General features: G+C 40.6%; 11 protein-coding genes and 1 long non-coding RNA gene across 32 annotated transcripts in view; 8 read left to right on the forward strand and 4 right to left on the reverse strand.

Moving 5' to 3' along the window:
- LOC112555427 overlaps positions 1-11,528 on the forward strand; it is a 17,989-nt gene extending 6,461 nt beyond the window's left edge. For all 3 annotated transcript variants that reach the window (XM_025223825.1, XM_025223823.1, XM_025223824.1), the window contains exon 3: positions 6,963-11,528. In XM_025223825.1, coding sequence (XP_025079610.1) covers positions 8,634-11,510 — 2,877 coding nt within the window. In that variant the 5' untranslated portion in view covers positions 6,963-8,633 and the 3' untranslated portion in view covers positions 11,511-11,528. The remainder of the gene's footprint in view (positions 1-6,962) is intronic.
- Positions 11,529-12,828: 1,300 nt separating this feature from the next.
- Positions 12,829-27,017, forward strand: LOC112554817. Its single transcript, XM_025222869.1, has 6 exons — positions 12,829-13,903; positions 14,355-16,829; positions 18,366-22,897; positions 23,296-23,973; positions 24,332-25,270; positions 25,608-27,017. The coding sequence occupies exons 1-6, from the start codon at positions 12,829-12,831 to the stop codon at positions 27,015-27,017; spliced, it is 11,109 nt and encodes a 3,702-aa protein (XP_025078654.1).
- Positions 27,018-61,408: 34,391 nt separating this feature from the next.
- Positions 61,409-91,075, forward strand: LOC112555429 (rho guanine nucleotide exchange factor 4-like). Of its 4 annotated transcripts, XM_025223829.1 has the most exons (17): positions 61,409-61,992; positions 62,941-63,139; positions 64,122-64,175; positions 68,935-69,140; positions 73,115-73,256; positions 73,787-73,926; positions 74,466-74,645; positions 78,875-79,072; positions 79,416-79,595; positions 81,322-81,426; positions 81,573-81,830; positions 82,390-82,518; positions 82,675-82,759; positions 83,213-83,371; positions 83,824-83,901; positions 84,437-84,486; positions 86,402-86,539. In XM_025223829.1, the coding sequence occupies exons 1-16, from the start codon at positions 61,558-61,560 to the stop codon at positions 84,472-84,474; spliced, it is 2,586 nt and encodes an 861-aa protein (XP_025079614.1). In that variant the 5' UTR covers positions 61,409-61,557; the 3' UTR covers positions 84,475-84,486; positions 86,402-86,539. The 4 variants fall into 4 exon arrangements, with proteins under 4 accessions (XP_025079614.1, XP_025079611.1, XP_025079612.1 ...); XM_025223826.1 differs by lacking the exon at positions 84,437-84,486 and having other exon boundaries at positions 86,402-91,075; XM_025223827.1 differs by lacking the exon at positions 84,437-84,486 and having other exon boundaries at positions 62,944-63,139; positions 86,402-91,075.
- A 5,948-nt stretch (positions 91,076-97,023) lies between these two features.
- LOC112555294 (ras GTPase-activating protein 3-like) lies at positions 97,024-126,667 on the forward strand. 2 transcript variants are annotated; one of them, XM_025223631.1, is made up of 25 exons: positions 97,024-97,699; positions 105,495-105,606; positions 106,086-106,179; positions 106,632-106,733; positions 107,185-107,267; positions 107,769-107,928; positions 108,147-108,217; positions 108,595-108,723; positions 108,892-109,048; positions 109,686-109,834; positions 110,242-110,356; positions 110,631-110,705; positions 111,000-111,123; positions 111,648-111,754; positions 112,223-112,300; positions 113,243-113,326; positions 113,702-113,772; positions 114,049-114,155; positions 114,944-115,026; positions 115,488-115,558; positions 115,807-115,896; positions 116,644-116,798; positions 118,806-118,826; positions 121,644-121,827; positions 121,978-126,667. In XM_025223631.1, the coding sequence occupies exons 1-25, from the start codon at positions 97,648-97,650 to the stop codon at positions 122,036-122,038; spliced, it is 2,535 nt and encodes an 844-aa protein (XP_025079416.1). In that variant the 5' UTR covers positions 97,024-97,647; the 3' UTR covers positions 122,039-126,667. The 2 variants fall into 2 exon arrangements, with proteins under 2 accessions (XP_025079416.1, XP_025079418.1); XM_025223633.1 differs by lacking the exon at positions 118,806-118,826 and having other exon boundaries at positions 97,027-97,699.
- LOC112555296 (motile sperm domain-containing protein 1-like) lies at positions 125,076-135,901 on the reverse strand. Of its 2 annotated transcripts, XM_025223635.1 has the most exons (8): positions 135,831-135,901; positions 135,529-135,598; positions 132,358-132,538; positions 131,723-131,798; positions 131,048-131,136; positions 130,499-130,645; positions 129,685-129,825; positions 125,076-129,124 (listed from the first exon to the last, which is right to left on the reverse strand). In XM_025223635.1, exons 3-8 carry the CDS (start codon positions 132,500-132,502, stop codon positions 129,084-129,086), a joined length of 639 nt encoding a protein of 212 aa, XP_025079420.1. In that variant the 5' UTR covers positions 132,503-132,538; positions 135,529-135,598; positions 135,831-135,901; the 3' UTR covers positions 125,076-129,083. The 2 variants fall into 2 exon arrangements, with proteins under 2 accessions (XP_025079420.1, XP_025079421.1); XM_025223636.1 differs by lacking the exon at positions 135,831-135,901 and having other exon boundaries at positions 135,529-135,733.
- LOC112554818 (U2 small nuclear ribonucleoprotein auxiliary factor 35 kDa subunit-related protein 2-like) lies at positions 135,632-143,610 on the forward strand. The gene is made up of 11 exons (XM_025222871.1): positions 135,632-135,663; positions 135,968-135,994; positions 136,376-136,449; positions 136,982-137,154; positions 137,648-137,743; positions 138,953-138,991; positions 139,421-139,536; positions 140,345-140,451; positions 141,163-141,325; positions 141,811-141,920; positions 142,641-143,610. Exons 1-11 carry the CDS (start codon positions 135,632-135,634, stop codon positions 143,030-143,032), a joined length of 1,329 nt encoding a protein of 442 aa, XP_025078656.1. The 3' UTR covers positions 143,033-143,610.
- A 1,948-nt stretch (positions 143,611-145,558) lies between these two features.
- Positions 145,559-158,030, reverse strand: LOC112555297 (AP-1 complex subunit sigma-2). 4 transcript variants are annotated; one of them, XM_025223639.1, is made up of 6 exons: positions 157,892-158,030; positions 157,077-157,255; positions 156,753-156,861; positions 156,106-156,243; positions 153,427-153,477; positions 145,559-147,652 (listed from the first exon to the last, which is right to left on the reverse strand). In XM_025223639.1, exons 1-5 carry the CDS (start codon positions 157,892-157,894, stop codon positions 153,433-153,435), a joined length of 474 nt encoding a protein of 157 aa, XP_025079424.1. In that variant the 5' UTR covers positions 157,895-158,030; the 3' UTR covers positions 145,559-147,652; positions 153,427-153,432. The 4 variants fall into 4 exon arrangements, with proteins under 4 accessions (XP_025079424.1, XP_025079422.1, XP_025079425.1 ...); XM_025223640.1 differs by lacking the exon at positions 145,559-147,652 and adding an exon at positions 149,015-149,704; XM_025223637.1 differs by lacking the exon at positions 153,427-153,477.
- A 13-nt stretch (positions 158,031-158,043) lies between these two features.
- On the forward strand, positions 158,044-165,941 carry LOC112555295 (dehydrogenase/reductase SDR family member 12-like). Its single transcript, XM_025223634.1, has 9 exons — positions 158,044-158,538; positions 159,079-159,212; positions 159,563-159,645; positions 160,056-160,151; positions 160,908-160,995; positions 161,174-161,235; positions 161,666-161,864; positions 162,292-162,429; positions 162,790-165,941. Exons 1-9 carry the CDS (start codon positions 158,483-158,485, stop codon positions 162,903-162,905), a joined length of 972 nt encoding a protein of 323 aa, XP_025079419.1. The 5' UTR covers positions 158,044-158,482; the 3' UTR covers positions 162,906-165,941.
- Positions 165,942-166,472: 531 nt separating this feature from the next.
- LOC112555060 (WD repeat and FYVE domain-containing protein 2-like) lies at positions 166,473-178,244 on the reverse strand. The gene is made up of 12 exons (XM_025223221.1): positions 178,061-178,244; positions 177,068-177,135; positions 175,766-175,839; positions 175,353-175,407; positions 174,297-174,447; positions 173,577-173,689; positions 172,903-173,029; positions 172,519-172,624; positions 172,055-172,156; positions 171,629-171,759; positions 170,705-170,813; positions 166,473-170,212 (listed from the first exon to the last, which is right to left on the reverse strand). The coding sequence occupies exons 1-12, from the start codon at positions 178,237-178,239 to the stop codon at positions 170,186-170,188; spliced, it is 1,242 nt and encodes a 413-aa protein (XP_025079006.1). The 5' UTR covers positions 178,240-178,244; the 3' UTR covers positions 166,473-170,185.
- Positions 178,245-178,448: 204 nt separating this feature from the next.
- On the forward strand, positions 178,449-197,568 carry LOC112555059 (centrosomal protein of 63 kDa-like). Of its 5 annotated transcripts, none has more exons than XM_025223215.1 (20): positions 178,449-178,587; positions 179,498-179,660; positions 179,896-180,016; positions 180,438-180,506; positions 181,011-181,106; positions 184,613-184,756; positions 185,047-185,160; positions 187,321-187,455; positions 187,780-187,899; positions 188,624-188,769; positions 189,117-189,203; positions 190,805-190,849; positions 192,804-192,915; positions 193,235-193,297; positions 193,804-194,001; positions 194,197-194,316; positions 195,210-195,319; positions 195,669-195,836; positions 196,110-196,282; positions 196,671-197,568. In XM_025223215.1, the coding sequence occupies exons 2-19, from the start codon at positions 179,614-179,616 to the stop codon at positions 196,171-196,173; spliced, it is 1,959 nt and encodes a 652-aa protein (XP_025079000.1). In that variant the 5' UTR covers positions 178,449-178,587; positions 179,498-179,613; the 3' UTR covers positions 196,174-196,282; positions 196,671-197,568. The 5 variants fall into 5 exon arrangements, with proteins under 5 accessions (XP_025079000.1, XP_025079003.1, XP_025079002.1 ...); XM_025223216.1 differs by having other exon boundaries at positions 178,450-178,587; positions 179,611-179,660; XM_025223218.1 differs by lacking the exon at positions 193,235-193,297.
- A 29,708-nt stretch (positions 197,569-227,276) lies between these two features.
- LOC112555689 (protein bunched, class 2/F/G isoform-like) lies at positions 227,277-287,507 on the forward strand. 6 transcript variants are annotated; one of them, XM_025224167.1, is made up of 6 exons: positions 227,277-229,192; positions 236,084-236,158; positions 236,943-236,963; positions 270,549-270,767; positions 275,019-275,064; positions 284,065-287,507. In XM_025224167.1, the coding sequence occupies exons 1-6, from the start codon at positions 227,535-227,537 to the stop codon at positions 284,263-284,265; spliced, it is 2,220 nt and encodes a 739-aa protein (XP_025079952.1). In that variant the 5' UTR covers positions 227,277-227,534; the 3' UTR covers positions 284,266-287,507. The 6 variants fall into 6 exon arrangements, with proteins under 6 accessions (XP_025079952.1, XP_025079954.1, XP_025079953.1 ...); XM_025224169.1 differs by lacking the exon at positions 270,549-270,767 and having other exon boundaries at positions 227,278-229,192; XM_025224168.1 differs by lacking the exon at positions 236,084-236,158 and having other exon boundaries at positions 227,278-229,192.
- Positions 254,835-266,600, reverse strand: LOC112555690. 2 transcript variants are annotated; one of them, XR_003097512.1, is made up of 4 exons: positions 265,018-266,600; positions 264,504-264,681; positions 263,675-263,791; positions 254,835-255,688 (listed from the first exon to the last, which is right to left on the reverse strand). It is a non-coding gene; the product is annotated as an uncharacterized LOC112555690 (long non-coding RNA). The 2 variants fall into 2 exon arrangements; XR_003097513.1 differs by lacking the exon at positions 264,504-264,681 and having other exon boundaries at positions 265,018-266,042.
- Positions 287,508-288,358: the final 851 nt, after the last annotated feature.

A 288,358-nucleotide genomic window follows, 5' to 3' on the forward strand; every position in this document is an offset into this window, starting at 1 on the left:
TTTGTAGCTAGGGGAGATTACAGCTGCGAGTGTTTTCCGTCTGCATCTATTGATTCTTTTCGGAGCAGACATGCATTTCTTGCACAATTGAGGTATATGGAGAATTTATGAACACGCTAGTTTGGTCAATATTTAATATCGGCACAACAGCTGTGTGCTGTTTGTTTTCTTCAAACCAACAGTTTGAAATATTCAACATTAACATTCCGATATTCCCATTTCCACTTTTTAAGGGGAAAAAAAATTAAAATTGAAACATGCTAGAAGTTTGAGATCCTTTATGCCTGTCATGGAGTATAAATACATAATCGAATCATCGTGGACAAGGTGAATAAAAGTTATGCATGGTGTGTAGGCGTCGCAACTGATTTCAGAAACTGCTGAAGCTGCATCTTTGAGCAAAATGGCGGGTATTACAGCGACCGGCCAGTGAAGCAGACGACTATTGATTTTTTGCGATCGTGACTTCCTCTGACCCCCAAGGGTTCTAAGAGCATGTCTGCTTTTGAGATATGTCATGTACACGATCCCCGCAGGGAGGTCCGCCCGCCTGGGTCCACATTTCAAGTCAATGAACCTGGACTTGAGGCAAGCCAGCCATTTTGTAACGGCCTTCGATTAGCATGCAAGGTCATCTTTTTTTTTCCCCACTGGCACAAGGCTGTTTGAAGGTCGTTGACCAGTCGTGTAAATCCTGCAAGAAACCGGTTTCCTCATAAGAGTAGAAGTGTGTTTGTATGTTTGCATGCTTGCATGCCACTGTGAGCCGAACAAATCCCAACTCAATGATTACCTGATGCGTGTACATATAAATATTTATGTCGAGTAGCCATGTTGCTGATGAAAAAGAAGGGAAAAAACGACAGGTCTAATACTGTGACTGTTGGGTAAAAAAAAAAAAAATCCCCAGCCATTTTGTAATGGCCTTCTACTAGCATGCAAGGTCACATTTTTATCTGCCACAACGGTCTTTGAAGGATGATGACCAATGTCGCGCGAAATTCTACAAAAGACAAAAACAAAAAAAGAAAACAACCCAACAACAACAAAACAAACAAACAAGAAAAAAACCAACACAAAACAAACAAAAACAACCAAAAAAAAAAAAAAACCCGGCTTCCTCATAAGAACAGAGAGGTATGACCTGCATACTTGCATATCACTGATCAGCAGTCAGGAAGACAAATCAGCAAGAGGTGTGGATCGCCTGATGTATGCTCATTTCCAGATGAATATGTCATGTCAAAAATGAAAAAAAAAAAAAAAAAAAAAAGAAGAAAACCCCCAGCACATGACAGATCGCCATAATTCCGCGAGTGTTGGCTTTAAAAAATAATAACTGCAGGGAATGCGTGTGCAAATTCAGTTATGCCCGCCCTCCAGCTGTTTTCTCTGTCGGCATTCAAACAGCATAAGTTATCCATTCAGCAGCCCCCTAATCTACTTCCTGTCCACTGCTGTGCTAAGTGTCTCTCAACGACCTCAACCTGAAACTGTCAAATAATGATTGCTTTATCAAACTTTGTTATATGACAGTCATATTAACATTTGAAAACATGGTCAAATATGTGACTATGTGTTCGGTTAAAGGCCCTTGCATGAAATGTCTGTCACAACAACAACAACAAACACTTTTTATTTATTAATAATATTTTTTATTGAGGAATATTTGTTCAATTTATATTTTACAAATAAAGTTTTATCGTTTACTGGGAAGATCATTATTAGTGCCGGAAGGAGCGTGGTACGACCACATCAATGATTATACATGTTTAGTTCGATCTTTGACCAGATATTTATTATATATGAGTTGTACGATTTTTTATTTTATTTTGCACGATCTTTGACTATATAATGATCATGAGTTGTTCGATCTTTGACCGCATAACGAATATATATGAGGAGTATAGTATAGTCTTCGATCATGTAATGAAGCAGCGAAAGCTTTGTATTCATCCGTTGAAAATCCTATAACTATTTTTTTTTAAATCTACGGCTATGGACATAGTTTATAAAAATAATTTTAAATGAAATTTTACATTTCTGAAGACAGATGTAGTCGTGCAAACATTCTGAGTTGTCTGCAGCTGCCATTACACAGCCTCGTAGTCTGGAGTGGCCTCGGGGAAAGAAGAAGGAAGGTTCTTTGTATGTGGAGCTTTAGAGGAGTGTTCTCAAAAATTATGTTTAGCAGTGTTCGGTGTGCAGCCATCGGCATTCTTTCTGGAACTCCCGCGTGTATTCCTCATCTGTACTGAGCATAATGTACACCCTGGGTTGGTGTCAGTGACTAGATGCTGAGCCAAAAATAACACCAGTGAAGTCGTGTTTGTGCCAGTTCCGGACTGAGAGGCAGAATAGTGGGAACAGAAAAAGTTAAAGCTGTGGAAAATAGTGAGGGATGGTACTATATTTAGACAGAGTGATGTTCGCTTCACCGACAATCTTCAGAAAAAAAAACCCAATTTTACAAACCGAGCGCCTTGTCATCGAGACTGTTGAGTGTCTTAACTTTTGTTTAATCCAATGAAACATGGACATTTCTAAGCTTGTCAAGCTCAACTGGTCATAGATATGATGCTAAGCGCTTAGCCCGTCAAACCCTATTTTTCATTAGCAAATATACAGAAATTTTAGCGGTCTACTCCACTGTAAATTTACACTTCGTATTGGGTTCCTCTTCGTTGTTATACGTTAGTTTGTTAATCGATATGGTCGGCTTTAGGTGGATTTGAATGACCTAGTAGTCCTAGTTATATACCAACAATCGTATAAACAGAACGACTAGAACTTGTGTATTAATCAAAAGTCAAAATGTGATAATGCGACTTTTAAGCCTTTCCTTATTCTTTGCCATCCTTCTCTCCGTTGCTCGATCATTTATTCATTTACATGTTGGTCCTGTCGTCTTAGCCACCTCCTTAATCTTTCAACCGCCAGACTGTTGTTTTTCGTTGTTGTTTTTTTTTTTTTTGAGGGGATGGGTTGAGCTTCTTGATCACCACTCTGCAAAACTGACTAGGACCGTGAAACCTGTCTGAAACAACATGGAAGGACGCGGATTCTGTCAGAAGTATCTGCGATACCTATACCCGCCTTTCCTCCCATTTTTTAAAAACTTTTGTTTCGAAAACATGAAGAATTTGTTGATCAAACTTAACGCTTCTTGCTTGACAATTAGTTCTGTTCTGCCGTCTCGGTAAATATTTTCTTTCCTGCGCTGAGCCAATCGAGAATTTTTGGAAGAGGTAGTGGTGTATGTTTGCAGGCAGACGAGTGAGTCTGGAAACCGAGACAACGAGATGGATTGCAGACGAGTCAGAGTTTCCTCCTGTAGAGATAAAGAAGCAAAACACGCGCGCGAGACGTCCCAGTAAAAGCACGGTTAATTGAGCGCTGTCGAGAATTTCACAAACTCTTCGGTTATCTTCCTGCTATTCCTTTTTAGTCAGCGCTGCGCCAGAGTCTTACTCTCTATTAATAAACTTTGAATCAGCTGATACCTTCTGTTCTGCTTTCTTTATAAATGATTTTTCAACAGCAACGACACGAATCATATTTTCAAATAATAATAGTAGCAGCAATGGCATAAGATGAAGAAGGGAAAGAAGATTTGGGGGAGAGGAGGCTATCCAGCTGTTGACTCGGCGGTTCAGTGATTTTAAACGGTCAGGATGCTTACAAAAGCTGTGCATGTACTGGCTTGAGTTTTTTTTGTTTTTTTTTTTTAAGTTTTAAAGCAGACTGTGTTGACTTGACATCCTTCAGCTTGACGTCTGCTACGAGCTTGCAGGCTTAGTGGATGCAGGAGTTTGGAAAAAATTATTTTCCTTCGCCCCGGGAGGGTTCGCTAACTACGTCCGTTAAAAAGCGAGAGCTTGAGTAGCTTATGAATGTTTACTAGCAGCTTTCGTTTATCATCATCATGCTTCTGCTTCTCCTCGTCGTCCTCCTCCTCCTCCTCCTTCTCATCATCATCATGCTTTTGCTTCTCCTCGTCCTCCTCCTCCTCCTTATCATTATCATCATTATCGTCGTCTTCGTTATCACTGCATGAGATGTTGCTTTGGGAGCAAACTGAAATGTGATTGCATGCTGTAGAAAGTTAACCGCTATCTGTGAACGATCTCTGTCTCATCTAGGGGAAGCCCAGCGGTTAGAGCACTGGCTTTCAAACCTAGAGCCGCACTTGTTCGATATCCGCGATGCGCACTGAACTTCCCCAAGTCAATAAATCTGCCGGAAAGGGGCACTTAACTCCATACTGGTTTGGAGAAATGAGACGATGAGGAGATGGGCATCGCCCTCACAAAAAGAAGTGCTGGACCCTAAAAAAGTGGGGTCTCTAACGCCTCACTTCTCAAATAACATAGTAAAAAAAAAAAAAGGTTACGAGAAGACCTTCGCATCTGTTTCACGTGCGTCCAATTTTCCTTTGTGAAAAAAAGAAAGTACGATATAAAACACACTTGCTCGCTGCCGCTAAGGGTGCACCTGACTCAGAGAACCGACTGAACTCATGATAAAAACGGGAGTTAATTCCTCTCAAATGAGCGATAACAGTTACGGGGAAAAGGCATTGGGAACCAACGGGATAATCAGTTTATATGACGCCATTGAGCGCGAAACTCACTCCTACATCAGACGTACAGACCGAGATGTTTTTAGTTAGCAACCTCAGTTCTTTTTCTGGGCTTCTGCACGGACAATCAATCAATTTGTAACTTGACCTGGATGCTTTCGTCCAATGAATGCTCACACAGACATGTCAGTTACTAGCCATGCTATTTGCAGGTCACAGACACCTTTATTAAGGTCATTCTTAGCCGGACGAACTTAAATGAACCTTGACCGAGCTCTGCTAAGTTTTTACCTGTGTATGTATGAAAAACCGTCATTCAAAAGCTTTGCCGAATTTAGTCAAGCATTTGTCAATATCAATGACTAAAGACCTTTGTAATCCTCTGTTGCTGTGGTGGTAACAGCTTTTGTAGTTATTATTGAATTACTGCGTTATAAATGTAGGGCTGTATCCCTCGGATAAAAATTTTGTGTGTGTGTGTGTGCATTAAAAAAAATGAGTCTAGTTTACTAAGTTATTGCCATGTCACCATCGCATGTATTCAAGCATCTATGTGGACAGAATGAAACTTAGTGCGCTCTTAATACCATCCTCGCTTCACAAAACTGCAGTTAAAAATGTTTGTGTGTGCAGATGCGTGGGTGGAGGTGGGAGCAACTGTCCAAACACAAAAACCGTTCACAAGCTTTTCATGTCTGGGGGATTAGAGTGGTATCATAAAAACCGCTGGGTTGTAATTGGTGTAATTTCAGGCTAACAGACGCATTAAACGTCTCCGGGAGAAATCATTCTTTAAAAAATTTTTTCTGGAAAGCTTGCACTCGCCCAACACTCAAAAATGATGAAGAGAAGGGGTAGAGTGGGGAAATTTGGGGAGAATGCTCATCTGATTGATCGGGTATAGCATTCCACTGTCGTTTTTTTTTCTCTGTAGAAATAGCCTTCCCCATCTCAGCATGAACGATCACAATCGATTATTGTCTGCTGCGAAATTTCTTTTCCTTTAAAAGAAAAAAAAACTCACTACACAAATTTCCTCTTGAGCTCGATAGATGTGAAAATTGAAAGAAATAATGAGTTATACGTGGTCAGCGAACCGCTAACTAAATAACAATATTCTTTGCATCCTCCGGTTTTGATCAACATTTCAATTACCGTAGAGAACATAATAAACACCAGGGACCGTCACGTGACCGGTCATGCTCGCCTCGTCTTAGAACTGATGTGGCACCCAGACGATAATTTGTTCATTGATATCATCCTTAAACTGCTCTGTAGCAACTCACCTCGCGGCCAGGATGAAGCAGTTCAGGAAATCCTCTGAATCAGCGGAGGCGACCCTTCTGTTTGTGTGTAGTTTATTTTAAGACAACTGTGTGATATCGTCTGCTGACGCGGAAGCGATGTCAATAAAGTGCGTGCGGAGGCCGTAATGAGCGCGTGCCATGAGTCTCAGCAGACTCCATGTAAACAACTGGCAGGATGTCTGGAGTCTCTCATTGTCGGGCTGTATTTATTTCTTCTTTTCTCTCTTTCTTCATGTTTGACGATGGACAAGTTTCATATGCATGTGAACAGCCGTGTAAATGTCATCCATATCAGTAACTACATATTTAAGACAGATTTTTATGTTCTGGAGGTGGTTGTGATCGTTGGGTGGCTGGTGGTGGGTGGGGTAACGTGAAACCACTTCGTATTCGCTAAAAAGGAAACATGTACGAGATAATTTTTTTATTCCTGATTAAGAAAACTGTATTAGCTAAGTCATGGTCTGTCTATTTAACACAGATTATGTATTGGATGTGGGTTAGTGGGAACTCGAACTCGTTTATTGAATAGGACAAAGGTCACATGTCAAGCGGGGAGGGAGGGCAGAGAAAGGTCAAAATGGTTACATTCAAATATACAATGGGACTTTCATTTAAAAATCTTCATTGTTAATTGACTTCTTCGGAAAAAAGTCAACGCGAAATCTCGCCAAACTCTAGTTTTATGTAACGGTTTCCTGTCCCTTCCTTTTGTTGTTAGCTTTAGTTAACGATCATGCCCTCGTCAGCTCATCACTCTCGTCTGTCGCTCAACATTTGTGTCGCAGAGATCGTAGCCGGATGATGAGACTGAAACTGTTCATTCTTCGTATGTAGAACGCACTCACATCGTCGATTATTCGATGCTGAAATAACATAATACCCGTTTTTAATCAGGCAAATATGGACGAACATTTGACCAAATTTGGAAGAAGTTTTCGCACGACGGTTAGACAAAACCTTTGCCAAACTTGGTCAAATATTTGTTTCTTCAATATTTGTCTGGTTAAGAACGGGCTTTAAATGTTAGTCCTTACAGTAAGTGTACATATAATATGTTATTTCTCTAACAGGTGTCTGAAGTCCGGATGCTGATTCTCTTCTAAAGTTAGTGCGCACATTTTTTTTAAAGAAACTTTTTGGTGTACAAGCCAGAGTCGCACTAATAAGACCTACCAACTCGACTAAGAAGACAAGAAATTATTGAAAGTTGGGCGAATTTTGTTGACATGTTGACTTTTGAAGGCGCCTAATCACTGTCGTGCAATTCTGTTCATGTGAAGATTTCGGCACCGCTGCTTTGAAGTCTCTAGGTTCTGCTTAAAAGCCATCCATCGTAAAAGTTATTTGACCTGTGTATATTTGTACTTCTGCTGTCAACATAAAACACAGCTGATAACAGAGACAATCAATGGGAATTTAAGTGTATTAATGGAGACACACAGGAAATTAAAAACCCAGACACCATGAACACATGGCCAAACGACCGTCCTGTCGCGACAAGCAGTGTCATAAAAATGGTCGAGCTGGTGTCGAGGGCCCTATAGCTACCGAGATACGGGTGTCTCGAAGCTGTGTCTTGACTACATACACTAAACCTGGAGTATCCTCCGGAGAAAATCAAAGAATGCGTAAAGCATCTCCTTCCACAAGTAAAGACTGGTCTAGGAATGGAAGGTGTGCACTTAGTGGGACTACAAAAATACCTACAAAAGAAAACACCGAGAAAACCCCAGTTTCAGGGAAGACACTTTGTACACCCCACATTAGAAACAAAACACAATGCTTGGGAAAGGAAAACCAGGAACATCCTAACAACCACGTGCGTCTTAACCTCGACACATCTAGATGCAAACCAGGTCTCAAGTCATCGCCTTCTTCACAACTTGGGAAAAACAAATCGACGAAACCATTTCCAGTCACAGAGAAGCTCCAGCACCAGAGAGAACATGAATCAATGGTAAATAGTAAACGTGTCGATGGAAGGGCTGAAAGAACAAAAACAAAGAAGGAAGGTGCAACTGGACCATCCTCTCGGAGTTTAGCGAAACATATCGAGGGCGATGTCGGTACTTCCGGGATACGCTGTCAAATGTTACATTGTAGACTGTGCAGGTCCAGTCTCACGGCACGCGAACCCTCCCGAAAAATCGAATGCAAGTCCAGGGATACAGAGATACAGAAACAGAGTGATCTGCAGAGCCGAAACACGCCCTCGCCAAGGGATCTCATTGGACAACAGCACGTTCAGTCACGTGTTTGCTTATTGTCTAGAGGTCAGAACGGTGGAATTGGGACCCCGGAGAACACTAACTTGAGATTAAACAGAAGAAACCCAGAGAAACATCCCGCGTTAACAGCCCCAATTGCCTGTCTACCCGGAAAAGACGCTCGCCCTTTGAACGCATGCTCAGCACCTCTGACCAAAGGTCGCCTGAAGTATGCTCACGTGACTGACAAAGGCAGCCGTACGTTTCTTTTTAATTCCAGGCATGACTGGCATACCAATTTAAATAATGTAGGAGCTCCAGAAATAAATGTAGACAGAGTTTGTGGAGGTGTCCCCGACACTGCCAGCAGCACCTCCTTCCAAACTGCGGCCATCTTCCTGCCGAGTTGTTTCAGCACTGACGTCGATCGATGGCGAGAGGACCGGGCGAGTTCGCGAGCTGCGGCCGAGGGTGCTGGGCAGCTCATTCGGCGGCCAGCCAGCGCCGCTACCGGTCTGCGGCACCAGTCGCTCAATGTCGACACGACTGAAGCTGCTTCAGCCGGACCGTTTGCCCTTGCATCCACAACAGGGGTCGTCAGCTAGCTCATCGTCATCACCGTCGCTGCCGTTATCCACCGTTTGCCAAGAGATCGAGACTGGTGGTGGAGGCAAAAAGTCTCGGCTGCCGGAAAGATTTTCTGCTGATCATGACGGGGACCTTTGCTATCAAGTGCACCGCCGCCTGAACCCACCCAGGACTCCCAGCACAAACGGTCGATCGAAACTTTGCAAAGTTTCTTCTCTAGCAAAAAAGGAGGAATTTCCCACCGCTGGTCAGCGTGACAAAAGCGCTGTTTCGAGCGAAGGCATTACATCGCAGATTTCGACCGGAAGTCCAGGAAACCTTTCATTTCTGTCACTGCCTTTTCCGTCTTCCATCTCAACAAAGTCTGAGGCATCACCGCATCGAAACACAAGCAGACACCCATCTTCTTCTCGTTCTTCTTACTTAACACAAGATACGCGGGCAAGATGGAGGCTTACATCTAACATTAAGAAGGGCAGCCCTTCATTAGTGTCTAGGAGCATTTCTCGCGAGAACGCGCGCCGGTCTTCACCGCTTTTACCCGAATCTTCGGGACCTAGACCCAAGATTAACCAAGGAATCGCCGGCATTAAAAAGGATACTGATTTGGAGAATCACTTATTAAATTTGAGCTGCACCAAACCTGCAGAACATAAAGCAAGTTCAGCAGAGCACCAGTTCTGTAGTGATGGCGTGGTTGGTAAGAAAGCTCGTGAGAGCTCAGTTTGTCAGAGCATAAAAACTGGAGCGGAACTGTGTGAAACAGAGATTTCTTCTTCACGAGGTGCAACTGTCAATGTCCAGACCCTAACTGATTTCGTTTCGGTTGAACTAAATCTTAAAGAAGAAGAGAATTCAAAAGACTTCAGCGCTAGAGGAGAAAAAGTGATTGAGCTTGAAGGTAACGACAAAAACATTTTGAAGAAATACGTTAAATGTGGATTGTCTGATTGTTCTTTGATCGCTGTAGAAAAAGGGCTAGTACGACATGGAGGACAGAAAGTGACAGATTCCAAGAGGTCTTGTCGAATAGACAGGTCTGTGCAAGAACTTAAAGCCATCGTTTCACCTCGAGTGGCTGCAGTCACTGTGAAGCCTGCTTTGAACACTACTACTTCTCCTTCTGTAAAGACGTATAGACAGATTGCCCGGCACCGTCCCAAGCAAGTAAAGACTGTTGAGACAGAAAATGCCATTGGTCAGCCACTCAAATCGGATGTCAGTCAGTTGCCGACATCCTGGAGACATGCGCCTAGTCAGCATCGGCTGGCAGAAGCAGAAACGTCTATCATAACCGGAGTCGATATTCGGGGGCCGAGTGCTGAGGATGATCACAGCTCAAAATCTGAGAAGCGCGCAACGCACCGATCAGAGTCGGATGCACCCGGTGTCGACGGTCATAACAGCTGTCTCCGTTACGAAAGTCGACACGAAATTCCGCACACTAAAGGGATCCCACGCTCAAAAGCCTATAAACCAAGCAAAAGGAACGAATATCGTGAGAACACTGAGCTCGATTTGTCGCCCTCGGCTAGCTCTCGCGCCAAGATACTGCTGCGCTCTCCTGTCGCCGGCTCTTGTCTGGGTCACAGCGACCTGCTTAACGAAGGTGCAGTCACATGCAACGCTGCGGCTGATCATCAGCGAGGTGGCAGCGGTCGCCGCTGGGTCATGAGTGCAGAAGGTAAGGGATCGCCTTCCAGTCAGAACAAGAGACAGTTGCTCCGACGGTCATCACCTGGTAAAACAGACAAGGATGGGAATGGCAACGAGTTCTTTTCTCGTCAAAGTGCAGCCAACGGTACACACGACGCAGCACGACAGAAGGATCGCTCCTTTGTACCTCGTGTTAGGAAGGTGAACCGTACAAATCAGATTACTCCAGCCGGAAGTTCCAGCTATTGTCTGAGTCAGAGCAGAGGAGCAGCGAGAACCTCAAACACTTCGGTTACCAAGGTTAAGGTCATAGATAAGACAAGCCAGCAGGTTAAAGAAAACGAAAGTAGAGCTGCTCCACTGACGGCTATAGCATTGACTGCCAAATGTCATCAACAGTCTCAGACTCCAGAAGCAAGGGCTTCTGCAAGCTCTTTGGAGACCTGGTCGAGGTTGAAGTGTTACAACAGGGGAGAGAATAACTTGGTGAGCATTAGCACTGAAGATAACATCACACATGCCCAGCACCTGTCGGAAACGTCGCACGAACAGGAAGTGAGTGATTCGTCTGCAGGGGACCCAGCGATAACACACAGGTGTGTCGATGGCGACGCTCAGAGTGTTAGTGTCAGTATCAGCATGACGAAACCCTCTGATGTAGGTCAAGTTTACAATCTGCTGTCCCAAAAACCGAAAATCATAGCTGCTTCTTGTATAGACACCTCTACTGACCATATCAAGCTTAACTCTGGATTTGAGACCACAGAGTTTGTTAGAAGGAAGACTCAGCAGAAACTGAACGCAGAAGCTAGAAACGACCTGCAGACCACTTTAGCACCTGAGCTGAGTGTCGACAGGTGCTCCTTGTCTTTGAGTAGTGAACTAACCCAGGCAAAGGAGACTGATAAGGTCAGCGCTGTTTTACAAAGCAATAACACCGACCATATTGACACGAATCGCACATATATCAACACTCGTGGAGCTACTGTACTCTCAAGTTTCGAAGGTGGGAGTGCAGGACTGCAAACACACACGTGTTACAGTCCTGCTGAAAGTTTTTCACGCGAGAGAAATTTGTCCGCAACGAACGGTAGAAGTGCTGGGGTGAGAACAGTTTATTCACACAGCGCATGTTGTTGTCGATGCTGGCCATTTACTGCCACATAGTTTGTCATCAGATAAATTATCGCTGTCATTAAGAAAACAGTCCGCGACCAACACTAAGGCAAAACGGATTTCCACAGAAGTGCACACAGCTGATCGGGTCGATTACCCAGGAGCAGTTGTAAATCGACAGAGCCGGTTGCCAAACGCGAGGAAACATGAGTCTACAGGTACTCAGCCTACTAATCCTTTGTACTCTCGCCAAGAGGGTCAGACAAGCACCGATGTAATCTGCCTTGCGACGTCATCAGCAGCAGAAGACGCGCACGCGCCTTTCCGCCGTGCGGCGCCACTCGCGCTGGCAGGACGCACGAAGGACGAAGCGGGCGACGGTTTTTGTGGCCAGGTGCCTACAATTTCCACGGAAGCTGCTGGTCCTTGTAACGCCACCCTCGAGCCCTCGACGGAGGAGGAGGAGGCCGGCGTACGTGTCTCGCAGCGAGCGGGCAGCGTTGTGACAGGAGAACCTCGGAGGACAGCGAACACGACACAACAAACCGCGAGGCGGGTCCCATCGTTAGAACGGCTGATAGCCGTGGGAGAGAAACAACAACTCGCGAGCGTGGTACGAGAGGTGACGGTAGTGAGGCCAGTTACCTTGCCGCCGCAAGCAAGGATTTTGCCGCTGACCTTACCTCGCATGTGTGCGATGACCTTGTTTGTCACGAGGTTGACAAAAACGAGTGTTTCTTGACACCAAGAAGTAATTTAATCGCCGAACACGCAGCTACAGGCAGCGCTCGGTCAAAAACAATAAGCTCAGTCGACTGTTGCACACCTCAGGCCAGGAGTGATTACTTTTACACTCCTCCAACAAAGCCAAGGATCAAGAGGATCGACCACAACGAAATTTCGTCATCGATAATCAGACTGAAAGATAAGAAAACGATCAAAAAAGATCGCTGTGTTCACCGGATTGAGAAACAAAATTTAAATTCGTTTTTTCCTCGAAATGTTTCTCTTGACAAGGATAGTTACACAAACGAGGACTGCATCGTCGACAACGAAAGCTCCCAGGAATGAGTATATCCCAGAGGACACACTTGACAGTCGCCACGCAAGCAGCAGAGCAGACGTGAGCATCACTCCCCATCCCTACCTCCAGCCACCATTTCAAGGGTTTAAACAAACGGAAACTGAAGGATCCCTCGTTGCCTCGACTCAGGCGTCTCAGTGTTATGCAAACACTCAACTTGGCTGTATAGCCACGACTACTTTGACTCGTGACCTAACAGAGTGCGTTCACTGTGGTACTGATAGGACTGAAAAAAACTTGACAAACACTTTGTGTCATCAGGAGACATCTTTCGAAACGGATTTTATGTCATCGCCGGGGCTGAGTGAAAGCAGCGAAGAGGACAGATCAGAAAACGCTTTTAACACAGCGCACCCTTCAAATATCACCTTTAAACGGAAGTTTGATGTTAAACGACTTTTTCGAGGTCCAGACGACGAGAGTTATTTCAAAACAGTTTCCCGTCTCAGACAGGTAGGCGCGCTGATTCAAGGAGTGACCCACCTGAGCACAAGCCCTCGCGTGCGACGCTCGTGCCTGTCAAGTTGTCTGCCGATTCGCACGAAAGTTGTCCCTTCGTCTGAGGACCGGGGGGTGCAGCAGGAAGACAAGTCCGCGAACGATAGAACAGCGATCGAAAAACGCGCAGTTGAAAGGTCGGCGTTGGCCAAACAGCGCGCGAGGCGGCCACGCTCACGGGAGGAAAACACAATCATTGGGTTGGGACACAGACAGCCGCCACCGCCTCTTCCGCCACAGGGCCGTGACAACATTCCATCGAGCATACCCGCCATCACATCGCGTGTCGCAAATAGCCGGAGTTCATCACCACCGCCCTCGCACGTTTCACCGAGCGAGGCAACTACAGCTACAGTGGCAGCGGCTGCTGGTGCTGCTGAGTTGGCTACAACAGCATCTCTGCAACAACCAGGCTTGTGCTTATCTCCATCAGTCCCGCAACCACTAGCCTCACCTGGCTCGACCGAACCTGATCGGAGGGAAGCACGTGCGTGGCTAGAAACAGATGAAAGAAGACTGCGCTCGATCAGCACAGGTGAGAAAGTTGGTGAACAAAAATGCATCCTGTCGAGGGAGAGTGGAATGGAACAAGACAGCCAGCTGCAACAGCTGCAGCAGTTTCCTCCGCAGATCGCGGAAACCGATGGTGTGCAAAGTGTAGGTAATGGGGGACCTTGCAGTCCTGCTGGCCAAGATAATCTCGACATCACAGAAGTTGGTGATGGACAGTGGGCCACTAACCAGGGAATATCGTATCTGTTAGCATCAAATGCTGTGGATAATGTGGCTGATGATTCCATTCATGAAACCGTTGTTTACTCAGAGTACAGTCGTGACGCAGGTTTGGAAAGTTCAGAGTCCAGTAATATTGACCTTTGCACTCAAAACCTCGTCTCCTCAAATACCTCGGACACTGACACCAGGATTCCACTGTTTCTAACGAAACACTCAAAACATTATCAGCATCTTCTTCGACATCATCGACTAAATCGGCAAAGTTAGCTATATTGTCATCGTCATCTTCATCATCAAACACATTGCCACCAGGAAATATTTTAGCGTCACTGGCATCAACGATCGGGATACAACAGGAACTGTCAAAAGAAGGAGGAAAAGAACATGAAATAAATGCTCTACTGAGTTAGGCAAAGACGATTTGTTTAAGTCATCGGAAGAGGATGCGTGCGATGTGAGTGATCGTGAAGCCGTTGAGAATGCCGTCCAGTTCTACCGTGCATGAGAGTTCAGGACTCGCTTAACGCTCGGAAACAATTCTGTGGAGTTTGATGTCGCAGGTGGTTGTAATATGATAGGGAACTCTGGTAGGACTATACCCTTGAGATCTGCTAGCCATTATTTTGATGGAGCTGGTTCGGCCTCTGTCCTTGCCGCCACTTGTCAGACGGACGACACATGTTCTGCAGCAATCGACTCCCACGTGCGCCGCGCGTCCTCTCGTGACACTTCGGCCATTGCCACTCCTGCCCTCGTCAGACCTCGATCAGCCACACATTTAGCAGCAGAAGAATTTCAGCCTTCCAGATCTGCACGCCGTCTGAAAGACGACGCTGCGGGTAACGGTAATAAATCAAGGAAGCAGACTTCTCTCACAGCTGGGAGAGCTAAAGAGGAAAATTTCCAGCAAGGAGCGAAGAAAGAAGAAAGCACAGAACGACTGACAGATGAAGTGAAAGGGAAGAACAGCAGCAGCAGCAGCGACAGTATTCGCCTGCAAGAACACCAGCAGCAGCGCCAACAAGTGCACGTCATTGCCAAGCTCGGTATACGCGGGCGAAGGAGTGGTGGTGTCGGCGGCGGCAGTAATGGAGGAGAGAGTTTTAGTAGGGGTGGGGGTAAGAGCCACGGGAAAGGTAAAAGTTTTTCACCTGAGTTGAGTCAACCCAAAACATCACGCGATGCGCCAAGTTACGCAGGCAGCGTTTCAGAGACTCTTGAAGGGAGTGGAGCAGCCAATCGTAAGTCGGGCTCGTCTTCATCGAGGACAAAAAGTTTGAAGACAGCTGCTGAACGCATTTCAGAATGTTCTGAAAAGGGCCCAACATTTTCACCGCCAGCAACTTCCTCTCCTGCCAAGAGAGAGAGTCGGTGGAACAGGAAGGAGGTTGTTGGAGTGAAGGAGAAAAAAGAGGGCAGAATCATTGCAGGGGGGAAGACAGGCAAAGGAAAACCTGTGGCAAAGACAGAGACGAGTACGAAAGAATTATTCGAGAGGCGCGTTAAAGCACTCGAGGAAGACAGGAGCGAAGATAAAGAATGTCGACAGCGCTCGGACAGTGGAGATAACCACAGCGAGAAGACGCCTCGGTGGTGCAGTGAATGTGTTAAAGAGACTGGCGGACAGAAAGTTAACGAACTACCCGAGCAACACAGTGGAGAGAACATTTCACCTGTAAATGAAGATGTGCCGGGTACACCCGTTTCAGCAGCTGATGCTCAGGACGAGAGAGTGAAGGACAGAAGTCAAATATCACAGTATTCGACTGTTGATGCAGGAAAAGGTGATGGTTACGACATCGAGCAAGCTGCTTATGCCACAGCTTTATCTGCCCCCTGCTCTCTTCTCTCCTGCGTAACGACCAAGCCTGCCCTTGCATTTGATGGATGTCTAACCTTGCCCACCTCGCCAAGTCGGGAATCGGCTCTAACCGTTGCAGATAAGAGTGTAGCGGTTGCGCACACTTTAGTTGTCGAGGGTTTTTGTGAGAACTCCGATAACGCCGATGTTGAAAACGGCAACGACAGTGACCTGAAAGATAAGTTCAATGATGTGCGACCAAACCTCGGTCACAGTTGCAGTGATGGAAGCTTGGACAGGCGAGAGCACCCTGCAGGGCTTCGGCAGTTGAGTTGTCGGCCCTGCATGTCAAGCACCGCCTCCGATTCTGTGTTGTTACTGGAGGGGATTGAACCAGGTAGCATCAGCCATGGTTTCTCTTTAAACGCAGCAGATACAGTTGAGAGCGATGGAGTTACCGTTACTGTGATTAAAGGAGAAAATATAAACAACGAATCAACACCGAGGGTGAATTCTGCTTCTGTTACCTCTACTCGGCAAACGAGTAATCAAGAACGAACGAAAGACAGAAAAGTATTTTCCTACCCTTCCACAAAATCGTCTGACAGGACTCTCAAAGATCAGACAAAACGAAAAGGTACGACTCACGTGATCAAAAATGCTAGCGGCTCTGTTCTGACGCACGATAACAGGTGCCGAACTATTTCTGGATCATCTGTAAACCCAGACACACTGACAAAAGAGCGAAGCAGTGGTGGTAGCCCCGCCAAAAAGAAGAGGCTAGTGGAAGAGAAGGTCAAAACGGCTCAACTTTCTTCGTTCACGCCGACTATTTTTAACGTGCACCGAGAAGACAGTGCAAATGGAAAGCACAGCAACGAAAGACGATTTGACGAGGCTAACGAGGGCACTGCGCTTAGCGAAGCCTCAAGTGTGACGGTAGCCCAGTATTCATCCGTGCAAATGAGTGACAACCGACACGCCTACGTAGGAAGCAAGACGGACGGAGTTGTGGCCAACCTGCCTCTAAATTTTACTGAAGCTCCCGTCACGGATAATATTTTTATTAGCAGCCTGAGCGCGGATTCATCACAAGCCAGCCGTGCCGGCACTGTCAGTCACACATGGAATCCTCGAAAGACGAATGTTTTTCCAGGTACACGTTTAATGTTGGCCAACACGCTTTTCATAGACGGTGACTCAGAGCCAGCCTGTACAATAAGAGCTTGTGAATCAGACAGTGTTATAAAGGGTAGAGGAAACAATCAACCCTCTAGTCCTTTAAAAGAGACCGCGCGAGGCAGGAATGTTGCAAGTAACACACGTCAAAGCCCGAGCGCATTACCGAGAACCGAAACCGGAATAGACAAGCTTACAGAAGGAACAAATTTTGACAGGGAGAGTGGTTATAACAACACGGCCACAACAAGGACAGATTGTTCACACCAGCAGTTTGACTAAGCCCCAGAGAACGCTATACAAAACACTCCAACGAGCTTAAACGAGTGCCCTACAAACAGATTGAGAATTGTAAGCAGAGGGGTGAGAAGGGAAAGAACGAAAATGACACTACAATATTAGCCATTTCTGACTCTGTGAAAAAGGAAGTCGTGCTTGACAGCAAAGCGATCGAGCGTATCGTTACTGAATGTCCCTGGGAAGAAGAAAAATGTGATTTAACGAAAAGTGCTTGTTACAGTTTTGGTGTTTTTGATCAAAGCCCTCTCTGCCGTCGATTTACAGTGACTGATACGTTTCCCAGCGTTCATCTTTTTCGGTTTCCAGATGTCCAGAAAGAATCCAGTGGAAACTGAATCCCCGCAAATTTGCAGTTTTTCTGCGCTTGATGCTGCAGCCAAACGACTGCACGAATCAGTGACAAACTTTGTGAACAGAAGGTGAAGGGTGTGTTGGGTAGTGAATCATCTGAAAAATATCTTGGCAATGACTTTGGGTATTCATTAAATCAGGACACTGATGTTTCTGGACAGGTCAATGTGAGGGAAGTTCTTGAAGTGAATTCTGAACAAGCGATGTTTACCCTAACAGTAAGAGTTATAAACATTTGTCTGACTTTCCTCACCGTGCACCACCCGATGAAACTGATATAGAAAACACAACCGAGGACAATGTCACGAGGACAGCATGGACATTGCCGGTCAGAAATCAGAACTCATCCGGTGTCGCCAAGACTGTCCGGCAGATAAAACCGGATTCTCACGAGGCTGGATATGATAGTGTCTCTAATTATTGTTCTTCTAGTGTGGCTTGTGCAAAGGTAGGTGACAATGCTGTTCATGGACTTCCGTCCTTTGCTGCAGATGGGGACGCCGTTACCGTTACGACAAACAGAGACTGTGCCGGAAAGGACGACGATTCGCTTGGAGATGTGAATGCTCTTCATCACCTGTCTCTAATGGAGAAGCCAACGTCTGTACCGATGCATCTTGCTCTCGTCACCACAAACTTTGACCCTGGGGAGGTGAGTTTCCTACATTCTTCGAATGCATCATTAGACGTTGGCCACAGTGGCACATGCGCAGACGTTGACTTTCCTGTGAAAACTCCTACAGTCGAAGAAAATTCTTTGGTTATAAAGCCCCAGCAGTCACTGCCCTCGAAAAAGAAGGTTGGGTCCGCAAGTAAAGAGAACATAAGAGGGCAAACACGTGACAAACCGGCGGGAAAAAGCACGGAAAGGCAGGGCGACAAGGGTGCAGTTCCCACTGTGCTCGTGAAGCCGAATCAGTCTGCCAATAAGACTCACAGAATTCGGTTGTCGCTCCAGAAGCTAGTCTAAAATCGAAGCGAGTGTCCCGTACAAGTGATTCGAAGCGTGTCTCAAAAGCAGTCGAGACCTCACCTCCTGATGGTCCGAGCAGCAAACAAGGCTTTCCTCACGCTGAAGAGCTAGTAGACGCTGGGTCAAAGGTCAACAAAGGGAGTGGCTACAGTGGACGGCGTAGTGCCTCTCCAAAGCTGAAACATTCCAAGGAAAACGAAAACAGAAAGCAGAAAAGCGCGTCGCCACAGCGGAATTTTCCAGCTCATCACCAGGCTACCGGGGTTGGACAGGAGTGTCCAGAAACAGAGGTCAAAGTTGATGAGAATCAGTCTTTGCTGAAGAAAAAGCCAGAATGCGACCAGAACACGACAGAGACAGTACAGCGAGGGAAGAATGACCCTGTTCTGTCTTCGAACAAGCGCAAGAAATCTGCGGAACAGAAAGAGTTTGTTGCCGAGGTCTTAAAGACCGACTCGACCACACAGAAGGATGCGAGCCGAGCCGGCGACGTGGAGGTGAAAGCAACAGTCGCCCAAGTTTATGATGTCAGCAGCAAGAAAAAGACTGACTCAGCTCCTAAAAAGCAAGTGTCCAGACTGCCTAAGAGATCCACAGAGACACTGCCTGACAACAAAACCGCTGACACCGTGACATCTCGATCTGTTCTTACTGACAAACAGACGCGAAAGACTCATCATGTGACAGGTATGACCTCGGCACGTGCTTCAATGTCGAAAGTGTCATCATCTGACGCAAAAATAACCAGAAGTGTTTCAGACATAGGCACGACTTCATTGCCAGACCCTCGACCAGAAATATCCGAGACGTCACAATGTGTCGAAAGTCTTGCTACGTCACCTGACAAAACGGCTCAGGAACACTCACGCGAGATGACGAACGCTGAACACCTTGAGTCAGTGGCATTACGAGTAGAAAAAAGCGGAACTGATTATTTGATGTGTAAGTATCTGGCTAGTAATACCGAGGACACCAGACCATCTGACGACGACAATGAAGAGGTCAAAGGTTCATCCCAATCGCAGACCAACAGCGCGGAAGCAAACCGCAGCGACAAGAAAGATAATTCAAGCAAACTTCGTGCCCGAGCTTCTCAAGGAGCAGTTACTGTAGTAACCCGCACCACGCGCCATTCCGACAAATCGCAGAGCGCAGGAGCGACAAAGAAAGTTTCTGCCGCTGGCGTGAGGGCTAATAATGATACACGGCGGCAGCTGCAAAGAAAAACGGCGGTGCCGCCAGAGCATGGAGCTGTCGTCCGTGATGGCTCAGTGGATAGTCGTTACAACGACGATGACTCCATGTCTGTCATCTCAAACGTAAGTTCCAGATCCTCTCGTTCTGTCGCCTCTAACCTCAGCGCCGCACCCTCTAAGCACCGAGGAAGCTTTCAGCAGCAGCAGCAGCATACAAGCTCGAAGCAAGTGAAGACTCGAGCACAGCTCGAGCATGATAAACGAACAGCTGCCGTGCAGAAGATGGAAGGGAGGAAAGCTGCAGAGAGCAAAAAGTCAACGGAGTGTAGTGTGGCTGCCGTGCCGGTGGAGAGAGGCGGTGCCAAACCTACATCACTTCAGGTTGCAGTGAAAACCAAAACGCAAACTACACGAACCGAGCCGCGGGTGGGAGCGAGGGCTGACAAGGCATCTACTATTGGTGAAGAGAGGGTTAAGGAAGCGCTAAGGTCAGGTGAGGTCACGAGTACAGCTACCGAGACTGATGATAAACAGTCGCAGGGACCATCTCAGAATGCTGAATCGAAGCAGAAGGGGCCAGCTATCAAAACTGACTCGCTGCGAGGCAAGGGGCCGTCTCAAAAGCTGACCTCTGCGCTTGGACAACAAAAGACCGTGCCTGCGAAAGAAGGAAAAACGAAGCAAGGGTCGTCTGGACATTCGGAAGACAAAGGGAGGCGCGTTTCAGGGTTGTCGGTTCCCGCTTCGCATCCCCATCGCCCGGACTGCAGGCGGATGAAATTCGACACGCACGCGAGGAAGGTGCAACAAACACGCGCTTCAGGAGCGCCGATACACGCAGCAAGTAAACAAAGACCCGCCATCTCCAGTTCGCCTTTGACCTCTGCTGATTGCGCGGGCGAGAAAGCACCGAGAAGAACTAATGATGGAAGGAAAACGCTATCGAGCAGTGATTATACGGCTAACCCTGATTTAGCCCGAGCTCAGTCGCAGATAGCACGGAGTGAAGTAGCGGCTGAGAAGGAAGAGCTACACGAAGATGGAGAGAGATACGAGAGAGAAAAAGCGGAGGAATTTGATCCCTCCACTGGTACCCAAGTGAGCAGCGAGTTTGTCGACATTGCTCGCGCGAGAAAATGTGGAGGTAACTTTGAGGAATCTGATATTATCGGGAAACCGGCGGCCACTTCTGCGGTGAGGGAGAGTTATGACGTGGAAACCAGTCACGAAGATTTTGAACAAAGGAAAACAGAGCCAGAGGCCGCTGTTGGCCCCGCGTCTGCTGATGTCATCAAGGAGAGTAAAGTCAGCCGACCCCCAGATACAGAGCCCCTACATACGAAGATGGGAACTTATCTCGGTTTAGCATCAGAACATTCACATAGGAGCTTTGAGAGTTTTGAGCGGAGCACAATGCAGAAAGTGTGCTCGGAAAGGCTCGACTTGGATAGCGCCATTGTACAGCCAGTGAAGTCTGGTGCTGATGTTGTCATTAGGATGAAAGAAGGAACTGGCTTAGAAGCAAAACAAGCCCCGCCTATTTCATATCGGATGTCTGCTACATCCACCCTTACCTTATGCGCAAGTTCAGATTCCAGTGCGCAAACAATTCAAAATGAGGGAAGTGAAATTTCCGATTCTGAATCCGAAGGAAGCAACGAATACATAACAGGAGACGAAGGTGATGAGCATGCAGAGGAAAATGAGTCAGAAAAGGACGATGACAAGGAGCGAGCGGAAGGCGGTGATAAGCTGAAGTCTCGAGAGGCTGGCTGGTTGGAAGTAGGCTACGATAAGGTTCTGTATGAAGCCGATGCCACTGACGGAAAGTTTGATAACGAGGTTTTACTAGAGGCTGGAAGCAATGACGTTTACGCACCCACCGCTGGGCTGGGCCAGAGTGTTCTCAAATCTGTTAGTGGCGGAATGGAATCTAGCTGCGATGAGAGCCGACATCAACGGACTTGCACCGCAAACATTGCGGCAGTTGAACATCCGAATGGACAGATATCCGCCCGTGTGGACGGAACAGGATTCCAGAGCAGTGAAATAAGTACTGTACCACGTGACACGCATACGTCTTTCAATGCATCGTACTACGGTGATAAACCCTCGCGACCTCCTCCACACAAAAATTTGAACGCTCTTAGCGCTCTTGCAAACTTTGCTGACGATAGCGCTCTCGAGCTTAGTGCGATTTATTGTGACGTCAGCGGTGAGCAGGAGGAGAGAGGCGGAGAAAGAGGGAGGGACGGAGCTGATCGCGGCACGTTGCTGCGTGATGTTGTTGATGCAACTGCCCCGCTAGACATACGAGTGCTCACACCCGAGAGTGAGGTGAAAGTGAAAGACGCATCCCACGAACTTGTCTATTACGCTGACGAACTTCGTCATGGCAACGAGAGGGGAGACGAAGGGGTCGAGAGGAGCGGTGAGGCGGCGAGTGTAGCGAGGAAGGAAGAGGAGGAACAGGACAACATGCGTATTGCATTTAGTACCTCGGCAGCTGGGGAGGGCTTGTCGCCGCAGCACGCTGCCAGTGATTCATCCTCATCGTCCCGCTCCTCATCGCCGTTCACACATTGCCGTTACGCCATGCAAGCAGAGGCGAGCACGAACAACGGGCAGGCCTCCACACCGGTGCAGCCCCATGTCGACTGTGAATCCGTTGTTGTCTTGTCCGCGCCAGCATCCAAAACTGCCAAGACACTCACTTTGTCATTCTCGTCCCAATGCTTCCAAGCCCGCTGTGTCCTCGTCGCCCGGTCTCGTTCCTTTGAAACTAAGGTCTCCCTCCGACCGAACTGCATCAATGACTTCTCCCTTATCGTCTCAGCAAGGGGTGACCATCCGTGCCAGATCACATCGCAGCGACAACGTGTCATCTCACCGGTATCAACGTCATCTCTGTCTCCACCTTCCTCGTCATCGTCTCTCCAGATACATTCGCGCCCTCTAGCGTCAAAAGCCAGGTCACCAGCCAGGCCACACCTACCTTTCCTGCTCCAGGCGCCAGCTGGTGCATCTACATCTACCTGCGTGGGGAGGGGGCCCCGGCTGGAGGAGGGAAGGCGAGAGGGCCTGGCTAGCGTGCTGCCAGCCGACACCGAGCTTCCGAGCGAGGAACCGTGGACCAACTTCCCAGCAGGCAATGCGGCGGCCACGGGCTCTGCTTGTCTTTCAGAACAGCATGACGCAGGAGAGGAACCGGCGCCAACAGACAGTGATAGCAGTCTTGCCGACATTGCCGATATTTCTGCCGTGTCAGAGGTGCTCGTGCCTCCCTCCCTTCGTGGCTCCTTGTCGGATGGCGACCTGACAGTAAACCGAGCCTTCTTCTCTCACTTCACACTCGTTCTCAGTTACCAGCGGACTTATTTCAGGATTTGGCAAAACACCGTTGCCAGTGGAAACGACCCCCATTTCCTGGAGGCAGAGTTTTTCTGCTGGAGGCAGTCAAAGTGAATTAGCCGATTCCGGCAAAGCCGGCAGGACGAACAATGATGAAAATAGCGGGCGAATTGAATTTCAGCCTTCCGCTGTCATTTCTTCTTCTATGTCCAGCGAAATTGTCGACGAAGAAATCCCACAGAATAGAGAGAATGAAAAAGATATTCTGTCGTCTGCTGCAGCTCATAGCCAGTTGTCCAACACACAAAACACAGCTGCAGGAAAGCGAAGTTTGTTATTCTTCGAAAAAAGGAATTGATCAACAACAGACATTGAACCAGGAAGACATTGTTGGTGTAGATGTTCTGTCAGAAGCTGTTGTTTCCTCTCATTTTTCTGTTGGCTCGACAACACCAGATCGTGATACAGCAGCCAGAACCGAGGATCTTGGAGTAACATTGTCGAGTGCAAGAACCAGTAAAAACTCTTCGGTCATCGCAAATGTTTCTGCAGTTCAAATGAGTGCAAATTTAAAAGATGCCAGTCGTCGAGATGCGGTTTTGGTCAGCGAGGTTCCGGGGGCATCTTCGCCAGGTAGCTGTCTTTCTCCCACCGACAGCTGCAGTGACTCGGGTGGGCTTTCGTTCCGCTCGATGATAGAACTGTGCGACACCCAGGCTCTGGAATTTACTCCTTGTGTCTACCACGGCGTGGACAGCATGTCCACCTCTGGTAGCAGCACCGAGATGATCTTCTCCACCTCCTCCTCCAGGTGTGTGGACAGAGCTTACGACGAAGATAATTCATGGCAGACGAGTAGCATACCTGCTTCAGTCGGAATGAGTGTTGTCCCCTTGACACTGTCCACGTCCACGCTCAGCCACCCAATCACCAACACCATGACCAGCGTGGTCCACGTGGCGGTCAGCAGGTCAGAAAGTATTCTTCACGGAGGACATACCTCCAGCATCATTTACTCCGGCAGCAGCAGTGATCATATGCGTGTCGTTAGTTCTGACCAGCTCGGATCGATACCTTCAGATCACGTGCAGCACCAAAGCGTGATATTTGCCGATAATAGCAGAGCAAGAGAATGCATGCTGACCACCACTAAAGAGTACACTGAAGAACATTCAGGGGATGTCACGACAAAGTTGAAAGAAAAAATCACGCGGGACGAAAGTACAACTATGACGTCAACAGAGAAAAATTGCCTTGAAGAGATTATCAGAAACAAAAACACAATCACTTCCGGACAAAGGAACAATCACAGTGTCGCGACAGAAAACAAGCTTAAAGAAAACATCAGCAGACACCAAATTAAAGCAAAAAATTCCAAGTGTCTTTCATTCTCACACCACCCAGGGACAGGAAGGGAGGAGGTCAAAGGTCAATATTCCTCCAAAACAAAAGTCAGGAATGATGGCCGTCAAGCACATATCTTCGTGCGTGCAGGACATTGAGAAGATTTGTCACGACGACCAGTATGTGAAAGTGACTAAGAAGCCGCACCAGCCGGTCACGCTGACCAGTGTGAAAGATTCGGTGATGAAGTTTGAAACCTCGAGCAAAAGCAAGGGCACGGTCTCGGCAAGGCCGGGCAAAGCCTACGTCACCACCAACCGCCGGAGTGTCTCTCCTTTGCCCAAAGTCTTACCGGACCCACCAGCTGCTGCGACTTCTACGGGTGTAGGCCAGACCGGGTCGTTGCTGTCTACTGGCTGCAAGTCAGAGCGCATGACCAGTAACCATCTGACGACTTCCGGATCAACTTTTGAGATTCACATCGAAGCTGTTGTTTCCTCAGAGGATGGTGCTCAACCAGAAAGCAGAGCTGCAAGTGGTGATGTCACGATGTGTTCAAGTGGATCTGTTACGGTCACGTGGCCTACGTGCTCGGTAGAAACAGAGTTGACCTCTCATGAAACAGAAAGAGTTCAAAATAGTCCTAGACCAGGCGATGGTAGTTCGGTGTATGCTCCTCCACAGCAAAAGTCGGATGCAGACGATTTTCACAGCCTGAGCGGCGAGATACCATCAGAACAAACTCGTGTTGCAATAAACAGAACTTGCGACCCTCCCCCACCCGTTCTCACCGAGGCCCCGTCCGCACCCACCGAATACATGCCTCGGATGGCAGCAGCAACAGGAACAAACACACCCTCTGAAGCAGCCCCTCTGCGTGGTGCCGAGGAATGCACAGCGAGTACAGAAGAACCACCAAGTGACAGTGTTGTGAGTTTGCAGGATCTCGACGGTTTATCAGCCGTCACCAACTGCCTGATGTCTGCTGGTGGCGTTTGGGTTTGTCCTGATAACGGGATATCTCGGATGCCAGAGGATAATGCGAGAAAAAGCGCGGACGCTGGCAGAATGTTGCCAACACTTACCAGCCACCCGCAGCACACTCGGCAGCAAGAGCAGACGACGGAGGGGACGGAGGGTCTGAATGCAGCAGCAGAAAGTTTCCACACACGTGCAGAGTCACCACGCTCGACTGACCGTGCACAACGCCAGGATGGCTGCTGGGTCCCCCAGCACGGTAGCTGCAACCGCTGCCATCACCCTGTGCACTGGCGATACCCGGGAAGGTCCGGGTACAGTGGAAAGTGTCATGATGTCTGACCTGTATTCTTCTCAGGTTCTCACGCCTGTTGGGAGTGCTGCCAGGCTTGATGGGAACACTGGATATGAACCGTGCAGCACTTGTGCTTCCGCTGAAAATTACTCCACGCTTACTCAGCAATTAGTCAGTGAAAGCAACGACGAGGCTGAAAGCTTTGGTCAGGGGTGGCCTTCTCCAAAAATACTTCCTCAACATCTACACAAAGAAGAAACCATTGCCGAGCCTCCGACATTATTATTAACTGGACGGCCGCCACTATGTCAGCTGGTGCAACTTTCTCCCAACGAACTGCAGCAAGGTGCACTCCCTCAACAGACCTTGCCACAGCTGTTTTCCAGCGAACTCGATGTGAAACCTTGTCTAACCCCCAAAACAGACACAGATGGCGCTGTTGATGCTGAATGTGTTTTGGAGAGGTCTACATCGCCTTGCATTGCGTCTTCTGTCGATGATGTTCATTTGACAGAAAGAGTTTTCATAGACACAGACTCAACTGATTCAGAGAAGTTGGGTGCAAATGTTAGCTTTCCAGCAAAATCAGAGCATATATCTGAACCTACGCACCAGATATCCGAGTGGCAAAGTCCAAGTGAAAGTCATTTTAATGTGAAAAACGTTATACTGGTCTCATCTGGTTTTTCAGATGTTCATGCTTTTACCAACACACCTCAGTATGAGATCTCACCTGACATGAAAACTGTTAAGAGTGCTGTAGTAAATGCATCCCTTGCAGTAAGCTCGAGTATCAAGCCATCTGCCCTCTCATCCCAATCTTGTGACCTGAGCAAAAACAGGAAACGAGCGCCTGGCGAGGTAGATAATGCCAGCCTCACTTCTCTGGTGAAAGACGACAGAAGAGATAAATCACGTGGTACGATTTCGGAATCTTATTCAAAACAGACATCAGTCGTGTCTCGATGGGCGCCAAAAGCCACCCAGGCCAGAGAAACTGAGAATCTCGAGGACCAGGAGAAAGATTATTGCGCTGAAGAAAGTGTTGAGAGACTGAGTGCTGCCGAGTCTGACATAACGACAACCACTGAACCTGTGTACATGCATCACAGTGGCACGGATCACTGGCATTTAGAAATGTGTCCATCTTCTATCGGACAAGATGGAGAAAAACAATTTCATGATAGTGAATTTCATGTTGTGGCGCCGTCGTTGGTTAAGCGATGGCAGAAAGAACAAAACGCCGAGAAGAAGGAAGAACTGAAGTTCAGGCTATTGGAGTTTATATCTGTACCTGAGATGATGACATCAGAGTCAACAGTTGTTTGTACTGAAAATTCGCATATTAACAGAAGCAGCAGCGACTTACTCAACCCAGAATTATTAACCGTCAACACCAACATCGCTTTCAGAGATGGCAAACGAGTGGAACCGACAACTGTGGCATCAGACGATCAACTTGGAGACCAATAAAACAAGTGTGCAAGATAAAACAAGACCTTTTCTCTTAAAACAAAGTTTGTCAGATCTCCATGTGACAGAACATTCCAGAGACAGTACGATTGAGAACATACTGAGGGCTCCACTGGATACAAGAGAGAGGGTGTCCTGGAACTGTCCACGTTTCCATCTCTGCCGAGAACAAACGCAATACACGAACACCTTCTCCGCATTTACTTATTCAAAGAGCTGAACTATCAGAACAAAATTTCGATGATATTGAAAGCGAATGCTTTGCAGAACTTGAAAGTTTTCATAAGGACAGTGACGAAGTTAATATGTCTGAACAAGGGGAGGCATTCGAAAAGTGGAAGAAGCTAATTAATACTTCCAAGGTTGGCAGCTCGAATCAGAAAGTCATCAATTCTGAAGCAGACTCGGTGACTCCTCCCCCGCCACCCCCAGCTCCAGTGTCCCCTACACCTCCCAAGAAATACAAGTGGGCAAGGGCAGAGGGTGGAATCTGGAAAAAGGTGTACCTGTCAGACTCGGCGCTTGACATAATCGCCTTAGACGGAGACGAGTGTATTAACGAGAAACCCTCTACCGATGAAATCATGACAGAATCAGTTTCGAAAGCTGGAGTTGAAAATGAAAGCGAGGCAGAAGAGCCGATCATTGAATTTCCCTCGGTGTTGGAAATGTCAAAGAGGTTTGAACTAGCCGCTGAGAAAGAAGGTCACGTGAACGTCCGGGTTCCAGGAAAACGGTCTGTGGGGAGGTCGGACAACAGCAAAGAGAAGCTGAGTGTAGACTTTGCCCACAGGCCTCGCAGCAGATCGACCACCCCGACCTTCCCGCAAGGAACAGATAGCAGAAGCGAAGAAGCAACAAGCAGCAACGCTTTGAAGCGTTCGGAAGAGGCGCATGCTGGGAAGGAGATAAAGTTAAACGCTGGCAACGATAGCGCAGGTGCTATTGCCTCAGGTGACACAGTTACGACAGAGCCCTCGCGTCAGCTCGAGAAACGAAGCCAAAATGTTTGCGTGGTTCCTGATAATAGGGAGGCTCCGGTTGCTGCAAGAACCAACGATTCGGACGGCCTTCACGCTGATGAAGGAAATTCTATCGTCGTCGTTGCCTCTTCGTTAAGTGACAGCAGAGGCCGAGATGTGTGGTTTACACCGAGGCTTATCGCTCACTCCACCTGTGACGATAAGGAAGAAGGTGTTGCTGCTGCTTGCATCACAGAAGGAAGCCGCCATATTGCCCATGACTCTTCCACGCCGATTAACATCTCAACAGACCCCATGTACAATTTTGCGCCCTCTGAAAAGTTAGTCCGTCCCACCTTGTTCTCCACTGGCCAACCTACTTCTCGCAGAAGCCACGAACTTTACTCTGGAGATGAACGTGTGAACCGAGGTGACCTGATCGAAGAACATCTACACAGCTTGCAGCTAGGTCGTGATAAGGACTCACTCACTATGACTCTTACCGATGCAGGTGATGCATGGCATGATACAGGAAGTATCTGCCAGGCTGACATGAAAAGCCAGTCTCAAGCCACGGAAATCTCTTCGTGTATTGTAAAAGATGCATTTCAAAGCAGCGAGGCTGTTTCTGAATACAACACAAAAGGCCGCAGCCTGCACACTGACAAAGATCAAGTTACACACATTCTTCTCCCAACTCCCACGTATTTTGCTGGAGGGAATAAGCAGCAAGACGAGAAAGCACGCGTAAAGGTCACAAGTTCATCCGCGACCCGCGCACCCATTCAGTCATCATCCGCTTGTAAAGCAAGTGCAGAACCGTCACTTTACGATTCTGTCCAAACGGTTCCTTTCGAGAAATTCCAGTCGCACCACCGCACGAAAGTTCAAAGTGGCAGCCATCGAGAAGTAAAAGCTCATGAACGCACTTTACATTTGTTTGCAAACGCGCGTGAAAGTTTGGAGGAAGAGCCGAGGCAGGGCGCCTGGCTCAAAGACTCCATGACTGCTGAAAGTGATATTTCCACGAGATGTGTGCCTGACGAGGTGACCTGGGAAAAAACTGACGGAGATGCAGCAGATAAAGCGCGAGATATGCGAACGGACACAATCACAGACACAAGCAGTGTTCTCTGGAAGTCTCGTCGAATTGCATCAGCTACTGTCGTGGATTCTTCTGGAAGAGGTGCAGTTCCTGGTCAGCGTCCAGCTGAAACGCGCACCAAGAAGACAACGCCGCACAAGGATCAAGAAATGAATGGTGGCGAGTGCACAAGTCTTCGAAAGCCGCTTTCTCCTCGGCTGTCGGTGTCGGAAGGCTTCAAACGTTTTCAGAAGACGCGTGGCACACCATGGGGTCAACAGTATTTGAACCGTGGCGACACGAGGATATCGTCACGATCGTCAATGGCAGCATCCAACTGGCACCTTCTATTTGCCAAGGTAACGGCGTCGGCTGTAAAAGAACAAGTTCCTGCCCCTACATGTGACCGATCTTCTGTGGATGAAGACGTCTGGAAAAGACAGGAGTCGAGCGTTGTCGAGTGCCAGCCGCATTCACAGGAGAATGCAAACACAGGTGTGGACGTAGTAGACGGAACTCACACTGTCAGTGAAGAGAAATGTGTTGATGTCCTTCAGCAGACCTCATCCAAACAAGAGGAGCCATCATGTCTGGAGAAAAATGATGCTCAGACATCGACCTGCAAAATGATCTTGAAGTTTCTCACCAAGAAAATTCTCGGATCGAAACTACATTTTGTGAGACGGTCATAGAAACCAGGATTCCAGCAAGCACGTGCACGTACACGCCATCGCCTAGAAGGACCCAGGCAAAGTCTTCTCCGAGTAACTCCAGAAATATCCAACATTCATGATGCTAGAGTGCAGGCTGGTGTTCAGCCACACATGGATGCTTCCTCGAGACATTCAGCCCTCGATGATGACGATGCAACTAATAATCAGAAGCCACTGAAACTTACAAGACAGGACGCGAAGTCAAACATCGCTGACGTGGTGGTTGATGTTGAGGACCCATCACCTTCTGTAACAGAGACAGCAGCGGAGGTAGAAGGTGAATGTCCAGATGTGGACAACGATGATGGAGTATCAACGTCGCGTAACGGCCGCAGTGGGACCAGCGCCAAGCTCATCTCTATGAGTATTTGGGATACACACGATGGCGACAGGAACCTCCGAGCCACCTCACGACGTGTGTTCTGGGACCTCGACAGTAAAGGGGTAAGCAGCATCCTTCTGTATAAACTGTATACTCTTTGTATGTGTATATGTGTTTAAAGACAAATGTGCGCGCGCCACTATTCACTCTTGTATGCATGCTGCTTGCTTTTTCTTCCATTCAAAGATAGACTAAACCTCGCTCCTCAAGCCTGTCTTATCTTTATATATATGTTTGTAACTCGCATACACAAAGTTTTGAAAAGGAGAAAACTTCCACTCGTGCTAGCCAACTAAAACAAAAACATTAAATACTTATAAAACGGTTGATGCGACAGAATGGGTTTTCGCGCTTGGTCCTGTACAAATTATTGAAATCGCTAGAAAAGGTCATAGTTCATAGTTCAAAAACTCCACAGACAGTTCAGTTACTTTCTTCTTTGAAATCTTTGAAGGGATGAATTACTAGACCGTTTTTTTACATGTAATGACGGACAGATGACAACCTGAAACGAAATTCGGACATCGCTGTTGTTGATTGGACTTCTCGAGGAGGTTTTGGCCAAGTGTTGATATCGTGACTAGGGAATAGCTGTCCTTATGAAATTACACATAAATTCTTCGACAAAAGCGCCGCCACTAGGGGCTGACAGCTACTCGAGATGTAGGCGGCAGCTGTGTGGGATGGTCGTCCTTTGATGTAGGTCTCCTAGCATCCAGCTGTCCCTTCTAGGGAGCTGACCATTCACTGCTCACCCTCGTAGCTGTTGTCTTAAACTACCGAAAAACTGTTCATATTCAAGAAGGTTTCAGGGAATTAAATAGATCGCTTTACAATAATTCGTTCTGAAATCAAATTACAATTTTTTTCAAGAAAGAAAACCACTTTCCTAAAATTCGATCAATGCTGTCGCTGCCACACGACTTTCCCAACAAAAACTGTTACACTGCATCAGCTGACTTTTTTTCTCTCTCTCTCACACACACACAGTTGATTAGTTGTGGCTGAAGGAAAATCATTAAATGGAAATTTAGTGTGATATTTTCTTTATCTCTAATTTTTAGTTTTATTCATTGTTTTGTACATCTGGAGAGTGAAGGACGTTAGCCGGATCGATTCCTCTGTCTTCGTCTTGTTTCTGAGGAGTAAGCAAACTATTTTCCTGATGTTGAAGCGAGTAAGTTTCTAATTTCCGAGGTTGTTGTTGTGTAATGACATAACACTCCTGTTGTCCACACACAAACATACATCCTCCTCCTCATCATCCAAAGTAGAACCATTTGGTATGTAATTTGATATGTAAATACTTTGAAAGTGTAGTTCATTAAAATGATAAAACCTCTGCATTCTCAGCATTCTAAATAAATTAATGGTGTCCCGTGACGGGTTCTTATGCCAGAACTGATAAGAGAAGTAAATGTAAAGTATCAGGAAAAGATATGTTTACAATTTGCAGAAACCAGCGAAGCAGGGTTTTGATAAGAAGTGTTGGATGTTATTTTTACCCAGTTCACGAACGGGCAGGTCATCACATCTTTTATGGCAACATTCTTGTAGAGAAATTCACTAAATAAATGTCTGCTTCAGGAATGCTTCTGAAGTTAAATAAATTCGCTTCCTTTATGCCAGAATGCCAAAAATGTTAAGATGTAGTTAATTAGAATATTATGGGTTGAATGGAAAGGTAACGATCACTGATTGATGACAATTGTTTTGTAGAGGTTAATGTAGTTAAGTGAGAGAAAGAAAAAAAAGTCTTGTAGCTTTTTGGTCTTTGGGGAGCGAGGGGTTAAGACCACACTTTTTTGTGAGGGCGGTGCCCAAATCCTCTCCCTCGCTGACTTACATTTCCTAATTCTCTACGGAGTCATGTGACCCGCGGGGTCAGCGAGGGAGTTCATTCGAGTATCGATCATTCGCACCTCTAGGTTTAGACATCGCTGCTCTAACCACTCGGATTGGGGCGGGAAGGAAAAGATGTTTAAGGCGTGTAATCTGCCCGTCAGCTTTGGGATTATTACCTTTACCCTGTCAGACAATGACAGTTTATACAGACATTATCATATAGCCATAAATATTATTAGTTTCGCTCCGCATCCTCTTACTATCTCCTTTACTGTCATACACATGCGGGGTTTTTTGCGAGGAAGGGGGCAGGTATAGTATAAACAGTGACTCTAGGTTCTGGTGTAAATATACAAACTAACGAGATTATTTTTAACTTTCACCCCGGCGAAGGCTCGAGAGTACGTGCTTATCACACTGGCACGCCATGCAAATAGAAAGACATGGCTGGAATGTTGGACGGAGTGGGCTATGTTTCACATGACACCTGGATCCAACATAAATCAGTGTCTTCACCAGGAACATGATATCATACACGTCTAGCGATGACCAAGATAACCGCAGTATCATTTCTCTTGGCTTCAGCTCTAGTGGATTTCTCTCCTTTTGTAAAAATCGAAGCAAAGGAGGGGCTTCGATAGTCGAGGCTGGTCTAAATAATTGAGCTGCTTCCAGTGACAAATTGACGGAGTAGGTTGGGGTCACAGAGAAGTCAACGGTAGCAACGACTCATCTGATTAATGATGCGCACAGTCTTGAGGAAACGGCCGGCATTTTTTTTTTTTTTTTTTTGGTTAAGAAAAGCGTTCCCTGGCTGTGCTTTAAAAGATAGTCTGAGGAAAGATTTGTTGATTTGAGCTTACCTCACTTGATATCAATCTTGGCGTCTTTAATCAACTTACAAATTAACACATTCATTTGTCATTCATGTCTTTTCTTTATAGTTTTAACCAAGTTTTTAAATATTTTTATTCCTAGTTATATTTTTCATTTTAGCTCGTGAGTGATAAATAAAATCGTAATAATTGTAAGTTAAAATTAGTTTTAAGCTAGCCTGCTGAAACATTGTAGAGGGTCATTTTATTTATTTAATGAATAACTCAGAAAATTCAGACACACTTGTGTTAGTTTGAAAGTATGCGCGCATATGTCGCTCGTATTTGCGGTGATAAGATTGTAAGCAAGACTGTTGCTGATAAGGCTAAGCTAGCCGATGAAGATTAGTGGTGCAGTCAGATGGAATTTGTTTTCTATTCGCTTCACCCTGACATTTTTTTGTTTTGTTTTGTTTTCTTTATTATTTTTTAAGCGGTCCTGGGATCATTCAAATACTGCGGAATCATTCGATTATTTCGTATGTTGCTTGCAAACTATAAACAAATAACACCATCTTCCATCATTTGTGGTAATGGTACTTAGGTTCCTTCATTTAGTTCCATGTTTAAGTTGAAAAGAAATCATCTCCAGAAAGTGCTCTCTCTCTCTCTACCAGTCCCCATCCTCTCTCTCTCTCGCAGTAGCTTTCTTCGCTCAAGTTTTTTCACTCAAGTTACAAGTTTTAATCAAGTTAATCTGTAAACTTCTGGAAAGTGGCGTTTAGTTATCTTGATAGCTCTTATTCCTTCATGTAAAGCAAATGGATTCAGCGAAGTGTAGCCGCAATAGTGATATTTCGGAACAAATGCAATATTTTATTGTTTGAGAGATCAACGAGCGCCGTAACAGTGTACTACGTCACACGAGTGCACCATTCACAACATTGCAGCCGTCAACACCAATCACAGCGACAGTTCGGGTTATGCAGACGTTGAAAGTCTGCACTTCTCGTGCTAAAGTAGCAGTTTTTCAGAACCACGAGAAATGCTGTTAGCATGCGAATAATCATAACTGTCGCTGTGATTGGTGTTGACAGCTGCAATGTTATGAATGGTGCACTAGCGTGACCTAGTACACTGTTACTGCGCTCGTTGATCGCAGGTGCGAATTGGAGCGGATAATTAATTAATTTTGGAGGCTAAAATTTACAGGGTTAGGTTTATATCAACTATACTGATATTTGAAAAAAAAAAAAACGCAAACCGTTCGGGTTTGTCTTAAACAAGACAAATACGAATGGACGTTTGACAAAAGTTCGGACAAATTTTTCCTGGACGGCTCTGTAAAACTCTGCCAAACATTCGTTCATATTTGTCCGGTTAAAACCCGCCTTTAACTGATAAATGTTCTTTATTCATTCATGTTGCCGCCTCCATCATCGTCATCGTCATCAAAAGCTTCCAGCACCAAAGACATTTTTGGGACGGGAGGGGGCAAGGCTGTGGCCTTTGAAGTTCGGCGAAAAATATACAGAGAAGATGGAATGTGGAATGAGAAATTAAACAAAGTGCAAAAACGGTAACCGTGGACTAAATCCAAAGGCATCCAGTAGCACTCGGAACCTATCGACCGTGACGAGCGCCAGCTGGCTGTAGACCGGAAATGAGTGTAATTCCCCCTCCCCCACAGAGTCGACGTCACAAGCTATTTTAAGCGCGCCATTGATCGCCTGGTGTGGTTATATTTTATACTCGACGACACCAGACACACCCGGCAAAAAAGATTTATTGTTTGATGAGGTCTGTGTCTACACAGGGTTGGGGTGCACCGTGACATTAATCTTTCCTAGGATGAAAGCATGGCTGCTTTCACAGTCTATTTTATGCCTCATAATCAGCTGTAGAATCCCTCTTTCCGAAGGGAGGGATGCTTTAAAGAGATTCTTTTTCATGCCTTCCATGAGAAATGCTGATCTCAACTGCAGTTTTACAGCGGCAGACTGTCTACTTTGAATAACATATTAGCATTCATAATCAAGCATATCTCATTTATGGACTAACCAGATTATTTTTTTTTTAAACTGCATGTGCTTAACAAACACAATCGGAGTCACAGATAACGTGTTGTTTTTTGTTTTTTTTTTTTGTTTTTTTTTTTTTTTTTTAACGATGATTACTTATATGTTTCGTGTGAGATTCGTCCAGGTAACTTCCCTATCCACTTAGTTCGCTTCTATCAGAAACCAGCAGGTGTAAAACACACCTGCATTTCATATTTTAGAGCCTGCTATTTTTTATTACCTTATGCACCTTGTGCTAAAAGTTTTAGTCCATTACCAGTTATTCAACCTCAAACACATTTTAAACAGGTGCTAACTGTTGTTGCAGATGCCTTAATCGGTAAAGATGTTGAAACAAAAAACAAAAAAACAAAAAAAAAAAAATTACTAAGGGGTTGGTAGGTACAGATTGAAGATAATTTGGAAAGGCCCTTTGCAAAATACATGATGGATCCTACCGGTTATTTTGAGCTTGTCGAAATCATTTTATGATTAAACACTGTGAGAGAAGAAAATAAACAATGTCCCCCCAAAAAATCATTTTTTTTAAACTTTGGGTTCATTTCAATTGAGATGGACAACTAAATAATTGAAACGCAGACCTGATGACAAAGGAAGGAATGCTCAGAGTCGGCGAAATGTCACTGACAGTTTGGCAGGTGTGGCCACAGACCTTTTGCGGTCGGTTCGTAAACTTCCTCCGGAGGCAGGTCCAGGTGGGCACTCTTGATGGACAGGACACAGACCACGGGCTTGTTGTCAGGGTGTGTTCGAGGGCGACTTGTTGACATGGTGATGTAACGTTTGAGAAATCAAGGCTGTGGGACGGGCAACAGACGAAGCACCATTTAGTTTATTGCCATGGCGATTTCATGAATGTGGTTCTTTGTTAGGGTCAGGATAAGCATTTGGCACGTGCAGGATAGTTATAACTGATCTAAGGAGGGCGTTTTTCTTGCTGGTTTTTTTTTTCTAAGAGAGTATACAACAACTGACTCTAAAGACAGTTGAAATTAATGCAAAGCTGTATTTGTTTGTGAGAGAGAGAGAACGTGTATGGAAATAGGTACAGCATATCACTTCGGGAAAATAAAAGTTTTGTAGCTTTCCAAAGATAGACGAAGCAATAAAAGGCGTCAGAGAGCGGGAGATTTCGCATTTCTAAACATTTTAATGTCTTAAGGCCATTCCAGCCGCTGTCTCCTTTACAAGGTGAGCTGAAAATAACCAGTCCCACACTGGCTTATCCAATCACTTCTCCATCCATACTCTTTTTATCCCCATCCTACACACACATCTTTGTGAGCACGTCTACTCTTCAATACCGAAAACCTGTGTGTGTGGAAATAGGGACAGCATATCACTTTAAGGGACAATGTACTTTTTTTGCCTTTCCAAAGATGCAAAGTAATGAAAGGAGAGAGAGAGACTTCGAGTTTGTAAACATTTTTATTAGTGTTGAGGCATTATGGCAATATCTAAGGTTATTTCGTTGGAAAAAAAAATAAAGGAAAGGAGAAAGTGTTAGTCACAGCAACAACAGAAAGCATGCAGAATACTTTTGGAAAATTCACTGATGAAAAATTCTCTGAAAAAGAGAGTCAAAATGACACAAATGAAAAGATCTCCAACAGCAGCCTGTGGGTAAAATCCAACCAGAATGCCACCATCCAAGACATCAAAAGGCGCAAATGGGGCTGGGTAGGACACACCCTGCACAAACCAGCTGACACCATTGCCAGGCAGGCACTTGACTGGAATCCTCAGGCGAAGAGGAGGGATATGGGAGACCAAAGCAGACTTGAAAAAGAACAGTAGAGAGCGAGGCAAAGGACATCGGAACCACATGGGCTCAACTGAAGTGGGGTTGCCCTATACCGGGTCTGCTGGAGAGGTGTTGCTGCGGCCCTATGCTCATCGAGGAGCAACGATGACTAAACTAAAACTAACCTTACTGGTGTTGAGCGATGTTTGGTGAATGTAATCAGTAATCCACCCGATCTCATTTTGAGATTGTAGAGAGGATTTTTGCGTGCGATCGCGAAAACCCTGCCGAACCAAAACACGCTTGTAGGCAACCCGCCTTGACCTCGACCCCAGGTCAGTCTAGATGGAGAGGGGTTATCTGCGCTGCCATGGATTGCAGCTCATGCGTACGAATCCTGGCTTTCTGCGCTCGCCAAACTCCTATAGTTGTCTTATCCCCTTATGCCAAGAGCTGAAGTTTATTGCCATCGGTTCTGACATTTCGTTGTTCGATCACTTGCATAGGACCCGCCAAAATTCGGCTGATAAATGAGCACTCACTAGACATCCACTATTATCACTGATAGAGCATGCACGCTTCTTTGTGGTTGTTAGGCTTCCCTTGGACCGGTCGCAGGAGAGTTCGAATTCCACCCGACTCCTATCCCAAAGTGCCAGCATGACCGTTTATTTATGAAGTATATGGGCAATGTTACATATGGGAAGGCAATTAGAAAACTCGTGCAATGTGGCCCACGACTGTTAAATCCCTTTATGGAATTAGACAGTGATACTGTTCTGTTCTCAGTCACAGCCGGAGAGCTGGCACAAATGACTCTTTATTCGTGCAGACGATACTCATATTTTTCTGTAACCTATGAGGGAATTCGGTTCAGATGTAAAGCCCGTGCGAAGTACTGATGCTCTGAGTCATCACTCGTTTCTTGCTAGAAACCGTGACCAGATAACCATGATTGCAAACCACTCGGGAAGATTAAATTTTGAGACTCGTCTTTTAATTGATGTTTCGTCCCTTTTTTTTCCGTATCTAGGTAATTTGATTTGCATGTGCCTGGAAGCTTCTGAGCAGGTGAAGTTTGGGCAGATGGGTCTAGATCGGTAAAGCGTGTAGTTTTGTTTTTTTTCTCCAAAAGTAGATCGGTTGAATGTATATATAAAGGGTAGTTTTATCTATGTGTTGTTGAGCGCCTGGGGCGATGAACACACTCTTTGGCTGCATCCCAACTTCTATGAAACAGTTGTTCTTGCTACTTGAGCCGCAAGTGTTTATCTTCCTTTCAACATACCACTTTTTTAAACATAGTTTTCTAATCCTGGGCAGTAAGTGTGGGCATATTTATGGAGCACAGTGGTGACAAGGTGTGGGCTCGTGGAAATACGAAAAATAAAATAATAAAAATAAAAATAAAAACTATTATAATTGTTGTTAGTGAACTAAGCCAGATCATATGGCCTGATCTCGACATCTTACAAAACCAAAGCGTCTGGTAATCCAAAGTGTCTTTCTGCTGGGTGAAACTAAACAGAGATCGTGCTCGTTGGGGTCTCACGTTAGCTACTTGACAAGAGTTCCTTGGCAGACGCCATTCTTCTAAGGAGAGTTATCAAAGGGAAGCAAGTGTTCCTGCTCACAAGAACGCTTGCACGCGCGCCTGTTTTCTCTCTCTCACTCACACAAACACACAAAGTTGCAACACTTCATCCCATTCCTGTAGACAGTATTGTGGGAGTTTCAGATTAAATAAAAATCTTTACTCGAAAAGGTCTCAGGTTAATAACATTGTCATTGATTGATACAGACATACCTGACGTCAACAGTAGGAAAGACTTGGAGCATATGATCTCAGCAAGTAAAGTGGGGCATCCACCCTGTTGAACAAGCAGACAGGTGAACCGGCCCCTTGACACTAAGACACTTTAGTGGAAATTAGCACGAGAGATGTTAAGATTCTGCCCAACTGTCGCTTGATCTCGGTCTGTGTGAGAATTACTGCTGGACTATGTCTGCCGCTACTTATTGATTTAAAAATAGACCTACAATGATTGCAACGATCTCCAATTACTGAGTGAATGAAAAAAAAAACACAACTATTTTACTAAGCGGTTTTACTATCTTTCAGGAAAAACCGAAACATTTCGAAAGACGCAATCAATGATTTAAGTTATTCATCAATGTGTTGACGTCTTGCTGCAGTGGTTTTGCGTCCCCGGTGATGATCACGCTAGGGTGGCTTCTAATTTAAACATGAAAGCCACGAGAGGTAGCTGGCTATGGCATACTACCTCACCCTATCCGTAGGCCATTCAGCGAGAACGAGGTGAGGCTCCAGTAAATGGTGTTTCGGAGTGTGTGTGTGTGACAGATAAACAAAGGTGGGTAGGCTAGAAGGCGGCCTTGCTGGAAACTATAGCTACCTAGCACGTTGACACTTGCGGTATTTTCAAGCGAAAAGCTTTGAAAGATAAAGGTACTTCTGTGGTGTTTCAAGAAAGTAATCAGTGTGAACAGTGACAACTGAAAAAGCTGACAGCCAAGACGTGCCGCCACAGGTGTACGCTAGTTTGTTCAATTATACATTCTGCTCAACCAAGGCCAGGAAGTGTGTCGCGCCGATCCTTTCTGTGTAGCCATTCACACAGCGTGTATCGGATCGCGGGCAAGCAGACAGTAGTTTGATTTACGAACAGGAGGGGAAAAAATACTCATACCAAAAAAAAAAAAACTAGACACATCTGATAGTAATGACTTGTTCGGGCGACTGGTCAAACAAGTTTGCCTGTGCAGGATTGCTTCATGTTTCTGCGCCAGGAAAAGAAGACGGAATCTGTGTTTCAGTTTGGATCGTCTGCTGATTTCGTCACTTTGTTCAAAGCGTCAACAGTGACGATCGCCTCTTCTTTCAGGGAGTTACGATAATCGAAGCCGAGCGAGGACCAGAAAAAGAATGTTTGTGGGTTTTGCTCAGGCATGGCGATACTAATTTTTGTATGTCCTGTCCTGGCATATTGATTTAATCAGGAAGTGCTCATGTTTATCAGCAAGCTACAAGAGAAACTGCTAGCACTCCATCGCGGCAGAATATTGTCGTGAGTCAGCCTGTTGCTTTTCATCTGTAAAATCAAAGACTTTAGCGTTGACAGTACATAAATTTCAAAGACTTACAAAGTAATGATGGTGCTGACAAGTCACTTAATGCTTAGAATCCATATTATGGGGACAGAAGATAAAAGATAAATTTAAGCAGATTATAGAGGCTGAAGATCGACTTTGCCGAAATCAACTAATAGTATTATCTAGTGTAATAAATCTCCATATATGTATTTACACATACATTTTCACTGACTGGACACTGTGAAACTGAGTGCTACAGCCACACCAAGGCTGGAAAAGTGATATCTGTGATGTACTTTTCCAACAGCTGAAGATTCAGTCTCATCTCGTATTTATTGAAAGCATTTCAAGAGGATTACAAACAGAGCATCATTCTGTAAGTGGCGAATTGGTTCAATACGTTGTTGCATGGCAGATGGGTTAGAAGGAATGCAATGCTTCCTTATTGTGAGCAAGCATGGAGTGTAGCTGTTCTAGTTCTCATCATGGGCTTGGCTACCTATGTGTTGCTTCAAGTGCTGCAGGTGAGAATGATATGCTTACTTATTAGCTTCATGAATATTTAGAAGTGATTCACTAAGAAAAAGATTGATAAACATTTTGTGGTCCAATTTGTTACAGTTGTTTTGGAATTGGGGATTGTGCATTTGTTATAACTCGTTTGGCATGGCATGTAATAAGTATTAAGAAAGTATGTACTTAGGAGGAAAAAACCCTACAAGTGATTCCATTATGGATATTAGACTTCAAAGCAATATTAACACAGAAATATGATGATATTTCAAAGGCCTTTGTTTGTATTTTGTAATCCACAGCATTTCTGTCCTGACTTATAACCATCCTAAGAATGTTATGAGCCTCATTATGGGGTGCTACATTCTACATTAAAAAATTGGGAAATTGGGGAGGGGTGAGGGTCTAGTGCGTAAAATGCATGGGGGCTTTTGTGTATTCTTTGTATCATGAGGGATTATGTGCTGTTTTACTACTTGACATATGTAAATGAATATTGTGATCCACTGTAGTAACCTGTGCTGCATGATTTTAGTTTTCATCAGTGAATTTTTGGTTCATTCTGTACATTTCAGTTTAATATATAATTTATTAATACTAGAACACTCAGTTCATCATGGATGAGGCTAAAAAATTTACTTATCAAAAACGAATTTAACAAAAAAATTAAAAGAAGCAAGTTAAGAGTACTTTAACAAAGAAGAAAGAATTAGTGGGACTGGATTTTTGAAGACAATATCACAGATTTTTGTTCTGCATGTCAGGCTGTTACATTTGTTATGCAGCTTTGTGCAGCAACTTTCATGCTGTTAAAGATCAGTCAAGCCAGATGGTATCATGAAGGAACTAGGATTAAATTGTTTTAAGTTGTAATGCAGCATGTGGAGATATTAAGAATACTTTCAATTTTAGTTTAATTTCAATGTTTATTTATATTAGGAGAGTACATCAAAACCATGTGATTAATAATGTACTCAGATAGCTTGAATATACAGCAGTCATGCGACACAGTATTTGCAAAAACTCTAAAGAACAGAACTCCGTCCTCTGTTCTGTTTAAACACAGTTGTCGTCAGACGGCGCATCGTTGTACCTGTACAAGCACCCTTGTGTCAAAGTTGAGCTTATTGTGCAACTAAACGCCACGTTCAAGATGGCGGATGTCATTAAACCTTGTGGACACTGCGCGTGGGACGAGTGGCTGTGGCGGGATTCTGTTCTGTACACAAGAAGTACAGTTTGCTAGCACTCGTTCTGATTTAGCTTGCTTTGGTGGGCTTTGGAGCGTAGATTGCAACCGTTGGGTACGCAGATATATATATATAGTTTTTGAAAAAGTTCATGCATGACCGAACGTTATAGCTGAAGCGCAGGAGGGATCACCAAAGTGTAAACAGAGAAGGGATTATAAAAAGTAGTTTTGGTTTTCATTTCATGTGGTAAGAAAAGTGTTAATAGGTAGGTAAAAAGAACTTTGCAGTTACATGCTGAATGGATATTAAAACTAACGATGGGCTGTAACTTTTAACTGTCTTTATCAGGACAAAAACAGCTGGAACAGCTTTCGTCAGTAAAGTTCCCATGCATATCTACTGATGTTTCTCTTGGCGTTTTTGTCGAGTCTGAAACCCTTTCAGATACGTCTTTCAACGCATGCAACGACCCTTCCTCCACATCCGTGTTTTTCAAACCGTTTCCCTTACGCATGTCATATATACGGCTAGCTCGACTTTTGACCTTTTTTTCCTAGGGCCTGGGGCGGGGGGGGGGGGGGGTCGACGCAGTTATGGAAACGCCCGTTCTTGTTGTGCACGGAGCGTGTGCACTGATTTAACGAAAAGAATTGACGCACGCCTTCTACCCACTCCCGCCAGCACTAATCAACAGGTGACCCAACTGTTTTCGTGTCTTAACGGAATTTTAATCTGGGCAGTCAAACCCATCAAGAGGTTTTGACATTGATTGTAAATTTATGGAAGCTTTGAAACGCTGAGCTCACCCCCATCCCAGCCCCCACTCTCTCTCTCTCGTGTGAGAATTTAAGATGTTGCTGACAGGGCAGGAGTTGGGTTAATACTGCAGATGATTGCAGAACAAGCAAGACTGTGGACTGGTTTTTTGGGTTTGGAGGTATTGCAGAGAAGTAGGGGGTCTTGACGGGCCGTTTTAGGGAGGGAAGGTCTGAACGAAAGAGGATTTGTGTCGATCTAGTGGAAGAGTTTGGGTCAGAACGACCCATTACATGAGAAATCGATAGGACCCAGACGTCACTGGACCCTCGACCTCTGCACACTCTCAACTCGTGAGAGCGCGTGCATAATGAAAAGCTGGTCGTATTCGAGTGGTGTGACAAATACTAGCACATTACTACAAAGTATTCAGAATTAGGAGGCTTGTTTTTCTTCGATACACTCGTGGATGATGGCCCTGTAGTACAAATGTTGGTACCTTTGAACACAAACACTAGCGCGCAAACATTATTGTAAAATTATTTTGAAAAATTGGAATCTGGGATGGTGTATTACTGTTTGTGTTACCTTTCCTTTTTCACAAAAGGGCGAATAAATTTTCGTAAATGGTCGTTACGTTCAATGTTATTAATTTAATTCATTCCATATATTCACATGGGAAAGATACAAATGCTTATGCACCACACGTTAGTCGTTGTGACGCACACACTAAAAGAAACGTTAATGTAATGGGGCTGAGAAACAGCGAGAGATTTTGACATTCACATGCTGAGTTTTTTTTTATTTAATATGATGAAGCAGCAGGAAAGGCCTTTGGGCGTGCCGAGATCACGTGGTCGCTAAGACTGGGTGTGCTGAACACAGCAACTTCTAGAAGGGGAAGACGCCGTGACCGATCTGGTTTTGACACGGCGTGCCCCAGCGTTGTTTAGCTTACCGCAGAAACTGCAGCATGTTCCTGTGACAGCTCGTGACCTTTGGCAAATAGGAGCTTATATATATATTAGTAATAGAATCAAAAGGATTCATACATCTGATGTCAATAAAACAAAACTGTTAGAAGATGGATTTGGAAGTCGTCAGAATGTTTAGGAGAACGCCTTCCCACCAAAGTCAAACACTCGTCAACATTTGACCACATTTTTTTCTCGTCTTGGCTGCTAGAAAATAAGTCCATCGCCCTGGCTCATAATGCAGTTTAATTAAAAAAAAAACAAAACCACGGCTGGTAATATGCCGTCTTCAACAGAGGACACAGGTCATCGCTAGGCTGTAGATGTATAGTTAATGTGTTGCAGTCAACGAAACTGCTTTTGTTTTACGATCGTTTCAGCCGCCAAGTTAGCGATCGCCATCCAAAACGGTGATGGATTGTCTAGTGATCTGTCTGTGGGCAGACTTGTATCACATGATGTCCAGTGTTCTGTGGGCATATTTACAAGCACATGTCGCCCAGTGTTTTGTGGACAGACTGCACATGTCCAGAATTCTGCAGGAAGTCTTACAGCATATGACATCTAATGTTCTGTGGGCAGACGTAGAGCATAATTATGTTTTATGGGCATGTTTGCTGCACATCGTCCAGTGTTCTGTGGACATGTACATTTTCTGAGGGCAGATTTACAGTGTATGTTGTGGACAGACCTGCACTTCTAAAGACAGGCGTGCGGTGCCTGTTGTGTGTGGTTACTCATGCGTTGCCTGCTGTCAGAGCGGTGAGGCAATGGCGTCTCAAAACTCGTCAAGCAGTCAGCGATGCAGCATTTATTTTGGGATAAAAGGCCGTTGACATTTAAAACCGTTGTGCTGTGTTGACAGGTCTAACGACATCGTAGTGCCAAACTTAGGTACCGACCTTCAAGGGACAGACGTTCCTTACCTTTAACTGTAGTCGTGTTGGCGAGAATCGGATGTTGCTTTTAAAAGCGAAAATGCTTTGATGTGGATGCTTAAAATAAACATCATAGGACACAAAGCTGTTATACTGTAATGGCACTAAGGAGTTAACTGTATTTACAACCATTTGGCTAAGTACTTCATTTTTGCTTTGTAAACAGCAAATCACGTTCGCAGTGGATCGTGTACATGATAATCTGTTTAGCAGTCATTTTTATATCAACTTTCCTTTTGCTTATTTATCACTTTATTTGCCTATTATTTTTTTTTTTCATTTCACTCAACCAATTCCCATATAGCATGGTTAAAGTTCACCGTGTACCAAAACTGAGCATTCGGAAATTGTAGGTTAGTGCAGGGGTCCGTTAGTGGCGGATATGTTTACGTTATGTTATGATTCATCGGTCGTGATCGTTGTCCTCTCTCTATATATATACACATGTATATAGAGTCAAAGTACTTGTGAAAAGTTATTATACCGAGAGTCTTTATTAAAGTACTTGTATTAAAAAATAATGTAAGCTTCACAGTAGAATTGACCTCGATTTATTTCACCGTCCTTTATACAGCTTCATGACAAGATTACATGTACTTGGATTTCTTTTTCTGTAAGGAGACGCCCAGATACTTGCGTTGTGTAGACGACACACGTAAGCCACGAAAGATTAAAATGAATTATTAGCGAGAAAGCTCTCGTTTAGTCGTGTATTCGGTTTCAAATATTGATTCATGGCCTTTATGAGTCAAGGCCTGTGCACTTACTATAAGGCTAGAATGACAATGACAATTCTTGACAATGACAATTCTTTATTAACGAGGGGTAAAATAAGCAACTGAACGCTTTTTTCCACTTAGCCCTCGCAGGGAAGGAAATACTATATAAATTGTGCATACTTATTTGCTCACAAGGTCACCAGGAGTTGGTAGGAATTAGAGGGCATATCTTAACCTTGTAGGGGATTTGTTTTTATTTTTTCCTTTCTCTAGCTAATACATTGTGCATATGTTATATATCATGCAGAATGTCATTTGGTAGATGCGCTACTTTGTCCGGTGTATGTGCTTATAAAGTGCTTAGTTTTTCAATTTTTTAATACTTTTCCCTAATATCATTTTTTTTCTTTTTCTTTTCTCTCTTTATCTCGCTCGCCCATCTATTCCGTTTTTAAATAACTGGCTCAAACTTGTTGCAAACGCCTCTTCTAACCTGCATCTATAACATTCATCACATTCTGCGCTGAAAACTCTCTGCTGACATAATTAGTTTAGAAAAATAAACTCTGCAAATTCTTTACGAACAAAGTTTGCTGCAAGCTGTGAAGAAAACAACAAAAGCACACGATTTATTAGGCTAGGAGTAAAATGAATATGAGGAAATCGCTTCAATGATCTTTCTAACTTTTTATTGTCTTTTTGTCAGGTCTTTAGCGGCAAACTAGTTTGTGCACGGAATCATTTATATAAGCACAAGTTAATTGAAGGAAGGTGGTGGGAACGACTTGGCAGTCTGTAAACTCATTACGTAAGAATATTTGTTGTTTTTTAATTCTGATTTTGATTGGGAGTCACTGTGATCCATTGTTAAACGGTTGTTACACAAAGATCAAGTTTGTAACGTTTCTAATATTAAAAGGTTTTATTACTAAAACAAGCTTTTTCAAGATAGTGGCTGCTTTATGAAGAAATTGTTTAAAAGGATGACCAGAGGTTTTTCAGTAGTCAAGACGACCTTACAAGGTCTATCCTGCTAATTTAGCATACAGTGGTAGACGCGAAGATACAAAAAACAGATTAAACAGAACCAGCTAACATCAAATCAACTGCCGCCAGAGTTTACTCAACGGACGCGAACCGTCGTCGGCTGTCGATTACATTGAGCAACTTTTTTCCCCATCAAGCCTGACCTTTTCCTCTCACAGGAATTTTTTTTTTAAACCCGAACCCAAGTGTAACTGTATTAGTGCAATTGGTAACCACCCCACATCGTCGAGTGTGTTTTGGAGAATAAAGGTCAGTAGACAGGTGGTGGATAAACTACATAAAGCTGGACAGTTTGTAGAACCTGTATGCTCTCTCTCACACGTCCGTTTCTCCACTTGTCCTTGTACTTCAAATGATCACAGATTACAAGACTTGTGAGGTCTCCCCACCCACCTCATTTTTCACACATACACACACAAATGTTCTTTCACAGTTAAACGAAATGGTTAAGCTAACATTATTGCATATTAAAATGTATCAATAGCGCACGACAGTTAAGCTCAATTAGCATTAATATATTTACTATTAACCTTAAATTTAAATGCTTTGTACAGAAAACAAGATCAGCTACATTTTAACGATTCTGCACACGTGTCTGAGGGTCGGTCTTCTAAACCGGGCAAAATAAAGACAAATTGGGTCAGCATATTGACCTAAGTTCCAATGTCCCAAACATTAGCTTAAGAAATCATTGATTTCCGGGACATACTACAATGTAAACATACTACATAACAATTTGGTCGAAAGTTCAGTGTCATTTGCTCCCTTAAACAAGAAGGACCATAAGAGAGAGAAAGAATGTAAGAGAGATAGAGAAAGAGAAGGAGTTGATGAATCTCACCTGACGCCTCATCAACAAATTCTCATCCATCTTAGTTTTCTTGCCTTTAGCCAGGGTAGACTCTGTTTCAGTGACATATTTGCAACTTATCCTTGAGCAAGCTGTTTAAGCTGTTCATAAGAACAAATCTTGGTTTAGTAAACAAAACACTTTTTAATAGAGAATAGTTATGAAAAGGAAGTTTGTTTTGTAGTTTGTGCAGTGACATTTTTACTTTTTTTTAAACAGAACTGTTTGCCATTTTGAATGGAAAGAACTGGCCAAGAGAAAAAGAATGTTAAGTTCCTTAAGTTAACAAATGGGGCTGGTACTGAAGCAAGACTTAACAACCAGCATTCCAAACTGCTGCCTGTAGGAAGGGTGGGCTTTTTATTTGCACTGAAACATCAACTATAAAGCAAAACATTTATTTTAGTTACTGCATTTCAGTGTTTTCATTATTCACAGCTTAATGGATTTGATTCTGACAGTAAGAAACTTCTTTTTAAGCTTAAATCTATGACATTCTCTACTGGATGTTGACAACATGTCTCTTTTTTAAAACTTTAGCTCAATTAATATATGTCTTGTGTAAACACCGCTTATGTGGGACGATAGATGCGTATTTATGTTCACAATATGGGATTTTTATGGCTGAAGAGAAGCTAGGCAGTTGACAAATGAAATATTGCAGATTTCAGTTAGCTTATTTACTATCCTGTGACCTCGTATCTGTCAGGTGTGTTCCTCTTCTTGCTATGCTTGAAAGGGTAAAGTGCTTCCACTTAAAGTTGATTTTGTAATACCGGTGTGATCATGCATCATAGCCTAATATCTACTTCATGCACATGTTTATGATTTCTATTCATTTGCATGAATGTGCAGGATTGATTTTAAGGAAAGATTTATTAGGTATTATTGCATAAAAATCTTTTTTGCCAGCAATAAACTGGGTCTTTTTCAACAGATGGAGATACTGCATTGTTACCATTTCCTCTGGTTTATGTGAACAGTTTCCCTATCTATAGTTCTCAGTGACATAATGTGTATTTTTGTTTATGTGGTTACTACAGACCTTAAACAGTTTAAATAATCTCAGGAGGAGTTAACTATTCTTGGATGTATGGAGCACCAGGCAAGGATCCATGCCTGGCAGGATAAAATCGCATGATAGATATTGTCTAGTGAGAAGAGGTGACAGCCGATTTTGAATACTCCAAGTGCTTCTGGGCTAATCAGACTATCGAATTTGCCCCACGAGGTTATGATCGGGACTGTAGTGGGATGTAAATATGCAAATAGGGAACACACGTACAGGAAGAGACAATAAAACATGTGACAAGTGCCTCATCTGTGTCTGCTTTTCCCTAGATGAGTAAGATAAGGAACGATGTAGTGCACTCAAATGTACTTCATCCAGACGACACCGCCTCTCTGTTTTTTTAGTTATGTTTAGTTCGCATGTTCATAAGTCTTGATGTCTCTTGTCATCTCCCAGCCAAACGCTTATCTTGGGCAATCCTTGTCTAAGTTTTCTGAAATTTTAGTTTTTTGTTATGGTGGGCGATCCGGTGGCGGGACGGTTAGCTTCTGTGTAGGTGCAAGATTCACAGCAGTCGACATTACATTTTCTAGCAGACGGCCATCCAGTCTCATTCGGCTTTAACGGTCTCTATGATCACCATTTGTATCCATTTTTTTTTAGTGTTTTCCAGCACTATTCAGAGTATACTTATTTATCATTTAAAAAATGAAGTATTGCAATGTAAAACGAAGTTTTTAAAGGATACATTTAAGGAATTTATTTGTCAGTCTTCTTCTTTCTCCCTTCGTGTGTTCGAGAGAGCTGCGTATGGTGGAAAGAGAGAAGTTCGCAGACATTGTACATACAGGTCAGATAGTGTACGTCGAAGTCATTGCAATTCTCTGTGGATCCATAATTATCGCCGTCTCCACCGACACCTATAAACGTCTCAGATCGTTACCAGAACTGCGTGAACAGGACACAGTGGAATGGAAATGATAGCTGACAGAGCGTTCAGAGAGATTAACGAACATTAGCATGTAGTGACCGCGTAACCCAACAGAGTGGATGACACTGACGGGTATTGCTATGAACTAAAGCCCGGTAATTCCTCGGATAGTGGCCAGTAATCCTTCCTCTCTGATTCCGCGCTCAGCAGCGAGGCGGATGGAGGGAGGATCAGAGAAGGAGGAACAAAAGGAGGTCTGTAACACAAAGGAGTGCTATTATTAGTTGGCTTTATGATGCTTCACGCGGTGAGCTCAGCCAATACCAGCGCTATGGTTAGAGAAAAGATGAAAGGCAGCGGAAGAATACATTCTTTCGGGTTTGTTTTTTGTTGTTTGCTTTTTTCCTTTTTGGATTTCACATTTCGAACTTTAAAAGAAGTTAGCGCAGAGCTGAAATGGGATGAAGAGATGTTAAGCATGGCCTTTTGTTACAATGTAAACAACGAAGCGAGGCGCATGGACGACCTCCACATTTCAGCAGGACCATTCTCCGACATCTTGCGACCAGCACGTTCCAAGTCTTTCACGTTTTAGTGCAGTTCTGCAGTTCAGCGCACCTGGCCATTCCATTGAATTTACATGCTGCTATTTTTAGATAATTTCAGCACTCTGCAGGGACATTAACCGTTGTTATTTTTCCAGGAATGGACTCTGGATTCCAGAAATAGACACAGGCTCCAATAAATAAAATGATAATGAAACATAAAGTTTATCAAGTAAGTCATGAATAGACATGAATAATTCAACAGAAGAATGCAACAAATGTAATAAAAAGTGCCTTATATAGCACTTATATAGAAGTGTAGTAAACAAAGAACACTAAACTCAAAAACATGAGTACGGAAGAAATGAAAAACTCGGAGCTAGCCCCTCTCAAGCCATGTAGGCAAAGGGACATCGGTCTGTTAGAGGTTACAAAATTTCGTAACATATACACTGACACCCTAATGAAGCAGCATAGATGTTAACATGATAAACCAGACAGATTATGAAAGAAAGAGGTTGGAGAGATTCAGGCATCTACATCCCTGTGTATAAATTATAGAACATTTCTGTCAGTCTTTAATTGTTGGAAAGAATACTTTCGCCATGTCACATATGCTGAAACAGCACTGTAAGTCAGTAACAACATCCGGACTCAACTCTCTGGAGCTTTTTAATGCAGAAAACATAAATGCACAGAAAAAAAACACGAATAAACCTCCAGGTGAACCTGCACCTGCATTCATCCAGGTGGCGTCCGCTTCCGGTTTCACCTGCACCGCGATGCTCGCAGAATCTCTTATTTATGCGTGAATTAGTCACGTCTTTCTCGTCGGCCTCATCATTAAAAACCAACAAAAAAAAAGTATTTTTCAAGGATTTTAAAACATCTTTTGAAGGATAATTCGTGTCAAAACTTCCTGCGCTGAGAGGAGGCATGACAGACAACTGCGAAAGTACAGTCTTAACCGATTATAATGCCAACTCCGTCTGTTGCTACATTTTATGGCAGAACTGATTTTCTTCAGAGCTAATCCTATGGATCATATACACTCTTGTCTTTATCCTCGCCTCTCGCTCAAGATTTCTGTCAGACGGATAACGCCCCGTGACTGTATACTGATTTCTAGAGCTAGGCATCTGCCTGGGGGAAGAACAAAAGGTCAAATGTCATGTCACTGTGTTCTAATGCACGTACAGAGAGAGAGAGATGAGGCGCATGCTAGTATGGTTGAGGATTTGATGTAGAAGTTTTGATGATTATTTTCAGTTCTGGCTGTAGATGAATTATTTGTGCTGCATAAAATCCTAACGTTTGTTAGACGAATCTCTTTGCACTTGGGTTCATTTTTGTATATGCATAGGCCAGCAGAGTCTCAAGCACAATAACCTTTTCATCATTAAGACAACTTTTTTTTCACAGCTCACTGTGCAGGAGCTCTGGAGCATATTTCAAATCGTTTCTGAAGCACACAGCTCTGACATAAGTAGGAACTCCAGTGACATGAAAACTGCATTTATTTCTTTATGTGTAGTGAAGTTTACTACATTTTATATCCGGTGAAGCAGGTGCAGGTCTTCCTGAGCATTCCTTTTAACTATTAATTGCATGGCAATCGGTGATGTCCTGTCATAATGTGGAGAATGAGGAACAGCCTTGACCTGTAGTCGCCCTGTAAACCAAGGCAGATTTTGAAGTATTTCAGATCCCTTAGATGTTTCTATTATGCGAAGACAAAAAAGTAAATTAAAGAAATAGACCACAAAACTCACATACTTTTATCCTCTCCTCTCGTTTTCTTCTTCAAAATACAAAAATAATAATTTTTAAGCACACCAGGTGGACAACTTTATCATTTAACGACAAAGAAGGAACATGCCAACATATCCTCTATGGTGGCGAGGAATGTAAAGATGATAAGAGCTAAAGTATTGCTGTACTCCGTGCGAGAAATATACCCTTTTTAAAGGAAGCGCATTCGAGCAATATAAAAATCGTTCGAAGATGCATAATAAGCAAAACTGGAGCCGGAGACAGGTGAAAATGGCGTACGAATCTTTTCGGTCACTGTAATGAACCGCAGCTATGTGCCAAGTAATCAAGAACTGATAGTTGCGGATACGAGCAGAGTACGAGAAAGTATAATCTCCGCTGTTCAGCTTTTATAAAAAAATCCCACTTTTCTGTAAACATGTAGGTTGCAGAAAGGAGGCTATGAAAACAAACTTAGTCACGCCGCTTGAAACGGGAATAAAAATAATGAAAAATCACCTTGTGACATTTGCATTATGTAACAAACTAGTCTAGCAGGTATGAGTTTGTAGTACATTTATAGCCGTGTGGTTAGAGTGTTGGCGTCCGAATTGAGGCGCAGAGGTTCAATACCCGTGCAGCGCATCTCAGTTCTCGCAGTCGACCCAGCTGGCGGGAATAGGTACCTGACAACATATCACCATCCTCTCCTATGCTTATTTGTAGGATTTGTAGAAGCAGAAGAAAACTTCAACAGGTTCACGAAAAACAAAAGCGAAAACATCAGGCTTCCATTTTAGGAGATGTGCAATGTGGGATCGTTTTTCAACAAACCTGTATGGTGACGTTCTTAATGGACAGCGCCAGTTAGATGCAAGCGTACGTTTAAACTTAAATGTGTGATGAGAAGGAGGGGGGAGGGCAGTTTGGGGCTGGATGGTGGCATGGACTGAGTCACGCTGTGCTGTTGAGTCATCGTATTTAGCGGATGTTGCTGCCAGAGGCACGAGCTTGCGTACTCTTCCCCTTATACCGACATAAACGTCTTTTTAAAGTAAAGATGCACTTACCTGTCGTCACTTTGCTTGAGTTGCTTCCGGTGAAAGCAACGTGTTTCCCTTTTCAAGACAGGGTCGAGGGGAGATAAACTTCCGATTTTATGCACGCGCTGAGAAATTAAAGAAAAAAAAGCGTTTGCTTGGATTGCAGCTTGTTGAAAGCGTTACTTGGTTACGAGAGATTTTTTAATTTGTCATTTTTATTTACTGCCGCAAAGAAATTGAAAGTAAATGCAATGACCACTCAACGTTCTACATTTCAGTTTCTTTCAAAAACAATGCCTGCATCATGTGTTATATCCGAGACAAAGAAGGAGGAAGAGGTTGAGTAGAAGTAGCCGGAAAAAGCTAAGAATTTAATTTTTTTTATTTTGAGCTTATACTTTAAACAAAGTAAATCATCGCGTTTGTTGTGTTAAATGTGTATTTTACATCCGAAATGTATAGAGTTTTCCCCACTCTCTGGTCTAGTCCTCTCACACTGGAGTTTTGAGTGCAAAAGAGTCAAGAAATATGGCCCAGCGAGTAAACATTTCAATCCCCTCCCTCCTCACTGAAAAAAAAAAAAGCCTTCACTTCTCAGTGGTATCTCAGTCACCTGTTAGGCTTCGATAAAACAAAACTGAAGTGGCTCCTCCTCCCCTCCCACAGAGTAAATATAATGTGTATTTCAATCTTACATCAGAATTGTTTATTTTAAATTAGCGCAACGTCAGCAAGTCAGATGGTCACAGGCGGTTACACAAGGAAAGATAAACATTAGTTTTGCCCCACTTCTTGTGCGCTACGTGATCCTTTGAATGTTTGCGCTTTGGAAAGATGCGAGAAGAAAGGAGGCCGTCTTTAAAAAAAAAACTCCTTGTGATAGTGTTCAAGAGCAGACGGGTCAGAGAGGGGGTTATCCGAGTAGTAAGTTGGTGGTGGTGATGGTGTCGTGAAAACTGCCGCGGTTGCGTTGAGGACGTGTACAATCAATAGACACTTTGCAGCACGCCACCCACGCCCGTGAAAAAAGAGCGAATGGAGGGTTGCAAACCAGTTGTGGGAGTCGGTATTGTAGTCTGCATCAAGAGACCTACCCCGTCTCTCTTTCACCCTATTTTCTCCGTCTAGTCTCTCCATCATCAGCCCGACATTTCTGTCTCACCCTCCCGGACACCTGAGGAGGTATTCCCCTCGTACCTGTTCGTGCCCCTCGTATTCTAAAGGACACACACACTCACCATTTGTCCCATCAGCTGTAGTGCCGCGTGCACTGGGGAAAAGGTCACGCAGCGAGGTTCATGCCAAATCTATAAGCCTGTAACGTAGTGTGTCACTGGCCTTTTTTTTTTTTTAAATCGCAGTGGTTCTGTTTATCAGACAAAAGCAGGTGTGGGGGCAACGTGCACAGTTCGAAGGCACTGGTCGAGTTAGACGCGTGGTGTTAGCCGACAGGTCCTATGGAGGGCCACTTCGTGACGCTTGCCTTTCCACATGCTTGACTTGCCTGCAGCAACGTGTTAGGCCTTGCCAGGCGTGTGCTGTGTGTAGGACACGGAAAGGTTAGTGACTGTGGGAGCAGCATTTTTGTGGTTTGTTCACTTTTCTTTCTCATCATCCGTGGTCGCTGGTTTTGAAATCGTTATCTACCTTTCCAGCTTTATCTGGTGGCTCAGGTCTTCTTCACAAGCGACCGATATATCATGCCTCTCTCTCTCTCACTCTTTTCCTGTTGTTTGTTTCTCGCTCACTCATTCGTTTGTTCACAAGCGGTTGCTTGTGCTTTTGTTCCTCGTTTCATTCGTGAGTGGAAAGTGGGTGTGGGGTAGCACGCTTGTTGGCACGCATGCGTACTAATATGCGACCATATTAAGTGTTAAAAATGAAGTGAACATTGTACTTTCACAGACGAGAGAAACCTGGAGCGACAATAGCATTCATTAAGAATTCATTTTTGTGATAAAATCCTCACTTCCGCCGAGAGACACTAATGAGTTTTGTCACTCAGTTTAAAACGATAAATTTGCGCGTATGCATCTTTTGTTCGTGCACTAGCTAATTCAGGGCGTTTGAAGAAAAGGCTTAGTGAAGTGGTTAGCCGTTTTTTAGGTATATATATATTTTTTTAAAGAAACCATCTAATTTAATCTCATTCCAGAGGATTGAAGACGATCCTCTGGGGATTTGGTAAGAATTATTCGCCCACCAGTTTTGTCATATTGTGGCCTTCTTATGTGCTTCTGGTGTATTGATACCGTTGTGTTCGCCGTTCTTGTTGTGTTGTATCGATCTGTACATTCTCATTGCATAATCTCAGTCGCAATGCAGACTGTACACTGCAACGTCACGCTGACTCCAAGGGAACGGTCTTTTGTAACAAGACAAACGTATCATTTGTTGACGTCATCATAACCGATCCTTTTATGTTCCCTCGGAATACTGTTACAAAAGCGTTGTCAATTTCCTAAAGCAAAACTTCTATTGACGTAATTGCGCTTTCAAAATGGTGACTATATCATCACAAAAAATATTGTTTAGTCTGATATTTCGCATGGTCGTGAATGCTCGCGCGCACACACTCAAACACACCACTACGAGGAAAGGCTTTAGTAAGCGATGTATTTACTTCATTGCCTACGGAGAGCCATGTCTGTTTATTGGCACAGTAAGAAGTCTCATTGAAACCTTTGTGCACTCACAAGCTCTTGTGTGGTTTTCTTCTGTCATGCAGGATTGCACGACGTGGACAATGGCGGAGATTCAAAGGGTGTTTATGTGGTGTTGTAGTCTGTGTTGCACAGTCACAGCTTGAAAACAGTTTACGTTGTAACTGTGAAGGTTGGAAGCCTTGTAAGGTCGAGAAGCAGGTAGGGGTCGGTGGGTTGACTAGGGCCTCCAAAGACAGAGAGTGTGTGTGAAGTGTAATCACTCGTAGATGTTAACGAAAGCTGCTAATCTTGCTCTCAGTGTGGTGCAGGAGTGAACCCAACACCATCTGTGCACGCGTGGCCGCTATTAAAAATGCGTCTTTGCGCCTTCGACTTATGATGGGGATTTGATTGTAACATACAGCGAACTCGCCCCTCACCCCTCCCATCAACCATACTCTCACTCTTTTTCTCCTCCCTTCCTGTCTCCTTCTCTCCTCTTGCCTTGCCTTCTAGTTGCAGCAGATCTTCTTTGGTTTCAATATCAAGAAACATAGCTCCCCCTAGCTGAAGGTTCGTGATATTAGTTTCTGGCACTGGCGTAAAACACCAACAAACCCCTAGCCAAAGGACGAATTTAGGAAGTCAAATAGAGGCTCTTCCAGAGTTTTATTACTCTAAGACTTAGTCGCTGTTGAATTTCTGCGCTTGTCTTGGTTCCACTACTGCATCGAACGCCTGTTTGTGCCCTCGTCAGCACACTGCGCTCCGTCCAGCTCACTTCTTGCCTGCCTATTTATGTCATGCTGTTTTCTTTATATGTACACATATAAATGCCCCTCCTCAGTTTGCGACACAAATTGGAGCTTGAATTTTTTTTTAAACTTTTGACCAGATTTTAGCGTTTTCTTATGTAGTCTATATATTTTAGCACTACTTTTTCACTTCGAGTTCTGGCTTGCACAAAGTGTTAAAGGTCACATATCATTTATCTGCCTGTTCACCATTGTTTGCGGCTGGGCGGATGGGAGGAGTGCGTTGTGTGTGTGTTTATGGGAGAAACTATTCTTTGATTCTGCCTGCAGGTTAGACAACAGTTTCATTATGTCTTTATCATGTTCATTTTGTTGGCTAGAAGGCTGTGCACGGAGAAGCGGAAGTTACCAGAATGAAATTAGAACACAAACAACCATGAGTCTCTGCCAGAGCGCTTTTGTTCCGAGGCAAGATTTGTGCCACGCGGGGTTCTTGCCCCAGCAGTCAAAGAGCAGAGAGGTGGATCAGGTGTGCATGCGAAGTTGTCTGTTGTTGATAAGCCACAAAGCGAGAGAGCAGGTGGACTGACTTGGCTGCACAAAGCAGGCTAGGGCAAAAATAAACGGAGATTTCTCTAGATGGGCCTGAGCATCTCTCCCAAAGGGAAGTGAAAGCGGATGTTTAAAAACAAGCTGAATTTAAAACACATGGAGGTGCCTCTCGAGAAAAGCAGTTTTATTCTTTAAAACTTTTTAAAAAAAAACCTCCCGTCACTATTTTCTTTTTTTAAGAGAGATAGAAAATGTGTGTGTTTCAAGGATTTTATCGTCGTCTTTCCTATCAACATCGATTTATTTTTCAAAGATGAATCCATGCCACAATTAGAAATGGCAATGTTTGAGTCATTTTGTGAAGCCGGAAGTAAAAAAAAAAAAAAACAGTCGGCATTTCCCTTCCAAAAAATACCAATTTTCTTTTTTGCAGATGGCTGTTTTTCTCAGTTCAAAGTACATAGAAGTTAATGACTGTATATAATATATCAAGATATTAAAATATATATATTCAAATGTTTTTCGTGCGTTTTAAAATATTCGAATGTACAACGAGGGTGTTACGAAGAGTAGTGCCTTAATTTTTGTGCGGTCTTCATCTCGCTCCCCACGAAAACTCTAGTAGTATTGCAGGAATTTGTGTGTGAGAGAGAAGCATTTCTTCAACTGCTAACCGCTAGTTGTTAACCGTATACACCGTTGTTTTTTCACTTGCTTTTGTACTGTATTGTAGGACTGTATGTGATAAAATGATTATCTGTTCAGAAAATTGTTTTCCCACGCGCTATCACTAAGGCGTATAATACCATAATGTTAGAAAATGCTGCTGTTGCTCATCCACAACACATGCACAGTATTAGCTAGGGCGTGTCTTGCTCGCTTTCCTCCCTCGCCTCCCTCTCCCCATTTCAAAAAGAAATACCTGTGAATAAGCAAAAACAAATTTAAAAAAAACAAAACAAAAACAGAGCCCCGCTGTCTAAACAGGAAAGAAACTTGTGTTAAAATTAGACCGGAAGGACAGAGGCTCGACAGTCTTGCGCCTTCCCATGAGTCATTTCACACACATACTTCATTGTTGTTGCGTTATTTATGGTGATTTGTATTCACTCCGTCAGGAGAAAAGAGTGGAGATAATGGCTGAAACTGAGAGAGAAACAGTCTGGACCGAGAATGCATGTCGGAAATGTACCATCCTATGTAGGCTAAGTTATTGTACTTTGTTGTTGATGCTGCTATTTTTACCTCTCGCGAACTTTATCTATTAGAATTTGATAGGGAAGTGAATTGGTGTTTGGTTATGGCTTTGATAGATATAAGGAAAACCTTGAAAAATATTTTGCTTACCACGCAGAACGGTCATACAATCCCAATTTTAAAGATTTGTTTTCCATTTACGTCCGCCCAGTCCTGAAGCAGCTGGTACGCGCGCGCACACACAAGAGAGATGGCATGGGCACGATGCTCCAGTTCACGTGTGTCGCCAGCAGGCTTTTGCTTTAAACTGAAAAAGCTGTTCATTTGGGGCTCTCTGACAAAACTTGTGTAGCCGATGTTTTAATAGAATAAGCAACACATTTCGTTTTTGGCCAAAATTTTTCTTAAGTGTATTATTAAATAGATTGACGCTATTTAGAGAAATGTACATTTTTCATGAACTGCATTCTTTTCATATTCCCAGTGTACGGTATTTTTTTTTTTTTTATTTTTGGTCGATAACCGGTAATACTCAATACAGAATATGTACAACCTATTTGTCAAATAATGATTCGTTCAACAGTAGGTAAACACCTTTTGCTCGTACAGTTAAAACTGTATGAAACTAAACAACAGTACCAGCCTGTCCGTTCACCCAGTCGCTATTCCACCCAACCTAGGGAACCTTTGACCACAGAGCATAGGTTCCCCTCGGAAGTCAATCCCTGTGGGCCCACTCAGACAGACGTGTGATCAGACGTGCGACAAGACCTAGTCATTGTGTTACCACTTGTGTGGAAGCTTTGATTGCTCTGGGATGCACGGAATCTCACTAGTCCGACGTGCTGAAATGATCCCAAGACAATCAATACATCGACGACAACCTGTCAGAATATAGTCTGCGATTTCTTAGGTGTCGCAGACCAGAGCCCTGGTGTAAGTTGGTTTAGTGAGAGAACGACAGGATTTCTGTTTCCGAGGAACATTAGAAAGAGTCACTGCAATTAGTTGAAACGGCATCTGTCTCTTCCGCACGACTACAACTACTACAACATTTGTCCCGAGGACAAGTCGTGTGCTTGTTAAGGACAAGGAGGAGAACGCCTCTCGTCTAACTCATCGCTAACAACCTCCTCACTGCTTCGAGGTCGTTCCTGCTTTATCGCCGACAGCTGTCCATGTTCGATGTAAACAGGTTGATCCAAAGATAAAAGTGAATCCGTTTAGCAATCGGAATGGTGAGGCATTACAATTTTTTCCTTGTTATTAACTGTAAGTTTAATGTGTTTTCGCTGCATGTCGGCTCGACAGTCAGTTCCAGGGGGTAAAGATCGCCTGGCTGTAAAGATTTTGAGCGCGAGAGGGCGAGTAAGTTGTGAGAGAGCAAGCACATTCATGTCGCAGATTTCGGGTCAGTCAGTGGCTGGGGGACTTACTGGACGCTGTTACTAGACTGCAGTATTCCTCCACACCGTCTCTTGCACTGTTGACTCGGTCAGCTTAGTTGTTCATTTCGAAATTGTTCTCCATCTACTCCTCGCCTCTCAAGAATAAACAAAAATTTTAAGTTTTTCTAATTTGGATTCTGTCATATAAAAAGTGCATAGTTTATGTAGGGGTGGGGATAATATTGTTTTTGGGGAACGGTAAGCTTAAAACCCGTAGCCAGAAACTGTATTCATTAACACCGACGTCAAGTACAGAATAACGGCTAAAACGTCAGAACCCTTCACTCCTTGACAACTGCCTCGTGTCAAACTGTCGCGTGCTTTTCGCGATCGCGCGCGAATGACAAACACGGCGATCAAATTTGCTCAAACGTCAACCTCTGGAGCGCGATGTGCGGCATGGTCAAGGCGTGTGCCCTTGTCCTCCCTCTTGCCTCCCTGTCATCGTCATACTAGCCTGAGCGTTACACTTCTCTCTTCACATCGTCTGCTTCATACCAACGTAGACGTTACACTTCCCTCTTCACTGCTCGTTACTTCATACCATTATAGGTTTCTCTCTTTTTTTCGGCTCTCATACCAACGCAAGCACTATAATTCCCTCCCGTGCCTTCCTATCCGCTTCATGCCAACGCAAGAATTACATAACCCTGCTTTCGGTCTTTTTAACTCAGTGAGTGAACGAGCGACTGTTACTTGAAAAAAAAAACAACCTGGCGCTACAAGGCTAGACACTTGGTGTTGCCAGGTAGGAGGTACCAGTCTCAGGTCAGCCAGACCCTCTTCTTTTCTTGCAGTCTTTATCTCAAGGTTTAAAATTGTACCGCATTGAAAAGCAGACGGATATAAACTGTCAAATGGCAATAAAAAAGAAACTTTAAGTGTGTAGTAATAAAAATACCACAAATTCTACCCAGAAAAAGGGTTTCTGTCGTTTCCCCGAACGCGCGCTAACTGGTGTTCACTGCTTGCTGAAAGAGGACTTAATTCTTCTTCCCGGTGCGATCCTTTAGTTCTCGGTGTGCGGACATGCACATACGAAATATCAATGTCCAAAATGGTGAGTCACTACTGAAAGTGTCAGACCTTTTTTCCGTACCCTGTGACTTCAGCAAATAAAACCATGGAGTGCATATAACCTAAGTCTCTAGATGGTACGCATAGAGACTATTATTAGCGGATTGGCGAGGTTTGCATTTGTGTGCTTTTGAGAAGTGGGTGGGGGGAGGAGAGAGAGAGAAAGAGCATTAATGTAATACCTGTCAATATTATAATTTATATATTTGTTCACAACACGACAAACACTGCCCAGGTCTGCTTGGCTTATCGTGCATGAAACTCTGTTAATACAGTATGTATATATATAAGAGAGCTAAAAGGTTTTTTTAATTAAATTGGAATTTCTTGCAAATTCGTGTTTGTTTGACATTCTCTCATACGTGAATCTGTACACGAATAATGAAAAATACAAACTCAACATTTTTTCCACGCAAACATTTGCCAAAATTGTTAGACTTTCTCCAGTGTCTAGCTTAGATGTCCTTAAGAGTGAACTTCGTTGGGCTGAAAAGTTATTCCTATACAATATGGGTGCGTGCGTACTTGTTTTTGCTTTTATGTAAATTTTCAAACCTTCCATTGAACATCTTTTTGGCATTTTGTTGACAGGTACTGGCCGGAATCTCCGAGCAGGAAGAGCACAGTTCACAGGACGACATCCGTTCTGTTGCATCGTCATCACACACGTCCCGAAGCCTCCAGGCCACCCCTGAGAAACAGCGAGATCCTTCTCGGGAGCGCGATCCCGTCGGCACCACCCGTTCCCGTCGCAGACGGACGACCAGGCGAAGCCTCAGTCTCCCTACTGGGTCGTTGTCGTATGGCGATGTGAAAATTACCTATCGTGACGGTCATTTCGTCACCGAGCCCATTGCCGTTGCTAGTGCTGGTGGTGATCGTGGAGAAGGATGTGACGAGAAAGTAACAAATGCCAAGTATGAGCGAAGTGGCAGCGACACCACAGCAGTTCTGCGTGGAAGCTTCATGAATATTGGTTCCCAGGAGGAGATGAGAGAGGAGATCTTCTCTTTGTTGGAGCGGGGATTCTCTACCGAAGATATCACGCTCTATTTCAGCCACTACTTGGACTGGAATTCCAACCACTTAGGCAGCAGCAACAGTGACTCGGTATCAGGATCACAGTCAGGATCCACCCAGTCTCTCACCACTGCTGGTCTGGTGTCGTCTCTACCACGGAGATACCGCACTCGTGATGGGGCTAACCGGCCCATGTCTGTGGATGGGTTTAAATTGTGGGAGCAGATTAGTCAATCTGAACAGAACTTAGCCATGGAAGGAGTGGATGTGGTACCTGATGGTGTGAGGAAGCGAAATAACAGTTTTTGTGAAGCCATGGAAACCATATCCATGGTAGACTCTAGTTCCCTCAGCCAAGATGTCTGTGATGGGGGAGAAGTAAGGCTTCATAGACAAAACTCAGAAGAACTGAGAACAGACAAAAATAAGTCACAGAGACCTGGTTTCATCCAGAGAATGCTTCAAAAGCGGAAGTCTTTCTCAGAGAAAACTAGCAGCAGCAAATCACAATCTCAACAGAAAGATGAAGGATCTGCCGTGTCAGCAAGGAAAGAAGCCAGAGAACCAATCACTAGGAAAGTTTCCATAAAAGGAATTTTCAGAAGGAAGAATTCCACCACAAGCCTAGACTCCAAGAAGGATCCTGATGAACCAGGAAGTCCTCCCATAGCTACCTTCATGAATGATGATGATATTGGGGCTATGAACTCTCTTCCGGGTTCCCCTGTGGCATCTACGCTTTCTCGGAGAGTTTCTTCTGACTCTCAGTTCCAAGTTTTAGTGAAGGAGAATTCCAGAGTACAACAGATCTATGCAGTGCAGTGGATCCCTCAATGGCAGTGACCAGGAAGGAATCTAGACGACGTCAACCAGGTCAGCGAATGTCAGAGCGCTATTCTGGGGAATACAGTTTGTGTGAATTTGATATTGCCTCGGACTGTCGGAGTTCAGAAGATACATTGACGCCTCTCTCTACCTCTCCACGGTCAGCATCTCCGTCCAGTGCATCCACAGTGACCTTGGAAGGAGACATGTCTCTGTTGAATAGAACATTGGAAGGGGACACGACCTTAACAGACAGTCAGGATGTGGTGGAATATGGCCGAGAAACCGCAGGTGCTAGTCACATAATGATGCAAAAGCCATCTCTGCCAAAACAGGAATATTCCAAACTCGGTATGATCATGCGTGGAGAGATAACTTCCAGTAATAGTAATGACAGTGGCATTCAGCATGATGTCAACATAGGATCTAGTGAGTCATTGAAGGTGAGCCTGGTGATCTTTTTGTGACTAAGAATACATCTTTTTCTCTTAAGCTTTTTTCTTCTTTGAGAGCTTTTCAAGGGCTTTTGCTGGAAGTCACTACTATATGAGAAATGTGTGCTGCAGAAAATTTGTTTAGCTTCGAAATGATCACGTGAATACTTATTTTGAGCATAGTCATTATTCTTAACAAGTTGTAATTGTGGATATAGATATGTTAATCATTTGAAAGAATGAACTTTGATTACAATTTGCTTTTTTTAAATTGATTACAGTTTCAAAAGTACATTTAACGTCCGTAGAAAGCACATGCAGATTCTTACACTTTCCATATAGGTTGAAGACTGAATTTTCATCAGAAAAGAATGGATTTTATCTGGCAAAGCGTGTATTCCTTGCTTCCCTTCTTCCCTTGGGTTGAATAGTTTTTCTTCTGCCATAAGTTAAAATATTTGGCCTTCAACAGAGACTATTAGATATCAAAAGGGATCATTTTCTCCAACATTTTGACCTTAAGAGTTAAATTGTGAGGAAGAAAGATCAGAAGAAATGGGGAGGATGTGGAATAAATGAAAACAAGTACAATCTCAACTACCACCCACCCAACAGTTACCTTGCTACATGAAGGTGTCAACAAAGAGGGTAATGGGTCCTAGGGCTAACTCTGGGGGAAACATTCCTCTACTTAGTGTGGCAAGAGGCAGGGTTGACAAGATATGTGGCAAGATAGAGAGTTGAGACTGTATGAAGAAAGATACTGCAAAAGAAACTAAGGGAATATACAGCAATTATGTTTATGTAACTTATACATTCTGTTTGTGTGTGAGTGCTTGCATACAGATGTGTATTGTGTTTGTACCTTCTTCTGTGACATAAGTAGATTATAATATCATATCAAAAAGGCAGAGTTTGAAAAATACTTCTGAAAAAAGAATTTTATCCATCTAACAGCAGATACCACCAGAAATTGCAAGTCATCTTACAAGTACGGTCAAGCTTCGCAACTCCCCATCACCAAAACAAGAACGTCCCAAGTCAGATTTTACTGTTCGATGGGCTGATCTACTGGAGCAAGTCAAGGAGACAAATGTTACATATCGACGAGAGGGGAACAAACTGCGTAAACGACCCCGACCAAAGTCTGATCTGGGTAGGATTTGCATTTCATGGTTTTTACTTGTAGCATCTTGTTGATCCCTTCCTTAATTACAGAAAGTGAACTTTCTTTGTTTGGTACAAATCCTAAAACGGATTTGTATTTTCACTATTTAGCAGTTTATTTGATGAAAGTAAATCTTTCATAAGAATTCAACATTTATATTAAAGAAATTCAATATCATTTCTTTATGGATCTAGCAAATATAACTCATTTGATTGCACCTGTTCTAATCTCACTTCATAATTTAGTTTCGATCCCATCTTCCAGATTGGAAAGTATGATATGATAATTCCTAAAGGCTCAGCTCTCAGGAATTTAGGTAGCACAGAAGAGTTACTTCCCTGAAAATGCAACCTCCAGAATATCAGCTTCCTTCCCTTTATTACATTTGTATGAGGAGAGACTGTGGTCGTGCTTTATTATTAAATCTAAATTTACATAAGAAAGTATACTGTCTGTTGAAATCTAGTTACATCACATCATTTTGACAGTCACTTGACTTTAAAAAAAAAACATATGCAAGTATTTTTTATCAGTATTCTAATACATGTACTTAGTCATGAAAATGCACTCACAGTGAAGGTAATCCTTTTGTGCAGTATACGCTCCAATAAAATGTTGCATTACATTATTAGTTTCTCAGATACAAATGAATATAAATGTCAAGAAAAAATTTAATCAATTAAAATTATAATAAATCAGAGCTTTCAGTGCTTAGCAACTAGTGCAGTAAAACTCAGGTCATATCAGTTTTTTCCTTTTATGTGGGCAACAATAGTTTTGGTGGTGGCTGTTCTTGGGTTTGTTGCAAGGAGTGACTTTTGGAACAATTTGAATTGAGCTTTTTTTCATAGATTCTTTCTGTTGGGTGCTGTATGCATTGAGCAGTCTTCCATAAGAGGAATTCTGCAGTAATGTACAGATTTAAAACTCGGAAGTTAACCTGATGTTTTGAAGTTTGTTTTCATTGCAGAAGATAGTTGTGAAGATGAAGGCTTAGAATATGACAGCACAAGCTCAGAAGAAGGTATACAGGATTGGTGTATACTGTATATTTTCTTGGAAAATTAACAACAAAAATAATTAACTGACATCTTATCCCATTTACCTCTCTCAGAATAAGCATTTCATGTTTGTGTAGCCCTGTCATCCTGCTCAGCACCCTTTGGCTGTGTAACAACACCAGTGACTGCATGATATAATGATTTTCTTTTTTCCTTTTTCTAAGGCTGTCCTTCAGTTCAGATGTGGTGGACACTTGCTGTGTTCTTTCATCATACCAATTGTGTGTGTATATGATCAGTATTGTTTCATGACGTGGAGCGCTATTGTTTGTGACTGTATGCTGCTTAAGACTTATTACTGACACAGTTTATATTCTAATCTGCAGTTTTAAATTTCATTTCAAGCATGTTGTTTTTGTGGCACTTTTATGTTGCATCATTTAAGCTTCTGCTTGCATCATGAGCTGATGACTAGCACAGTTATCTGGAAAAGAGACATCTTGCAATGAGCATGTGTGCATGCAGGTGCACACCTATGTGCACATAAGAGATACACAAAATCAGTAGATCCAAAAATTAATATTCTATTTAATCTAATTTAGATAAGCAGTAATATGTTTGCCATGGACACACTTTTTAATTGTAATTTGTAATTTAAATAGCAAAGGCCTAGTTTGTAACTCCCGGCATTTTAACTCTTTGGGCTAGTTTAGTGGTATCCTGTAAAAGGTCTGCACCTGTTTGCGCTTGTTTAGCGATTCCCATTCTCTTTGTTACCTCTGATGCTAGAAGGAAATCGTGTATTTATTATTTCTATGTGGACTGACGTCAACATTTGTCATCCATGCTTCGGTTGAAAAGCGTGTTTGCAACATCATTTATGTCGCTTTGTCACACCCCGGCTTCCTTATCCGGGTTATTGTTAGGAAGATAAATTGCTCACCGCTACTTACACAAGCGCAAGGCGAAATTCACTATTTATTTTTTTTAATTCGTTTTCATCTGGTTCTAAAACCAATGTTGAAAGCGCGAAGCACGCAGCGCACCGTGACTGTTGTCTCATACAAACGTGACGTCAGCAAGATGCCTGGCAGATGACAATAACGTGTGCGCGAGATAGCAAGAGGATAGTGGTGCTCACCTGCAGGCCTCATACAAACCTTTTATTATTAGCTGCTGATACAGATACGCTTTTTACAAGTACATTTTCATTGTTTGCCTTCCTAACATCTTTCTTGTTTACATTCTGCTGTGTACTATTAAATACAGCCAAACAATACATCCTTCCAGTTTGATCTTTAGTCGGACAATGCACAATGATTTGACTAATTTTGAAAGTTGTAAACTTCACTTGCGCCTGACTAAAGCTGGTTATTTTATATCCCAATCCACAAAGTTTTCGTTGCAGAGGGAACAGGTGTGTCGCTTGCTCTAGTGTCTTTACCTTTTCCTGATGGGTCAGTGGGAGTGGAGGCAGGGTGGGGCGTGTGGGACAGCCACCTCGGTGGTCAAATGTCAGAATAACATTAAAGGCCAGTTCGTCGCGTTTTCGGCATTTGGGGCTAAAATATAGCAATTCCTCTTGGTCACTACAAAAGCTGGCCAACGGACACAGTCCGCTTTTTCTTCCCAACCTTCTCTCTTGCGCGCGCAAACAGCTGGTATTGTTTTGTGAGCGCAGGCAGCAACTGTATCCCGACTATCATGGTATTGAGTTCTTTATAACTTGTCATTAAACAGCCGATAGCTGTATTCATGAGGACTCTTGCGATGAAATTGATGATTATTTCAAGCCATGTTTGGAGGTGGGAAGGAGTTGCGATGCTTGCGCGCATGCATGTGTATTTTTCCATTTGTAGATATAGAAGTATGCATGACAAATGATTTGAGCATGTCAGCTAACAATGCGAGGTCTGCGAAGAACAAAAGCCAGATACATATGCGGAAGATATAGTTAAAAGTTGTTCATGAAACGAGAACAGTCGTGACCCACGTCTAAAGCCCGACCAATGTTTTGATTTAACTGTGCATGAAGGGAGGTATGAGTATGAGAGAACACAACTGTGCTTGTAGCCGTGTTCACGATAGGCTTGATTCCCAGACGGGATATCTCTTACTAAACCTGGACAATTAAGTAGTTAAGCAGGCTTTGTCGCCAGATGGAAGAGGAGTCAAGTGTGAAAGCATTGTGTGCGTATGTGTGCGTGTCCTACGGTCACCGCTAGTCCATGACAGCCCTTCATCATGGCTTAGTCTGCTGAAGACCTACGAGGGGTGTTGACGATTGGTGATAACTGGACTCTTTAAAGTGTCCAAGTATTATATAGAACAGAATATTATTTTTCTAGCGCAGAAAGCAATGACCTTAAAAGTGATCGTTATGGGGAATAGATCGTATTCGTGGTCCAAATCGGAAAGCGCATTTTCTGTGCAAAACTGAACATTCCATCAGCCGTACATACGTATTTTACTTGGCACGGTCGGCCATGAAAATGTAAACGGTAAGCAATTTTATTTTTTATTTCCACACTTAATCCTTCCCGTGATATAGCCTTAGTTGCTGGCACGGAATAGAACACTGACAAACAAATTCCACACCTCATCTCCCCTTTCTTCTCTCCTGTGAAAGCCAGCCATCCTCAAAAAGAAAAGAGAAGCAAGTTTGGAGACTCTGAGCACGTATTAGGCTCTCTTGGGTATTAACGATTTGCAATTTTGCTGTCTTCTGTCAGCCTTGTCCTTGACCTCCAGTAAAAAGTGGCGATGCCAGACTTTTTAAAAAAATCTCACATGATCAAGATTCTCTATTTATCTACAATATTGAGAGGCTTTGATATTGTTTCATCCACTTTATCGAGTTCGCCTTACGGATCAGTGTTCCAGTAAGTGCTTAGTCAGTGCTGACGACCAGTCTTTTGTGCTTCTCCCAGAGCAGCTCGGCGTGTCACCCTAACCTTCTACAGATGGCAGTCGTATTGATCTGTACACACTCCAGTGTCCTCGCCCCTCCCTGTGTAGGCGGCTGTTCCGCTGCTGCCCAGAAATTTCCTTCAGTCTCGCTCCCATATTTTGGTGGGCAACTTCATTCTCGTCTTTAAATTATTCTCTTTGTTTATCCTTACGTGGGGAAATATTTTAACCCTTTAAATTCACTATTCCTTTATCTTTGGTGGAGCTCACCGTAGGCTTTCCTCCTCTGTTTCCTAATTCAAGTGATTTGACGTCTCCCTCTTACCCGGCAGTCTCAACGAACAGCCGCCGAAAGTTTTTCAGAAATCTTTCACTTCTGTCTGGGCATTTTTTTCCCGGAAAGAAATGTGCGTCTTAATTTGGGACATGGAAGTGACGAAGCAGTTTTTAATTTTTCGTTATCGCTTTTATGGATGTTCTTTTATGAAAGTTGTCATTGAGCTTGATATGCAAATGCATATCAGCAGCATGCGATGGTGCTGAATATGATGAAATAGGCTGAAACCTCCAGACATCCATTAGACCACTTGCAGGTCACAAATACCCGTCTGTCGAGGTCCATATCATGAACAACCATATATTATGTGCAGCCATATCATGAGCCCTAACTGTAGGACTTAGTTCATATTTTCAATGCACCACATTTATAGCTTTTTGGCTGAACCAGCTGTCGTTTGTGTTAGAGCTGATCTGCAATTACACTAATAAATCCTATACATTTTAGAGTCTGTACCCTACGGTCACTTGTTTGAAAAGGGAAGCGATACTAACCACGAATTTATATTACTGGACTGCTGGAAGACGATTTTTCTCCAGTTAACTAGTAAAACGAGGTGTGTACAAAGCCTCCTGTTTATTCGCATTTAAGATTAACTACTAAAACGAGGCAGGTGTGTACAAAGCTTCCAGTTTATTCACATTTCAGATTAACTACTAAAACGAGACAGTTGTGTACAAAGTTTTCGGTTTAGTCACATTCATTGTTTAGACTCGCTGAGACGAACAGCGGAGAACTTCGCAAGAGGCTAAGCGTTGGTCTCGGCAGACAGCAATCCACTATACACGTCCTGATACCAACGGTTATGTAACTTAAAACTGTATCCTCTTGGGAATTACCATAAATGTTTCACCGTTGTTAATATCTATTTTGCAGGCCCATTTTATGTATTTGTTCTTATAATATTTCCTTCATAGATTTTAATTATTATATTACACATAAAATGTGCATGGAAACAGGTGCAGATAATTCGTTTGATGGAATTCTTATGTAAAGGCTTCACTTTAGCAATTTAGGGGAAAATTCTAAAAAATATGCTCCTCTGAGTACAGATGCAATGTGTGTGTGTGCGTGTAAGATTTGTGTGAAAGAGTAATCTCCTTTGACTTTCTAGCCACGATCGTCAGCGCTTTTGGTCTTTAACTTGCCGAAACCAATAATTTGCAGGACTTTGTTAACGACGTGTACATCCGAGTTCTGTGACTCCTAAATTGATTTCGGCAAGGCTGAATCCTGCCCCTCGATCAGCTTCGTGCTGCCTGGTGCCTAGCGGCAGCACCACCAGACCAGCTCGGCAGAGAAAGAAAGAAAGGACTCGGCACTCACTTCGCTTTGCATATGGCGGCATAAATCAGACCCACTATGGCTGACATTTGTCGATATCATATTCTTGTTGTTTTTATATCATAGCATTTGCGCTGCTTTTCAGTCGCATCTGTGTTAGATTGCATGGTAAAGACTGCAACGACTTTGCCAGTCGTGGAAGGTCGCTGACATTCAATAAACCGTCTGGCGTGCCGATTTGCTTTCCTTAGGCGGCAGCTCTCTGCTCACGGATCCAATTCTCCGGCCCTTTGGAGTAGGAGCCACTGGACCGCTAGGCCCAGGAACCCTCGGAGCAGGGCCCTCCTTGCAGCAGTGCGATTCCATACTTAGCCTGGTGGAACTGCGTCGCCCTGGCAACCGTGGACGCTTGGACGCAGCGGCTTTGCAAGCTGCAAAATTGGCCAAGTCGCGACGGGTAAGTGATTTGTCTCACTTTGTTTTCTAAGCTAATCTTTGAGAAGGAGAAAACTAAGATTAATATTGACCGACAGTAGTAGGCGTTTGTTTGTTAACTGCGCCTGTAGTTGCTGCTGATTGTTGTTGTTGTTGTTGTTGTTGTTGTTGTTGTTGTTGTTAGTTTTTGTTTTGTTTACGAATAATTTGAAGACAGATTAACAGAATACAGTGTGTAGTTTGAGGTGAGACTTAAATCACCGAGATAGTCCAGGATCATTTAGACATATCTTGCATTTTATTTATTATTCGAGTAAAGATTTATGAATCATTCATAAATTCATTGATCATACAGATTTTATTTACTTTTTTACTACATTTGTTTCCTGGTTTCTTTACCCTTTCCCACAAACTAGGTCATGAACATATCTTTCACCGTTTGGACTCCGGAAGAGGCTTATGTTTACATCGGTTTCTTGGCAGCAATAGTTTCATTTCTTTTCCATTCTTTTGTTGTGAAGTGTCTGAAATATTTGTTCCTGTCCTGATCACAAAAACTAGTTTGTTTCCTGGTCATCGCAACGGTTGAGTGGCCTTTACATACCTCACGTGTTATAATATTGACATAAACATCTGTGCGATCTTTGGCAAGTCCTATCGACATAATCAGCTCTAGCCTTTCTTTTTTAATCCAGGCTTCTGCCAAAGTATATTTCTGCTTTTTGTCATAATAATAAATGTCATAATAATAATAATTTGTCAATAATAAATGCAAAATGTGTAAAGCGCATTTTCACACTCGTGAACATGCTCTTAGCGCTTAAGAACAAGAACGAAACACGGACAGCATGTGAGGGACAGGAAAACAAATGACATATGAACTATAAAAAAAATAAACAACTGTACTAACAAAAAATAAAATCAAATACAGAAAACAAAGAGGAACTAAATAACTATAAAGTTTCACGGTTGTTAAGTGCAGTTAAGCAGGTACACACTCTTATCTCCTCTGTTGAAACATACATGTCGTATACCGGCCACTAGATTAAACATCGATCATTTGCCAGGACGAAGATACGCTTATCATTTCAAGCAGACAGGCCATGTCTGCGCCTTTTCTAATCAAGACTATTTTGCGTCATTTTATGGCTGACGTAATTTTTTTAGCTGACGAACTTTTATATTTGTGACGGATGTAGACGTCATTTTTATAGACATATCTTATTTTTTTAAGTTTAGGTTTATCTCGAGAAGACATTCTGTCTACTTTGTTTATAGATCGAAGTTAGGGCCATTTGTCATATCGAAAGAAAGTAAGCTAATGATACAATTTTGTAGAGTAAGAAATGTCTTGCGTAATCAAGAGTATAGTTCTCAGTTCTTTATCCGTGCACGGAGAGATTCTCATTGTTGTTATTATCGACATTTTGAACGATAGTTGTAAAGTTCACTTCTTACAGGAGACTTGACTGCGAATAAAATGTGCTGCTTGTAGACGTGAACTGTATTCATGCTCGTCTTCCTAGTCTCGTTCTAATCACTTCCTTGTCCGCTGTGTCCTGTCGCTGCTCGCTTGGTGACCTTACTTTCTCCTTGAGGGAAGTAGTACTAGTCGCACTTGCTATGTCTGCCACATGGCGCTAGCTGTGTGTACACGTGTGTACAACGCGATAAGTGCTGTCACCACCTCGGACGTGGATAAAGTTCATTCGGTTGTTAACTGGAGCAGATTTTACTTACCTCGCCTGTGTCGCTGATCATCCGGTTTCTCGGGAAAGTTTGTGTTCGAGTGTAACGGTGCGTGTTAGCGCTATATCACGGTGCAGTGGTAGAGCAGGCGTTTGAGGGCTGTGCTGCTTGTGTTGAACAGATTTCTGAACCATTAAGATGGTATTCTTGAGAGTGGATTGTGATACTGGTGATTGTCTCTTCTGACGCCATGTTACACAACTGGACTTCATTCAGTACGACAAGTTCTGCAGGAAGTTATCGTCCGGGATTTGATCAGTTTAACTGGTAGCTGTGACTAGTCCTGGTAGAACTGTATATTTGGTTTGTCTTCTTTTGTCGTCAGCTTAGTTATCATTGACAAACTCATCGTAAATTTCATAATTAGGATAGATTTTGTTAGTTGTAAAACTGCACGCCCTTTCTTCATTCGTTTTCGTAACCGATTTTGCTCGAAACGAAGGGGTTTCCCTACCCCTCTAATAACGTATCTGACTGTGTAGGGCTGAAAGTGTGTACTTCAGCTAGTGAGTATCATGGCCATAAATTTTAACACAATACGCCTTCCCTCTTCGGCTTGCTCTGTGAACTAGCCAGTAAAATTGTGTAAATACAAGTGATCTCTTTCATCAACTTTAAATCTTTAGCTTACACAAAGTAAACGATTTCCTGTAACGGTTGACAATTTTTGGTTGGGCACATCACTCAACCTGCTTTATAAGGCTCTAGTGCAATGGCGCGTCGAGTGCTGAAATGATTTTATGGACATTCTGACCTGTTCCTTCTTATTCATATATAATACTGAAAGCGTATATAATTTTTCATTAAAATTTAATGTCAATTTAATAAACTCAAGAGAACTTGGAAAGTAGTTGTTTGCAGTCGTTAAGAGAGAATTTCGAGAGTAACGTAGCAGGAATTTGAAAGGTGCTAAATACCGCTCATTTGGGGCCAAACATAAAACTCTAGAGTGAATGTCAAGTTTTGACAGATTGCGAGATGCGACACAGAATTGTCACTTTGGCACTAGCAACCGCCAAGGCAGAAAAGGGTTTCGGTGTAGAGAAGTCGCTGCTCAACTGTGCTTAACACACAGTTTACGTCCTTGAAAATCAGATATTGTACTAATTACATTGTGCGGAATTTTTATTTTTAAAGCGTTTCTAATTATAGTATGTACCGCGAGGATTTTTTTAAAAGAAAAGAAGAGGAAGAGGTGCAGTTTATCATTGTGAAATCGAAAGAGTGACGAGTTTTTTTATGATCATTATGAGGACCTTTCTCTCTTATCGACGCAGTTTGCTTGATTCTCAGCCTGTCTGATCACCATCGTTCTGTTGCTGGGAATTATAGTCAGATGTGGCTACCAATATAGTACTCGTTGTAATGGTGTGGTCCTTCACACTACTTCCGCCATTTGTACAAATACAAAGGCATTCCATGGACGGATGTTAATCAGCTTTACAGGAGGAGATTCGCTGCGACACATTTTAAAATCTTCATGTTTTGAAACTACAATTGAATTGTGTTCAAATCTGGGTCTTGAAGAGTACTCGATTAAACAGGAACATTTACAAGAGACAAGTTTCCGTGTGGAATGCGAGGAGAAGCGTGCTTTTAAAATTCCGGAAGTGTCTACTTTGTGTGGAGGCTGTCGACTGATGTTGGCCACGTCTGCAGTTCCCTGGCTTGGGAGTCGTTGGCCACAAGTAGTCTGCAGTATTACGACACGTGGGGTTTTGCTGCAAGCATGATGCGGCACGGCGTTGCGGTATGCGGCAGCCTGCAGGACGTGTGCGTGCAGGTGGAGATCCTGCTAGAAGAGGACAGCATGGTTGAGAGGCGGGCACACACTGAACTCACTTTTGCCGAGAGAGTAAAACGATGCGTAAGAAGCTCCGTCTAATTCGGTTTTTACTTAAAATAAAACAAGATTAAGATTTTTAGTGTCAAAATTTAAGTCTCTGGCTCCCTTTTCCCTCTCTTACCCCTTCCCTCTCCCTCCCTCCGTGTGGGAGAATTGTAACCAAAAATAAAAAAAAAAGTAACGGTCTGTCCTTAACGGTGGAGAGTTGCCGTCATCATCATCGTAATCATTATTATCACTATCACCACCACGCTGACAAGTGTGTTTGTAAACAGAAAAAAATATTGTTTCTATTTCCAGAATCCCCCACCCCACCCTACCCGTCACACCGCTTAAGATGTATCAGTTTAAGTGCCGGCACATTGAGTCGGATGATGAGCGTTAGCTTATGTTTATTCCAGATGTCCACGCCTCAGCCCATCAAATCGAGAACAGAGAAGATCGTGCCCCGCAGCCAGAGGCGGACTCCCATCGTCCGTTCTCACAGCATGCCAGAAAACCTGGACCGCCTACACCGCAAGAAGAACTACCTCAGCCTCATAGGTACGTGCGTACTCGCTGACTGCAAAGTTCCGGAGTCTCCGATGCCCTGGATGTGCATGTTTTTATAAACAGCGCGCGCTATTCATTTGCGTTATAACAATTTGAACCGGGCAAAGGTCGCATAATTTGACTACAGTCTAGATGGAGCATTCACTATAATTCTGTGCAGTTCTCCACCTCTATCCCCCACTTTCGTCCTCGATCGCTGTTCTTTCTTTTGCATCTTCACTTGTGTCTTGTGTTCAACAATTAATTTCTCATTTAAGCGCAGGCGATGGCGTTCGGGCAAAGACCTCTTGCAAAAGTTTAAAATGAAATGACACCGATGACGTAGACACTTTTTCCCTTTTGTTTCCCTTTTGACTTGCTGTTAGGGCCGATGAAACTGCACTTTTTACCCTGTTGTTTCCCTTTTGCCTCTTTGTTATGACCGATGAATCCGCAGCTCACCAAGTGTAATGTATGTGCTATGGTTAAGCGCGGTGCCATGCAGTCGACCCAACTGTATAACGTCCCACCTGTTTGTTCAGGCTCCGACATGCACGCCCACCACAGATCCTCGGGAGTGGAAGACGACTCGTCAGACGAATCGGAGTTCTCTGTGGACTACAACCAGGAGAAGTCGCTGAGCACCCGAGCATCCCGGGCCACTCTCGTAACACTGGACCAGGTAATGTGTGCAGTCTGCTTTGTGGGGCGTGGAGCGCGGGTAAAAGTATATCGTTTCCCTTTCCCCACCCCCATCCCGTAGCATTTCGACCAATTTAAACGTTCGGCCTCATTTTCCCCACATCAGCATCATATTGTCACTACCAATCTGCTCATGTGGAGATGCAAATCACACCACAGAGTGTAGGTTCCTACGAAAATTTCGCCTATGCCCCTCGACACCAAGCAAAACGGACTTTGCACATCACTGCCGGTTTCATTTCTTGAGCAGGCTTTCAAGTGTGATAAAAAAAAAAAAAAAGGAGAATAAGAACATCAGCACCTTATTGATGATTAAATGAGTGATTTATATAGCGCGTGATAACGCTCATGTAGAAGCGTACATTCTGCTTGAGACCAATTCTAGATATGTTCTGCTTGTTTTCTGTCAATTGTTTCGTTTTTAACCCCTTCCGCCTGCAAGATTGTATTAATCATTCGATTCATTAATCAAATTGATTGACCTTTTGTAATCTGTGTTGGTGTAACTGTTGTGCACAGATGATCGAAGAAGAGAATTTTACGTACGCTGAGGCCTTGTGGGACCACGTGACCATGGACCCTGACGAGCTGGGGTTCCGAGCCGGTGACCTTGTGAGAGTAACCGACATGTCGGAGAAGCACTGGTGGTACGGTTCCACCGAGAACAGAGGCGGGTGGTTTCCAGCCTCCTTTGTCAGAGTAAGCGGCACTGATTTCCCACATCTCCACCCAAATTAATCTCTTCTTCCATACCCTTCCTACCTGCCACCTCGCACACGCATCATCGACTCGTGTCCCTCTGACGTGTCTGTCTCAACTATCTTAAATGCTTATAGTTAAGCATCGAAACGTAAATATCGCCTTGAAATCTGGTTTAAATAAAGCTGCAACCAACATCCAAGACACAATTTCTTTAAGTCTGTGTCTACGCTTCAAAACCAACCAAAGCACGTCTTCACTGTCATTTATAAGTATTTCGTTTTTAACCATTTCCGCGCGTTAAAGTTTCTACAATTTGCCTCACACTCAAAGATGCTCATATGTTAGGGATCTGAACCTAAGTAAAACTTGACACTTATGTTTGAATTTTTGAGAAGAATTTTTACATCGCCACCTCATAGCAAATTTGCCAAATATTATCACATATTTGTCGAGGAGTCCCGTCAGTGAGATAGGGGAAGGAAAAATAGCGAGTAAGATGGGCACCTCCTTTACACACAAGGAAATGGCTTGAATCATTAATATCATATCTTAGCGATCAAAAGATTAGGGGACCACGCTTACCTTAAGCTTTCTGGTAGATGGCAGGGTAGTGGGGGAATGACCGCCCTCTTTTTTCACCCCCGCAAAATACCTCCAGACAACGGTCCATTGTGTTTCTCGACCGTCATGTTACACAATCCATCCTACTGGCTGTGTCAGACCAGAGCTTCGTTGATGACAAATGCGGGTGAATAGTCCGGATCAGGCGTAAAATAGAGTGTCTGCCTCGAGTGGCAAGAATAACCTTGACTCCAGCCCCATAAGGCTTCGTGATCTTCCCCCGGCCATCCACGAAGGATTAAACTTAAGTGCTAAAGCTCCACTTACCACTCATCACCAAGTTATTGAAGCTAACAGGAATTGTTTCTTTCCCGCGGCTCGCAAGTTTGAGTGAAGAGGCGCCTCGAAAACAGTAAAAAGAGAATATTGCATTAATGGGTTGAGTGCAAACATTCTCGTCACCCCAACCACTTTCTCTCTTCTCCTCCCCTTCTATCTTTAGTCTGCCAATAAATATGCCGGAAAGTAGATTAAGCCTCTTCTTCTCTCGTTCTTTTTCCGAATGTACTGTAGCAATATTTTAAATGACAAAGTTCCGTTTTCTCATTCTTGGCGAGGTTTTTTTTTTTTTTTTTTCGGTTGCTTCATTTGCAGGTTTATTTTTCAAAATAAACATTAAGACTATTTTAATTGAAGAATCAAATGCTTATGATGCTTAAATCAAATAAAACATTTTAAAAAGATAAACATTAAGAATATATTTTAGAGAAGAAAATAAACAAGTCCGAGTTCTTTTGAAAAGATTTAGGTGAGGACGGTTGGTTGCTTTGGTTCTACCTAGAGATGATTTGGCACTATGAGGGGAGAAGGAGGTGGGAAGAAAGAAGAATACTCAAAGGAAACCCCCGAGGCGGCCAGCAGGTGTCACGATACCTGATCTGACCTGTTGCGCCACAGGAGGGCGCTGTGTGCCGTAAGACGTGACCCAGGAGGTCAGGGTGTGTTAATGAGCTGGTTACGTCGCTGATGGTGGGGATGGGAGGAGGGTAAGCTTGTCACCTGTCATTTCAAGACTTATGAATGCTCGTCGTCGAATGACAATTAACAAACGTGCGAAACGCTCCCGGCCATCCCATCACCTCGACGGTAGTTGTAGGGCGGGTTCTGATCTGAGGGATTATGCCCCTGTTCGGCGCCATCTACTGGGTAGTCTATAAATGTTTTATCTGAGCCTTTGTCCAGTGCCTAATACGGACGAAGTTGTCGTGAGAGTGAAAGTGCTTTTTCGTCGTTCTTGCCGACCGGAGGTGTTCTCGTCAGGACCAGCTTTCTGAACAGTGTTCCCTGTCATTTGAAAACAGCTGGACACTTGTGCTTTTGAGTTTCTCCAACACTCTGCTGCAGAGCACAGGTCGACATTGTTGCAAGCGATTTTCGTTGCCGAATGCCAGGATTATTTTGTGGCTGATTCGTGCTGATATTTTGATAATTGATATTTTTTTTCCTTCGGGATGCACTTCGTGTTTTTTTCTGAGCAACCATGGCTTCCAACTCCAGCCCATCTGGCGCAGAGTATGTGAGGATGAGTTATATGTCAGAATATAGCGCATGGATAAGGGAGCTTGGCAAAAGTGCCTCCCCTTCTCCAGAGAAAATCGTCAACCCTTTCAAGAACGTCATACGAAAATTAGCGACTAACAGCCAACTGGACTTGCCGACTTTCAAGAACGCACCTGTCAAGTTGCTAGATGCACCTCAGAAACCTTGTTTTTCACATCGCAACAGCCTTGAATCAGCAAACAGTGACAAACGAAGGAAGCCTAACTTGCTGAAGTCGCTGCTTTGTGTGTCCCTTTGTAAATCTATCACCAAAGGAGAAAAGAGCACTGTCCACACTCCGACTCCTCGCATCCCATGTAACAGCAGCGTCGTTCATCAGCCTGGCCTGGACGCCTACACAAAGCAAGCATGGACTCCGTCCTGTATCCATGGTGCCACGCACTTCGACGAACAGCGCTTCTCGTCAAGGACTCAGCACATGGCTGTCAACCAGAGAGTCCAGTTCTTGTGTGCACCGACACTGGCACAAGCCTTGAGCTACAGCAGCGTCAGCAAGATGACACCAAAGCTGCAGGAACGATTGCTGCAGTCGACTACCGTCAGCAACGCTTGCAACACGCTGGCGTCACGACAGTCTGACGACGTCGAGTGGCTGTCAGCATCGCGTCAGTTGTGCCGAAGCCCCTTGGCAACAAGTTCAAGATTGCCGACGACGCCCGTGCTGAACGCGGTGACACCTGTCGCTTTCCGGCATCGTCGTTTGTCGTCGGCGGACGATGACGTCTCAGACTGTAGCAGGTGGGAGCTTTTTTCTCCTCGTCCTGCTGTAAGGCATGTCGCTCCCAAACGTCATCCCACAGAGACAAAGTGCACCTCGGAACTCGATGGCTTCAAGTGTAGCGAAGACGCTTTTAACAACTGCTCAGCACCAAGTCACACTTCAGACCTCGCCCGCGCTCGGAATGCACTGTCACCATGCAAAACTGCTACATCATTTTTCAGGTTGCCTAGATCACCGGTTATGACAGTTTTGAGCCAGGAGTTTTACTCAGTCGTGGAAAAGATTTGTGCTTTAGAAAAGTCTTGCAGGAAATTTGGCGCAGAAATGCAGCAGGTAACAAAATCACCAATGTCAGACCCCGGCCTTCTGACACAAAAGAGAAGTCGGTTGTAAAGTCAGAAACAAGTGAAAAATGTTTGGAGACTTTACTTTCAAATGAGCTGTTGGCCACAGGATGTACAGCAGCCTCCAGGACTTCCAGAATGCTCAAAGATCACCTCACTCCTGGTATCACACTGATGAACTCAACCCCAGAGAAGAGTGTGCTTGGAACAGATAGATTATCCATGCCGCTAGAGTCATCACTTAAAAATCTTTTTAAATCAGGTGACTCTGAAGAATCTGAAATCATTTTAGGCATTAATGCTTCACCTGGACCACTGCGCTCATCTTGCACATCAGTACTAAAACAGTCATCCAAGTCAGTAGCAAGAAAAAGAATGGATAGTCCTATGCCACAGAGAATCCTGCTCACCACCAATGTTTGTCAAAGGAAAACAAGGAAGTCAAGAGAAGTCAGTAATCCTAAAAAGCACTTTGCCAAACTTCACATTTCAAGCAGTGATCTTGATGAGCAATCTAATTCAGCAATCAGGACATCAAAAACTTTTGACACCTGTTTGCTCAAACCAGTGTCACGAGTCTTGCAGGATAAGATGGTAGGTCAAAAATAGTGAGTGAGAAAAATACTTGTGATTAATTCTCATCTTGCCTAGGTGACCCGCAGTGCGTAAGTTGGACACATGCTTTCTCATGTCCACTCTGTTTGACTACCTACATGTCACACTTAAATAGCTTTCTTAATTAGAGGCATGCTGTAAAATATATTTGGCAGCATTGGTGTAAACAAAACATAGCCACATATTTGACATATCCAATTTCTACTTAGGTTCACCTTTTATTTTAGTATCTGAGTCTCAACCTCCTAAGCAAACAAACACAGAAATGTGTATGCAGTCCTATAGAAATTGATCCAGAACTTTGCTTGAAGCCTACCTATTCAGCTGTCTTATTTAAGCATTACTTTTTTTGTTTTGATAAACAGCTTCGAGTCAACCAAGATGGCCTTGAGGCAGAAATGACTCTACAACTTCAAGAAGAGGAGGAGCTGCAGCAGCAGCAGTTACAGCAACAGCCTCTGCTTACAACAAGCACCAGCAAAACTCAGTTTCGTGCCAACGTTGTCAATGAGATCATTTCCGCTGAAAAGGAATATGTTAAGCACTTACATGATGTAATCGAGGTATGCTTTCATATTACTAATCAGGGAAGATTTGTTATTTGTGTGAAAACATTACATTGATGAACAGGCTAAATATACTTATTTACTTAGCCTTTGAACCATGCAGTACTTCTTTTCATTGAATGTTACTTCCTGTTGTCTTTTTATCTTCTATATATATATAAACATATAATTATATGCAGTTTGAAATTATCTTATGATAAATATCCTCTAAATTATAGAATAACAGAAGTGAAATTTGTGTTTTAAAAGTCTGAAAGAATTTGCAATAAATGACACTTTTTACTTGTATTTAAAATGCATACGCTGCTGTTGTATTTAATCCATTGCATAATTATTTTAGGGATATGTTAAGCAAGCAAGAAAACGACCTGAGATGTTTCCATCAGAGAAAGTTAATATCATCTTTGGCAACATTGAAGAAATCTATGAGTTTGCAACCAAACTATACTCTGACTTAGAGAAAGTTGTTAACACTGAGCACCCACATCTTACAGAGTTTGGCCACTGTTTTCTTGACAAGGTAAGACCTGTTCTGCGTTTCATTGCATTGTATATTACGAAGGATATTTTAAAGATCAATTTTTTTTGGCAGTATTTTTGCAGTAGCTATTATATTTGTAGATGAATGTCATAGCACCTGACTTTTGACCTTACACTTTCTGACCTTTTCCTCAGTGATAATGGCACAGATCATGAAAAAAGGCTTTACATCATTGCTCAGGGCTTTTTTTAGGAAAGCCTGTTTTATTACAGTCGGACCTCGATAAGTCGACCTTCCCTAAGTCGAAAACCTCCCTATATCGAATTAATTGTTAGTTCCCGGCTAACTTCCATAAGACCAATATATTTTATATCCCCTTGAAGATTTTTGGCTCCCAACCTCCGTTAGTCGAACTTTGAGTCATCACCAGGCAGACGCAACTATGTCTCAAACTGTTCCAAACTATGTTCCAAACCGTCTCAAGAAAGACGCTTTTTACCACATTTCCTTTCATCTCTCGGGAGGAGCACTGACTAGAGTTCGTGTCGGTGGTTGTGCCCGTGCGGTACGTTCCGCGGACATGGCGAGTGGTGAGCGTCAGCTGACAACCTTGTCAATCGCAGACAAAGTTACAGTCATCATTTGATTGTACTGTTCGATAGTATAGTACTGTACTTCATGCATCCGTGTAAAACGATAATATAATAAACGGTTAAAATACAGTAATTAAGCAGGAAAAAACATTGTCCATGATTAACCTGCGCCTATTTCGCCATTTTCCCTAACTTGAAAACTCCTAAAGTCGAATTTTTTTTCGTATCCCTTCGAGTTCGACTTATCAAAGTCCGACTGTAATGGTCATTTTGCTGATCATAAAAGGAAATGTCTTCACAGTTAATTTTCAGGAGCTGTCAAAATTACAAGACATGAATACATACATGTATGACAGTATTTTGTTGGACATGTTATAATGTGCAGAAATGATTGTTTTCAGGGGGTGTTTTGGAACATTGTATGTGTGTGTACATGCATGCTTGTGTGCATAAAGAAATGATGTTGATTTCTAGGGTACTTTTCCCAACCATCAAGGCAGGTTCAAAGCACTTTACAAACACAACAACACATATACATAATAATAATAACTGCTACACTACACAAGGTCCTTTAACTTATGGATTAAAGGATGCACAAGTGAATAATAAATATCTAAGAAACTCCATGGAGCAAGAGGCAGAATAAACACACGGAAAATAAAGCAATGAACCTCAAAACCCATCATATTTAGCAAAAAACTTCACTTTGGCCCTGATAAACAATAGGCTGCATAGACCATTAGTGAAAGAAGTGGTCTACAGTTGAAAGTGACAGCACAGTCACAGGATGAAAAGAGAGTATGTGGTGCAACAAAAAAGCACAGGGCAACAGGAGACACTATAGTCAACAAAGATCTAGGGAGGAGACAAATAAGACAGGAAAAGTTTTCTCAAGCCAAAGAGACATCCATCACTCCCACATGTTCATAAATTGACAAAATTTTTTTTTTATGATGAAGAAGAGAAAAGTGTGTCTAGCTTTTTTCTTATGACTTTTTATGTTATTATAAGATTATGATTTGTATGTAATTATAATATTATTAAGACTTTATTATAGAATTCTACCCAGGGTGTAATAAGCTGGCAGTAATGTTCTTAAATAGGATAAACATTCCAGATATGAAATTTTATCTCACAACTTTTTGAGTGGACTAAGTTTTGTTTGTGTGCAGACCCAGGGCTTTGAAATCTACTCAGAATACTGCAACAACCATCCAGCTGCTTGTGAAGAACTCAGGGTTCTTTACCGTGCAAAGCAGTATAGACATTTTTTTGAGGTTGGAAATTTTACATTTTTTTTGACATTTCCCAACATTTAAATAAAACAAATTTTATTTCAATATTTTCTCAGCTTATCTGCCTTAGAGAAACTGATGCAGTAACTTAGTAAGAGACAATCTGTTTCTGTTGTTTATCATTGCAGGCATGTCGTTTACTGCAAGAGATGACTGAAATCCCCTTAGAAGGGTTTCTGTTGACGCCAGTGCAAAAGATCTGTAAGTACCACCTGCAGCTAGCTGAGTTGCTCAAGTACACACCAGCAGACCACCCAGATTTTAACAATGTTCAAGCCGCTGTGGAGGAAATGAAGAAGATTGCCAAACTTGTTAACGAAAGAAAACGAAAGATGGAGAGTATAGAGAAACTGGCAGGTTGGCAGATGTTGGTTGATGACTGGGAGGTAAGCAGGATGGCAAAGAAACTGATGACAGTGATGTTTATAATGTCTCTATATGTTTAGTGTTTATATGTCTATAAAATGTATATATCCCTAGTGTTCGTGTGTCTGTAATGTTTATATATGTTTAGTGTTTATATGTTTAATATCTTTTGAAAGACATACTGAAGGATGATTACCCACAGATAGTTTTGATTTGATCTGCAAAATGATTTTTCCAGGATAAAGATTCTATAACATCTATTCATTTTGCATCTGCTCAGTAAAGATAATGGTAATTAATTTTTCAAAAACATATGGAGATTCAAAGTAAACCAGGACAATAATCTCTGAAATGGGATACCAGGAACACTGTGACCTTTCACGGTTCTGTTAAAGAGTTAATGATATAATAATAACCTGGCTGTAGACCTTGCTAACAGGGAAGTAGAACTATTATTTTGGCTCTTTACTCAAACTTGTGATCAAAAAAAATTTTTTTAACATATTGCCTCAGCTAAAGAGCAAGAAATTATGAACTGTAAAGTGTTAAAACAAGAGGTTTATTTATTTTCCTTTCTAGGGTCCTGATATCCTTGAAGGAAGTTCTGAACTAATTTACTCAGGAGAGTTGAACAAGATCAATGCCAATGGCTGGTCTCAAGAGCGCTACTTTTTCCTTTTTGACCATCAGCTTGTGTACTGTAAAAAGGTGAGTAGTGAAAATGGATGTTGTATTTTGTAGCACTTGGATTTAGACATTTCTGTGATGATTATTATTGTTTATTAAAATTTAGAACATTTAACGTAACATAATTTTTACACCTAAAGGAGTATTGTCTTTTATCACTGACACTTTCTGCTTCAGGATCTTCTGAAGAAGAACAGCTTTGGATACAAAGGGCGAGTCAACATTGACCAGAGTGAAATCTTCAACATACCTGATGGCAAAGGTGCATAAGACAATGCAAGCTTCTTTGGATCAAACTTACATTTAGTAACTCAATATAAGCAGTTTTACTTTTTTAAAGGAACATAAGTAAAATTATTAAAACATCGTATTGATTTCAACAGTCTTTTTAATATTTAACATTCAGATACTCATTTCTGGTGTTGTCTAGTTGTCTCTCAACTTTTTCTCATCTGTCCAAGAAAGTCATCATAATTTGTCTTTGTACTGAATTTTCTTCAGCATGCAGTATTATTTTAAAAATTTTACTTCATATATTCATCATGTAATCATTGGTTGTAGATTGGTTTGGGGAGATAATTGTAATAGGGATGATGTTTATATAGCCAAATGCATCGGTGATAAAATTTTGGGTGGTAACTAAGAGGGGGTCATAATCAGAAGGTCTTAATAGAAATAGAGAGTTTTACTGTACTGTATTCTTGCTTCATGGCAGATCCGCAGTACAATGTTAATGTGAGGAACGCCATCAAAATACATGATAAAAGTCGCAACAAATGGTTCCTCATGGTTGCTAAATCAGCACAGATCAAGCAACGCTGGATTAAAGCATTTGCAGATGAAAGACGGCGTGTTCATGATGACCAAGAAAATAGTAAGTGACGAGTTTCATCATGCAAGTAGGTCTTTTTGTTCTCTTTAGTGGAGTCACAAAATTTAGGGTTTCTTGTCTGTATCTGATGCCTGCTGAAACTCAAGGAAAGAAACACAACCATCTCCTTGTTTTAATTTTCTTCATTTTGTTTATACAAAATATTTGGCAAGCTAATTTTACCTCAACTTCATGTGGACCTAGATGGATATAGTGTGCTCAGTTTTACAGACATAATTAACATTATCAGTGAATTAGGATATTTCTGAGGCAAGAACACTGATTGATGGTAATGAAAAGTCAGGCCTGCTCAAGAGCACAATAAGGCTTAACGTTGCAAGGGAAATAATTTTGAACAAATGTGATTCGTTATCTTGTACAACTACTTTTTATGCAAAACTGGTTTTAAAACTTTTTACAATTTTTTTTATTGTAACCTTTTGATATCATTTCAGATTTTAACATTCCTCTGCGCTTAAAACAGTCTGTTATCGCAAACTTGAAACAGAAAGCCAACTTGAGCAAGTCAAAAGGTAAGCAGTGGTGCTCTTTTTTCTCATGTAAAATCAGTCAAATTGAGCACAGTTCATGTGAGACAAATGTTATAATCATATACTATTATAATATAGTTGAAATGGTTCACTTTCACAATTTAGGATTGTAAGTATAAAGGGAAGTGGGATGAATATGTTAGAAAAATGTCACAGGGCATGACAGGACGATATTTAGAGTCGTGCATTTTTTAACACTTAAACTGTGTGCAAACTGCATGAAAAATTGTTTGCTAAAGACCATTTATGAAGACAAAATACTGGATTGATGTGTCTTAATGTTTCTAAAACCAAATCCCAAGCAAGTCAAATAATTTAAACAAATTACAAAAGTTAATAAATTAATAAGTAAATACAAATTAAAAAATAAATAAGACGGACATAGTAACAGCAGTTTCATAAAGAAAAAAACTGTGTGTTGATGGGAATGGCTGGGTATAAAACTATTGAAAACAGAGATAGACAGGTGTGACTGATTGATATCCATATAAAAAAAAATGGTGACGTGATTTTACAGGCCTTTTGCTCTGGTTATCACGGAAGTCGGATCGATGATGGATCAGATGGGTAAATGAACATGGATTAACCCTTGCCATTTTTGGTTACTGTTCTTGTGACCCACATTATTTTTAGTTTGGGGATTGGCTTTGGGGTTTTTTTGTGGTTTCCTTTTTTTTCTTTTTTTGCATCATGTTCCTTGTTCAATTATGAACTGCATGTGTCATCTGAAAAGTTGACATGTTTTTTCGTTCAGTGATTTTGGAAGTCTTGAAGTTGAGGTGGAAGGCAGAAAAGCTGACATGATTGTCTTGTTTACAGCTTCATGGGATTTGTTGTAGGAACAGACTTATATACCTATTTCCCTATACTTTTTGCCCCTTTCCCCTTCTGTATGTAAGGAAAACTGCAGATGGATAGGATGGTAGGATAAATGGGAAATAGCAGACCCATTGTTAGCTTTTCTAATGCAAGGAAGATGGATGGTTTATGGTACATTTTGTTCCTATTAATACCCTAACATGTCATCTGTTAATTCTGCTGCCCAGAATCTAGGTGATCCGCATTGCTGGATGATATCTGGGATATTTTTTTTTCCATTCTTTCTAAACACTGATAGGACTTGTATTCTTGTGTGTTGTGTACATTGAGAACTGCTTTAACATTGCTGGTGAAGGGTGTGGTGAATATATCGTAATGCTTTATTGAGAAATATATACAACAAATTTATTCTTAATATGCATATATACAATGCAAGCTTTCATAATTTTCTCAGAGATTGGTGCAGTAAATAATTTTACCAGTAAAACTGTGTAAGCATGTTTCTAAGCATTTATTACATTATCTTGCAAATATGCTTTTCCATTCTTATTGTGCAAAAATAATTGTGTGCTCATTTATTTGGAAGTTGCATTATTGTGATTGTATGTGAAGAAATCACACCATCAACATTTTTCTAATTCTTTTTAAATACTTCAGGTATAGCTGTAGGGGTGGGGGGGGGAAGGTATTATCAAAATTCCATGTAAACTGCCTTTTCATCCCTTGTTTCCTCAGAGAAAATAACAAACTTTTCAACAAATCTGATTTCAGTAGTCATTGTAAAATAGCTATTAAAGCATGTTTATTAGAATGTCTGTTGGTTGGCTGATTTAAAACAAAAAGCAAGAATGTTTTAGTAGTGCTACAGTAGCTTTCATTGGGCATGTCTATAGCACATGACAGATTTTAGGTACTGTTTACCTATACTTTTTTAAAATAAAATATTAACAAGCTTTCCACTTTATTTAGATAATAAGAAAAAAATTGGAGTAGATGGAACAGTAATTACTAACAGTTCTTGAATGTACCAATATCTGAAATTGTTTTCAAAACTCCATTCTGTTTGTTTTCCAGTTAGTCTCCTTGACAGTAGTTTGTTGATTAAACTCATTGACTTTTTCTTTAAAGCTCGTTTCAGGTGCACCTTCATCAAACTACACAAATATTTCTTGTCTGATTTAAACAGCATGAGTGCACACAAAATAGTGATAACAAACAAACGGTTGTAGTTAGTGCATGTGCAATAAGCATGCAATAACATTTATACACAGATGAAATAGAGACAACTAATTAAATTCTGGTTTATTTATATTCTTATAGATTTACAGCAGCATTTCCGTTAGTTTTTCTTATTTCAAACAAAACAAAGTGAAATCTGAGACATATAGGCACATAATACTTATGGCCTGTGTTCATCATTGTAACAACAGCCATATGCATTTACAGTTTATAATGTGGGTTTGAGGGAAAGATGCAACGATCTTTTTTAAATTTTTTTTTTTTAGAATAGGAGGTTTAAGCAGATTACAAAATTTGACATTTACAGGTGTGCTACTTCAAGTTCCCAAAGACTGATGAAAGAGTGAGAGATAATTACAATGCCACTATCCATTCGAACAGTGTCACCAGTGGCTGATTAGTTTGTCTTGAACATTTTTTGCAGGCAAGAGAAAGGTGTCTCGAACCTCCAGCATGCGAACAGCCAAGCATGACAGCTGGTTCTCAACCAGTGCCACCCTCCCCAGACCCTCCAGGAAATCCTCATCTTCACATCAGTCAGGACCAACCCAACAGTCCAACAAACTTATGTCCTTCCTGCTTGGAACGAAGAAGAAGTCATGAAGAGCATTGGCACACAAAGGTTAAAACAAATGCCTTGGGTTTGTCATTGCTGATGTATGTTGTGATCAAAGCCAGTTATCAGTTGTGTTCAGTCAAGCTCTAAAGAGCCCTGAAACCAGACAGCAGCATTCAGGTAGCCATTTGTACCTGACTAGATGATGAAGTGGTGCAGGAGAAGAAAGGGACCGTACAGAACTGATGGGGTTTCCAGGAAAGTGTATGCTCAGACTGTTTACTGGATATGTGATCAAGGAGTGAATGGTGGTGAATCATTCATCCCATACAAACAGGTGAATTTGCACCAGAGTGAGACAACAAAGAAGTGTATCAAACACCATGACAGCCCACTGGTGAAGAGGACTGCTAAAGCATGAAAAAAAAAATTGGACAGATTAAAAGGGCTAAATGGATTCTATGACAATACTAAACAAATCTCAGCTCTGTGTATACCGTGTTTGGTACGCATTACTGATCAAGAATACTTGAAAGTGTTTGCAAAAGGTGCTGTCATTTTCATTGACAAAAGAAAAATTGTGGTTAGAGAAGTTCTCTTGCCATGGAGTTTTGTGATTTGTTAACTTCTTTTTAGGTCAAAAACAGCCAAAGAACTATTATAAAGTCAGGCTCTGTCTCAGTACAGTCCAGTTCTGTCACCAGGATTTTATAGCTGCAAGAACAGGAAAGCTGTTTCCTGCTCTTACCTCAAGATCAACTTGTGCAAGGCATATTAAGGCAATAGTGAATGCAGACTTTTTGCTTGCTAGCAGATCTGCTTAGCTGGAGTTGCCAATCTTGTGGGCGCATAGTGGATCCATGTGAGAAACACAGTGGATGCATGTGAGAGACTTTCTATATTGACAGTGTATTCAGTGGAGAAACTTGGGTCACTTTAAGATGTATGTTGCATTTATTATTAATAATAATAATCAAGTTCATTTATATAGCACCATAATGGTAAGCTTATGGTCCTTTATAGATAATAATAATAGGCAGAAAATAAAGCAACCAAAATGGTAGGAAAGGAACAGGGATTTGTCTTATTAACATCTTACCGATATCAGTACTCAGTTATCAAACAAGTCTATGAAATAAAAATAAATGCACAAAGTTCATAGTACATGATGGGGAAAAAAATCCTCCAGGTAGAAGGGGAAAAAACCCCGAAGGACCAGATCTCTGTTCAGACTGGTTTCACTTTTTCACAGATCAGATTTAGTTTAGATCTGTCTTCGGGGACATCATTAGATGAAATCGATCAAGAATACTCAGGATAAATCTTCATCGGGTCGTAACAACTGTAAATAGTTTTTGCTGCCCTAGTCACCAAGCAGTTTGGCTAAACTGCATCCATTCCATCTTGCTGACCAACATGCACAAAACAGGACACTTGACTGAGATTGAAATGGAGGAAAAGACTATTACTCAACAGCTTTGAGGCCATATAAGCGAAATAAAAGGTCAAGACAATGAAAAACAGATTCGTCACAAGGATTACAATCGGTCAAACTATGGTTTCCAAAACCAAAATCAAGCCAGAAACATGTAAAAATCCAGAATGGCCATCACCCTCATTGCTGGAGTGCATGTAAGAGTTACAATAGGTTTTATATTATGGGCAGCTAGAATTGTTCCATTAAATTTTACCATTTATAATGGAAATGTTTCTCAGTTCCTGAAAGCAGATGCAGTTATTTATCAGAGAATTCTATTTGAAGATCTGCAAGATCATGGTATCTCGCAAGGTTCAAAATAACAACAGTTTTACAGTCATTAAAAATCTGTGTTGTGATCTGTGCATGACTGAATTAATAATTAAGTGCTACATTTATCCCTAAGATGTTAAATCCACATTTTGTGTTTTTAAACTTGTTTTGATCATGCTTCCATGATGGAGGTTATAGTAATGCACAAAAGACAGAATATCAGACTGATAAACATTACTTTTGTCCCTCTATCAAAAATGTGAAGGATTTTTTTTTTTTTTTTAAAGAAAAGCATTCTGATGAAGAATAAATGCCCATAGCCCTCCACAAACTTTCATATTATACTGATAAAATAACTGATACGTTATGGCAAATGAATTTACAAAATCATATTGCAAAATAGAGTCAAATTCTTGTTGTTTTCTACTATAAGACTTTAAATGCCCATATTGGGCACTATCACAAGGACTAAACCACGTGTCATAGGGACTGGTTTTGGACGGCTTGTAATGCTAGAACTTGAAGCCAGGCTGTTGCACCAGTTTTGCTCGTGACATGATGCTGATTTGCACTTTAAGTCTATAACAGGGTCTTCCATGTCCACCCAGATTAGAAGGGTTGAAACATTGATATTATTAATTCATGTTTGTGTCTCATTGACTTCATTATATCTCTTGTTATCATAGGCAAATCTGATCTTCCTAAAGGGTTTTTCAATAAACCACAGTAAAGAGGATAAAAAGAAAAGGATCATTTGTTGGTTTTTCTTATAAGTGGCACACTTGATTGCTCCGTATAGTAAATGGTTGTTGTGTTCAGTCTTGTTCTGCACACCTGGTTTACGAGCCCATTCTGTGTGGGTTTTCTAATAGTTTTACAAAACCACCATATATTTAATCTTTTTAATCTTTTCAATTTGTGTGCAAAAATATGCTGTCCATACTTTCTAATAAAACCACGCCTTAGGTCCTTAAATTTCTACTTTTGTCATCACACTCACTTTTCTCATCCTCGCGTTTTTCAGTCAGTGTAGAAGTTAGTCTTGTGGGTGTGCTAGTGTCTTGTTTGCTTTTATAACTAGCAGTTGTTTAATTTCAAGGAGCAGACAACTCAGCAGATTGTTGAAGCTTGTGTCATTAAGTGTGGTGCTATTAATTAATATCAGCAATGCATTACCACATTTTTCATTAGTCAGGATTGTGCAGATTTCTGTTAAACATGCTTCATTTGATGCTTTCAAAGGTGGAGATGCAACAAATGCATATAGTACATGATGTTTGCTAACATGGTCTGTAGTATTAACAAAACACATTTCTGAAAATGTATAAATCTGGACATTAATAGATCTGTTGGTAAAAAAATCTTTCGAGTTTTTAAATTGTAAGTGAGCACTTACCACCTATGTTATATCTTGTATATTGCACATCATGTGTGCAGAAGTGATACCAGTGAATGTGTGGGTGTGTGGTGTTGCATGAGATTTATTCTGTGTGCATTCTTCAATTTTAATTCGTTCATCTATGATACTTCATATCATGAGACATCCAGTTAGAATATCATGTGCATTAGAGTGTTATTTGACATTTCTATCTCATAAAGTGCATTGAGAGCTTCTGCGAACTGATCAACATAATTATTTAAGACAGTAAGCGCTGTAATCAAACAAGTCATTGTGCAGCTGTAGTCCAGAAGAAATTTTCCAGGTTTCCTGCATAAAGTGACGATACTCAACTTTTTCGCTCTTTTGTTTTGAGTAGTGCACTTAGACCAGCTAATTCTGGACCAGCCCTAAGTAAAGGGCTAAACCATTTTACTAATATTAATCATATCAGTGTGCCCATTTCAGAAGGCCAGGCCAGTGGTTGATACACACGGACCATCATAAGCACAGCTGCAAGCAATTCTAAAACCCATTTTGTTTTGTAAAGAACCTTGATCCAGGCATTATCATCGTCCGTTATCTAGCTTTGTTTGACGCACCAAGTCTGACCATCATTCAAGTTGGATAGGGTTTAAGCTCTCTGCTTTCTGCAGCTATTAAGGCCTCCATCACGCAGTAAAATAGGATGTGGGGTGTTAAATGTATCTTTGCAGTGTGCATGATCTTTTAAAATAGCTGAAACCTCAGTAACTCACCCTTTTAAACAAAACAAATTATAAGTTGTTTTCATTCAGAAGCTGCTCTTCTGTATCTCTTATACTTGTTTGTGTTTGTTTCAAGATTTTGCAGTTCATCTGCTCTTGTTTTATAGGAGTATTCATACATTTTTGGAATTGTACATCTTTCACTCTTGTGATGTTAATTTGAATATTTTATTTGACATAATAACAGTTTGGTTTTTTTCTATTGCGTGGGACCCACATGTATACTGCTCTCACAAGTGACTGTAGAGACTGAGAGCTTTTCATTCCATATTATTATTATGGTGTACGCTTTTCAGTGTGTTAATCTTTGTCTACATGCTGTGTGTAGCAACACAGTGTCTAGACTGGGCCAATGCCTGATGTGACCAGCTTGCTTTTTTTTTTTTCTTTTAAAATTTTCCTGGTAGTATCAGATGATCACAAACTGCTTAGACAGTTAACTATTCACTTCCCACTTGTTTTAAGTGTAAAAGGTCGTGACTGACTTGCCAAGTGTGTGTGTGTATGCGCGCATGCATGTTTTTCTTGTGAGTGTTTTGACTGTCTAGGATGTTACTTACCACATTTAAATAGTTCTCAATTAATTTAAGCTTTTGTGTAAATACTGTACATATGAACAAGTAATTAAATAACAATTTGAAAATAATTGCCACTTGTTTTATTATGTCTTGAAGGTGTGGTGAATGCCTGAAGCTGAGTTTTCACATACATTCTTCTCTGTCTCTCTCTCTCACACACACAGATGTATAATCCACTAAAAAGATGGATTACGTGAACATTTTGGAGGTCGGTTCACAACAAAGTACTGACTTAATGGATAGTGTGAATGAAGCTCATAAACTGAAGAGCTTTGTTAAGAATGTTCGCTGACAGGTATTCCATTGACATACAGCTAATGTCTGACTTGGACGCCTGGATCCTCTCTACCATCTACAAACGTGTCAGGTGTAGGGCCACTCTACATTCACTACATGGCTTTTCTGCCCCGGAATTGGACATTCCAGTCTGACAAGCACACCTGAGGGGGATGGGCATTGCAGGGTCTGAGGAGAGACCAGATGCCAGAACACATTCTGCAGACGTCCTCTTCTCAACCAGTTGCAGGTCTGGATACGGTCTGAACACACAGACCTCGGCATTAAATGGCGACATTATTCTATAGTAACGGTACACCGTGGTAGGTCTCATAGAACAGAGTGGATGGGAAAGATTCATTGTTCACAAGGGATTGTGGAGCTGTGAGCCATTTATGAACCACGGGATGATAGTGATATTTTACGGGTTTTCTTTCTTTGAATCAGTTGAAATGGGGTAAACAGAAAACAAGAGTGGAGTGACAAGAATCTCCACAGCTCCACCAACCCCTCTGCCATTTTTTTTTTCATGGCTGCCGACTGTACTGAGGAGCTTGGAGAAAACAATCGTGACTTACCAAGTGTGTGTGTGAAGGACATTTCTCAACCAGAAAAACCTCGAACATTCTAGTACGAATGTACATTTGAGCAAATTTGGTGAACATCGCCGGAAACCAAAGATTTGGGGGAGAACGGGAAATTGAAACTTCAATAGGCTCAGTCAAAATAAAAAATAATTTTTAAAAAACCACTCACCAAAATAATGGGACATTGGAGTACTTGGTTTGGATTCTGCAGCTCTTTGTAGTTTTCACTAAATCTTGTTCATCTGTTAGCATGTTTCTCGTTCTTCTAACCATGCGTGCCATTGTCTGGAAAGGTCGTGAGTCCGGTCGAAAGAAGAAGCAGGACCCATCCCTGATAAGAATTTTCTTGTAGTCTTAATTCTTTTCATCCTTCGGTTTACTTTCCGAAATTTATAGAATGTGTGGAGAAACGCATGCTCATGCGAACACACAAATTCGGTTTCTTTGAGGAGCACTGTTCTGGGAATGTGGAAGTACTGTTGTTGTTGTTGTTGTTGTTGTTGTTGTTGTTGTTGTTGTTGTTGTTGTTGTTGTTGTTGTTTGTTTGTTTGTTTGTTTGTTTTGTTTGTTGTTTTGTTTTTTGTGGGTTTTTGTTGGGGTTTTTTGTTTTGGTTTTTTTTTTTTGTTGTTTTTCTAGCAACAGACATAAAATGAAGTGTAGGAGACAAGAAGAATTAATGTTAGCAATCAAGAGACTGGCTTTCGTTTTGGTGGGCGGGTTGGAAGGAAGGAAAATGACAAACTACCCTAACTCTATAACAACTGGGTAGTTGGTAGCGGGTGGAAAAAACCACATATCACTGTGACAGTGAGATTCCAGTATCATGGGTTCGGATCTCGACTCCGAAACACCTCTCTCTGGATGTGACAGCTGTTGACAGGGTTGACCGTTAGTAGCTTTTCTCTGGGTACTCTGATTTTCTCGTTCACTCTGTGTTTTGTGTGTGGACACCCGATCATCGCCGTGTTGGCCGCAGGACCACCCTGTCCAGCTGGCTAAACATATCAGTCTCATGACTTTGTCAAAGTGACCACCTTGTGGCCCATGTTTTTCTGAATGTGATATTACTATGGGTTAGGCTGACAACAATTGGAGGGCGTCATATTGTGCTGGAGTCATAAGTGTTTGAATATGTTATTTCGCACTGAGGAAGACTTTTTTGCGTCGTCCGATTGTTTACGACAAAGGCACGTGCAGGCCTGACGAGTGGGGGGGACAGGGGTCTGGTGTACCCGGGCCCGCGGCTGTCAAGGGGGCCCGGCCTTGGTCAGTGGATTTTTTTTTCTTCTTCTCCTTTTCTTTTTCTTGTAAAGAAAGGTCTAAGGACAGAACACCCAAGCATTACACATGCAGAAGTTGAGTTTGAGTGTAGATATTGAGATTCGAATTATAAACATACATTATATACTGGGAAAATAATTTACGATTACAAGTACAAGGGGCCCGGAGAGGTCTGTCCCGGGGCCCGGGCTGGCTCTCGGCGGCCCTGGGCACGTGCGTCCATAGCGCGATTCAGGAAAAGAATATCATATCTCCCATTTTATGTCTTTTGTGTTGTGAACTTCTGAGCTCGTCAACCAGCCAGGAAATGCAAAATGACCCTTGGCCTGACCTCCAACGAACTTGCACTTCCCTTTCAAATGACTCCATCCTATCTTCTGTTTCTCCGGTCACATGTGAACACAGCTGGTGTTTAAGTACCTCACATGACACTCAGGTGTCCTAAGTCACATTTAAAATTGCTTTTAACCACGGATTTGTTTACATTCGAGACGAGGTTTGATCAGCCTCAACCCACATTTTATCTTGCACATATGTAGCTGTGTTTTTTTCTTCATGTCCTTATTTATTATTTATTTTAAAAAGAACTGTCAAATCAATCCCCGCAACTTTAGTCACGCGAACATTTGTTGATGAGATAACAATTACTTGATGAGGATGTGCTGCGTTTATGGCTGCAATCGGACTTCAGGTACGACAGCCAGCAAGGAATAATTTATGACAAGGAAGGAAGAAGACCTAATCGAAACATAAATCAAGCTTGAACACAGGTCCTTCAGAATAAAAAGGTTATTAATGTTATAACAGGAAGTGAACTAGAACACAATGTAATATGATTGTGGTCATGAATATGGCTGTTTGTTTTATTTTGGAAAAAAAAATAGTCTCCTAGCTGGTCGAAGAATTATGTAGTCCAAAATACAGATGACCGATATAGATTGATAGGCAGACATCGATCGATAGTTCAATATGTATATATATGTGTACACGCATGTTAGAGAAAATGTAATACAAAATAATATAGTAATACGCATTTAGCTTAATATATTGTGTTCAGGGGCCATAGTTGTGAAGCGAAAGTATTTTCCCCAAGGCAAACTCAAGGAAACTTGTCTTGTTTTGTACTACCAATGCCCAACACCCCGTGGACGCTACTTCATGTTTGTTTACCCCCAGGGTATCTGTCCTACCGCGTTTTAACAACGGCCTAAGGGGTAAAACAACATCTGAGGGATCTTTATATCTCTTTATAACTTAGCAAACAAGTACTTTTGTCATTGTTTCCCATACTGCATCAGGGCAGCAACTAATCACTTCCTAATTACGGGTCCAGTATAATCTTTGTAAGAAAGATGTAATGATGGACTGTACACAGTGAGGCCGATTTTCTTTCAAAGTTGATTAAGTTTATTTTGTGGGAGCGGGGAAGGTAGTTAAGATGAAGCGACTGTGAAATGATGTTAAAGTTAGGGTGAAGCAAAGATAAGAGAGCGTGGAAGAAGGTGAGGTTAGTTAGGGTTAAGGGAGGCGTGCAAGAGAAACACCACCCACTCTTGTTGTTGCCTGTGGACAAGCGATATTAGCACACAGTGATATTCAACACAGAATGTTGCCGATGCTTTGTGTTGTTTTTGTTTAAGAGTAAATACATTTGATGGTCACCTATAGCTACAGAGCTTTTATGTCATGAGGAACTGAGACGAACGCAGTCACAGACAATACCGACCCAGTCACACAGACACCGAGAGGAATTAAAAAAAACAAAAAAAACAACCCAAAACACCTGTATTCGTAGGAAGGTGTATGTACAAGCCTCCGCGCGCGCACATACACATGTAGGCAGATAACAATCATCAGCGCGTAACGCAAACGGCTGCACGTGACGGCTTGTAACGCCACGTCGAACGTTTCTTTATTCCGGGACACTGCGTGACGTTCCAGCGTGACGCCCCTGTCTAAGCATAGTCCGTTAATTGGGCTTTGATCGAGCGCGCGCGCGCAAACAGGCATCGGGGGACTGGAACAATAGACGGACGGAGTGGAAAATGCCAGCCTCCTTTTTCCCACGACTGGTGCTGGCGCCACACCCAGGCGCTAAGTTTGCTCATTGATAAAATTCGCCATGTTGACCGTTCCGACGCAGCTTGGCACGGTGAGAGAGTGGGAGGAATATACTTCTTGCATCCCTCACCCCTCACTCCCCTCTATCGGCGTGCAGGGGGGAGTGAGGTAGGGAGGTATGGTGCCAGGCCGTGCAAGGCGTCTGGCCAAAGGGTGCAGCAGCATGTAATGATTTAACAATATTATATCACTCTCTGATGCGTCTGGTGATGTTCTGTCGCGCCTGCCAGGTTTAGTTTTGCCATTCATGAAGTAATGCAACATTAAGTTCTTTCTCAACCGAGTCTGGCCGTTTAATGTCGCTGTTGATGGGATCTGAAAAATGTTAAGTTGCACATGACAAAGGTCTGGGGTAGCCATACCCCTTCTGCCCCATTGAAGCCCTGATTACCAACTGCCACACCTTCAGGGTCTGGAAAACTTTCTGCGCGCAGAGATGGGAAAGACAGTCGGGAAGGGTATAGTGACTCTTGGATGAATTGGCTGAGGGGAGGAGGATGAGTTTAGGAAATGGGAGCAGAAACATTGAGTAAGATTTCTGGTGGCAGGCAATTGCATTGGCATTAGTGTTTGTGTGTGTGTGTTATCTTGCATGTCTGGAAATCTCATCCGACGTAGTATCCCTAAGTTCTACTTAAGCCAGCGGAAGCTAGATTCATTCAGCAAATCGTGAAGTGAAAAAACAAAACCCCCATTCATGAATAATGATCGACGCGTGTTATGTGAACTGACATTGCAGTCTATACACATCCGCTTTTAGAACTGATTTCTTCCTTCTGTCCGCCTCCACGCTTCGTTCCTCAGCAGTGAGTTTCAGTAGATGACATCATCAAGCGCAACTTATTTGCATGCGCAGGTTGCACACGCTAGATCGCATATATTATTGAATGAATATTCAGTAATTATTGCTGTAGTGTACGATTTCAACCCATGTCACGAAGCTTTGCGTGAGTATTTCGAATGATTAGTACAGTCATACAGGTACACACACGTTCGCACATTCTCACTCTCTCTCACACATACAAGCGTGCGTATACTCCTACCAGTTCTCTTCCTATATATACACACATACACATTTCACACACACACACATTATACCTCCTTTTTTTCTCTCTCTCCACGCACACAAAATGTGAGGATTGGGTACTTTTGGACACGCTGCTCCTGTTTACTGTGATATAGCCTTAGTTGCTAGCTCGGCGTAAAGGTAAAGTTCCAATTCTCCCTTTTCTCTCTCTCACACACACACTGACGTCTCTGTGCATACATACACATGCGCGCACTCATACACGTAAAATACATTCGTGCCCATGCATTCTCAAAAACAAACACACGCGCAGCTCTGCACAGATACAATAGCACAGCCGCGTATATATAAATAAAAAAAAACCACACTGATGTCTCACTGTACATACATACTCGTGCACCTTTGTACGAGCGCGCCCACACACACATACGCACAAGGGCGACCGTTCGCGTGCATATCTTTATAAGCGCACAGCACAAACACACATGTAAGCGCTTGGCCGCTTGCCTGTACCGTTAACCACTAATTGCCCGGATGTAAAGATAAGTAGGTCTAACTCTCTGACAAGGACGTATGTTGAAGGAAGTCATGTTGGACAATTAAACTGGTCAGCATCTATATGGGCGCAATTATCAACCGAAACGCAACCATCTTAATTGTTTCTTCCCCACCTTTCCATCCCCTTGGTGTGAATGTGTGTGTGCGCTTTAAGAACGTGGTTGAGACAAATTGTAAAAGGTCTGTTTTGACACTTCACATACACGTGTGCGTCTGAATGTGTGTGTGCCTGGAAGATAGCTGCACGCGCGGTTGAATTTAGATGACGGAAACACCGGCCTCGTGCGAATGCCGCGCCCATTCTCCGATCCCCTCCCCCTTCTCTTCGCGCGCTCGCGCTCTAGCCGAGACAACAGCGTCAGCACTGCACGCTCTACTTCCCCCCAACTGCGATCTACAGTTTTATCAGTCTACGCAGTCATAATTCATCGTGGTTATTTCTGTCAGATCATATGTCAACCCACTGCCATCGAGTAAATCACAAGATATTAAAAGCCAGAGCCGGGAAACAGACCCATTCTTTCGGAAATCCGCATCTTGGCAAACGACGGTCGCGCGTGAGGGAATGTGTCCCGATGGATGAAATACGATCTCGCGAAGCAGACACAATTGCTGAAAGGATGGATGAAACGCTGTTGGGATAAATCAAGGAGACTTGAGATTACAGATTCGGAGTTTGGAAAGTCACAACTGTGGCCTGACCGAGTGGAGGAGAATATATCGTCTGCTCGCCCCGACTTGTGGCGGTTGAGCCTCGCTGTCACGTCCGGTCCGCCAAAGTGGGTCAAATATGGCCGGCGTTGGAGAGGTGCGGGTGGAGGAGAGTTTAAGAGTGAAAATAGGCAAGTAAACATTCTTGTTTTACACCTTCAAAGATTCGTTTTTAAACCACCAGACGAAAAAATAGGTAAAGCAGCTTAGAGCGATATTTTCCCCTACTTTTTGTGTTTACTTATATGCGCTGACTGCTACACACCAAGCAACACATAGATTAAAATGTTATTAATATTTACCTGATTAAAAGTTGTAACAAGAGAAGGGACTTGCATTTGCACGCGAAGATTGCATTCACTAGGTTATTTATCAGAGAGAGGATGACCAAGTTGTTGCATATTTGGCAGTTTTGATGCCTAGACTTATGAATTAAAGTAGCAACGGTATTTTTGAAAAAAAAGTTTCCCGATCAGCATAAAAGTTAGTAGATTTGCAGTCTTTGAAACAACGTACTGATATTCTCCTTTCAGCCCTATTATTCTCCTTTCCAAAATCTATAAACAACACACACAGGCACGCGTGCGCGTATGCATCCACCCATGTATGCATTATTATTATCGTTGGGAGAGAGCGACAGCAAAAGCGCGCGAGAGGGAGTTCGCCCCCTCCTCCTTCCATCTGGAATGCAGATCGACTGATAATATCAATAGGCATAAGATTATGTCGGTGTATGAATGGTGCATTGATATGAGATTTTTAGACAGGTTATCATCATAACAATTGTACTATTATCACCATTATTTCTTATCTTTGGAACTGATCCAAAAAAAATGGACTAATGATAGTGATACTATTATTAGCTATGGGAATTTTGTTTTTGATGATGTGTAGAGGGCAATGCAGTACTTGCAAATCTTAATTAAATTAAACAAATCAGAGACTAAAAGATTTTTGTACACATACAAAGTATAGTAGATAATATGCTACATGAAAGAATACCAAGTGTTCAAAGACTGCTAATGAAAGAAAACATTGAAAAATGCCTGAGTGTAAACAGTGTTTTGAAATAATGTTGATAAAAGCCAGTTTCTCAGGTTTAATCCGCATATTGCTTTTTCAACCTGATAACAGCAGGAAAAATGTCATATTTTATATAGATGTGTTAGTGAACTTACTGCTTGGACAATTTATTGGGCTTTCTGGTTTTAAAGAAGAAAATATTATTCCCACACATTGTTGCTATTGGGGATGATCATGACTGGACTGTGACAGGATGGTGTGAGAAATCTGATCTGAATGTCACATTAAAAACTGAATGTTTAAAATAAAATCGCATCATTCTTTGTGGATTTTCAAAACAGCTGTAAAGTATATTGTTTAGTGCCCATTGAGAAACCAGATTTTGGTAATACATTGTGGTAATACATGCCACACAATACATGCACACAATCACACACACACTATGTGTTATTTTGTCTCTGCTTCCTTTTTTTCTGTTTCTATGTGTGAGGTTCATTGTGTCTTTTTGTTTTTTCTTTCTCAACCTTCTCTCATGAAAAATAGTAATAATAAGAAACAAAGTAAGAAATCTTCTATTTCTTTAAGTTACATGCTTAAAGTCTCTTATTCAGTTTTATTTTTACTTTATTTCTTGTTATCGGTAAATATTAACCATTTTGACTATGCACTGCTTAAACAGTTTACAGAAGTATTATACATGACAATTAACAACAAACTTATTTGCTCTTGAATGTGAGCACCATATGAGCAGCCTGCCATGTGAATTAACCTCTGTCTTGTGGCTGTGTTTTAGAGCCAAAAGATGAGAGTGTAAGTAAGAAGCTGACACAGTGGGCACTTGGTTTGGTTTCCTTGTGCTTCCTTTGTTGTGGGTGAAGGATTGCTATAATATATAATGTTAACGAAGAGGTTGTGCAGCATTATACAATGACCATTGGGCATGGAATGAACATACTGAATGGGTTCATTAATCAGTATTTAGATTGGAGTTGTGTAACGTGATTTTTTTCATTTTTTTGTCCTTGGTACTTTAAGTTGTTTCATAATTAAGTTACTTTTTTCCCCTGTCATGTGATTATTTCTGTTTGATGCAATTGTGTTTATTGGAGTTTCCTGTTTAAAAAAAACACTTTTACATGACTTCTTATTTTCTTGTTATTTTGAAAATGTAAGTGTTTACTCCTTAGATTTCGGGGTGGTAGTGGCCTTTGCAGTTCTTTGTAATTTACTTTTCTTTGATATTCTTGAAAACATTTCTGTAACTCAAATAGTATGTTTATAATGTTAAATGGTGCTATTTATTTGTAATAGGCTTTCCAGCAGCCAGCATTCAACTTTTCCTGTGAGGTTTTGAGTCTGATATGGTCTGTGTCAGCTCACTGATTCATACAAGATTTCTTATCTTTATTGGTGCATAGAGGAGACTGATAGTCATTGTTTTTGCTGCATTAGTTTCCTGATAGTAACCAGGCCTGTTTATTGGAGTCAGTTGAACCCAACATTTTCTACTTTGTGTAGCTATAAGATTCAGGATGTCAAAAATGTTTTAAATGTTGCTGACATACCTCATTTATGGTGTTAAAATCCATCTAAATGTACACTAGATTTATAAATGTATTATCAGGTGATTATGACATAAGTATCTGCCAAATCATGTGCATTGTTACTGAACCCTATCACAGACTGGGATGACATATGCTCACATGCCTTATGATAAATCACATGCATTTCACAAGAAATTTTTATGTATGTGTAATTTTGAAATAATTCAGCTTTCATAATAAATCTAAACCGCCAATAATATTTAACATCAGGTTTTAAAAATCACTTGTTACTTTTTTTTTATTAAGATGCAAGTTGACATCTCTGATTTATTTAGTAGTTCTTTTTTCTCTTTTAGCACCCTGTTTATTACACTAATACAAACTCAAAGTTAAGAGGCTATCTACCAAAATAAGTTTTGCTATAAACTTAGAAGCCCCTTAGTTCGAGGATCAGTCTCGCTTTGAGAGGCAGTTTCATCTGTTTCAAGTGGTTTAAAGTGCAGTTCATTAGCAATTATGCAAATGCTTCCAAAGTGTTCTAGACACAGTTTTAGATGCAGTTATTATCTTTAGGTAGTCTCTAAATATTTAAGTGGCTAAGTATTTAAGTCTGTGAAGTGCAGTTCATTGAGATTCAAAGCTGTTTCACAAGTGCATTTTATGTGCTCAAGGCAGGAAGGTATTGTGTCAGCTGATTAAATAACACTTGAGTAATAAAGGATAACAAGAGCATTCAAGATTTGAACAGTGTTAAGACCTTCCTTAACAAATTCAGGCCCTTTCTAAAACTTGTACAGCAGATACACTCACTTTGTTTTAAGGATTTTATCTTTTAACAAACATATCATATTTTATAAATTTAATAAAATCCTTATTAATAGAAAATCCCTATTATCTAAAACAACCTACCTTGATCGAAAATGCACCTTTATGTCTGTGCGATTATCTAAAAGCAATTGCATTAGTTGTAAAATATGTTTCTAAATTTTTTTCCTTTATTTTCATGAATAGCTTGCACAATCAAGAGTAGTGCTCAGCTCACTCCTCATTTCTTTATCCGTGCATTTAGTTCATGACTTTTTCTCATGGTGTCTGTTTGCTGGCATTTCTTGTATTGACTTTTGGCTTTGATGTAGTTTTTCATGTGCAGTTCTTTGAGCTCACGTCTTTACAAATTCAGTTTATTCTTATTATTATGATTAGTGTAGGTAACTTTTAAAATACTAATAACTACAGGTGGACCAAATTGCCTATTTTTACAAAAGAAATAAAGAACATAGTGAGTCTAATGCAGGTAAAGAAAACTGAGCAGAGTCAGAACTACAGATTTAAAATAAAACACACACTATGTTAAAAGCACAAGTCATTAAAACCCTAGAATTGTATGTTAAATTTCTGGAGTCATCTAGAATTTGTAGATGATGGGTGGTCTGTCTAGTGGCACAACAGCTAGTACCTGTCACCAATACAGTGAAGGCTGGGTGTCCTGGGTTCAGCTCTCATCTTGGGCATGCTGTTCTTTTTCTTCATGTGGCATCTACTTACAGTGGCTGGCGCGCGTGCCATGATAATCACCTTAGTGGCTTGCTGTCAGCACACAAGATTCATGACCCGTAAGACTGCCCGGACCTTGCGAGCCCTCTAATGAAAAGCGTGTTAACGTGAGAACTCTCATGAAGGAGTTTAGTAGAAACCAGATAAGATTAATGAGGTGTTGATGAGATAAGAAACTGAAAAGGGTTGGATATGTCCTGGGACACGTAAACCAGGCACATTTGTTTTTTTTCTTTTTTTTGTTTTTTTTTTGTTTTGACAGGTCTTTATACATAGTATGTTTATTTTGTGAAAGCATATCTATTTTAAAGTATTCGAATTTATTATTGGGGGAAAAACAAGACTGATGTACTTTTTTTTTTAGTGTTGTGTAAATGCTTTGGTTCTCTTCAGTAACAATCTTCAGTTTCTCCAAGATTAGTTTCACCTACATTTTCTTATAAACATGTAAGTCGAAAGACTAAGATGCTGCTTGGCATTTAGAAGGCCAATGAATACTGATTTTCTCTGTTTGAGCAAATTTGCAACCTGCGTCACAAATGATGACAGAGGAGAGATTTGTAAGTGATGGCAAATGGGAGAGTTTAAGTCAGTACTATCAATATAAATTATGTGGGTTCAGGAAAAGTGCATTGACAAAGCAAATGTAACTTGCCTATTCCTGTGCACTCCTTATATTGAACACTACAGGTAGCAATGATGTTAGGGAATAGACTTTGAGCTCAAGCTGCTTCACCAAAACATTGTTATCAATGTCAGTTGATGAAAGAGGGGTGTGTCAAGAGTTTTTAGGTGGGTATTTTTGGCCTAGAACGCAGAAAAATAAGATCTGAAATTTTTGTCTTATTCATTGAATGAAGAACCTTGCCCTTGACATATGCTCAAAACAAGATTCTTTTTTAGAATATTTTGTTTGTATGTTGTGTGTGTGTGTTGGATAGAGAGAGGGAGGGAGAAAAAAGAAAGCAGAGAGAACGCAAGAATGCTTTTGCTGGATTTGTGATCTTTCATAATGGGAGTATTGGAAGTTTTGAAGACTTATCTGAAAAGACTTCAGTAATAGAAATATTATAATTTTGTGAAACAGTCCATTCATTTGCATACTGTTTTTTTCCCATAAACATAAATTATTTAAAAATTAGGTATGAAATCTGATCAATTTAGTCTTTACTAAAGTTTGTGAAGGTTGTTTGAGCAACATTAAAATAAGCTTCATAAATATGCGAATTGCTTTGCAGATTGTTATTTAAGATTAACTGTTATGGTGTGTTAACTGTAGATGCACATCAGTAGCATTTTTTTTAACAGTATGGTAAGTCCTTTTTTTGTGCTTTTCCATGAGGCTGTTCTTGACAAAGTTGGCCACAGAAAGTGTATAAATGTAATCATTATTAGACACTTGTTTTTAGTTGTGATTCAAGTTAATCTTTTTCATTGTAATGTCTTTTTTCTTAATATTAGTAATAAGAATAAGAAAGAAGAAGAAAAACTGTGTTTGAGGAAAAAATGAATCATTCAGAATTGATTCATTGTTATTACTGGTACAGATAGAAGATAAATGTAAAAACAGAATGAACGAGTATATTTTACTTTAAGATTTGGTAAAACTTTCCCTTAACTACAATATATAGGTGTCTCATAATGGTTTAGGCTTATAAACATGCTGATTCTTCTTGCAGAGTACTTGGTTCAGTGCTATAACTGTGATAGATAAGTATTGTTTCATGCCCATTTCCATGCATTTTGTTGTGGCTAATGGCAATGCTGATTTTTTATGTACTTTAAAATTCTTTTTTAAGCATCTTTCATAAAGAATCCAAAGCATTTTTTTCAGTTGTTTTAAATGATTTGCTGATTTGGCAGAAAACGGGATACTTTATTTGTGCTGATCTTTCAGTCCATCAGATGAATCCCATCTGTATGACTCATTTCCATGGCTGCAATGAACGAATATAACATAAGAGCACCATCGTAACATGTATAATGCAATAGTACTGCTAGAAGTGCATTGTATGATGCAAAATTCAGTATTTTAGTTCCAAGTATTTGGATGGGAGATGGTTAAAGCTGATAAATGTGGCAGAAGAAAGTCAGGTCTGCTGAGGTCTTCACATCTTTTTCCCTTTCAAGATAAAAAATCAAAATTTATGGTTTCCATGTGGACAGTATAATGTTTATGAAGGTTTTATGAAGTTGTTGCATTGGTTACCTGGGTTAATAATGAAGTTTGCCTCAGATTACTTGTTTTACTGGCATTTTGTCCAGAATCATCAGAAGATCAGAAAAATAATTATTTGCAATCTTATTTTTGCTGATTTATTTTAGGACTTTATAGGAAAACAAAACTTTGCATATGTTGGATTACTTTCAACAAAGCTTACAGTTACTTTATTTAATGTTAATACAATTCAAAGTGCCTTAATGTTGGGAAATTCTGGGAAAGAAGAAACATAGTTTGTAGCATTCTGATAATCACATTAGAACATTGCTAAGGCCTTCTATATGTACTTCCCACCCCCTTCTCTGCCTTTGTCATTTTCAGCATGACATCATTTACTGTTAGTCCAAGTTTATTCAAAATTCTAATAATGGAATGATTTACACTTTTTACCTATTGGTTGTTAATTTAAACTTTTCAATGTAGTATGGGTCATAATTTTGTATGTGATTAGTTTGGAATTTTCTGAAAGAAAAGGAGCACAAATAAATGGCTGAACTGATTGGCCTAATAGATGTATGCAGCAGGAGCATTGTGCTGTAGTATATTGCAGGGAAGTGGAAAAACAGGCAAAGAAAAAAACCACATTAATATACTTGTTTCAAATCAGAACATTTTTAGTGTCAATTTTTATATTGTTTAATGCTTATTCTCAAATTAACAGGATAAGAAAAAATCATTGCTTGGGGAACAGATCTTGTTCTTGCTGATTAAATTAGTCATCAGAGCAGCAGAAAACTATATTTGGTAGAAGGCAGATGTCCTTGCATGATATCAGTAAAGGCAAATGAAAGAAAAAGGATGTCATCAGAGCATTAGCATTGCACAGCGAAATGCTTGTAGGACATGATCATATCACAGTAATTACCTTATAGTTTCACAAGTCTTTGGACACATAGTGATGAAAATATGCTGAAGTTTTTGTTTTCATTACATTAAGTTCATTTCCCCATGAAGTGAGATCGGGAGAAATGACATTAACTGGAGAACGTTGGTGGGTTTAAGACTCGACTGACCATATGTGCTGTCTGTCTAAGAGAAAGTGTGTGTGCATATGTTTTGAAGTTTTTGGTGCATGTAAATGTGTATATCTGCACCATAAATGGGAATGTGTGCTGGCACCTTTTGCATGCGTATTTATCATTTCTATTTTATGCATGAAACTGTGTGTGTGCGTGGACATGCAGACATGAAAAGATATCCACATAATGCAGTTGTTAAGGACATAGTCTTTAGATAGTCTTGAGCAAGACCATTTTTGCAAACCTGTGTGCGTGTGTGCGCGCAAGGATATGCATGTGTGGTTATGCATGCATCCATGTGAATTATTTTTTTGATTATTCATACTGTACAGCTTATACAATTTCTATTCATAGACAAATCTCTGTACTGCATGTACAGAGTACTTAAATGTGTTTATCTTAGAAGAAAAGCAGTTTGTTTTAGAAAGTAAAACTCAATGAATCTTTCTGAATTGCTTCCTTGTTAAAATTTGTCAGGTAGAAGAGAAATGTAAAAACAAAAATGGATGAATCTGTTTACTTTCAAGTTGGTGTTTTGCTGTAATTTGATATATGCTTTGTTTAGGAGAAGCCAAGAATTTGCCTGCTAACTCTGGAAGTCCACGGAATACCTTCTGTGCCATCAGATTAGACTTGGAAGAAATTTATCGGACCACCACTGTTGAAAAATCATTGGAGTGAGTAAAGCATGTTCTGTTGCATGATGAAATGATAATAATTGTCAGCTAGAAGACATTTGTTACTTTCAGTGTGTTATGCATATAATATCAAATATAATAGGAATAATAATAATCTTATACAGTGTAAGAAACAAGAGTGCTCACTGCTTGAACAAGCCATAAATACAAAAATTTAGGGAGGGGTCACATCTCAAGCTGTTATTCAAAGATCATCACTCTCAAGCTTGCACACAATATAAATAGTAAAGATTTTGTGCATTCAACAGATACTAGTAATATTAACTGGTATAATGTGAGCCAGTAGAGTTTACGCTTTTGGAAGCTGAGTGATGTATGCTCTTCTTTGATATTAGTTATCACCAGGAGTAATTCATGGTGTTTAGGAAAGTGTCCGGCATTGACTTTTATAATGTAAGAAAACACTTTCATAAAAATATGATGTTTATTTTGAAAGCGTGTTTTTCCTCTTTTGACAGCCCATATTTTGGTGAGGAATTTGCTGGTGAAATCCCAAAGAAGTTTCGCACTTTGTCTGTACTGTTGTATGAGGTTGTGTCCAAATCGGAAAAGGTACTGAGAGTTTGTTTTATCAAAACTTAATTGTCTACATGCTTATGTTTTTGTTCACATTACTCAGTATTAAAGAAGACATCTGTTGTTTTTGTTTATGATTGTTAAACACATTGTATTTTGTTTTTGAATGAAAAAGTTCTTTTAAAAATGTGTTCTGTAATCAACAGCTTTTACAGGGTATGTATCTAATAAAGAACAGTTGTGATAAGAGAAAGCCAGCCTAGAATGATGATCTATTGCAGATCATGATTAAGGACTTTAAACCCACTTATGCCTCATGATCCATTATTAGAATAAAATAATTTTTTCATGAATTTTATGCACAAAACTAAAAACTTTCAACCTCTGGCATTAGTGGGTTAAATGGGTTAATCATAACTATCCCACTTTAAAGTAAAAATAGTTTTATCTTTTCAGTTTCTTGTTTGTTTGGTTGGTTTTTTTGACAGGTCTTGGGAAAGGTATCTATTAAGAAAGATGAGCTTTATAAATATCACCAGAAAGAACACTGGTTTCCTCTGGCACCTTCAGATGCTGAGTCTGATGTTCAGGTATGAAACCTTTTACCAGACGTTTAATGGTAGAAGGGAAACATAACAAAGGCATGAGCACAAAGTAATTTCTGTGGCCAGTTCAAACAAGGTTCTCTGTTAGCCAAGTTATAATCTATCACAGACATATTTTGTTGTGTATGTTAAGATCTGTGAGAATAAATATAGTACCTGTGTGACATTAGAGAAAGCCTTAGTCACTGGAGGGAGTATTACTGGAAAAAACCCTGACCATTGAAGAATCAGCAAAGCAGGCATATCTTTACTGTCCAGACTGATTTTAGTATTTTAGAATGTATGTCTGTTTCCTGCAGAGTTGGTTTGTTATAGCTTTTTTCAAATGCCCAAGGAAGAGAACTTGCATTCCTACCAAAAACAGTCTGGCATATTTGTATAGTTTTGTTGTCAGGTAAACCAAACAAAGATTGTAAAAACCTTTCTTTCTTGACAGGGGAAGGTCCACCTTGAAATCCGCTTTGATGAATACCTTAGCTCAGAACCTGATTTCTACTCATCGCACAGAATGGCTGTCAGGTGAGTCCTTACATTTGATAGGAAGAATTTCTCGATCAGAAGGTAAGTTTTTTTAGTGCAAAGGCTAAATCACCTGATTTTTTATTAGTTTCCTGCCTGAGCTGCATATTCTTTGAAATATGCCATAATAGGGGTTGACCTCTTTCTCATATTTGAGATCAAAATTTATCAGCAAATTTGATAAACATTATTACGAAACTGTTTTATTTTATGATAAACTTAAAGTTTGAAATTGTAGTTATAGATCACATCAGCATTTTGGCATATTGCAATATTTAAATTGTAGAAACAGTACATGGATAAATAGGTTTAAAAGAATGAGACAAAAATGATAAAAAGAATTTAACCAAATTTTACACAAGTTATACCTTTTTAACAGTCTCAGTTCAACACAGTCAGTCATGGTACATGGTGGACTGTATTACATGAAATAAATCAGTGTAGGACTTCCTGAATTGTAAAAGAGGGCTGAATGAAAGGTTTCCTCAAATATATTGACAGAGTTGTGGAGTGCAGTGACCTAATGGTGGTTAATGGTGCCTGCAACCCCTATGCAGTAGTCGTGCTGTCATGGGGGAAACTTAGACACAAGGAAGTCAAGCGCACAGTGGTCCGCAAGAAGACAATCTGTCCACAGTTTGATGATGTTTTCTGCTTTGATGTATGTTGTTTTGTGAAAGAATTTAAAAGAGTTTCTTCTATACTATTCATTGTTAAAATTTTGTATGTCTAAAAACTGATAAACTTTCCATCATTTTCACAGGAACCAAAAAAGTTGAAATTAATACTTTCTTTTTAAAGTCATAAAAGCAGTGGAAAGTGAGATACTTTTTTAAAACTTATTTTGACTGTTTAGATTTTTTTTTCTTTATTTTTTAGCTGAACAATAAGGGTCAGAATCATGACAGGAACATCTACAGCTTTGATGACATCTATGAAGGAGAGCTAAGGTACAGTTTTTGTTGTCTTGTAAATTTGATTAATTTCATCCTTTGGAGACTCCAGGAGCTATAGTTATGAAGAAATAGTAAGTCGTTTCTCTATGGCAAAATGAGGAACTCAAGAATAAATGTTTCCGTGGACACTACATTGTGTTTTTTTTACCTCGGCATCTTTGTCACCACTTTATAGCTATGTCTCCAGGGGTAAAAACAATTTCTGTGGGATCTGGACACTGCTTTATAACTTCAGAAGCAAGAGGCTTGTCCTTGAGATCCCCATGTTGCCCCACGCCAATGACATACCCTTACTTCATAACTCCAGCTGGTGTGACTACTTTATTTGAAAATTGCCCTTAATCAGTCATCATTTGTTTTTGTATGTACAGTGTCTCTCTTTGGCATGATGACTCCAAGGTGTCTAGAGAAGTCCTTGGTCACATGTTTCGTGGCAGCTTCCTTGGAGAGGTAAAAATATTACTGCGTGACCTGGATCTGTCTACAGTTCACACAGCATGGTCAGTATTCTAATCATACTCTCCATTTTTGTCCATGTCCTTTCAGAGTGCACGAGAAGTGTAAACTAATTCAAATATGGATGGTTTGAGATGGTTTGTGAGCGACACACCTAATCACCCACTACATGTTAGACATAATCCCTTACATGATCACTTTTTTTTCTCAAGGTACTGTCTGCAGGCGAGGGAAATGTCAAATAAATTGCAGCCCCTTGAAGACCTTGGGTCCATTCGCCTCAAGATCTCCTACACTGCTGACTATGTTTTTGAGTCACACTATTACCATGATCTTCGTGAGTTACTGCTGGCTTCTGCAGATGTAAAGGTTTGTCTTTAATTGGGGAAATTGGTTTTGTTTGTTTGTTTGGTATTTTTTGATCAGATGGTCCTCATTTAATGTGTCGGAGCAGTACTACTGTTACATGATTTATATCTCCGGTACATGTCTAAACATTTTTTTAAGTAACTTTCAAAGTAAGAGTCGGCACCTAGTGCAATTAAAACCATTTGAGGGTATAAATGTGCTGCTAGCATGTATGAATGTATGCTTGTTAATTTGACAAAAAACCTGGTAAGGTAGAGAAAAAGATTGAAAAATGGTGGGGAGATCAGGTGAGGAAAACAAAAGATGGGCAGGAGCACAAGACTGGGAGTGGAAGAAGTTTGTTTTATATTTGTTTCACATTTCATACATTTGTTTTACTGCTGTTTTACAGGTTTGTTTCATGTTTATTTTAAATATTTGTTTTATAGTTTTGTTCTGTTTGTGATTTGTTGTATCATAACTGAAATTATAATGTTGTGCAAAGAGTCTGTGTTTGTATATTGTTTGTTGCTGTATGTTGATTAATATGTATGCAATAGACCTTGAGCTTTTGGATAGAAACCAAATATATTTCTTCTCTTTTATTATTTTCCCTTGAGATGATTGTGAGATAAAGTTCATTGTTCATATCTTACAGCCAGTCAGTTCTAGTGCAGCTTTCCTTCTAGGAGAGATAGCTGACACTCAGCAGGAGGCCGCACAACCCCTTGTCAGGTTGTTTGTTCACTATGAGAAAATTTTGCCATTTATACGGAGCCTTGCTGACTGGGAGATGTCACACATGACGTGAGTGCTGTCTTTTTGTGCTGTAGTAAGAGTAAGCAATTTTTTTTTAAAAAGCAATGGGGGCATTACAGATTATATGGTGTGTCTTTTACTAAAAAAAGGAAAAAGAGGAAATGATTGCTTTATCTACATCAGACATCATATACTATATTGTATACTAAAGTTAAAGCTGATTCAGAGTGGTAATACTATGCAGTTGAATTTTTTTAAGATTTTTTTTTTCATTTTTATACACTGCATGGATCAACTGTTATTCAAACTTTACTTACCATTTTGGGCTTCTAAACATCAGCTGAGAATTTTTTTTGGGAACAAGGCCATATTGAGCTTCCTTAATTTTTAATTCTTTGTAAGAGGCCTTTAAAAAAACACTGTGTTTTTATATTTGTGTATGTGTGTGTTGACAGTGATCCTAATACCCTTTTTCGTGGAAATACCTTGTTGTCCAAAATGTTGGATGAGCTGATGAAGCTAGTTGGATTGCCCTACCTGCACGACACACTCAGGGCTTTTATTGATAATGTGAGAATTAACATAGTTTGTCAAGTTAATAAAACGTTCTATAATTATGGTCTGAGATATTTGTAATATTTAAAACATTACTAGAAAGTTACTTCAGCCTTTTTTTCAGTCACAAATGCATTGCATTTATGACATCTCTACACATAATAAAATTACTGTGGGATTATTTAAGAGATAGGTCAGTCACTTTCATCATAATGTTCTCAGGAAACTCTTCATGGAAACATTAGTTATGAGAAAAATAAAAACTTTATTTTTGTTTTACTGTTTTCAGGTTTGTGATGAACCCAAGTCATGTGAAATCGACTCAACAAGGATTAAAGATGGAGAAAACCATGACCAAAACCTGGTAGGATGAAAAAGAAATAAAAGTTATAAAATGGATCACTGAAACAATGGCAAACTCCTAAGATAAACAGGCCGATAAAAAAATAATTCCAAAACGAAACAAGAATTGCTATCAGCTGCTTCTGTCTTTGAGAACCAGCTTTGCATACTTTTGTCGCTTGATACTAATAGGTACACAACTTGAAGGATAACTTGCTTATCTTACTGTTTTAACTATTATGGCCTTCCTACTTTTACCCATGGAGTGTTCTTCCTTTTGGAAATACCTTATTTCTTTCATATCTCCATTTTGCAGGAAAACCTTAAGTCTTATGTGAAGTCAGCTTTAGAGGCAATCACAGCATCAGGGCTGGTTTGTCCTACCCTCTTGCGAGATGTCTTCTGTGTGTTGAAAGAGATGGCACTTAAACACTATCCAGGTATGCCTAATGGTAAATTTTGTGTCATAGAGCATACGTGCCTTCAGTCTTTTGAACAGTTCGGGATGCTCGGCCAGGAGGGTTGTGAATTTCAGCAGATGCAAAAGTATTTCCTATTTAACATGCATTTGTTACTCAAAGTGAGATTTTCCTGATTTTGTACAAGACAAAGACACAGATAATTAACATTTTGCAGGAAATCTGTCATTCATGTTAAAGAACCTGTTAGACCATCAGAATAAGTGCAGCTTTTACTACTTAAGTTTTATGTACTGATTATTATGCTACCATATCATACAAAGAGGTTCTCGGAAAGTTAACCTAGAAGATCATAGTAGAAAGTTGGGTGTGGGGGGGAATAAACTGCCAGTCTTCAAATAAATGGCCATTGTTATAAAGAGAGATGCATCAAACACTTTTTTCTTCATATTATTAACTTTGTTTATGCGAAAGTATCTGCTGCTGTTTATGTCCATTTTGCTATCTATGTAGATATCACTCAGGTTATGCACTTACTGTTCCAGACAACCCTAATGTCAGGTATCATGCCATTACAAGCTTTATCTTTCTCCGGTTCTTTGCTCCGGCTATTTTGGGACCACGACTTTTTGAACTTAGATCTGAAGCTCAGGTACATCTTAAGTTTCTTTGTTTGCCATACACAGAGTTGCCACTTTGTTTATAGAAGTTTTTTTTTTTTCATTAGTATAATAATTTTTGTTTGTAAAATTGGGATCAATTTTCGGTTCAGACCATAAATGGGTGGCAATTAAAGTCGTTCATCTCTTTTAACCTGAGATTTGCTTCCACCTAAAGTGTAAGACACTAAATCCATGTATAATGTAAAATGTAAACAGCTTTAAGCATATTGAATGTAAGATTAACTTACCAAGGATTCGAATATCCTTCTTCAACTAAATTCATTCAGTATGAATGACATTGATGCGATTGAGCTTTAGCTGTGAAGATGTTCACATCTGTGAATGCAAACTGAATAGGAAAGGCTAGGATTTTTCTGGGCGGTACAGGGGAGGTAAAATAAATGGTCTTATGTTTTATATTGCTAAACTTAATTCAAGGTGTGTGGATATGCTCTTAGGATCCAGTTGTTGTCAGAGCCCTGACGCTGATATCTAAGGCCATTACAAGTCTTGCCAACATTGTTACTTCAAAAAGTGTAAGTATTTGCTCTTTTTTGTTGTTTTTAATTACCTCCCTTTGTGGGAAATGGAAAACTGGGGGTTGGGGGAGGACATTGAGGGGAGGGTGAACCTGACTTCCTTTGTAATATTAATTTTCACAGTCCCAAATTTTATGCTGTTCTTAAACTCAAACTTGAACATTTTAATGACAGTTCCGTACGTGTATCCAGATGAGCAAGTGGTGTGAGTTATGTGTGGATGAACAGAGCCTTGTGCTCTCCATTCACCCATTTGCTCGTCTATTCATCCACACATAACTCACACTTGTGCACACCTGCATGCTTGCCCTCTGTTCCACCTACAGTACTAACAGCATCATTGAGGTATTCTGGGCATTAAGTCTGCATTCTGGGGACAGTAAAAGGGAAGTGTCCTTTGTTCTCGATAACTCTTTTGTTTGTATTCTCAGTCTTAACCAGCGTAAAATTATTTTTGTGCTTGCCGATACTGCTGACTCCTAGACAAAAACAATAAAAAGGCTTCCCTAAAGTCTTATTTATATATAATTGAAATATTGCTCTTGCATGGGAGTGCATTTATAGGAATGGTATAGCTGGAAATGTTGGCTGTACCTCGTGTCCAATATCACACTCATATACTTGTATGTGTACTCATAGGTATAGGGTGTGCTACATTCATATTATTCTCTTGAAAAGATATAGAAAGCTGAATGTAAATCTGCTGTGCAGTTGTTGTTTTAGTTTGTTCGTAATAATCAGGTTATTTTCTTCATTGATGAGATGGCTATAAGTAGCATCATGCTCCTTCCAGAACTATCATATTTTGCTCCGTTCGTTCAGTAATATTTCTGAGAACTTGTTTGCAGCAGTTGCAAGTTTTCTTAGTACAGTTTGTGTCACCTGTTATGCTACTATGTGTTCTGTAGAACAATTTTTGCTAGCTTGATTTCTTTGCAGGCTAACTTTGGGCTAAAAGAGGAATACATGGTACCCTTGTTAGATGCTCTTTCAACTGAAGCAACAAGGGAATCAATTAAAATGGTTTGTTGCTTATATCATCATGTCACAGTGTTATTCCTTATACAGTGTATGTTGATATTTGCAGATTTATTTTGCATTTGCATTAATGTCATCCACTGGACATGATCTTTTGTTGTATAAGTTTGACATTGATGAAGTATAAAAGATAGAGAATAATGTTAGATTTAAAGGCATCATTCTTCAGAAAATCCTAAAAGTTCTTTTTAGTTATGAACAGTAGAAACAAATAGCATTGTGCGGACTGTTTTTGGGAACAATGCTAAAGGAAGAGGTGTGTTTTTAGTGCACATTTAAAGGATTCAGTGGTGGATATGGATCACTTGCAACTAAGGAGAAAATGTTGTTGAACTAGGAAAACTTTCTCTCATTTTTCAGTTTTTAGACATCATCTCGGCCACAGGAGCATACGCCAAGAACATTGAAGCACCAATAACCTTGAAAGAAGGGTAACAGTCCTTTTATGTCATTTTTGTTGTTCGCAGTTACTAATTTTTATTTATCTTTCCTGCTTGGGGATCCCCTGGGTTTTAATAAACTTTAAAAGTGAAATCTAAGTAGCATGTGACTTTGTCCCTTCGTTTTCAACTAGTGTAAGAAAGTGTAAGTAATTATTTGAGTAGAAACTTGATAAAAATTATTGTGAGGAGAAAGTGGAAAATGTAGATGCTTCTAAATTTAGTTTTTTCATATCTGATTCTTGTAGGTTTTCTTTTGTGTTACAGATTAATGATCAAAAGAGCTCAAGGTCGAAAACGGCTTGGGCTGAAAAATTTCAAAAAGCGCTACTTTTGTCTTACAAACCAGTTTATATCCTATGCAAAATCAAAATGTAAGTATTATAAATTGCACATGGAAATAAAATTATGGATTTATCAGCTGCTTTATATCCAATGGCTGGGTTGTACACCAGGGGCAACATGTAATATTCCAGTTTTGAATGATCGAGCTTAGATGCTTTTATTTCATATCAAGCAGTTTAATGCAAGTACATTCTTTTGCCAAGTTTTGTGTCACAAAAATCACAAAGTATATTTTTAGCCAGCCACACAAATTTGTTGACAGTCAGGTGCCACACAATTTCTGTCAGCATTGCAATGCTGGCTTTTCATCTGCTCAAGACTTCAAGAAAGCAGACAGTTTCAAGGAAGAATGCCATACATTTTATTTATCCCAGAGGGCAGTTAGATGCATCTCCGTATGAAAGCATATTTTGCCTCATAAAATAATTGGCATCTTCATGGAAGCTGGGGGCTTAATCTTATTACCAGCGATTGAATTGTAAACTTTGAAATGATATAAGTGTGAAATCCTGAGCAGTGAATTTGTGTGTGTTTGTGCACATTAGAGTGTGTGTTCATGTGAACCCATTTCTGCATGAGCCCATATGTGGGCATGTCTGTATTCCTGTAAGTATTTGCCTGTACAGATATAAATGCAAGCGAGAGTGATTGAGCATGTGCCTGCATGCATTTTCTTGTGAATGTGAATGGGTGACTAATACATTCTATGTAGTCTGGGTACATAGGCTTGTTATGAAATGTATCCTCCTCAGAAAGTAGAAGGTATGTAGAGTGTTTTTATACAGATTTTAACCCTGACCCTGTTGTCCTATTGCAGTGGACAAGCCTTTGTGTGTGATCCCAGTTGAGGATGTTTTGGCTGTGGAGCGTCTGCAGGAAGATTCCTTCAGGATGAAATATGTGAGCTGATGAATGCTTTCTTGGTTGGGCTGTCGATGCAGGTTTCTGTGGAAATTCATAAATAGTTTTGCCTCTTAACTTGGTTGAACTGTTCAATTTTTTTTAATTTCTAGAAGTACAATCAGCAGCATTTTAGAGACAACAGTTGAAGAGTATCTCAATCCAATTTTCCTTATTTTGCTGGGACCATATCATATTGCTGACAGTGATCTGCAGACTTTTCCATTGTGGGGAATTGTGAGGGAGAATGATTACAGTTATGTCTGATGGCTAACGGTCAGGACCAAAAGTGAAAATGGTAGCCTTGGACCATGTGAATACTATACTAAGCAATTTTTCTCAGTAACACATGGGGGAGGTTTGCCCCCCCTCCCCAAATGAGTGAAAAGTTGTCAAGGCTATGCATTCATGTGCCTTTATTATTAAGTCCTTAACAGAGACCTGTGTTTGTTATGCTTCAGATGTTCCAAGTAGTCCAGAAGCAGAGAGCACTTTATGTTCAAGCAAGCAACTGTGTTGAAGAAAAAGAGTGGTTTGTCTTTTTTGCTTTCTGAAATAATAGTCTTGAACCCATCACATCTTTTAAATCATGACAAAATTTGCATTCCAGATGTAAAAAAAACAGTTTTGTTAACACTTTAGGCCCTTCATGTGGCTATCGCTGTCATATGACTTTTGGTCACTATATGTTCATGTTATTATGGACAGAATTACCCAATAAATTTTCAGTGTCCTGTGAATAATTGCACCTGAAATAAAGTTTTATGACATGTTTTTCAGGTTAGATATCTTGACAAAAGTGTGCAAGTCGAACAAAAACCGCTTAAAAGAGTTCCACCCTGCAGCATTCATCAATAGCCACTGGCTTTGGTACTTGATTCTCAGTTATTTTCATTTGATATTTTAATATTCTTTCGAGCAGGAGTGGGAAACATCCAGCTTGCAGGCTGCTTAAGGTCTGCAGAATTGTTTGGTCTGATCCTGCCAAGGCAACCATAAGCCGGATCCAAAATTTAATGAATCTAGGAGCGCTTTTCATAGCAACATCAATTTATGTCAAGTGAATCATTCTAATCACTATCAGCTGCCTGTGACTTAGAGGACAGTCAGTGGCAGGCAGGCTGGGATTGTAAACTTTAACACGCTGTGGTGGTACCACAGCTTGACAAAATATATCAGGATAATTTTTAAGTTGATAATTTGGTATTGCCGTGAATGATGCTATCAATATCCAAATGGTTTTGGCAAAAGAAGAGTTTTCCACTCCTGCTTTAGAGTGTGAATTTAATATTTAATATTTGCAATAATATAAACTGAACTACTTCAGACTATAAAGAATTAAGAATTCTGTAATGATGGAAAATTTCATGCATGCTTGATTCTGTCTTTTCTTTCTTTTGCAAGTGTGTGTGTGTGAGGGATTGTGTGTGATATTGAGACAAGTCATAAGTCTATAGTAAAAAGTTACATATTTTATTTAGTCTCATTATTTCTTACTAAAGATTGGTTTAATGTTACACTTATAGTGTTTCGCTTACTGGGTACATTTCTACGTTATAACTACTATTGAGACAAAGAGATATGATTTCTAAGCGTGTTTTTTTTTTTTTTAATCAGCTGCAAGAGCGTAGATCCAAATGCTAAAGGCTGTTCACCAGTCACAGGTGGGGTTCCTGTGACAGATATACAAGTGGACATTGATCCTGACAGAGAGCTAGAGAAGATCCATTCTCTTTTCTTGGCCCATATGGATAAACTTGACGCCCTGCAGGGTATGTGTTTGCTTTACATGCTGGTGTTGGTAGAGAAAGAAGGGTGTTCTTTTATACATTAATATACAAACATAAATTGACAAGGAGGAAGCACCCTGAAAAGGGTAAAATTAATGATCATGTCTTTTTTTTTTTTTTTAAGGTTGTAAAGGGAGTGAGGTATTTAGAAAACCCTTTTGGTTGGTGGGGGGGGGGGAACAACATTTTTGTGAGTGTACTGCCCATCTCTTCTCCCTTTCATTGCTTTACCTATCTCCTACCCTCAGTGAACCCTGACAGCTGGGTTGACTGGGAAAAGTTTGCTGTGCTGCACGGGTATGAAACAGGTGTGCCTCTGGATTCATTACTCCAACCACTCAGCTATCCCCTTCCCCTAAACAATTTGGTACATCGGACTTGGTTGATCTCTCTCTCTCTCATTTGATGTGGGCTAGATGAAATTCAGCATAATTTTTATATTTGTTTTATATTCATTTTTGTTTGTTTGTGGATGTGTCATTGTGATGCTAGTGGTGGATCATCATGTTTTTCATTTATCTCGACTGTGCTTTCTTCTCACTTTTTAGATAGATTTATTCTTCTCCATTACACAGAAGTGCAGACAGATTCATCTGTTTATTGGCTTTCTAGCCTGAAGGATGTCACTTTGGTTATTCCCTCACTCCACCCCAGCCGAGACCATTTGTCGTAGATAATTCACTTCAGTAATAAGTCACCTCCTACTGTTTAAAATTAACATGATGCTATCAACTGATATCTCCTTATTTGGCAAACATTGGTTTTCTGAAAATTTCCTGAAATAGTTTCTCAATATTTCACCTGCAGCGATCTCCCTTTGCTTAATAGGGTGCTGCTCAGCCTTCATCCTTAACCCTTTGGGCACGATGGGCCACGATCATAACTTGCCGGGGAAACACAGGGAAGGCGATTTTCATTACTTTTATTGCAAAGTTCAAACTTTCTCCTTTCCAAAAATTTATAGCTTTCTTGGTCTAATGTTTACCTGAGAGCAGCAATAATAAAATCAAACACCAACCACTGTCGTCCGCACAGTCTTTAGTTATTAGCTGGTCTTTGTAATACTTATACTTTTATGCAGTCCTCAGTGGGTTAATCTTCCTTTGTCTTCATCAGCTGTGGTTTGTGATTTAAGCTTGCTCTGGCACTACACAAGATAACTTTATTGTGATTATGTTTTAGTTAGTGTCCAGGCAGTAACTACTGGCTGGTTGCAAGTTTATGGCTGATTCTTGTATTTAAAAAAAATTAGCTTCTTGTAGGAATCTATTTTTATTATTAATCTATCATTAACATTATTTAGCAAGGTCATCCCCAGTGAGCACCATGTTGATATGTTTTCTTCAACTTGGCTCAAAATCTTTAGAAATCAGTTCAAATGGAGTAGACAGCTAAAGCCTTTCACTTTTCATGTTTGTGAGAATACCCTGTTGTGGTCTGCAAATTCTCACAGTTGTCTACTCTTGCTGTCTAGGCTCAATTTACGTATTCATTTTACGTTGTGTGGAACATCTGACATTGTGCATGCCTGTTTGAAAGGTACTGAAGCTGTAAGAGCAGTGTGGGTACATTTAAAAGACATTTGACAACTTGAAATAGCCAATTATTCCCCTTACTTTAGCTTGAAAACACGTGCAGCACGTTCCAGTATTGAAAGGAGCAAAGTCCTTGACAGTGCCCTGTATGTTACTCAATAAATCCTTTGATCACATGCAAGTGCTTCTGATGTATACTAGTTTACAGCTGACAGATGCATTGTGCCTTGTTTCTTAGTATGCCACATATGCTAAGATATGGGTATGCTTATGCTCCTGCTTGTATATGACATTCATTATTTTGGAAACTCTGTTACTGGCATTATTATTACAAACAGGCATGTACACATTGCATTACTTCTGTTGCATTACTTCATATGTTGTTTTTTGTTTTAAAGAATGTGCATGATATTTTAAAATGCATATACCATCTCTCTCTTTCTCTCTTTGATAGCTTGCATGAAAAGTGGAAATGGTAAGCTTAGAAAAATATCTGCATGACTGTTCTGTAAAATTTCACATGCTTAACCTCTAATTAGAAACACCATGCTGCACAATATACCTCCTAATACATTAGGACTTAAGAAAACATCACCTTTTCTTCCTGGACATAAATATATATACAGTTCTGAAACATGTGTGGGTGTGTGTTACATGCTTTAAAGGCAATTGAAGACGGAATTTGCTCATGATAATTTTTATGCGAAAATTGCTTAACAGTGTGACTAGTGGCACAAATATTGATGTTTAAAATCCTTTGCACACTAAATTCATGGGTTGAATGACAGACTTTACTATTCATCTATTGTCATCAGTTTTATAATTTAAGTGTTGTCACAAGAATCTGTCTGTTGTAAGGGCTTTGTTTTCATCTCAAAGTAGCAACTTTATGATTAATGATGATTGGAGTTCAGTAAAAGCTCTTACAGCTGTCATATGATGAAACAAATGGATAAAGCTTGGCATGGTCAACTGAGGGATGTGTGTGGTAGAATTTTCAAAGTTTTTAAAGCAAGGAAGACATTTTCCAAGATTGATGATGATAGGTACTTCATAAAAACAGTTAAAAGGTGAAAGTGAATGCATTCACATTGAACAGCTAACTGATCTGTGGTTGTCTACAGTTCTTTTATTTCTGCAAAATAACCATTTGATGCTTGATGATGGCTCTTTCTCTCACACATGTACGCATCTCTCACACTTCCACCCACGTACACCTATACATGATCACACACACATAATTTGAAATAGTGCATGAGAAATTCATATATGTATATGCTTAAAATATAAATTCTATACATAACAAAATAAACCATGTGGTTCTTCCCATCTGCTCTTTTATTTCGTCTAAAATATTCTTTTAGTCTGTTATCCAAAAAGGGACATTAAGCTGTCACGTCGAGTATATGAATGAGTTGTGTGCATTGTCACTTAACGCAGGTGTACACATAAAAGCATCTCATATATAAATAAAAGCATTAAGGTCGGTGTTAATATGTTGACTATATATTGACAAAACTACTTGAAATATAATAGTGATTTAGAAAGTAAAGTTTTTTGAAGACCACATAATGCAGTACCATGGTGATTTAATAGGTAAAGTACATTTGCACTTTATAATAATAATGGGCACTTATAACACGCAACATCACGACCAAGATAGGTCTCGCTCTCTGCGCAGACCAATAATGATAAATGAAAGATAACAGCCAGTGGACAGTGAGGTGGGTATAGGAACACTACACAGCATAAAGATGAGGTACAAGAGTAGAATGTAAAGCAATGGATGAAGGGATGAAGTAGATACTGTAAACAGTGTAAAATGGAGTTGTTACATGACAGACAGTATTGCCAGGGAGTTAAGAATTCTAATTCAGGGATAACACTTTGTGAACAGAAATAATTGAGTATCAGTGATTTAATGGATTAAGTAAATACTACTGTAGTACGAGCTTTGTCAAAATAATGTATGATTTCACAAAGGTCACATTTCAATTCCAAACAAGAAACTACATAGTTTCCCCTTCAGAGTAATCCCCCTCGAGTCTAAATCACTTTTCTGTCAGTGCTAGAAGGATTCTTCTGGGATGCCCCTCAGCTCCGTCATTATGGCCCTCTTAATGGCCTCCATGCCTTGAAAACTGATCCTCTTAATGATCCCATTAAGCCTGGGAAAAAGAAAAATGTCACACGAAGCAAGATCAGGTGAATGGGGAGGTTGTTCCAATATGGTAATGTTCTCGGCCACTACCAGATGCTCAGGGCGCGCTGAGCAGGTGCATTGTCGTGGTGAAGCAGCCATGATTTGTCCTGCCACAATTCTTGTCCAGCAGTGTGCATAGAAGAATGACGGAGAAGGAAAGAAATGTGCATTAGACATGAGGGGGATTACTTTGAAGAGGAAGTCATGTAGTTGTTTAGAATTAAAATAAACTGCTTGTGATGCCAGTCTCATTACTGTTCAGACCTTGTAAGTTGATTAATGTTCTTAGGCTGACTGTTTTTCTTGCTTTTCTCTAAAGTGATTCAGTGATGTGGCCCACTACTGACATAGTCAAGGGTCCTATAAGGCTGTTGCTTTCTTCAGTAATTCTCAGGCTTTGGCCAAAGTATTTGTAACATGGCATCCTTTTGGCTTGTAGATCCTGATGACCTTTTTGTAGTGTTGTCTTGGCCTTGTAGCCCCTGGAGGGTTTGGCCTCTTTTAAATATTTGTGTTTTCTGTCAGTGATTTTTTTTTTCTTTTCAGTTTTTGCTATGTGCTTGATGCTCTGAAATTCTTTAGTGAGTAGCTTTGTGTCAAATACTGAAGGATTTTGAAATCTTGTAGGAATCTATAATCTGTTGGTTCTCTTTCTTTGCTAGAAGAATCTTTCTGAAAGTGTGTGGAATTTTATGAATTTGTGTAAATTTGCTATAATTCCTTACTTGTATATTTGGACATGGATTGTGCTTTATTTGAATTTTTTTTTAATTTACAAATGTATCTCATACTAAAAATATTTGTAATGAATATTGAATAATGATTTGAATACTTAAAAATGCGAAATAAAAACTAACTTTGTTTACTTATGAATTTGATACTTTTTGATATTATGACTTATCTAATATTCCCTATCTTACTATCATGGCGTTTTTTGTTTTGGTTTATTTTTTTCAATTAAAATAAAAATTTAGGACAGTGCTAATGCTTGTAATCGTGATAAAATTAAAGCATCATGCTTTGTAACTGGCCTGTATGTATTGTCTAATTAAGAACAACAGGTACAGCTTTTTCATATTCTCTTTACAGATGTTTGTGGGAGTCAAGTAGTGTATGCTGGAGTGTCAGAAGAGCTGCGTCCCAGCATTTATGTAGAGGACCCTCAGACATGTTTCCAGACAGTCAGTGAGCTCCAGAAGTGTGTTGTTAGTCTGGAACAGGAACACAAACAGTATTTGCGGATGGTGCAACGATCCACTGTCATTGGTTCCAGGTGAGACTACTTTTATTATTTCCCTGGAATGTGAGCATAGCAGAAGTTTGCTAATTTTATGTTCGTGTTTTTTTATGATCAGAGAATTTAAATGATTGTGATACCTTAGTATGACGCACTTAAATTTTGGGGATGGAATTTTTTTTTCAGGGAAGCTCCGATTGGTGATGACAGCTGTGGTTTTCCATTTGGAAGCAAAAGTCATTTATAGTTGAGTGTACAGTGAGCATCAAACAATAAACTGTCTTTACTCCACAAAGCCAAAACACTCAAAGAGCTGTAATCAGCAAGGTAGGGTTCAGTGTAAATAAATTCCACAAGTCAAGGAAATCATTTGATCCTCAGTGGAATAACTAGTCAAAAGGAGGTTTGATTGACATGACAGTGTGCTCATCAAAAAGCCATTGTGTTCAAAGTTTAGCCTTTTTCAAGGTGTGTGATGCATGGAAGAAATGGGCTCTTTAAGTCTAATTTGGTTAAATTTAGTCAGCATGTAAATGCATTTTTCCAGGCTTGTGTGATTTGGAGTGATATGTTTAGGCTTTGGAGAAATCTGGCTCACTGAAGGTATTCAGTGTGGCACTGAAGAACTCTTGAGCTTTTATGTGAGGTTGGTAGATTCATTTAAGTGTTTCTTTTTTTCTTAGATTGAGTGAATTGCATTAAAGGGGAATGTATAGCAGCTGTCTGATACAAATGACACCACAAGATCCGATATTAGATGTCACTCTCAGAGAAGAGTTTTTTATTTCCAGATACCTCATGACATTTGCACTGACAAGTTGCTATATACTTTAAGAATTTGTGTGATTTAGAGAATGAGTAATTAAATGTGCATGTGTGTGTGTGTTGAAAAAAGGCAAGCAGACTGTTGAAATGGTCTAGAATGTTTTAGGCATGTTGTCAGCTGGATGGACCCTTTGTGAAGTGAATATCAGTTATCTGTGCTATTTCAATGCTATTCCAGTACTGGCAGGATTTGGTGTAGAAAGACTAGCTTTTGTCCAACAGTTTTGAGCTACTTGCAGGTAGCCTTGCATTACAAAGGGTTGTTATTGTTGATCCTAGAGGGAGGCAATCCATAGCATAATGCATTCATGCTCCGATCTGTGCAGTTTTAACTGAGATAGGTGTTTGTCAGCAGTCAAGAATAGGTTAAAGCAGCGGTTCTCAACCTTTTACTTGTGACGCCTCCCGACGAACAAAGGTACATCCGCACACCTCCCTTAGCCAGCAATGTAAGCTAATTTCACTAATACCGGCATAAGAAACTTTTAAAAAATGACCACCTTCTCACCCCACCGTTTGAGAACCGTGGGGTTAAAGACTACGACATCATGCCAAGCCTTTCTGTACTTTCCTACTTCTGACATAAGACAGAATTTCAGAAGCATTTATTTTTGCTGTGTTATGCCATTGCAGCTGATGATGACAAGAACAATGTGAATATTTCATCAAACGTAGCTATGAATGAGTGTGACTGCAGACAGTTGTGCATGTATGCAGTCATATTTTTCGGGCTGTAGTTATAATGTACAGGATCCTCAGGGACTGGAAAGACTGCACTTCTTCAGTCCAAAGACATTGTTGACCTATTGTCATGCCTATATCATTTTACACATCTCCCCCTCCACATATCCTTGTGCATAAAGTTGGACATCTCCAGTTGTGTGCGACAATCTTTGTATCATAATATTTACAAGTTACTTTCCACTAGATTTTTTTTAAAAAGAGAAAAATTCCTGATATATTTTAAACTTTTCAGGGATTCCATGCATCTATCATTGTTTGCATCGAGGGCTATTTTACTCAATGCAAAATATAATGGAGGCATTAGTGTATACTCTAGTAAGTTTCGGCATGGCGTTTGGTGCAGTTGTCGATAGTTGCTGGGTCAAGGGTTATGTGTTATAAAGTGTGGCTTTGTCACATTACAGGCAGCAGTCTGTCTAAAATGCTAGTTTTTTTACATAAGAATGTGTATGTAACAGTATGCCTAGTTTGTAGGCATCTTTGACAGGATGTAAAAAAAATGGGGTTTGTTGTGGTGGTTGGCAGGCACCAGTGTAAAACAACTGTAATGGGATCCTTGGTTTCAACGAGTATTTTACACATCATGTTTGGACAGCAGTTACCACTTTATGCATGCCAGAGTTCAGCCTTCAAAGACTGGTGCTTCAAAATTAATGTTGAAGTGCCTTGTGTTTTAATCTGTAAATAGGCAGGTGCAGACTTGCACCATAACTGTTGTATGATAACTTATTTCTCCCTTGTTCATTGTGATCAAATCCACAAGCATAATCTTAATATTTTTTGAACAGATGTGATTCTATTTTTTGAGCCTTGTGAAAACAAGATTATAAATTATATGCTCCAGAATCACAGGGTATTGTGAGGATTGAATGTACTTCTTTTCTGCATTTATACTCCACAATTTGTTTCCTTTTTCAGGGGTGATGGAGAAATAAGGGGTCATTGAAGGTAGGGGGGAATTGCCATTCCTTCCAGCTATTCTTTTAAGAACATCTTGTGCCATATTTTTTATCTCATTGTTCATAATTATCTGCACATATTGTAAGTGTGAATTGTGTACAAAAATGCCAGGGGTTGGGCGGAGAAAAAGAGACAATGATCTGCAACAGCAGAATAAAAGATCACCGGTTGACAAGATAGCCTGGTTTCTAACAGTTTTGATGCCCTGAATGTCTCGGACCTTGTCCGACTTACATCATCTTGGTTGGCTATCCTGCCTCCCAACATTTTGTTAATGTACATGCACAATGAATTGGGACCTTTCAGTCAAGCAGCTGATAACTGTTGACAGATTGACTATAACCTTGCACAAAGCTTTTTTTTATTGGATGTGAACTATACCATGGAAACGTGCACAAATTCCTTGTTACCACTGTGACAGTATTTTACTAATCTCTTACAAATTGATTGAGATTGTTGGCAAATATTTTCGAAGACTGTTTCGTAGTTAACAAAATCAAACTTTTTTTTATGGTCTTTGTTTCTTCTAGAATTGGGCTGATCAGGATCAAAGCATAATATATTTGTGCGAAATCATTTGCAAAGTAGAAACATGAATGTTTGAGCCCATGTGTTTGTATACATTTGTATTTTTTGAGGGATGGGTGGGTATCACAGAATTTAATGTATCACAGAATAATTGCATAAAGAATCTTTATTAATATATGCATCAGTATTTGTTTCTAGCCAATTTGATATTCTATTATTTTTTTTTTAATTTTGGTTACAACCCAACAGTACTGTTGATAAGACCAGAAGGTCACAAACAATCATAAAGAAGACTTAACGTAGCTTCTTGTGATAAATTTAAGGATTAGCTAGATCAAAAATTTGTTTTTCCTTATGACTGGGCAGAGCTTAATTCAAGATGATATTTCTCAAACCTTGATGAAAATGAATAAACTCCAACTCCCCCCACCTCCCTCAACCCACTTTCTTGAGATAGGTATCTACAAACACCATGTGCTGAAGAAGTCAACAACATAAATGATATGATATGATATGAAGGAGACTTATAACGCGCAAAATCCGAATCCTTGGGAAACGCTCAATGCGCCGAAAAGTTACAGAAAAGTACACAAATAAAACATTAGCAGCTGCAGAAAACCAAAAGGAAAGTGAGAATCAAATGATTAAATGCCAAGATATATGGATACATGGATGTGTTTACTTTTGTCAAGGATTCAACTAGTGGAAGAACTTAGACCACATGTTTATTTGGCATATCTGTGTATAAATGTAACATTATAATTTTCACTTTGTTCTGTGCATGGTTATGTTTGTAGGTATCTCCAGAATGGTAGTGGGGTGTTCATCTGGATATTATCTGAGCACCAAGATTTACTCTGTCATTAGAAAACCGTTTTGCACCTCACCAGACTTTTAGATATGTTTAAGTAAAATTTATCACAATGGTCCTTCCTAAATTTTGTAATTCTTGTGCCAAGGAATTTTAATATCAGCAATTGAATAAGCAGGTATTAGGGACCATAAAAACAGACCACAGGTATCAGGCTAGGCTGTGATCTATGGCTGTGGCAAGGTGTACATATCTCCTGATGTCACCTGTTTGGAGTTGCAGAGCATCCATTTCAGAAATGCATGCGAGATAGCTTTATATCAAACCCACATCTATGGAGGTGGATAGAGTCCCTTTCTTGGACACCTTCCAGAAGTGGGCTTCGCTCATGGTGTAACACCTAACAGCCAGAATATCTGTGGTAACTGACTTGTTGAATATTTAAGCAATGACTCGGAGAAAATTTATTTTTCAATGATCTCCAACATTAAATTTTAAAAATGAAACTAGCTGATAGAATTCTCACTTTATACTTCACACTGTCGTCTAAACAGCCAAGGTGTGGAGGAGTAATTTGACAGTTTTCTAGCAACTCTGAGCTCTGATGCATTATGAATACTTGGACATGCAGAAATCAAGGCGTGACTTGATGTCATAAGATTTGTCCTGTTTTCAATTTGTAAAAGAGCACTTGTCATTTATGAAAGCTAGATCAATTTAGGATTTTTAAGAGTGTAATGTCATAATATTCAGTTTTATTACAGCTGTTCAATTTTTATTAGTGCTGGAATTTTCTAAAGTGCTTGTGAGCAGCCACAAGGTATTTGACATTATTGGTCATGCAAATTTTGTCCATTCAATAATAATAATGGCCTTTCATTCACTGGTCTGAGTTAGTAGCTAACTTTTGTTTTCTAAACTATCTTTTTATTGTATGTCATGCAAGTGTGAAAATCTAAAGTGCGTCTACACACTTCAGCAAGAGTAAAAAATCATCTTCCACTTGTTTGAATTATGCTTCTGTCACATTTGTTGTATTTTATTGCACACATCCTGCACTCAATATAGAACAGTAGGAAGCCCAAACACCCCCTTTCACACTTATATCACCTTCTCCCACTCCCACCCTTAAAAACACACACAAATTACAATACTTAAATTTTTTTCCCATCAATTACACAACCTCAAAAGCACAGAACCATGAATGTGACACATATACAAAAAAAAAATTCCAGCAGGGAGAAACATGCCTAAATAGATTTATACAGATGACAACATGGATTCCAAAACTTAATAAATGAAAAGCTGTAATGAAACTACTATGCAACTATTGCCATGATGTACAATGCCTGATAAAAAAAAAAATTCTCACAAATTATTAGCCCTGTTCTGCCATAGACTCAAAACCAATCATCCTCTGAGGTAGCATGCATACTACCACTTAGAGATATCCCATAAGTTGACAAACTTTTGAGACTTTCATGACTAGAACAGATTACAATAACACTATTGGTGGATGATCAATGATGTCGTCAGTAATTTTCTTTTAAAAGCACCGAGGTGTTTCCGCATGAAAATAAATTTTATAATACAATTTTTCAAAATAATTTCACTTCTTTAAAAAAAAATACAGTTCACTGGTAATAAGCACCATCACTATTATAACCACTTTAAAAAACATTCCACGTTCTATAATGGGTATGCTCCCTTTACACAAATGTAAAATTTCCATTGAATAATAAATAATATGCTGGGTTTTTCAATAGCGAGTACATTTGATCACACAGCCTGCAGCTGACAAGTCAGCAAGTCACCATACAAGAGTAATCATCACAATGTAGGTAACGTCAAAAGAAAAAATGGTGAGTTGAGATCAGCAGCAGACATTCAGCAGAAAAACAATGGTCTTGAGGCAAACAATGAGGGCAAAGTTTAAAAAATACTATATAAAGGCTGTTGTCCTTCATGGTTTTATATGGAAGGCTCTCGTCTTGGGATTAGTGCATGGAACTTTGGTGTGGTACAGAAGGTTGCCTCGTGCAATGCTTTGAGGATAAGATTGCTGAGAAACTTTAATGAAAACTGTAGAATAATTTTACGGCTTGTACAACAGACTAGTTCAGGCTCTATACAGTCAGGTAGCGTGTGCTTGTCCCTCAGCAGTTCAATGCTGTTCACCATGAGCTGTGAACACGTGGAGTGCTGAGGGTTTGAAGAAATACACTTTCTGCTGCCTTCCCAACTGTATATGGAATGAATGCTTAAGCCACAAATCACAGTTTAACTCAAAGTTTAGCTGTGCTGACAACTGTTTTCACTTGCCCCAATTACTTTTCTGCATTGGTATCCCTTTTATTAGTGCAGCACCAGATATCAAATGATGTGACTATAAGGATACTTAGGACAGATTTTTTTGAGATTCTACATGTAGATTTTAGTGATTAAGGGATTAAACCACACTGGACTCAATTTTGTCAATCTAAATACTATAATGGTCTCTATTAGCAACACAAGATAGTCCATTCAGGATTTTACATATTTTTTAAGACAACGCTGGTCTGTCACAATCACAGTTCCATCTGTTATCAGATATTTCACATTTGGGAATAAATCCTAGGAATTGAATGACTGCATTTATTTTGTGAATCTATATGATGTAATGGTCTCTAATTGCAACACAGATAGTCCATAAAGGATTTTTTTTTTTGCAGAAAGAAGGGGTGTCTCACATTAACACGTCCATATTTATCTTTACAGCAGAAAAAATGGTCAGTGTATTGCTCCATCCCTCACATATGCACACTTAAAATTGTAGTTGGGGGATTTACAAGAATTAGTAATGTTTGGTGCTTACAGCCTGATAGTGGAGTCACTCCTTTATGAGGTATGAAAGTAGGGTTCTGGGTTCAGCTGCACACAACAGTCTATGCTACTAACACACAAAGCATATAAAACACCATGTTACCAATGGATAAAATGTCTTTCAAACAAAACTTGAATAAAAGCATTTCATATCCAGATAGGCCACTGCCTTGAGGTATTTTGTGCAAGATATTTATACTTATTTACAACCAAAAGAAAAAAAGATGAGAATGCCATAATAATTTAAAAATAAGGCTAGAACATCAATGCCAAGACATCGTGACAATGGCCTTTTTTTTAAAAAAAAAATGCAAACAGCAAGAGTTAAAGTATTTTGAAATAAAAATTAGTTTATTATTGTGTGATTCAATGCATGTGCACAATCATGTCGATGCACCCTTGCACCCAGACATATGCAAATACATGCGCACTCATACTTTCACACTCATTCACGCAACTAAAAGTAGCAAAGAGCAGATGTAAAACTGACAGATGAAGCTAATGAAGAAACACTGCCTGCAGACCAAGACATCTCTGAAATGTTTCTGCTGACTCATGGATGTTACCTGTTGGCATTCTGAACCATCAATGTCATCAAGACCCCTGAAGAACATGAATAACTATTATAGCAGTACTCTTTGATCACTACTAACAATTTAATATGAGTGAAAATTTCAAATACTAGCTTACTGACTACAAAGCTATGGAGAGTTTTATAGGAACCACGATTTAGGAATAAAGATTGCTACATGTATTAAGTTTTGCTTAAAGAAAACTTTCAGGTACAGATGGGTTGAAGCAGAAAGTTATATAAAGATTATACAACATAAGGATTCTTGTGTGAAATGTGACACCTGGACAAATATCACCAGTCTGACAAAATTCATAACAAGTTCAACTCGAAAGGTCAATATGGTGCCTACTGTTCACTGCCGACATGTCCTGCTATTACTACAAATGTTTACAACTACTCTGACTTACTCTTACAATACTTTTGTAACTCGATCCTCCCACAGTAAGACAGATTGTAAGAATGAGTATATTTTGTTGTATGCTTAACTATCCATTTCTTTGTAATCTTTAGTGCACAGTGCACTGAGCTTCCCTTTGGAAAGGCATTCTACAATTTGTTTGTAACAAATAACAAGAGCAGCTTCACTTACCAAAAATGATTCCTATAAACACTTTGTTGTTGACTGAAAGATGTAAGTACATGGGGAGACTACTCTCAGTATCCCCTTGGTTAGGAAGGCACAGAACAAGTAAAAGGATCATACACGTCATTATGAGTCCTAGACCTGGCCCTGTTCAAAATATAAATTCCACATTAGAGTTCATATAAAACTTGTGTCAAATAACGCATGTTCCTTTTAAATGGTCTTATAATCTGTAACAGCCAAGTCTTTCTGCTAATCTGCTCCATAAAACCCTCTTCCAATACCACTGCCCTCTATGATAGTGTCTAAGCAAACTAAAACTACTCACTTAAACTACTACATTACCAATGTCTGAATGACAGCTATAATCTTCAAAATGAGTAAAAGTCTTGACTAAGGTTAACATGAAAAAGCAGAACGATTGACTGTTACTAATAAGGTTTTGATAGCAAAAGGTACATACACATTATTCATCAGCTGACTTCATCATGGATAAAACAAAAAGGATGTTAATACTCTTTTCTGTCAATCACATCTTTTCTAACCCCACCCTCCTTCTCAATTCACTTGTAAACAAAAAGAAGTGATGCTTTTGTATGTTATACCAATAATCATATTATGATCATGGAGTGATCCTTCTGTGACACATTTTTTAAAGTAATTTTGATTAAATAATTTTTTCCATGCTCCTTTTTGGTGGCAAAAGAATATTTCAAATCTTGTATTTGATGCAATTCATAAGCATATTATTTTGACTATAAAGCACTCAAACAGCATAAGACCTATTTAAAAAGTATGCATTAGGATTATCTTTTCTTACCCCTTGATTGTGCGGAAAGGGTAATATCTCTGTCTGTAGACTGGCATGTAGATGTTTGCTGAGGAGACATAGAACGAAACTTATCACTGCCCTCCTCTAGTGTTTTTGATCTGCCAGGTAATAGCTGTGCTGTCACATCTTTGTGTCCTGAGTGTCAGTTATCAAAAAGAAGAAATTTATCCTGTGATCTTCAAGTAAAATCTCCACAAGGTGGGTAGGGGGACAAGGTGTAGAAGTTTTTAAAGCTTGATGAACATTCAATAAAATTCCGAGAAATGAATAAAACATGTGTGGTAGCCACAGACAAAGACACCAGTCACATTTACATGGAATTTCTGCAGGTGAATACAGATTTTTTTTTTAATGCAGAAAAGAAAAAAATAGCACACTTTCCCAGAATGCTTCTCTTATGACTTATAGGAAAATATGAATTAGAATTATCTCCCAGCCCATGATTTCATGTAACACCTACACTAAAACAAAACAACAATCAGCTTAACATGTCAAACAGCAAAGACTAAAAGCATCAAGCAACAAAGACCATCTTACCTAGGAAATCTTTACGGTCATAGAGATTTACTCTGAATTTGTCAATCACTCCTTCGTTTTTAAGGAAGACTTCTTTGATAGTAATATCTCTGAGAAACAAGCAAACAATCCAACTGGAAAACATGATGACAAGAAGTTTGACGAATAAGTGCTGTGTATGACAGCATTGATGCAGTGCCTCATGACAATGTTTATACTCACTGTGCCAACAAATGCACTGACTGTTATTATCCTTCCCATATATTCTAATATAAGTGTTGTTTAAAAAGCTGTTGCACCTGCTAGATGTATGAAAACAACAGCCTAAACAATCAGTTGATAAGAATATTTTTATGTATATGCACCCTGCTCAAACATAATTTGAAGATTGGGGCATAAGCTGATTATAGGGATTGTAATTGATAGCTGATTATATGTGTAAGTATCAAGATATCCACCCCACCCCCACTTTAAAAAAAACACCAGAAATCCCCCAAAATTTGTAACCCCAAAATGCATAGTCACAATTTGCAGATAAGAAGTACATTTCTTAAACAAAAACATTTTTCTTAAACTCTTTCTAACAGCATGACCAGTCCTAACTTCTCACTTCAGACAGCCATGCAACATTTGGTTTGAAGGCTATCTGAATTTTAAACATAATATCATTAAGAAAACATGGGTATAGAAACTTACATATTCTTGTAATCTTTACCATCCACTACACCAACGTCATTGGGTATGTGGTACTTCTGAGGGGTAGTTGATGTTACTGGAAAACAACAAAACCAAATTACCATAATTAGAGAATTAAGAGAATCATTTGCATAGTTTGGAATAATTATCTCCACACAATAGGCCCATGAAATAGTAATGGTATATTTATATATGTATTTATACACTACATTAAGGTTTTATAAACCCTCCCCCATACTTTTACGCTACATAAACCTTTCCCATTTCCTTAATAACCATTCCCATACTGTTGTTTACAACTGTGAGTAGGTATGTAGCGTCTCAGGCAAGCTATGCTGGTTCTCGTTTCAGAGCAAATACATACACTACTTTCTGTAATTCATATTAATTTTATTATTTATAATATTTCTTTATCATTAGAATTAATATTAGTAATATATTGCATACCCTTTTGGGTTTTTTTCATCTACAAATTCATAAAATATAAATATTTTCTACTGATAAAATTTTGTAAGAAATCCACAAAGAAGAGTAGATCCGCGAATATTTTTCCGTTTAATTTCTTATAAAAACCCACAAAATAGTGAAGCCGCGAGGAATTACTGTATAATGTTTTCTCTCCCATATTTTTTTACCTGCATACTTCACAGGGAAGTCGTTCAAGTTGTAAATAGTAAACACCTGCTGATGAGTTTTCACATCATTGGTGTAGAAAGTGAGGGATGGGGGGATGACCAGGACAGCCACTGTACTGTCCCTGGACTTGGCCGGGGAGGCCATTGCACCCCTCTTATGTGTGGAAGCCAGCTCCACCTCCTGGAAAGACATTAATTTCACTTTGTTACCTTCATAATTTGATTCTAAAACTTTATCAAAAAGACCAATACACTTAGCACGGAGAACAGCGTTTGTTTTCGTTGCCACCGACTGGGCACCGGCGCTGAATGAGGGAGCTAGATGGGTGTCGCTACAGTAAAAGCTTTGTGAGTGTGTGTGATTCACGGAGACACATAATACTGTCAGTTCAAGGCTCGCTTTTCTCTGCAACGCACGAAGGGGTGGGTCACTTCAGTTCTCCTAAAACAAATGACAAAGCATGCCATTGTGGGGTATGATGTGTGGATGAGTTTTTCAGACATAAGGGGGCAAAGCGCAGTCAGCTGTTGAACTGTCACCCATCACCTACTCCTTCACCTTTTTTTCCCTATTCCTACTTTGACATTCTAACGATCCTCGAGTTCACTGACTGGGATGACTCACGTATGGTACTCCCTGTACCAGATGTTATGTCTGCCAGTGTCCTCGTGTACTTAATTCAAGTGGTTTAAAAGCCTTACAACTTTTCCATTACAAATAATGATAATAATAACTTTGATTATTTAGAATAAACCTGTCAAAGAAGTTTACTCCATCGGATGTGTATCAAGCTGATGTTGAATGTCAGTGCATTTAAATAAATTTCACAACAACTGCTTCTCTTCATACTTGTTGAACACAAGCCTTGACAGTTTAATCTCAGACCAAAAACACTGCTTCGTTGCTGTTAAACTCCAGCTGTGCACACTACAAATCTCAAAATTAAGTTTTGCTTCACACTATAAAGCCCACAGATCTTGGCTGCAGACCTCATTCAAATATAGGGACATGCTTGTGCACCACTCATTTTCCAAAACTGTAAATCGATATTCAGTCCTACAATGTTTATGTTATTTTTAACCTGCGTTGATACTGTCTAATGTTACCATTAGTAGACGCATCAATTTGCAAAAGATTTTGTGCTTTTTGTACACAACTGATTAACAAAAATATTTGGCACCAGCAAAATAGTAAACTGATTTGTGATTTTAAAAGAACAAAATGATACAAGTACTAATTTAGTGTCTATTATTCAGAATATAGTAGAATGGGATTGGATGGGTCTGACACAAGCACGAGACAAAAACATGTACACATTGGGTACCTGACAGCCATCTGACCCTGTGGCTGAAGGCTTGACTAGACAAAGGTGGATGGGTGGGGGCCGCCTAGTAACAGAGAAATGGACCTGGGATTCTTTCTACAAAATTGGAGGGTGGGTGCGTAAGACGTCTGATGGCAGGTGATATTAGTCAGGCACCCTTCCTTGTCACCACCGAAGTGAGAGGCTGTGGGTTCAGATCTCATCTGGGTCACTCTGTATGTGATGTCTATTTCTAGAGCTGGGGTTGGGGGGGCCTCTGGGTATTCAGGTTTTCTCCTACTCCCTCTCCTCTAATAGTTCATACAAGCTATTATTTCCAAGATCTGAGTGAATCCCTCCCCCACCTCCTGTTTTCCAGATGTATATCTACAAATATCACTTTGCACAGAGATCAAACACATGGCCTCATGCCCGCACACAGATAAGCCTAATTAACATATATATATCCCAGTTCTCTCAATGGCTGAAGCCTTCATGATCCTGATGTTTGTGTTATAGTGTAATTACACCAAGTATGTTTCAAATACACTGGCATGACAAAATAAAAAGGTATTCAGGACAGGTCATTTTTTAAAAAGCATGTTCATTGTGAAATAACACCACTTCAAAATCAGTGTTACAACTTGTGCTCTGGCTAAATTGCGAAGTTCTGTATTTAAGTTTTCAAGTGAGCATCAACCCTATCAGCATTCATTAACTCAGCAGTCAACTGTTCTTTCCACCCCCGCCTAATGCTCACTTCTTTATCCACATATACACATACACATTTTTACAATGTAATCCCCTCTGGCCTGTTGCCAGGTAGAAAAGTCAAACCCCAAACTCCAAGAGCTGACAGGCATGATCCATGTGTACATATTTTAAATATGATTTCATGGGGTGCTGTTTCCTGGGAAAGTCTAGAACTAAATACTCTGCCATTACTGCACATTATTAATGAGTTTATCTGAACAGCATGCAAGATTTTTATGACGTATGCACAGTTCAGGGCTGGATCCCTGTGCCAGCCAGATTTCAAAGCAAATGGAACGTCATATTTAAATTATATTTTTATTATCTATAATAAATGTATAAAATATATTGTTCAATATTATAAATTATATTTTGATGCATGCACATTGCAGAGGCGGATCTCTGAGGTAGGGGGATTTTTCTTGAGCCTAACTTCTCTAACCTAAATACAATGAAAATGAAAACTGCGAGTAAATTTAATCACAAGATGACACAATGAATTTCCATAATACAATTAAAAAAACAAATTCGTGATGTTTAAATGAGAAAAATTAGTTTTAAGCATTCACTGTTATAATGCCCTCACACTTCTAGACATAAAGTAATATGGCATCTTAAGAACTAGCAAGCAATTCGACACCAAAGCTATATATGTAATAACTCACAGATGACACATAACCTACAAAGCCTTAAAACATGTAAATTAAAAGCAGAATGTGAAATGTTCCAAAATTTTCAAATATATAAGAAACTCCATAATTGGTTTATTTATATCACAATTGATATTATAATTTGCTGTTCTGGCAATGACCCATATGCTTACACTATGAAGCTAAACTAACTATAAACATACAGTTGTCAGAAAAACCCATTGCACGAATCCATTGCACAACTGTTTATCTTCTGCGTTTTGTTTTGCAAGAACATGAAAAATAAGAACAGCGAACAATACGCATTGTAAGCGTGATGGTCCACTGGGTACGAACTACTCATGTGTGCTAAGACATCAGGCAATACAGTTCTTTGAAGTCGTGATACCCCGATTCAAAACCAACAAACGGCCCGCAGGTCAACAAAAAAGTGATTAATTAATACAGTTATTCAAGTGACTCACTGTATGTTGTCATTCGTCTGGAAGACTTAACATGTTTCTGCTCTAGCATTAGAGCCTCTGCGTCGGGTTCCTGAAATGAAAATTTAGGAAACCATAAACACCAATGGCTGAGCAATTTCTAAAAATAGATTTCGAGTAAATTTTTTTTTCTTCTGTGGAGGACTAGCAGACGTATAATATTTCCTAAAATAATAAATGTAAGAAACAGATTTATGGAGAAGATAATTTAACACCAAATTCTGTACTAAGCATAGAGACATTTGCAGACATATTTCAATGGCTTTGTTATGAACTGTACCTACATTTTGCCGTGCAAACAGCTGGCAACTTTGTTTTGATGCAAAGTTGATAAAAACGTCATCAATTTGTGGGTACTAGCTGCATGACGCCAAACCGGAAACAGAGTGAGAGTAAATAAATAACATGGCCGTGATTTCAGAGCAAACCAGACATGCAGTAAACTAAGGTATCTCAGTTTTAAACAAATTGATGCGTGGCGCAAATTTTCGTAATAAATTTATGATTTTAACTCGATTCTTTTGGTATTGTTGCATTTGAAAAACGTGATGTGTTCAAACATGTTTTTAATTATTTACACCCGGTACACATGTCGCAATTAAGACTTCTGAATTTATTGTCACGCGATGAAGGTAGTGCCATTTAGCAATATATCAAGAGTTTACATATCTTGTAAAATTTAATTGCTGAAGAATCTCCAGAAATTTTTTTAATGAGACTGCATTATTTTTAGTGCATTCGTTATTAGCGGTGGGTTTTTCATTTTAAATGTATGGTTTATGTTTATATATAAAATACATGACTAATTCACAGACGTTTTCTTTATTAGCCATAAAGAATGGAAAAAACAAAAGCGAAAGCAAAAAAGACAAATTCAAGCTCGACAACAGCAACAGGGGAAAGGTGGGACTGACGCTGCTTTTTTCTTTCATTGTGCTTACCTGTTAAATAATGTGTAGTCGTATTGTACATTTATGCAAATTTGAAATTAGTTTTGAAAATGCTTTATTTCATCTGAATTAATGTGTTTTCATTTGTTTGCATATATCTTCTTTGACAGTCACAGTAAGATAAATTACCTAAATTAGGTTTATGCCCTAGAATATATATATATGATGCAGGGTAGGTAATACATTTAGGGGGAAGACATTTGTCCTGTTGTTTGCTACTTGGATTTCTGCCATTTCCATTCTTTTTTCTTCCCTCAGATCAAGAATGATAGGAAAACATAAGTGCAGAACACTGTAAGACATTTCAAGTAGCCAAGTTATGATGAAAGAAAGAAAAGTTTGTATTCTGTTTAGGGAATTTTTATTCCCCTGAGTCCTGTTTAAGTGATTGGCTTCAATTTTGTTGATAGTAAATTAAAAAAAAAATATGTTGTTGAAAATCATGGTTGCAAGGAAATATTAAAAGATTCACTCACTGAATATAGAACAATCAACGGAGAGCACTGATGAAGAGGAAGTGAGAAAAAGGAAAGAAGTTGAGGAGGAAAATCAGAAACAGAATGCCATCTGGCAGGAGAAAGATGCTGCTGCACACGAGGAATGGAAAGCTTGTAAAGAGAGAGAAGAGAAAGAAAGACAGAGACAAGAAGAAATGGAGGTAAGTGTTTCTATATAATCAACAGTATGAATCTTTTTGATGAGTTAGTACAGCAGATAGTCATAGGGCTACTGGTCGATTTATCAATTTATCAGTTTGACCACATACAAGTTGATTCAACCATAACCATGACCCTTAATCAATTCGTCCACAATCCTGAGTTAATTCAACCACTTAGAGCCTGTAAAAGCTGTATAGTTCCAATGGGCTAATGACTGCAAGTAGTTCAATATATTTAGAGCTTGGATTTTGAAGAGAAAAATGCAAACCTGCTCTATAAGAGCATTAACTTTGAATAACTTATTAATGTGAACTTCCTCATTTTCTCCTTTTATCTTTTGATTCTTAGATTTCTTTATGATATTAAGTTTTTCTCTTCCAGTAGTAATATTTGAACTGACTGTGAGATGTACTCAACATTTTGAGCAAGATCTTGTTACTTGTTCTTGTAATTTTATGATTTGTCCAGATGTAAAACCTATTTTTTGTGCAGCGGAAAATAAGAGAAGAATGGGAGGAACGCCAGAGGCAGGAAAATAAAGAACAAGAAGAGAAGGACAAGGTGGAGAAAGAAAGAAAAGACAAGCAGGTGACATGGTTGACTGTAACTGCACTCAAACATATATCCTGTTGTAAAAACAAATAACCCTTACGATAACTTGCAGAACTGCTATATATATTTTTTCAGTGTTAGGAGAGGACTCCTACACAAATACAATGTCATTTTGTAAATATTTTAAAACACAAGAACTGGGCCATTATTTGCATATATGGATTGTTAATTTTGTTTGTGACCTATATTTGTCATTAAAACAATAATGGGTCATTTTCATTAACACCATTTAGAAATAACTTTAGAAGTCCTAGTACCACTGATCACCAGTAATACACTTTTGAATTGTTGATGTCAGATGACTTGTGAGGCTTTGTTCTTCTTCCTGTCCTTCTGTCCCCAATTTTCTGCTGTAAAAAAAGAGAGAGCAAGAGAAAGAATGGCAGTGGGGTGTTTTTTTCTTTTTGTACTTAATGTCTTTGTGCCTTTAAAAGTAGCAAAACTGTAATTGTGTAATTAAGTTTTGTCTCCTTTTTGAGCCATTTAAATATTAAAAGAAAAATCTTAGTTAATGGACTTGAATCCTTAACCACAGTACATTGTCGATCAGATGCTTGGTTGCTGTTTGAACAACTGTGTGTCTTCGATCTCAACTTGTATCTTTTTGATAAAATATCATAACATTTCAAACAATAGCTTACCAATTATGTGCTCTGTGGTATTTCATTGATTATATGTGAAAATTATATGCTGTTTTCGTTCTGAAGAAATTTTCCTGGCTTAATATCTGTGAACTTTTATGAGCTGCAAAACATAAAAACTTGAAGCAGTATGCTAAATATACTCCAGTTTCTCATTTTTAAGAAAAACATATCTGTAGATAAGCAGAGCACCAATTGCTGTGGTGTCTGGGGATATCATGGAAGGAGTTACAAATAACCACATTATTTGTGCATGAGTACTTTGCTAAATATGCTCTTTCTTTCTCCCTCCTTTTTTTTTTTTTTAGGTGTTTTGCTTTGCACTCCAAAAGTTTATGTAGTGTTTATGAATACCATTTTGTTGTCATAGATCCTCATTTAATGATGAAGAGGCTGATGAATTTATCTGTAAAAATTTGTTCCTTTTCTGCTTTCATAAGGCATATTTTGTGAGACTTGTAACACTTAACTAAGATTTTCAGTAGTATGTTCAGCTGCCTGATTTAACTGACATACCTGTGGGTACTTTGCTGACTGATTATAGGAAAACCTGCTTAGGGAAGCAACTGCCCATGAAAACAAGGTGGGTGAATTTGCATATTTTGCTTTCAGAAAAAATATTATAGAGGAAGTGGTTGAAAGCCTTTGTGGTTATAGTGACATAAAAGCCATGTCTGTTAATTTTCAGCTTTTGAGCATATTTAAAAAAAATAAACACTGTCATTTCAGATGCTTTTACAGGATTCCCCACGCTCCTCTTCACTTCCCACAGAAATTGATGCTGTAAAATATGAAATCGCCATGCAGAGTTAGAAACACTATTAAATGGAATTATTCTTTACTTTCTTTGATGGCTTATTTGAGGATGAATCCTTATAAAGCCTCAATTGACTGCTTCTGCAAAAACATTTTACCTACAGGACATTTTGCTGCCTGATAATGTCGTGACTCTCCAGTTGCATGCCATATATTTACTTTTATTGTGTGTGTTGCTTTGTATGATTATGTCTAGGAGTGGCACAACCCTCTGGCACCTGTACGGTATGCAGAGAACAGGGAGGAAGTGACAAGGGAAATCAATCATTGTCCATTTTTCACCAAGACTGGTGCTTGCCGATATGGAGAGAGGTCAGTAGTAATTTTGTAGTGTTTCTGTCCTGGTTTTTTTTTAAATGTCACCATCTTGGGTTTTTTTTCAGTCCTTACCGGGTTTTCCGTGATTGTGGAAATCCAACAGTGACTGTTTAAAGTTGTAAATGGCTACCTTCTCTAATTTTAGTTTTCTCAGTTGGTCATGGCACATCTAAGGAGTGTGCCAAGCTGTGCAGGGACAAACCTCAGAAAAATCAAGATCATATTTCCTGACAGAATCTGTCAGAAAATGTAGAACTAAAATCTGCCAACAGTATGTAGCCCCATAGTGTCGTTAATGTAATTTTTTTTGTTTTTAGAATACTTGAATGTAGTTTAATATAATTTTGAACTGTATATAGTCCTGAGAAAGATTCTGTTATATAAAAACTGAAAGTGGATTGCCAAACCAAGGAAGACAAAGGACAAACAATACCGATTGTTTTTGATTTTAGAATAACTATTGGAATAAAAGCACTTATCAAATAATAACTATTGCTTTAATCATAGCAATAGTCTCACACACAGTTGATAATTAGAGCACTACATTTACATCTTGGCATCTAGTACTACATATTGACATCTAGCACTACATGTTTACCACTAGCATAAGCAACACAAATGTTTGGAAAACTTTAGGAGAAGGCTAAGAGAAGAGGCTTAAGATGTTGTTTCCTTATATACAGCCTGATATGGTAGGAGTCGTAAAAGGAGTGCATGTAATTTTTAGTTTAACCCCAACTCACAATGGTGAGTTGTCTAGTGCTCATTTGCTATTAACAGCAGTTTCTACTTTCTTTGTCAGATGTTCTCGAGCACATTTGCGGCCTGATAGCAGCACCACATTGCTTATTCCTGGGATGTTCCAAAACTTTGAGCTGAAGAAGTCCAGTGTGGATGATTTTGATACTGGTGGGGCTTCACACACTTGGTATCTTAAAATTAACTATGTGCTGCAATCAGATGGCAGCAGGTTATATAACTGTTATGTAACTAGCAATCTTGTTGTGTGAAAGACAAATCTAGATTTAAATACAATTATTTGATGCCGGAGTGTTTGGTATTGTTAGCAAAGGATATCTCCCACTGCAAGTGGGTGCAGGAGCAAGAATATGAGAGATTGTGCACCTATAGATACTGTGCTTGGTACGAGATCTCTCCCACTGCAAAAGTGTACTTAGAGGAAATAGTGTTAGGAACCTGTAGTTAGCTTACTCAACATAAGAGGGGCACATTTTACTTGATGTAAAAATAAGAAATTTGAAGATATTCTGAAAATTTTTTATAAATCTTAAGAATTTAATAACCATGCTACAATGTAGTTAACTTCAAAAATGAAAGTAAATTTTAAGATATTCTTAGACATAGCTTTGACACCTTCATGACAGGACTATGTAACTTTGGTACTTAGAGATTATACTTAGAGATTATCTTGGTGTTTTTAAATCACTTGTTCATACTCACATTTCATAATTTTGTTTTCTGAAATCACCACTTATCTGCTTTTTCCCAGCTGTTAAACTATGGTATTAAATATTTTTATATTTGAAAGGTTGAAAATAAAAGCAAATGTGAATCTTTAAAGAGTGAAAAACTGGTAATTTACTTTTTCTTTATCCATAGATATGGGTTTGGAATATGAAGACAATGATTTATACAACAGCTTCCGAGAATTTTATGTGGATACTCTGCCTGAGTTCAAATCTGTGGGTAAGGTTATCAACTTCAAAGTATGTTGTAACCATGAGGCACACCTTCGGGGTAACGTCTATATCCAATATAAAAGGTTAGTCAGCATATTTTTTTGAGACTGCATTCATTGTCCAACAAGTGAGTTTAGCCTGTCTTTGCATGTTAATGCTTTCATTTGTTATACACTGATCCTGGTATCCGTGTGGCAGATGAAACAATCCTTTGGCACAAATTCTTACAAAACAAACTTCTTCGTTGAATGAAGTGACTAATGATGTTTGATGAAACATTTTTTGTTTTTAAGTATCTTATAGCAATAGCCCGTTGGAGTTAAAAAGCAGTGAAGCTATAGATGCTTATTGCGTAGAGATTGTGTTCTTCTGAGTAGTAATGATTTTAAGCACATCACCAGATTTAAATTACCTGAATTGGTCATTAAGAGAGCAATAATTAGCCAAACATTATTGATAGGGCTAAGCACTTATTGAGTTTGTTGCAGCAAGTTTTTCTCTGTTTAAAGTTTGAGGAACTCATCCTCAACAGTTTTTTAAAAAAAAGACCTAACAAACCTGTTGACAGAGAATCGGATGCCCAGAAAGCCTTTGTGAAGTTCAATGCACGCTGGTATGCTGGTCGCCAATTGTCCATTGAGTTTGTCAACATTGCTAAATGGAAGTCAGCCATATGTGGTTTGTGCAAATATTTGCATTTGTTTCACATATTTCCAGTAAAGCATTATAGAATAAGCTCTTCTGGGGATGGAGAAGGGAGACTTTCCTGGGCTGGAAATTACAAGAATGTTGCTATATTGTTGATTACAGTAAGACCTCTACATACAAGTGAACCAATATACAAGTAAATCGAGATACAAGCCAAAAATTCGTGAAAATTTTGCTCTTTCTTACAAGTGGAAATTTGATATACGAGTTCATGTCATCGGACTCATTTAATAATAAATAGTACATTTGTATAGTGCCTTTTTCCAGCATCAGCCAGACTCAAGGGGCTTTGCATATAGACATGAAAGCAAATCACATTAATATAATAATTAATATAAATATAATATTAATACATTATATTAATAGAAGAAGTAGGAAAATATTGCTAGGTGCCATTCCCCCTTTCTTTAGTGATCCAACCTGATAGGATCCAGCAGGCCCTGCAGTAAGAGGGGGTGCAACTTGCAAAAGTGAGGGACATGACACAGACATAATATAAATATTGATATAAAACTTGCAGACATGTCACTGCAATGTAGGTAGTTACTAGGTTCTGCACAATGGTCTTTATATCGACAAGGCAGATCATATGTTTTGTCAAAATGTGAATGAAAAGGCAAAGTTGTTTTTTCATAATGGTCACTCCTCTTTGGCCATCGTAATTTTTTTTTTTTCCTCTCTATTGCCTAGGTCTTTTCTTCCGGAAGAAGTGCCCCAAAGGAAAAGCGTGCAACTTTCTCCACGTCTTTAGAAATCCTGGAAACGAGTTTTGGGAGGCAGATCAGGATCGTGGAGTATCTGTACGAGGAAGATCGCTGCATCATCGACATAAACTGAAAGACACACCAAAACATCGCCACAAGCATCAGGATAGGATTCACAGGAGCAGATCAAGGTCAAAAGAATCAGTAAGGTCCCATAGAAAGAAAAGAAGCAGATCAAGCTCTAAAGAGATGAACAAGCCCCACAAAAAGAAGCGCCGCCATTCCAGGTCATCCAGTAGAAAACATCGTCATAGGTCCAGATCAAGGTCAAGTTCTAGGTCTTTAAGCAGATCAAGAACAAGAAGCCGATCTAGTTGAAAAAAATATATTAATGTAAGGATCTAAAAATTTGTTGTGCAGATTTCTTGAGTTAGGTCTGGCTTCAGATCTTTTTTCAACTCAATCAAGAAATAGAGCTGAGAATGGTAAACAAACAATTCAGATTGGGAGTTTTGTTTTTGGTTGTTGATCCAGATCTTCTCTGGAAGTGAATAGGTGACAGTGGCCTATGCATCCTGGAAAATGAAGACGATTGAGCTTGTCAATAAATTTGTGCCATCCTATTGATAGTGATGATGGAAAAAAATAGTAAAGAAGAAATTCCAGTGCAGGTCCATTTCTTGTCCTTGAAAATAGATGGGTGGAAACCCATGACAGCCACTAAGAAAAAAAGTAAAGCTTTGGCAAGAAATAACAGGTGTCAACAAGTGCATCTTCGGTGCCAGCTATGGCATCCATGTTAGGAAAGAACAGGAAAACCAACAATTTTTCATGTAAACATTCAAGCACAGCAGGGAGAGTTACGGACAAAAGGTACTAGAAGTTGTCAAGAAAGTTTTTACTGCTGAATTGCTATGTCCATTCTGATTCTGAGTTATTAAAAAATGTTAAAAGTATTTTTATGGGCTTGTGAGTTGTAATTTGTTGCAATGTGCTGTCACTGCAGATCATGACTCTTGAACTGACACATCCAATCATTAAAATAGTTAAAAATTTGTAATATTAAGTTCTGTACCAAATTGGGTGGCATTCTTTTATAAAATAAAGACATTCTGTGCCCTAGTATTCACAAACCAAACCTGCAAGTTGTGTTTCCAGTTCTGGTTTTTACCAGCATATAATCTGTTGATGCTTTAGCACCAGTCTGGCCACTTCGGTTATTCACAAGAATGTTATCTACAGACCATTGATTGGTGACATAACAGGCAGCGTTCTACATAAGTGAAGATGAGGCAGATTGGGCAGTTTTTAGGGAGAAATAACATTAGATGAAATCCATGGTGGGTAGTGAGATGTACTTGAAGAAATAAACAGTGCAGGGAAAAACATTGCTTTTTACTTGTTTAGGGGCAGGACTTTAAAAAGTTCCTTTCGTTGTGGTTTCTGATAATGTTGGAGTGGTGAGATTTGCTCTCATTTGTTGCTGCCTTACATACCAGGATACTGTCCATAGCAGAGTTAGGGCAGTCCAGTTATGCAACAGTTAGCGCCTGTCACCAATAGAGAGAGTTGGCTGTCCTGGGTTCAGCTCACATTTCACAGGCACTCTCTCTTTCTCTGCATGTGATATGTTTACAGGGCTAGCTGACTTGCTGTGTTGTGGCTTTAGTTGTTGGCTCAGTCTTAAACACCAATTCTCTATCCACCCTCCACATAGCAGAGTAGTTTTTTTGATTCTGAGAAATCAGCTGAAAAGATGTACTTATTAGATTATATTTTGTTTTAATAGCCTTTAACTACCCTCATCCGCCTTTTTCATTTTTTTTTAAACCTATACACTTTTGTGACAAAGGGTGTAACCAAGCTGACCTGCAAGTAAAATGTTGAAATATTTTATCTACTTCCTCAGAAAACCAGAATTTTAGCATAGCATTGTGTGATTTGCAATTATCACTGATTAAGTAATGATAAATCTTCATTATGATTTGAAAAACAGCCTTTCGTTGACTGGAAATTTAATATGCTTTTGCTTTTCATTCTTTTTGTTCATAAAATGTTGTTGGTAATTAAATACTGTGGCAAGTTGACTGTTTGGCTACCATTCAAAGCAGAATTGTGAGTTTTAAAATATAGATAAGTTTCTTTACAATTTACTCTCACCAAATTCCCCACAACATTAAGGAAACAAAATAAATTTCCCTCTTCCTCATCCCCATATTTTCTTCTTGAGTGGATCAAGACAAAAGCTGTATTACTTTATTATAGCCTGTTCTTTCTTGAGCATTGAAGCTGCTTTCTGCACCAACACAATATGTACAAATATTTCCTTGACACTGAATGTTCAGAAAGGACCCATATATCAAACGTGGTCACATTTAGGCTTGCTGTTATGAAATAAGTGCTAAATAAATAATGATAGCACATTTATTTAATGCCATTCCCTATTGCCAGCTGGGCGGAAAGTGCTATTTATGTACACAGGCACATAATTTTAGGGCAGGCATTAAAACATCTTCATAAATATGCCATGCACACAGCACAGCACATGGTGAAGGAAACTAGAGCACCTGGAGAAAACTGCCAGTCATCCAGCCCTGTTAACAGTCGTTAAATCCAGAGAGAAGCATGTCAGACCTGAGATACAAATCCACAACACCCCATTCTCACTATCCTGGTGATAGGCGCATTAGTCACAGTCTCACTAACTTCCCAATGATATACTTTATTAACCTTTGGCCTCATGAAAAGAAACTCTATGGCAAGAAGTATTCTTGACTCCTTGAATTGGCTAAGAATAAATGTTTAGTATTGATGTAAAGACTAAAAATGTTGTGACTGGAACTTGATTTTGGTTTAGAATATTTTATCACTGAATCTTCTGTGGAAAAATAAAATTAACAGAAGTTCAAAGGACAGTGCCATTTTTAATAACAACTGTTTGAATAAGCAAAATCATGAGATTTATTGCATTTATGAATCAAGATGGATCATAAGATTTTATTTTAACAAAGAAAGGTCTGTACAATATGAAGCAATGAACATTAATGCGTATTATTTTATTCAAGGACTTTGGTAAAACCCGCAGTTTTAAATCTTTCACCGAAAAAGAAAGAACAGTTGTTTTGGCATAGACAAAATTTTGTTCATTATGACATAACTTTGCAATAGCCTCACATGTAACTGTCAAAAACGTACAACAGTATATAACTGATGTTGAAGCTGGCTTAGTTTTACAAGTAACAAAACAGCCATCATATAACTTCTGTACAACTAATCTCGACAAGAAAAGAGGCACTTCCCAATAGGCACAGGTTGATTTTAGGTCCAATCTTAAAAAACTACTTTACAAAAACTGTACCAAAAACTTGCTTCAACAAGCATGTAAATAATTTCTGAGAAAAGCTTGCTGTAAAGAACAAAGCACAATAGTTGTGATGAAAGGCTTTAACCCTGACATTTTCTGAAGGACATCAGTTTAACACCTTATGCAATGACTGGCACTTTTCCTCTCATTGAGAGGGCGGCAACCTGGAAGAGACCACTGTTTGATTAGACACCATTAAAGAAAACTCTCAAAACACATTTATGAATAATAATAAATGGACAGGTAGTAAAGCATGATTATTTTTCAGAAGCCATAATCAAATATTAATATTCAAAAAGACTTAACTATGCTGTTTTGATAACATTCACTAGTTCAACATCATCAGTTACAGACCAGATATTTAAGACATCCTCACAGACAACCAGCCCAGTTCACCCTATGAAGCATTATTCGAGACAAACTCCTGGTAAATAAAAGTAAACATCTCTCTGTAATCTTAATATGATAAAAAAAAATTTGTGCACACTAACTTCTCCATTTCACAAGCCGAACCATCAAGGAAATAAGCATTGTTTAAATGCAAAAGTTAACACAACCATTTGCATCCAAGCCAAAAATGACCTCACCAGTAAATATTTCAATGAAAATACTCTTTTTCTTTAAAAAAAAAAGCAACTGCTGAATGTTTATATAGTTGATTACTAAATCCAAAACAAGTTATATTTGTTAACCTCCAAACTCATGTTTATAAATGGGCATAATCTTGATAACTAACGAAATGAATGTTTCAAAATTGGTTTCTTTTGTGATAACACTAAATCACAGTTCCTGAAGGATCACAACTGTCTGGTGATATTATTAAGTTCTATGTATCGCAGTAAGCTCATTCTTAAAACTGCCATTCACACACAGCAATGGTCCACCAGTTTTGTTTCATGCTTGACTATCCAGGGTGGAAAAAAAAGCTTTAACGGTCTTGACAAAGGACACATCACCACAGAGGACAAATTATGTTGTATAATATATAGGCACATAAATTCTTGTGTGGAGATAAGGCTCAGTCCTGATCATACATATGCCACAGTTATCACATGACTTTCTAATGATAAAGGTAATGAACATTTATGATGATACTGTACTTCTAATGACTGATTCTCTAAGATTAATTTCTCAAAAGATTTCTGACATGTGTCTGAACACAGAGAAATCAACAAAGGAATCTCATGCTGTTCATCAAGATTCTTTGCTGATGGCATACAGTGCTTCTTCAGAGGCAGATTCTGGGCAGTGTACAAACCTTGTTATGCATTCGCTTTCTGCTGTTTAATATTTACATGTAATACTGAACCATCATGAAATATCTTTTTCTTCTGAGTTAAGTCATTACTGTGTATGCCATGAGGCCACTGCATCTCTTGCATGCTTCTAAGCAATAACTGCATTGCTATTTCAAGGATACAACCACCATAAAAAAAGTACTTGATACACTTAGAAAAAAGGCAGCGAGTGTGGGATAGCTACACATGACTGGTTAAAAATGGCAGGAATGTGATTCTAGCAGAGAGGCCTTCCCTGTGAGCAGCAAGCATAGAACGTTGAAACCTTGAAACTGGTAACTAGCTTCCAACCGTGAATCCCATCTCCTCGAGTATGCTCTTCGGTTCATCCGTGTCCTGTTCAAAGCATGGTTGAAATTATTTTCAATATATATCCTGGCTTTTAATCCCTCTCTCACATATATATATATACTTACATTTATACATATAGTTACTTAAAACTCTCATTTATTATTCTTTTATCCATCAAGCGGCATTAAATAATTTACAAAATAATATTTGTCACCACCAGTAAAACTATATAGATCTATATGTATATATATAAGTAGAAACAGTACACTACTTAATGCACATTATCATACTTTGATTCTGAAGATGTATCTTTCCTCAAATACTATTTAGAGACAACACCTCAAATATTGCATGCACACGCACACACACACACACGTATATGATTTGTGATGCTATTTGTATTGATGGTGGTTAAAGTTTGTTACATGTGCTTTAATGTAACTAATGCTTATGTCTCCACAGTTTGGCTTTTCGATCACCTCTGCATCTTTCATGCCTTTCCTGGCATTTCGTCATGGTTGTATTTAACTACTTTGATAGACATTTTAGTGGGTTATTTTTTTTCCTCCTTGGTATTGGTTGCGAAAAAACATTTCATAAGCATTTATGAAAAAGCAGTGTTGAAAATATCTATAATAAGAAACTAAAAAAATATACAAGTTACGAATATAATTTATGCTCCTTTGGCTATTCTTGTGCACAGATGTGCGTGCTGAATCAATCTTTCATACACACATGATTTTACTAGAACTATGAAGTATCACATTTGCCAAAGCTTATTTTGACTACACTTGTGCACATATATGCATGCTGAATTAATCTTTCTCTCTCACATACAAACACACAATTTTATTAAAACTATTAAAATTTGCTAAAGCTTATTTCCTATGTAACTAACCAAAAATATATCTTCCAAAAAAGAAAATTAAAGGAATAATTAAATTTGTAGTTAACTACAACAGATTTAACAACAGTATCTGCACATGCATTATTTTTTAATCAAAGATAAATGTTACTTATTTTAGCATTGTTAGTAGTTATTTGTAGGGGATGGCAACTCAACACAGGTACCATGCAGTTAACAAGAAATAGAGATTCCCAAGATTTCCTAGATGGTTCGGTAATGGCTAAAAGACAATGGCAATGAAAGGCTTTTATGGAACATCTTGTAATGATCTACTTTATAGACAGTGAGAAAAACGTTTCTGCCACCAACTACGTCAAATACTTCTTATGCTACCTCTACCTTCCTATGTTTGTGTATTACAAACTAAAATGCTCCTTATCAGGTATGTAATGATAATATAGTGAAAAGCATCGGTCTTGAGTTTCTGTTTAGGCACAATGATTACAAAAATCATAATCCCTTATTTAATCGCACATACAAAAATGACAGACTCCAATGTCATAATTTTGTCTTATTTATTACACACCTGAACATTACTGGTCTTGATTACACAACTCTAATATGATTGAAAGCACAACTGTTATAGAAAATAAAATAGAAATTATACCGGAAAACAGCCATAAATAGACGAAATTAAAGTGTCTATGACCAAGACTCAAAGGAATGTATGCATACTGTTATGTAAAGAAACCAAATAAATGCCGAATTATTGCAATTTTTTTACTTTCTTTAAATCTGAGGTCTGAAGTAAATGAGATCTCATGTCATGAATAGCAACAAATAATAATTACAAATTATGCAAATAAGGAAACATTATGTCAACATTTTTCTTTCTGCTGTTAAGGATGGGCAATATAACTGCTGCCATCAACAAAAAGAAAGTACCAAAATTTTCTTTGCTCATAGAATCTGCAAAATATGATGAAACATAAGCACTTATAAATTACACCAGCTTTCCTTACAGTTACTTTAGACAGAAAAAAGCTATGAAGTTACTCCCTTCTCCAATACATAAAAAAGAGATATTAGGAGAAAAAAAACATTTGTCATGTTTAATATGGTCACTTAAGCTGTATGACGGCTGGTAGACATGGAGTGTGCTTCTGCTTTCAACTTCAATTGAGCTTTTGGACATTTGAGTTTGGTCACCCTAAGCCATGATCCTCGAAGAAACCTTGGGGAGTCTCCTCCTGGAGCGGGAAAGAAGAAAAGACAGACAAACATACAGTGGCGTGCAGACAAGCAGCATCTGTGCTAGCAGGAACTACAAGTGGCAGGCTGTGACAAATATTATCGATGGGTCTTATGACCTAGTATGCATTTGTGTTTTAAGCAATGCTTTCATGCATCAGTCTATTCCAGTTTGCATGCATGCTGTCAGTGTTTTGAGAGCTGAAATCTGACCATCACACATTATTTAGACAAAGCTATGTACAGCCTACATAGGTTAATCTTATATATACATATATACACAGTCCCAACTCATTAGCTTGCCACCATCTAACATAAAAGTTGGGTAAGTGGTGAGATTGGCAACATAAGGTATATGATCCATAACTACCAGTAATCTAAGGGCATATGATCTATAACTAGCAGTAATGGTGGGGGGGGGGGTAATAAGACATGTAACTAGCGGTAATTTTGGGGTATGTGATTCATAACTAGCAGTAATTGGGTGGGGGAAGGATCTATACTGCTACAAAATGCAGCAAGAAGTAGGGTTAGTGAGATAATGAGAAGTGACTATATACTGCTAGAAAGATTGCTTGAGACAAAAAACATATTTTATTTCCACAACATGTGAAAATGATCTGCTTTTTGAAAATATTACAAAAGTGCGAAAAATAAGCCATGGGAAGGAAGAAACCTGAAACAGCATCGTGAAAGTGAATAAAGACATGTTCTCTTAGGTCGTCTCCAAAATCTATATGCTCATACATGCATGCGCACACACACACACTCTCTCTCTTCTTCCATAAGAATAGTTTGTTTAATGTCAATGGATTGGAGGGAGACAAAATTGTGAACACGTGAGCCGTCACTTCTGATATCAAGATTATCCGTTTGTAGTCCCAAAACAATGCAAGTTATACAGGTCTTGAGGGGACAAGTAGAATGGTACAGATTTGACTCTAATCATTTTTTCTGCTGCGTGCCAGTAGAGACTCCTTTAGCGTCTTTCATGGTGATTGGTCACTTAAAGTTTTTGTAGCTGACACCCATATGCCCTAGAGGGGACTCACTCTTAATAGTTCAAAGTAATCGTCTCAAAGCTTTGCATTTGTACAACTGCTATCGGATAAAGAAAGGGAAGACCAGCCTGATTTTATCACACAAAATCAATTTTAAAAAAGTGCTATTAGAAAAAATGTTACTTGTTCTTTTTACCTAGTATCCCAGACCAAATCTAAACAAACCTTTATTACGAAAATTCACATTGCACAATTTGTATTTCTTATATCCCATGGACATTAAACTAATCATCTATCATCAAACACTGCAACATTGAACTGTTTTTTTTTAAAGGGTCATTAGCCTGAAACACTGTCTCTAAAAAGAATTTTTGCTGGTGTGAGGTTATGCTAAGCCATACCTCACCAGCAAGCACATGAAGGCTTCCTACCATTTTAAGGTCTATATAATCTCTTATGAATGAATGAGAAACCAAAGCATCTGGTCTGTACCAGAGACTGAGAGACAATGGTACATTATCTCATTAACTGACAAACTAATGTACAAGTTGCACAAATCTTGTCAGCTTGATGTATCACTCATTACTCTTCAGGGCAGCCATAGTCCTTTGGAAACAGCTTGGAGATGACAAAATGTATATAACCCTTCACCCTGTGACATGACGAGTACTTTTATACAGCGAGAATCTAGAAGTTTGATGAACTTGATAAGTTTAGGGTTACAGTGTGCATGATTATCAGAAAAATAGAAAGAAGCCATCCCATATAAAATTTATAATTAGCAACTTATTAGGTTCTTACTAAAATTTTCATTAGGTTAGCTTAATTTGTGTATAATTGAAACTAATCTACTTTCAAATTTTTTTCAATGTTTAAATTTTTTCCCAAGCTTTCTCCAGCCTTCTTCAAGCGGTAAAAGCAGCCAGCAGTTTACAGAATCAAGACAATGCCCAGGTTTCAAGACAGATCAGCATTGCTGCATATGAAGGTTAAGGGAACTTGCTAGCACAATGAAGGAATAAAAATATTCCCATGGAAAGAAATATGCTGCTATTTTTAATATCTAATTATTCATGTACAGTCAAATCTGAATCAGGCAACGGTAATGGGTAAAGCTCTATACACATGAGAAATGTTTACAGATCATAAGAATCTTTTTAACGTGAAATTTTATGGGCTTTGTTCCCTTTGGTTCATTTTTAAAAACATTTTGTTTGCAATATGTGAAATTCAGTTTAACAAGTTTTGTCTTCTTATGTTCCTAAACATGTGCATGTATATGGATGGATGTGTGGTTAGTCTGTGTTACACAGCTAGATGTTAAAAGCTAAGCATGAAGTTGAGCTTAAAGTTGTTGAAAAACTAATAGAGCAATGCTGTCATTAGTTTGTCTCAAAAATATACTGTATAATTTTTTTAAGCATATTCATGAATTTAAAGCCTGACCTTAATTTCTAACTACTGTCACTAAAGACTGCAGCAAACCCAGGTGCTTCAGGCACATGCTAATAAGATGTTACGCAATCATGTTTCACTCAGTTTGGTGGTAAAGGTATTGACAGGTGCACATTTTTCATAAAGACTGAGTAAAACTTAGAACAAGATACTGTTTCTCAAAATCCTTGTGGCTCCTATTCTGGAGATAAGAGGGATGTTCCACTTCCACTTGGATTTCAGTCTTTTGCACGCTTTTAGCGTGTGCAGACCACGTGGACTCAAGAGAGTGATTCTTCAGGGTATTTCCACATTTTTCGGTGTTTTTGGAGTGTTTTAAAAAATGGATCCATGGGTTGAAAAATGTGTTGCCAGTGGCGCTATGTTGAAAAAGTTTAAAAAGAGACGAAGAATAAAAGAAAAATGTTTTTAAAAAACCTCCCTGGGTTCATTTTATTGCCAAGTCTGAGCGGAAGTGGAACATCCCTTGTTGATGCATACGGACATTTCCATGCCACATAAAAAAGGGCGTAACTCATGATATCATGGAAATAGTATGCTTAATTAACAGAAGATGCCAGTTCTTGCATTAATCAACACCTTCACAATGTAAATATATAACATACAGTTCTGACACTTGTATTGTTCCTCTCTTTCTGTGATGCTTGTAGAAAATAGAAGGGAAACATTCATCCAGATTCAGGGAAACAGTATCATGCACTAAGCTTTACCCAGGCAATAGAAAAAAAAGCACTCCACTAGTACTTTAATTAAAGATAGAAAATGTGAACCAACTACCTGTCAATATACATACTTAGGGGCAACTATCCTCCACATCTAAAGAGATAGACTTCAGATGTGAAGAGAGCAGACACCAGAAGTATACTAACTTCACACAATACTACAACCACACCACCTGTTGTAGCATACTTTTACATGATTATCATTACTATTTTAGTAGTGCAGTGTCACTACTAACTCTAAGAACTATTGTGGAGTCATCACCACAGAGCCCACAAAGCAACCAAGTGCTCAAGGATACTCCAGCATGCTGCATGTCATGACAAAATGCAGAAGGGAAGAGCATTCCTTCACAACAATCATTACAACATTTAGATAGCACGCTGATCAGAAAACAACTACTTGGTGTTTCTGTGAAAGGAGAAACAGAAAAAAAAATCCTTTTGTACATTCTTTTTCAGAATAAGGAAAAAAAAGAGCACAATGGTAAACAAAAGGAGACAATGCAAACATTAACATCTGCTTGCAGAGATTGGACACCATACCATGGACTATGTTAATCCATACTCTTTTAGGGTGACTTCGAGTGCTTCATCCTTTGAAAGGTAAATGAAAAATAAAAATGAACTGATGAAACACATGCTGGTTGCAGTGAACACAGAAATCCACGCCTTACATTCAGATTTCTGTCAAGCAAATGATCTAATGTCATTTCCATTCTCTGCAAGAAAACTTACAATTACATACTGAAAAAAGGATAACAAAACTCAATAACCAATAAAACTTAATCATGCACTTAGAACAATATATAAATACATGCCTAATACTCATTACATTTGTGCATGTCAGAATATATTTTTGTGGGTGCATGTAGGTACGTTATAGTTAAGAACAGTGCAGGATCCACATAAAAATAATAATAATAAACCCCAAGATTTTGGGCTAGCACCAGCTATATAAAGTAGCTGATAAAGGAAGCTAAATTAAACAACGCAACAATGTAACCAGCTGTACAATATCACTGTTCCAAAAAAAAAAAAATGGGTGGGGTGCCTGGAAAGTTAACTGCACAATGAGAAAGCCTTTAGTTTCATAAAGGGTCAGCCAAAATGTGCTCCACTAATATGGCTAACAGAATGTTGTTACTACATGCTTGACAACGATGCATTGAAAGAAAGGATGCCCATACAAGCACTTCAAATGAAAATTCCACATAATGCTTAAAGGAAGTGTTGATTACAAACACACGACTGGGTGTGAGCATGCACAGGAATGTATCCACACACACAAAAATATGTGGATAAGCACAAACCATTTCACTAAACTTCAGTCCAAAGTGCAGTTTTATCCAAAAAGAATAGAAGACAAATACATAAAGACATCAGTTTCTAGGTAAATGCATTCCAGAGCATTCAGTTTTTTGTAAACCAAAACAAATTTACAAAGACCATGATATCAGACAGCACTCTGAAATCATGTTGGACAAATACAACAAAATTACAGATGGCATGCTATCCACCATGTTATAAACATAAATAACTACTCTAACATAATGACAGTCTTTTTTTTCAGTTTAGTCACATTTTAATCACTGATCTATGGGATAGAAGCCCACAGGATCTACACCACAATAATATCTAGAAGCCTCTTAGTCTATGTAATTAGGAGATACAGCATTTGCACTGATTAAATAAACATAGAATTTGTATTGACCTACATGTCTTTTTTTTAAAAACTTCTGCACATTAATGCGTCAAAACTGTGCAAAGAACAGCTAGATTCTATTTATCAGGTCGAATGTTATGGCCACAAAAACTAACAGAAGGCTAAGACAAGAATCAGCTTAGATTAATGGTATCTTATCACTCAGTATGAAGCCTAAAATCCCTCACAGATTTCTAGTGTGTTCTACAGATGCTTTCTTGAAGCCCTAAGCACACAAGATACTCCTCTATGGATACCTGCATACTGAAAAACATGGGAAGTCAACCTACCACAGCAATTCTAAAAACAATGGCAGATGATATCAGCCAAATTTGTGCTGACCAACCACTCCATCCAAATTATCCTAACACTAATGCTTTGAGAAGCATGCAGTTATATGAGAAACACTCATAGCATTCCAAAGAGTACAGAAAACAATCTGAAACATGCAGAGACATGAAGGCATTGCATACATTTATATCTTTGGTGATTCTGCACGATACATATTCCAGCTTGATGAACTAGCCTCTGACCTCTCATGAATAATTCAAATAATTCACACATGACAGTTATTTAACACAGATTATTACTGAATTTTATATAACTTTTCCTTTTTCAGGAAAGACGTTTGAAAATCAGTAAATTTCATTATTACTGAAAATATTGGAAAATTTGATTAGCTTGAATTTGAAATGTATGGACAACACATTTTAATAACTCAAGCAGAATCATCCTGAAATTAGCTTTAGTAATGTTACAGACATAAAAAAAGGAACTTAAATATATGCAAAGAAGAATATAACAGTAATATTAAAACAGGAAAGCATGCAGAATGAGAAACCCAGAAACATTTTATCTAGCAAATAAAGCAAAAGTGACAACAAGCTAAAAGCTGAGTTGTGATGATGTTATATAACATGGGGTTTTTATGACAGAGGCACACCTCAGGGAACACAAAAAAAGGACATTGTAATTTTTTTCCCTGTTAATGAGTGATTTGGGAAGGGAAACATGGAAAGTAATTTTGCAGATAGTGCTGCCAGTGAAAATTACAAGCCAAAGCGCATCATAATGTACAACAGAAAGGGACTATATTTGCTTGATGAAAAAACTTCTAATCATGTTGCATTGTGAGACTAGGGCATGCTTTCTGGTGTTTCTATTCCCTGACAATGTCGAAATGATACCTGTTCCTCATTGTGCGACATCTTTCCATAAGTCTACCATGTTTCTACCACAACTTAAGATCACATGATCATATTCTGATATACCTGGTTTGAAATAAATGCTGCAGATTTCAAACATTTTACACTGTCAAGACCTTGAATATAAGTGTTCACTCTGTTCCCTTCTTCTCTTGACACTATCTACATAGTTGTTCCAGGTTTCCCAATCAAATCACTCATTAAATATACCTTTTAAATGAAAAGAAAAAGACTGTTGGATACCTGTTTGACATAACACACCTGTTTCTCTGTAAAGAAAAAAGTGGAAATATCTAAGAATGGAAAGGTACCAACCTCCTGCAGCAAATCCTGAGCAGCAATTGCTTTCAGAACATTTTTCTTGCTTGTCTCCTGAACCTCTCCTCCCAAAAGAAACTCGTCCAGCATGAAAAAAGCCTTCTCAAAGTTAAAAATGATGTCCAGTTCACACACCTGTAATCAATTTGAAATGCTGTTTAGCGCAAGGTCTGGTCTCAACAAGATTTAAGAAAAATGTTTTTCTAATATGTCCTGATTACTTATAAATGCAACATACTTTTACTGACCACTTATCTTTATCCTAGCAGCCCAATCCTTTGTTTGAAACTGATGGCAAGAAGTGAAAGCTAAAAATAAATACATATACTGACAAACTGTATTGGATGATGTATGAAACAGAGGTGTACACATTTTATCTAATAGTAACCCTGTTTCTCTATACATTTTTTCATTCTTTTTGTCTGCAGTAAATGATCAAGCTATATTATCATGACAGCACAAGCTTACAACAAACTGTGAAGTAGACCCTACAAAATCCTACAGTCACCATCTTCTGGCATGAAGTCAAACATGCAGCCATATGCTATGCACATTTACTGTAGAGTTCAACATTTATCTCTTCTAAAATAGATCACAGATTACACCCAAAAAAAAAAAATAAATAAATAAAAATCAAGACTTACACTGCCAAAATATTTGTCCAAAAGCTCTACATAGCGATGGATGATTTCCAGGGTCAGCAGCTCATTATCCTCTGGCTCAATGGCACAGCAAAAGTACAAACTGGCATACCTGTAAAACAACAGTGAAACCACTCAAAGTCAACTGTCACGTCATTACAATTTCTAATGTTGTGGTATGGTTTTCACTTGCTTAAAGAAATATACTTCCTTTGTAACAGTGCACTGGATCATTATAATCCAAATGAAAATCTACTGTTCTTTCCTAAAATAACTGGCAGTTTTCATAATTTTTAAACAAGTAAGAAAATGGAGGTAAAGCAATACCTTTTGTATACAATTTTGAGGTCTTTCCATTCAAGGAAACTGCACATCTTCGGTTTCCGTGACAATACAAGGGTGACCAGTTCTCTGACAATCTTTTTCTTTGTTTTATCTGGGTGTGCAACATACCATTTCTGAAGACGTAGTTTGCCTTGTCGGCTAAACAGAAGCATAAACTGCATCTGAAAGCAAAAGAATTATAGGGGACTAAAATTTATTTTAAAAAATTAAAAAAGTGTTCTGTTCAATTTCATAAACTTAAAAATCTTAAACAGAACTAGGTTACCTTCATCAATGCACAATGCATGTAAAATGCATCAACAGATGTTAGAAGAATTATACTTAATAGTTTTTAAATAAACCCAAGCCACTGGTTTATCTTGCCACTGAATCCACTTCTTTGAAGTACACTTCCAGTTTTGGCTCATCTTTTGGTAACAAAAAAATTGGAGAAATGTAATGCCTTTGAAGCTAGATAGATATGCATAGGCTAAACGTTGCGTCAAGTCTGATTAGATGATGATCTGAAAATAATTGTAGGAGGCAAAGTATAATTACGTTTTTACACGAATTGATATTTTATATTATTTAATCAGAAATGTGAAGGCTGAAAGAGTGACAGACGTCGGTAATTTAAGGATTTAAATTACAGGTCAAACATTAAGCCTGGTAGAAGTGCGGTCTGTGAGGACGGGTTGACAAAATCGAAGGTGACATTTCTACATCCTATAATTTGACAAAAGTATAAATACACAATGTCTAGTCAAATATTAGCCAAAAATAATAACTTCCAAAGAACATTTTGAAACACTTTTTACCATCTTGAAAGCGCTGGTAGAACTAAAGTGGCAAAACTAATGTCATTAGTCTAAAGGCGACACGACTGAAAATCTTATGATCATTTCTATTGCATAAAACGTCATCGGTATGCGGCTACATCGACAGCCCGCTTTTGATGACGAAGTACACAAACAGAATTTTAGGGAGGAAGCTTCTAGTAGTTAATTAGCGATAGTTTAATTAAGCTTTCGGCTGTCTCACCCACATACTACCTCAACTAGCTTCAGTCGTCTTAATTGTTTTAGGATGTTAAACAACTGGGTCATGCAAAGTCCATAAAAACGCACGCAACGACCAGATCCATCACTCATGCAGCTACTGTCGAAAGTGTGACACACTGCTCAGATGATGAGTGAGAGTGTCAGTGAGACTGTGTTAAGTGTAACTTTTAAGGCTGAAAATTCTCTTTGAATTCCCGCCCCCTCCCTAGACGACATACAGGATACTAAAAAGTTAAATAGAAACCGTAGGTAACAAACTGTTACGAACAACTGGGAGACAGCAAATACTGTTTTCAGAGACCTAGTGGGAAATCACTGAGTAGTGAGATATTGTATCAAGCAGACGCAATGTCGCTATTTAGAAACGTTGTTTGGTTTGTCAAAGGATTGAAGGAATATACAAGGTTAGTCTTTTCTTTTATTCTTTTATTTTTAATATAATTATAATATGTGAAAAAAAATGTTTGTGAAAACAATAGGCAACAATTATAAGCCTTCCCACAAATATCGATATGCATTCACACCTGCATTAAGGAAAAAGGTCGAAGAGTTCCATAGCTTTGTGGCCATAGGGGCAGAGAGTCAGGGCATTCAGAGTGGAAGGTGGAGCCTAACACTCTCATCCTGCTACCTTTACCGTCTTTGATGAATTGGATATCCAGACTGGCTGAGCAGCAGCAGCTGGGTAGCTAGCTATTGGGAGTTTTTCAGACAGTCCCATGCAGGCTTGAAATCAGCAAACTACTGTTCTCCAGCCAAGCTCTCTGTCAGGCTATGATGTGGATATATTTTTTCCTCACATAGTACATATAGAGTAGAGGAAAATCTTTTAGCAGTGGCATATCAGTACATTCAATGTACAATTTTTTATAAAAGATTTAAAAGGGTAAAAAAAAAAAGAGGGTAAGATAATTTTTGTTTGTAAAGGAAACATTATTTTACAGAAGTGGATATGAAACAGCAAGCAAAAATTTCAAGCCTGAAGATATGATGGTTGACATTAGTCAGCGTAGTTTTATGATCACAGGAGGAAACAGTGGAATTGGCAAGTCAGCTGCACTGGCTATTGCCAAAAAAGGCAAGAATAACTATTAACAGTAATTTTTTGGTTCTGTTTCCTTTCAGTTACATTTCTAAAGTTCTTTTATGCTAACGTCTTCGGTGATGAAGGTTCATAATAAAGACTTAACCAAAAAATACATAGATTGCTAGACAATTCAAAACTACTTGACTGTCTAGCATCAGTTAAGATGATGATACATGTAATATCAAACCATAACATTCTGGCAATAGTGATAAACACTCTGGAGAGATGGGAGCATACATTCTGATTTGTGTATTACAGGAGAAACTGTGCACAATATTTGTTTGTTGAACAAAGCTTATTACAGAAGGAACTGTGTAAATTATTTATCTGTTAAATTACAGGAGGAACTGTGCACATTATTTGTCGGAACCGACAGAGAGGAGAAGCTGCAGTCACTGAGATCAAGACAGCCTCAGGTAATGAGGTAGGCATCTTCCTAAAATAACAAAAGGTTGTTTTGTACCTAGCTTAAAACATTTATTAGATAATATTATAAATATTATTTTGTTGTTACACTTCCATGAGTAAGTGTTCTGGCAAGAGCAAATGTTTGTGTTAGCCATATTAAAAGTCTTAAATTTTCTAGTTGAGTGTTAACATTTGTTAAATATTTAGATTTGTTAATATCAGTTTTTTTTATATTTTAAACAAATGCCTCTCAAAGCTGGACAGCTTAAATTTAATATTTTTATTATAATGTTGTGTCTCAAAAGCATGATATGAAAAATATTTAGACATTTTTCAAATTAAAAAACTCACACTTGTCCATTTACTTTGCTTACTTCAAAATTCAAATAAAATTTTCTGTTAATTAAACAGTTTTTTCCCTCCTAGAAAATTCACCTTCATGAATTAGACATCTCCAGGCCAAAGGACATTTATGCCTTTGCCGAATCCTTTGAGCAAAGTGGGAAACCTCTGCATGTATTGGTAAGTGATACTTAGTACTTCTACAATTTATCGGAATACATCAGATGATATTAGAACTAGATGTGGAGCAGTGGGAAATCTTTCTTTAGTAAAGCAGAGTCACAATGTTATGTTCATGGGCTCACGCGCATGCAAATCCAGTAAAAACAGTAGTTATATAACAAACTAACAAACATTATTCCTTTTGAACTATTTCAGAATACTGTATATAATTGATATTCCTTCAGTATGAGCAGGTGGTTGTCATTGTTACTGTTGCATGTTAAATATCATTAGAGTAGCTGGGTTAAAAATCAATGAGCAGAAAGAGCACTAAAAGTAAAGTTTCTCCCCTAATTTTTCAGACATTAGGTAGGGAGATGGTATCCTCTAACCCCCACCGCCCAACACCAACTTTTCTCTCAGGGGCCAACTTTTGGTGGTGCCCATCTCTTCTCTCTTGCTGGCATAACCTATCCCTTCAACCTTCTGTGGAGTAAGGTAGCCTATCCTAACAGCTTGGTCAACTGGAGAAAGCTAGCTACATGGTATGGGTATCAAATTGGTGTGCCTCTGGGGATGGATAGCACAGTTCTGTAGCCATTTAACTATTCACTTCCCCAGGAGCTCACTGACAGGTCAACAAAACATGGAATTGAGCCATGTGATGATGAGTGTGCCTTTTAAAAGTCCTAGTAAGATGCTTGATTAGTTTGAAGATCGTTGTGTTAGATGATTAAAAATAACCAAGTGGGATTTTTATTTCATATGCACCAGATCAACAATGCTGGAGTTCTTGTGTCTGAGAAAGTAAGGCAGCTCACTGCAGATGGCCTAGAAGTGACATTTGCTACTAACACTCTAGGTAAGTCTGTTTTCTTCCCTGTCTTTAGAATACCTTCCGCTTACATTTATTTCGACCCTGTTTTCAAGATCTGTTTAAAATAGTCTTTGGCAGATTCCATCATAAAAAATTTGTAATGATTGTGAAGTGGAAAATAAGTTGTGAAAAAATGTTGGCACTTTTTGGCTTTATTTAACAGGAGTCCACATTCTTACATCAGCACTGATCCCTGTACTGCTGAGAAATGAAGACCCAAGAGTGGTATGCAAACTTGTCATCAGCAATTATTTTAGCCAGTGCAAACTAACATTTCATAAAACTTGAACCTAACTTTTGTAATATATGTATACTGGGACTTAAAATGATAGTATGACTTCATGACGTACAAATTACTTCAGTCTCTGTATTCATTGGAAAGTGGCCTGAGGAAGGTAATACTACCCACCTTGTTAAAGTTTTTTTTCTGATTCTTTATAGTTCTATTATCTTGCATTTTGGGGAGGACTGGTTGTTGGTTTTTCTAGTTTATAGATGAGTGGTAAAGATGAATAGATGTTTTTGTGTGTGTGTGTGTGTGTGCATATATAAATAATAAGTTTTTGAATGTGTGAGCACTAAATTATCTGTGCTCTGATGTCTGATAGATTTATTGTTATTATTTTGTGTTAAGCATTGTGATTTTGTTTTTCAGATCATCGTAACATCTGGAGGAATGCTGGTACAAAAATTGAACCTAAAAGACCTACAGTTTGAAAAAATGCAAACGTTTGATGGTACCATGGCATACGCCCAGACTAAACGTCAAGAAGTCATTATGACAGAGCAGTATGCTAAAAAGTGGCCAAGTATCCATTTCTCTTGTACACACCCAGGGTGGGCTGATACTCCAGGTAAGAAAAGCCAAGAAATTTTGTTGTTGTAATGTCTCCTTTCCACCACCAATTGCTGCAACTTACCTTGTAGTGGTGTGGTGGCTTGCGTGCCTTGTCGATCCACAGAGCTATTTTGGCCAGACCCTTGTGCTCCTGGCAGGCCTTCTAACCAAGCCAAACAGGTCTGTCAGGGTAGAGGCCAGACTAAAATGTTGCACCCTGGCTCTCCAGGTTGGGGGTTTTGGTTTGGGCTAACAACCCATTCATGTTTAGAAAAAAAAAAGAAACCAGTTACAGAAACCTCAACAGTACCACAAGAGAGGCGTGGTTGGGAAGATTAGTGGCCCTGTGCTCCTCAACTACTAACAAGAAATAAACAAAAATATCTCCCTTTTTGTGCAGAATCTTTTCACAAACATGGAATTTCTTTGTTCTCTTGTTGCAGGAGTGCAGTTATCAATTCCAGACTTTTATCACAAAATGAAGGACAGACTGCGGACTTCAGAACAAGGGGCAGACACTATAGTTTGGCTTGCTGTAGCATCGTGTGTCAAAGAACTTCCTTCTGGACTATTTTTTCAAGGTGTTCAGCTGTTATGTTTGCAACATATGTTAACATCAGTATATGCAGATATGTTCACTCACATTTTGTACTTTTTATGTGCACTATGTAGAGCTTTTTTTCATTGCTATTTATTGATTAGTGAAAACAAAAGTAAGTTATACTTCACCCTATATTTATAGTGTCATTACATTTGGGTGTAACCTTTTACATAGATTTCTTTATGCATTCCATTTTGCTTGATTGTGGTGATGCGATTGGCATGTGGCTTTTTCTGTTTCATACAGGAAGTCGCGAAACTTGGGATTCTTTTGTCATACTAATTAAGTGTGAGGCTAAAGATTGTCACTTTATTTAAACACATGGCTCTTTTTTTACCAGATCGCAAACCAGTCTCCACTCATCTGCCTCTGGCATGGACAAAGTCAACACCTGAAGAGTGTGAGGAGTTATTAAAGATCTTGGATGACATGTCTCAGAGTTTGCCTTCTGCTTAAACTTGGTGAACTCTCAAACACAGCTGGCCCTGGTTTGTTCACTGCTATGCTCCGGAGAAGTGGAATGGAGGGAACTTCAGAGTCTCACTGTGATTATTTGATGACAATGCTGTGAATGGTCTGGAGATCCAAAAACATCAAAGTAAAGATTTTCTAGCTGCCTTTTTGTTCCTTCCACTTCTGGATTCTTATTTGCAGCACTATATGCTCAAGGGATGTATGAAATGTTGTGCATATACTTGTTGCTTGTAACAAAAATCAGGGATTGAAAAATATGAGAAAAATTACTTTGTTCAGGACAGCAACCTCTTTATATCATTTATTATGTGAATGCTTTTATAGTGCTTGATTCATGCTTAAATTTTGTTTTTTAGACAAAATAGTGGAAAATGGTTGGTAGGTTCACGTCATCTGTTAATAACATTATAGACAAGTATTAATAGTAAAAGCCTATTTTATTTCTTGTTGATAGAAATGGAGACTGTGCATGATCACACGAACAGTTTAGCCTAGAGGTTTAAAAAAGGCTTTGCACTGTGATTACCAAAGGATTACTTGTCATCCTTCATTATTGGTCATCTTAGTTCTGTTTAAAACAGCCAACCCTTTTTATTCAAAGGAAGGGTGTATAATTATTAATATATATTAAAAACCTACATATCAGTGTGTATTTTTATGCAGCATTATTATGCAATTCTAGATGACAGCTTCTGCACATTTTCCAGAAGGGGAATTGTAGATGTGAAATACATTAATAGAAAATGAGGAAGTATTGCTGTTTTGCCTTCAAGTGAACTTCATTGCTTGAGTAATGATTTTATTAATTTCTAGGAATGTTTCATTCCCAGGAGGTGTAGTTATGAAGTGAGGGTGAGTTATTGACTTGAGGAACTAAAGACACATCCTGTTTCCAAGGTTATAAAGTGGTCAGTAGCCACTTGGTTTTTACTTCAGGAGCTGTAGTTATAAAGTGGTGGCACAAATACCCAGGGATAAAGAATCATGAAGTCATGTCTGCAGATGCTGGGCATCACATTATAAGTGCAAAAACAAGACACTTCTCCTTGAATTGCCCACTTTGCCTTTGGGAAATAACTTATTCTTGCTTAACAGCTATCCTCCCAGCTAAATTCTATTTACCACCAGAGTTTAGCTAATGGTTACTACTTGTGCTTCCAGTAATGACTGGGTATTGACCATGTGCAGTTTCATCAATAATGCCATTTGCTTCTTTATCCTGTCAGCTAGTTTTAGAGGGCAGCAAATTACAAGCAGAGGAAGGTTTGCTTGAATACATCGTACAAGGGGAGGCAAGTAAAACTGATGGTTAGCACGCTCAACAATAGTAGGGTACCTGCTCAAAGCTGATTTAGGGTTATGTGACTGGAAAAATCTCCCAGGCCGTTGATCACCTTATTTATTTAAGTGAAGGGAGATTCTGAAGGTCTGCCCTTCACAAGCTATGGCCATTGTAGTTCTTCCTTTATTGTCATGGGGTATTTTACCTTTATCCTCCATGGTGTTATCACCCAGGCTTGAAATTTCATGTAAAAATGATAAGCCCTGAGCACTACTGAGTAGTCTCATTTAAACCCAGATGCAGCATTAAGAGGACTTCTTGGGGCACATGTCATGAAGGTTAAAGCAGTTTTGTTTTTTTGTGTGCAAGTTGGAGAACAAAAGACTTTACTGCGGCCTTACTGACTTATTCAAGTTTTATTGACAGTTCTGGTAATTGTATCAGAATTGTATGTGCAGTTAGTGTATCTGTATGAAGAATAATGGTGGATTGTCATTATTAATCAATAAATGAATAGCAATATTTGCGGTTGTTAGAAATTGGTTGTTTTTCAAGTATCATAAGAAATTCATGACTAAACTGATTCAAATAAATATAATGAGTATATTCTGCAGTGATGGATATCCAGGCACAACTTGCCTCAGAATGATTTTTATTTTTAATCGCTGAAATGTGAAACAAAATTAGGTGATAAAGCTCAAAACTGTGAAACCTTTTCAGCTGCAAATCATAGATACCTTTATGAGATATTTTGGTCATTTTGTGGTCATTTTTTCCTTGTCTAGAGATTCTCACTTCATAGTTTTTTCCTACTGTGAGACAATTGTTCATTTTTGTGATATTTAGAATATTTTGAGCCTGATACAATGAAGATATTTTTAATTCATAATTTTTGAAACATTTTCTTGCTTGTCTAAACATTTAATACTTTCATTCTTCATAATAATATAGGTTTTTGGATTTGATGTGATATGCCATTTAATCCATTTTGCTGTGATTATAATTTTCTTGCATTCTAAGTCCATAATAGATATACTAACATGATTAAATGCCTAATGATAATTAAAAATATTACTCATATATGGATTGGGGAGCGGTTTAAAACTTGTGTATCAAAAGACTAAAGGGAAATTATTGAACTTGAAACTTTAAGTTTCACCATGATCTTTTCCAATTTTTGTGAAAATAGATAAGGCGTTTTTACAGAAGAATCTGCAGTACTCTAAAAACTCCAAATGTTTTTGCTGAAATATGCAAGAATATTTAAATACTCTTATACATGTCATAGTCTGAATTTTTTTCTCACATTTTATAAAACGTTTGTACTGTTTAAAATGTGATTTTATTTACCATGAAATTATCCTTCTTTTTTCATGGGGTTTAATATATTCCCAAAAATGTTCCAGGTTAAATATGTAAGATTTCAAAATAAGTAAATAATTCAAGTTTATTTTTCAAATTGATGTATGCAATGACATTTATTGCCAACAACTTGTCAGGTCAATAAAGATGAATGTTATGTCAAGATATAAAATGTATGTGTTTAAGCCAATTCCAGATTAATTTAGGGTCTTCGGGTATATTCCAACCCATCAGGGGTATTTTAACGTAAGTGTTGTGATGTTTATTTCAAGTAGGATGCAGTTCTAATGTTTATTAAAAAAATGCAGCACACCTTTAATGTAAACATAGCCTCAAACAGGTTTAAAAATAAAATAAATATACTGTTAAACAGCCTTCTACTTTTGACTTTTATTGTGTGCCTGAAAAAGAGCTTCAGAGGTACTGTGCAAGTGCATGCTTGTGCCAGGAGTTCTGCTATAGGATCACAATGAAGAGAGTTTTACCTGTCTTTAGATAATTAGCATGACTACAGAGTGTATGCAGGTACACGTAAAAGCACCAAATCTAGAGTTCCTGTACAAAACGAGGTGTGTCCTGAGCTTGAAGTGGGGTATTGCCTTCTCAAAAAAAATTATTGTTAGTGCATGAATGTCTCTGCCAGACCACATTCATGGGATTCTTAACACACTTCACCTATTTACACTTCAGAGTGTTATTACATCACCATGGAGTGACCAAAGATCACATGACATTTATAGCTGACAGCTAGAGCCAGTGTGCTGCATATTGCCTGAATGACCAGGTTGAGAGCATTGTGGTCAACAGTAGTTCACCTTGTTTAGTTTCCTCATGCACCCAAACATTCATACCTGCCAGCACATGTTGTCCACTTTCAAGCAAATCAAAAATTGTTTGAACATAAAGCAGGTTCTTGCATGGTTTCATTTATTTTTGCCTCTGCCCATAAAAACCAGATTCCAGAAACCTCTTGCCTATGCCTTAAACAAGATTCTAGAAACATGACTCAGGGACTCACAAACTGCCATTCACACTTCGTAATCCTGTATATTAATTTCTACCCAAAAATTGACTTCATTGTTTTCACTCTTGTGCTTTAAGTTCTCACTGAAGCTTTAGTTACTTTTTAAACCAATGCGTTCTCTTTTTTTGAAGAAATCCAGCGATTTTCTATGTATCTGGCATCATCAAGTCTCTGCCATTTAGTGACAAGGTCCCTCTGATTCATTCATCAAGAGTCATGCAATAAGGTCTACCCACAGCATGGGTTCCTCCACAAACAATTCTCTCTTTTGCTCCCAGAATAGAAAACTGAGAGGGCCAAAGATTATAACACCAGGCCAGTGAGTGCCCTTGACAAACCACACACTTTCATAGTTTTTTTTTAAAGTAAGTATTTTTAAAACAGACATTTCATATCACACCAAAATTGACGTTTTCTGTTCCAGTCACATTTTGTCTGAAAGTTTATGCATATATACATGCTATGTACAGATAATGTCATGCTGGTCAGATAACACAAGCACAGTTCCACAGTCCCATGCATGTGTCCAAAAATGTTTTGTCATTAGTCCATCACAACAGACTCAGCCTAGTCAACTCTGCTCATCCTAGCATTCCTGCAAGCTAGGTCAAAACTCGACAAATTATTTTCTAGCTTATATGAAGATTCGAGTAATGAATACTTTTTGCTGGGCTCAGGCAATAAGTCATGCTCAGACCTTTGACTCAAGAAGCATTTTACTGTTTGCATGCGACTATTCGATGTAAGGTTAAACCTGATAAAAAAAATAATAAACCCTTTATATTTTACGCACATGCAAACATAATCCAGTTTTATGATGGTCACTAATAATTAAAAAAGTGTTTCGAGACATCATTTTAAAAAGTGTAATCACCATTGTTGCTTTCAGATCTTATGGACTCCTAACCATAAATATAATCTTCAGTTTCTTTCATTTCTTAAATACAGGTAGATCAACTGATAGCGTTTCACTTTCTATAGGTCGGTGGTGTTCCTCTAAAACACTGATGAAGCATGTACAAAGAATTGTTATCTAAGACACCATAGTTTCCTTTTTATATATACATCACTGGATTATGGGTAGCTTCCCAAGTTATATTTACATGTCAAAAAACAATTAAAATGAGCATTCAAAACTGCTTTGGAATGACAAAACATTTTTGCACAAAAATTTGAGTATACAATTATAACCATCATGGCAAAATAATATGAAAAAACAAAGAATTTGCACAGTGAATTAAAATGACATGCATACCTCATATTTACACTTGCACTTAACACATTTTAGAGCATTTCCACAAACAATTTCTTTTAACACATTTTGAAACTGAGTAAGAAAGACTTCAGTATGTCTGCCCTTTTTTTCACACATATTAAGAACACTCTTAAATGCTACATTACAATCATAAAAGAATACTACAAAATGCTTCTGGAACAAAATCACTGGAATATGCATTGTGAAGGAATCTGCATAAACGGGAGTTGCAAGTGTGTGTGTGTGAGAGAGAAAAAGTGAACAAAACAAAGTTTGTGTGCAAGAGTTTTGTGGGTTCTATTTCACTCAAGCAATACTTCTTGTTTCTTTGTAAATTTTTGTTGTAAAGACAAACACAAAAAGTATATACAAATATGACACCAGGAAGGCTTCACCAAAGAACAGTTAAATAATTCTCCATAGGGGGTCAACAAATTGCCAGACAACATTTACAGGATGCTTTGTTGCCCTTCATACAACCATGCACAATCCTCAAACAGCACTTCATCCTGACTCATGCACTTAAGAGGCAGACATAAAATTTGAATGGCAGGTGTACACTGACATAAATTTCCATCAAAGTTGTCTTTCATGAAAATTGTTTATGTTATACAAGCTGCACAAAACAATGTCTTCACCATTTCATTCAACACAGCCTAAAAAGATTAGCTGATTTTACAAAACAGTTGAAACACTTTGTTACAGTCAGCATCAACAACAAAATGAATGTCAGAGGGATCAGAATATTCTTTCTGTGAACTGCAGGACAGTTTGGTTCAAATCCTGAAGAATCTTTGCTTCATAGATGCATGAACATCTCTAAAGGTCACCCATTTATTTGGAAGAAGTATTGACATTGACAACAGACCAGTTTAATAACTGTCACACTTATTAACAATATAGAAGCAGTGTCAGCAAGCTTGTAACTCTTATTCAAAGTATTAACGGAAGTCACAATGCCACATTCACAGATTTAAAACCACCCTGTGAGTTGGTTTTTCTCAAAGCTGACTAAATCAATGAGAAAACCAAGAAAAATTGGCTGGTTAATGGTAACAATATTCAATAAACTACTCAATGAAAATATAATTATCTTTCAAATAAAAGCTACAAAGACAACACTATCATGTGCTATTCGCTGATCCAAGTCCACAACACTTGTGGCAAAGTCAAAAATGCCAAAAAATCTGCATTGACAGAAGATGGCAAAAGATTATCATTCTAACAAGAATAACCAAGCCACAAGCAGCTGAGGTAAGATTTTATTAGTTTTATCATGACAGAATGCTAAGATGATCAACTCCATGTAAAGATGATTGCAGAAGTGCAAAGTTTACTTTTGACTTTGCATATTCCATGCATTTTTGATAGGGAACATGACACTTGTCATGGCACACTTTCTTTGTGTTAACTCTGTGTGTGCGAGAGACAGTGAGTGTGTTTAAGTCGAAATCTGGATTTTGCTGAAAATACTTTGTGCCAGCTGAGAAATGTATTATATGACATAGGTAATGAATTTAGTGTGAACTGTACTGGTTTACCTGTGATTAATGACACTAGCTGTCAAATATGTCATTGAAAATGTTGATGCACACATACATAAAAGTCAATTCAAGAGAACAACATATCTTGTCGCTTATCATTATTAGATATTTAATATGTTGTTCTCTTGAATTGGCTTTTATATAATATAGTATCTAACAATGATAAGCAACAAGTTTAGTCAAAGCAAAAACAGCATCCATCACGTATTCTGCTCATCACTAGAAAATCATTCACAACTATCTTATTACTCGTCCTCCCAGATTTGAACAGCTGTTCAAAAAGTCTCACGAATCTTGGTTAAGTTTGAAAGCTAGGTTTCTCAAAAGTATCATTTAGGCATCCCCATAAGCATCTGTAATTTGTATATTGGTGTCATTTTGTGGATATGTAGCAGTTTTTTCTCTCCATCAAGAAATGAGCTTCCACTTTAGTTCCATTAATAACCACTACCTTTGTTGTCTAGCATTTGTAGGCAAGTTTTAAGGTAAATCCTCCAACTTAAATATCTATCAAAAGCAGGGCTCATTAAAAGATAAAACACTTCACAATACACTGTCAAAAGAGTAACCACGCAAAGCCATTAAACTGCTACGTAGCTGAAACCCATATGATCTTCAAGGTTTGGGTCTTTTTCCTTTTTCTGAGGCTGTAGGTTGTAAAGAATAACTTTACCATCATTGTTTTGATCACATGATTTTGTTCTGAGTAAAGAAACTTGGATGTGTGTTGAAGAAAACAGTGTTGAAGAAAAGCATGCAAGGATTTCCCAGTCTGTTCCAAAGATGTCTTTTTCGCTAAACTAAACTGCTGATATCCCACAGCTGAAAAAAAAAATTAAGTATGAAATAAAATTCAGAACATTTGTTGGCTGAAGTATGAACTGTTTACTGGCATACAAATTATGCTGAAGTACAGCACAAAGAAACACTAAAAAAGCACAAACCTAAACACAGAGTGTCTTGTTAAACTAGCATAGTCCTAAAAAATGTCTCAATCAATTAATAAACTTGAACATGTAATTTTTACATTCATGCATTTTTGTCAAAAACATGCTATAGCAAACAGCAGAGTGAGAACCATTGGTCTTTACTACTGTGCAAGAACCAATCTATTAAGTTTACTTGTTATGGAAAAGAAGCATTTGGCATGGTCTGGAATTAATCATTTTCTTATAATTTTCTCATAATGTTTACCTATTCACACACATAAATATCATATAATGTTTTTCCCTAATGGCATAAAAGACAGGGCAGGGACTGACAGGGCAAACTGATAATAAAGTAGTGTTAGGCAGATAACCAATGCTTTCTTACCTTCATCACCCGGTCTTTCCCAACAGTAAGCAGCACATTCCGTGTGTCATCCAAGCTTATGTATGTAATACTGTGTCGTGTATCATGGAAAGTTGCCAGGGGTGATTTGCTAAACAGGAAAAAAACATGCCTTTATTCTTAAATAACAGGCAGTCAAGGTGAGGTTATAGAGGGGGGATGAGTGTAGAGCTGCCATGTGTTCTTACCCCTCTGCCGCATGGGAAAGATGGGAATTGTGTCTCTGATTTTTCAGGCCTCATATGCGGTTTAGGCCATGCTCACCCTTTGTACAGTTAGATAGGGGTTGTTATTTAAGCCCGATTGTAAACAGCCAAAGGGTTGTTGTTGCTGATACTGCTTTTTTGGTTGGAAACTGTTTGCTGAGACCCAGAGCTGTTGCTAGGAGATTGCTTGCTGCTGAATGCGGAAGCATTACCACAAGCTTCAGAAAGTCCAGAACTCAGTTGCTTGTATCGTTTTCCGGACTCACAAATCTGAACATCACAACACTTTTTCACATATTTTCAAGAGAGAGAGAGATCTTAAGGCCAGAATTTGCTGAACCATCAAGAAAAAGAGCCACTTTAAGTAAGAAAACCTCACGAAACAACTCCTGCCAGGTAAAAATGGTCTTCATTTGGATGCTAGAATATTTGCTGTTCATTTCTTTGAAAAGCCCAATCCAATCAACATCTAATGCACATTTCTTTTTTATGGAAGGTTCAGAACTTGCAATAATCCTTCCTTTGCACTCTTATCCTATTCCATTTTTTGATAGATTGTCTTATTTATGTCCGCATCATTTATCTTTTTTTTTAAGATACCTTAATGCAAATGTGTGCCAAACCTTTCTCTCCCCATTCATCTTTTTGAGTCTGTGTTACAGTCACTTTAAAATTTATATTATTGCTCTCTGATACTTACTCTTCTTCTGTGATGGTAGAATGACATTCATCGCAGACTCGAACCTCAATCTCAAAACCCATGGGAGGAATAGTTGACCGCTTATTACTGCACTTGTTGCAAAAAACTTTTCCACACTTGCGACAATGATGCTGCATTAAAAATAAAGGTAGCTTTGTGAAAAAGAAACTCAATTTACAAACTAGCAACTACTTTACTATGCACAAACTTATTGTCAAGTGGAAATAAATTTTTTAAAATTTCACATTAACAATATTGCATTTCTATCCTAGAAGACTGACAACGAGGACATTTTATGACAAACATCTTGACTGTAAACTGCTTGCATCTATGTGTAAATTAACTGGAAGAATAAAAGATAATTATATGCTGATACATTTACTGAATGCTGTATGTTGTAATAGAGAAAAGATACTGATCCCATACCTGTCTATTTCCAATTGTTTTCTCATCCCACATCTTTCGGAAATTCCAGAAAAAGGGGGCATCACACTTAGTACAAGCATCTCCTTCAATCCATTCTGGTGTCTATCCATGTCCAGCAAACACATATGTGCACGAACACCCACAAGTTAATTTTTTATAGATAGGAAAAAATTACATCCTGTTTATCTCAATGTAAATGCTTATGCCTTTTTTTTAAAGAATACAATGTGAAATTAATGATGCAATAATTAAACAGACATTATCAAAAGCAAGAATAATAAATATTTAACTGTTCAGGCACCATTTTAATATAAAATGTATATTTTTTTCCTACATATATACCAACATGGATTTTTTTTTTTGTTTGTTTTGAGAGTGTTCCAATTTATAATGTAAAATCAATAAAGTATAGACAGATTCAATAGTTTAAAAAATATATAAATTAAAAAAAAATCAAAGCTGACCTCTATACGTTTGACATCCATGTTCCACATTCCTAGAATACAATCATCAGAAGCAGAAATCAGCTGTTTACTGGCATGCACATAAGCCAGACCTTGGACTTTGTCCCTGAAATAGACAGATAAACCTGTTTTCCAAAATATATCATTATGTCATTATAACTTTGTAATAAAAATAATATACCATATATTGTGAGTACAGTGTATGTAAAAATATACGTACAAGTTACTAAATCCCATGCCTTGGTGACCTGTGATGGGTGTAACATCAATCAAAAACAGTAATAGAATTAAAAACATCACTAGGAAGAAAACTTAGGTAAAAGCCAGCATGCAGAAGTTTTGAAAAATTGTGCATGATGTGCAACAAACCAGAGTCAATCTTACTTGTGCCCCTGAAGTTCGTAGGCAGTGCCTTGTCGCCCTCCAATGTCCCAGACAATTATGGACTGGTCAAAACTGCCAGAGAAAAGAAGCTTCCGCTCTATATCCCAAGCAAGGCACCTCACACTACCTGCAAAGTTATTAAAATAACATGTCTCTTGAAGAAAATGCAACTATCATGTCACAAAATTTCTTTTCAATCAAAACCAGCTATGCTGATGAAGTCAATGAAATGGGAATTAGAATTGAACAACATGCTATAATGAAATGAAAAACACGCAAAATCAAGATAAGAAAATGTTAACTGTACAGATGCTGAATGTACTCAGAAGCATACATTTAAAGTCAAAACAAGGCTAATATGCCATTAATAAAAGCAAGCTTATTTTAAAATACTTTAAAGTGAATTGCGTGCCTGCACACACACACAAAGTCAAAATGAACATTTTTACTGGTAGTATTATTATATTCTCAATAAAACATGTGCTATGCTGCCAGTGCAAATACTTCAGATTTATAAACAAGGCAGGCAAATGATTTATAACTGCTGTAGCCTTGATTGTTTGGTTTTTTTTAAAAAAGGAACTCTGGAACAAATCACTTCTGGATATGACACACTTTGCAACATTGTGATCACAGATACATATATTTTATTTATGACTCACACTGTCACATACCTGAATGACCCCTTAAAGTAGTAATTAGTTCAAATGTTGTATCCTTTATCTTTAAAACCGATATCTGACCAGAATAATCTCCAACAAAGGCATATTTTGACTGCTCATCAAATCTTGCATTTTGTTAAGGGAAAAACATTGTGTCATTGACATAAGTTGTTGAGTACATCACAAAAACCATCATTCATAGTGGCATATCATGCAACCCCATATTTTAGCAGAGTTGCTTCATTTAAAACATGGATACAAACTGGATACATTTTGTGTAAGCTATGAAGACATTCAAATAAGAAATGATTTTCATTCATTAATTATTGTATGCAAGACATTCATAAATATAATTAGTTAATAAAATCTTTTCTTCCCCATAAAAAAGTGAACAACTTAAAGAGGTTTTGACACAAACACACACAATGTGGTGACTATCATATTAAAAAGATTCGTGTATTTTATCTCTTGACTCTCACATCAACGCAGTCTGTAAGGCCATCTTCCTTGAGCTTTGTTCCTGCTTCTGCCACCAAAAAGCTCATGTCTTTGTGTTGTCCTGTTTGCTGATGTTTATTTTTATTGTATGGTTGACAGGTGGTTCATTTGTAATCTTTCATATGCAGTGCATTGAACTTATGCCCATGAAGGTAAATGTGCTTAACAAATCCATTTATTATTACTTACTATCAAACAACAATGGAAGAGATCATAGCAATAAAAAAAGGATACTCCATGCATAAGCACCATGCATTGGCTTGAAAACCTCCCAGACGCCGGCCTGTCTCAGAGCAATGCCACTGAAAGTATTTGTCTTTTCCACAGCTGAGAACCCATTCACAAGCTACTGAAAATTTAACACTTGTAAGCTGACCCTGGTGTGCTGAAAAAGATTGCAGACAAGGCAAACTCAATGCAACAGTCCTAAGAACCCTTAAAAATGCACTTTGTCTTTTTACATGCCTATTCTTACTACACAGTTTAATAACATAAAATGATGAATGAGCAGCTTTATTAATTCTAAAGGGCAATTATAACTTGGGAAGTGTACTCAGTTACAAAATCAAAACAGAACAAGTGATAGTTACAAGATAAGACAAGTGGGGCATCAAAACACAACCTCTATAAAAAAAAAAAAAATGCAATCCTACATCTAAAGCCATTTTTAAGACACACCTACAGCCACACAAACACATACATATGTGTACACAACCAACATTTTATGAACTGATGACAGTTAAAAACAAGTTTAAATATCTATTATAATTTATATAATTAATTCATATTTCAAAATTACTTTAATTTTTTTTTCATTTTTCAATAGCATCTTTTTAGTTTCATAAGCAAACAATGATGGTCTTTAAAATATGTCAAGAGGTATGAAGTTCACATAACTATTTAGAATTTTTTTATTAGGTTTAAAAAAAATTTCTAACCACGAATATAAAAACCTTAATGACTAGAGTTAATCATAACAGATGAACAGAATTATTATAAATCACAGACAAGCTTTACAATTCCAACATCCAACACACATGGCATTCAGGCTGCACATTCATGGAAAAAAGTCCGATGCATTAGCCATTCATCATTTACAGTAGACACACAGAAAAAAAAAAACCTAGTGAAAAGATTTTATTCTAAAAGTAACCGAGTAAGACCAAGAAAGGCAACCCATATAGCTTTGAATTTACAACAGCTGTACGGGACATTCTGCCAAAACATAAATCATTTTACAAATATTTCTGCAGTCTTATGTCATATGATATAAAAGAACATTTATTTTACCTATGTAGTCTCGACGATGTGTCATGCGATTGAAATCTTCCTCCATGGAATATTCCTAAATTAGAATGAAAAAATGCATACATTTGACAGGATTAACATTAACAGTTGTTTCCCCTCTGTTTAGTAACTGCATTTGTAAGTAAATTTAATTCCCTTCAGTTTAGTAACTGCATTTGTAAGTAAAGTTAATTCAAGTTTCAAAAAAATCAAAAGAGAACTTTTTTAAAACTAAGAACTGGAATATAAAAAAATTATTTTAAAAATCTTTTAAAATGTTAGATTTTCAGATTTTAAAATACAGCTTTTAAAAATGTCTGAAAAAGTTGTTAAGATTTGCAGTTATGCAGTAGCTTGAGAAAATTTCTGTCAATTGATTGTTTATGACAAAAATAAACTGCTGTTGAAGAACTTACTGAAATTGTTCCATTGTCCATGCCAACAAAAAGTTTTAATGTTTCTGAGTTGTAGTCTAAACATGAGGGTTCTGCTGCAAAAAAATACAGAAAGCAAAAACATGAAACAGTCTGACAACTCTGATAGGCCACTCAGACAAATTTCTTGAGACCTGTTAGTGTCACATTAAAAACTGAAATTCATTTCCACAACTCTGTATTCATGATCCTGACATTGTACATACTATTATAATATTGCTGTAGCAATAGTTTCAACAACATGACCTTAATAATAAAGGTCACTTGTATGGCACAATAATCCAGCCAACAAACAAGCTCAGAGTGTTGTATAGCTCACAGTAATTCAAGACAATCCCACTCAATAATGTAAAATGAAGAAGAATACAAAGATTTAGTAAAGGGTGATCACTGCAAATTATACAGTGGAGACATTTTGAAAAAGAATCCAAGAGTTAATAAGACGAAGAGAATGTTGACTGGTCACCTTATAGACAGCAGCAGATCATCAGATCATTCACTGAGACTGCTGCTGTAAAAACATGACAAACATAGCTGATGCAAAATGAAGTCAGTGACAGTGCAAAATAGATCCAGTAAGCTGGCATGGTTGATAAATTGTTTAATGGAGAATAATAAATTAAACAGAATAAAAGAGTAGAAAAACACAACTGAGGTCAAATACAGACATGAATATCCATCACTTCTATCCAAATCAAAACTCATCCAGAACACAGAAGCGACATAAGATTCAAACAAACGGTAGTTTAGCACGGCCTGTATGATTGCAGCCATTGTTGGATGCAGCAGCTACCAAGATGTCATTTTAATTTGCATAATGTTGTTGAAGATGTTGTCCAATAGTGTATAAGGTGGCATTTGTATTACACAAGTGCTATAGTCAAAAGCATGCACTATGGATATATAATATGGAATGTCTATACTCTTAAACATGCACAAATTGATAGTATATACAATTGGTCTACTAAGGGCAAGTTGTGTCCCTTTTGATGTGAATGCCTTAAATTTATAATATACTAAAACAGCAATGCAGGAGATAATAAATGATATAAAAAATTATGAGTATATCCAAAATTTTAGTATCTATTTAAGATGATATCAAATGGTTCTGTAAAAGCTGACTCTCTCTTACACACTCTCTCTGTAACTCATACCCAGTCATCCAGATTCTTGTTCTTTGCACAGAAAAACCAGCTGGAGAAGATAACACGAAATGAATACTATGAAAAGCAAGCATATCAGAATTAAGTAATTAAGCTAAAACACAAATAATAAGATACTTACAAGAAACAGCATGATAAATACTTGGCCAGTATTGTCCAGAATCTCTCTTTTGCCACACTCGAACTGTCCTGTTACATTTTATACAGTTCAGACACACAAATATGTATGTATGAGCAAAAACACACGATGCGCACACATATATTTTATTTATATATATACACACACACTGCTAAGTTCTGCTCATTCTGCTGGAAAATTCTGATTTGTCATTACACTCTTTAAAGTAAGACATGTTGACTGCTTTTTCATAGTCTCTTTTCAATGTGATGGTGTTTGTGGTTAGCATTAATACATATCTGATTATGAGCAATTACAATGGAAGTTGTACAAAGCTAAGGCTCTATATGATGACATGGCATGAAGGGGGTGTGGCATTAACCACAAAGCCTGGGTCAAGGTAATCTGAGAGACTTCCTCTTCCATACACTTTGGCTTTTATCAAGCTTTTAAATAATTGGGTTTAACAAGATTTAACAGTGTAATAATTTGGTGGTAAAATGGGGAAACTAAAATATTTATTGAATGGAGTGTACTGATGCTTTTAAAACTGTTTTACAAATGACTAACCAAGCTACAATATTTATTTGAATGTATGTATTGATGCTTTTAAAACTGTTTTGTAAATGCATAACAAATATAAATGCGTAAATAAATTAAATTTTTCTTACAATTGCTAACGTCAGATGACTACTGCGCTTCTTTTATAAGACGAGAATCTATTATTCTTGATGATGAACATGAATCAAGATAAATCGATGCTAAACCCATCTAATCATTCCAGGAAACGGAGCACACAAAGAAAAAAATACACACACACAAAAGAAACTTTTGTTTATTTGTTTATGTGGCTGTTGTTGTAAGTATTTTCAGGTATCAATATTCCATAGTTCGTACTATATCGTAGTTAATACAGTAACACACTGCATGACTAGGAGGCGTGATACCAAGATGTAAGAACAAGCGGAAGTGCACGAGAAAATGTGAATCACTTACTTGTCATCGCTCACGCTAATTATCACATCCTTCTTCGGGATAAGGACTGCCATGTTAATCGACTCATTGCTTGCTTCTATTTTATTAACAAGCACAGGCTTTCGAACTGCTGCTTGTTTACTAGCCTTAATTTCTGCCGCCATCTTGTGTTTTGTCACGTGACAACAGTTATGGCTCATTGTCACAGGATTACTTTGGAGTCACCTCCCTTGGGAAACGGGAGTCCATTGACTCGTTTACGGTAGCGACGCGCGAATTCCAACTACTGTTTCATATTATTTTTATCTTCCTCAGAACAAATACGCTAGCCTTTTGAACTGTTTTGGAAATTTATACTTTTTCATGTTTTATTTCTAAAGAGTTCACACTGCATGCTCATGATATTTCTGTAACATGTCCCTCAGAAGAAATGATTATGGTGTCCAAGGCAATCAGGTACAGGCATGTTTGCCATCAACAGTGTTTCCTACGTCATCGATTATGTAGCTTCTGATTCGTAAACCACCTGTGTGTAATCCAACAAAAAGGTAAACAAAGATACATTATTTTCAACAAACTTGTAAAAATACTGATGCTAGATTTGCATTTTTTTTTAATTTTTGTTTTGTTTTGCCAAGAGTAGAAATCAATGATGATTTCATTGAGACCGCAGATAGTGTCTTATAATAGATAGTATCTGTCAGAACGAAAATTAACCGAAGCATGCGAAGAGTGTTGTGTTATATATACAGTTGGCACGGATGCTAGCATACTGTTTCAAAGATACTATTATTTAACAGACAAAACAAATAATAAGAATAATAGTAATAATGCATACATATTTGAAGTTTCCAAGACAAAATATCTTATACAGTTAATTACATTCTCTCCCTCCCGCTTTCCTTATCCCCTTTTAAGTTCCTTTTTGTGTCTTCTATAGTTGTCTTTAATGGCTTGTCTCTATAGTTGTTTCACCTTCTGTCCTTAAGTGTATTCTGTCCATGTCTTCTACTTGTCTTAAGCACTGAGAGCATAATTCATAAGGATGATTATGTGCTATATAAATCACATTATTAATTATTATTATTATCAAGTTCTGCTCATCCCACTCTACACCTGTTTCTTCCTCCCAAATTTACTAAATGATTTAGTCTTACTGTTACAATATTGAAACTTTTAGATACAAGGAAAAGTAAACATGAACTGGCTGTAAGTTCATTCATCAAGAGAATGATTTATTGAGAGATGGACACATCATCATTATCGTCATCAGCTGCTATAATGATTGCTATTGAATTATGCAGACTTTATCCTCAGAAAATATTATAAAATAAAATATGGTTGACATTCATTGGAAGAATTTTCTAACAGGGATTTTCGAATAGCTGCTTGATGTTTTGGTTAAGGGCCCACTTGATATTTGTCTTTCAGTTTTGATCTCTGTTTCTTGTGTTTTAGAATTGTTTTTAATGCGTACCTGTTACCATAGCAGTCTGTGCATGCTGCATTACTGAATGTGCAACGGTGGTAATGGACAAACTCCTGACTGACTTTTGATCTTGGCAATTCAGGGTATGGAGAGGTTATCATCTGTTTGGGCAGAGCTACAGAAAACCAACAAGTATGAATCATGTTTTATTTTTTGTCTATAATCTTAACAGTAATAATAATGAACATTTTTATGGCGCTTTTCTAAAGATTTGCTTATAATGTTTTACAGAAGTGATAAACAGACCTATCCACATAAATGGAATCACTGTATACCATTTACCCATATTTGTACACTAATTCACAATAAAATTAATACATTTTTGAGAATTTTTTGTGTTATTTGTCTGATACTTGCTACCTTGCAGACTACCCTCAAGTTCTTTAATGTCCACCTGCCAGACAGAGCTGCACGAACTGATGTACCAGCTGGACATAATGTTTTCATCCAAAAAACAGGAGTGGCTGCAGGAAGTGGAGGATTTGCAGGTAAACATGGCTGTTGATAATGGCTGTGGTAACGAGGATGATGAAATTTGTGGTTGATTATAGGACACTCATAGAGTTCATAAAAATCTGAAATACATGTATTAATAATAAAATAACTTCATAGTCATCATTTTAAATATACTGAATCCATGACTTATTTACCATGTATTGCTAATGTGTATTTAAGGTGTCACATGTATCAAGCTACAGCTTTCAATAGGAAGATACTATATAGCAACCAAATAAAAAGTTATCTCACTTGTCACAATTGTAGATTTATCTGTCCCCCCCCCCAAAAAAAATTCATTGCCTAATGTTTTTGAGAAAGATTTGGGGTGTGGTGAGATCTAATAATGTGTTCATGACATGGCAGGTATTTAAAACCTTAGCGCAATGTATGAGACTTGAAAACTGATTGCAGGTCCAGCTGCATTCGAAGGATCGAGAAATACGTTCTCAACGTACTGAATTAGAAATCAAGACAAGGGAGGTAAGTGTAATTCTGTTATCTGCACAGGTTACAGTCTGATAGTCATGAACTTTTCCTGTGTTTTAGTTTCCAGTGTCAGAATCAATTAAGACACCTGTAGGTCTGGGAGGCACCAGAAATTCACAGCATTCTCTTGCTGTGTCTTGATGATGTGCAAAATGCTTATGGCAGTTTATTGTCACTTTGAAACAGCAAGTATTTTTTTTTTTATGAAGTTATGCTTGTTTTTTTGTTTGGGAAGAAGTTGAAGGGATGGGGTAAGTGCGGAGGGAGGGGGGAGGTCAAGACAAGGCAGTGAGGACTACGCTGAAGCCTGCTATTTGATCATAACAAGTACACAATTTATACGTTTCATGCCCCATTCCTTTGAATGGTCCAGCAAGAATGTCCTCAATTGCTGGAAAATGTTGGACCCATTTTAAGATGCCCTTGTACCTCTGTGGTCTCAGGTATTGATGAATCAAACTTTTATATAGGTAGTTTACAAAGATGATTTATTTGCAGATTGAAGACATGAAAAATCAGTTGGAGGGAGTAAACAAGACTCAGAAAGCCATTGTGAGCGAATATGAAGAACAACTGTCAAAACTGCAAGGAGAGGTGAAGTATCTCCCTAGACAGATTTATCATCTCATGTTAGATTAAATCTTTAAAATGTGTATAATGACAAATGCTTCTTGATGTAGATTTTTCGTATGGGACACATTACTTATGGGAGAAAGGGGAATGTATTTTTTTTTTTTTTTTATAAAAACAAAAATTACTTTTGGTACCTACGCATTGTTGGATGAAACCTCTCTTCCTGTGATAGGCACTGTCAGGGCCGCCGAGAGCCAGCCCGGGCCCCGGGACAGACGACCTCTCCGGGCCCCTTGTACTTGTAATCGTAAATTATTTTCCCAGTATATAATGTATGTTTACAATTCGAATCTCAATATCTACACTTCATTCAGTAACGAAATATAGACTGCAAACAGTAGGACAAGTGCACTAGGATCTACATCACTACTTGAACATAAAGTTGTTTACATGCGAGTGGTTAGTAAATGAGGACAAATGATGTTAAAGGATCAGACTTGTAGCACCCCGCTCCACAGACACCCCCCCAGCCCTTAGTAAGGACTGTTACGTCAGCAGCGATGTCAAAACCTCGACAGATTAGAACAACGGTAGAGGTATCACATCGCCTTTTGTTCTAAGTGCTGCGAGTTTGTACTAAGCTCACTGACGTGCAAGGAAATGTTCTCTATGTAAGTGATTTATACTTCTACATGTAAAGAGAAAGAACAGAAGAAGTAAATGCCTAAACAAGTCTTCATCGAGTGTCGTTAATAACCTCATTAAAAAAGTGTTTGCTGCGACGAAAGTCCCTTCCTATATTATTCCTTTAGCAAAACCGCACGCGCGCGCGCACACATACACACAATAACTACCCACACGCATGCAGTTACACGTAAACAAATATCTGAACTGAACTGTCGCCTTCAGACTCTTTAAAGCAGAAATTTTGAATTCATCCAACTTTTTACGAAGCATAAACTCGGTCGACTTCAACCGCCATCAGTCACTAGCCGTTAAAATACGTGTTGAGTTTTAGAAGACAAAGCAACTGTTTTAAAGACTAGTTAGCTAGTAAGTGTTAATACTTTTAATATTTAAGGAGATTAGAAAGTTTTGTAAAAATGACAGAAAAATAGAAATGTTTAGCATATTTTAGCTGAATCGTAATAGTTCCTACAACAAAGTTATACAGTACTAATATTGTCATTTTACCTGTTGACTAAAAACTTTATGAGCTTTTCTCACAAACTTCATTATTGTCAGTCAATTTGAGACGCTAGTCACTCTCATTGACACTGATGTTCCTGCCTTGTCAAATGCTATTTGCCAATAAACTCGATTATTATACTGTATGGTAGTGTTACGACTGTAGCGGTAACTTGGCTCGTTTAAAGATCTGAAAATCTGCGGTGTCACACTTTCCTGTACAAAGTCACTTCAGTCATCCGTTGAACAGAGGAATAGAACATGTATACAGCGGCTCACACTGTAATATTTCTCAGTATTATTTCAATGTTCAACAACTCAACGTTATAACCACATAATCAGCGGACTGCCACACAGGCTACTTACATTCTCTTACTTCCAACTCAGAAAAAATCGAATAACGACCACCTAGGTCTACCCTAGCTTTTTTTATAGATCCCTTCTAAAATGCTAAAAATACAAAATAAAAAAAATATTAAAAAATATATAAAAAATTAAGATGCAGTACGCCCTGACCTTGACATCGCCACTTCCGCCAAGGCCCCGTCAAACTAAGAATACTCAATTTCGTAACAGAGTCGACTAGCGACAGGATGCAGGTGCGCGGATGTGGTTGGGAGGGGTGGAGGATGAAGAGGCGAGGGGGAGAATGAGAGGAGACAACTGACTGACAAGTAACTTGAGCAAATAAAGCCGTTTGTACGAACCCTCGCTACTATGCCACTTTTGCTCGGTCCCGGTAGGTGGCATAGTAGCGAGATTTGACTGTATACAGCACCATATATGACAGCTTCCTTGAAGACAACTAGCGCACAATCAGAAAGATTCCGAGGTGGCTTTGGGGGACAGATGGTGGGTAGATAGTATCTCCTTTTTACCGCGGGCTTTGTCGGCAAAGAGCAAAAGAAGGTCGGAGGCCGATGTGTTAGTACAGGGCGATGCTGGTACATCGCCGGAGGTCGTGCGATCGTCCCACACCTTTAGTTACAGTAGTCAGAGTCCTCCCCTTTCCGGTGACATAACTCTCCTCCCTACCTCTATCCGGGCCATCCACCCACCGTGCGAACACTGTCTCTACACTTAAATTACCTTTCTCATGCTAGCCTCCTCTTTATCATCCTCCTCCAGCTCCAAACTTCCTGCGACACCACCGTGATCAATTTATAAGTCTAATATTTGCGGGACGGCAGTTTTTAAAATGTTTTGCAATAATGTGTTCTATTTTGCTGGCTGCGATAGTATTACAAGATAAAATAGTCTCATTGTATCAAGGATCTACTGTGTAGACTAATGTAGTTGTTTGTTTGGTGATGGAGATACGGTTAAAAAAAGTCTCAGTGTTGCTTAGTAACTACGAAAAAAAGCAGCCTTGATGTCTCTCGCTTACAGGCTGCAGCGCCAGGGGCGGGCCCCCACCATGTCGGTTCACAGAGTGGCCACACATCAGTAACATACCTGCCTGATCTCCACTGTTAATTCCGATTTGCTTGCAGGGCCCGCCCCCTCCTCCACCCCACCCTTCCCCGTAGTGGCACCTGTAGCCAGCAATCTCATGGCACGAACGTTCTTCATGGCAGTTCACACGCGATAAAATCTTTGGTGTCCAGCGGCCGTCGCCTCTTGGCTTGTCCAGCGAGAATATGATACCCGCTGACTACACTTCTCACGACAGGCCCCAGTACCCCGAAATTGTATTCTACAGACTTGAAACTCAACTTCTGCATGTGTAATGCTTGGGTGTTCTAACCCTGATGTTTGACCTTTCTTTAAAAGAAAAAGAAAAGGAGAAGAAGAAAAAAATCCACTGACCAAGGCCGGGCCCCCTTGACAGCCGCGGGCCCGGGTACACCAGACCCCCCTGTCCCCCCCTCTCGTCAGGCCTGAGCACTGTCTGCATTGTTGTATCAATCATCTTTTATTGAGATTCCTTTTCATTTGTCTTTCTTTGCTGCAATTTGCACATTAATTGCTGCTTGAGCAGATGATAAGCTGTCATGAGCCAGTTGCTGAAACAGGGTACTTCCTGTTTTTTTTTCTTAGCTGGATTTATATTTGCTGAACAGACTTTATGTGTAATATCACTCTTAAACTGTGAAACATGTGCCATTTTTATATTTATTATTCTGGTAGGGAGATGCAGTTGTCTTAATTATTATGCACATTTCTTACGTTTTATTTGTCCTGTCTGTGCCACATTCTGTACACTTTGTATTTATGCTAGTTTTTTAATTATACATCATGTTGATATTTTCATCATCAACATCAGTGATGTAACAAGACAAAGCATTCTTCCGATGAAATGAAAAGTGATAAACAAGAATGGGTGGTATCTACTTCAGGTTCAAAAAGTACAAAAAGAATATGAGAAACTGTACAAACAACATCAACGCTACCGCAGAGATCTGCAGCGTAAAAAAACCCAAGTGCTAGAAGAGAAGAAGGAAAGCATGGAGGAACTCAGCAGTATGAAAGAGAAGTTAGCGGTGAGATGATGTTTTGTGACATACCCTCTTTTTTTAAGTTGTAAACATGAACTTATAATAAAAAATTGCAGTGTTTTTTAAGAATGTCCTTGAAAAAAAATATTCTGTGGTGGCATGCAAGACATTTACAGTTTTGTTGTTTGTAGGTGCTTTCTCATTTTTCCCCCACTTATATAACTAGTATTATATTTTTACATTGATTCCGACAAATACTTTTATCCAAAACTTATAAATGAAAATCTGGCATCAAAAGTTTTCTTTATTTTGGGAAAGAAACCTGTGTGTTTCAGGAATACGAGTCAAAAGAGGTTGAATGGAAACTTCAGAGTAAAAACCATCAGCAAGAGATTGAGATGCTGGAGGCCCAGAAGAGAACATTGTTAGAAAAATGTGAACTTATCAAGGTCTGTGTCTATGTGGGGCATGCTTGAATGCACTTAAGTGTGGAATTACTAGGCTACTATTTATTCTGATGCTTTAGGATAAATGAATAGCAACTCTGTTCCCTCATCATCAGCTCTACATTTTTTCTGGTGCTTATTCAGTATTTTGCATTAACTGTTTTTAAGTTTGACTATGAGATACTCTTGGTCAGTTGACTGAATGGAAATAGGTGTATGCTTAGTGGTTGTTGTGTGTCCCTGCGCATGTGGGTGTGTAGGCATAAGATGTATATAAAAAAAATATGTTGTCAGCACCTTGAGCTCCTAATTCAAGGGAAGGTATGTGCAAGGTTCTTGATTAGTAAGAAGTTTGAAACACTTTGATGATATTAGTCATTAGTTTATTCCTTGTTTCTCCTTGAGGAGCATAAGGCCACAACAACACCTCGCCAACGAACCCGGTTTTGGGCCGCCCTCCACAGTTGGGCCTATATGATTCTGACATCCTTTGCCTTGCTCTCTACTGTTCTTTTCCAAGTCTGCTTTGGTCTTCCAACTCTCTTCTTCTGAGGGTTCATCAGTGCCTGCTTAGCAATTGTGTCAGCTGGTTTGCACAGGGTGTGACCAATCCAGCCCCATTTGCACTTTTTTATGTCTTTGGCTCGTGGCATTCTGGTTGGTTCTTTTCCACAAGCTGCTGTTGGAGATCTTTTCAGGCCATCTTATTCCAAGAATATGACATAGGCAGCAGGTTGGTAAAGGTCTGGAGCTTGTTATTGATGGTGTTTGTCACTCTCCAGGTTTCAAAGCCATACAGTAGAACTGCCTTGACATTGGTGTTGAAGATGCTGGTCTTACTGCAGAAGGCTAATGCTCAGGAGTTCAAGATGGGGCGTAGGCTCTTGAAAGCATGCCTAGCCTTGTTGATGCAGCTTTTGATGTCATCGTCTACTCCACCGTCCTTGTTGACAATGCTCCCCGGATATGTGAAGCAATCTGTTTCCAGGATGTTCTCTCCTTGAAGTTGGATTGGAATTTCCTGCTTGTTGTTGATTCTCATCACTTCGGTCTTCTTTCTGTTGACCTTTAAGCCAGTCTTCTCCACTTCCTCTGCTAGCTTAGTTTAATTTGCGCATGTTGTTGCCGATGAGATAGGAGACCAATGTCATCTGCAAAGTCCAGGTCCCCTAGCTGTTTGGTGAAGGTCCACTGGATACTGTTGTTATCTTGGGTTGTCTTGCGCATAATCCAGTCTGTGACCATCAGGAAGATTGTTGGTGATAATATGCAACCTTGTCTTATGCCAATCTTCATTATGAAAGGTTTAGTGAGTTTGCTGTTGTGGATAACATGGCAGGACGAGTCTTTGTACAACTGCTGGATAATGTTTATGAGCTTAGGTGGAATGCTTTAGTGGATCATCATTCTCTAGATGGCATCCCTATCTACACTGTTAAATGCCTTCTTAAGGTCCACAAAAGTTATATAGAGGGAGGACTGCCTCTCAGTAGACTGCTCAGTTATGACACGGAGGGTGGCAATGTGATCAGTGTATGACCTATCCTGGCAAAACCCTGCTTGTTCTAGCCTCAGTCTCTTGTCTAGTGCCTTCAGTCTCTCTTGAATTACCCTTGTCAGGACTTTGCTGGGATGGACAGCAGCATGATCCCCTGCCAGTTGTTGCAATAGGAGAAGTCTCCTTTCTTTGGTAACTTGACCAGGTGGCCTAGTTTCCAGTCTGTTGGTACTAGCTTTTGTTCTCGGATTTTGTGTAGGAGGGGATGTAAAATTGTTGCTGTTGTTTTTGGGTCTGCCTTTCATGCTTCTGGGGGTATGCCATCCAGGACTTCTGCTTTGCCACTTTTCATGCTTTTTATAGCTTTGATGATTTCTGTCTTAGTGGGAGGGCTGGTGTTGAAATGAAGTTATCCAGTTGCTTGTGGTATGTCAGGTAAGAATGGTGGATGAGGTCAGTTCAAAATCTCTTCAAAGTGTTGGTATTAGTTGTATAGAACATACACTATACAGACTCTCTTTCTCTATGCCATAGCCATGTTGTTTATGCTTCTCTGTGTCTGCTTGTGCATCTGCTGGAATGGTTTGTGGGGAGGCAGAGTGCAGGTTAGAGTTGAGAAACAGATGATATTAAACACTGCATGTATATACAGACTTGTATTTCAGCAACAGGCACAGACATACCAGGCCCAGATAGGCCGGCGGCGGGAGATGCAACATTCTTCAGAAGACAGTTTGAAATCTCAGATTGTGCAGTTAGAGTTGAAGGTTGAAAGTGCAACGCAGACACTTGCCACTCAGGTATCAAACTTGTAAAACAAGAATAATTGACTTGCTGCTGTTTCTAAGTTGACAACATCTCTTGAGTGTTTGCTAATGGCTGCAGTTGACATTTAATGCGTGGAAGGTGCAACTCAATTCGCCGCTTTTTTCTTTTTCTTTTTTTTTCTTTTTTTTTTTTTAAGAGGGGGGAAAGGGATTTGTGGTGGTAGCATGTCTAGCTTGTGGCATCAGAAGTGCCTCGTATTTTATCTCGACATTTTATACTTTGAAATACTTTGTGATAATTAATAAAATAAACTGTTTTGATAATGGGATCTGTACACCATTTGTGCTTGTCAACAGAAGGAAAAGATTGAGAAGCTGAAGCATTCTCTAGAAACTACAATGGCCAGTCACAAACAGACAATGTCCGATAATGAGAAGCTGCTGGATGATCTTCAAAAGGCAAATGAGACAATCCAAGTATGTGCTACACCTTTGGCACATGATGTACTTACTTAGTTACAAGTTTGTGGAAGGCATTAGCCATTTTTGTGGGTGGTTGTTGGGAACAGTCCGGTGGTGCAAGGGTTAGTGCCTGTCACCAATGCAGTGAAGGTTGGTGGTCCTGGATTCAGCAATCCTCTTGGGCAGCCTGTTCATTCTTCTCATATGACATCTGTTTACAGGGCTGGCTGCCATGCCATGCCATGCCATGATTATAGCCTTAGTTGCTGGCTTGGTGTAAAACACCAACATACCCACCCTTTGCCTTTCTTTAAAAGTTTTGGGCCGCATCTTTTTACTACTTTCTAAATCAACAAAAAAGATTAGTGATAACAGTTTTATTTTAGGATTGATTGTAGTTGATGTTAATTTGCTTTTTGCTGAACTTCATATTTTACAAAATAAAATGTTTAAATCTTAAATCTTGCTAACAACAGCAAACATAGATGCGAATGGGTGAGTAGGTGCGTGAATGAACATGTGCATCCAACTTTTCACATATATATATATATGCTGAAATCAGTACAGCAAACATTTTTCCTTGTATTCTAATATATTCCATGTGAAAAGTTTCTGTGTCTGCACACACAGAAATTTTGCATTTTGTGCCCGCCCTAGCGATAGATGTACAAATACATATATATATATACACAAGATCTAGATGTCTTTTCTGGATATTACAAGCCTTCTTTTTTTTCAGATGCTAGAAGAGAGGATAGTTCAGCTGGAAAGAGAATGCCGCACAAAATCAGAGTTACTTGCAGTCGCCCAGGAAGATCTTCACCAATACTCAACAGACTTGACACGGATGGAAAAAACAATGGATGCTAAAGACAGTGTCATCAAGTATGCTCATGTCTCATTTATTATGCAGTGCTTTTATATTTTGTCATTGAAAATGAGAAGCTAACACAAGCAAGCAGTCATTATTTTCTATCACCTCCCATGGTACTTGAAAAAAGCACTTGCATCAGCAAGTCACCATTTGCCAGTCCTTCAGTGCATGCATGTATTATTACTCCTCAAGGAGCATAGGGCCGCAACAGTCCTTCAGTTAAGAGATTTAAAAGTTTGTTCCTCTTCTTATAATATAGAATAATATATATAAATATGGTAAACTATACATTTGTTTAATTTGAGGTTTTTTGTTTTGGGTTTTATTTTAACGAGAATTGTTTACATCTGTTATTCAGGCAGTTGGGTGATACGCTGGATCATGAGGAATCAGAAAAAGTAAAGAAACTGAAGGACGCTTTGCAGAGTGCCCGAGATGACTTAAAGTGAGCAAAAGTCAAGACTTAATTATATTAATGACCAATTGATAATGCATATCATGCTCAAAAGATTCCTTTCATATCACTTGTTAATGCCTCAAACATAAAATCGCAAGGAGAACCACAAATTGTGAGAAATTAAATACAAACTTCATTGCCCGTTTAAATCTCCATTTGGGTGGTGGCATCATGGCTGATACAAGTTGGTCAAAAAAATACTAAATCTCAAAAGTCCAGATGTCGAAACTATTGTCAATGTTGAATGCACAGGAAAACATAGTGGTGGAATACATGTTCCCAAAGGATTCATCGTTGAGAAGACAATGGATCAACTTCAGCTTCGCTGCACCTACACAGTACTCTGTTGCATGCAAACGCTTCTTTGGTCCTGGATGTTTTCCACTAACATATATGCTGAAGAAGCAAGAGGGTTTTGGGGTACTGCAGAAGTATCTTCCTATATTGATAAATATTCTTCAAAGTTAACTTTTCAAGTCACAATATTACAACTCTGGCCAGTGACACTATGTTTTTAGTAACATGCATACAGTAAATGATGAAAATATGCAACAGCATTCCCTAAAATATATCTCTACTTTTCCTCTTTTTAAATTTGTGCGGGCAAAAGTCTCTCTTTTTCATAGTTATTTACACCAACAGCAGTATGAGCAACTCTGTCTTTGCAAATGTGCAAGTCAGTTCCAATGGTAAATTTTCAAATTTGAGGCTTTAATGACAGTAGTTAGACAAACTTAAATTGTAATAGTCACCTGCAGCTTGCAAAGTTTGACAAAATGCTTACCATGTGGTATTGTGAAGTCATTCTTTGTTGTCTACTGCCTAAGTATATTGTGTTTGGAGTTTTGAACCTTCACAGTCCTTAGGTTCAAACATGTAAGGTTCAATACCTTCAAGGATAGAAAACAGCGTTTCACGGTTGTCTTTCCTATGAGAGCACAATAAATGAAGATTGTGTGATGAACCCAATGTATTGCGCCACCCTCTGGCCATTATATGCTTATCGAGACAGTGCGAGAGATGCCACTGGTTGTGACTTTACACATGGGAGCAAGATTTTGCAGGACTTGCTGACTATAGTTGCATATCGTCAACTTTGAAATCAGATAATAAATAAACCGCTGTGTTTCAGGCGCTGAAATTTACAAAGCATTTTTATATTATTTCTACCTAATAGAATCTGTTTATAACTTTGACCGATTGGGTAGGTCTTTAATCATTTGATTTCTGATGTTCACTGTCTTTTTTTTTTCTTTTTTTGTCCTTGTTTGTGATTCTTATCTTTCATTTTTATATTGCCAAACGTAGTTTGTTTGTCCACCCCTTTGAAAGGTTTAAAGATATTGTAGAGGCCAAAATTAAGTTTTACTAGGTGAGAGGACAAAATTTAGCATGTTCTTTCGGAGCTGTCACAGAACATTGCTGCTTGCTGTAAGGTTATAATTAAGGAATAGCATGAAAATTTACTTATAGGTGGAAATAGTGAGTTTTACATGCTTTGAATGTAACTGATGTTAGTTTCACATAAAAAGCAGTTTGTGGGTTCAGATTCCATACTTTTGAAAGTTAAGCTGTTTGCCATCTTGCAGCTTCTGGTTTTATCAAATGAAGAAGTGGGGCCCAGAATACGACCAGTAAGCACTTGTAACACCATCAGACCATCAGGAAAGGGAAGCTATACAAACATTAGGTTCTGATAACTGAAACCGGCATTTAAGGTTTTATAACAAAGATCAATGCTGATGGTTAGATGTATGTGACATGTTTATTTTCTTGATGGATTCTTTGGTTGTGGTAGCTGATGGTGTTATGTGAATTTACTTTGCATGCTGCCTTTCCTTAATCAGCAAGTCACTTGTATGTCAGAGATTTTTTAGTCCAACTGTTAATTATGACACTTTATGCTTCCTTTGTTTGCCTGCATTCTTTCTAACCCCTCTTCTGTGGCTTTGTTGAGGTGCAGACATGAACAGTCAAACTTATTATTTCAGACCTATGACTAGTGCATAAGTTTCAGGGTAGTCTTTTGCTGTGAATTAATTTTTTTTTATTCACACATACGAAATATTTGTATTGGTATTGTTTGAAACTACATTTCATTCTATGTTTGTGGAGATGTATAGACTGTTGCATGAATGGTGAAGACAATATGTGACACAGCATGTTATGTTGTCATGTCACCTTATGTTGTGTTGTTTACTTACATTTGCTCCTCATATTTTATTTCTGTTGATTTATTTGTTGCTTATATTGTGGTTGTGTCTTTTACTGATATTAAACTTAAATTTATAAATAACACTTACCTTAGACTCATCCATTTTATTTTAATTCTATTATTATTAAAATGTGGAAATAATTTAGACACTTTTTTTAGTTTTTGAATATTCATAGAGGTTTTTTCCAAATGACTGAAGTTGTATATACATGTCCACTCTTCTGCATGTATACACAATCACATAAAGTTCATATTTTTGCTTTTGGTTTCAGGGTACTATCGTGTTTAACGAAAAAAAGACATCCATTTTGCTATATGCAAAGGAGAATCAAAAAGTGAAGGCAATTTTTAAACTGTGCAATAACACAAGAAGCTAGTGAAATGTAACATATATACATTGCCTGTTGGATAGTTTAACCATGCACAGTGCAACACTTGGCCTTTAGTCAACAGGCAGTCACACAGGCAGAAAAATAGACTCTCCATTGCAAGATTTGCATAATTGAAGAACATGCTATAGCATGCTTTCTTTAGGCAGAGGAAATGAAACTTGTTGAAATTAACTGTCAGATGTTTGTGCAGTATGGACATAGCACCATGAATCAACAAAAAGATATAGGAGTGGATAGAAGGGTTTAGAGAAGGAAGAAGAAGAGGTGTATCTTGCAAGGAGGGTCATTCTGGTCACCTATCAACATCACGCACTCAAGAGCACATTGACAGAGTGGATGCCTTGAATAGAGAAGACCGATAGATAACAGTGTCTCAACTGGCCGCACATTGGATATTGGCTATGGTCCATATTCACCATTATTCTTGATGCTTGAGATATAGGAAAGTCATCTCTGATCTACTGAAGGAGGTGCTGCACTATCATAGATTCACCTCAGATTATGAAGTAAAGGAAGCAGTGCTTACTTGACTTCAGGAACAGCTGAAAAATTTCTCTGCATGAATACAGAAGCTACAATACAACATTTTGCATGAGGAGTGTGAAAAAAATGATATGTTCAATTGCCCACAATTACTTCTATTAAAGCCTTTGAAGGTGTTTAGCCTGTACTTCTCGATTCTCCTTTGTATATCTTTTCATGCATGTATATACATAGATATGTTGTCCTTCCTCGTACCAAAATGTTTTTAGAAAATGTTAAATAAAGATGTTAATCATCATTCTTTATATACTTTTATGTATTTTGTCTGTAGTGTTCATTTTCTGTATCAGCCTTCTTAAATCCTTCACATGGATTGAAATATTCATGCATAGGTATTACTTGATCTTGCACTTATCAATATGGTAGAGCAAAAAAAAAAAAAGTTTCATTATTGATCATCTTTCAGTTCAGCTTACACAGAATCTTTTCTTTGTCCAGCATTTCCAAGCAAAACATGATGCAAATGGAACAGAAATTATCAGCCAGTTCTAACCAGCTGGACTTCGTGAAGCAAGAACAGGAATCTGTGAGACAGAGATTAAAGGACAAGGTATTTTACCTCATAGGTTTAGTATTGTCACGGTCGGTATCATCACGCAGCAATTTTTTTTTCTGTTTTGACCATCTCCTTTACTTCTCACTGCCTTATCTTTTCCAACTGCTCTTGATACCTATTCCTGACCACTGAGGGAGTTTTCTGTGCCACAAGGGTATGGAACCAGTGCTCCTTTATGTTTGGACACCAGTGCTGTAACTACTCGAAGGTGGGGATTGGGGGTACACCTCTAATTATTAGGATAGAGAATCTAAAGCTAATCCTTTCTTTTTCAATACCATAAATTCCAGATATTATTTTCTTTCATTGTCAGGAAAAGGAACTTAATCACACCCAGAATACAGAAGTGCAGCAGCTACGTACTGAAATAAAACAGGTGCTTTTTTTTTTTCTTGAGCCTTGAAAATTTATTTCATCACAAGTGAATGTTGAATGAAAGCACTCAGGTTTTCTATCCAAAACAAAGGGAGACTTCTTCTCTTATACAAAGATTTGTTTTAACAGAAAGATGACTTAAGAGCTGGAAAAATTGTCACTTTTGGAAAATCATGATACACATTTTGTGATCAGTGAAGCAGCCATATTAAGGATACTTTTCCAGATTCGTGCAAAAGATTCAAATGTTCATAGATTTGTGTTTGAAAAGCACTTGTTTTTGTTTTCCCAATTATTTCTTTTGCATCTTAAAATGCTAGCATCATGGGGCCATTCTTTTATTCACATATTGTATCTTCTATTTGTCTAGCTGTATGATTATTTCCAACATTATGGGATTTTTTGTTGTTGTTTTTTTTTTCTTTTCACTAGGATGTGGTAAATACCTGTCTATATTATTATTTGTCTTTTGATATTTTACACTGTTGGTTCTGCTGATCTCTTCAGCTGCAGGACAAGCTGAATGTCGTCAGTGAGTCACATCGTGTTGAAATAGGATCCTTGCAGAAGATACTTGCTGAACTGACCGTAGAGCTGAACCAGAGTAATAAAGCGATCACTGTAATGGGTGACAGATCCTCGGAACTGGAGAGAAGCGTGCAAGAAGAGATCAAAATGCGGGAGAAAAAAGTAGCAGAGTTAAAGGTAAGATGTAAGGTCACATCAGGCAGGACCTGCAGAACTGTGAATGCTGGGCAGCATGTATTGATAACTCACATGTGAGTTGCAGTTGTGGGAGAATCTCAGATTTCAGATATATCTAGCAAAATAGGGTATCCATCTTAAGAGCCAGAGAATGAAGCCTAACCTTGATGTTGATGTATTCCTTCAACTCTTTAGGTTGCACAGCTTCTGGTTGAAGCCCTACGGGCCGAAAACCATCACTTACGCCAAGAGCTTCTACATTCTTTTCCATCCAATGAAAATGCAGTTAACCAGCACACGCTTACAGACCTCCAGGTAAGTTTCTTTCAGTTCAGAATTTATTGAGAGATTCATTTTGAATATTTTTTATTTTGGAAAAGCTGAACTTTAAGGTGATAGGCTAATCAATTCTAATAATTCCAGAAGCATTTGTAGTATATTCCTGTAACCAAATGAAGGGATAATCTTGTTTCCATCTTGCTGATCTCCCCTTCCTTGGTCATGGAAATGCAGCCTAGTCAGTTTACATTCAGTGGTGCTCAGCCTTTTCTCGCATGAGGGCCACACTGGACATGATATAAAATCTCGCCGGCCAGAACATGGCGGTTTTACTAGAATCATGACATTAAAAACGAAATTATGTTGTGTCTGGTTAAAATAAGCGGGACGGATGAGGCACCTTTGTAGGCCACATCTTGCCCATGGACTGTAGGTTGGGCACCCCTGGTTTACACACAAGGTGAATGAGGGAACGTGGGGCAGAGAATTAAGAAAAAGAAAGCACCAAAGTTCATTTCCCCTTTGGAAATGGAATCTTTAAACAAAGTTACAAAATATTTGAAACTGATCTTTGGTTTCTAGGATTTGTTTTTCTCTTAATTTAGATGTCACTTGTTTACCTTCAGTGGCACCTTTATTACTTTTTCCAGCTTTAAGGCATTTGGGGGAAAAGCACTTAAATAAGTGTTAATGTATGGTCGGGTGTGTGGTTTATATATATATAAGCATAGTCACTCATGCATTTAGCTGCATTTATGCTTGTGCTTAGTTAAAGCTCCTTATCTGGCAGTAACACTTCACATTCCATTTCTTCAAATTTACTCTGAATTATTTGGAAGAAATTGCATTAACTGCATAATAAACTTTGTTAGCAATAACTTCTTTTGCATCAAGAAGTGAAGAGGCACTAATTCATATTTTCATGCCAGGAGCAGAATCTGAAGATGCAGTGTGAACTTAGTGCTCTGCGTAACAGCATAGGGGATATTGAATTCTTTGTTCGCCGCCAGCGTAATTCTGCTACAGAATTGAACAACAGGTTTGTTTCTGTAAACATCAGTAAGCAGATTCTAGTTTCTGGTCCATAGCTATAGCTGTGTGTTGACGAAGGTGATGTGTGGAAAAACAATACCTAGCAAAAATATTTGCAGAATTTTAATGTTAAATTGTTTAATTATATGTAGTGAGAATAATGAGAATTGGGGAAAGTGTCATAGCCTCATGAGTAGTGTGCTTTTTTACTTCAGAGCTGAAATTTGACGCTTTCCTCCCAAAACATGGCTACAGCTGCTATTGATATTAAACCGTTTATCTTACCTTTCACAGGACAGTTGCTAAATGTCTTTGTTCCAAATAACACCGCTCATTTATTTATTTTGGCTGTGTAGTTCATTTACTGGTCAATCTGACACACTACGGGAGAAGCACCCAGGGACAGAGGAGTTCGAGTTCTTAGAGACTGGCATTAAGCAGTGCAATGACCAGCTGCAGTTCCTGGAAGCCCAGAAAGCTCGGCTAGAAGCCCACAATGGGTCAGAGCTCTCGCATAAGTCTCTGTAAGTAATTCTTTTTTCTTTTTTGGGTAGCTGCAAGGTTTCAGAACATAGCCACTTTTATTAAATTCATTAAATGCTTTGCCAGTTCTCCCTGGGTGGTGGAGTCATTTAAATATGTAGTTGTACTAGGTTTCTCTGCCTGTGCATGCCTTTCTAATCCTCTTTCTAGTGTTTTTCTGTCTCTTTGTGCATGTGTGCATACGTGCGTGTGTGGATCTCTCTATGTCTAAAACATACTTTATGTATTAAAACAAAAAATAATTTCTATTGCAGGCATAGCAGCAGAAGAAAACCGTCTGAAGGAGGCTCGTGCTCGGACTATGCAGACTCATCTTGATGACAGTCAGGCAACGATCCTGGGATCAAAGGCTATGTCCATAGCGAGTGATCAGCAGAACTCGCAGGTGGAGAGACTACAGCTCAGCATCGGTAGTTCTGATGAAGAGGTGGGTGAGAGTATGTAAGAGTTAAGTGTGACCAAGAAACTATTGATTCGGCAAGCAAGTGTACATTGCACAGCTGCTAGGCTTGAGGGATATTGTAGTATGAAAGTGTTGAGATGAAGGAAATTTTTTACTGTGAAATTTATTTGTCTTGTATTTCAATATATTTCTTCATTCTAACCATTATTCTCTTCTGTGGTTTATCTATACTGTAGAGTTAGTAGGGAGATTTCGGCGTCAATTTTTTAATATAAATAGATCAAAGCTTTCTGTGTTATGTCTGTGACTGCACGTGGTTTAAATTAAGTAATGAAAATAGTTTTATCCTGACAAAAAAAAGAAAAGAAAGAAAACAGCACATTTTTACATGTATTTTTCCTCATCTTCCCAGTTTGCTGACACAATAGAAGATATTGCCAATGCCTTCTATGATCAGGAGACTCAGAGAGCTCAAAAGCTGGAGGAGCTTCTGGACAGACACATTGATACTTTTCAACAGACTTTGTAGTCTTTGTAGTCTGACTACATTGTACATTGATATTTAATCTTCTTTTTTTTTCTTCTTCTGTTGGTGATGCTACTGCATTTGCTGTTGTTAATTTTTTTTTTCTCAAATGTGTGTGAAAGCAATATTTGTGTAGGCATACATTAGAAAAGTGAATAACCTATCCAAGACTAAACCTGATCTGCTCAAATAATATGCCATGAATGATTGTGTGCTTGGTTTTCTTCATGTAAAGAGGACATTATTTTTCAAAACTGTGATAAGTTAAAAGGACAGGAGAGTCTTGTTAAATACTACATCTGGAGTCAGTATGGGCTGCAAGGGAAAGGTCTATGATGGCATAAAACTGTCTACCATTGCACCATTCTTTGTAACCTGTTATCTTGGAAATTAAATCTCATCTTTTTGCTGGCCAAAGGTCTTAATACTGTTTCTCTTATCTTTGCATTACACCTGTTTTCTTTTAAATATTAAAAAAAAAAAAAATTCTTAAGAGCTTTCACCTTCTCTCATAATATGCATGTAGGGAAACTTTCTCATCTTCTGTTTTACATAACAGCATGCCATTCTGATTGTACTAAATTATAGTATCCAATTATTCTGTGGTACACACAACAGGGATCCCAGAGATCCACAGTAAAAGAGTCGCAGCATTTTGGGGCATGATACGGGAACAAGATACTTATATTTCTTTTTTAGTGTTTGTAACATTGGTGTACTCGGTTTGATTTTCAGCATGGCATCATTATGCTGATTGTTCTTTGGTAAACTGCTTTTGTTCCCATTTGACTGTCTTCTCCACTATGTCATCTAAACATACGATGGTGTGCATGAGCTAACTCAGATAAGAACTTAAACTTTCTTAAGTATAAAAATAAGTATGCATAAAATTACTAAAATACACCAAGTACAGAATGTTCAAACTGCCAAATAGGTTATACATTCACGCAAAATACTTTTTGGCAATCCATGAAAAAAAAAAATGGTTTTGGCGAGTCATCAAAAAAAAAAATGTTTTCTCTTAGTTGAGAATACTCATAGCCTTGGCCTAGGTACATGTCAATGAAATGTTCAAAGCGAGAAATATTTTAGTCCAGCAAATTCTAACAGGGCACACCAGTATCAGTGAAGGTAAGTGCAATGATAGTGCCCTTAAATAAAGATGGCTTTTACCGCCACCTAGCTATTGTACCGAAAAGCATCAGGCTGTTCCAAGGTAATGTGAGCAGTGATAGTGTATCTTTGTTGCTCACCAAAAAAAATGTAAGCAAGATTAAAGAAAAGTAATCATTTAATTTTTTTTTCAGCTCGTGGTGAGTCAACTACTGTTAGATGTAATCTCAAACATGATCGATCTTGTCCATTTCCCACCAATATTTACCTTTGGCAACGGAAATCCATTTTTCTTTGTGTGCTTGATAAGCCAGGCTCAACAAACACTGTTATCAGGGAGTGTTCAAACTGCTAAGGAAGTTTGTCAGATATTGCTTTACGGTAATTTCGGGTGTACGGGTTAATCGAGTTCTCAGCGTGATCCTGGCTCTAAATTTCTTTCCTCCTAAAATTCATTTATGTCACTGAATTTTTTTTATTACCGCAATAAAAATAATGGTCAAGGTCTTTGAATGTGTGTGTGGCTGAGAGAGAGAGAAATGACCTTTATTTGAAAAGTTCACAACCTTTCATATTTGATTAAACCTACAGGCTTATTTTGTTTGCTAAGGATGCATAATTAATTACATGTGAATTTATACTAATGAAAGTCTGCAACATACACCTCTACATCAACATGCTAGCACCCCACCACCCCTACCCTAACATACTCTGCACGCTCACCCCTCTTCCCCCCTCTACCCCAAAACCCTATCTCGACATATACATCTGCTCACTGTGGTATACGTGACGTAATCTCCTACTGGCAGTTGGCAACCATTACCACTAAGACAAAGTTTTCCAGGTGGAGTGAAAGTCGAGCATGGTTAATTATATTCATGACCTCTGTCTTGACCTCTGTGTCATAAATAAGTTTATACTTGTGCACACCTATAATTTACATGCTGACATGCAACTGATTTAATTTAATATGATTTTTAACTTGAGGCACATATCTACAACTGTATTCCTCTAACAGAAATGTACAATGTGATGTTTTATTGAAAATGTATGATGCAATCTTTCTTAAAGTGTATTTATCAGAAGATAATTACATGCTGTGTGCATTTTTTTCCCGACCCATTGAGATAGCAAGATAACTCTACACTAGTGTCACAGGAAGGTCTAAACTAACAAACCACAAAGCAAAGATGCCACTTTTTGTCCTGGATGTTAAGATAGATGTGATAAGTTTTTATTATGTTTATTTAAATGCATTTTTATATTAAGTTATATTCAGTTTACACAGTCTCTATTCTGAATTTATGTAATACTTTTTAGAGTGAAATCATGATTCTAGTTCAGAAGTTTAAAATGATTGCTTAAGTTGCTAAAATACCTGGAAGCTTCAGTTAGGGCAGAAGGCTTTAATGTTTGAGGCTCTACCTGGCCAATGACCGAAAATTATTCCTGCATAACCAGCAGAGAAAAAAAAGGTGGTGGAAGGAGTGTTGGTTTCTGCCTTCCTCGTCCTGTATCTTAGGCATGGTGAACCACTTCCAAAAGCTCCCCGCCCTCTCCTATAACCTGGACTCGGACGTAGACAAGTGCAAAAATTAAGTTAATATAATTTTTATAATAAAAAAACCGGTATGCATAGGCTCGTTTATTGTAGAATATACCCTTGACTGAAATTCTCAAAACGAGACTGAAAGACTTCCTGTGCACACTAGGATATAGTGAACCTGCTCCGACATGAGTGACGTCTGTGTGCCTTGCGGGTGGTTGGTGTCCATCGACACGAGAACTAGTGTTGACTTCTGCTGCCAATACCCTTGCAAATATTTGGACTGGGAACTGCACGACCCTTCGGTTCAGCCGTACTACCTACCCTATGTCACGTAGTCCAGAAGTTAATTCTGTTACGGGTGGGGATAAAGGGCTAATCTGGTGTGAAACTACTAGCTAACCGACTTGATTGTGCTTGCCCTTGCAGATATGTTTTAAAAAAAACCTGAGTATAGCTTTAAAAAAAAGTTCATATACGATACAGTACGCCTTCGATACACACTGCCTAAATAACCTATTTGTAACATCATCATAAAGTTGACAACAATTTGAATGCTTATAGATACAGAGGTGTTTAGTAACATATTTTTTTCTTTATATTTTGTTTTAAAATTCATCGAACCATCTCGTTTTACTCGGATTTTTTCTGTGCTGCAACACTTCCTGCTGTTTTTGTTTTTGTTTTTTTTAATTATTATTATTATTGCGTTGTTTGCTTTGATCAACTCCGTGGTGACTGTCTTGGCGTATACAGCATCCTCGCCCCTCAACCCCTCCCGTGCTTTCTTTGCCACTCCATAGCTTCTGTCCGTCAAAGAACTGTTAAATCTCTTTAACGTTTCCGTGTCACCCCTTACCCCCAACACACACAATCTCCACTCACTCACCTTATAACCATGCTTTTCCTTGTCATCGAGTTGGTTCACACGTATTTTGGGCGGGTTATTTTTTCCCTCCAATATTTATGTTTCGATTTTGTTAATTCTCAGATCGAGGACTGTCACACGTTATCAACGACATTTACTTTAATTAATTATTTTTTAAGTGGGGAACTTTGTTTTGTTTTCTGTTTGATTCCTATTTCTTTCCTATTTTTATTTCTATATTTTTACAATTCTACTCACAGTTTCGTCATATCTAATACTCTTTTATTGGATTTTTTTAAAGCTGCATGGTCTTTTTTTTAAGAATGACTGTTTAATAATCAGGTTTAGGGTAATCCTTGCAGCTTCATACATGTTAATTGTCAATGTTTTTAACTGTCGGAAATAAAAAGATAGAATGACAACACATTTTATTAATTGAAACTAAATGAAAAACTGGCCTATCAACTAAAGTAAAAAGTACTGTTATACTTTATAATGGAGGGAGTGGTTATTGTTTACAACCCAACTTGAAAGAATGTTCGATTAAGCGGACTTCAAAACCGTAAATCAATAACCGATATCACTGTAATAAAACTTGAGTGGATTGAAACCGAAACAAAAATAAAGTGAGTAGCACAGAGAAAAGTGCTCGCAAAATCGAGACAATTTCCAGCGAACAATTTGTTATAGAGTGGAGCTAGAAATGTTCTGTAATGGCGTAACATGAAAGTGCGCCTTGCACACTTCCGTTTCCGGTTCCGGCAGAAATTTCGCTGTAATGGCCGATCGTGTGTCAGGAGACTTCGATCGCGCTAGGTGAGCAGATGCCTGCTAAGTTCGACGGTTTGTGTCTGGAAATGGCGAAAAGTGTCTAGCGTTCGTCGATTCTCGCTTCCCGCTATATTTCAGGTTTCTTTGCTTCAAAACAACTTTTGCAGAATGTCACTCCCTCCAAATACATGATTCTGCGCCCTTCAAACCATCTTTAGGAATCGAGATACAGGTCCAAGACAGCCAGCACAGAACTTTCGTCGCTGCCCTAGATATAGGAAACTGTATTTAGCAGAGGCATCCTAGCCTGGCGCCGTAGTTATCAAGCGAGAGTAAGTTGTTGCCCTGCGACAATATGGGAAAACTCGAGGAAAAACATCTTGTTTCCAAAATTATAAACGGTTTACAGATCCCACAGCTGTTATTTTACCCTGGAGCTTTAGTTATAAAGTGGTTTCAAGGGTATCATAGGTATCATAGGGTAAAGAAGCATTAAGCATTGTCTGCGGGGTCTGGGACACCGCTTTATAACTTTGGAAACAAGACGCTTTTCCTCGAATTCCATATTTTGTTCCAGGGGAAACGGACTTACTCTCGTTTCGTAACTACAATTCTTGGTTATTAGTGCAGAGTAGAGGGTAGCTGGTTCGAGGCTTGCCTGTGCTCGTGACCTGAAAACGCCCATCTGGAATGAGCAACTGATTTATCGGGAAAGACCAGAACCCAACTCTGGACAATTTACCTGTCGCCTTGTCCCACGCATGGCGAATAGTTTGCAGTTTATGACCTCGTTTGTGTGCTAAAATGGGAATAACCAAACCCCTATGAGTAGCCCCAGACCACGCCTAGCAGTAAGTGGCCTGTTATCAGCATCATGCGTTTCTGCTCGGACCATCCAATAATTTTCTTAATTCTTAACTGTGACTCCAGGATGACAGAAATTGTTTTCTTTTGAAAATTTGACTCAGAAAAAAAAACTAATCCCGAGAAACGAAAAGTAACATAATTCCTAAAATGGATCGGAAGTCCCCCCCCCCCCTCTCAAAAAAAAAAAAAAGGCTTTGAAGACACACAGGTTTTCTCATTTTCGTATAGTATATGTACTGAGTGAACAGGTTAGACTTCCTTGGTTTACTTCTGGCGGAAAGTGTGGCTCGGCCTGAATAATGATGATGAACTTGAAAGCTACCATCTGTGCACCAGACGAAATCAAAAGGCGCAAGATGTTACAACGTAAACAAACAAAATGTTATTTTCCTAAGACCGAACGATTATCCACCCAGATAAGATAAAAATGAACAAGTATTGTTCAGGGCGAGCCTTGCACTTCTGTTTGTTTTTAAGAAGCCGAAATATTTATTTTTGTTTTCCTCCCTTGTAGTACACTTTCGGTTATTTTTTTTCGAATCTAGGTTTGATTGTGGAAATGCATCTTCCATCCAGAAGGTTCTGATAATTCAGCAAAAATATGATAAATGGTTTGATTAGATTATTTTATGTGGTATTACAGTTACGCTCTTTGGATGCTTTCGTTGGAGAGAGAAGCTCGTCTAGTGCTCGCGTCCGTCAAGGGCCGAACCCATGTATAAGGTGTGCACTACCCCAGGCTACTTTACCTTTGGACTAATCAACCGCTTCATGGAAACCCGCAAAAGCTTGGTCCTCCGATCATCTGCGGACAACCCCTTCCCCGAGAGATCTGCTTCTCTTTACCTCCGATAGTTTCCTACCTCCCAGGTATAGTTTCAGACATCGGTACTACTGGCTGCTCCTGTCTTACAATGAGATCAGTGGATGGTGGGTTTGTGGGTCTACATGCTGTGACATGACGACGATCGTCAGCTCGTGTCCTGTTTTTTTTTTTTTGTTTTGGTCACGCCCACACCATAAACTCTAGTAAACTGCGCGCCCGTCATGGCTGCTCGTGCTCGGTGACATCGAGGCGCCACGTGACATAATGCACGTCATCATGAGCAGTGGCAGTTAACGATGCTCGTGAGGTTTCATGGGTCCATTTCCTTCACGAAAGTGTCTTTCTCGTTTGCAGATCCCAAGCTGAGAAAAATTATGAAAATTAGTCGTCTACTGGTTACTTGAATTTAAAATCTCCTACCAATGAATCGCCATGTGTACTGACTCCTCGCTTGCACTTTTTCTTCACGGTTTAAATGTTTCCAAAATTCGCATGAGGCATGAGTGTTGTTCCAGTCTCAATGGACGATAATACACCTCGATTTTTTTTATTATTATTATTTTTTTTTTTTGTCTGGAGCAACCAATCGGACCGTAGCTATGGCAAAGCGGCTGAGCATGACGGCCATCGTGCGTTCGTCACACATCCTCGCACACTCGCAGGTCAACCCGTTAACCTGACCTTATTTGCCCCCAAACCAAAGTCTGTGTCTCAGTCCTCTTGGGAAACAGGGAGGGGGGGGAGGGCACTGCCAAGGTAGTGGAATGGCGAACATGAAGGAATGAACCGACCGTTCCATGCAAGAACTGCTCACCGATGGCCGCTGCTGCGTGTTATCAGGCCTCTACCCCCGACGACAGGTACCAGGGGCCAGCCTTACGGGTGCTGAGAGATCGGTTATAAGGGGTGGATGACCTTTATGGCTTTCACTATGTCGCACTCCACTAGAGTTTCTGCATATTACCTTACCCAGTCGAAACAGACTATTCTAAACAAGATGAAACCTTAATTGTGACTGTCTAGACGTGGGACTATTGATTCCGAGCTGACTGGGTGGGTATGTGTAGTGAGCAGGATTAAGTTACATTTTAACGATAAACATGCTGAGACTGAGAACAAGAAAAACGTGTTAAACATCAGTGGCATTGGAAGTAAAAAAAGGCGTGATGTAAGTGGAGGTCGGAGGTCAAAAGGAGCGAAAGATCAAGTTGAGGAGGGAACTGGTAATTTTCTTCACTAACTAAAAGTGTTGTAAGGGCGTATTGACAAAATATATTATCGTCGCTCGAGAATGTGTCTCTCTACCAACCCGCCCCCAACCCTCCTTGAGGGGTTTCATTGTCAATGAGGTTGTAAGGCAAGCGAAGCATGACGGCTCCCTGACGTCGAGCGGTTGACAGCTTTGACCCTTTCCTACTCCCACACACAAACACCGTAACCTCATCTACGGTTTACCCATGCTCACTCCCCCATCCTTCTACAATCTACACTCTGCAGCCTGCTCCCATTTAGGCTACTGAATAATCAGTCTTCGTTTCCACCCCTACCCCAGGCCGGAACCTACCCACCCTTCACTAACCGTCATTTCTCCTCCCATTGACTACGGACTCAGGCGAGACACGCCGTTCTCCCTTCTTGTCCTCCTCCCGCCCACCTCGGGTTAGCATGCATCCTCCCTGCCTCCCCACCCCCACCCCAACCGAGGTTTGCGGTGACTCACAGTGTCAAGGTGGTAACGACTGAGCTGTGTGTACCTACTTCGCTATAAAGTCAACTGGCCATTAATCTTCTCCTGTGTGCTATCGCATTTTCCAGGGCGGATCCACCGCCTCAGTTTCACGTTGACCCACATCAACCGTCCGCACAGTTCTCACCTGCAGAGATCATGCACTTCTCTCAAGTAATTATGATCTGCTGGCAGTGGGGTGGGTGTGGAGATGATGTGTGCGAGGTGGCGGAAGCGAAAAGCATCTCTATCCTTGACCTTTTACAAAGTCGGCTTAACCTTACAAGCTTTTCTGCAAACACCGTCAAAAGACTTTTGATGATGGCGATGAAAGGACAAGCGAGGAACAAGGAAGAGGAATCGGGGCAGATGCTGCGGGCAAACGAATCAACATCAGCAGTAAGTCACTTCGAGGCTTGCCCGTGCTGGATGGGACCACTCACACCGTTAGAGTGCGCATTCGTGGTGTCACAGACGCACGTACAGCACACACACACACACCTAACAGGTTGTTATACTTAGCAAACTCGATACAATGCAAATACATTACAACACACTGGGACATCTGTTTCTATCGCTTTCACTGACACCTGTTGTTTTTCTTTTTGGGGGTTAGTGCTGGAGGACAAAAGCCCATTCTTGCACCTACGTTCACATATATCCCCCCTCTGCTACATATCCCCCGCCCTGTCCCCAAATATTGGAATGGTGATAACACGTATCGTAAATTATAAGTGTCTAAAGTCTTTATTTGAGCAGCCAACGTATTGCCATACTTTGCCGTGACATTAATTTCAAACTTAACAGAACATTTTTTTTTCCAGCAGCTCACTTCAATTAACCTTACACCGATACTACACAAAGAGGTTAACTCCCTTCAGACGCCAACGAAGGACGACACTGCATGTGAAAGAAGGAACACAACAAAGAAAACAATGTACTGAAAGAAAATATTTAGCTCTGTTGTCGGAGAACAGGAGCAAAGGAGCCGCGCCCATTCCACTTCAAAGACCACTGCGAACTTACCCACCCCTACTCCCCCGTCTGCTTCAGAAGTCTTACCCTACCACTGGGCCTTGGGTCGAGATCCGCGCATAATTTTTTTTCTTTTTTTTTTTCTCTATTTCTTGTGGTGGAGATTTTCCACCTGACTTTCTCGTGCCTTGCATCCTCATTTTTCAGTCTGTTTAAACCGTACACCAAAGGAAGAAACCATTTTGCTTCTTGTGGGGATATGAAAGCTGACAGCCTGAACGGATGAAGAGAAAATAAATTCCTTTAAAACATTCATCAGCAGCAACTCATCTGGTGAATAGCTTGAACAATTCTGGGATTCGCTAGTACAAGTGTGTCCAACAAAGGAAGCGACGCCGGGTCCTCGACCCTAAGGTTGCGGGCTTCACTTCGAGCTTGAGTACAAGTTTAGTGATGCCCCAGCCTCCCAGCTTCTATAGAAATCGCCTCCGCGTTTCTGCGTTAAAAAAACGTAAAAAAAAATAAAAAAAAATCAGCATGGAGGGTGAGAGGGTGTGAGTTATTTTGTGTGTGTTGGTGATAAAGATTGGGTCTGGGTGAAGGGTGGTTAAGTCAAGAGGCAGGGATTTAACATCCTTGAAAGCTTCTTCCCGGACAGATTCCATCGATTTCTGTGCAGGAATCTTGCGCAACCATCGACACAGTGACAGCCGCAAATCCGCACCTGTCACGTGCCACGAAGTCGATGTTTATCACGTTGCACAGTCTCCCTTCCCGCCGCAGCAGGAAAGCAGATATCCGACTGGCTCGAATGTGCCGGTTCGAAACCCATGTGGTGCAATGTACTTTTTTCAACCCCCTTTCCCCGGAGACCGAGAAAATAAGTTCTTCTGGAGAGGGCAGGGCTGTAGGTTAGAACAGCTCCAACCCAAGGATGACCAGTCATGCTAAGTGATCGTTCACTCTTTGGAACTGACTCCGCAGTGTTTAATAAAAACTCAACGTCTTAAATTGTTTCTAGATATGTGTAGGTGGGGATTTTTTTTTTTATTTCTTAAAAGAAAGTTCTTTTGCCTTGTGCTGACTTCAAATCTGTACCTACCTGTCTGCTTTCCTGTCTAGAGGTCTGCATTTCTGTCTATTTATCTGATTTGTATTTCTGTGTGTATGTTTACACACCTGCAGGTCTATCAGTAAAGAGAGGTCAGCTTGCACGTGATGACCTTGCCCTCGTCCACTTTTCCCAGTTTCCCCCTCTCGCCCAGCCCCATTCATCTCCTTGTGTACCAGCATGTTTACCTGTAGCTCCGGTAAACGTGTGAGTACTCGGTCAACACCGGTCAAAGGTTCGGTCACGTTCGCTGGCCAGTGGGCTGCGAGTAAACCACTCGACGCGCGGGGGCTCACGTAGACTAGCTGAGTCAGCGCGGAACCCCTGTGACAGTCACTGGAAGCTTCGGCCTTGGGGAGGGAAGGGAGGGGAGGATCGAATCCGAGGAAGGGGCTGGGGTGTGTTGGAGGTTGCTAGGTTCAGCCTCTGTGTGTGTGTGTGCTCGCGATGTGTGTGTGTGTGGAAGAGTCCATTTCGTCGTACGAGTCTTGTCCCTTGCCGTGATCACTTTTTTCCGAAACAAAGAAGTGATAAACGAAAAATTTAGACATAATACCATTTACATCTGTCATATCATTTGCAGTGTCATCTACACACATTCTCTCGTAATGCATACACACGTACTTTCTCACGTACACTCACGTACTCTCTTTCTCTCACGTACACACACGTACTCTCTTCTCTCCCTTGATCTCTTTCACACACAGGTTGATGCATTGTGCTGGGGGCAGCACCTGAAATTAAGTTGATCGCCGGTTTGGACACCTGGCAAATCACTCAATACTGACAGCCTCTTGGCACACTCGTTCGCTCAAAACCCTCCCTCTCTCCTTCCCAATCTATTTCAGCTGTATTTGATCTTTATCCCCATTCCCCACCAATAAAGCACATGCACCATCAAGAGCTTGTGCCGCCATATTTCAGCTGTGTTTGATTTGATCCCACATCCACACTCCTCCTCTCCCCATATAATAAATACACTGCCTCTTCAAACGTTTTTATAGCCATGTTTTAGCTGCATCTCATTTTATTCTTTATATTAAATTCTTTCCGTTAAAATACGGGCATCTTCACGCCTGAAGTCGTAAAAGTGGAAGTTGAACCTCTGCTAGTATTTTTTTTTTAATTTAAAAAAAAATTGTTTCCTTTTTCGTTTTTATTTATTTTTGTGAAACCTGAGATGAAGGCCAGTCCTTGTCCAGTCGATCCGGGTGTGGAGTGTACGTGACACAGACGGTCGCAGGGTCAGAATACGATGGGTCAAGGTCAGATTTGAAAAAAAAAAAAAAAGGTGAAGTGCTGCGAGGCTGTTGCCCTTCTGCTGCTAGAGCGAGCCGTCTGCTGCCGTCCTACAGGCTTTGCCTCATTCTCTGCTTCGTCTCGCGCGACGTCTAGTCGTGGAACATACTACGTCCAATGTCATTGACCTCACGTGGAGCCCGTAGTGGAAGCTTTCCGCCATGCGCACTGCTCAATATTTTAAAAAAAGCGGGGGAGGTAGTTGTTTGGGGGTCGTTGGGGAGTGAGACTCGCACTTTTTATCATCGCCATCACAGTGGCAGAGGAAGATTGCTTTTTTTTTTTGTGGGGGGAGAGGGGAAGGGGAAAAACTTCGTGCTGACAGTAAACGATGTTCATTTTCTTGCCTCCTCAGTATCCTTTTTAAGGGGGAGGATGCACCCCCCGATTCCCCCGCCAGTGTGTGTGTGTGAAGGCAGCGTACATCTCTCTTGTTCTCGCTACCTTAGCTCCTTCAACCCGTTTGACATTTTGTTTGGAGAAAAACTCACTGAGTCACACGGGTTTCGAACAGCGCGTGTCCAGCCTTAGGTTCAGTCAAACAATAATTCTCAAGCGAGAACGGTGACTGACGTCCGTGAGACACTTATAAACATTCCCCCACCCCTAGCCAGGTATACTTTTGAAACTCATGACTATATTAGTACCTGTAAGCGTTCTCCCTACCCCCTACCAGTCCACACGGCCCCCACTATAGATGCACTGTCGTAGGCAGGCCCCAGGAAGCCTCAGCCTAAGATATGAACTTACTTATCATATTTTGCCACCCATGGCTTTTAAAACCCATTTATTGTTGCGTGTGAAGACTAACGCAGACCGCAGTCTCTTGTGGAAGGTCACCGTGCCTAATGTATGGCTTGGGAGAAGATGAGTCTATCCTTTTCTTCCACCACCTTTACTGTCACTGATAAATCAGGTACACCATGGATGTGTAAAGGTGGATTGCTGACTGCCAAGACCAACGCTTACACTCGTGTAAAGTGATCCGCTGTTAGTCTCGGCGAGCCTAAACAAAGAATGTGACTACACCGGAAGCTTTGTAGTAGCATGCCTCGTTTTAGTAGTTAACTGGAAAAAAATCGTCTGCCACCAGTCCATTAATACAAGTTAGTAGGTAACCTTTTTGTGTGAGTGTCGGGGATGGATGGGGCGGGAACTTGCAAGCAGAAGCCTCAAGCAGGCCTCGAATCAACGATCTTCGGTTTACAGCTACAGTAAGAATAGTTTATATTAATACCTGAAAACATCTTACCTGAGGTTTTGTACAATAACTACAATAGATAATCTATAATATCAACAATAGCACATGTAAATCTTTCTCTTAGATAAATGGCAAAATTTTTCTTTTTTGTTTTTGTTTTTCTTTTTTTTTTTGTCCTTTGCTAGCTGTAATGATAGCTTCTTTGGAGGCTGTTTCACTTTTCATCAGTTTAAACAGTCTGTTTTAACGGAAGCCTGGGCGTCGCATGACAAGAGTTGGCTATTAATACGCAAAACGCAATTTAGATTGCGTCAGATCAACTGTGATTAGCTACATCTCATTAGTGAACCTGACCTGTTCCAGGATGAGAGAATTTACCAGAAGCCCCCATGCATAGAACGGGTGGACTTATTCGGGAGAAAGGGGTTAGCCCCGTAACATAAATGAACCGGTGACTGACGTCCTACGTGGATGGATCACCACCCGAATTAAGGTATTATGGACAGAATTATATAATTGTGACTTACCCATGTAGCTTATGACAGTGAGGTATTGCACAGGAATGACAAGGGATTCAACTGACTAAACCCTCGCAAAGTCTGAGCAAACACGAGATAAAAATCTTTTCTCATTTCTACCTGCAAAGTGCACGAGTTAAACATTTTGCTTACGCAGTATGTTAACAGGGGACGGACGCTGAACATGAAAACCATAGAAAACTTAAAGGGAAAAGCAAGTCGAATAGTAAACTGTAAAATCCAAAATATCGGGATGCAAAACAAATTTTGATCGGACTCCACTCAGAATGTCATTCAATTCCAAATTACATTTGACTTATTTTGTTCATCAATGATAAACTCAAATAACTCAGAAACGTTTGGGGAAGAGATGAGAGTCTATTAACGTTTGGTATTTAATGTATAACAAACACAAAACAACCACTGAGTGAACATAACTGGCGTGAAAACAATGCTACAGATGCTATTTTAAACAATGTAACCATAAGAGGATACTCGATCTTTCTCTTCAGTAGCTTCCAGAACCCTTTTGACGCTTCAGAATAATTGCCTCATTTAATATTACCAATTGTTGTGTATCCTTCCAACAACGGTAACGACGACGACGACGACGATGATGATGATGTGTAGTCAGGTAAATGTGACTATTACCACCAGTACTCAGAACAACTTTGAAAAGCGCAGAAGGATCTCTGTTCAAACAACCGAGGCTACAAATTGTGTGCACATGTGACTAAGATGTTTGAGGTTTCACATCAATTTTCAGACATCTGTAATAATAAAAATGAGTAACGATTCAGTTTGTCGACTCAGCAGGTCTTTCTCTTAAATATTTCGCTGCGTTCAGCTTCTCGACAGATCCGTCCCTCCTTTCCAGCCATCCCTCAAACGAACTTTCATATATTTGGAGGGTATTAAGGACAGGTGCGTGTTGGGTTGAAAGTGGCGGATGGCGGTGGTGGTGGAGGTTGTGGTTGTGGTGGTGGTGGTGTTGGTGGGAGGGCAACAGTTTGGCCTGGGAATCCGCTCTGGAAAAGATTTGTGTCCGTTCGACTGGCAGCCATATCTGCCTCTTGGTATTTCGGTGCGTAGACAGCGGACATATGTTGGCCACGTCACGTTTTGAGACTTGGCATCCGTCCATGGAGTCTGCCTTCCACCACGTAGCTTGCATTGTCCTCCCCGCTCCTTATACGCCTCAAAAATTGCAGGGAACACGAGCGGTCTAGCCCGACTTCGCTGACAAAGCTGTTGCTAATTGCTGTTGCTGCTAAAAACGGAAATGGGTCATAAATGTCGTTAATTGTTGGCAAACAGAAGAAAGGCTGGATGGCCAACTTGAAGGAGTGGACCTTCTGTCCATTGGAGCACCTTCTCCGGTTGGCATGTTGACAAATGCGTCGCTCCCCTGCGACTGGTACTAGCCGTACGTCACGTTTGGGATGACATGACATGACATGACATGACCCACGGAGTCGTCAAGACACACATATATGTCGGTCAGTGTGAAAGTTATAGTCAAGGATGGTAGCTGATGACAGTTTGTATACTAAGAATGATGATTAATTTGTGATTTTAACTGATAATCTGATTCACAGAATACTACGTCATCAACATAAGTTATTCTGGTCATTAACATATATTCAAATAAAATATTTTTTGTAGTTAAAAAAAGAGGGAAACAAGTGGGGTTTCTTGATGCAGGTATGTATTGGTGTATAGCTGTTACAGTGGTTTATCAATCGAATTTTATGACTTCAGTCATGCGTGCAGTGCCCATCCTTTATACTCAGCACAGTCAATTCATGGATTGACCAACAGGCTGTCCGCATACCTAACATTCCAACACCTTGAAACCATACAAAACTTATAATTCTCACAGCTGTGAGCTGATCTGAGCCGCAAATGTCGAGTATAGAAACACTTATAGCAATTTTTAAAAGTTGTCACCTAGACACACAAAATACATCGATCAAACAAAAATACTGCATCACGTGCGAAAACACAGACATATATATATATTCATGTAATATACATACATTGTATGTATATGATGTAGAGACAGTATGTATACTGTATCTATAAAAATTAGACTTTGTGGGAAGAGAAGCACTACAAGAACATGGAGTGACATTTACACAAAGCTTTACACATGGAGTGATAAACAACAACCTCCTCCCGAAGGAATAATAAAATAAAAATGGCTTCATTATACGCTAGCCACACATTGAGCACCGCTAAACCGTCGGAAATGTGACGTCATTAGCGTAAAGGTTATGCGAGTTTCGCAACAAGCATCGTGACGTCATGTACGCCTCCAGCGCGAGCCCTGTTGTTGCTTATCGCTCGATCCTAACCAGCCTTCGTGGTGTGCTGGGTAGCTGGAATGATCGGGTGTAGCTTCGATGCCAAATGACCGCAGAAAACTTGTGTGAGGTGTTTACTTGCACTGCTTACTGAAGGAGTTATGTCTCTCTCTCTCCTCTCTCTCTCACCCTCTCTCTCCCTCTCTCTCACCCTCTCTCTCTCTCTGGAACTTTTTTTTTTGCTTTTGTAAAGGGCATTGAGTTAGCTCTGCAATTGAGAATTATGCTATATAAATATGCTTTAATAATAATAAAAATAATCTCTCATTCCCAGCAAGGAGGAAAAACAGAAGTCGAAGAATAAAAAGAAGAACGATAAGAACGAAGAAGTAAAAGAAGAACAAGAAGTAAGAGATATGATCGTCCGAATTCTACTCCAAGACATCAGTAAAGCAAGGTCTTCTCTCCGCCTAACCTCGCCGACCTAAAGCATACGTCACTGACACATCCCTAGATATGTGTCCGTTATGTTGACGCGTATCGTGTTGGAATAACTCCTCCGTCCCACCGACAGCACTGACCTCCCTTTTTCTTGTGTGACCATCCGTCACATCTCTCTGTCAGTATATTTCTCGTGACAATTGGGGGTTGGGGTGTGGACAGTGCATTACGACAATGCACAACGTTGACAGCGAAACTGCTGCACCTGGCTCTGCATAGCCTGACTTCCCGCGCATGCGCCGATGTGGCCGATCGAACGCAGTACGCGGAACCGCTGTCTCTCGCGGTGCCTTTCATTGGGCGAGACATCCGAGTCTTGGGTAGCACCAGCCCTCCCAGGTTATCGATTGCTGGCTGATTGAATTTACAAACTGGACGAGGCCGCTATAATGGGATCGATCGTCGAAAATTCGTCCTTTGCATCACATTCGTGGAAGGACAGGACATCGGGGGCTGCAGGTGGCGCACGGCGTTTACAGCGTCAACAACGATTGTGATTACGCGTGTGAATATATGCAACTTGTGTTTTTGGGTGTGTTTTCCAGTTGCATATCTTGGAGACATACGAGACCTGTCCGGAAACTGTTCAGCCAGGTCAGATATCTAGTCAACCCTTGTCACCCTTGCTTGATCTTGTAACCAGTCAGCCAGTCAGAGGGTATTCTGTTTGTTGAAGGTCTTCCAGAAAATGTCGATCACTTTCAACGGACTCCCGGCCATCTTTGAAGAGTCGGTATCACAATTTTGACTGGACTTTACTCAATCATCCCCCCCCAAAAAAAAAACAACCAAAAAACAAAAAAAAAAAAAAAAAAAAAAAAAAAACAAAAACAAAACAAAACAAAAAAAACTGTCTTAATCATTCGAACTCGGACAAGTTACATCAAAGTCACCTCACCGTTTCTCTAGATATTTAAAATTGCTACATACTCTTCTGGACAGACCTCGTAAACTTGGATTTCAAGCACAAAAAGGAAAATTGAATCTTTGTATCTTTTCAGTACACAACAGAATATTTTTAGAATTCCGAGCTTACTAAGCTGAAAGTTCAAAAAGTTCATCACTGAGAGCACAGTTTAGACCAGTGTGTGAATAATGTTCTCTCGGTCGCACAGTTAATTAAAAGCTATTACGCACGTCCCTATCTTGACGCCCTCGGATTATCGTCATCAGTGTTCAGACGCAGTGGACAAACGCACGTCGTCTGTATGCAGGTCCCGGATGTAAACTCAACCCATATACGACGGTTAATGACAGGCAATCCCGCTCCAGGGCTGACCGACTTTAATATGGCTGTGCTTCATGTGTTTGATGATTAACATTCGAATGATAAAAAAAAAAAAAAATGCAAGGACCTCTTTTCATTCATCTATCTCCCGCCAGCTGTATTTTCTGACCCCGATGAAGCTGCGCCATTTTGAAATACATTAGTCATATGTTTTATGATTTTCGCCTCAGTTTGAAAAAAATAAACCACCTTTGTGAAAATGTCTGCAGAAAAGAGTGTTGTTTTCAGGTGTTTGTTTGTTTGTTTGTACTCTAAAGTTTAGAGCGATGGGCCGCTGTGTTGTGTGTATGTGTGAACGAGAAAGAGAGAATTCCAGGCTGTTGTTTTTGTTTTGAGAGTTTTCTTTTTCCCGATGATTAGAGTTATGGGTCCTAGTGTTGTGCATGTGTGAGAGAGTGTACGACGAGGAGTGTTTCATTTTTTTTTTTTACAGGAAACAAGGTAATTATGGAATATGAGATCATTATCAGCGATCTTTACTTTCGCATCAGGTTGGATTACACATGGCAGTAGGAGTCGACATAGTTCGATGGGAGCTGATCTGAATACAGTAGTCGAAGTGAACTGAACTTTCAGTTCCTAACACGTAGAATCCGGATTTCGGAAGTCAGCAAGGTGTTGCAGTGCATCATATGGGCGCATCAACATGCCGGAGTACAGGTTAGAGGTTACAAACAGCGCCCACCCGCTCGCGTTGACGCCCCTGCGACGAAGGATGAGTGTAGTTGACAGAAACATCATCTCGACATGCTCTGAAACGGCTGCGAGCGCCCTTCCTACCCCTCCTCCCTCTACCTTCCCACCCACTGCCCCTCCTTACGGCAACACTGCACCACGAGGCGGGTGGACAGGGGGAGGGGCATTCCGAAGGCCGTAAACTGTCAGATGTGTGACAGGTGGGGCCTAACACACTCACCCTCACCCTCACCCGTCACCAGTTTGACAGGATGTCGCTGCAATTTGACTCCACCTCTGATGCTGTGATTTGGAAAGGTAGAAACATTTGCTACTCCTTCACCCCCATCTCTCTCTTGTCCCATCTCTCACACAAACATCCTCCAACACCAATATGACATCATGTCGCTGAAATTTTAATCGATTTGTGAATTTTTAAAAATTAAAAACAAGTAAAACATTTTCTATCGCCCCTCCTCTCTCTATCTCTTGTTCACACACATGCACAGCTATTCAACTTCACTTTGTAGGAAGCTAGCGAACGGTATTCCAAAAAAAAAAAAGTAAAATAAATAAAAAAAGACCACTCCTTCTGCAGCGTCTGTAGGTAAACTCTCACCGTCCTATAAAAACAGTTTACACACATTGTCAACACCCGGACTTGTTTTATATACACGAGCCGCTTTTGTATGGAAGTCGCTAGCTGAGCATTATTCTGGTCGCTGAAATGTTTCAACACTGTGAAAAAGATATATATAGAAAAAAAAACTGTAAAGCGTTGGAAAGTAGAAAGAAAATCTGCCGACCCAAGCATCATAATACATCTACAATACCTACAAGCCAAAATGGCTTTAATAGACTCAGCGAGGTTAAAGGTCAGTTGCCACTAAGAGCCATCATGCTCCACTAATGCTCTCAGCTTCGACACAGTCTCGGATCTCAGACCTCAGATAAGTGACAGAATCTCAACCTAACCGCGGTTTGCTAAATTATCGAGGAGGCTCGTGCACGTCCATGTCATCTGACTGATGCCCTTCGACCCCAGGCTGTTGTCTGCGCAGATTTGGTGACAACAGCCTCATTAGGCGTGTCGTTTGCTGCAGATGTTCGTACTTTAGATAGTTAAACTACGTCATTTGGGGTGACAGGTCGTGCCAGCTTGGTGACAGGTAACACAGGCGCAGAAGCTCGTTCTAAAAGTATCAGAAGTGACTCATAAACTGGTTATGTAAATGTCTGTAAATAATACAGATGATTTTTTTTTTCATTCTGGTGGGGACCAATATAGTTGGGGAAGCAGAAAAAACTGAGTGGTTATAGTATTAGCGTTCTAATTTATAGGCTCGTACACCTAAAGGTTCGATACCCGTTTGGCACATCAAATTTTCCGTCCTTGTCGATCCTATGGTTGAATAGGGGAAATAAACTTTATAGTGTGATAGGAAAGTAAGGAAGGAATGACGATCGGCGTTAAAAAAAAAAAAAAAGCCGGTCTCGAGAAATGTGTGATATCTGTCATCTCACCTCTTTCTGCAACCAGCTAAAGATTACATTACATTACAGTTTTGTTACATATATGTACCTAGGGTTTTGTTACATGTACCTAGGGTTTTGTTACATACATGTACCTAGGGTTTTGTTACATACATGTACCGAGGGCTTTGTTACATACATGTACCTAGGGCTTTAAGCTTCAGTGGTGACAAGTGAGTGTTTTAGCAACTATATTACCAGCTGCCCTTCCATGAACCTGAGAGGTTAAAAGGTTTTGCGCTGAGAGTGGGTTGGATTCCACCCTGCACCTATCAAACCACTTGCCCTGCCCTTAGAGTCACAATACAGTGTGTCTCCACTTCTGACAAGAAAAATAATTGTTTATGATGTTCTCTTCTACTTATGTTAGCTCGCTTACATGAGGTACGAGGATTTTTTTTATTAATGCTCAACATTTTTCGTGAGTTAAATTCATGTGAAAAGCAGCTGAACAACCGGCAGCACCTCTACCCGGTTGATGTTCCGAGACCCCGGGGTCTGACCAGCGCACAGGTGACTTCAAACAGAGAAAAACAAGGAGAGAGAGGAGCTGCTGAAAGTTCATCATGGAGAAAGATATGAAAATGTGGTGATGCAGACCTCCACGAGATTCGCAAGCTAGCTTTCTACCCCTTCTCCCGCCACCCTGTCTAGGTCTTTTAGTTTTTTCATACGGTACCCTCTTAAACCACGACAAGTTTGCTCCATGTAGTAGACGTTGGTCGCAATTTGCTCTGCAGAGTACACTGTTCCTTCACTTAAAACCACTAGCAACATCTTAGGAGAAAATAAATGTTTGAAAAAAACATGTCCGGAGCAATAAACATCAACAAACGTAGTCTACGATCTTCCAGCAAACGGATTACATATCCTTGCTAAGTTAGGATCGTACAGACGATGTATGTTTGTTATGTTTATCAACCGTTTCTGCAAACACAGGTCACCGCATTCTACTTTATTTATAAGACTACACGTGTTTAGATATATTCTAAATTTAGCAGCATTCCTATCTATAACACTGTGTAATAGTACGTAGTATCAATAAAGGTTTCTGAGAGGGTTACTACTACCTGGGACCGCATTCACGAAGTCATCCCAGGTAAACCAGGGGCAAGCCTTTTGTTTCCCTAGCTACTATCAAGAGGCGTCCGGACTCTGCGGATGTTGCTTTACTTCGAGGACAATAGTTATAGACCAGTGGCAAGTATTCTCTGAGGTAAAGCAAAATAATACAAAATCTTTGGAGTCTGGACAGTGCGTCTGAACTACAGAATTCTTTTATTTCTTCATTTTGCCCACGGGTTAACGACCTACCCTCGCTTCCTGAATACAACCATAGACGAGTTTTCCAGCTAAGAAAATGGGGGTGAGAGGAATGGATATGTGTGTATATGTGTGTGGGGTGATGCTGGATGTGTCTCTGCACCACGTGGTGTATGTGAGGATGCACGAGAAATAATTTCATGCACTGTTTAGCTCCTGCTTCTTGCGTCTCAAAGGCAGCGGGTGTGTTACGTTCTCCCACATTCCCTTCGCACACACCCGACTGTATACAAGTTGTCAAGATGCAAGACTTAACACTTCTCGTACTTATCTCAAGTCTTCACGTTCTCTCTCACGGGTGCCAGACCTGCTGCATGCGCCGCCTGGTCTGTTCTGTTTCATGCCTTGTTACAATTATGTTGGCAGTAAAGACTTCCTTCACGCTGACTCTACGATTATTTTGGGTTCTCTCTTCCTTCTTTCTTAACACCTTCCTCTTCAGTTCTGTTGTAGAAGTTTCCGATGTAGCTTTAAACTGATGCTGCAAGTGGAAGCGTTCTCTCTCTCTCACAGAAAAAATAAAAGAACAAAATAAAAGTACAAAAGAAACCCGTGTCCCTTACTTGCCCTCACGAAAGTTGGGCGATATCGAGGCTGCAACCCAAATAATGGTCGATGAGGGTGACAGCCTCGTGACAGATTTTATGAGCTCCGGTGGGGTGTGGGGTGTGGGGTGTGTGGGGGCACATACGTTGTGGTACCCAGGACGGAAGTTTTTGGCCTGTAAGTGGATTGCAGCCTCGACATGAATTCGAAGACTGGGGCCGTGTGCATATCGCCGCGCTGGTGGCTAAGGTGAAGCTGTCAACTTAACTCCTCATAAAATAGAAGCAGCCTAACTAGTTGCTACCCAGCCATAGCATCCACAGCGCCACCTAGTTCTATCTGTTTCTTGCTTCTCCAACTTTCGTCTTGCTTTTTGGCCTGGTGCGTTATTACTGCTGCTCTTAGGGTCGGTAATCATCATCGGCTAAATATTTGTCTGAAAGTAGTGCGCGTTGTAGAGGGGTTTCTGCGGTGCTGAATACTTTGTTGGCACACAAATTAGCCAGTAGCTCCCAGTAGCTCCAGGAATATTGTTGTAGTAGAGCTGAGTGGTTCTGTTTCCAGCCAAGTGAACGGACATCTCGTTTTGCTTCATCCATATTGTAACTGGAAGATTCTCTCTCTCCCACACACATCTATATAGACACATACACAAAAAAATAAATAACTCTTTCACACACATGAGCGCGCTCAGATAAATAATAAAAATACAAAATGAAAATATTAAAAACTATGTACCATGTAACAAGCACCAAGACTACGTCATCCGAGTTTGTCAGTCACAGAAGCAGCTAAAACAAAGAAAGGAACAGCAGCAGCAACAACAACAACAACAACAACAACAACAACAACAACAACAACAAGAAGATGGGTAGGAAGTAATGAAAAGGAAAAAGAAAAGAAAGAGTTTGGAAAAAAAAGAAAGAAGCAAAGATGATGATGATGACGATTAAGTAGAAAATCAGTCAAACGATGTCTTTATTGCTATTAATGTAATGAAGGTAGCATGGGAGAATAAGTACGACGTAGAAACGACAGTATCCTAAGAAACAAGAGAGAGGGAGAGAGAGAAATCATCAAGACAAACATAACGAGCTTGCCGAAGTCGGAAATGTACTTTGTTTCCTTGTCGACCACCCTGCACGCGACCTAGCTGTCGCAACCATCCAATCAACGGGTTCTTTATGGGGCAAAGGTCACTGCATGGCCTCCGGCAAAATAATTCTCCGCCGCCAGAATACAGATGACGAAGTAGTGATCCAGACTGAAGAAAGTCTTCTCTCTGATGCTTGGGTATGCTGACTAAGCTTTATGATTCCTCAGAAAATTACAACTCTTCATGGAAGATAGTCAGAAGGTGCTTGACAATCAGTCACATGTGTAATGAAAAAAATAAATAAATAAAATAAACGAAAAATATATATAAATTAATAAGAAAATTAATGAGAAGATGAAACTTAAATAAAAACTTAGCAGTTTTATAACATGCAATTACGGAAATAATACAAGTGAAAATAAAATTTGAAATGGAAGTTTATCTGTTCACAAAGTACTATCCATGAATTACCTAACTCCTTGGCAATACTGCCTGTCATGTAACGACTCCATCTTACACTTCAGAATGACTGAATTACACAAACAAGACAAACCTCCTTGTTCTTGTATGTCATCGGAATTGCTGTTAAGCAGTTGCTTCATGGGGACGCATCTCTAACCCGCAAAATCCTAACGTAGACATATGTACAGATTTATTAAAGTATTTTTGTTTTTTCGAGTGTAGTAAACAGGTATTCATACCTCACGCTCAATTATAGCTGGGACTTCGTCAGAGTATGGACTAGATCTTTCGTCTGATTTCGCCACAGATGTTTTCAGGGGAAAATATGACGATGTTTACAAATTGCAGATCTAATTGCGGACCGTGTGTGGGGGTGAACCCGATACCAGACAGATTGAACAACTCAGAATTCTTCGTTGCCATTGTCCTCCACAGGACAAAAATATTTTATTTTTCTCATTTCTAATGTTAGACTGATGAATGTCAGATTATTATGAGAGTGATCTCCCTTCGTCTTCCAGGCTGAAGGGTGACCGTCCTTTGTCACTTTTCGTCTTTTCCGTTGATCCGCGTCCAGTTTTGAGTCTAATATTGATATATGCATCTGCTACCGCCATTTTTCATGTTCTCTTGGATTGATTTCTGTGTCTGAGCCACTTCTTTTTGTCGACCCTTTTATTTCTACTTTCATATCTGCGCCATCTTGCATTACCTAGTCTTAGATTTTAGATCTGTGCATCAGCAATGTCGATTTCAGACTGATTCTTGTTGAAACTGCTCCAGAAAGGTTTTATAATTGAGCTGTCACGGCAAGTTTGGTGCAAAAGTAAAAGCAGGTCTGATGTGGCTGGCATTGTGCATCTCCAGAAAGCTAAGCTTAAAATGACGGATAGCGTACTGCTTTAGCAAGAATTGTGTGGATGAACCGATATTTCTTGTCTGTGAAAGTTAAGCCACTGTGACAAAGACTGTGAGTTGAGCTTTCATATAAAGTTGCAGGGAGTGTCAGCTAATAATGATCTGCAGTTTTGGATACACCTACTCTAAATTTGGCAAAATCCATCAGCAAATAATAATCAAAATCTATTATAAAACATTTTAAGTGTTTAAATATTTTAACCCTCTCTGTCTGAAAGATGTTTTCCCTATTATGTAAGTGTATAAAGCTAATAATACTGTTGTACTGTAGACAATTGTAGGTGTAGCAGCAGGGCTATTGTGAATAATATGTGCGAGGTAGTTCATAGATATAAGAAAACCGTTTTTGTTTTTCTGAAAACACCTGCCTTCAAATATCATCTCAATTCAGAGAAAGGAAACAACGTTGTGGCGTCCTTAAAGAACACAGACAAGCCGACGTTATCAAAGCTGTCTTCACAGCTGATGGAGCCGCTGACAGCTTCTGTGACGTACAAAACATTAATTTGAATGGCGTTTCTCTTCTAACCCTTATTTTCAGTGTGTAATGATGTTTGAAGACTCGTGTATCTCAGCAAATGAGAGAGAGAGAGGGTGGTGGGTGCTTTTTGCTATTATTTTGAGGATCTGGTAAAAAAAAAACAAAAAAACTCACGCAGTCGATCGAGGCGCATTGAGCACTTTAATTGCCCTTTGATCACAGGGGTCTGCCGCCAGCGGAGAAAATATCGCGAGAGCGTGAACACGCGAGATTTGTTCGCGAGCCATAGAGGGAGGACCACGAGTCTGCATTGTAATGAAAGTGGTACGTTGCCCACCACAACAAAAGTGCGCGCGCACGCACGCACGCACCCATACACACACGCACAGACAGAGGGGTGGGTTCGAGGAGAAGCGGGTGGAGCTGATTTGCACAAACTTGGAGTTGTCCTTAATAGCTTTCCCACCTTTTGGAGCGCGTCTTATCAAGGAACGTCTACCAACGTCTGATCTGGCGCCAAACTTACGAAGACTCTGGTGTATGTTAACGAGTGTCTGGCGTCCTTTAAGCGGCCAAGCTGCGAGCTATCACTTCATTTGGACGTCGTCTGCATCGGGTCTCCTTGCCTCCCAGTAATAGCTTGAAGAAAAGATGTCATTGTATGCGCAAGTCCAGATTCCCTGTTTCAAACACTAGACTTTGAAACATTGCTCTACTCAGATAGGGCGAGATTGTGATTGATGAAAAGCACACATACATGACAAGCCAGGCAGTCTACATGTACTTGTTACAGATTATTCAGCATACGTCTACACATGCAGTGATCACAGTTAGTGTCTACGTAGAAGTCATTTCGTCAGAGATGACTTAACGGGTTCCTCGTCGTTGTGCGAACCTTCTCAAATTTCATTTAATGAAGCTTAATATAGTACTTAATGTAGAACGACAGGACTGGTCTGTTTCTTTAAAGCCACATTAAACGATATTTAAAAAATATATATAATAAATAAAGTATAGATACCATAACGGCTGTACAGACGGAGTGGAGGCTCTAAAAACGATAACCTTGCCGAACCACTCTTATCCCGCGTGAATGGCAACAGACATAAAACTTGTTAGTGTAATTGAAAGGGATCAAGCTGCTTCTACCGTGATAACATCACACTAATCCTGCAAGTGAAAGGCTCGGGAAGAGAAAGAAAATGTCTGTGTGTGTGTGTGAAGCTTCAGGAGGTAATGTCGCATCAAGAGAGCTTGGCGTGGTCATAGTTACCTGACAACAAACGTATTCCTTGCCTCTCGGTTGCAAGGAAGAGTGATTCCAGGCAAGAAGAGTTCGCGCTGTCATGGAGGACGACCACAGAAAACATTTTAAAACGGAGATGATGGGGTTAAGGGAAACAGTCAACGACATTCACGAGCTGTGAAGAATGACAAAAGCAATTATGATGAATGATGATCTTATGACAGCAGGAAAGTTCGTCACGGGAAAACCAACAGCTGCTGCAGATGATGACGAGGGACAAAATTTAATATCTGGTCAAAACATAGAGAGAAGATGACTGAATCGTCATGCCACTTATTATTATTATTATTAGCTTTCTTGTAAATTGCAGTATCAATAATTAATAAAGAGCTCATATATACTTTTCATGTACACAAAGTCTATTTTTTTCTCTCTATGTCTACTTTAATATTAGAGAATTGACAAAATGACAGGCAAGAAGACATGGAAGAAAAAAACCCAAACAAACGGAATAACAGACTGAGAAAAAGACAAGACGAAAAAGTAGAGATGCATCCACAGGACTGAGTTGTACCTCAGTGTCCCTCATTTCTCACTAAAAATACTTTACTGGCGATCAAAGTTAAGCATGTAGACAAATAAGCCAAACGATTTATTACAAGTATTTATCATTTTTATGACTAGCTTCTTTTTGTCTGTGGCCATGGTAAAGTTTTTAAAACTCGCTGCGAGCGAGCTTTCTTTGAAAGCAAATATTTTAAACGAAAAAGCAAACGCACACGACACGCACACGCACTCAGGTACCATCGCGTCCTACTCCCCTCTCCTCCCTAAAAAAGTCAAGTTCCACATTCTAACACAGACTTGTAGACATCCAGCTTCAAACGCAATATTCAGAAACATAATCAACTTGCCGATCTCGACTTGTTTCGTGCGCAATGGTTCAGAAATAGAAAAGTTTCACATTCCAACATTTAGACAGCTAGTGGCACAAGCAAAGATATAGAAACAGACAAAAGTTTCACATTCCGACATGTAGACAGACAGCTAGTGGCGCAAGCAAAGATACAGAAACAGACAAAAGTTTCACATTCCGACAAGCGGCGCTAGTCAGTCATGCGTGTCTGTGAAGTCACAAGGCGCATTTTCCATGAATGAGAATATGACGGCATGACGAACAACAAACAAGCAACACACACCTTGCGAACACCGGCTGAGACAGGATCATTAATTCATGTACGACCACGGTTCAGGGTTCTTGTTGTTGCAAATTCCGACCGAAATGATTGTAATTGAGTGACGCAGAGTCACAGGAGCATCTGTCACACGACACATGTGTCACCGCTACCGGCTTTTTTTTCTCTCTCTCATTCTCATCCCACGCTCGCTCCCTCTTGATTTTGCTAATGCGTATTATTATTTTAAGCTTACTTCCGGTTGCTTTCTGCGTCAGCTTTGAGAGTAATAAGGACAAGGAGAAGATGGGGAGGGGCAGTTAAAGGCTTGTATGGCCAACAATAACAGCAAGAGAACGCTGGGAAATTGCATGGCTTTGCTGGAAGTCGGCAAGAAGGCTTGATGAGAAGAGTTCACAGAGAACAAAACAACAACCTTTCATGAAATGCTGGAAGTCTGCACGAAGGCTTGATGATATAACCAAGAACAAGAATCTTACGTGAAATGCCGAATGAAAACTAAAAAAAATGGGAGGGGGGATTAATAAAGTGAAATAAAATAAGATATGACTTTATTTCTCCCAGAGGGCAATTATTAAGCAGCTCTATAAAAAAGTAAGGGTTAGAACCATACAGCACAACATCAATGGTCATTAATAATGTCACTGGCACATACCCGACACACCAGGCAGACCCCATACAGTCATAATTCAGACACGCTTATAATTACCATTCACTCAAAAATTAACAATATAACTATTATATGTTCTCTTTGTCTATTGTCAAGTTATTTCTTTCCACAAAATTTGCCTATACTCTTGATCTCTACTCATTTTCAAACAACAATTACTGGCTTAGTCCTTTAACATCCTCTTTGACTGGGCATCTACAAAGTAAAGCAGACTGGTAGTGGCAAGGAGCGATATTACCTCCCTCGCCCCAGGGCGTCAACAAATCCACTGGCATTTTGTAGTGGGGCGTATAATGTGTGCCCTACTTTTTAAAATAAATGAAGAAAAATGATACGAAGATGCAAGCAAGCAAGCAAAAAAAAAAAAAAAAATCCGCAATTCTAAAAATCGAGGAGGTATGCATGTTAAAGGTCTAGTGGAGTTCAATTTTTTTGTTTTTTTGTTTTAAGTCTAATGACTTGGTTGAGATACTATTTCTTAAATCTTAGTAAATATCTTTCCGTTTTCGAGATACACGCCTACAGACATACCATGCACAGAAAGAAACCCACTTTGTGACATTACGTTTGCAGACCAATGCGTTTAATTAGCATATGGTTCCAGCTCGCTCATTGGCTGAGACTCTCACAACGTAAACATATTCATGAACAATATGTTGTCTGTGTGTGTTGACACTCGTTGTAGGCGTGTATTTCGAGAACGAAAGGGGCATATTTCAACATATTTGGGAAAATCGAATTTCCCGATCAATAAAAACATTTGCACCCTATTCAACCTTTAAGCTAAGGGAATGGAGACTTGGGTTGATGAGGACGTTGATGCAATCAGCGGATCATCGTTAGCAGCATATCCCTTTCATCAGCTCATTTCCTGTACCTTGTTCTGTGCCAGGCCTGCACAGCAACCTCCTTCGTCTTCTATTTGTACATGACTGACGTTCTCGCACCAGGTGAAGTCCATCTTCCTCCTCCTCATTATCAACATCGCCATGCAGCCTGCAATGACGTCATCAATCCGGCCTCATCATTCCTTCTTCTTCCTCTTCATCTTCGAAGGCATAGCCTTCCTTATACGTTCCCCTACAAACTGCCCGTGGTGTACTGAAGTGTTTTGGCACCCTGGGGCCAAATGCTTGAAAGGCTGCTGTTTCTTCATTCTAACAAAAGTACTTTGCTATTAATTTTGCTGCTCTTGACATGTTTGCTGACACTGACTTGACAATTAACTGTATAGTAGGCAAAGCCAGTTTATGTACGCTCATGGTTAGCAATATATGATGGACTGTTCTTTTCTTTTTCTCTGATGTAATAGCTTCTTAAGCTTTAATATTCACATATTTGTTATGCTTGCTGCAAAATATGTATGTATTGCAATATTTCGAGCACTTCTAAATGAAAATGGTTACTATTATAAATATGTGTAAATAAATAATTTTTGTTAATTTCTCTTTAGAAAGCTCAGCTTCAAAAAAAAAAAGGACAAAAGCTACGTTCTAACGAATACAATATATCTGCTTCAAATTGACCTTTTTGGATAAAATTGCTAAATACCATCATTATTGGCAATGATAATTATTAAGTATCTAATGTCTGACGTAAGCTATTTCGCTGACGGCATTCTAGCCATTGATTCAGGACCAATTTAGACGACGGCCGAGATGAGTCATTAAAAGTTCGAAAGATGTCGACTTCTTTAAAAAGGAAAATCTAAGTAATCTCTTATTATGCATGCAAAGGCGAGTCTCAAGCAGAGGGATTTCCAGGAGCTAAGCGAGTTTTCTTATTAACTCTTCTCCTACGTTGATTAAGCTAATTATAAAAAAATAAAAATATTGTTGGTAAAATTAAATCGGGGTTTGGAGACAAACGAAAAGCTTGAGAGCGAACTCAAGCATCTACCCACATGTGGGCCACATCAATCCTCCTCCGGCAATACCCAACCTGTAGACTCGGAAAGAAAGTGTTACACGCACTTAAGTATATCACAATACCTGAACCCAAACCATCCATCACAACCCTCGCCCCCATCAGCTTTCCAACGCTCCTTTTTTAAAAAATTTTTTGCTGGCACTCTCCTGTGGAAGGTCATTCCGAAATTCGGGACGATAACCCAAACAGCGAATAAAGAAGTGAAGCCAAGTCTGCCCCCGGGAACAACCAAGAGAGAGAGAAAGAGAGTGGGGGGTCAGAGCAGAAAAAGGGAATTGGTATTCGTGTACACTGAACAGCTGTGCCTTCTGCTCCATCCCCCCAACCACCACCTCGAGCTCGGAGCTGCAGCTAGTTCGGAGGCGAGTTCTGTAGACAGGATCGCCCGAGAGAGAGAGACTATATGCACAGAGCCTCCCCTACCACCGCGACCTTGCTCTCATCGTGTGTCAGAGCTGACGTCACTCGCCGAACTTCACTATGCGGTGATTGGCTTTCGCAGGGAACCTCGACCTCCAGCAGCACATGTCCCCCTTCCTCATCCACCCTGCTACCTCCCTTCCCTCTCCCTCCCCGATAGCTTACAGAACAAGCTTTCAATTCACAGCTCCCCATGAATGCCAAGGACAGCTGATTCGTACACGCCCTCGTGTATGTCTAACCATGTGGCGAACAAACCGTAGATGTCTAATCACACAAGTAGAGTAAATACACATACACATTATAACATGCACGCTCGTGTATGTCCCTTTACTGTTTGGTGAGGGAAAGGTGTGTGCGCGCAGCAAAAACTTGCCGATGAACTTGCTATTGTCTAATGACATCAGTCTCGGATTAAACAAACGATTGCCGTCTTCTAAAGTTACGAGAGCGTTTTTTACGGATGTTTCTGCGCGGATCAGAGGTTACACTATAACAGATCTGTGTAAATTCTTTAACTACAAACTAGTTAATGGATAGTTTGATTCTCCCGTTTAAACAAAAGCAGTTTAGAAGCTACTAATACCTAACTTGACAGCTTCGGTGAGAAACATGGAAGGGGAGAACACTTCCTTCTCCTCTCTTCTGATGCTGCTTGTTAAGCGAAACACGATTGGGTAAAATTGGGAAGAGTTGGAAAAATAACAAGGGATAGCAAACAAGGCATTGAAGTTGTAGAAATAGTGACACCAGTACACGAAAAGCAACTGCTTCTCAAACACGAATGGGTTTTGATTTGCCTCCAACGTGAGTTGCCGGGCAGCGCTCATAAGTTGGTCACGTGCGTCAGGCATGCCAAGAACCAGAAACCGAGCGCGCCATTTTTTTCAAAGAGGTTTCTTTTGACTGCAGCAATAGCAAATTAAACTGAACATTTTTTATTATACTTATTTAACAACACTTGACTATACTTTTTTTCAAAGAGACTTTAACTTTTTTCCCACCCCCTCTCACCCACATACCAGTAGTGTCAAAGGTCACCAGACAGCCGATCCCGAAGGTCGACGAGAGGGTCATGACGTCGTTTCCTTCCCAGCATGCTTTAGTTATGATGTCCGCCATTTATTGTGGCTTACAAGAAAGGAATAGGCTGCACATCTTGTTCGATGTCTGTTTGGGATTTTCATTCGAAGAAATGAAACGAAAATGTGAGAGAAGAGAGCTTTAGAGACATTAATTTCTGTTTTTTGGACTTTATGTTATGGAGGTGAGTTGAATCTGAGAAAACAGCCGCCGTTTGCTTGTCGGATTGAGTTGCGAGATTATTTGCCTCGAGAAGATGGCAGATAGATCCCTTTTCAATGAAAACATGGCCGTTTCTTCGGACAGTGTTAATTCTCAGCATAATTTGAAAGATAATTCTAAAGATGAGAATGAACTTCGTTCCTCTCAGAGTTACTCTAAAACAGATGCTCCTAAGAAGAAAACTACTTTTAAAATAATTGGTGTTACTTACAAGTCTCAAAGGGGCGGAAGCGGGGATTTGACACAGGATAATGACGGAGACAGTATTGATGATTTGGACGAAACTGTTGATAGCCACACCGAAGATTATAGTTCAGAATTCTACGACACCAGCTCAAGAGCAACAGACGTTGATAACCAGGATCCACTTACACCTGAAGAAGTGATTAAAGAAAAGCCTGTAAGGTTCAAGGTGGTTAAGATTGAATCGAAGGAGCCCTTCAAACGTGGAAGGTGGATGTGTTATGATTATCTTGACGGACCAGAGAAGGTAGAGAATAAGCAAGATGAGATAAGTGTAAATTCTGGCAGCTCCAGCGCTACCAATTCTGTTCATTATGTCCATGGTGTGGATGATCCATCAAAAAATCCACTGCTGGCTGGAGCGTCAGGGACCGTGGTTTCTCAACATCACCAGAGCTCTTTGATATTGCAAGACATGTCTAGTGGTTCTGGAGGCGGCACCAGAGGCCCAGGTGAAATGTTCCAGCCTATACAGCCCGCTTCAACTAGTCATCTTGGAATGAATCAGGCACCTCTAGTCTCTGGACAATCTCTTCCAAATGTCTCGTATCAACATCAAGGTGGTCAGTCCATGTTGAATGCATTTTCAAATATTGCTCAGTCAGCAAGACCAACTCAAACACTGGCAAACACACCGGTATACTCAAGCCAAGGTGGTCATCCGATATCTGTACCTTATCCTGTTATTGGTGCTGTGCATTCAACAGCACCCATGAATCAGCCTTTACAGCCAGGTGCTTCATTACCAGCATTGACCCAGACACAGGTAAATGCAAGTCTACCAGGAGGCATACCTTACCCAAGTGCTCAAGTACAACCACAACAACAGCAGCAGCAGCCTCCTGCAGCAATGACGGCAATTATTCCAACTATTGCAGCTATTCCAGCCACGATGCATTCCCAACCAGCCACCTTAGGCCCAGGTATTGGACTTGCTGCCGCACCCATTGGCATCACTCAGGTCCCTAGTTCTATGCAACCAGGGGACTTGGTTTCTTCAGCAACACAAGTGCAGGCTTCTGTTGGTCAGCCAGCTGTACTGCAGCCACAACAGCAACCGCAAGTCCAGCAGCTTCCACCCCCTTCCCAACCTCAGCAAGTGGCACCACATGTAGCCTACGAGACAGCCGTTCCGCAGACTGCTCCTGGATTTAACTTACTACCTTCAGCTGCTGCAGGCTCTATACCTCCCAGCATACCTCAGCAGAACCACTTACCCACTTCTTCTGTGGAAACAGCTCAAGTCGAAGGGCTTCCCTCTGGTGACCAGCAGAAGACTACCCTTGCGCCATCCAAGAGCTCGGCTGATTTGTCCGGAACTGCAGTACTTCGACCTGAAATGCCAGATGGAGCTGATGAAACAAGTTTGGGCCATGGTCTAGTGCCTCTGGATATTGGTGTTGCAGGAATCTCCAGTCCTAACCCAGAGGAGGAGATAGCTGAGGAAGCGTAAGTACTAATGCTTTTTCTCCCTTCCTCGAAGGTTTAGATTGAGATGGAAGCCTGCTGTTAGAGGAAGATGTCCCTTAGATTGGCATCTGAATGTTTAAGGCTCCTGATTTTTAAGAAAAACAAAAGTAGATAAAAATTATTGGATAAATCAAGATTGAAGAATAATATAGTTATTGTAAATTGTTTAAAGTTTTAATTATCTTTGTATAATGTTCACATACATTAAGAATCTTGAGTGTGCCCTTGTGCATACAAACCTATTTGTGCTTGCTTATATATTTACACAGGCCAGCATTTGTGGGTGGAAAGTTTACACTCGTTTGTGCATATGCAGGTGTCATTGTCATACAAATTAATCACTTGTCTGCTGTAGAAATTAAAAATACTTGTTTTCTAAAAAATATTTTTAAGTACCAAAACAGCATACAGGCTCAACATTTTGCCTAATGTTTTACAACATTGAGTAAAACTGATTTTCTGATCTTCTTACTTATACTTTGACTTTAGAAGGTCTATGATCTGCATTGGTCAGATTGCCATATAAAAGCTTTATCTTGCACCTCAGAGTATATTTTCTTTTCTCTTCTCTTTTCTTTTCCTGCTTATGTCAGCAAGTGAGAGAGTGTGTATGTGGATGCACATTTTATGAAGGAGACACTGGTATCTTAAAATCATGCTTAAGACAGAAGATAAACATTAGCTTTGTTGTGATAAATCTTGAAAGTCTTGCCATAAGGGTATGAGAATTACCTGGTATGTGTACACATGTGTTTTGTCTTAAATTGTGATACACAGAAGGAAGTTTATAATATATTACCAGAATATTATTGGCTGAAATGGTGAATAGCAAAGTAAACTTCTTGTTGGGATGCATGACTCCTTACTGTTGATAAGGATTTACACCACCAGTTTGTCTTTGAGAAGTTAAGTAGGTATCTGACAGGTGGTGCATATGTGTGACTATGTACCAAATGAGAATTAACCTGAGGGTTACACCCAATCCCTTTTCTGATGACACTAGAAATTCTTCTGTGTTTTGAAGTGAATGGCAGTTCCGTATGCTCACTAATGCCTTTATCACTTCCATTGGATAAAATCTAATCAAAAGACCAATAGAAACTGAGTCAAAGGTTATAGTTTTAAAATCATGTAAATGCACATGCACATATTTAAAACCTGCTCCTATTTTAAATGTCTTTTTTTCATAGAGCACCTTTGAACATGAAATGTAAGGGCATCTCACTGGGAAAGGGATATTTAAAAAAAATTTTCAGAGCTGTAGCTTGACAGGTCAGTGATATTTTATGTTGCTATAAATGTTCATTGTCAGCAACACTGGTATAAAAGACCTACAAATTTGTGGAAAGTGACCTTTTGAACTGTTGATGATTCATCTTCTGTTGTGGTGAATTCTCTGGGATTAGAATCTAGCCTAACTCTGACCCTGATCTCACCAACCCAAACCTCATTTGAAACTGTCCTCTCAAACCACTGCAGATGCAGACCATTGGAAAAGCACTTGGCATATACATTCCTCTGCATGAGTCAGATGAGAAGGTAACTTGAGTTGTGTAGCACCCCTCCCTCCCCTCAAAATATGCCAGTTATCTTTGTGTTCAAGAAGTGGCTTTACCCAGGGAAACTGTAAGGAAAGTATAAAAAAAATTAGGGGTGGGACTTAAAGACTAAAACTCTTTGCAGAAGTTATGGTTACCTTTTGCTTAGGAGAAGGCTACAGCACCAGTAGTACTGCTGTTGCTGACACTATTCACTATTTGTCTACAGTGCATTAGTTTACCAATCAAATTGCATTGCTACTTTGATAACTCACCACTGATTTGGTTTATGTGGAAATGGGCCAGCTCAGTTTGCCTTAGTGACCCAGAATCATCTTGAGGACAGTGCAGTGGTTAGTCTAGGGAATAAGGGATTTTGGTTGTTGTTTATGGGCAGCAGGGGTAGGAATGTGTGGTATTTGATGATGCAGCTGAAATTGCTCACAGGGGAGGTCTTGCCTCTAAAACAAGTATAGGAACATTACAGAATGTGGCATGTTTTCTGCCAGCAGATTGATTTGTTGCTGTCTGGTTGTTAATTTGTTGTTGTGTAGCTGTTGCACTTACAACAAAATAGTGACATGAACACATGCCCAGATAAAACATGAGGTTAGATAAGTGAAAGTTAGTGAAACTTTCCAAGCAAAGACTGGAAACTGTGAGATGCAAAAACTAAAATTCCTTTCAACAATTTAAACGTCTTGCTTACAAAGAAAGTATCACATTGATGTTATTTATGCTTCCACAATAACAGTAAGCATTTCCAATCAGTTGACATTAGATTTAGTTTATCATGCAAATGTTATATATAAGGCAGAAGTGTATACTGTGTAAAGCAGTAAATTTCATTGTTTGGCTTTATAAAAAGATAATGTGAGTAGGTAGTATCAAAATATTTTCTTTAGTAAATGTGATGTACCCAAAACTGTAAACATGTCATGGCATTAACTTCATCCTGATGTGCACACTATTTGTTATTCAAGTAAATATTTCATGCATGTAGATTCTACATTTAGTGATACTACGTGCAGTTTTCTGAAATTCTGTGCAGTATGTGGTTTAGTATCATTTGTGTGTCTAAAATCTGAATAATTTAAATTGGATTGAACACATACACATAATACACTACAGTGAAGATATACTTGGATTTATGTAACATCCTTCCTGGGATTGTGAGATTAAAACTGTTATACATTCTTGTGACAGTATAATTACTGAGACTTTGTGTGGTCCAGAAATACAGCAGGTTAACCAGTCTGTCATTTGATTTGGCAAAGATTTTATTTATTTAATGGGTGGGGATGAATGTGATCAAAAGTGAAGGAATGCACATACTCAGATTCAGAATTTTGTAATTGATAATACATTAACAGGTGCCATTCACAGCGGTCAGTAACATTGAACTGGGTGGAATTTTATCCTTTTATCTCCCCACCCTTCCAGAACTCTCCGCATTTGGTGAATAATATCCTTTTATTAAAAAAAGGTGATATATCAAAAAATGAAACATTCTTTGGAAGAGTGGTACTGTTGTTTTGGTAAAGTGGGAAAAAACCCCAGAGAAATTCAATATATGGTATATCACATGCTGTGTGACTCACATCAGTGATTCTCAAAGTATGGTCCATGGACCACTTGTGGGCTGCATGCATGCATAAGTGATGTAGTCCACTGCTGACAATCATTATATGTCAGCAAAGTGGTGTTTAAATCACCAGATACGCCAATTAGTCCAGTATTGATTTCACATGAGTTTTAATTTTATCGATTCCCAACTGCTTGTTCGCGTACTTACCAACTAAGTCTTTATGTCACAGCATGAGCATTGTATAATTTAACTGCGTCATCCATGACCCCTTAGTAACACAGTGCACTTCCTTATTTTTAATTTTGATGTGTACTTTGCGAAGTATATAATTTTGTGTAAACTTATTGCTATACTATTGTCACAGAAGTACATTTAGTTTTGAATTATAATGAAACAAGTATAGCAATTTATATTTGAAATTCACAGTACAGAGTGATTTTAGACCTTGGTGGTCCACTGTCTTTTTTTTTACTTTAGTAAAATTGTCCCCAGTTGAGACCCATCAATTTGCATAAAAAAGAGAGAGGGACAAAAATACCATGCGTAAACCTATTAATAACTGATGCTAAACAATGGAATTGAAAACAAATGTCAGGGATGCACCTTCCAGTTTTGTTTGTGCTTAATACTTTACCATGTGTTTGGCAAATAAGGAGTGATTGTTCTAACATTAAGGGATTATAATATTTTATAGTTTTAGGAATGTGAATTATCACCCTTGTTTGTTTTAAGAAGCATGAATTGTCACCCTTGGTTGTATGCTATTAGGAATGAATGGTAGTGAGCATGATTTACAAAAGAGTGTATGACTGAATGAAATATTCATGTGAACTCAGATTTGTCGTTCCAAAACAAGGCATCAAAGTAGAAAGACACAGTGAAGATTTTTTTTGTGTGTGTAAGAGACTGGGAATGCAAGTGATTCCTTGCCTTGACAAGGTAGTGGATAGGTATTCTTTATGATTATCATGGTTATCCTTTTAACAGTTGGTGAGAAGGTGATGTGAAATCTTGGTTGGAAATGTTGTTATTGTAAAGAAGTGGTTTTTTTTTGTGTGTAACAAAGAGTAGAAGCTAAATTCGATATGAGCATTCACTGAATCATAAGGATTCCAGGAATCACTTGGGGGCCCAAAGACAGGAACAAAGAAGACTATAGGAGTTGTACTGTCGTCAGTCTGCTGTGTTTGCCAACACCAACTGTACTGGATTATAAAAGTTGTACCTCATAAGTCTGCTGCGTCTGCCCAGACAACACCAACTGTACCGGATTATAGAAATTCAACCTCGTAAGTCTGCTGTGTCTGCCCAGACAACACCAACTGTACCGGATTATAGAGGTTGTACCATCGTCAGTCTGATGTGGCTGCCCCTCTATCACCAGCTGTACAGTATATGATTCAAGGAAGTGTATGTGTGTGAGAGTGATCAGACGTGGACTTGGCATGTACGTAAGTGGGATTATTTTTTTTACTTAAGAAACCGTAGACTCTGGAGGTTTGACCTTGTAAATAATTGTAGAATGAACTTTTGTATGTCGAATTTTTATGACTGGAAGATAGTGAGTAGCTTTTGTGACTGCTGTGTTATACGTGATCGGTTGTTATTAGAGAAGCATTAGAGTAACTAATCAAAGATAATCAAAGCCTTAATAGAAAATATAAAGCTCGTGTACAGGTCTTGGTGATTTGGTATGTGCTTTGTCTGTGAAGTGTGTCCCTGACATATAGTCACTAGGTCTAAGGGAAGATAATTAACCAGGTGTTACATTTTATTACATTTTTCACTTTAAGTTATTGATCATAATTTTTCTCCTTGTCATATGGCTTTAGGACCTAAGAATGCTGTGATGCAAACATCCTTTAATGCACAAATTTTGTATTAATTTGTCTACTAAAATATTGTGTTTCATTTAAAATATTTAAAACTATTTAAAATGAGTGACTTTTTATTTTTAATGACAATTTATACTTTATTGAGAAGTCTGTGGAAAACAGTTTTCATAATGCAGTGAAAGAATCAGTATTGGGCACCAGGAAAGAAAAGTAATATAAATGTATACTAGTAAAAAAAAAAAAAAGACTGATTTTTCTCCCATATTTGATGTTAACATTCAGTAGAATAAAAAACAAAGAGCATAGTGGCATTGCGAAGAAAAAGTGACAGGCCTTCAACTAAATGTGTGTGACAATTCCAAGAAATTTGTTTTTTTGGGGGAGATGGGTATCGTTCTAAGGCATGGCTAATTAGACATGACTTTGAAGTTTCATATGTTTGGACACATTAGAGTCACCTATTAGAATCTACCTCTAATAAGTACCTTTGAATACTTACACATTTTTATGACTTTATAAAATGACATACAATTAAAAGTGTTAATTTTCAAGTCCAGAATAATGCTTGATGACAGTTTGTTGGAACTGCCTATTGCTAGCTCAGTTTTTTACCTGTGCAGTTAGAAAAAAATAGACTTTGTGTAGACTTAAACAGACGTACAAAAGTAGTTTGAGCTTTGTACTGCACATGCTGTTAACACCATTGCATGACTCTGGTTCCTGTTTTTATAGAAAAACAGACCCATAGTAGATGGTAAAAAGTATTTGATAAAAAGATACATTGAGACACACGCATTAACATATGGTGCCGTTAAACATATACATAATGAAATTCAGATCTGGACACAGAGAAAAAGAATATCGTTCAATATGTACATATAAGTGTATTTTAGCAGCTGAAAGCATTTTTTGGGAGAAAAATCTGTTCAGTAGTTTTTGGTGTAGCCTTTTAAGTTTTAAAACTTTAAATGTAGGCTGAAGTTGCAACATTACACCAGCCTGTTTGTTACAAACATATTTCTCCTGCCTGAACATATTAAAATGGTAGTTTTTTTGGCATCGTCTGTTGGACTTGTTGGGCTTTTTGGGAAATAGAGACAGCTTAATAGGCTAGTGTGGTCTGGCACATAAATTACTGAGGGTAGAGCCTGTCCATCACATTGCCCGAATGCCTGATGGAAGCCTAGATTCTGAACCAGGAGCATCTTGCTTGATTCATCAGGGAGTTTGGCAGTAGATTTCCTAGATGCTAGTCTCAGATGTTGAATTTGATGTTGTTAAATGTGATAGAAATTTGTTGCATCATACAAATTATTTGTTACATTTGTGCATTGCTGTTTTACCGAGATAAGTATCAAATTATGATGGTCAGTATAATGTTTTTCCTCATCAAAACTGTGCAATATAATGCACATGATGATACTGACCTTGTATTTAAAGATGGGTGGAGAGGGATGCCATGTGTCATTATGGATTTAAAGAGTTGTTATGGTTGTGCTTTAATGTAGTAGGCCAGAAGGGAGATATTACTGCTATGGTAAGTCTAAAGTTAGAGAATAAAAGGTGTGACAGGGAATCTTTTAAAATCTACGTGCAATGATACGCCATACTTTTAAACCACAGAATCAAGAGTGCTTGTTAAATCCTTTCCCCTGGATTGCATTTGCATCCATCTCCAGATTAAAGGCAACTCATTAATATTCAAAACATGTGCAGCCAATCTTTTTAAGATGCTTTCTCATAAAAGTATGTGAAAAGTCTGTTTTAAAAGAATATTCCGGATACCGTTAACTTCACTATGTCTGAGGTATGTTTCCATGTTTTATTTCCCCAGTTGCAGTCACTGCAGTTATTACTTTGCATGGTAATCCTGTGATATTTTAAGCACTTGCTGTTTGTCTTTCTGTAGTTTCTTGGACTTTTTCTCCTTGACCAACTTTGATGGTTCAGCTCTTCTTCTTCCAACCATGTTGGATGAAGCCGGGTATGTTGTTTGTGTATGGTTTGGGGTGTGGTGGCTGCAGCCTTGAGATAATGAATTTAAAATGACTATAATAACCAAGAACAGATAACTGAAAAAAAAACAAAAACTAATTCTTGCTCACTGTTTCAGGCCACACACTAACATCATAGGATAGTCACTACATGTATAATCAAGACTCATGTGTCATATGTTTGCATGTTGCAGTGTAGCGAAAGTACACCATCATGCTTGATCTATTGAGTAGCTTGTTTATATCATGCCGATGTTGTACGTGAATTGTAATGATGCTGGTGTAAATGGTGTGCATAAAGATTTATCTTAGTATTTTGCTCCGAGCGTGAAAGCACAGAATTTTGAGTTACAACACCCAAACTGACTTGTTACATTCCAGAAGTAGAAGACACGATACACTTTTTATTTGGTTGCTTTCTTCTTGGGCAGATAAAAATGTGTGGTTTCATAGTGTGTGTGCGTGCATGTTTTTGCATGTGCCTGTGTGTTTTTAGTCAGTCAGCTGGTCATTAAGTTTTAAATGGTAAATTTAACCTTTCATCTATTTGAACTAATCACGACAGTGTATATGTACTCCCAATATAAAAGGATTCCATTTTCTGATGACAGTACTAGAACTTGTATGAGGTTTTTTTTGTAATTTTAGAATTTATTTATAACTGCTTCGATAACTTGGGGAACTTTTGATTTTATTGATATGTTTTAAAGTAAGAATATTTTGAGAGCACCAGATGTGGTCTGAACATTTTTTTTTTTGTTCGTGTGTGTATAGATTATTCTTTGAAAATGAATTGTAAGTATAAATTTTTATTGTTGCATATTCGCCTCCAGCCTTTCACCCCTTCAACTCTTTCAAGTTATATTATTTGAGGAGTTGCAATCTGTCATGGTGCTGTCTATTTTCTGATTGTATATTGTGTTGGTATGTTAGCAGTAATGTCTTATCCTCTGCTTTGTGTTTTTTGTGATCATATTCAAGAAGGAAGCTTTTTACTCTTTTCTTTCTGAAGAAGGTATACCTCAGCAAGCATTGCTTTTCCTGCATCAGCTGCTAAAGAATCACACTTTAAAATTTAGCATTTTGACCTGTAATGTTCCACAAAATCTCACTTGAACTGTCATAAGTACATATGTAATATACTCAGTTATCTTGATTGTGCAAACTGCAATGCAGTCATTAGATTATTTACATTTGACGGGAAGGGACATATCAGCTGCTTGACAGCTACAGTTATGCTTTGTTGAAGACAGGATTGTAAACAAGGCATCTATGAAATCTTGCACTTTCACAGACTCTACTCATTTTGTTGTTGTTATTTGTCATCTCATTTTGCTGTGTTCATGGAATAATTGGAGACTTACTCCTTTTTCAGCTTGAATGTGAATGGACTGTGTATGTCCCCTGACCCACACCTCTGTTGTCTGTCCTTGTATGACACCCCCAGATGTTAACTTACAAATTGATGTATACATTAGTGTTGCTTCAAGAACGAGAATGGAGTATACCCTTATGATTTTTAAGATTCTTCTGAAAAATTTGTAAGTTGATACTGTTTTTTGCCCTCAGAGTTGTGGAATTTAAAATTGCTTAAAAATTCTAAGAAGCTTTAGTGTTGACAAGTCTGCGTGTCAGTGAAAGTTTTTCTATATGATTGTTTTGCATAAAGTTGACATTTGACTTCCAGCAAATGTATACTATATATGACCTTTCTCACACCATCCTGTTTCCCTTTTATTTTTCTATTCTTCATTTTCTTTATGATTGTTTTGCATAAAGTTGACATTTGACTTCCAGCAAATGTATACTGTATATGACCTTTCTCACACCACCCTATTTCCCTTTTTATTTTTCTAGTCTTTGTTTCTACATATTACCACTGTTTGTCCCTTATTGTCTTACACAATAAGTATATCATGCAAGTCATACAACATAAAGCTTTAGCTCATGCTTATACACATTCTGAACTGTCAACAGTATTTATTGGTTATGGGTGCTAAGCAAACTTTTTTAAATGCTAAATTCTTTTACAGTTTAGAGTTTCTTGGTCATCTGCATAAAGGACATGTTTTTTTGGCTACACACGTCTAAGTGAACTGTAGCATGTTAATCTTTGCAGTTTATTTTCTTTTTCAGTTTTTAAAATGTAGTCTTTGTGAAAGGCAGTTTTGTGGCAGGTTGTAATTATACATCAGTCCATGCTCTGTATTTTTCTTTGTATTTTATAGCCTTTAGCTACCACACATGTTGCATGGGGTATCTACATGCCCCTACCCCACCCAATCATCTTTTTCAATCTGTGGTGTTTTCAGTTTTAATCTTATTATGTCATATTAAGTGTTAGTGTAATGTGTCTTATATATAACACAATATTTGTATACATGTATGTATAAACTATAATGGCTTTGGAATAAGTTCTGCAAGTGGGGACTCATAACTTTAACATTCCTAATCCACATGATCACATCAGTTTTGTGATCATTAGTTAAGTTCTTTCTCCTCTTTCTCCTGCTTTCTCTATGTGTGTGTTTTGGTGCACTAGATGCCAGAGAAAAAAAGGAGGGAGGAAGTGTTGTACAAAACCCCATATGCTCTAATCTCAACTTTTTAAGTTGTCTCCATGCCGAGGGTGTGGTTGTAGTAGCTGGCGCATTGTTTGTAGTTGTGTACTTAAGCTTCAGTGGGGTACAGGTGGCGAAGGGAAGTGAAGGAAATTTGTTGTTGTATACTTAAACTGGGGTAGGAGGCTTGGGTGGAGGAGTGTACCGGAAGAAAAGCTTCTGTTTGTTTATTAAAATGATATTTATCGGGGAATTTTGTGGTGTGCACACTATGCACATCTTACAAATGGATATACATCTCGCAAGTTTGTCATGCACACTGGCATTCATCATCCCAGGGAACAAGACTGGTGTCCAGAAATTGGGGAAACTTATGGGCTGGGTTATGGGCTGGGCACACAGTGTGGTAACCACATGAGACAAATGAGAAAGACGCCAGTCTAAGTACATCAGCAAGCAGTCCCACAAGGTAGCAACAGAGTGTCAAACACAAGGCTGCTTTTCTGTCTGGCATGTGCCTTAACTTTCAATCTGTGTTTCCTGTAATGTTCATGATTTGAAAACGAGCAACTTGGTTAACTTCTTCACCTGGGACTTAGGAGAGCTCTCTTCACAACTAGCTTAAGATGTTTCAAAGGTTGCAAGTACATACACTGTACTTGTTACTTGATCTACATAGTTAATAACGTTTGGTTAGGTTTTTTCGTTTCTTTTAAAAGCTCAGTCTGAATGCGCGCGTGTGTGTGTGTATTTTGTGGGGTGGGGGGTGAGCGCATATGTGTATGTATTAGAGGTCGGAAAAACTAAAAAAAAAAAATATGGATGTAACATAGTAAAGTGTGTGAGACTTGTAATGTGCGGCAGCTTGACTGCACCATTAGAGCACGTGTGAAATGGGTCCAGATGGCAGGCAAAACAGGTGGCTCTTGATGTTCTCAGCCCAAGACTTTCGGTGCTAAATCCTTGCTTCGGCATTACGCTGGACAGTGCCTGTGGTAGGAGGGCAATTAGCCTGGTGCTGTTTGTTAGCAGACGCACACAGGTATGCTACATCATTGTGGGCCGCTCTCCAGTTGTAACATTTGCATGCGTAAAGCACCGAGTTATAAACGAATGAGATTCTGGCTCGGTTTGTGTGATATTACCATGCTACTACAGTGTTTATTCTTGCATATCCTCCTCAATTTTGTGGCTAACATTGGAATTGATGTATTTTATTTTTTAAAGCTCAACAAGCAGCCTGATAAAAGTCGATGGAAAGTTAGCGTCTTATTTATTATTTTTGTTTTCACTTTTTAAAAGCCCAGGACAGCATCATTGAGTTTCTGGTTTTTTTAAATTTTTTATTATTTTTTTAAAGTATGGGTATTATAACAGTGAGAGAACGAACTTCGTGAATAAGGGAGGACCTCTTGTATATGAAGATATGAAGGGGCGGCGACGAGGTGCGTGCACAGTGTGTTGCCCTTTAAACGCAACATTCCATGCGTTTCACGGCGCTTCTAATGTCGCATTTCCAAGTCCTCACAAGCGACGGCTTAGGCCAGCTGTGTAACGGGCTCCACTGTAAACGCCGTGACGAGCCCAATAATCTGCTCACTGCCGCCCTCCCAAGATCGACAGCACCATAAGTGGTCTTGTAGCTAGTTCATTATTAAAGGGCGCAGTTTGCATTCGACCCGACAACTACCGCCACCATGTTGCTAGTTCTCTGTTCACGAAGCAGCTGCTGGGGTCGTCGTTTGATTATTGATGCTAATACGATGAGCAACTGCGTATACCTTTCCCATAATGCTAGTCCCTTTTCACACCCTTCCCTTTTGCAATAACATGTTACTCTCAGCTCTTGTTTGTGTTCAGCTCTTTATGTTTTTCTGTATTTGGTTTTATTCTTCGTTTAGTACGGTTGTTTATTCTTTTATAGTTCATATGTTATTTGTTGCATTTATTATATAGATGTGAGCGTGATTGTGTGTGGGAAGGGGAGGGGGAGGCATTGTAAGATTTAAGTTCCACGGTTTCAAGTTTTTTTTTTTAGAGGATGCGTGTTGGGCGACAGCGCTGTAGTCATTAAGCTCGTTGAAGATAACTGCACGCATCTGTAGGGAAGGTAGGGGGAACAATAAACATCGTCATTAGACAGCTCGGGAGCACGCCAGCATGCAAGCAAGAACATCGCGTACGCCCCATAGGAAACTCGAGCCTGTGCGTTGCAAGTTCTGATTATGACCAAAGTGGTCGTCTAGACGACAGGTGGTGGCACCTTCTTCCCCCCCCCCTCCTACTTTTCTTCCTTGCGTTTCGAAAGTCACGTGATGTGTCCTTAGCTTCCGCTGTGCTTTAGCCACCGCCGACTTGGCTCGCGTTCAAACCGGGCCTGTTCAACAGGACGTTGATAATGAAGGCGAGGATTGCTGATGGGAGAGGATGGAGGTGGGGGTTGTCGTCGATGTTAGGCTTCCTTCCATCCTGGGCCTGCCTGCTCACGTGGCCAGCCAACCAGCCAGCCAGCTGTATGTGGCCAGTCGTTTCGGACACCGTGCAGTTATTGTTGCGCTTGCCGCGTGCATCCTGTGCTGACCGGCCCTTCGCTCGATTACGCACGACCGTTGGACATTTGCTGTCCCCAGTCTCACCTGTCATATTGACCTCCCGTAAGCTTTCCCTCACCTTGACCCTTCTCCACCCGATGACCTCTGGCCTTTCCCTCATTTTGACCTGTACGTAACTTCTAACCCCATAACCTGGTTTTATCACACAGTCGTCTTATTCTCTGAGGCGTCTAACCTTTTCTTCGCCTCGACGCACACCATGGCTTTCTCTCTTTCTTGACCCCCGTAACCTTTACACTTTGACATCTTGATCTCCCTCACTTTGATGCCTTTTAGTTTTTCTCTCAGTCTTTCCGTCCCCTCTCCCTCGTGTCCTTTAGGATTTTACCTCACATTATTGCCTGTGCTCTGCTCGGCTTTACCGAAAGAAATATCGCTGCGAGTGTGGGAGGATGTGGGGTTTGTCAACGTTTGAGGAGGAGGTCAAGAAAACATCTGGCAGCTTAATGGCGTTAGAAAGGCCGCTTTGTACCCTTGGCCACTAAGCTCGGAGTTCGTGGAGTACGAAGAGACGCTAGCTGATTCTACTGGTGCGTCGGAAGCCAGACCCTCTAAGAAGAGCAAGTCGTTCAGTGACCGTTTTGAGGAGGCTGTGCATGCGGCAGTGATTGGAGCCTTGTGCAGGTCATCTTCCTTCGGAGGCACGTGATGGGTCGTGGCCTTGAAACCCCACGCACACAAGGAGGAAGAGCCGCCTGCACGCGCCTGCAGTTTTCCCCATTGGCTTTTTTCACAAGGGACTAAAGTATGCCAAGTGAGGACTTCCGGGGATGAAGTGTAGTTGCTGTTAGCAAGTATGAGAAGTGTCAGCGATTTCTGTGAAACTCGAGGCTATCAGATAAAACTCTTTTTCAACTATTCAGTGCATTCAGAAACATGTTGGCTTTCTTGTGTGTGTGCGTGTTGGTGGTGGCGATGGGTGGATAGGGGTGAGGTGAGAAACCTTGAAAGAAAACTAGCTAAGATATCATCATCATCATTCCTTGCTACTCCTCGAGGAGCATAGGGCCGCAACAAGCTAAGATATGGATAACTAGAATTTGGAATGAATGTTGGACGGCAGTCATACTTTTTGACAAGAGTTGAGGGTGTCATTCGCCTACAGCAGCCACATAACGAATTCTGCAAAAAAAAAAAAAAAAAGGTATATAGAGCAAACAGCATTACTGTCATTAGCATGGCACTTAATTGTAAAGTGACTCTTGGACAAAAAGTGTCATTATGGCAAACGAGCATTTGGGGTAGCATGGTAGGGGCAGAGACAGTTCTCGTTCACCTACTTTTTATATGAAATATGAGCTGGAACAGCAGACCGTGTCTTGCACCAGCAACAGTGCATGCATCTTACTACCCACTTAACTCTTCCCATTCCCTCCTGCAGTATTCACGTACTGGCCTGCAGGTATGGCCCAAGACGGAAAAGAAAGCCGGCAACTTTGGTAGTACATCGTAGCAATCGTGATGAAACTGAGTACAGTTGCATGTAAGGAACATGTGGAGTTAGTGGGTGGATGGTAGGTGGTGGAACTGGGGGCAAAGGTCACAAAAAGTCGGTTAGTGCGTGGTAGCAGCATTGTTCGGCAGCTAGCCCACCCGTTTGCCTCCTTCAGCCGCAGGGTGTGAGCAGCAGGCACGTGTAGGAGACTTGTTTTGATTGTTCCGCCAGATAAAACTGCTTGTATACAAGGCTTTGTGATCCACGCTGGTACCACAAGAGCGCGGTCTCTTCCTAAGGTTTTCGCTCCTTGTTAGTGAGGATCGTCAGCAAGGCTGTCTTCTTGCAGGCGTTACAGAAATGAGGAGGAGATGCGCTAATTACAGATAAAAACAAATGACAAGTTAGTGATTAGTGTCAATTTAGGAAGGTCGTCGTTAGAGGGTGACGGTGAATGTCGGCAACCAGATGGAAAGTGTAGTCGTCTAGAATTTCTAGGGAAAACTATGCTTATCTGAGAGCAGAGCTCACAAAGTGCTATCACCATTTATATTTTCATCTAAAGCAGACATCACAGGTCGTAAAGCGCTATCGGCATTTTCCTTCTTGTTCTCATGATCCTCCTATTCCCTGTATCCTCCACATTAGGAAGAGTCGGGGAAGGGTGGCCTGGCGATGTTGCAGGTACACGCACACACTGCTGCATCAAGCTCAGCGCCGTATTTCATTGTTTCGTTTGCTGGAAACAAGCCTTCGGAGAGAGGACCAGCCTGACCCAGCGAGGTACATCGAGTTGTATGGCATACAGACGTTATGCAACAGTTTGACTGAATTACCACCACCACCATCACCCCTCATCTACTTCCCAACATCTCCCCTCCATCCTCCCCTGCGGAGTGGCAGGGAACCGTACAGACCGGGTATGGTCCTCCTCTCTCCCTGGCACAAACGTTCGTGCACTGAGGCGGTCCGTCTTCGCGTGCCATGTGATGGCTATCTTAACTGCTGATAAGCTGCCCTTTTCTCTCCCCATCGTTATTCTCCTGGCTTGTGCTCTTTTAGACACACTCAGCGCTGAAATGGTCGCCATCACGTCTTTATGGCCGCACTGATTTCCCGACATGTCGAAACAAAACGAGGGAGGCGCAGTACGACTTTCGTTGGTGTGCTTGTGTACGATGCGGCATGCGTTGCTATGGGTTTATGTACGTAGGATCTCGGTGGTATTGTTTGTGTTTTTGTTTTCTCTTGTTGTTTTGTTTATCTGCTGTTTACCCGTGGCGAAAAGGCTGCACTGGCAGCAGGTTTACATGCCCTTTCCCCGCCCCGACTAACCCCCACGCAAGAAAAACCGGAAAACTCAATAATCTGTAGCTTGAAAAGCTGTGGAGGAGAAGTTCAAGGCATTTTTGCAATAGCTGCAGGAAGCGCACAATGACAAAACATGTTCGGACTTATTCTTTGCTGCACGAAAGGAAGCCATCAAACGTGGGTATCGATGTAGTGCGCAGTCATAGTGAAAATAATAATAAAAACATGAAATGCGAAAAGGTGCATACATTGAGACAGCGCACAGGTAGTATTGCACTTTGAAAATAACAGTTGGTGCTCCTTGCTCTGGTTGGAAACGGCCTCTAGAATAAACTCGACGATTGAACAGCTTTCGAATCGACCAGCTGGTCTCCACCTACCAGCTCCTCAAGTTTTGTGACAGAAGGTTGTTAATGTGCTAGCAAACCCTGACTTGTCACGATCCTCGCCGACAGTTCACAGCCTCTTGATGATCCTTGCTCTTATCAAGGCGAGATCAAAGACTGATGAACGGAGAGCCGAGGACGTTGACAGGTGGGAAAGGAGTTTTGGCGGGGGAAGGAGGGGAAGATAACCTCCACCCCCTTCCCATCCAGAAAAAGGCTACAATGGGGGCAGTCGCGAAATCGGTCATAAAGTCGGTAAATAGGAAGAAAGAGGTATGTGTGTCTGATTAATTTTATTTATATCTTCATTGAGGCAGTTAAGACATTTTTTTTATTGTTGTGTTGTAATATCACTTACAATGAGACGAAACCGAGTAAAATAACAAATGGTTTCGTTTTTTTTTGTTTTTTTATTTTTTGGTTCATCCCACCCACCCACCTCTTTTTTCCTTGTTTTTGAAATCCTAAATACACATTGAACAGAAAGGTTATGGAAGATACAGATACGGTACAGTCAGGAATAACAAAGTTTATCCCAGGGGGAAAAGTCAGAAGTTGTCATGGCAGTTCGGACCACAGGTCTCTCAGTAGGGAGCTCTCGCTGAGTTTGTGTGGCACTAGTAGTCTCTGGAGGCAGGCAGCGTGCATGTTGGTAAACACTCTCTCGTGTCCGGTGCAGGCTAGCGTGCCGCCGACATCAACACGGCTCGTGCTTTATTTTTGTGTGTGGGAGCTCTGAAGGACGTCTGCAGACAAGACTTGGCGAACTGAGGCCACTGGCTGCATCCTGGAGTTACCCGGCTAGTATCAACACCCAGTCCCTCACCAGAGGGGAGCTTTTCATCAGTGGAAGCGTCTGGGTGCTGGGTAATCATGGGTCTGCAAGAATACGAGTGAAAGTTGATGTTTATTGTGGGGAGATGAGCATGTGATGTAACGATTTTTAACAGCAGCAGTCTTGTTGATGAAAAGTCCCAGCAGAACGGGTCACGATCGCCCCCCTGAATGTAGTTCACTCCTCTTAATGCCAGCTTGTAAGTGGATGTAGTGGATGAGCATTGCCATTTTCCATATCTTCCGATGTCCGTCCTTCTCCCAGACAGCAGAAAGAACGTGTGCGTGAGTGAAGGAGAGGTGGCTGTTTGATATCACGATCTGAGTGCAGATGCTACGTATTTGCTATAAACCTCACCCCTCCCGTTGAGTAGTTTGTCAGCGGACGTAGTCACGCGTGGGGTCAACGCACTGTCCCTCCGCAGCGGGTCACGTGAGGTGTGCAGTGGCCAGACGCCGTCAACAGTGGGAGGGAGGATGGGTGAGATCCGTTTGACACGTGATGAAGACATTCTTTGATCGCTGATGTTTATAGTTGACTCTGTTGTGAGGACAATGATGACGATGGTAGCGGACAACGCTCATCGTCTCCGCAATAGAGTTTCTTGGACGTAAATGCCATCTCCTTTAAGCTCGGTTTTGGTGGTACAACGAGCGTGCTTTGCCCGAGTTTCATTTCGGGGGAAAAAAAATGCCGTTGACATTCGCGTTGGCCAAGGGTAGGTGGGGGGTGGGGAGGATTGGTGAGCAAAGAAAAGGAATAATACATAATCAGTGTACTTACTATTGTATTACTCGTACGTATTATATGCAGTGTGCTTACTAGGTTATGTATGTATCGCATGTACTTCAAGAAACTGAAATTGTGTTGAACAGTGGCTAGGCTGCCCTTTTCTGTTTATCAGATTGTGAGCGTGAATGATCACTATATATCTCTGTGGGAATGCCTATTCACGGAGGTTTGCGGGTGAGGGCGGAGAGAATTATCGAAGACAATGTTCGCTTTCACGGCGTGAGGTCACCGAGTGCAAGAGTCGACTGCACTGTTCCGACAGTGCTACAGGTGATGCAGGTTTAAAGACAAAGGGGGGAGGGAGCGGTGTGAAGGAAGACAGACGGGGTAGGGGGAACTTTGTTGGAGTTTGATGAGAACGGTCAAGTTGTCGGTGATGAGACTGGGTGGGGGTGTGAACACTAAGAACCACGAGCTTGTTGAAGGTGGTTAGGGGGGTGAAGCCGGGGGAGAAATCCGAACTTGCTCTTGGATGTAAGACGTGTTTGGATAATTGACGTAAGGGTGAAAGGGTCAGTCGGCTCTGTCAATGTCCACCCCATCCTCTTCCACCTCTTTTCCTCCAGCAAGAAAAAAATGTTGTGAGAATAGCGAGCATGTGGCTGTTTTTGTTTGACCAGAGGACAGCATGGAGCCCCGAACAATTAAGCAGGGACATTGCCATTGTGTCTGGCCACAGGATGGGAGCGAGGCAAACACCGGAGGGTGATATTCGCAGTTGTGAGAAATCGTCTCCATGTTTGTGTAGCAGAAGGTGGTGGTGGTGGTGGTCAGCCGGCGGGAAGGTGTGTGTGTGGGTGGGAGGAGGGCAGGATACATGCAGATCCGTTGTTTTCACTTTGTTGTGCCCTTCGTGCTGCGCTGCAGGCCCCTTTTAATCTTGCCAAGTCAGAAGTAATCGCGATTTGTTTTGCTTGACGTGTTTTCGTCATGCTCTCGGCTGGATGACGTGGAAACTGCTGCGAACTGTACGACGAGTCTGACCGTTGTGGTGACGGGGTGTGAGGTGGTGCACGGTCGCTATCTGATCATTGTCGTCCCCGTGGAACCCAAGTTCGGACACAAGCGAGAGATGCGGGATGAATGCGACAAGATAATGCAGGTAGCGTTGATGAGAGCGCGCGGAGATAGCAGCATCCGGGCCTTTTCTGGAAGACTCGTCACTCATTGACAGCCTGGGCGACGGACCCAGGCGATGGCGATTAGCAGCTCACGTTTTCGTGCAGTCGACTTGTCATCAGGAGCGTAGACACGCAAGGCGTGTGCCCAGTTTTTCCTCCCCCACCCCTCTCACCCTGCACCAGTCCCCTGTCTTTTCTATCCATCCTGCAATTGCCGCCTGCACACCTTCCCCATCCCCCCACATCTAACCTAACCACGTGCGGTCGTGGCGACCAGATTTTGACATCGGCAACAAAAGTGTTGAGGGAGGAAGGTGGCTTGCTGCACCAGGGTTGACGAGGGCGGTGGCTGGCGTGCACACCACACTTGTCAACACCACCACCACCGTGCCAGGACGGCGCGAGTTGTGGTATTTGTAGTAGTAGCGTAAGGGGGGAGGTGCCGACGGCCAGGACTACATCTTTGCACGGATATGCTCTCGCCTATATATGGTCCCCATGCGGATCGCATATGTGCTGGCTTCATTCACTGCGCTTGTCCCCGACCTTCGACAATTCGACAACAGTTGTCATCTGGTCTGGTTCCTGTTTGCGAATTAGCGCCGTTTCCCTTCTCCCCCTCTCCTTCAAGTCGTCTGGCACCACCATCGTGGTTTTACTCCATTGTCTCCAAGACACTACCTGCGCGCCTGGTGGAAGACTATATATATACTACACAGGCGGTGGTCATGTATTGCATAAGGGAGGGTCGCCGTGTTTAGCACGCGCTCGAACAGTCTAGTGGACTTGGCTTCAGTGTAGACCTACCTGCCTTTGCTGTTGGCGAGGAGTTCGGGTACATAGATCCGAGTTTAGCGTTGTGATACCTTGGGAACTTTGAGGTCTTCTATGCCTTGTTGCATCATCAAGTAGACGTCTGGAAGTTCTGACAGACATTTGCCTTTTGGCTTCTTTTAGAGAGTTTCTGAGAGACTCTAAAACCGCCTACAATTCACAGCAGGAGTTATTTCAAACGAAGGGTTAATCTGTTATAGGGATTGTTAATGAATTAGGAAATGCAGATGTGAATTTTAACAGGATAATTTTCAGACAAGGCACATTTTGTGTTTCCATCCTCATTGGTATAAATTACTGCACTTGACCAAAAGAACAAGAAAATTCATAGATTGACAGATCATCATTTTTTGGTCCTGGGAAGAAGTCTGTTGTAAACCGGGTGGTAGCGTCTGAAGTTGCCTTTGGAGGGCTTTGCTGAGGACAATATCAAGCAGGCGAAAAAAGAAAATCCCAATAGTTTGCTGGAGTTGTTCATGAGACGCATTTTCCTGAAGGAGCCTGAGCTGTAGAAAGTCACGATGCCAGCCCGAAGTTTACCCCCGAGAACCCTCAATCTCAACACCACTGCCGCAGCTGCAGCAGCAGCAACCGCTGCGGCAGCCGCTGCTGCAGCTGCCTCCGCGGCCGTGCTAACGTGTTGCCAAGCGTGCCCGGCAGCGCACTGACCCCGCCGGTCAGCGGCGGCCTGAGTCTGACCCCGCTGACGCCGGTAGTGGACCTGAGCTTCCCTCCCATCTGCGCCGAAGACGGCACGCCCAAGTACGAGTACTCGAACTACTACAACACTTACGTCCCCTCCAAGCTGATGAGTCAGATGCCGGAGATGGTGTACTACGTAGGGCTCTCGCAGGTCACGGTCCGCGGGCGGGTGGATTCACCGTGATGGGAGCTGCTTCTCCACCTCGCCTCGTCGACGGTGGACATTCCCCGACCATCTTGGACTCCGTGGCCGCTACACCACCGCCAACCCCGCTACCCTGCATGTGCATGTCGGAGCCAAGGATGGACCAGTCTCAAATGGAAAGCGGACACACACCAGCCTCTGTTGCGGTGCCGAGGGCTTATTCAGTGAACGATTTCTTCTCTGTCTCGGTTTCACCTCCCAGAGTGGAGTCCCCCATGTTACCTTGTTGCCCCTCGCTAGCACCCACCAGCCCGCTGTCCTCGCCACCCTTGTTAGTGCCAGAAGTGAGAGCTTTTCGCTCCTCCTCATCATCATCCTTGCCGGTGCCGGAAGTGAGGGTGACCCGCTCATCCTCATCCTCATCCTTGCTGGTGCCAGAAGTGAGGCTGACCCGCTCCTCTTCCTCATCATCCTTGCTTGCGCCAGAAGTGAGGATGACCCACTCCTCATCATCCTTGCTGGTGCCAGAAGTGAGGGGGGCATCCTTCCCCTCCTCGAAGTCGGACGTTGTTGCTAAGGGGTCGAGGTCCGTCTCCTTCTCTTCAGACGGCACTTCTCAAGCTATTGAAGAGGCCTCGGGGGCAGATCACATAGAAAGGTAAGGCGAGTAAGGACTTATATACCCCAGATAGGTCATAGTCTAATGTGGCTTTAGGATTCGTCCCTCTAATTAAAATTTTGCCCTCAGCACCCATATTTCTAGTTGCTGCCTGAAAAAGAACTTTGTCAAGTGGGCGTCAACCCGGGATAGGCATTGAAATGTCTCTCCATCAGTTTCTGTGTTCAACATGCCAACGGGCACAGTTGGTACCGCACGGATCGGTAACTCCAAAGGTTTCTTAGTGCAGCTTTTGCATGTCCTGCCTAAGGCAAGTTCAACGTCGTGGTAATGATTGCTTGAAGAAGTAAGTTGCATGTGCTAAAGAAATAGTATATTTATATGTTAGGTCGTTATATACTGTTCGATTTCAGTAGCACAAGGCATCTTTGTTGGGGATGGGAGTGGGTGAGTGACTTGCAGTCACTTAGTACTAAAAGCTTTGCTGAAAATTGTCTGGTGGGTGGCGACGAGGGACTTAAAAAGTCGATACGTTTGTCACGCAAAACACCTTTGTTAGGAGCTGTGTGTGTGTGTGCCGTCCTTTGTCGCCAGACAGCGACTGTTGCCATGTCTGGCCTGGCAATAACGATTTATTGTCAGGTTGCTACGCGCGCGCGCGTGCACACACACTTGCACGTGTATTTATTTAAGAAGCATGTTAGATGTGTTCAGCCCCACGATGATCTTTCACTTTGTAACATCGCTCTCGGAGTTGTCGATGTCACTGTCTAGGAAACCTGGCAGGTGACGTTGTCTAAGAGGGAGAGAATACAGATGTAATCTGTAGTGATAAATTTGTGGTTAGTTCACACACACACAAAATCTCCGATCGGAATTCGAACATATATCAGAGGTTGCAGAAACCGCATCCTACCCCTGCCTACCCCCAGAAGCAGTAGAGTTTTTCGAGCGATGCATTACAAGCCCGGGCTATGGCGTGTGGAATGTGAGATGTGCAGGACTAGGACTGGTTCCAGTGTCTGAAAGAGCTCTAAAGTAGTGGCGAAATTCTTTAGACCACAGCAGCAGCAAGCTTGCGCTGCAGACTGTCGGACTTCTTTTGTTGACCACCGCTTTCTTTCAATATGGTGTAGTACCGTGGTGCTGGCTTAAGACTTGGTAAGAAGTTCAGTTGACTAGTATTTAACACAGCAAGGCAACAACAAACGTAAGTACTCTTGAGTCACTGTAAGTACTCCTGAGCAGAGCATGCGCTGTGCTACTGTGGGAGCCTGACGTCGGACCCATGTGCTCTCGGACCATATTTCCATAACCGACTTTTGCCAAGAAGACCGTCTTATAGTTTATCACTTTACGGTCAGTAATCACTATGCACTACTTCAGATAGATTAACTAGCGATGGATTAAGCTGAAGTTATTGCGCAGAGTTGGTAAAGTGAATGATTTTAAATGCGAAGCGTTGCATCTGCATTATTCAATGCTTCGGTCAACTAATGGGCCGCAACGAAACTGGATAGAGCTTCAGATTTAGTCATTACAAAGTCCTGATCTCATTTTAATTGATGCCCCACACACACACAAAAATTTTTTTTTATCACCCGGTTCATTAACAGCACACAACTATCCTGTTTAGTGGAGTGTACCCGATACTTCTGTTCAAGGCAAACATCTGATTTCTGTAACTTCACGTTTCTGCAGTGCCAGTAAAGCACAACTCACACGACTGCTTTCAGTGAGGTGACACAAATGAACTCGAATGCCTCAAAACGATCAAGAACGACAAGAATAAAATAATAATTACCAAAAAGTCCCTTATTGCTTCTATTGGCCGAATGCTACCTCCGCTGCTGGCTCACTATATCAAATATGAGCAGATTTGTGTTGTGTGTGTGTAACTTGACAGATCTGCACAAAGCAGCGGTGAGGTTTTGTTAGGATGTTAGGATTTGAGCTGCAGGTTTTCCTTCTGGCAGAATGATTGAGCAGAGAAAACACTGGGTTGAGGTCAAGGTTTTGGCAGTCAGGAACCACCTGAGGTGGTTGGTGCATATATCAACATGTAGTGTGCAGCTAGTGCGTTGGAGAGGGACTGTGAGAGACTTGCGTCCTGAGCTCTGAAAAGTGCGAGTCCGCTCCCCAACAGGTGCACTTAGCTGGTGGGATGTGGGAGGGGGTGGCTAGTAAACAGGTGAGACGCGGTGGTGGGGCGAGAATCGTGCCTGATGTGTCAACACGGCCCGCCAGTCCCCTTGTCAGCAGTTGTCTCCTCACCGCTCGGCTGCATGTTTATCGCTGTGGTTGTAATGTATTTTGGTGACGTCAAAAGCGCGTGCCCTCATGCACATTGCGTGACGCGGTATTCTCTCTATCACCTCTACTGGTGCCGGCGCTGTTCTGTTATCGGGAGGGAATGGGTGAGGGCTTTGTGGTGTACGACGAGATCAGCAGGGCTGCAAAGCATCCCTCCCCTAAACTCTTCGGACAAGAAGCCCCACACTTGTTAGGTTAGATGACACACCAACGGGTGTCTACGAAGTGTGTGTGTGGGGACTGAACAAGGGAGGGCAGCAGATCAGACAGGGAAAGGTCAAGGTTTAAATGTTATGTCTGCGAGGGACTGGATCGAGAGCAGGGCGACAGGCTTCATTCTTGTCCTGATGCGTCGATTCCAGACTCTGTTTGAGTGTTTCACAGGATTCTTAGTTATTCTGCTGTAAAACATGTGAACTCTCCCTTTCCATATCCACCTACCCACTATTGAATCCTTTAAACGTGCACTGAAAACTGCACCTCTTCCGTAAACATTACTCCTAACACCCTTTCCCATAATGCTAGTCCTTTTTCACACCCTCCCTGTTGTAATATCATGTTACTCTCAGCTCTTGTTCTTGTTATTTGTATTCTCTGTATTTGATTTCATTCTTCATTAGTACTGATTATTATTCTATAATTGGCATGTTATTTGTTTTCCCGTCCCTCGTATTCTGTCCATGTTTCCTTCTTCTTAAGCGCTGAGCATGTTCCTTATCCTTATTTCAGTAAAAACTGTCATCGTGAGGGGTGATACATATTTTAGAACGTAGAAAATTCTGGCCACAAAAACATATTTATCATCCGCACCCTTTTCCATCACGTGTGCGGTGTGCCCATGTCCGAACGGACTGTCTTTACATGTCATGGCGTCCAGGAAATACAGTTTTAAAAAAAAAATGGTCGGGCGCTCGTTGTTTACCCAAAATCATACTACTGTTAGTGCCTGCGCATATTCAAGTGCGTGTATATGTGCAAGGAAGGGAATGGAGATTACTTTTAACGCCCTTTGAAACCGAACACAATTTTAATTCAGATGTGATTTTGCTGGAAAAATTGTGAATCACGTCCTTGATTTAAAAGTGCTTATGGTATAAGGGAGACAACCTATTCTCGATAATACGTTAGTTTAGTTACTTCCCTTGAAAACCAAAGGGTAGTAACTGGGGTAATGTATTATTGAAATAAGACTAGTTACTTCCCCTTACGTTGTAGGCGTCGTGCGCACTTTTGGCCCCCCAGGTACACACAAGTTTCCAGTATTTTTAATAAAATAATAGCAGACATGAATATATATCAAAATTACAATTTAAGCTCAAAGTTAAGAGAAAGAAACTAATTCTACTATATTCTATTGTGAAATTGCACTTTCCTGTAAATCACCACCCCCCCCCCAAAAAAAAAAAAAGCCAATGTACAATTGATCACTAGGATGTTTAGTCCAGATAGCTGCTGATTTTAATGACTACATATCAGAACTGAATTAACTCATGATGACCCCCCAAAAAAAACCTCGGGTCTCAGAAATGGATTAAAAAATATGAAAAATCACTAGCAGTTTCTGTCTGTCATGTTAACCATCAACTCCAACTGTTTACAGTATCATTCACACCTTCATTGCTTTACGTTCTGTGCCTGTACATATCTTACCGTCCACTATCTTTTCATTTATAATCAATGGTGCAGTGAATGGGATCCATCTTGGTTGTGGTGCTTGGCGTTACAAATACCCATTATTATTATAATATGTGCACCTGTGTCACCATCGTTTGTGACAAGAAAGGTGTGTCCTGAAAACTTCTATAAGGGGTGTGTAGCTCTTTTCAAATATGATTCACCTTTTAGAGCTATTTTGCGTACATTCCTTGACAGTAAAAATTATTGAACACAACAGGCAGGTGGGGGACCAAGACTTAATTACTTTGTAATTTTCTTGAATTTATTTTAGTGCAGAAGGGTGTTTATATTTGTATCTGTGAGAGAGAGAACTAGTGCCTTAGTTCCTTTAATCTGTTTTGTAAACTGTGGTATGTTGCACATCTTTTGTTACAATATTTTCCTGCTACACGTCTTAAGCTCAGATTGAGTGCACTTTACAACTGCAACCTTTGTTATTTTATACATATTTACATTACTTGTGCAATTTGCATGTTAAGTCTGCTTAAAGAGGAAGAATAACTTCGAATTCTTTTACAAGGTATGATTGTTTTCTGAATGAATAATGAAGAGAAAGGTGAGTTAGAAAAATGAGCACAGTTTTCAATATTTAGAAAGGTATGTTAAATAATGGTTGATATGGCCTGTTATAGTTGACCAGTTCAAGTGTAGCTTTTCAGTGAAATATTTCAAAGCTGTTAAGACAAGTCTGAAAGTAGTAAATAATTATTATTTAAGCATTGAAACAGTTTTTTTGGTGGTTTTGAGTTTGGTTTACAGCATGTAAAATGCACCTTTAGATTGGAAGGGTTGGCCTAATGGACTCAACAGCTGATAGCAGTTTAACCACTTTCCATTCTTTTTTATTTTGTGCATGCCTGTTTAGATCCAAACAGTCACTTAAATGACCAGCTGCACATAATAAATTTAAATGATAATTAGACTATTCTTGTTCATATGAAAGAGGTATGAAAATCTAGTAAAGATCTCAGTTGTTAAAAAAAAATGTTTCTTGAAGACCTAATTATTGCGCAGAAATATAATAAGCACTATAAACTGAAACTGGAATGGAAAATACTTCTAGAATACAAGAATTTGTACTAGAAACGAATTTGTACGATAATATTTTAAGTAAAGGTAATGGCAACTTTGAGAAGTGTCAAGGGGAACAACTCTGCTCTTCTTAGTGACACACAGGAAAGGCGTAATCTCCCTTGGGACATTGACGGCCTATGTGACCCTTGGGGTCTAAGAAATTGGTCTTGTGATCCTGAGAACAGCATGTTTCAACAGTTAAATTCATATTACTCTTGCAATCAAAACAGAAATTCTATCACCAACGTCCTCAGTTGAAAGGATGCTAATATTGAAGGCTTGAATTTTTTCTTTAGATTATTAGAACCTGTTCTGGCAAATTTTTTTCTTTGAAGTGATATCCAATTTTTTTTTCAGCTGTGGGATGTGTTTCCACAAGTGAGCATAGCATTTGAAGTAAATGGGTCTCATGGGCACATGTTTTAAAATTTCAAAGTCATTTGATAATAGTGTAATATTGCATCTTTTAAGTTTTTTTTTTAAAATGAGGGTTTCAAGCAATCTTGATACTCTATTCTTCAAATTAAATATTGCGGCAGAACAAATAAAGGCATTATTTTTGTTAGCTTATTCAAATAACACTGCATTGCTGAAAACATTTAATTTTATTCACAAGGGTGTGTAGTTAGATAATTTTTGGGTGCCTTTTTGATTGTTATAATTAATATTGTTGCTCTTCCTCAGAACCATGGGCGGTCCAGTGGCTCAAAAGTTAGCACCTGTCACCAATGCAATTAGGGTTGGTTGTCCTGGGTTCAGCTCTCATCTCAGACATGCTGTTCATTCTTTGCATGTGGCACTCTTGATTCACTGTTTAGCGATTTGGATGGTTAAGGAGCTGCGATAGGTGTTAGTTTCCAGGCTCTGTCTAAGAAATTTCCAGAAGACCGGACTTGCGGTTGCATTTTACCCGACTATCGATCCAGCTGGAGCCAAGGTGCTCCCTCGTCTTAATGACAGAGCTAGGCGATCAGCATTTTCATGTCCTTGGCTAGTTAGCCTGCCATTTGTTGGCCTCTCACATCACTTGAGGACAGATGCGATGTCATTTCAGTCATAATGATGTGGAAGTGCAACTTTCAGATAGAGCGGTTCTGATCTGCCTGCACAAACACAATTTTTATAAAGAAAGTTCAGAATGCATGGTGGTAAAATGCTTGGATTTGGCATGGTGATAATATGCGAGGAGTTTGAGAATAAAACAGCACACGACAATCCACTCATGCTTATTCATTTGTCATTGGCCTCTCAACTCACTGGAGAGGTTATTCAGTATTGACACTGCTGTTTGTTTTGCTGTAGATAACACACATCTAATAAATATTTACTGGAACTTACTGTGGTAACTGTTATCGGTTCTTGATACCAGCTTATAGTCTTTAACAGGGGTGACATGCATGATCGAACTTTTTCTTATTTAAACTAACTTGTTGGCTAAGTTCGTGCTGACGCCGGTGTGCATGAGTGGACAATTACTGTTTGGTTACTTAAGAAATGAGTCGGGCCTGTTGTCTGCTTTGGGAATAGGCGGGTATTCCATCACATGACTGCTGAATAGCCAAAAAAAAAAAAAAGAAGTGCTTTTTTACGTAAGCGTTCAGTTTTCGCTTGTTTATTTCCATCTACTTCAGACTTCAACGGCAAGAAGATTTCAATATAGATGATTTGTTTGTGCTAACTTATGTGCATGTATTTTTCTGTAAATCTGCTATTATAAAGGGTAAAACTCAAATGTCGCCGATGACAGTTTGTAAAAAAAAAAAGCCTAGAGCATTGGGCTTCAAATGACACCATTACTGCATGATATGCGAGGAACTGTCTATCGTGGCTGTCGATGATGAAAATCATTTTGGATTAAGCTTAGTAGATAGCAGTCTTAAAGTTAAGGAAGAAATGTACTTAGCGAATTTAAGTTACCTTATGCACACGGATTTTCTGTGTTTAAATTCAACAAACTTAACCTTAAGTTTATATTTCAGTTTGCCCATACACCACACCTCTAGTAGACTTCTTCCATCCCGATTTCTGCTGTTAAAATGTGGATACCAGAAAATAGTTTTCGGGGATTTAGGAAGGCATAAATGTTTGTAAGATTCCGGCAATGAATGTTTTAGTTCGCGAGACGTTGTTGTGGTCATAGCCTGACTGGGAAGGTGGAGGGAGGAGATAGGTGGTGACCGTCCCTACCAGTGTAGGCTTCGTGTTGCGCTTGACTCCGGTGCTCCCGCTCTCAAGGGCAAACACCGTATGCCGTTAGTAATACAAGCAGTTGTGGACTGAAATACACTGCCTCCTTCTCGGACACATCTGCGCATACTGCGATTTGCGGCGACGGCGCAGTGCCTTGACAGCGGTTAATCTTGTGGAGGCCATCGCTAGCTTCCTAAGCCGCGTGGAAAACGTAATCCAGGAGAAGAGTGTTGGTAAGCTGGGGCTGAAGGAGATCACCCTGGAAATACATCGCCCTTGGAGAGGCTAATTTAAGAAAGAAAGAAACAACAACAACACCTGGATGGTTTTCTGAACACGTAGCTGGTCAGGACAAGCTGGCCGGCGTCTTATAAGGTTGATGTACTGTACGTCGGCGTGTCACAGTAAAAAGAGAACATTTCGTCCTTCGCGTAATTAATATAAGTTTTTAAAGATGCAAGTCAATGCCATTTATAGCATAGTCCAGAGTATGTCTTTTAAGATATCAGAAAATAAAAGGAGCGAGAGGACTACTGTGTAACCATAGTTATTTTTTTAACTCTGCTTTTGGGCTAGACCTAGTAAACACGTCCTTCACATTTCACAAAAAGATTTACATGTATTTGCGCACCGTCTCCGTTCAGGCAAATGAAGACAGGCTGTCTTCTCATAAATCACAACGGGGAGGAGACAGATTAGAGCAGCGAAGATGAAGAGTATAAAAAGCAAGGCGCAGACGACAGGTGTATATCAAGGTGCAGGTGTATATTTTAGCGGCTTCGCTCTGCATTGTCAGTCCGGGAACCTCAGCAGACGACTGTTCTGTGTTGCTGGTGATTTGCAAGCAGTCGGCCTCAGCCAGCGTTGCGTGCGACCTCTCGCCATGGATCCGGCGGTGATGAACATCCTGTGGATGGTGCACAACCAGCTGCGCGACACCATGTAAGTACCTGCGTAGTTTGAAGCGTCACGAAGTCGCCGCGCGACGGATTTGTGGGCCTGCTGTCCGGTCAAGTGGATCTCGTCTACCTCCATAATGGATGGCATGTCCACGAGTGATGCATGCGCATAAATACGGTCGGCACGCCGGAGGCAGGTAGTGGTCAGCTTCGTGTCTTGGTGCTGCCGATCAAAATACCATTCATATATTTTTATTTTGTTTGCTGTCCCGCGATATATCAATAATAAGAGAACTGTCGGATTAATTACACCCGGTACTTAGCGTTTATTCATCGGGATGGAGGAACAGTTGCTGCCATCTGTGGTCAGGCGATAGGAAGGGACTTTACTGTGGGTTTGGGATGGGGTAGGTTGGTAGGGGTGGGTCTCTGTTACTGTTGTGTATTATCGTGATCGGTGTCGCAATGTCTTTTGCCTCGGATATGTTCTTATGTTTTCATCTCCGTTCTATCATCTCGCCGCGCTGTCCGATGTCGTTGTGGTCGCCATTTGTCGTGTCCTCGTTGAAAAAGTGCGTCTGCTGATTGCACAAGTTGCTGCGCATCCTCTTTGACTTTACTTAGATGGACTTGTTTAATGAATTTATGTTGCCCCTTCTCTTTTAACTCTCCTAGTCGGATTTCCCTGTTGACACACGCATGCATGCACACACATACACTTACAAAAAAGCCTAACATGCTCAGAGGGTGTGTATTCTGGTGAGGGGTGTCAAATATTCATCTTCGTCATTGTTGTTATCATTATGTAAACGCTGCATCATACTCTCAGTCAAGTCTGCAACCGAATTGAGTAAATAGTGCGGGAAAAAAAGAAAATGTAAAAGATATTTTGTGGTAGAAAATGAATACATTAGTAAACAAAAGTCGGGTACGTCGACAAAACAGATGTATGCAAGTCCTTACGTTAGCCAGGTGTCAGAGGTCAACATTAGTCAGAAATCACGGACTTGTCCGTGTACGAGTTGATCACAAATGTGGTTCTGTTGGCGTCGACATTCGCCCAGACCAGCCGACGGTGCTTTCCCAGCCACATCCTACATAATTACAGCCGAACAGGAGCCGGTGACATAAGCACTATAAACAAGGGAAGATGCAAGGCTTGATTTTTTTTTTTTTTTTTGTCAGACGAAGCACGTGATCTCGCTTTACATAGCTTGGGACTATGGAAATGGTCGCGCTATGGTGTGAGGTCGGGGGTCATGAAGAGCAGCGGCGTGAATGAGCGGTGTTCACCCTATCAGCATATCGAACCTTTGGTTTCAACATCCATTCCTCCCTTTTCACCCCCCTGCCTCTCCCTCCCCCCCGTGTCCTGGCGAGCCGTTCGGGTTGCGCGCGGCCGGCCGCGTGGCCAGCCAGAGCAGACGAGTCCTGGGCTGAGGAAACGAGATTTTTTCAATCGATTGGAAATGCCCGCCCATACATAATTTCCTAGGGACAGCCGGGGAGAGCGACAGCCACTACCTAACGTACACCAGCAACTCAACCCTTCCTTACCAGTCTCGTCTCCTCGGCCTTGGGCTAGTGGTTTCTGTGGTCATTCCAGCGGAGAACCATTTCATTATTTTTTTTTTTTAAAGCTAGGAAAAACCGTGTGCGCGAGGAGATGGTATCGACAAGAGTCTCGTGTGAAGGAGGAGGAGACGTGGAGACGGTGATGCTAGTAGCGGAGTGACACCATCGTGTCGAGCGGCTGTGACGAGCTTGTCTCTCGACACTCGGCGGTTCCTGGCAGAAGCGAAGACGACGTGCTGGAGAGTTCTTGCACCCAGCGACCCGCCATGTGAGTGTGTAGAATGGTAGAGGATGATGGTGGTCTGTATGTTGTGGGTCAGGCGCCCCGTTTGGCCCGTCCCAGGGCGAGTCGGACAACGAGGTCATGTGACACGTGGGAACATCGTCGCCAGCTTCTGTGCAGCCATTCACAAAGCGTCAGATAACAGAGGTGGAGGAAGAAGCAGGGCAGGCAGTGTTCGATTGATTGGCTGGAAAAAGCTTTTCTGGCAAATGTGTTGCTATCAGCTGATGATGGCTGCTGCGCCAGAACAAGAGATGCTGCAGGAAGAGAATTTTCGTGGTTTTTTTTTTTTTAGGTGGGAGGAGGGGCTTGTGGGTGGAGGGGGAGGAGAGGCACTGGGAGACTAAAACGCAGCCGGTTGCAGCCGGTGCTTCCAGCTGCGATTGTGGACGGAGGGTCTTACAGAACGCTTGGAGGGCTGCGCACTAGGTGGGGGAAAAAAAACCCTCAACAAAATTCACTAGTACAGGGGAGTTGGAGGAGGCAGGTGGTATTTTGCGTTGGGGTAGAGTATGGGGAGGAGTTAGGCGGGTTGTGGTGGAAGTCACCGCTGACAGTCGTGCGCGGATGAAGAAGAAACCGCGGCGAGAGTACGAAACGTAGCCGCCACGCCTCGATCCAAGGTTGCTGCTGCTGCTGGTGCTGCTGGCATCGCCGCCATCAGATGCTGTTACAGCAAAGTAGGCTGCGGCCGTGTGCGTGGAAGTGAGGGTGCTTTCTTGTGTTGCCGGCCAGCCAGTCAGTCAACCCTGCAGGTCAGTCTGTGAGGTTCTGGTGCGTCGCAACGGACGAAGGACGTGAAACGTCGTCTGCTGCTGCTGCTGCTGCTGCTGCTAGAGAGGACAACGCTGTGACGGACGGGGCTTGCGGCAGGCCACATTCGACGCCCTGGTTGTTAGCCACTTGCTGTTGTTGCTGTGAAGGAGTGATGGTTAGAGTGTAGGGGAGAAGACTTGGGAGCGTGGAGAACTAGTTTTGTCACAGCGCAGGTTGGCGTGGACCGTGTTGTCTGTTGCTGCGGGCAGATTTGTGCTGGCCGCACTTGGGTGTCGCGATTGCGGGGTGGCTGGAGGGATTAGATGCTTCGATCGGGAACTAGTTTTCGTGGTCAGGTCGTGTCTTTCTCCTCATACACAGAAGTCGATGGGCTTTTCCGCAAGTGACGTCAATGGCTTCTGCAGACAGTGACTGTTAGTGACCCAGAGATCTTGTTCAGAGAACGGACAAATTGGAAGCCAGAGGTGGACCTTTGAGAAAAGAACATTTTGTTGATTTTTTTCCCCTTTATATAGAGAGAGGGAAGTGGCCAATGGGTTATTAGTGATCCTTGGTCCTGTCTTCAACGATCTAGAAGACAGAAACTAGACCATGATGCCAGGTTGTGTAGTGTAGGGTGGCTACCATTTTTATTTTTTAATTACTGTATCTGCCTGCCACCGCTGGTGGTAATTGTCGTTAGAATTTATCTTACATCCACATCCAGGCTAGTGTGATGAGACAGTGCTGTGCAACACACTTTTCCTGTCCAAATGGACTAATGCCATGGTCTAATGGCGCTTGTCACAAGGTATAGTGATGATCGGCTGTCCTAGGTTCAAATCTCATCTAAAATACACTGTTCTTCTCTGCTCGTGGCATCTGTGTACAGACTGGCTGATAAAGCCATCGCGTTACGAAGGAGCAGATAGGGATGATAGGGAGGGGAAAGGTCAGGAAAGAGATGCTTGGTTATCTTTCTTGAAGGACTCTTGCATTTCCCTTGAGGCTTTCCTCGAGATCCTTATTTTATCAGACGTCTGCTTGTCTAATCAAAGCACCGGAAATGGCATGCTGCCTGCAAGGGCTGGCGTAGGGGCGAAGGTGTAGCACGGCAGTTAGCTCACGGGTCGTGTGTTTGTCTTGAGGATGTGGGGCGGTTCCTTGGTGGCATGTGTGTGTGTGAGGGAGGATAACCCTCCTTTTTGACAGTAGGTGGCGCACGTGCAGCGTTCACTCGAAGCATTTGTTGAGTTTGTGAATTCTCCTCAACTCGCGACAGGCCGTAGGAAATGCACCCCATAGCCGGACAGTCAGTGTGTTCATCGTCTTTTCTCGCTTGACTGGTACTTTCTGTGTCTTTTTTTTTCGCATTCGAAACGTGCGAAAGGAGTTTTTTTTTTCCTGATTCTACCCGAATATTGAAATTGTGGGGCTGCTGTGACTTTATCGTCCTGTACAGAAGGATAACATCTACAGTTGGCCAGAGAAACCGTTAGGCCAGAATCCACTTGAGTACTTTTTAATATTTCCGTGTTCTCTCTCTCTCTCTTTTTTTGTAGGGGGTTTGTTTGTTCCTTTGTTTTTAAGTGTGAATAGGTGCCAAACCCGAGCGTGTCATTTCGACTCCGCTCTTACAGCAATCTCACCGACTCTGTTAAATGTTACAGGGTTGGCTACCTTGCCGTGATATAGCCTTAGTTGCTGGCTCGGCGTAAAACGCCCATCTCTCTCTCTCTCCCCCCCCCCCCACTCACAAACACACACGCACACTGCCGACTGTTGCACGTGCTGGAGGGAGCACCAGCTGCACATTGGTGGGAGTTAGGGTTAGTAAGCCTGGCTGCCAGATCCTGGGACCATTCCCTTTCCGGCTCCCGAGTTCTGTTTTAGGCTGCCAAGGCGGAAGTGCAGGTGTGAGGTCGTTACGCTCCAGCGATTTCATCTCCTCCCTCTCCCCACACACGCACACACCAGCAGCAGCAGCGAGATGTGGCGAGATCTCGATATCCTCGTCGCTTCCCCATTCCGGGCCCTAGATACGGTGAACCGTTTCCGTTCTTGCCCCTTACTGTAACTGTGGAGGTGACTGCCCGACATCTACCAGTTACCGGACGCTAGTTAGCAAGCTTATTACCTGTATCTCTTGCTGATTCTTCTGTCTGTCCCTCGGCGTCACTCGGGCGGCGTATGTAAACAAGTCGCTTGAACCGAGTGCTCGTGTTCTGGGGTGTTTCTTGCTTTTCTGGCAAATGAGTGGCTGGAGATAACTTAAAAGACTTTTTTTTCTCTTTAAATTAGAAAATCGAGAACTTAGGGTCAGCAGGCCAGGGCTACTGGCTTGTTATCTTTCTTCTGTCTGCAGTACAGAGTAATGGTAGAAACAGGCGCCACCCATCGCTAAGCCAAAGCAGACTTATTTTGTTCATCTGAGGGGTCGGGGAAAGGCAGCCTTATCTTTTTCGTGTTTCGAGTAATGTTCTTAAATATAAACAGCCAACACTTTGTGACCGCCTCACAATTATCCTTCTTCCTGCCTCCAGTCTATTTCGCCGAACCTGGGCTATCGTGTGGCACCAACAGGGAGGAGGAAAATTGCCAGTCGGGTGGTGGGGTGGTCAAAAAAAAAAAAGAAAGAAAGAAGTAAAATGTTTGCCTGCTACTGGGAGCGGACAGGACGGTAGCAGGCGTTGGAGCATCAAAACACTTCTCACGCAATGCAACGGAAATGTTTGTGCTTACAGGGACAAAAAGACGAGACTGGCGATGTCGGCCGGAATGTTCTGGTTTCCTCTTACCACGACGATGCGCAGTTTCTGTGTGAAAGTTGAGAGCGGAGACCGATTACGGCGATAAGCCCGGGGGCTGGGGGCTCGCCAGCTCCTGCTTTACGGATTGTGTGTAACCTTGAGAGCCAACGGTCACAAAGACACATTTTTGAAATCAGTCGACGACTAAGGAGTCCGGGTGTAGAAAACAACCCCGCAGACTGTGTGACGGTGCATTAGAAAATTTCCGAGTGTGACCCAGGAGGCTGTGTTGTCACCTCGCCCGCTGAAGCCACCTTAAGAGTCTGGCATGGATCGGGAACCCGACTTCAACGCCATGATGGCCTTCTCCGGCGCTTTGCCGCCACCCGGACTTGCTTTGCCGGACGAGGTGCTGATGACGGCGTACTCCTACCTCAAGTCGCTAAATAGGTAAGCGGGTGGAGCCGGGCTACCGTAGCACGAGCTTGGGTGTGGCCGCCAGAGCGGTCGGATGTTGGTGATGTTTACAGGCATGTCATGATGTTTACCAGCATGTTGTTAGAGCCAGTGATGTTTACAGTAGGTCGTTAGAGCCAGTGATCTTTACCTTCTGTCGTTAGAACTAGTGATGTTTACCTGATTATCGCTAGAAACGGTGATGATTACAAACGTCCGTGGTGTGCTGACCTGACCACCCTGCCATGTTCTGTTGTTTGTGTCTTGAGTCCTGCTATTTCCTCTTATGAATGATACCTGAAAAAAAAGAAAAGAAAAAAAGAGTGTACATATATATATATTAATTTTGATGGGTGGTAAAAGGGTTTTGTAAAAAAAAAAAAATGCTTTCCTATATTCTTTTCACTTTTATGTTGTCAATAGATGCTTACAGAAAAGCGCAGCAAAAATGCTCCGTGTTTTTGATGTGACAAAATCTTGTTACGTGGACAAATATGTACGAACACTTGAGCAAGCCTGGCAAAGTTTTGACAGAGTGTTGTTGGTAAACAATTGCTCCGCCTTATAAAGGCCTTGACACTAGCAGCTCATTTATGTATATTTAAAGAAGACTTCTGATGTCCATTGAAATAGGAGCACTGGGTAATGATTGGCTAAATTCTTAGGTCGCTCGTAACACTGATTTTATTGCTTTGCTGGCATCAACGATGTCATGCTCGTTGTTCGGTTTATTCTGTTCATCGTCTTTGGAGCAGCGGCACGGGTGCAGGAGGAGGGTGGCTGGAGCGAAGGCAGGGGCGCGAGGTTTATCTTCCCTTGATGTTTATACCTGCCAGCCCCTAATTGTTATCACACCGACTGATTGGGCAGAGAGAGAGGAGGGAGGGTACTCCTCCGGGTAACGCACAGCATGGCGCCAGAGTCTGTGCACTCACGTGCAGGCTTGATAAGTTCGTTCTAACGGGAACGTTTGAGCAAGTCTGTCCAAGTTTATATTTATACTACCGACCTGTAAAAACGTTTCCAAAGTTGGTCCCGATACAGATGGCCTGTAGGTGTGTTGCAACTGAAGATAGGAGGATATTGCTTTTATTTTATTTTCCTCATTATTTTCGTCTGCTTTTATCATTTGGTGAAACTTGGCAATCGGTGATTGAACATCGTGGTGGCACGGAAAATCGCGTCATCTAAAGGATGATAATGACAATTTAACATCAGGATTCAACATCATTCCACCACCACCACCACCACTACCACCACAAAGAAAGCGTATGACAACATAGAAGGCTAAACCGTTAAATAATTAGATAGATACTGTATATATATAAAGCAAAAGTTAGCCGGTAACGACCTGGCTTCAGTTTCAGAACTCATGTATATGTATAAACATTAAAATTGTTTCGTAGAAGCAAAGTTAGAAGATCTGCTGTTACATCAGATCAGTAAGGACGATGCTTTTTTTTATAAAAAAAATATTTATACTTTAGATGCCTTACAACTGTAAGTATCGCAGACGCACTTACCTGCTTTGGCGTTGAAGGCGAAGTGGCCAGTCCATTCTTGTTTTTCCCGTTTTGTGGTACGCAGCTCAGTCACCTACGAGTGAAAAGTGTAAAGTGAGTGTAAACCCGATAAAGCTGCGGCGATGATGCTAGATGTCAAGGCCGGTGAGAGTGTGGTGACCTCCCACAAGTGTTTACACACTCACATCCGGGCGTTTGTCTCCTCGCCAGCCTGCGCCGTGTGCTGCAATCAGATCGCATCGCCTCGGGCTTTGTGTGGCAAGTTCTTGTAGTGTTTTTCATGCATTAAATTGGATGATAATCTTTATTAATAGCTCGATGCATCTCTGGATGTGTAAGGAGGTGGGTCCGGAGTATCGGACAATTTTCTCGTTTGCTTCCCGTAAAAAGATGAGTTTGTGTTCATTCTTTTCATGCATAAACCATCTGCATCCTGTCTTCCGCTGTCTCTCGCGCTTAAAGATTAAAGGCGAAAGATTTGTAGAGTCGAGGCAAGCGGCCACTGCATGGCAACAGGTTTCTAATGTTTTTTGTTTTTTTTTGTCCTGAGATGAACTAGCTGCTGTTTGGCGAGAAGGCTTGTTTCCTCGAGCTCTCATGCATTAATAATGATCCCCGCACATTACCTTGCATTAGCTCCTGACAGAGGCGGGTGTGATGATTGAGGACTGAACTCTGTTGGCAGTTGGGCGTTGTGTTATGTGCTGCGGTTGGTTATCTTTAACTTTAATGACAACATAAAGTCTTCATAGCTTTAACATTCAGAGAACCCCTTCCCCTAAAGCTCCTGACTTCTTCAAACCATGGTACTGTGTCACGTTTCTAACACACGATTTTTACAACTGCTATTTTCGCTCTGCAAACATTAGCAAAGTAGTTATGAAAAACAATTCCCTCGTTTTTTCCCTGACATTTTAAAGAATGTTTTTTACATTTTCCTAGCTTTTCCAGGAACTGGAAATCAATCCCCGTATTTCCTTGGATTTTTCCATAAAGGTTCTGTAATAAAATATTCTGTTCTTTACACCAGTCAGTCCAATAGCATCAACACTTGCGTAAATCTCTGCGCATACAGATAATTACAGAACAATGAATCAGTGCACACAGCCAATCTCTCTCTCTGACACTAATGTTGGCAGCGGGGCAAGGGTGCAACTGACCTGACCTACTAAGATGAGAGTGCGGGGTGAACGACCACTTGTTTACCTCACAACCGCTGGCCACATGTCATCTTGCTGATCTTTGGCTTCCATTGAACTCGACCTACTAATACATTTCCATCCCTGCCCTCACTCAGCCTCCCACCACAACCATCCCCTCTTCCCCCCAACCCAGGTCTCCCGCTTCTTGTCTTGTTGATGGAGGATGTCGGTTAATGCTTGTGCAAGTCTCCGTCAACTAAACTTCTCGCTGGTTACCACATTTAAATAATAATAAAAAGAATTCCTCGTCCTGTGTTGTAATGTTTGTCGTGACCTGCGCACAGAATAGAGACACCGGTTGCACCTCTCTACAGTTATCTCCTGGGACAGCAGATCGTCATCTGTAACGAGCGCTACATGACGTCACCACTGTATGAGAAGGATTGACAGAAAATAGGGAAGAATGGAGTGGGGGTGAAGAAAAAGAGGGGGGGGGGAGAGAAGAGCCGAGTCGCAGTGTCAGTTTTGTTGTTTTTTGTTTTGTTTGTTTTTGTTTGTTTGTAAAACTACAGTTGTTTATAGAAGAAGAAGTACGACACTTTATTCAAGACGAAATCAAGGCACAACTACCATAATCAGCCTACAACAGCAGCTCGAGAGTTACCAGCCCTGCCTTCTGTTTCTCCCTCTCTTTCTTCATCTTTCTACTAACTATTTTATGTGGTGGCAAATCAGTCGTGTTACAAGATTGCCACACTGCGACCGTTATCTTCACGGCGTGGTCCCATCATACCTGTGTGAGCTGCTGATGCTCACCACCCGAATGAGTCTGCCTGTGCTGCCCTCTCTGTGCCACACATCAGACGAGAGAAATTTGGCAGATGCTCCTTCTCCTTCTCAGGCCACGCTGTTTGGAATTCTCTTTGTATTTCTCATCAGACGGTGTCTGCGTTCAAAGCCTTCGAATCCCGCTACAACATTTAATTCGCAACAACATCTGACAATGCGAAGCCTTTGCGGTTATGAAATTCCAGGCTTTCTTTGGACTTTGCTACACTGACATTCTTCTGGAGTCGGCTGTGATGTTCGCATGTCGTTTGCTTATCAAAGCTGACATTTGTGCCTGTCTTCCAATCTCTTGCACTTGTTTAACTGCTAAAATTATCTTTTCTTTCTGTTATGTCTGCAAGTGTGTAGTAATTTAAAAGTCTATTATTTACAGTGTAATATAAAAACTTTCCAAACAGTTTTATTTTCGGCATTTGATATGGGTTTGAGGACGGATGATGTGAACGACGATTAAGATGAAAGGAAAAAAAGAGAGAAAACATACGGCAAAGACTTTTGACAATAATGATAAGTTGAGCATTGAACAACAATTAAAAACGGAAAGGCCGCCAATTTTTCCATTGTTTTTTTTTTTTGTTGTTGTTGAAGCCGTTCAAGTGGCGGTTACACGAGTAGAGAGTACTGTAAAGTTTTCCGTTGGCCCTTTTATCTACCCCTCCCGCCCTTCCCTTTCTGACTCACCATCACCGCCTCTGTGTGTGTTAACTGAAGTGAACTAACCACGAATGGAAAGTTCTGCCCTCTTTTTTTCCCAGTCACATGGTCCTATCATGGAGTTAAGAGAGGCCTGAATGTTTACCGACATTTGCATTTCTAGCTAGAACATTGTACGAGAGTATATTCAATATATATATAATTTATACGCCAAGAGTTTTTGCGCTGCTGATCGTTTCGCTGTACTTATGTGTTTACCAAGCGGAGTGACCCACAGAATGTCAATCGTAAGACATTTGTATATAGCATGTGTGTATGTGCCCAGCTATATAGCCGAATGAGAGTGAGAAGACAGAGTGTGTGGATCGCTATTTTATATTGGTGCACACAGTCTCGTATGTTTTGTTTATAAATATAACATTTTACTTCCGTGCCATCATAACATTGCATACCGGAGAAGAAATTTGCAGTCAATACAATCACATTCAGTGTGGCATGATACATTATCGTGCAAGTCGTGAACTCCTGGCTCTCACATTCTGTTGTTAGTCGTGAATAGGCCGAACGGTCCTTTCAGTTGCGTTATGCGATCAGAGGGCAAAGGTCACGTTTACATTTGTAATAATCGCCTAGAAGTAAACACAACCAAATTCGTATCACCAGCGAGGTCAGCGATCACAACAAACCCTTCTCACAAACATGTGAGGATGAGTTGCTGGAGATGGGGAATCTTTTGCCAAGGGGTGTTGGGGATATTTTCTTCTCCTTTCCTTACCCTCATCCTCCCTCCCCCCCCCCCGAGTGACGTAAGCACCGGGTCTGTTGCGCGGTCACGGACTGATTGGCGTTGACGTTTATTTTGAGGGTGGTTCGGTGGCCTGGGCGCGGGGCATCCTAGTGTGTCGGCACCAGCTTGCGTGCCCTCCACTTGATCCCTCGCCCTGCACTAACTCTCCTCCCTGACGCCATCGCTTTTATTGTTTATTTCGGATGCAAAACATCCTCGCGGTGCCTTGGGTGACCTGGTCAGGGTAAAGTTGAGGGGAACCATAAACATTGCTGACGTCAGCTCTGACCCTGTGGTCGCGCTACTACTTGCGGTCTCTCCAAGCTGGCGCGCGCATGCACGCGCACTCTCTACACCGGCCACACGGGTCTCGGCGGGATAAATTATCAGGTCATAATCGAACCTGGTGCAGACGACACACCCTGGAAAAGAGTCAACAGTGGATTTTTGCTGCTTTTTGCGGGGGAGTGGTTGTTGTTTTTGCAGAAGGTCATAGGCAGTTCAGAGTCATCGGAAGTTGAAACATTCTGCATGCCTGCAGATGTGTGCATTCGGTGAAGAAAGTGGCGTGAGCAGCAGCGAGCCAGAGCCAGAGAACTGGTTGTAAGCGGATGTAAAAAGCCGCCTTATTTTTCTCATTCTATTCCTCTTCGCCGTGTTGCGTGAGACCGCTAAGGCAGCTGGTAGGGAGGGGAGAGAAGCAGGCAGGAGGCGAGCCGACGGTTGAGGTGAGAGGATGATAAAATGTCGTCATCAAAGTGAGGCAGCTGCATGCTCTTATTTCAGCGGCATCGCCACCCACACACCTTTCCCCTCCCATCTCAAAAGTGCCACCCCGTTCCCCCGACAGGGTTCCGGTTGGTACGTGCAAGTGGTTGGAGAAGGCACGCAAGGCCCCCAGGCGCCTGCCTCAAGAGTCGGATGAGAGCCCGCGGCATTGGCGGCTGCTGGACCTGCCCATCAAAGTCGTTGCAGCGTGCACATGCACGTGCGAGAGAACGAAGGAAGTGCACGCATGCCCACTCGGTTCGTGCACACACCGGTGTAGAAGGTCTCGTGTCATTGTAGCCCTCCGCGCGACTAGGGGAGGAGTCTTGGTGTCCCGGACAGGGGTTTTGTGTTCACAATCAGCAGTCCAGCGGTCCTTGCTGTTCAGTTAGTGTCATCGCCTGTGCAGATGACGGTCTTGCCTTCCTGCTTCTTTTGGATCAGCATCTCCACGTGTTCGCCGGTGGCTCCAGGTGTTCTTTAAGATCTGCATCCGCCGTGTCCAGGATCAGGTCCGTCTTTCGGGGTCTTCAGGGTCGGGAGTGTCGCGCAGCCTGTGTGGATCTTTGTCGTCGAGATATCTGCAGCCACGATCGCAAGTAAAAACCAAGGCAGGAGGACTACGGCTGGCTGAACTTCCTTAACTCTTTTCGACGACAACTGAGATATGTAGGCTCTGATGGACTTTCTTTCTTTCTTTCTTTCTTTCTTTCTTTCTTTCTTTCTTTCTTTCTTTCTTTCTTTAACTATCCACTCCCTCGCACACTTCCTCTTCTCGATCTATGCGTGTGTGTAGGTGTGCGCGCTTGAGTGCCTGCTGTTCGTGCGAAAGGAAAGAAGAGGAATCTACATACCTTAGCTCAGCAAGATCTTGCTAACGGATTATTTATACAAGGATGAAGCATTTAGAACCACTACCCATGCAGCGTCCAGGCCAATGTATGCTTGTATGTAGACATAAACCTGCCACTGAAGAGTAGAAGTGTTAATTCCGACGACGAGAAACATCAAACGGTTGTAGCAGTGACCCTTAGACTAGTTTGTAGCGTGGGTGTACCTTTGTGAGTGGCATGCTTGTGTGTTTGTGCATGCGCGTGCCTGTGCGTTTGCTCGGGCAGGGTGGCAGGGGCACTGTACTGTGGCGGCCTGTGTCGTCTCCATGTGAGGAGAAGTAAGATGTGACAACGATAATGACGGTCTTCTGATGAAGGAGGACCTCCTTCCCCCACCACACCCATACCCACTCCCGTCGACGACCAAGTAGTTGTGAGACGTGCGATGATGCTCTTGTTTGTGTGCGTGTCTGTCACTTGTCTTTTGTGTTCATCAAGGAGCAAGAAGTCCGTCGCCTGGCAGGATTCCTCGCCCGGGGCGCCCCCAGAAAACGCCGCCACTGCCCCCCACCCCACCCCATCAGCTGCCCACCTTAGAAATAGAGCTAGCAGGCAGAGTCTGCCTAACATTAGGGTCTATGGCTCCTTTGAGCACGTGAGTGATCGCCGGCGGCCCTCCTTGTGCACTGATGTGCAGGGTGGTGTTCAAAGGGACAGGTAACACGTTTTTGCTGGTCTTTTGCCGGTCTCTCTCTATGCCTTGTATCTGGACCTTTAATTACTAACAGTGTTCTGCTGCTAGTTTAGTACAGATGCCTTCCTTTTGACTGCGCCATTGTCATCATCATCATCATTAATCACCACCACCACCAACACTGAATTCCATTTTGCATTTTTCATCATCTGCTCATCTTCTGAACTGTGCCAATACGGTAACTGCATGGGAGGACACTAAACCCTACTGGTCAGTGTCTCCAGTGAGTGTGTCATGATTAATTGACATGTAAACAAGAAAACAAAGTATTCTCACATTTAACTGTTTCCTGCCAGAAACCTTTGTATTTTTGTGTTATTTTTAAAAACGGAAACCAAGCATAAGAACATTGTTGGGCAAAGAAATTTTAAGTTTACCTGCATAAATGTTTTGACTTTAGGGCTGCTGTCATGGTGGTCTCAAGGCTGTTCTTGACCAGACAGATATGGCTAATGTTTGACTGCATGATGGTTAAATACAAACTTTACCTGCGTTGATCAAACATTTGTCTAAATTTTCCCAGCTAAGAAAGTATTAAAATTGTCTGCAAGGTTACATTGATTTACGTGTGCTTCTATTTGTTAAATCACACATAGAATGGGTGTTGATAAAAGAAAAAGTCATGGGAGGGCAAGGACAGGAGAGATGGATGTAATCAAGGGTTATTAGCATGTCTCTGCGAGGTCCAGTTTACTTTATCTCTTTTATCTCTTTCTTTATTTGCACGTTCACCCTTTCATCGCTAAATCATGAAATCTAGCAATGAATGAGGACGGCTTAATTAGTAGCAGGTTTAGCCTAGTGCAGTGGTGCTCTTGGCATCAGGGAGGGTGCTTGTTATTGGGCCGGGCCCAGACTGTAAATATGTACATAGACTGCTTCTGATAAGTTTACACATGTTTGAAACTTTCAGTACCAACAATGTCATTTACAGGTAAACTTAATGAAGCAGTGTGGTTAGTCATAGTTACTTAGTGCTTTTTTTGTATCTGGAATCTTTGCATGGTGTACAATGGAGAACGGACTTATTGTATATTTATGATTTTTTAAAAATGTGAACATTTCATGTGATACACTGGCCTATTGCAGGCAGTATAAAATGTCAACCAGAAAGATGTTTCATTTAATGAGATGGTGTTTGATTTCATCAGAGAGATGTTTCATGTTGTGAACATCGATATATTTTTCTTCAAAAATGTTAACATTTCTCCAGTTTTCATTTGAGCTATCACAACTGTTCACATTTTTTGAAAATATATATTAAAAATATATGTAGATGTATACTAAATATATTTGGCATTACCTTAGTATTCTTCCAATTTCTACACGCTCACATCATGCATTCAGTTGCTTCCTTAAGTTATGCGACAAAGCAACAAAACAAAAACAATATGCCTTTGCTAACAAGTTCGAGCAGTGCGTTTGATTACATAGATGAGACTGCTGTATTGTAAAAGCAAAATGTAAATGCTTTTATTTTCCTAATGAAGGAATGCTTCAGTGGAGTAGTGAAATAACGAGAACAAAATAATTTTTATCCAATTTATGCTGTTACCGGATTTAGTTTAGATGTTTGATAGGATTTCTGATTGATTTTTGTTTTAATTAATGATTAAGAAAAGCATCAACCCGGGGTTATTCAGCGCGTTTTGAATGACTCATTTGTCTCTCGTGAGACAAAGCAGAAGAAATGTGCTTTGAGGTACGACCGAGAGAGATTTAGTACTCATGAGCAAGATGGTCTCCTTGAAACTGATTAAAGGATCCATAGAAGTATATTTCGTGGCTTTATTGTACTGACTGTACAAGATCAGCCCCTTGAAACCTGTGATATAGCTCGTTGTTAAGTGTACTGACTGTAGCAGAAGGAACACTTCAGACGATGGCGTCTCAAAAATGAGTGTTAGATATTACAAGAAGTATGTAACCAAAAAGAACATCAGTACTAAATGAAAGAGGTCACCTTTGCCCAAAGTTGACATCAAGACACGCAAAGTTCCAGGTGGGGCATTCAAAACATTCTGTAATGTATCGTATCAGATACAGTGATCAGAAACAATGTCACGCCAGTCACGAGACGTACACGGAGGAGAGAACTTTGTCGACGCACCATTTGTCTCTCTGGGTTCATGTGACAGTCAGACAGTTGCTGCAGCAAGCTGGTGACCTGCCTCCTCTGATGGAGATGGGAAGTGGGTTGTAGGGGTGTAGCTAGTTTCTATTTTGTGTTCTCGGTAACGCCCGGCTGACGTTTGAAACTGCGTGCGGGCTGGCCTGCTTAGCCCACATTCTATCCGGCGACACCCTCCGACTATCCTCGGCGACACCCTCGTCAGTATGCAGAGACCTTCTGCACTTGACGTACCCTGACTCACAATCAGTCAGGCCATCGGCCTGTCGAACTTTTCAGTAACAACCATTGACCTGCCTCAAGTGGAGTTTAAATTTGACCTCATCGCCTTGAGCGTTTCCTAACTAAAGACGTGGAAAATTCGTTTGAGGGAATGGTGGGAAGAGACCTCTTGTTCAGAGTTGTCTCAGAGACCATGTTAATTGAATTAACTTGGACCCCCACCCTCTTTAAAAAAAAAGTGAGCAAGGAACACTGAGGAACTTTTGAAGGAACTAGCTGACAGGACCACCCTCATGGACGTCACAGATAGCACGTCCCACATCTCAACTTCCGCTTGCTCATAGGCTGGTCACACCAGCGAAACCTTTTGTCCCACTTGATAATGTTCATAACTGTAACAACCTTTGTTTTCAAGTCGATTGAGGTTAGTGGTATGTGCGCAACGTCCACGCGACCCTCCCCTCTTATTGTCTTATCATAGTTTGGGGAGGGGTACATGGGTGAGGTGGTTCATCCAGCTGTTACAGTACAGTAGTGCAACCGTCGGGGTCTTTTGGACCGAGAGAACACAATAGCACAGATACTGGACTCCAACTCCGCGTTGTGCCTCTAACCTTTCGGGCTTGACGACAGTTATTGATACAAATAGGAATTTAGTTACATAGCTTTGTATGTCCTGAGCTTGTCAGCTTGAAAACTGTGCGTGTGGCGCGTTTCTGTGTGTGTGTGAGAGAGTGAGTGAGTTGTGGTTGTGCACGCACAGGAGCTATACTGTCTTGCTTATGAATCATACTGCACTGTCCCAATCAGCTTTGCCATGCATGTTTCCTGGCTGAATGTATGTACTAGAAGGAAGGAGTAACCTAGAGTTGCAGGCGCCACCACACGCTTCTGGCCAGCACGCCCACTGGACCACCGGCCAGAGAATACTCCATGCCATCGCACTGCTCTTTAGTCTTTAGGAAACTGCTGCTTTCTCTTTCCAGCGGCTGTTATTGTATTGAAGTCATTTAAGTTAGTGTTTAGTGTGTAAACATGTCTTTTTTATTCACTGTCTTACACTGCCTGTCTTACCTGCCTTCACTACACTTCTAGTAGTATTACCATGGTTATCCATCTTGCGATGTTGATGTTCATGTAAAGACGATGTTTACACTGTAAATGCCAGATGTAATTAATATTAGTGATAATTTGTATAATTTAAAGATTTGACAATAATATATTGGTGCCTAGCATTAAGAAAACAACAAACGATGAGTATTAAAATTGTCTAAAAAGTTACATTAATTTCACTAGTGTGTTTCTCATCAATAATCACGCACAAAAAAAACAAAAAAAATGCTATTGATAAAAACTATAAATGAACGAAAAATTTAATCATTTTATAATATGTCAAGTTTGAATAGATGTCACATTTTGCTTCGCCGCAAAAGGGCGAAAGAATAATAATTATTAGAAAGCTACCCCTGGACTAGAATTCTCCAGTCGGCTCGGTAGTTGTGCAACTAGCTACTGTTAATGAAACAACACCGACGATGACTGTTGTTACGACGACAGTCGACTGCTGTTTGTGGCCGTGGTGAGAAGACTGTGAACTCGACTCACCTGTCGCCGGCCCACAGTTAGCGGTCCTCACACACCTGTTAGCTAGACACCTCACGGAGAGTGCGCGAGAGAATTTATTGCACTGAGAGACTGTGTCAGGATATGATAGAGAAGCCAGGGGACTAGCTGGCAGGGCATATGGGGAGGGATAGTTATGTTGGAGAGTACCTAAATCATTTTACCATGTTCTGCTACTCGTTCTAATGCGTGCTTGCGTGTTCTGGTCTCTAATTACTGCTTCTTTGTGTCTTGACAGTGGGTCCAGTACTGTTGCCATCGATAACAAGATTGAACAAGCAATGGTGAGTAAACTCGCTTTCTTGAATAATCTTAGGACATTCCTGTGTACTCTGCTAAAATAACTGACAGTTCATACACCGTTCATCACCAGTCGTTGCGTGCTTTTTTAAAAATAAAAAATACATTCTACTCTTGTTTTCATCTTCATTGCAATTTGTTCATATTTTGTGTTTCCTTCGTGACATTTCCTTGTCCTTTCAATCTGCTGCAAGTTCTTTGCTTTAATTTTCAAATAAGATATTTTTAACGGGTTAGTTAATTAGTATACCCGTGCAGTTAGCCACGCACACGTACAGCATCAGACAGGTGCGAGAAATGTGTGAAAATGTTAGCGAAAACGAAACTAAAGGTCAGCTTCGAGTTTGTCAAGCAAGTGACAAGCGGAGGACACGGGAGACTTTGGAAAAATGTCAGATGTGCATAAGTGTGTGGAGAAATGACAGTTTGGAATCGCATGGCTGCACACATGTGTGAGATGTCTCGTGACCGATTTGTCACATATGTAAACAGTAACTTAGCAGACGAACAGATTCATGCAGCTTGTGGTAGTTATTTTAGTCTTATGTTGAACAACTTGTTGGATTTTTTAAAATCTGTAGTACATTATGAAATAGTTCTTTTTAAAAAAAATCATTGTAGTGCCTCATGAAGACAGTTTGAGAGTTTAGAGCTTCGCTTTTCTCCTCCTCCTTCACTCCCACACCAGTCTCTTTTTCTCTTTCATAGTAAGCTTAAAATATAGGTTAAAACATTCGTCACATAAACACATAAAGTCCTAGAAAATATATTTTTAAATGATAAACTAGCATAAAATGATCGTGAATAAAACCGGTGCTAAAGTATACATGAATTTCTTGACGTCGATTGTAAACAGGGATGATTTATTCCTCTCCATACAGGAAAAGACATATAAACGTTGATGGCGGTAGTTCACTGGCAGGGTCTAGGGTTTGGGCCCCATGTGGTAGAAGTTATGTGCAGGGCTGTGGCAGGTTTATGAAAGACCGTTTGTCAGTGGTGTTTTGTTAGACTCCAGGGTCAGGGCCTGTGTGATGAAAGACGCCCCTCGGTGACAGCAAGACGCAGGGTGGAATATGATAAACGTGCCATCGGTAACAGTCGGTTGTCGTCTGCACCTTTCTTCCACCACGCAACCTTGCCCAGACCCCTCAAAACATTCCCCCCGCTGTAGCTTATATCATTTTTCTCAGAATAATGATCGCCTGTGTTTATTGTCTTTGTCCCACTTCTTTCCTCCCCTCCTCCTATCCCCCTTTCCTCTTATACGGTGACGGTTCAGATTTCGACTCGGACATACTGTTGTTGTTGTTGTTTGTTTTTTTTCTCCTGCCTGTGGCGCCTGTTTTCAGGGCCGGTTGCTTTGATGTAGTCATAGTTGCTGGTTCGTTTAAAATACTAATTGTGCATGTGTTTATAGCGCGTGCCTTCGCGCTTCGTGTCCGGCTTCGTATTCCGGGTGAAGTAATACAGGCAGCTAGGTGAATCTTCTCCACCTCCTATCTTGCCAAGTGGCAGGTGTCCTCTTAGAAATTTCAACAAGGCAGCTTATTTTATGCTGTCAGTTAAAGTGTCCCAAAGTCGCTTCTTCAGAATAATTTATGGTGAGCTCACAGGAGAGGCACTCGAGCTATTCAAAGAACTGAGAAAAATATTTTTTTTTTGTCCCTCTGATTTAAAAAAAAAATCCTTGCTTAGCAGCTTCTACACGGTCTAAAGATTTCATGAAACAGTGAACTCGCCGCCCTGAAAAATACATAGCCAGCGCGGCTTCTGTAAAGTACTTTATGTGCTCATCACCTCTTAGCATAATTTGACATTAGTGTAAGGTCGCCTGTTTATTATGCTGGGTTGGCTCACGTTGGACACTCATGTGATAAGCGGCCGGAAAGTGTGTGTGTGTGGGTGGGGTGGGGTGCTAGAGTCTTAAAAAGGGGGAGAAGGGAGCTGCCGGCCATTCAATGACCAAAGGAACCAAGTCTTTAGGAGGACGCCACTGAGCATGTAGGACACGTTAGTATGCATATAACAGAAATTTCACATTCAGAATGAATATCAAGGGTTCACGATCACTTATCGAGGCTCAGACCAGCGTGTTAAATTATTCGCTTGTAGGAGAAAGAGTTTTGAGTAAGCGTGTTGCGTTGACAGACCTTGGTCTTGCCAAAAGTCAGCCAGAGGTAGACAATGGAAGCAGCGAACAGTTCTTGCAGTTATTCAACAGAAATGGCAGGCGCTTGAACCAGTTTTGCAGTCAGATGTGGAGTGGTCGTTTGTTAAGAATAGTCTGCTTCATCCTGCCGCCTCTTTGTTGATCTTTTACATCCGTGAACTCCACAAGAGCGCTCCGCCCTTCACACGGAGAGGTCATGGACGGGAAACGGGGGAAGCCGGTACGAGTGACTCACCGCGCCTAGCGCGAGCGCGTTGCTAAAAATAGAAGCAGCGCGAGGGTGAAAGGAAGACACCATGGCTGGTGTTGTGCCCTGTGCTTCCGCCTACGTAACGGGCAAGGCGACGTTTGAACTGAAAGGACGTGGAGAGAACTGGTGTAGAGACCAGTACAATCAAACCTGCCGCCCTCCTGCTTTCGCGCCTACTGGGTGTGCAAAGTTTGCAGGAAGATGATCCTGAGAAAACCGCGGATTAGCGCAGGGAAGCATGACGATAAGCCGTCCGGACACTCAGCCCACGTCTTTGTCACAACTCGCGGCAGCCTCGCGTCGAGAACCGCCTGGAACTGGTTTAGTCGAGCTAGTCGCGTTTGTTGTCTCTGATCGCTCCGTTCGCTCGCCTTTTGAAATTCTCCGATGTGAAAACAAAAAGTTTAGCGGAGGAAAGAATGTAGCTCGATGCCTGTTTGAAAGAAGATGGCATCTCGCGCACGAGAGGAAGTGTAGAGAGGAATAAAGTCGGTGCGGCCGACAAACCGCCGTCGCGCTCGGCGACTGCAGTGGGAGGGGCTTAACGTGCCAAGGCGGGCGAGTTGTCTGCGCTGCTGCCGTCATCCTACAGGGAGGCGGGGTCACGCCGGGGTCTCCTGAGCTTCACTGGCCCGAGAAGGCTGGCCTCGTGATCGATTTGTTGTGTCTTCGCCATCTACCCCGCTGACCGGCCACTGCACTCGGCGAACTGGTTAAAAACACGGATGGGCACACTGTTGACTCCATGACCAGCATCATAAAAATATTACTGAGTGCATTCAGAATGTGGCGTGATTCATGACAGAGACATTTATGTATCAATGCTTAGAAAAATAACGCATACGTTCTTCTTGTTGTTGTTCCTATTCGTCCCCCGTGGAGCATAGGGATGCAAACGCATACTTGCATACTAAGAAATAGCCTATTTACATTTGTCATTAAATTCAGTATGTCAGCAATACCAATATGGAATCAAAACATAATCTGGAAACAAATACAAAGTACTATTCAACTTTAAAACAGGGAAAATAGTCTTTTGAGGTGACTGAGGTAGTACATACCTTTCAACAAGATGAGATTTTCTTATTCTGACATTTGTCAGGGTAAGGTTTTTTTTTTTCTTTTTCTTTTAGACCCCAGTAAAAGACAGGCCTCTAAGTGCTTAGTGGAAATGGGGTATATTGTAGTAAAAGGTAACAAACATACACAGCATTTGGTGTGTCCGTGCAAAATTGAAGAGCTTTTGTTCATACTTGCTTCTCAGGGGTCCACACAAACAGCTTGGCTTTATTTATACCACTACAAAACATTGTGAGCTGCACTTGGCAGTAAAAGCTTCTTTCCTGTCTTTTTCAGTTAAGGTTTTCCATTGCTTATTTTAAAACTCCTGGATTTTCTGGTGAAAAACTGCTCAAATGATGTTTATGACTTATTGAAGTCATGGCATTTCTACAATTTCAACATCATTCAAAATACCAGGGCTTGCGGGGAAACCAGTGGTATACTTCACTGTCATTGCTGATTTCTTTGCAACATACCCAGTGTCTACTAAGCATTTAACAGCCTGCGGTTCATTTTCTTTCTTTTTTTTGTTTTTTGTTTGTTTTATAGATGAATTTCCTCAGAATAAAGTGACTTTAGGGGGAAGAATTCACTGTCTTGAATGTGGGTATCTGTGTTGGGGAGGGGGTTAGCTTCAATCCTTCCCCACTCTACCATTTATATTTTCATATAAAAGTATAACGGAGTCTGGGTTGTGTATTGTTTCTTGAAAGCCCACTTTCCAGATGTTGTATATCTAAACATAGAGCTGCTCCATATTGTTCAGACATAGTAGATATCATTCAGTGTAGGAGGGCATTATGCACTGGACATCGACATGCCAAGCATGTGCACGCTGCTTGAACTGTCTTGTTTATGGAATACAGGGCATAACAAAGTGTGCAAGGCCGAAGGGCTCTTAGCTTTGCTCTTATCTGATCAAACAAAGCATAACTATTTGGTGCATAGCATTCTCTCTAAGAAACCTACTTAGCGAAACACTTTGTCAGATGTGTGACTGTGCTCATGCTACCAGACATATAACTATGTCATCGAATGTGCATTTGAAAATGTTCCCGTTGAAGGTCCTTTAGATAGGTTATTGCCGCGGTTCTCAAACGGTGGGGGGCGCGAAGGTGGTCATTTTTAAAAGTTTCTTATACCGGTATTAGTGAAATTAGTTTACATTGCTGGCTAAGGGGGTCGTCACAAGTAAAAGGTTGATAACCGCTGGGTTATTGCATCCATGGAGGACGACTGGTTGTTTTCCAGCACTTGCTGTTGTGTTTCTGTAAAGTGCTGGAAACCGATGGACAAATGGGGTTTATAGGGTGCCAGTGGAAAGTTCTTGGCTCTGTGAGTGACCTGGGTAAGGGTCGTGCAAGTACGGGAGGACCGACTTTTCTGCTGTATATGGTAATGGCGAGAAGTACTTCCTCTCAGGCCGTCAACATCGGAAAACGCCCTCAGCTGATGGCGGTGTGCACCGCGCGTGTAGGGGGGTGGGGCGAGCTGCAGTCGCGCCGGAAGATCGCGTTGTGGAGTTTCTCAAAAGGATTTTGCGCTTTTCTCGGAAAGGGGCAGGCAGACCGTGCACGACCAGCCAGTGTAGCGCGATGTGACAGCACGGTGAACGTTCGCTCGCGCTCTTCCTCCCCCCGAGCGCAACGCGACTCCCCCCCTCACCACGCTGCACGCGGTGTTTACGCCGATCGCCCCTAGCAGCTGCCTGTGCTTGGGGGCATCGGAGGATGGAAGAGAGCCGCGTTGAGAAGACACCGCGCTCTCTGTCAGCCAGGGTGTAGTTACCGCAGGGTGGTGCGATCATAACGCGAGCGCTGCCGCTGCGCCCTTCCTTCCACCTCCCTCCCGCCCTTGTGACTGACGCAAGCTGAGCGCCGATTGGTCGGTGGTCTCAGGAGGTCGAGGCGGCCCCGTTTTCGTCCTATATAATTCCCCCCCAGCTGTGGCAGTGCCATAAACAAATTGCATTTTCTCGCTGCACCCGGAGTCTTATGTGCTGTGCTGCGTCTTCTTGCTGTCTGCTGTTGTTGACAAAGCCCAACAGGCTCGAGTACTGCATAGCGACAGTGTCTGTCTGTCGAGCTACCATTGAGTCCCCACGCGCCCTCTGCCAGCTTGCCATAGCTGTGCCTTGCCTCTGTCCGCCCGTCGACATGGATGTGGCACTCGTACGAGCCCAGGCCAGTTGCCGTGTGGCGGCGATGAGTAAAAGCAAAGCCCTAAGCTCCCTGAACGACTATGTGGTGAGTGGCATCGCCATCCATCTGATCGCCCAGTGCATGCATCACTATTCTGACTTTGCCAGACACTTGAGTAATCGAGCACTGCTCGCAAGATAATTCCTATATTATTATTGCTCAGATCTCTCGTAATCTGCATGGATTATATTTGAGGACTGATAATTATCAAATGTAATTTTGGTAATGTTTGCAAGAATAAGTGTTGTAACGATTTCCTACGATCACCCCTCCCTTCTCAACATCGGTTAGCAACATTTTGTGTTGTGATGATTGCGTAAGCCACATTTCATTTCCTGCTAGACCACATTTTTGTTATCCTCCATGGCTGACATTGATGTATCCATAGTGAAAGCGTTTTATAATTGTCTGAATTAGTCGATTAATGCATGTATGACCGCTTCCGACAGAACACCATTGTTATCACCACCACCGTGATATGCGCTAGGCGCGCCGTGTACAGTGAGCGTTGGTGCGGTACTGCTGTACTCGCCGGTCACCTGACGTCACACCAGGGTGAGCACAATGCAGCTGGCAACAGCTTTGGTGTGTGCGGAGTTCCGTTGACGCCCTCATCACCCCATACGCGGCATGGGCGGTTCGTGGAGGGGATACGGGGGGCTTCTTGGCGGCGGGTCACGTCAACAGATAAAAAAAGGTCACGACGTAACCCTCGCCCTGTGTGCATTTTAATAGTTTAATGGGCGGCATATCTCCTTGCCTGTCACCTTAGCCCTAAAAAGGAAGCGACAGGCACCCCTGAGCGATTCGAACGAAAAGTGAGTCATTCTGTCAAGTGGTCGCGGCAGAGGGGAAGACGGTTGAGGAGGGGGAAGCCGCTGTTGACATGCGTTATTCTTGTTGTCCCAGGCGGTTGTCCTGCTTTCAGGACTTCGACGATTTCGGGGAAACCGTTGCGATGAGGTATTGATGATTACGACGACGATGAAAACAGAATAATCGATAGCTTCGACTAGAATAAAGTAATTTTGGGTCGCTAATGAAAGGGATATGGAGATTAGGGGATTATTTTGTTGCGTGAAGCTGATCGTTGGATTATCACTTTTCTCCATATCAATCGCTGGCGTGCGCGCGCACATTCACACGCTCAATTTCCTGTCCCCAAAGTTGTAGGCTAGTGTGTCGGGAGGGGCGGTGATGGTGAAGGGGGAGAGCTCAGTGATTATTGATCGCACGGGGAGGGCCGACATAGCTTGCCACTTTAGCCATTCTCACCTCAAGATGTTGTAGTAGTTAGCTTCATCAACAAAAACCACCCCATGACCTAACGACAGCGCAACTTTCTGGCCGTTATCAAACTGTTTCTTGACACAATAGAGTGCACGCACAACTTGCAAGGTGTGCACCAACTTGAGGGGAGGGGAGGGGAGGGGAGGGGATGAAACCTTCATTTTTAGTCTGTAGACGCACAGAGGCCAAGAATTTAACTCTGAAATTATAAACATCTGATCTAGTGAAGGCGTGGTTACAAATATTAGAAACTCGGATGAGTGACATCAAACTGTTAAATATCCAGATGACGCGATATAGTAACGGATGTTCTATGCTAATTATAAGGCACTAACCGTTTAGCATACCAGACTAAATATAGCATCAGGGTTGCTTGAAGTGAACTATGTAGCGTTGAGGTATTTGTTGACAAAGATTTTCAAAAAGCGAGAGAGAAAAGGAAGAGAAGAAAGCAGGCATAGCCACAGTTCGATTAGCTAGACAGCCCGTAGCGAAGGAGGGTGGGCGGGTTGTGTGGGGCTTTGGGAGAGCTAAGTGGCCACCACCCCCCAAATAAAAATCAATACACCCCCCTCCACTCCCCCTGGCGCGTGAGAGCCGTGTGTTCAGCGAGACGGACTCGTTTGACCTGGTTTCAACTGGTTCGCGGGAACTGGTTTCAAGCAGCAAGCGCTGTGCTAACTAACGCCAGGGCTGCCAGCGGCGGAATGTCACTGTCGTCTGACACTGGCTTGGTGAATAACACGGCTCCTTCCTTCTCTCCTGCAGTCGCTTGTCCCCTAGCCAGTGCACCCAGTCCGCGGCAGTAGTTTTTTTTTTTTAAGAGACCAAACGAGCTTCCACGAAGCATGAAGACCGTCCACATGCAGGAGGTGACTAGAGCGAGAATCTTGTGTTGATGGGCGATTACTTTGCACTCGGGCGGACTTTTTTCAAACGGGTTTCGCGTGCATGCAGCGACATAAGAATGGTAGACCGGCTTTAATCTGGGTGTCGTTAGGCACGACTGGTGATCAAAGTGCAATTAAGATCCATTCATTTGCTGGTTGAGCCATCGACATAACATGTTCCTTGCAAGCATTTTTTCATTAATGGGGTGTTTTTCACTCGTTATGCCCAAGAGGAACTGATTGGATATGAAAGCGCATGTTAATTAGGCTTTCCGTCTACATATTGATCACTGACTTTTAGCCAAAATGATTGTAGATTAATTAGTCCGAGTTGCTAGGTTTTAAGGCTGTCTGTGGGATTTCAAATGCATTTGATATCGGTGATACTAGTACTAAAAAATTGTAATCGCTGCCTATATTTCATAACAACATCCTTGTCCGAATCTTTTACGCATGATTATTGCTTTTTTATATCTTAAAATCCTGATCGTAGACCTCTTGCTAGTGATATTAGTGCAGCATTGTCCATCGTTTAGAATGGTGATATATTGCTGCTATGAGATATGACCTGTCATAACACTTGCATGATAATTCTGAGAAAATAGGCTACTCAGAGTTGGTGACTACCATTATGGCATATTTATCAGCCATTTATCTTCACCCCATTGTCCACCCGCCTGTCTGCTGTACCATGTTTAGTTGAAAGATGGGCCATGTGAAGTAGATAGAGTTATCTATATACTGAGGCTCAGTAGTGAAGTCTAGACAGTGAAAAGCACTTGATAACAACTCAGATAACACAAGACTGCTCAAGGTCTGATGCAGTGTGGCTGTATCTACAATCAGTTGCTTCGCACACATTTACCTAGGTTTTTATATGTAACACAACAATAACATGGAATTACAAAATTTGTTTATGAAGCTGATACCTGTGGCTTTGGCATTTGAAAAAAATCACAGCAAAGCATCCCAAAGCACATCATTTTCATATATTTCAGGATACATCTTGGTGGCATTTTATGTTTAGTTCTTTCATGCAATATTTCATTTTAGATATCAATTTAACCCTGCAATAATACCAAACTATAATTGCATGTATTGTATTCTTAATGTTCCAGGACCTGGTGAAGTCTCACCTCATGTATGCTGTACGTGAGGAGGTGGAAGTTCTTAAGGAGCAAATCAAGGAGTTGACTGAGCGCATTGCTCAACTTGAGATTGAAAATGCCATCCTCAAGGCTGCAGCTTCCCCCGAGACCTTACTTAAACTTCCAACAGCGCAATCACAGGTCCCACCCCCAGTGTCATCTTCTTCATAACTGACAGTTGGTTGCTGTTCACTGAGCCTATGATGCAGGACCTGCATCCATCATGTAGGTCCTTACACCTCTGAACAGGTTGAACTAGCTGAGCTCACCTGTCTTAAAAACAGACAGGTGCTGCACTGCCTGGTTGGGTACCGTCAGGCTAGGGATCCAAGGAGGAGGTCATCATCTTTGTGAGAGACAGTCATCTACTGCATTAAGGTTGGTACTCAACGACTACCAGCTTTCTGCAGTGTTGTCTGCACAACATGAGCTGCCTTGCAGACCCAAGAAGTGAAAACAGCAAGGGGTGGGACACCCTTATTTCTGCTACGGGTCTTTGGTTCAAGACGAGGCAGAAGTGTATCACGGAAGAGAGTTACAACAACAATTGGCTGGAAACTGTCATGTAATCACTGCAGTGTTCAGACCACAGCACTTTCGTGGTTCTGTTCTGCACTCTTAGTAGTTTGGGGTCCTTGACATCAGAGGTTGGGCACATTCACAACACTTCCCCCCCACACCAAATAAAAGGTAAATTATAAACTATTTTAATCATTAGCTATCACAGCAGCCAGATGGGCTGTAACCTTCCTGCTGAATTATCCTGTGACCAGCTTAACCCAGCAAGTGACTGTGATCTTTTCTTCAGACTGTAAGCTCATTCAGGTGCTAAAAAGTGCTAATGGTTGTGGAAAATGTACTCTGATAACAATTCTTTAGATAAAATTCTAAGCAGGGAGGGAAGATCAAGAAATGAAAAACCTTTTAAACAGAACATTTCTTCTAACCAGAAGATGATGGCATCATACAACACACTCAAGGCTGAGATTAACAGGACTCTGCTGTGGTTTGTAAACATTGCTGACATGCTGATTATCCCACAACCTTACTGGAAGGTGATACTTGAAATGTGTCAGCATACCATGGACATGTTTGCATTTCCACTCTGCATATAATTGTATATAACTACTTTGTTAACATTATGATGTTAGCTTCAACTGTGCATTATTCATTCATATACCTTGGTATCTTGCAATCGTGAATAATAAGTATAAAATTCCAAAGACTGTTTCATTTCTATCCAATTTGACCTAATATTTCCTTGATTTTAAAAAGCTTCAAACTTTTGGATTTAATGATTTTGTAATTTCGGTAGTATAATTGTCAAATAATTTTTTTTGCGTTTCGTGATTTTCATCTTTTTAGTGGCTTAGTGTGTGATAAAAACAACTTTGAAAGAGAAGACTTGGCACATCCCATCTTAAAGCCATTGATACCAGGATACTCAATTGCTTATCAGTCGTGCATTCAGATGTAGATAAAGGGGATTGTGCACAGCTGTTTGGCTTAGAGACTCACTAGAGAAAGACAAGACTGGCTGTGAATGGGCTTTGACCATCTATGCACTGGGTGGTGAAAGTGTGCAATTTCATTTCAGTTTATAACCAGGTGTACAGACCCATTCACTTTGCCTGATTTTATGCTCAGAAAATAATCATGTGCATGGTGCACGCTGAGCAGACGTGGATCCAGTTTGTGAACATCCTGAATGGCTTGGAACTGCTGCCATTGTTTCCCCATATGCCCATGGATAAAAATATGACCCTGTGCCGCATTATATTTATATATATTGCACTGGTAGATGTAAACTAAGTTGAAACAAATTTAACATGTACCATTTTGTCAAACATTCTCATTTTTGTAATATTTTCGTGAAAACACTTGTTGAAACAGAAGCACAGGTTTAGAGTTTGATTTTAAAACTGTGTTGCGGCTTGATTTTGATGAGAACAGTGTTGGGAGGATGTTATCTCTCTATCTCCCTCAGAATGAAAGTAAAGAAAACGAAATGAAGGTAACAATATGCTGATATACTAGAGGAGATTATGGAGTAGAACCTGTGATGAATTATTTCAACATTAGCACTTAGTGATGTTTTGCTTTTTGTAATTGTAGTTATGATGTAGGCAGTGGGGCGTAGGTCCCCATACCAAATCATTTCTGTGACCAAAATATGTATGTAAAGACAGTGCAGGTTTTGTTTAAATGGCTGTGTCAACATAGGTTTATGCATGATAAAGATATCCTTCATATTCCCCAACACAAATTTAATGGGGTTTTTTTTTTCTTTTTTTTTTTTTCTTTCATCACTCTAGCTGTGTGCTACCTGCCCTATCTTTGGCAAAGTTCATTTTTTCCAATTCCCTTACCATGCTTTAATCCACTCTAGATTGATGTTCCAGACAGTATTTTTGATGTGGCCAGTTGTGTTTGTGACATTTGAAATATTTGTGTGCATAGTTGAGACACGTGCTTTTATGGGTTATCTCTTTTCCTTACATTCTCATATCCATCTAGTTAACCTACTATCACGTTGATCTAAAATGACAATTATGATCATACCATTACATTTTAGTATGATAAAACAGCTAGTCAGATGTAAAAGCAAGAAACTAAATGGTGGTGGAGTATCGCATTTCCACCATACCCAGTGTTTCCTTTTACAATATCTTTTTAAAATAAAGTAGGCTTTTTTTTTTTTTCAAAGAAAACCATTTGACTGAAGAGTATTTAAAAGAGCAGAGAAAGAATTCTAGGACTACTGTTGTGTTAGTGTAAGTAACGCAGTGAATAAAAGGCTCAAAGAAGGAGATTGGAAGATGTCTGCAAGTTAATGTATACAGTCCTTTCTGTACAGAATGTTGAGAGAGGGAATGTGTGAGCAATTGGCTGGTTACAGCAGAATGTTCAGCAGTAGACTGGTGTTAATCTGTTGCACTGTAGAATATGTACACTGGTCCCTTCTCAGTCAGTTTGAAGTCACAGATGATCGGTATTAACCCAAGACCACATGTTGCTGTACAGTTTCTGCTTCACCCACTGTTGACTAGCTGTCTTTCATACCAATGCCATGGTGATGGGAAACCCTGGCTGTGGGCTTTGCACCATTGAACATTGCTCATTAGAAGAGTGTTTTCTTTTCCAAATTGATGTGTAGTATTACTGTTTCTATTACGAATGTGTAGAGAACTTGCCCACTGCATTTTTGTTCTGGATTTTGCTGACGTACTGTAACAGCAAGCATGTAAGTTGATTAATGTTTTGAGCACGAATGTACAGTGCATAAAAGTGAGAATGTGTGTGGACAAGTTAAATGACATGATTAACAATAGCATGGCGACTTCGGTGTTGAGTGTATATACACCAAGCTCGCATTAATAATAAGAATAATAAAACTTCCCATTTTGTAACAACTTTTTTCTTCTCAGTTTGTGTAAGAGAGATGAGAGAGAGATACAGAAAAGAGACTTTTGTTTATCAGGTAATGAGGTGAGTGCTTAAGATAAAAGTTTAGAAGAAGAATTTTCTCTAGCCCAATCCCGAGGGAAGAGGAAACTTATTATTTTAAATGGCCAAGTATAGATTAATATGCTACAGACCATTACGACTGACAAAAAATCTTAACACGCTGATATTTTTTATTATTATTCGCTGGGCATTAAGAGATCAGACTGACTTTGTCTGTCGATTGGACCAGGCAATAGTTCTCTCACTGAAATTTAAATAGGAGTCGGACCACCCGACTGTTGGAGGCTAGCCAGGTAGCTTTGTATGCTGGTAAAGCATCCACCCCAGCTGGCTTCTGTCAACACTAGTCGCATCGCACTTCTTATCCCTCACCTCTAGCTTGTGGTCGTTTCAATAAGCGTCACACAAAGTAAGATAAATAAACAACCCACAGTAAGTCAGACTTTTTAGAAACTGAGCTTTCCCCGAGTCTCGCTTCTGTCGCTCGGTTCGGTTAGTGGCTGTCATCATCACTTCAGTCTTTTTAAAAACGTGTTTTTAATTTTAAAAAAAATCTATTTCTCTAGTGTACAAATTGAAACTGATTGTCAAGTCAATGAAGCTAACACCAGAAACTCAAACAGCTGCACTCTCATTGTCGATCTTCTATCGGAAGACGGAGGCGTTTGTGGGATTGTTCCTCTAAAGATCGATCAGTCTTTCTGGACGATTCATCGTTGACACAGACCACCGACAGTTGCGACACAAGTCACCGAAACGCAGACTTCGATCACTGGGACGAGCTGACACGAAAACG

The sequence above is a fragment of the Pomacea canaliculata genome, linkage group LG14 (assembly GCF_003073045.1).
Source record: "Pomacea canaliculata isolate SZHN2017 linkage group LG14, ASM307304v1, whole genome shotgun sequence".
Lineage (NCBI taxonomy): Eukaryota > Metazoa > Mollusca > Gastropoda > Architaenioglossa > Ampullariidae > Pomacea > Pomacea canaliculata.

Bases quoted from the DNA above. Each gene is read 5' to 3' on its own strand.
- LOC112554817 (XM_025222869.1), top strand. From the start codon at position 12,829: ATGTCATCGCCGGGGCTGAGTGAAAGCAGCGAAGAGGACAGATCAGAA. The intron at 13,904-14,354 runs GTAATATTGACC...GTAATATGATAG, and splicing joins TTTGGAAAGTTCAGAGTCCA to GGAACTCTGGTAGGACTATA. The intron at 23,974-24,331 runs GTTAGTTCTGAC...CACACCACCCAG, and splicing joins GCAGTGATCATATGCGTGTC to GGACAGGAAGGGAGGAGGTC.
- LOC112555429 (XM_025223826.1), top strand. From the start codon at position 61,558: ATGGCAGTGACCAGGAAGGAATCTAGACGACGTCAACCAGGTCAGCGA. The intron at 64,176-68,934 runs GTATACAGGATT...TGCTTTCCTTAG, and splicing joins CAGCACAAGCTCAGAAGAAG to GCGGCAGCTCTCTGCTCACG. The intron at 83,902-86,401 runs GTAAGCAGTGGT...CATTTTTTGCAG, and splicing joins CAACTTGAGCAAGTCAAAAG to GCAAGAGAAAGGTGTCTCGA.
- LOC112555294 (XM_025223631.1), top strand. From the start codon at position 97,648: ATGGCCGGCGTTGGAGAGGTGCGGGTGGAGGAGAGTTTAAGAGTGAAA. The intron at 97,700-105,494 runs GCAAGTAAACAT...TGCTTTGTTTAG, and splicing joins GAGTTTAAGAGTGAAAATAG to GAGAAGCCAAGAATTTGCCT. The intron at 113,327-113,701 runs GTTTGTTGCTTA...CTCATTTTTCAG, and splicing joins CAAGGGAATCAATTAAAATG to TTTTTAGACATCATCTCGGC.
- LOC112555296 (XM_025223635.1), bottom strand. From the start codon at position 132,502: ATGGCCTCCCCGGCCAAGTCCAGGGACAGTACAGTGGCTGTCCTGGTC. The intron at 131,137-131,722 runs GTAAGTTTCTAT...CTTGTTTCTCAG, and splicing joins GGTAAAGATTACAAGAATAT to AGATATTACTATCAAAGAAG. The intron at 129,125-129,684 runs GTAAGTGAAGCT...CATGTTCTTCAG, and splicing joins GTTTATAGGAATCATTTTTG to GGGTCTTGATGACATTGATG.
- LOC112554818 (XM_025222871.1), top strand. From the start codon at position 135,632: ATGGCTGAGCAATTTCTAAAAATAGATTTCGA. The intron at 138,992-139,420 runs GTGGGTGAATTT...GATTATGTCTAG, and splicing joins CAACTGCCCATGAAAACAAG to GAGTGGCACAACCCTCTGGC. The intron at 140,452-141,162 runs GTGGGGCTTCAC...CTTTATCCATAG, and splicing joins TGTGGATGATTTTGATACTG to ATATGGGTTTGGAATATGAA.
- LOC112555297 (XM_025223637.1), bottom strand. The intron at 156,862-157,076 runs GTATTGCTTTAC...GTTGTTTTACAG, and splicing joins CTCAAAATTGTATACAAAAG to GTATGCCAGTTTGTACTTTT. The intron at 156,244-156,752 runs GTAAGTCTTGAT...AATTGATTACAG, and splicing joins TGGACAAATATTTTGGCAGT to GTGTGTGAACTGGACATCAT.
- LOC112555295 (XM_025223634.1), top strand. From the start codon at position 158,483: ATGTCGCTATTTAGAAACGTTGTTTGGTTTGTCAAAGGATTGAAGGAA. The intron at 159,213-159,562 runs GCAAGAATAACT...GTTAAATTACAG, and splicing joins ACTGGCTATTGCCAAAAAAG to GAGGAACTGTGCACATTATT. The intron at 161,236-161,665 runs GTATGCAAACTT...TTTGTTTTTCAG, and splicing joins GAAATGAAGACCCAAGAGTG to ATCATCGTAACATCTGGAGG.
- LOC112555060 (XM_025223221.1), bottom strand. From the start codon at position 178,239: ATGAGCCATAACTGTTGTCACGTGACAAAACACAAGATGGCGGCAGAA. The intron at 177,136-178,060 runs GTAAGTGATTCA...AAAATGTAACAG, and splicing joins ATTAGCGTGAGCGATGACAA to GACAGTTCGAGTGTGGCAAA. The intron at 175,840-177,067 runs GTAAGTATCTTA...ATTTTTTTGCAG, and splicing joins TATTTATCATGCTGTTTCTT to CAGAACCCTCATGTTTAGAC.
- LOC112555059 (XM_025223215.1), top strand. From the start codon at position 179,614: ATGGAGAGGTTATCATCTGTTTGGGCAGAGCTACAGAAAACCAACAA. The intron at 187,456-187,779 runs GTATCAAACTTG...GCTTGTCAACAG, and splicing joins CGCAGACACTTGCCACTCAG to AAGGAAAAGATTGAGAAGCT. The intron at 192,916-193,234 runs GTATTTTACCTC...TTTCATTGTCAG, and splicing joins GACAGAGATTAAAGGACAAG to GAAAAGGAACTTAATCACAC.
- LOC112555689 (XM_025224167.1), top strand. From the start codon at position 227,535: ATGGCAGATAGATCCCTTTTCAATGAAAACATGGCCGTTTCTTCGGAC. The intron at 229,193-236,083 runs GTAAGTACTAAT...GTCTTTCTGTAG, and splicing joins GAGGAGATAGCTGAGGAAGC to TTTCTTGGACTTTTTCTCCT. The intron at 270,768-275,018 runs GTAACACGTTTT...GTGTCTTGACAG, and splicing joins GGTGGTGTTCAAAGGGACAG to TGGGTCCAGTACTGTTGCCA.